This window comes from Zootoca vivipara, chromosome 5 (genome assembly GCF_963506605.1).
Source record: "Zootoca vivipara chromosome 5, rZooViv1.1, whole genome shotgun sequence".
Classification (NCBI taxonomy): domain Eukaryota; kingdom Metazoa; phylum Chordata; class Lepidosauria; order Squamata; family Lacertidae; genus Zootoca; species Zootoca vivipara.
In genome coordinates this window covers 86,534,948-86,809,110 of record NC_083280.1, presented here as the reverse complement: position 1 = coordinate 86,809,110, position 274,163 = coordinate 86,534,948, and the positions used below count along the sequence as shown (strand labels likewise).

Here is a 274,163-nt window from a genome sequence, read left to right as displayed (position 1 = left end):
TCCTTTGGGAGGAAGGGTGGGGCAGGAGTAATAGTAATATTAATTCTTTATGGTCTTGAACTGGTGGCAGTGGTGGAGTCATGCAACCTGAGAAAACAATGGTTGTTCGCCATTCATTCACAAATGTTGTTGCAATTATTTGTATTACTAATTATTTAAATTTCAATACTGCTCTTCATCTAAGGATCACAGGGCAGTTTGCAACACAAAAACACAAAAACACGTACCATAGTAACAAACAACAACAATGCCAACACTACCACCCCAATTGTAATAACAATTGCTTCCGAGTCTGCTGTATTTCTGGAATACAATTGATGCCTGAATCTCCTTTCTGTCTGGCAATTGTAGCTGAAGCAGAATTAGGAGCCCAGGCAGGTAACAAACACTGCCAGAAACAGCTGGTATGAGATCCCAGGAAAGGACACTTACAAATATCAAAGCCCTAGTTGGTCTAGTAAGTGGGTGAACCAGTAACCTTTAGGCTCTCCCAGAAGAAATGGCAGCCAGCACTCTCACGTGTTCATTTTTCCCTCTGTTCACTTCAAATGCAACATTTCCTTTTCAATTATCACATTTTGAATCTGAGGAGGGGGGGAATCACTGAGATTTCAGTATTTAATAGTGGAGCAGCGATGAAAGCAGCAATATTCATACTGCAGTGGCAAGTTCCGAATTTCCAGACTCATATCTCAGATCTCAACTTTAAAAAATGACAAAGATGAAATTCAGATCTACTAAGTCTGGGACTTTCTGAGGAAATGGATTTCATGACCCTATCAGGCCTGCAAGATGTTATGCGACTTACAGGTTGTCAATGGATAAGCATGACTGCATGGCTTGGAAAACTGCATTTGCTAAGAATCAAAGCTATCTTACCAGCTCAAACCAATAAAAAAACCTATTGCAATAAAATGTAACCGTATACCATCTATACCAGGAGTCGGCAAACTTTTTAAGCAGGGGGCCAGTCCACTGTCCCTCAGACCTTGTGGGGAGCCAGGCTATATTTGGGGGGGGGGGGAATGAACGAATTCCTATGCCCCACAAATAACCCAGAGATGCATTTAAATAAAAGCACACATTCTACTCATGTAAAAACACCAGGCAGGCCCCACAAATAACCCAGAGATGCATTTTAAATAAAAGGACACGCTGATTCCCGGACCGTCCGCGGGCCAAATTGAGAAGGCGACTGGGCCGGATCCGACCCCCAGGCCTTAGTTTGTCTACCCATGATCTACAAAGTATTTCTGTTGGTTTTGAACAATGAGCAGTCAGTGGCGTAGCAAGGTGGCGGGGGGCAACACTTGGCGCCCCCCCCACTGGGGAACTTTTTTATTTTATTTTCTGTTGCTTGAGATTTTTCTACTGTTCTTATATGTTCTTTCGATGCTGATTTCATATCTGAAGTCGGTTTTTGTTCTGTAAGCTCTAGGTTTTTTTTTGCAATTCATGTTTTTCACTTTTTCACCAGAGCCAGATCCGGGGGGGGGGGGGGGTGTGACAAAAAAAAAATCGCACCGGGTACCACCTGGGCTTGCTACACCCTCTGTGAGCAGTACACATCCTTGCTGCAACTGGAAGATTTATGATAAGCTGAGGGTCCACTTCTTGTATTTATTATTTTACATAACAGAGTAAAGTTGATTTTGAGTTAGCCTTTAGAGTCTGGAATGTTCTGATATGTTTCATTTAATTGAATCTCTCCTTTAGGTTTATATACATTAAACTAGATGGTAAATTACTGAATATCCATGGCCCTTCTTGCTCCTAAGTTTGTAAATTTAGAACTTTTTTTCCAATTTTTTGTTCTTGAAACAGGTTGGCTTTAGTTCCAGTTGCCTATGTTGTAAAAAGTATGCTTTATCCTAATCAGATTTTGTATATTGTGGTTTGTTGTTCATATTTCAACATTTTTCTTGTTGTCCATGCTTATCTAATAAGTAATTTAGTGTCAATGAACTAGAAAATATTAAAAAATTGGAGGTCAACCACCTTCTATAAAAGCCTCCACTTCAGCTTTCACTACTTTGCACACTGTTAGTAGAGCTGATAGTAGCAAAAAGTTGTGTACAGGGGTGTAGGAAGATAGGGGCGGTGGGGCGCCCCGAGCGGCGTGATCCTAGGGGCGCCATTGCATCTGCCCGCCCCAAAACACATGCCCCCGCCCCTGCGCATGGTGCGTCCCGCCCCCAAAACGCACATCCCACCCCTACGCATGGCGCGTCCCACCCCCAAAACATGCGCCCCACTCCCAGAACGCGTGCCACGTCCCTAGGGGCAGCACGCCTGCTCTCCGCCCCTGGTGGAGCTGATTGTGATCCTATTTCCAGTAAATTCACGACTTGGAAAACTTGTCACTACTTGACAAATGGACAGCAGATGTGAGAGATGAAACTAGGGTGGTGTACAGGTCCCAATATTCACCTTGTATCTGTGCATTTTTAAACATTCCAGTCTGTTCCCAGATCACTTTATGCTCACTTTGCTTTGATCTGTAATTTGAGTTCCAAGCTACTCTGTGGAAAACAATTCTCTCTGGTCCCCATTTACTACAATAGGGAAGCTAACGTTGGCTATAATTTTCCCCATTGTGGCCAAAGTGGATGAAATTTACAGGCATAGGAGCTGCCGTCAGAGTGGATTAAGCCTGCCAAATTGCAGACAAATAGGTCCAGCTGATTTTTGTGGGGAAAGTAAAGTAAAAGAGGTTCACTTTCCTAATGTTTTGTGTATGGGGGTGCTGTCCTTTGCCCTTCCCTGCTTTACAATAATGAAGAGATAATTGATTCTTCCCCGTATTTATTTTAAAGTTTGCAGCTTTACACCAGTCTTCCCTCTCCACTACTTCTTTGTGTTTTGTGTTTGATTTTGTTGTTGTTGTTAAAGCAGAGTATCCTAGAATTTTTAAATAAACTTAAATTAAGCTTCTACTTTAAAAAAAAAAAAAACACCCGCGGCTGTGCTTTAATTAAAAAAATTATAATAGACATTTTCAATGCTCCACTTCTTGCAAAGCTGAATTTTGCAAAGCCCATAAACCTAGAGAAATATAGAGATACAGGAAAATATAGAGCTGTTCAACACAGAAAAGTACAGAAACAGAGCAACTTTGTCCCTGCTTCGACTCAGGGAGGGGGTTGTTGACATTGTACTTTGATTTGGGATCTCAATTTACCTTATTCAGCCCCCACTCAGGGTCAATGTACACCTCTAGCTGAAACTATAATCATTATTGAGTATAGTTTCATTGGCCAACCTTGCCATTCTTGGTGGCCACTAGGGTCCTTTTATGTTTTCAAGAGTTGTGGGACACCATGAAGAGACCAATTTCCTGCAGGTGCCAATATGGTTGGTCCCTGTGAGCCCCAGGGATGGTAAAAGACAGGTTCGGGCTCGATTTCCTTCCGGGACATTCAGGAAATCTTCCAGTGGTGCTACCCTGTCACCAGCCAAAAAGATAATTCCCTCCTTGCCTCCCACAGGGTTGCAGTGTCACAAAACAGTGCACCTGAAACGAGTAGCTCCAGCTGGCTTCTTTACACTTTGTCCATTATCATCAGCAATGAAGGCTTTACTGCTGGAACTTAACTCATGCATTTGCTAAGAATGTATGAGGCAGAACCAAAATTCAGCTTGCAATTCTGTACTGTGGATCCATTAAAAGTCAATGGGCCAGCCCCTCAGCTTGATGTAGTTTTATGTGACAGCAGCTGAGACTGTTTGCTCAGTGCGACAGCCTCTGCGGCCCACTGAGCTAACTTTGCCAACTCGAACCCTGGGCTTGTTCTCCTTGCCTGGGAGTGCTTTCCTAAGCAATTCTAAGACTCTCATTTTGCTCCCAACAAGTTTTCCTGTCTGTGGCTGATGTGATGTATACTGCAAGCAGCCATCTTTAGTCTGCGCGAAGCAGAGCTATTTTAGATTATCTGGCGTCTGCTCATTTTCAGGTTCCTGTGAACAAACCAGATCACAAAGATGCCATTAAAAGTTGCAGCTCTGCCGCTGTGTCCATATCAAAAAGGTGCTTGCCTTTAATTTAAATTCAGTTTTTTATGCTTGTTACATATGCCTCATATTCAAAAGCCATGCTCACCTTTCAATAAAGTTTGCATGGCCTACTGAGAAAAAGAAAGATATGGTGAAAGGGGTCCTACAGAAGCCTATTTTGCAGGATCACAAAGTAGGTGGACTCAGGGATGCAATTATATACTTTTTCCTAGCCGTGAACCTCATTCTGCAGTTATGGAAAACACTTGTGGCTCTTTAATGTATCAATCTTTTTAGATCAGGGTTTCCCAAACTTAGGTCTCCAGCTGTTGTTGGACTACAAGTCCCATCATCCATAGCTAGCAGAACAAGTGATCGGGGATGATGGGAACTGTAGTCCAAAAACAGCTGGAGACCCTGTTTTAAATGCCCGCATCTCCTTAAATGGTGCAGATTCACGCAAATGGCATTTCATGCAAATAGCCCAATGGTGATCAGATAGGGGATGAGATGGAGAGAGCACAGAAGAAGCTAATATTTTCTAGCACTGAGGGTTCCCTCCATGTGCATGCAACACACATCGCTTGCACTCACATGTCTCACAAACATTTTGTCAATCAGCAGAAGGGTGGAGCGGGTTTCTTCCTCATTGCAGTGCTGTGTTGGGGTGGCTAAGGAGGAAGAGGGAAAGCTTTCTTCTTAGGAAACTGGAAGAAGCCATCCAATCCCTGCCCCATTTGGGCTTTCCAAGAGTTTAACCAAGGACTCTCACATCCTACAGCTGAAGTAGGGAGGCTGTAGCCCTCCAGATACTGCTGAACATCAACTCTCACCCATGCTGGAAGGAGCTGATGGGAGTTGCAGCCCAACAGGAGCTTCTCCACTCCTGCCCTATAGCAAGATTCTCACCCCTAACCCAAAAAGCAGGGAAGGGGATCAATGCTATGAAGAGGGGCTCTCCATCTTGCATTAATTTGTTTTTACTTCTCTCTCATTTCTCCCCAGAGCGGATTCCTTACCTGTCTCTTCCCTAAGGCAGACACCTGCACAGATATTAGCACAGTGATGGCGAACCTATGACACGCGTGTCAGCACTGACATGCATAGCCATTTTTGGTGACACGCGGCTGCATGCTGAGACCTCACTTCCAGCCGGCAGCAGAATGCCGCAGGCAACGCATCTCTGGGGGCCTTGTGGACTTCTGGCGAGGCAAGATGGCAGTCGGCACGGAGTCATGGAGCTCCTGAAAGTGACCAGCGCTGCAGGAGCTGCCAGATGGGCTCCTGAGCCACTGAAACCACCACCACCGCCACCTGGACACTGGGGGCCACCAGTGCAGCAACCAGGGAGCTGCCGGACCCCACCCCCACCCCACGAACCTGACGGACAGCCTCGAGGCACTCTGGAGGCTGGAGGACGACAAAGGAAGCCCCAGTCCTGCTGCCGCCGCAAAAACAAGGGAGAAAAGCAGGGGAAACAAGGCAAAGGAGAACAGGGGTCCGCTCGCTCTATTGCCATCCCCGTCGCCCCGACCTCAAGGGAGAGGAGGGGACACTTGGAGGAGGGAGAATAACCCCGACCCCAACCTCGTTGCTGCCACTGCTGCCATCTCTCCACTATCCCGGGAAGAGAGAAGAGACACCCAAGTAAGCTGGAACCCCTTCCCTGTTGCTCTGCCACCACGCAAGCATACCTGAGTGAAAGGAGAGGTGGGCTGAAGAGGGCCACGAGGAGGCACAGGCCCAACCCAAGCCCACCTCCCCAGTGGCAGACCCGTTGGAGGAAGGCCTGAGCCCAGAGTCCCACTGGGAAAGACCTCTGGGTTTTGCCTTATTTTTTTCCCTTTTAATTTTTTTAAAAAAAACTAAGAATTTTTTTCCTCCCCCTCCCCTTTTTTAAAAGAGAAACAATTATACATATTTGTTATTTAAACTATAAATATCGTGAAATTATGGTTTTTTTCTCGAAGTGACACACCACCCGAGTTATGCTCGGTTTCTTGGCAAATCTTGACACACCAAGCTCAAAAGGTTGCCCATCACTGTATTAGCAATAGCACTCAAAGTTGATGCTTCTTTTCCCCCCCAAGAGGGTGAAACTCTACAGAGATTGCAACAGCACATGTTCCCCTCCCAGCGCACCGCTCCCCTCTGAGGTCTTTTTTCCCTGTGACTGAGAGGAAAACTCCCTGCAGTACCGTTATGTGCTGAAATGTTTTTTAATTATCTCTGGAAAGTATGGACTGTGTATCATCATTAACTGGACTAAACAGTGACGGTCAGTGAGGCAGGTACCAGTAAACGGAGCAATTAACAGCCAGGGGAGAGAAGTATATTCAATCTGAAAGCTTTCTTTCTCAATCCATCTCCACTCATCACCCAAAGTGCTGAGCAGCGGACTTTTACTTTCAATTACATTAATCAGGTTAATTCCAAGTTAAAGTCAACATTTTAATCAAGAAGCAGCAAACTCAAGACAGAAGAGTAGAAGGCAGAGGAGAAGAGAGGAGGCGAGGAAAGGGAGAAAGTTCCATTGAAGTAGCACAATATTGGAAGTCCTGAGAACAGCAAAAGTAAATAAAAAATGTCAGCCTGCCCCCCCCCCGCTGCAATTAAACTACTGCCACCAATTCATGCTCCATCTTGAATCTGGTATTTCAAAATATCCATGATGCACAAAGTCATTCCTGTTCCATAAGTTCGTTCCTTACATCTTCACTATCTCGATGCATCGCCATGCAACAGCTGTTAAAGTTTGCTTAAGACATGCACCATTCACCAAGCATGACAGAAAATACATACAAAGGAAGCTGTATCGTACCAAGTCAGAATATTGGGCCACTAGCTCAGAATTGCCTTCACTGAAGGCTCATGCACACTGTCGCTTGTCCTGTGAGTTCTAGTCACGGGTTCAAGAGGGTCTTTCAACCAACGCAGGAAAACCCGCAGTTTGCTGCTGAATCAGAATGGATATACTGAAAGACCAGGGAAAATTGTTTATGTAAGCAGCCACAGCCTCCAGAATGCTTTTTGCCCAGAGGTGGGAAGAAGATACTGTCCCAACAAAGGCAGAATGGCAAGTAAAGTTAATGGACTATGCAGAAATGGCAAATCTCACGGGAAGATTAAGAAATCAAGAAGAACAAACTTTCAGCAAAGAATGGGGGAGATATGTGGCTTATTCTTAAAAATTATTGAAAACAATTAAATACATTAGCAGGGCTAATTTAAAAGCTAGTAGTTAAAAAGTGACTTTGGAAGAAGTATAAAGTGTAATAAAGGAGTTAAGGAAGAGATGCACTTTTGCAAATGCGTGTATAGGGAATCAAGGGAGGAGAGGAGGGGAGTTCAAACAACTATGTATGTAGTTGTATTTTATTGTTGTTGTTAATTTGAAAAAATAAAAATAAAATTTTATTTTTAAAAAATGAATCGGAATGTCAATCAAGTTTTCTGCAGTGGGGCAAACAGAAACCTCTTGGACTTGTAACTAGAAGTCATAGAATTGCAGAGTTGGAAGGGATCCTGAGGACCATCTAATCCAGGGGTCAGCAAACTTTTTCAGCCGTGGGCCGGTCCACCGTGCCTCAGACCATGTGGTGGGCCGGACTATATTTTGAAGAAGAAAAAAATGAACGAATTCCTATGCCCCACAAATAACTCAGAGGTGCATTTTAAATAAAAGCACACATTCTACTCATGTAAAAACACCAGGCAGGCCCCACAAATAACCCAGAGATGCATTTTAAATAAAAGGACACATTCTACTCATGTAATAACACATTGATTCCTAGACCATCCACAGGCCGGATTGAGAAGGCGATTGGGCCACACCCGGCCCCCAGGCCTTAGGCTGCCTACCCTGATCTAATCCAACCTCATACAATGCAGAAATACACAGCTGTCCCAAACAGGGATCAAACCTGCAACCTTGGCACTATCAGCACCATGCTCTAACCAACTCAGTTATCCAGGCTCATGGACCAAACAGAAATGTGGGGGAGCCCTTTGAATGTTCTTTGAATGCTGGGCAGTGGGTTCAAGACTCTTCAGGAGCTGCAAATAAAGGGGGCTTGAAACGGCTACCAAACCAGCATTGGAGTGGCCCATGTATGTTTCTGTTTCAACCAGAGTGAACATTTCACTATGGTAAAGGATGCGAGAAAGGTTATCTTGGCCTAGCAAAATCGCCCCACCTCAAATTATTAGTGCCTTAGGTTAATTTTCTGTTTTCAAGTAGGAAGTCTCTTCCTGCCTTCTGCATACAAGGCAAATGGTCTACATACCCTCCAACATTTCTCAGATGAAAATAGGGACGTCCCATTCTATAATGATAATTTTACTATTTATACCCCACACACCGTACTAGGTTGCCCCAGTCACTCTGGGCAATTTCGCACATGACCGAGCCCAGAAAACCCCCCCAGAAAAATAGGCTTCCCACCTGTTTTTGATCAACACTTCAGGTACAACCTGTAAAAAGCAGCTTCACCTGGGTACCAATCCCATAGAACATACTGAAGGGACATTTACAATATCACATGGCTTCCCTGGAACAGGTTTCTCTCAAACGCATGGCACTCAAATTGTATGGGGCACACCAGTTGTGCATACCCTCCAATATTTCTCCGATGAAAATACGGACATTCTACTGCATAATTATGATAATATTAATTTTATTAATTATACCCCGCCCATCTGACTGGGCTGCCTCAGCCACTCTGGGCAGCTTCCAACATCTACAAAAACATAATAAAACATTAAACATTAAAAAAAACCTTCCCTATGTTGGATTGCCTTCAGACAGATCAGGGTCGGATAACTCCATACCCTCCAACATTTCTCCGATGAAAATAGGGACGTCCTAAGGAAAAGCAGGACATTCTGGGATCAAATCAGAAACCGGGACAGCTTCTCTAAATCAGGGGCGTCCCTGGAAAATAGGGGCACTTAGAGGGTCTGGTTCTACCACTAAGCTACAGGCTTCTACCCATATTTTTAGAGCACACATTGGCAATTTTAATGAACAGAAGCAATTACTCCCTCCCATTATATCACCCCCATGCAAACCTTATGCTATATCCAACACTGTTCCAGCAGACCCCTCCTTAATTCTCTTGATGGTGCAGGAAATCTCCATTGTGAGTGTGGAAATTTGCTTAGGCCACTCTGGGTCCGAACAAAACGTCTACATCAGATTTCTGAGAAATCTTGAGCTTACGGTCCCATGGTGGGAGATGAAGCAGCCGCATACTTTTCCTCCCAATTTCCTCTCTTTAAAGCTATCATCTGGGAGATCCCCAGGTTGACACCTCGCAACCCCGAATTGTGAGAAGCAAAAGAGGAGCAGAGCAGAGCCAATGAGGAGTCATGACAAAGGAGTAAAGGCAGCTCACTGTTATGTCCAGTGCCGATCCAACAGCAGTTCTGAGCACTTCAGACAACCAAGTCAGACAGCTGGCAAAATATGACAAGATAGGCTACCAGATCTTTTTAGAGAGGGAAGCTGTCTGCGTAGCTCTCTATGCACACGTGTCTCTATTGTCATCTCAAGTATACCCTTGACAATAAGGTTAACTATTTTTCTTACATGCAGAAATTCTACAGCTGCATGACAGTTCGCATGCAAGCGCTACATCAGGCTTCCTCAACCTCAGCCTTCCAGATGTTTTGAGGCTACAATTCCCATCGTCCCTGACCACTGGTCCTGCTAGCTAGGGATCATGGGAGTTGTAGGCCAAAAACATCTGGAGGGTCGAGTTTGAGGAAGCCTGAGCTACATTAAAACACACAACTTCCCCTAAAGAACCCAGGGAACTATAGTGTACCCCTTGCAGAGCTTTGATTCCCAGCACTTTTAACAAACTACAGCTCCCAGGATTCTTTGAATCAGAATTGTAGAGGTGGAAGGGACCCTGAGGATCATCTAAGCCGAGCCCCCTGCAATGCAGGAATATGTAGCTGTCCCATACGGAGATCGAACCTGCAATCTTGGCATTATTAGCTCCACGCTCTAACCAGCTGAGCTATCTAGCCAGAGAACAATGGGCTTTTAGTCTTTGGCGTAGATGTGAGCATAGGCAGAAATCCAAGAGATTTCGTTTTCCTACAATTTCAGCTTCCCATCAGAAAAAGCTGGATTTCTGCCCTCGATACAAGGCCTCGGTAGTGAAGAAAAATGGCAACCACCATCGCAGCAACATAGCTATGGAAAGGCAACATCATTCAAAGTCTGACAGGGCCAGGGGTGGGGGCAAATAACGTCATGGTTGTGAGCGGCGCAAATGCCCTTTCGGGTCCCTTGCAGATATCCTAGTTCTTCCATTTCCCCGAAACCTGTTGAGTTTCGATAACCCCAAGAACGCCAGCTCTCTCAACACCATCAAGAACAAAGCCCCAGGACATCCCGCCCAACAGGACTCAACTGCAGCACTTCAGAATTAAAATTTTGAGAAGTATCTTGCTGTTTCACTTAAACAAGGGAACAAATGGTGCAGGAGTGGAAAGATTGAAGGAAATAAAATGAGAGCAAGCAGTTAATTAGATGGCCTGTTCTGGAGGGCCCCGCTGTGCTTATTCTCTCCTCAACATCTCACCACTATACCACCTGGCAGAGTCCCATTCGGCTTCTCGTTTCACTTTTAGACTCTTTGCAAAGCCTTCTACCTTACTTTTCCTACCAAAGCTTAGGAGCAACAGTGATTGAGACCGTTGTGAGGGGCAGACTCAAAAATACCAATAATTTATTATTTATACCTCACCCATCTGGCTGGGTTTCCCCAGCCACTCTGGGCGGCTCCCAACAGAATATTAAAAACATGAGAAAACATCAAACATTAAAAACTTCCCTAAACAGGGTTGCCTTCAGATATCTTATAAAAGTCAGCTAGTTGTTTATTTCTGGTGGGAGGGTGTTCCACTACTGAGGGTGGGCGCCACTACTGAGAAGGCCCTCTGCCTGGTTCCCTGTAACTTGGCTTCTCGCAGTGAGGGAACCACAAGAAGGCCCTCGGCGCTGGACCTCAGTGTCCGGGCTGAACAATGGGGGTGGAGACGCTCTTTCACGTATACTGGGCCGAGGCCATTTAGGGCTTTAAAGGTCAGCACCAACACTTCAAATTGTGCTCGGAAATGTACTGGGAGCCAACGTAGGTCTTTCAGGACCGGTGTTATATGGTTTTGGCAGTCACTCCCAGTCACCAGTCTAGCTGCCGCATTCTGGGTTAGTTGTAGTTTCCGAGTCACCTTCAAAGGTAGCCCCACGTAGAGCGCATTGCAGTAGTCCAAGCGGGAAATAACTAGAGCATGCACCACTCTGGCGAGACAGTCTGCGTGCAGGTAGGGTCTCACCCTGCATACCTGATGGAGCCATTTACCCCATGAACAAATTTGCCACACCCTTCCTCTCCTGGAAGAACATTGTAAATAAATCCAAGCAATTGTTTTATACTCCATGCAACTGTAATAACTTGCTGATTTAGTAAGAAGCTTTATTGCATTGCTCCGGAATGGAAATGCAGAACCAGAAATGCTTGAAGATATTTGTTCTGGTGGGCTTTCCTAGCTGGATGAATGGGTATCTAGTGCTAACTTTCTGCCTAAAGTGGAGTTTGCAGAGCCCTGGACCACTGCTCACATAGCTTGCACAAAAAGTTTTTCCACCTAAGAGCATGCATTAACCACCAAAAGTGAACTTGATATGCCTGCAAGGCCACACTTCTAACCAGAAGTTCTGCCAGTGGCTTCCTAATGCAGAAGAGCGATCTCTATATCATGTTTTAACACAAGCAAAAAGCACAGGCTCTCTTCCCTGCCCTGTTTTCATTTTGTATTTTTATGCTGCAAACCACCCTGTGATCTTTGGGTGAAGGGTGGTATTCAAATTTAATAAATAATAAAATAATATTTCCCTAAGGGGTGACATTATGGCCTGAGGGCAATTTCGCCCAATGGGGAGAGGTGGGGACAGGCTATTTAAGCCTGCTTTGCTCCCTCTTCTTTATTCGGCACCCCCGCCCCTCACTTTTGCAATGTGGGCCTACAGGCTAGTTGTTTGTTTTCCAGGGGCTGAGTAGGATTTTTTGGGGGGTGGGGGGGAGACCCTAATTGACTCCAGGCCTTCTCTCTTTTTTGCCTGCTCCACGCTGTTGAGTGGTGTTCTTTCAGTTTGGCTAGTTGGCATGCAGTCTGGGCATTTGAAAAGATTTCAGAAAGAATGGAACACTTACCTGAGGCAGTGTTGGGTGGTGGGCACCCCTGTTGTCAGGCATGGCCTGGGGGGGGGCTGGCTTTTCCCTCTTACACCCAAGGTCCACACAGTGGTGAGGGAGGAATCACAATAAACTTTGCTGCATGCACACAGCTGATAACTTGCCCAGGTGATGGGGATAGAAATTACCCCCATCTCAAAACACCTGCCCAGACTTAATTTGATTTGGTTACATTGGTTGAAGCTGACTAGTCAATTTATTTTGCAGATCCTCAAGTTGCTCTCTATGTAATCTATATAACCTATTTATCCATGTTTGGTTGTCTTGACTCTTTTTCCTGATGTGCTGGCAAAGCACTAGGAAGTCAGAAGTGCTATATAAATGCTAAATAGCCCCGATATCTCTTATTAGCCACCAAAGGTAAGCAGTTGTCTAGGGCAGGGCTGGAGAAACTCTGTCAGCCCGAGGGCCACATTTCCTCACGGGGAGTCTCCCGGGGGCCACACAGAAGTGGTGGGTGGGCCCAGAGGCAAATGTGTGTGGCACAATGGAGACGACTCTCACCTTTGGACAGCATGCTTTTTCCAGCTGCACAAAATCTTTCCATATGTACCTCTCTGTGTTCAAGGAAGCAAGAGGCATTATCACCAATTCCAGCCAGGCAAAAGCACTAAGGAGGGTACAGAGCCAGTGAGAAGTGTGACCCAAGAAGGGGGGGCGTGATCTAGGGAGAGCCAGTGATGGCATTGCAATACTTCCCACTCCCAGTACCACATGTATCTAGTTTTGAAAGATGGGGACACCATGGGGAGGTGGAATTGGGGTAAGGAGGTTATGGCTTTGCCAGACCCTCCAGGTGTTCCTATTTTCCAGGGAAAGTCCCAGATTTACAGAATCCAGGGCTCCCACGGCCTCCATAAGCATAAAATCATGTACTCCTTGCCCCTCCATAAGGTGTGAAGTTAGCCTCATAATAGGAGGCAGGAGGCAATCAAGGGCAGCATATACCCCAGGCAGAAATCCATGGGGTTGGTGGATTGAATCCTGATACTTTCAAAGCAGAAGTGCAGGAAAGCCTAGTAGCTAGGGGGACGTGTAAATACTTTTGTTGTTCTTTGGGGAAGAGAGTAGTTAAAAGGTGTTGGGAATTGGGGTTATTGACAGGGATGCGTGATGAGCTCATGTTTCTGCATGCCAACCACTCCTACTCTGTGACATATTTGTGATGCATTGATGATGCTGTTGAAGAATGTACAGTGGTACTTCGCAAGACGAAAATAATTCGTTCCGCGGGTCGTGCCGCCTTACAAAAATTTTCGTCTTGCGGAAACAAACGGCAGACGGCAAAAAAAAATGGTCTTGCAAGACGCGGCTATAGAAAGCTTCGTCTTGCGAGGCAACAAAGAATCGCTAGACGCTTTCGTCTAGCGAGTTTTTCGTTGCGCAAAGCATTCGTCTTGCGAGGTACCACTGTTTTATGGGAAATGGGGAGAGGTCTTAAAAGTTCACGCAACCCCATGCTCAGGGTTCCTACTCTTTGTGTGTTTGAACAAATAAAGATCAGGTCTACTGACTGCTGTTTGCTCCTTTAACTTGGCTGGAGACTCCTTCTTTTGTTGACCTGCAAGACCAGTGGGGGGGGGCACTCCAATGAGCTGGGCAGCGGAGTAAATCCATACCCCAGGTTTTTTCTTTATCACAATACAACCTTTAGAAGACATCTGAAGGCAGTTATAGAAAGGTTTCTTAATGTTTAATGCAGATGGGAGGGGTATTATTATTATTGTTGTTATTGTTATTGTTATTATTAAATAGGGCACCCCTATTTTCATCAGAAAAATGTTGGAGGGTATGTATCGCAAGCAAAAACGTTCCTCTTCTTCCAGGCCTTTGGATAATTAAACAATCTATTGCCTTTTAAACTATGGGCGGGGGGGGGGTATTGTCTTCATTTTTTTTGTATGCATTTTTGTGTTTTTATATTGTATACCACCTGTGATCTTCAGATGAAGGGCAGTAAAATGTTCAATAAATTATAAAAGAATAAAAATAATTATTATGAAGCTGCTAAGAAGACTGTGCAGGACACATGCCAGGAGCTTCAGGGAATAGAAGAAGATGTCATTTACTATTTCTCCTTTGGGTCATGGAAGTGTGAGGAAGCAGGAAAATATTTGGACTTCCAAAGAAGTCTATGGCCAAAGGTCATGGTGAGTCCTCTTTTGGATTTAGAAACTGGTTGGGTTGGTTGTGGGACGCTGGTGGCGCTGTGGTCTAAACCACAGAGCCTAGGGCTTGCCGATCAGAAGGTCAGCGGTTTGAATCCCCACAACAGGGTGAGTTCCCGTTGTTCGGTCCTAGCTCCTGCCCACCTAGTAGTTCAAAAGCACGTCAAGTGCAAATAGATAAATAGGTACCGCTCCAGTGGGAAGGTAAACGGTGTTTCCGTGCACTGCTCTGGTTCACCAGAAGTGGCTTAGTCATGCTGGCCATATGACCCGGAAGCTGTCTGCGGACAAACGCCGGCTCCCTCGGCCTATAGAGCAAGATGAGCGCCGCAACCCCAGAGTTGTCCGCGACTGGACCTAATGGTCAGGGGTACCTTTACCTTTACCGGGGTTGGTTCTAAGTCACTTTGGGTTGCCTTTGGCAGATAAAAGCAACTAACAGCTTAAATAAATAAAAACCTTAAAGAACAAGAAGCAGAGAACATTGTAAAAAAAGGAATTTATCACAAGGAAGGGAAGTCAAAAGTGCTGTGTTCCCCAGAGCATCTTTTGGGACCAATGCTTTGGGACCAATGATCTGGCGATGTTTGGTGTGCAGTGAAATGGTCAAATATGCAGATGGCACCCAATAATTCCGGATGGTGATAGCCCAAGCAGACACTGAAGAACTTGAAAAGGAATCTTTCCAAACTTGGGTGAATGTACAACCAAATGAGATTCAATACAAGTATTCCATTCCTGCTGATAAGCTGGCATGGAATAAAACTGCCAACACCATCATCATGTCTTTATCCATGGTGTTGCTACACTTGGAATATTGTGCAGAGTTCTGCCCATCCAATCTTGGGGGGGGGGGAGCATTTCAGAATGACAGAAATGGCACAAGTCAAGTGACCAGGGGGCTAGAGCAGTTGAAAGGCTACAACAGCTGAAGTTAGGTTTAGGGGGGGGAGACATCTGAGGGGGAGGCATTATAGAAATGTATTCATTATTGTGGTTTATTTTATTTATTTGTCACAAAAACCCACGTCTCGGACTTTACTCTTCACACACTTTGCTGTTCGTGTACATGGCGTTGAGCTGGCTTTTTGAAAAAAAAACCAAAAACTGGCCGGCTTGCTGACCCATAACTATGAAGGGGTGGGGAGGCAAGAGGCTGAAAACTGGAACCTTGACATACACACATCCCACAATTCCAGTGGGTATGTGTAACGGGATACTGTTTTCAAGCTGATGAAGACATAGCCTTCAAGTCCCTCTGTGCAGAGTGCAAGCAGCTGAACAGCACAGGAATTTTATCCTGCACCCTCCAGGAAGCTGATCAGCCCACAAAGCTCTCTGCCTGCCATTCTGTTCTCGCAGATGAGCAGAGCCTGACCATCAAAAAACGCAGGATGCCATTGGATGTCTTCTCTTGCCTTCCCCTAAGTCCCCAGAGCCCTGGTTTCGCCCCTGATTTTGCTCTTCCCAATGGGAAGAAGTTGAGCAAACCTGTGCCAGAGAATCACGCCTCTCCCTCTTCCTTATCCCCTTCTTCCTGGGTGGACTCCCATCCAAGTCCATTTGCATAATACCATTTTACCTTCCTCTGCTCTGCTTTAGTTCCTTGACCTCTGCAAGCCAACGTGTGATTAACTGAGAAATTCATGGCAGTGCCACTTTAATAAAAGGGGACAGAGGTTATAGCAGCTCAATATTCACGATAACCAGCCTTTGATTCCCTGAGCTCAGTAGAGGGTGGCAGGCTGGCAAGGAGGAGACTTATAATTGGAAGTCCTGTGGGGAAATAATTCCCAATTAACCCTTTCAACGTGGGGGAACGTGGAGAAGAGCTACCTTTTTGGTTCTCTGTGCGCCTAAATTCTAGTTCCTTTAGCTAAATATTGATCTATCTTGGACACTTTTTCAGTTTTGATTTCAGACATGCATATCAAATGCGGACATTATACAGCCATAAGAACTGAGATAAGTCTCAGGCTTTGGAGTTTAGTGCCAACAGTGTAAACCGAGAATCTGGGATTTGCTATTCCGGTTTGGAGGCCATAGTTTGTTTGTTTGTTTGCCCATTCATTTGCTTCTTTGCTTGCTTATAGGATTTATATCCTGCCTTTTGACAAGTGCCTGCAAAGTGACTTGCAGAACAACCCCATATTAAAACATAATAAACAACATATCTCATAAAAAAGACTCATAAAAACTACAGAAGATAAAACGGCAAAAGAAGCAGCCTGATAAGGACAGCACCTAAGGCCAATAAAAAGATCCTAAAAACCACTGCGAGAACAAGATGAACTTTGCCTGGCACCTTAAAAACAACAACCCTAAAACATTTCAGGAGATCCTGAAATCCCTGATGCTTTTTATATAGTGAGCCGTGTGTTGTTGTTTTTTAAAAAAACTTTAAAATAAAGACATAATACAAGCAAAATCCAACCCAATATACTGCTACAAAAGGGGTGGAAGGAAAACCCGGATGGATAGCAGGGGAAGGAAAAGTTGGGATATTAAATAAATAAAAGATGAGAAATTAAACAAACAAGGTGGGGAGCTGGATCACATGACCTTCCAGCCCTATGATTCAAATCATAAGTGATTCAATTTATACACAACTAACAACAAATCCAGTCAAAGGTACCACGGACAGAATTGTTTCCAAGCCACAACACACTCGGTTCCTGTGTTTTTCTTTTATATTTAATACTTGGGCACTTTTCAAAATCTGGAAAATTAATCACGATTTGAATTCAAGGGAAAGTATGTTGGACCGGGAGAAACAATTGACGTAATCTTCTTCTAATAGGGTTTTCGTATGAGTGCTGTTGGTCATTCCTCAAGTTGGTGAGACTCGTTTGAAAACAAGAAATAGAGCTTTTAGTGTCACTGGTCCAGTATTATGAGTGACTCTGTAAATTAGAATTTCAGCAGGTGTCTTCTGTTTCCACTTTTAAATGCCTACTGAAAACTTTTCTATTCTGCCAGGCCCGTGCAGGCAATTAAAAAGGTATCTTTCCACAATAGTTAATTGCTGGCTGGCTTTTAATCTTTTTGACGTGGTTTTTTACCGTATGGCTTTATGTACTTTTGTTTTAAACTGCTTTGATATATTTTATGAAGTAATAGTATACAAATATTTCAATGAATTAATAAACATGTGATGATAAGAACCCCTATTCATCTCCAACTCATGCCAATGGACGCCAGTCCCATGCTATGAATATTCAAAACAAAGAATGCTGGGAAACGGCAAAGAACAAAGTCCCTCAATGATGCTGCGAATGGAAATGTGTGAGCTTATGCAGCCAAGTAGGTATAAAAAGAAGTAGATTTTATGGGGAGAAAGCCTATGGTAAATGTTCTTCAGCTAGGCAAGGCCTACAGTTTCCATAGCATGGAACTGGCGTCCGTTGGTGTTGGGTGATCACCCAAAGGAAGGACTTACCAAGACTGAGCCAGGACTTTGTAGGCTACCAGCTCCTGAGCCATAATATGCCGTTCCTCGACATCATCCATGTATATATGCATTAATTGGTCCCCGACCTCCTTGAGAATGCACTCCCTTGCTTCCCGAAGGCAGAGCAGCCCCCTGTTTCTCCCCATTGCTACCATTAAGATGAGTCTCGCATCGCTGTGCACCTCACTGCAGAAGCACACACACACACAAAGATCCCAACACCTCGGGGCAAGGCACATCGTTTCCAATTGGGAGCAAATGCTGTTGGTTTTCATTAATCTGCCAATTTCTTGACTTTCCTTTCCTTCCTCTCCCCCCTCCCCCCCCATCTCTCTTTCTCTTTTCTGCTCCAAGGCAGGTGAGTGCATCAATTTTCTTCTCATCTGTGGCAGTTAAATTAAATGGAATCGGCCTGATTGCTGAAAATCAAAGAGAAGGCTGATAAAGCAATTAAATCCCTCTAATTCCTCCTCTTGAAAAGGTGCAGCTTGACTCGGAGAAGCTAATTAACTTCATAATGAAAATCCTTCTTCACCCTTTTAGGCTTTCTTTTCTCCTCGTTTTTGGTGGCATCTTTGCATTGCCTGGGGAAGGTGGTGGGCTGTTGGGGGTGACTCATATAGCGAGAGCCGGAACGCACCAACTTAGATGACTACTTGTGGCATTCCGTATCCCGTGCCATGGTTTGCCAAGGAACATGCATGGCCCAAAGCTAAAAAGTAGCCATCTTGGCCTTGTGGCCTCCGGTCGCTCATCCTGTTCTTCCACTCGCTTGCTCCCCTTACTGCCCACCACAGGTCCATAGCCTTGGCATGCCCAGAAATGGCACAGACCATGCAAGAATGTAGCATCTGTAAAGAGCGAGCCATCCACTGAAGACAAGAACAGTGGAGTTTGTAAAGTACAAGAAAGTATTGTCAGGTTTCACTGCAGACAACTCCCTAAAAGTGGTTCACTGTTTGTGAGGGAAAGGATAGGGATGGTTTAGGGCAGGCATCCCCAAACTGCGGCCCTCCAGATGTTTTGGCCTACAACTCCCATGATCCCTAGCTAAGAGGACCAGTGGTCAAGGATGATGGGAATTGTAGTCCAAAACATCTGGAGGGCCGAGGTTTGGGAATGCCTGGTTTAGGGTCAGGGAGCAGGACTAGATTGTCCAGTTTATTTTATTTATTTATTAGATTTATATACCGCTGACCCTCCAAGTGTCCTTGTTTTCCAGGGATGGTCCCGGATTTACAGAAGCCATCCCAGTTTCTGATTTGATCCCGGAATGTCCCAGTTTTCCTTAGGATGTCCTTATTTTCGTTGGAGAAATGTTGGAGGGTGTGGAGTTATCTAACCCCTGAGCCATCTGAAGGCAATCCTGTATAGGGATTTTTTTTAACGTTTAATGTTTTTATTATGTTGTTATGTATGTTGGCAGCTGCCCAGAGTGGCTGGGGCAACCCAGTAAGATGTGTGGGGTATGAATAGTGGAATTATGGAATGGGGCGTCTCTATTTTCATCGGAGAAATGTTGCAGGGTGTGTATGCCTCCCTTCATCGTAAGATCTCAGGGTTGTTCACAGAATAAAATACGGGATAAAAACAAGTAAATATGTAAAACGAAACAGCAAAACAATAACCCTCCCCCCCCCCATTCCCACAGACACATTTAAGAGGCTGTAGAATATTACTGGTAATCAGCCCAATACCTAGCTGAAGAGGAGTGTGTGTGTGTGTGTGTATGTTATGTTTGTGTGTATGCCATAACCTTAAAGATGAATTACACAAGGAAGAATGGTGCTGAGGAAAGGGAGAGATGGGGGAAATGGTGATGTTAATTTTTTCTGTGCCTCCTTACAGGGAGCCAAGCATTTTTCTTTTTAAGCAAACCAATGGTAAAAATCTCACCTGCTTTGCGCCTCACCAATGTTAAAGGCACAGAAGCAGGCTGGAAAACGAAAAGGTGGCAATCTTGTTTAGGCAGGGAGATACAGGATCCAGAAAGATGGGTGGGCAAGGTGACCAAGTGAAGTGCAAAGCTGAAAAAAACTCATGGGGAAAGTTCTGACAGATGCAGTCTCTCCTGGGGTGAGAAACAGTGGTGTGCCATGGGTTGCCAGTGCCCGAGCCCCGAGCCCCTGCGGAGGGAGTGGGGATGGAAATGGGCACAGTATGCATGTGCATTAAACTGTCTAACACCATCCATATCACCCAGCAGATCACAGCAGCAGAGTTACTACTGTTGTCTGAAGAGGTCACTTCCTGGTTCACATTTTCAACAGAGCCCAGCAACGGAAGCACACAGCTGTACAATGGTACCTTGGTTCTCAAATGCTGAAAACCCAGAAGTGTTTTGGTTTTCGAACGTTTTTCGGAAGCCGAACGTCTGATGTGGTTGTCGGCCAATCAGAAGCTGCACCTTGGTTTTCGAACATTTCAGAAGTCAAACGGACTTCCGCAACGGATTAGGTTTGGCCCTTTTGTTTTTGCTTTTTATTTTGTGTTTCTGTTTTTGAGGCTTTTTCGGTTAATTTGTTTTTGTGACTGTGTGGAACCCAGTTCAGCTACTGACTGACTGATTGATTGATTGATTAATTGTGTGACTGTAGAACTGGATCAAAGCCCCCCATCCAATATAATAATAATAATAATAATAATAATAATAATAATAATAATAATAAATAATTTATTATTTATACCCCGCCTATCTGGCTGAGTTTCCCCAGCCACTCTGGGCGGCTCCCAATCAAGTGTTAAAAACAATATAGTATTAAATATTAAAAACTTACCTAAACAGGGCTGCCTTCAGATGTCTTTTAAAAATAGGATAGCTACTTATTTCCTTGACATCTGATGGAAGGGCGTTCCACAGGGCAGGTGCCACTACCAAGAAGGCCCTCTGTCTGGTTCCCTGTAACCTCACTTCTCGCAATGAGGGAACCGCCAGAAGGCCTTCTTGGTAGTGGCACCTGCCCTGTGGAACGCCCTTCCATCAGATGTCAAGGAAATAAGTAGCTATCCTATTTTTAAAAGACATCTGAAGGCAGCCCTGAAGGCTGAACGATGGGGGTGGAGACGCTCCTTCAGGTATACCAAACAATGACTATCATCAGGGCAGGTAAGAGAAAAAAAATGTTATTTTTTAATTTTTATCATCTACAATACTGTCTCATTTATTTTATAGTACAGCACATTGATTATTGCTTTCCTTTTATGGATCGATGGTCTCATTAGATAGTACAATTCATGTTAAATTGCTGTTTTAGGGGTTGTTTTAAAAAGCCTGGAACGGATTAATCTGTTTTGCATTGCTTTCTATGGGAAAGCGTGTCTTGGTTTTGGAACAGACTTCTGGAACGGCTTAAGTCTGAGAACCAAGGTACCACTGTATTGAGGCAGCACTGGGCGTTGAAATGTTGTGGCCCTAAGAATTTTGCGCCCGGGGCAACTGCCCCTGTGGGTCCCCGTCCCCCCAGTGCTATGCCACTGGTGAGAAAAGCTGCACCCAATGAATCTCTTGCCCAGGCATCCCCAAACTTCGGCCCTCCAGATGTTTTGGACTACAATTCCCATCATACCTGACCACTGGTCCTGTTAGCTAGGGATCATGGGAGTTGTAGGCCAAAACATCTGGAGGGCCGCAGTTTGGGCATGCCTGCTCTTGCTTGTATGCAGCTGTTACAAGTGCGTGTCTGGATTTGGTAACCCTCATGAGGTAACCTCCAGCTGATGTCAAGGAGAGGAGAGAGATTTAATCGGCAGTTCCAAGCAAGGCCGGATTTAGGTTTTATGAGGCCCTAAGCTACTGAAGGTAATGGGGCCCTTTATATGTCCAGCTGTCCTTTGTCAACAACAAATTGTCACTGTTTTTGTGTGTTGAATATATGCTATATGGCATATATATTATATGTAAATGCGGCCCTGGTTCCAGGGAAAACCAGCTACAAAGGGAAAGAAGATGAGGCAGACTCTCTGAGCCAGGTTAGGCCTCGGCCACTGCAGTCAGGCTTCCTCCGCATGACATGAAATATGAGAGTTGTGGGCAGCAACAATCGCTTTAGCTTGGCCTCCTTCCCTCTGAGGCAGCCGCTCTGCCCTCTGAGAGGCACAGCTGAGGCCACAGCTGAAGGAGATGGGCAAGGTGGAGAGGAACGAACGCTGACTCAGCTCAGGCCTCACTTCACCCTTTTCTGGGCTATGGTCCAGGCAGGCCAAAGTGATGATCCAAGGTCTTCAGCTCTCTATCGTCTAGGAATAAATGAGGAATAAACCAACTTCCAGTAGGCCTGCTCTTCACAAGAATTGCTTCTGGAAGGACATCTGTGAAGGTTGCCCCCCCCCCCCAATTCTTCAGGCAAAGATCATTCACAGTCTGACATGGCACAAAAAGCAGGGCCGGATTTATGTATAAGCTAAGCAAGTCATAGCTTAGGGCCCAACTCTCTTGGGGGCCCCAAAAAAAAATTAAAGGAAAAAAAAACTGGATGCAGATTTCCTAAATATAAGATAAAAAACAAATGAAACAAAACCTACATACAGCATACAGCAACAGTGTTTTGTGTTGTGTATGCATGTTGTGATGCAAGTCATGGGCCCCGCCTGATAGCCTGCTCCCTAAAATATCACTGGTTTGCTCATTTGTATATTGTTGTTGTTGTTTAGTCGTTTAGTCGTGTCCGACTCTTCGTGACCCCATGGACCATAGCACGCCAGGCACTCCTGTCTTGCACTGCCTCCCGCAGTTTGGTCAAACTCATGTTCATAGCTTCAAGAACACTGTCCAACCATCTCGTCCTCTGTCGTCCCCTTCTCCTGGTGCCCTCAATCTTTCCCAACATCAGGGTCTTTTCCAAGGATTCTTCTCTTCTCATGAGGTGGCCAAAGTATTGGAGCCTCAGCTTCACGATCTGTCCTTCCAGTGAGCACTCAGGGCTGATTTCCTTAAGAATGATTTCCTTAAGAATGGATAGGTTTGATCTTCTTGCAGTCCATGGAGTCTATATATTTGTATATAGAGTCTATAGAGTCTATATATTTGTATATAGAGGGTGCCAATTTCTGCATGTGCAAATGGCTTTAGATAGCTATTAGGTCCATAAATTACCGTATAGCATATATTCAACACAAAAAACAGTGACAATTTGTTGTTGACAAAGGACAGCTGAACATATAAAAGCCCTGTTACCTTCAGTAGCTTAGGGCCTCATCAAACCTAAATCCAGCCCTGCGCAAAAGGCTAACAATGGATTTAGTCTGTTACCAGACTATGTAGGGGCAAACATGTCAGTTTCTGATTCTCGTTTGCCAGTCTTCAGTTCAGTTCTGCACAATCTGCTATTTCCCTAAAAGCAGCTACTATGGAGGGGCAGCTTGGTTTGCAGGCCCAGTATTGAAAGAGAGAGGGATCCGACCTTAAGGACATGCTGATCCTCTAGTGGATCGCTCTTCCCTCTCTGTGGAGCGGCTATTAGCTACAAACAGGAAATCACAGAAGTTCTTCTTGTACGGTATCTCTGTGTTTCTTCCTTCACAGCTACCATAAGTGCGGGGAGGGGACTTGCATGGAGGAAATAGTTAGCTCCCCTTGCCCTGATCAGAGTGCCACAGCCTTGTTCCAGATCAGCCCCCCGCCCCATGTCTACTTTTATGTAAATGAAAAGATGTCAAGAGATCTTGCGTTGTATTTTTAAAATAAAATTATTTATATACTGCTGTATCATAACAAGATATCAAAGTGGTTTAAAGTGATATCTATATTTAATAGAAACACATAAAAAATTAAATCAGAGACCATCAGTTAACCATTATGGAAAGATATGTTTTTCCACATCATGTTGTTCCATTATTCCAGATTCAATGCAGACACTTTTACAGGGGAAATAGCGACAAATCTCAGCTGATATAGTTTCAATTGGACCCATTGCAGAAGCCAGCAAGTGACAATCCTACCAATTCTTGGGAAGATCTAGCTAGCATTAATATTTTTCTGTGCAGAGAGATGGGTGTACTAAAGTAAACAGAACAAAAAATCCCATTTGCATTAAGTAAAAAGCAGATAAAAATGTGAAAATATTATGATGTTAGAGCTCAAATTCACATTTTCGGCACTGCCACCATCAACACCACTTCTGAGCTTAGACAAATTCCATGGGAGCAAATGAGGAAATGTCGAAAAGCTAACATGAGCTGAAGTTGGAGATTTGGGCTTCTTTTTCCAAGGCAGTATTATTTACCAGTGTGCATTATTTGTTATTGCCGTATTATTAATTATTTTATGATATTTATATCCCGATATCCCGCCCCTGCTCCAAGGAGTGTTATCCTCCCAGGTCACACTGGAAGACAGTGACTAGTCCCAGGCTGCTCGTGACATAAGCTTCATGTCTGAGTGATCAGTTGGACACAAGCATCCCTGGTCCAAGTTCTGTCTACAAAGCCAGCTCTCTGGCACCAGTAGCAATCGCTGCTCACCACCCTGAGCATACAGTTATTCTATCCTTCCCTTGGTTCTCCCCCTCCCCAACTCCTGCACTGGCTCTGTATACCATCCACCCCTGCTCTAGCTCTCCCCAACATCATTTCCTAGCATATGCAGAGTGCCCACCGAATGACTCTGGCATGTTTCCCAGCATTGTGCCAGTAGGCATGGGGGGAGAAGCAGGTTGATAAGTTTTCAGCACCCACTGCACATTCACAATAAGCCATTGTTTGTTTTTTAACTATGGTTCAAAGTGATGCGCGAGAACAGAAATAGGCTCTTGAAGATGGTGTTGAAAGAAAGAGATTGTTGCATGGACTGAATTCTACTGCTGAAGGCCGCACACACATCTGGCCACGCATAATCTCGTCACGGAGCCAGTTTCTCCTCTTTTTTTAATGTTGTGAACCACCCCGACATCTACAGATGAAGGGCAGTATACAAATTTAATAAATAAAAAATAGTAATCTGAGATTTAAAAAAAACAGGCTTTTATACAAACAGCCATGTTTGTAAAATGTAACTGGAGGTTATAGATTGCCTTTCTACAGGCCGCAGAGCATGGTTCGAAACTCCCATTGTTCTAGGTGCCTTTTGCGACAGGGAATTTCATTAGTGCGAGCAGTTTCTGGGCTCTGGGCGCAGCGCCGTCTTAAGCGCCCCTGTCGCCATGGTGCGCCGGATCTCTCCGGCGCCCTTCCGCCCCGTTTCCCAATGCAGTGGGCGCAGCGCTGCTGCGCGGCGGGCGGGCGGGCAGACACAGCGCGATCTCTCCGGCGCCCTCCTGCCCCGTTTCCCAGCGCGGTGGGCAGGTGGGCGCCGCGCGCAGCTGCGCAGCGGACCGGTGGACGGCCAGCGGGCGGGTGCAGCTCGCGGCGCCCTCCTGGCGGGCCGGCGCCATGGTGCCTTGCGCCACCGGGGGTCTACGATGAGCCGGCCCTGTCTGGGCACCGTACTGTGCCTAAGATTTCAGATTAATGCTGCAGAGTGGAAGGAAAGGAGGACCTTTTTCTGCCTCCCAACTTCCAGCTACTCTCTGAAGAATATTAGGGGGGTAGGCAGGGGAAGGACTAGGCCATGTGAAAAATGAACACAATGTTTTAGCCTTCATTCATTTTCAGCTTTGTATTCTTGTTATAAAAAAGCACACCATTGTGGCGCCCATAACCTAAGTTTAAGATGCCATTTAGCTCCTGGCTTTCCTATCTCAGTTTCTAACACTGCTGCACAGTGTTCTAAGCACAATAATTATGTTCTAGGTATATTAGTGAGCATGCAAATATGGAAGTGGGGGAGAGTTTTTGGACAGGACCAGTTTTTGGAGACTGGTTATATGTTCTGAATCAGAGAACTTAAAGCCTTGTTAAAAGCAGCAGCACAGCACTCTAACCGGAGGGGTTGTGTTTTCATACAAATGAGATAAGTTTATTTTCTGAGTTGTGCCATTTGTTCTGACAGGCAGGGTGGCTGTAAAAGCTGGAAACGGAGCGGCAGGGGGGCCAGCTCCGTGCACAGTGAGAATCCGAGAAGAGAAGAGACCGAGCTGCACGAGATCTTGGACCCGACCCAAGTGCCTGCCTCAACCGTCTGTTGCAGCAGCTTTGGAAAGCAGGGGGAAAGAAACAGCCGGCTGTAATACTGTGGAACAAATGCATTCAGCTGAGAAGCACCTGGCCACCTTACAAGCATGCCCTACCCGTGCCTTGAAAGCGATGCTCAGTCCGCAGGGGGCCCATAGGGAACACCAGCCCACAAAGTCAACATCCGATCAAGTGTCTTGCAAGCACTGGGGTCTAGAAGACACCGGATCTATTCATTTCTCCAGCTCAATGGGACTGGTTCCTCGTGTGTATCGCAGGCCGGTATAGTTTGTCAAGTCTGAGACCAACTTTCTCAACTTTCCCACCATTCCTCCCAAGCCCTCGTCTTCTCCATGAGCACCACCACAAGCATAGTTCATCAGGCATGTGGCCTTGCTTCCTTCTTCTCTTCTTTGACCCCCAATTCCAGTCTGTTGCTTCTTCCTTTAGAACGCTACAAAAATAGGGCCCTTTCTTGCTGTCCTTTCAATGAAAACTCTTGTTCCATATATTGTGCCATGACTATTACAACTGGATCAGGCCAAAGGCCTTTCACATCCAGCGCCCCACTTCCTACAGTGCCCCTACCAGATGTGTCTGGAAAACCCCGAAGTAGGTAAAGGTAAGGGACCCCTGGACAGTTAAGTCCAGTCAAAGGGGGTTGTGGTGCTCATCTTGCTTACAGGCCAAGGGAGCCAATGTTTGTCCACAGACAGCTTTCCGGGTCAAGTGTGGCCAGCAGGACTAAACCTCTTCTGGTGCAACGGAACACCGTGACAGAAACCAGAGTGCATGGAAACGCCATTTACCTTCCTGCCACAGCGGTACCTATCTATCTACTTGCACTGGGGTGCTTTCAAACTGCTAGGTTGGCAGGAGCTGGGACAGAGCAACAGGAGCTCACTCCGTCGCGGGGATTCGAACCACCGACCTTCCAATCGGCAAACCCAAGAGGCTCAGTGGTTTAGACAAAGGCAACAGCATTATCCTGCTTGTGCTGCCCGGTGGATGGTATCTGGAATCTTGACCATTAGAGCCAGATGGGCAAGGTACAAAATTTATTATTATTATTATTATTATTATTATTATTATTATTATTATTATTATTATCCTCCATGAATCTATCTACAGTAATTCAATTGAGAGCACAGTGACACAGTTGGCAGGAATCATTGAAGCTTGTGGTAGCAGATTCCATAGTTTAACTGTTAAATAAAGAAATTTATTTAATGTATCTTGAAATTTCCCACCACTAAGCTTCATTTGATGACCCTGTGTTTGAGGGAGAAAAAGTTCTATTAATTTCCATCACATTGTGTATAATTTCAGACACCTGTAATCGGGCCTCCCCTTTGTGGTTCTAAAACAGAAAGCCCCAAATGTGGTTTTTTTTCTCAGTAGCTATACACTATTATCATCTACCAGGACCTTTTCTACATTAAACAGATAAGGCACTTTTGCTATCATAGCTGTTTCTCTTTTCATGAGCTTCGTGGATATTGCACAGACTTTTCCCAAGTAAGCAACCCACTTGTACGCCTGTGAACTCAGTGATGCTTACCCCCAAGTACGTGTACATAGGATTACAGCTTTACTGCGCAATCCTATACATGTCTACTCAGAAGTAAATCCTTTTCAATAAAGTTCCATGGGGAAAAAAACTCTCAGGTTAGTGAGTTTAGGACTGCATACTTAAACTTATTAGAAAATACTTATGTATATTCCGGCGTATAAGACGACTCCCAACTTTTCCAGTTAAAATATAGAGTTTGGGATATACTCGCAGTATAAGAAATATGACCCGGCGTATAAAACGACCCCTGACTTTTGAGAAGATTTTCCTGGGTTAAAAAGTGGTCTTATACGCAGGAATATACTGTACCATCCTTTCATATTGTTCCCTGTTTTGTTTTGTTTTTTTAAAAAAAACATTTGTTCTTATTACGGCTATTTATTCCTTTCCTATTTAGTAATATAATTTCAAATTTAGAAGATTCCCCATCCTTTTCCAATTTTCCTTTCCGGGGAATTTTTGCACAGCTTTACCATTTGGATTAGAAGGGACCCAGGTGGCACTGTGGTTAAACCACTGAGCCTAGGGCTTGCTGATCAGAAGGTCGGCGGTTCAAATCACTGTGACGGGGTGAGCTCCCGTTGCTTGGTCCCAGCTCCTGCCAAACTAGCAGTTCGAAAGCACGTCAAAATGCAAGTAGATAAATAGGAACCGCTACAGCGGGAAGGTAAACAGCGTTTCCGTGTGTTGCTCTGGTTTGCCAGAAGCGGCTTTGTCATGCTGGCCACATGACCTGGAAGCTATACGCCGGCTCCCTCGGCCAATAATGCGAGATGAGCGCGCAATCCCAGTCCTAATGGTCAGGGGTCCCTTTACCTTTACCTTACCATTTGGATTAAATTGGATTAAATTCTCCCGGAACCCGCCTCCTTCCTGTAGCCAGCTAACTGCCTATCATTTCCCTTCAAATAAAACTTAATGTTTGACCCGATATCTGCTTTTTTACGTGCATGTGGTTCCCATTCGCCATGCTAGGGGAAAATGGGTTGGAACAGCAGTTTCTCTACAGCAGCCCTTGCCCGACCTGGTTCCTTTCAGCTGTTTGGGACTCCATCTCTGGTCAGTGTGTCCACCAGCACTGATCGTAAGCTATCAGGAATGGTGGAGCTGAGGTCCAAAACATCTGGATGGTGCCAGGTTTAGGAAGAGGGCTGTAGAGGAATATGATGGATATGAAATTTGGGAGCATCTCTACTAACAGCAGGTAGGAAAGGTGCTCGGTCAAAGCCTCCAGAGATCCTTCTACAATATTATTCCCTCATGTTTCTTGCTTGGTGACCCCATTGCCTGTAAAAGCCCCCCACAGAAGGAGCTGTGTGTTTTAAAGCATAGAGACAAGATGGAGGGATTGCCACATTTTTTATTAAATGGAAGAGGAGTTGAATTCAGATTGAAATGGCTGCGCAGGGTAGAGGGTGATTTAACTATTTTCCCATGGCAGTTGAAATGTCCCCTGTTTGGGGACGGATGGACATACAAGTACTTTATGCACAAGAGAAGAGTTTTCCTTAGCAGTAAAGGGGGGGGAGCAAATCCTAAATAAACTCCTAAGTGCTATTTTGAAAGGCTGATAAATGGTGCTTTTAATTAGTCCATTCTATGTCACTTGGTATTTGGAGTGTAGACCCAGGGGAAGCGGCTGCGAATCCCTGGGAAAATCAATCTTAATTCAAGGCAGTCATAAAAACACAACTCCTCTTGGAAGGGACAGCATGGAGTCTGCTGGGTGCAAGCTGCCCGGCCTGACCTCTGACCCCATCAAGCAAGTGGGTGGAGGAGACGGTGAGAAACAGCTGCTTCTCCTTCCCCCCCACCCCACCCCACCCTTTCTGTTTTTCTTTCCTCACTTTCCAGAGAGCTGCAACAGGGAAAGAGACAATGCCCAAAGTTGCAGGACTTCAGGAAGAAATACAATACACACAGGCAAGGAGTGAAGAGGCAGGGTTCAAGACAACGGGAAACAAAAGGCTATAGCCTGATTGGTTAACTTAAGGATGTGCAGTGCTTAAAAAAAACACTTTTAATTCTATTTAAATAATCAACACTCCAGGGCAGGTACCTAAACCAAACAGAGTGAGAAACCACTGCCCTCCTCACACTCCTATGGGGAGCCCCACATCTAATATGGGCCAAAGAAGGCCTGTTAGAGTCCCCCAACACCAAGTGAATGAGGTAGAGTACTCTTGTTCCAAGTGCCCTGAGTCAAGTAACCCTAAAGGCCATTATGGAGAAACCTCTGAGTGATGCCTGGGGGTACTAGCCAACATCTATAGCTTAATCGTACCCCATAACCTGCACTGGCCTTGCCATTTATGCACTGCCAAAAAAAGAGGGTGCCAGTTTGCATGTACAGTAATATGCATAGGGACATTTAGGACGAATCTTTTAAATCAATAGTTTTATCATCTTCTCTGCTGTATATAGGCTCTATCTCAGGCATCTCCAACCTTCGGCGCTCCAGATTTTTTGGGACTACAATTCCCATCATCCCTGACCACTGGTCCTGTTAGATAGGGATCATGGGAGTTGTAGTCCCAAAACATCTGGAGGGCTGAGTTTGCCTATGCCTTCTCTATCTGTTATGTTCAAACTTGATTTGACTAGCAACTCACTGAGCCAGAAGAACCCAAAGGTAGCCATCAGTAGAGCTGCTTTAAGCGCCAAAATGCTGAATAAGACAATACCTGCTTGAAACACTTAGCCTAGTCATGAACAGATCAGGATAAATGTGACACAGCACGAGCTCTCCTAAGAGCTCTTCTAGGGTTGTTACCCATCCCTAGAAAAATGTGATTGTGCTTTTTTGGGGGGAGTGTCCCCTTGTCCTGTTTGAAGTCCAAATGGGATGTTTTTTTCACATATTTAAGCTTCTCCTCCTCCTCCTCCTCCTCATGACATGGGCAGAGGGTGGGTCCAGTGGGAGGAAGAGAGCAAGAGCCTGAATAGGAGAGTCAAGAGTGAGGGTTATTGTGGGAGAGAGGGTTTTGCTCCGGCAGGGAGGCAGCAGGTGGGTTGAAGAGCGAGAGAGGGGATTTGCAGGGGTCTGGTCCAGTGGGGTGTGTGTGTGTGTTTTGCATGGCCCAGAAGGGTCAGGGTGTGTCAGACTCCGAGAGCGAGAGAGGGAGTTTGAGCAATCCTGGTGGAGAGCAGGGGAAAAGACGAGTGGTTGGGTTGGAGACAGAGACCCAGAGTCAGAGAGCGAGAGAGAGGGGTTTTTTCCCCTTATAGTTGCAAATCATAGCGCTTTGTGTTTCCCCCCCATTGAATAAACCCCTGTAACCTGCAGTGGATGCCTTTGAAGTCATTTCTGCACCAGGTTAAGTCATTTTTACCCACCCCCATCCCTCCCTCCTACCTGTCCTTTATTTTGCCCGACCAAAGGTGGCAAGCCGAAGCTCTCTGAATCCAGCCATCTAACATCTCAGGGGCCCTAAAAACACCACTAGGGCCACCTCACCCTAGCACCTTGACATAAAATGCCAATGTAAATCGCACTGCCCGTCCTTGAGCACAAAGACCTACAAGTACCCTAACAAGTGATAAATGGGAATAGGCCCCAAAGCTGCTCACAGAATCGAAAGTATCAGAAATGACACAGGGCACTGGAGAAGCCTTGCCATATGGCTAGATGCTGCTACAGATGCAGAGCAATGCACCTTCTTAGGCTCCAAAAGCAACTCTAGCCTGTCCCTCTCGCTGTAACCCGTTGATAGAGCCAAAGTTTGAAAGTGCTCCACCTAGCGATGTGAGGGGGCCCTGGCTATGCCACCATCCACGCTGGAAACATACTATGGTACAAACAGAATATTGAATTGCAAGCACTGCAAAATACATTCCTAACGAATCGCACAACCCTGGAGGACTTAGAAGTAAGGGAATTAACAAGGGCAGGGACTTAATTACTCCACAAGAAATGCATTGCGCAATTAGAAAATTCCTCAGCACACAGGTGAACTGTGACTAAAACGGGGGGGGGATCCTAGGAGAGTCAGGTCTCTAATCAGCCCTTCCCTTCCCTATTCTGGAGGGCAGGCCTCAGGACACCACCTGCCAGCTAAATCAGAAGGAGGCTACAGCTCAACTTCAAACAGTATCTCATCCCTTCGGAATAATACCCCATTGTAGTTCTCCAAAAATTCCACCCAGACCTGAAAATCAGCTTTCAGGCCCACAGTGACCTAGAGATGGTGATGCTGGGCCCATGCACCGCTCATCGTATCGCACAAATGCTCGTCCTGGAACCACCAATCTACAGGAGAAGTTAACAAGCCAGCTTCTCTAGCCCCTTTAGACTCAGACATAAGGAAACACTCCTAACCAGGTCCTCAGATTGCATAGCTTATCCCTAGGCAGCGTACAACACTGATAAATGATAAATCTGTTTCCCCAAAATGCAAAACAGGTAAACCGGAGGAATTTCCACCATCTATTGGTAGGGAAACACCAAGTTCCTTTGAAAGAACAGAGAAATTTTGGCAGGGCACAAATGTACTTGGATAGCATCATGAATTGATTCACAACTGCAGTAAGACACTTGATGAATTAGATAAAAGCACTCCCTTCCTTCCTTCCTTCCTTCCTTCCTTCCTTCCTTCCTTCCTTCCTTCCTTCCAATGTTCAATGGAGAAAGGCTGACCATGCGTCTGGATTCTAATGTAATTTAACCTTCACAACATTTTTCAACTACCCACCTGTGACTGAGCTCAAGGTGATATAACTGTCAGCCTGGTCACCTAGTGCGCAGCATGGATCAAAGATTGCCTCCTCAATACAGTGAGGGCATATCCCCAAGTCAGAGCTAGATTGAGTACTGTGTGTATTTGGAAGTTCTTGTCAGAGTAAAGTCAAGCCAGACCAGCAAATGCCCTGAATGATGTTGAAAAATAGCCAGGAGTTTGATTAGTTATGGAGCCCAGCATACCAGTAAAATTCTGCCTACTGAGGTTATGAAATCTGAAAGCCCAGTTATGATCACCCTGTTTCCATTTGACTCTCTCTTGCTCTGAACACATAGGATTGCACCATTAATGACATTGCCCAAATAGTGTCATAACCGTGTATTGCTTCAGCCACCAAAACGTCTTGGGGCACTTCTTGGGGACGGGCGGTAGAACCACCGCCACACACAAAAGCCCCAAGTTTGTGATGTGAAGTCATTCCTTCTGTGCTCAAGACCAATTGATGTCCAGATCTCAGACCAGTTGGACTGGCCTAGCATAATGGGACTGTGTTCTTTTTCTAGAGACGACCCCTCTTCTCATTTCCCCACCCAACTCTCTGCCTCCTCATCTGATCATTAGAATTCTATCTGGGTCCTTGTTAAAATCCTCAGTTATAAAAGAAATCAATAAATGTTTATATGCTGCTAAGACAGTAAGGTGGTATGGGAGTGATTTAATACAATATGCCAAGCTGTAGAAAAGGGCAGGTTAGGATTTCCCAATCTGATAGTTTGGGGGAAATCGCAGGGAATGATTTGTTGGATCTAAGGCATTGCAGCAAAGAGACACGACAGCGTCTTTCAGAGATTCCGGGAACACAGGCAGGCAGAAGGGGGTCTGTGGGTGCTGGCCCCACTCTCAACCTTCCCTGCCCCCAGTGGCGCCACCCCCAGACCTTTGGCTGTTGGGTGGAAGACGACATGCAGGGACAACCTATACATACCCAGTTGAAAGCATGTAAGCTACTCTACATAACTGGAGCCCCTATAGCTGATCACATGAAGGAGCCCAATGTGCAGAGCTTCCCCCTCCCTCATATCTCTCTTCCCCCTGCCATGCACAAACGCTTGGAGGCTGAGCAGGCAAGAACAATAACTGGGGAAGCCCATCACATTTTGCCACCTGAGGTGAAATGGGAAGGTGCCACCTCTCCCACTGCCAACCCAATGCCTCACTTACCGGGGTTGTCTAATGACTTCTGGTGAGATCTCATGGACTTGCTGGAAGCTGCCACCACCACTTCTCCTTGCCCCGCAGAATTCCGCCACCTGAGGCAGCTGCCTCAATCCACCTCATGGTAGGGCCGGCCCTGCTTGGAACATGTGAAATATAACTACTGAGGGGGATAAGGGCACCTCTAAATGCAACATTAGGGATTCACCAAACAAGCTCTTAGAAGCCAGCTTTGGGGAGTTGTAGCATGCTTCCTTCTCACATCCCAGGAAAAAAACCAAGATGAAATTTTGAGGGTGCACTTGGAACACCAACCACACCTACCCATACCCCTCAACAAACCCCACCCATTTCTCCACTCCCCCCATGCCCTACAAAGTGTCCCATTTTAAGTGGGACATCCTGGATCACAGAATCCAATCCTGGCTCCTGTTTGGATCCTTGAATGTCCTGTGTTTTGGTCTGGCGCTGAGGCATGGGTCCTCATACCCAAACACTGGACCAAAAGACGCTCATTCTGGAGCGAGTCAGCAGGGTCAGCGAGTCTGACGCGACCTTGCTGATGGTTGTCAGAATGCCAGACTGAAAGCTGCGCCCTTCCTAACGTCCCGATTTGAGGGACCAAAATGTTGGAAAGTATTCTTCCCCCTAGACCTCACAATTCCCCCAGACCCTGCCAACCCTCCCATTCACCAAAGACCTCACCAACTCCTTCCCTCGTGTCTCTTCGGCTAGGGGTGGGGGACATTTTTTGCTCCGTGGGACACATCTTTATCAGGCTCACAGGCCAAATTAGATGAGTGGTCAGGGCTACCCACCTGCCAATCACATCAGGTCACAATCGTATCGTGGAAGTCCCAAAGCTGGGACTTCAAAGCACCTTGCAAGTTGCTGCTAAAAGGAAGGATTTCCCCCTTCTTCAGTTTAGTAGGGGCTTCCATGGAATCCCCTGCTAAAAAAATGGGGAGACTTTTGAGGGCCAGAGAGAGGCCTTGAGAGCCACATTTGGCTCCCAGGCCTGAGCTTCCCCACGCCTGTAACAGATCATTATGTGTAGGAACCAATCAGCTTGCATGTGTTGCTTTGTCTTTTGTAGTTTTGCTGCAGTTTTAGCTTAACAAAACTTTAGCATACAGTAATTGAAACTTGTCTCCATTTTTCCTATGGCCGAGAGCACTGCAATGGGCTCCAGATACTGTATTCCCTTTAAAGGGGAGCCTTTTAGAGGAGCTTCTGATCCATTTTATAGAACACATCATGATCTCTAAAAGTTCCTTCCACCCTGACAAGCGGAGCTGCTTTTTGACAAGACTGAAAACGAAACTAAAAAGGACTTTCCGCTGCGCTCCGCAAACCCTCCCTTCCCTTATCCTTGCCTGCTCGGGACAACTTTGGTGGGTTTTCGAGCTGAGTGCAGCAGAGGCAGAGCCAGGGCTGGCACAGCCGCCTTTATCATGCAAATAACAAGTGTAAATGGGCAAATTCTCCAGTGAGCACTTGACTGAAATGCGGAGCTTCTGGCAGTGGGGAGTAGGGAAGGGAGGGGGGACGTTTATTTGTAGGTCTCTGTTCTCATTTAACTAAATGGCAATTAAAGGAGGCACCAGGGAGCTTCTCTTGTCTCCAGCAGTCGCTGTTGCCAACTGCCAGGAATGGTACGAAATGAGAAAAGAAGGAAAGGGGGGATAGTTCCGGGGCCAGAGGCTGGAGGTGTAGGGGAAGATGATGAAGTCTCTGTTGCAAGATCCCCTTCATTGCCTTGTAACCGAGCCCTTTTCCTTCCCTACACAGTAGGGATGGTGCTAGGCGGGATCTTGGAGGAGGTAGGTGTGTGTGCCAAAGAGTGATCGCATTCCCGGAGACTGTTCGCTGCAGAGAGACCCAGTTTGGGTGTCCTTCATTTGCAATCAGATACGATGCAGAGAGGCACGCTTGCCACCCGAGTGGACAGCTGATTCAGCAGGATCTGGGCGGCGGCTGCAACTGGCTGGCAGGGGCTCGGACAAAAGAGGGATCTCGAAGAAATTCGTTCCAGAGATTAGGGCTGGCTGCGCATCAAATGCTGCTGCCAGAGGCAGGTTGTTCTTTTTCATAGCCCAGCCCAGCCCAGGAGTGGGACGGAGATTGGACACAATCGAGATCAGGGATAGCCAATTCGGTGCCATCCCAGTGTTGCTGGACTACAAATCCCATCAACCCCAGCCAGCATGGGCAATGGTTGCAGACTAACAGCATCTTAGAGGGTACCACGTTGGCGAACCCTGATCCAGAACCATCTCACTTAGGGACAGCATCTTCCAAGTACCAACCTATGCTCCTATTGTATTAATTTTTTATCCACTCTTCAGCCTAAGATCTCAGGGTGGGTTACTTACAGCAATTTAAAATGCAGCATTAAGGGCAGTTTTTTAAAACTTACAATAAAAAAATACAGTCACAGAAAATAGGGTGGGTACCAAGCAGGAATCCGCAGTCGAAGTGAACTGCATTATGCCACAAGAGAAGGGAACAAATGTTCTGCTCCTGAAGACATTTCCTTTTTCCTAGATGGGTGTTTTTACCCAAACCTATTCTATTGCATTATAGCTTTAACAAAGTTTCTCTATTACAATTATTTTATCATTTTTCTTCCGCTGAGTTTATCTCGAATCCTGCCCGCAATTTCATTTGACCACAGTATTTTTTTTTTAATGGTCCACGAATGGCCTCCTTTCTTGTGTGAAAAGTTCATCATTTTGATATCGTAACAGAAACCACCTTTGGTCTCATCTGCCCAGACCACCAGAGCCTGTCTTCGCATGCAGGGGAATTCCTCCCAGCTATATATTCCCTTGTTAAGTTACTGACACCTGTATGTAGCCTGAATTCCATAGTCAAGATTCAGACATACAGATGAGAGCCACCACATTAGCTTTATATGATTCCACATGGTGTCATGTCTCTCTATATGTCACGCTTCCATCTTGGCTTGTGTTTGGCATGTGCATTTTGGCACAGTGGTGTGACGGAATACCTTCAGGGTGTTTTGCAAGAGCGAAGGAAGATGTATGACAAAGTACTGAGGGTGTTTTAAGGAAGCTTGATTCTTCCTGTTTGACTCCTGTGTGTAATCAAGGTGAACTCTGCCTGAAAACCAACATCCAGTCTGGATATTTGGTAAAGGCAGCCAGCCCGTAAAATGGCATTGGCCCTTTCTGGCACTAGTGGGGAAAGTAGAGTTGTTGCAGTTCTGTTGGCATTTGTGGCTGTGAGAAAGAGATGCACAGCCGCTTTGTGCTGGCAGGGGGTAAACGACTGCAGACATGAGTTATTTGAGTACTTGCATTACCAGATTCTCCCAAATGCAAGGGAAGGATAAACTGTTGTGTTGCAAAGAAGGGGGAGCTTGCCGTTTCCTCAGTACCGGTGATCTGTGCAGTATCCCTGTTGTACCTGAGTTCAGGATAACAGATGCAAGACCAACAAGCAGAGCTTCATATATAGTGATCTCTGGTGGTAGATTTTAGTGGCAGCTGTAGCCACAGTGCTTGACTAGCATTGTTTTGAAGAGGATACACCTCACGCTTCCTTTCTGGGTCCAAAAAATCCACAGCATCAAACACCCCTACTTTCTTTCTAGGCCACCACGTTGTGTGTGACCCCCTCCTTTCAGTCCCAGTGTGTACCTAAATTGCAAGAAGTCAGTGCCCAGAAAGTGCTTCATGGGATGAAGAGGCTACCTGAACCAGTAGCCAGAATCCACCCCCCCACCCCCCGCAAATATTTCTGAGAGGCGTTGCAGTAATTAGAAGGACCTGTTGGCAGTTGCTAAAACTGCCTACCCTCCAACATTTCTTCTATGAAAATAGAGATGTCCTATTCAATAACAGTGACAACAGTTTTACAATTCATACCCTGCCCATCTGACTGGATTGCCCCAGCCACTCTGGGCGGCTTCCAACATATATAGAAACATAATAAAACATTAACATTAAAAATTTAAAAAATCCCTATACAGAGCTGCCTTCAGATGGCTCAGGGCTTGGATAACTCCATACCCTCCAACATTTCTCCAGTAAAAATAGGGACATCCTAAGGAAAAGCGGGACATTCCTGGATCAAATCAGAAACTGGGATGGCTTCTGTAAATCCGGGACTGTTCTTGGAAAACAAGGAGACTTGGAGGGTCTGTAACTGCCTGCATTCATGGACGCGGGTGGCGCTGTGGGTTAAACCACTGAGCTTGCCGATCAGAAGGTCGGCGGTTCGAATCTCCGTGACGGGGTGAGCTCCCGTTGCTTGGTCCCAGCTCCTGTCAACCTAGCAGTTCGAAAGCACGTCAAAGTGCAAGTAGATAAATAGGTACCGCTCCGGCGGGAAGGCAAACGACGTTTCCGTGTGCTGCTCTGGTTCGCCAGAAGCGGCTTTGTCATGCTGGCCACATGACCTGGAAGCTGTATGCTGGCTAACTTGGCCAATAACGCGAGATGAGCGCCACAACCCCAGAGTCAGTCACGACTGGACCTAACAGTCCAGGGTCCCTTTACCTTTACCTTTAACTGCCTGCATTACCTGCTGGCCTGTACAAATTATTCAAGCCCGGCTGATGTTTCCCATGCCGCCCGGTCACCCAGTCTTTTATTGAATGGGATTTTAAGATTTAAAGTCTAGCTCAATCAGTTATCCTCACTGCATTTTTACCTTAAATGGCCATTTGTACTGGAGAGGGGACAACCTGGTTGCGTATTAAAAAGGAAGGAGACCATGGCAATGTGACAATCCATAAGTCCTTCCTCCTCCTTAATTGCTAAGCAAGGTGGCATGGGGTCGGCGGGGGTCTTCTCATCTGCATAGTCCACCTTGCTGCCTTAAGAGTGAGGTCAGTTCAGAGCACTTGGTCCCAGGGCCGTACCTAGGGGTTAGTAGGTTGGCACCCGCCAAGGGCACAACCCTGGTGTGTGTGTGCACGCACAAGAGTAGTGCCTATCCATTCTGGCTCTGTCACAGCAGCCTTGTGGGGGCCCCTCCCCAGTCAGCAGGCAGTGCTATCAGCTCCTTGTGAAGGGCACAAGGGAGCCTAGGTATGCCTTTGCTTGGTGCCTCCCCTGAACATCACGCCTGGCACAGGCAGGTGCTGTGCCCATCATTTCCAATAGCAGGCCTGATCTTGGTTGACATTAGAAGATAGTCCCCATGCCCCATCTCCAGCCTCTGTCTCCTGTGAAGAATCCAGTTTGCACAGGGCTGGATTTAGGTTTGATGAGGCCCTAAGCTACTGGAGGTAATGGGGCCCTTTATATATCCAGCTGTCCTTTTCCAACAACAATTTTTTTTTTGTATTGAATATATGCTATATGGCAATTTATGGACCCAATAGGTATCTAAAGCCATTTGCACATGCAGAATGTAGGCACCCTATATATAGAAATGAGCAAACCAGTGATATTTTAGGGAGCAGGCTAGCAGGCAGGGCCCATTACTTGCATCATAGGAGCCTACACAACACACAACACTGTTGTGCATGTAGGTTTCATTTTATTTGTTTTTTGTCTTATATTTTGGAAATGTACATCCAGTTTTTCCCCCTTTACATTTTTTGGGGGGCCCTAAGCTATGGTTTGTTTAGCTTATACGTAAATCCGGCACTGAGTTTGCACATTATCTCCTCTTTTTGTCAAAGAGCCTTAGCAGTCGTCCATCCCTTCCCATCTGGGAGTTTGCTTTGTCCAGTTTGTTCACTGAGTTATGCTCTGCCCTCTCTTTGCTCCTGAAATTCCTTCATTTTCCCCCTGCCAATTGACTTTGCCTGTCTCCTCGCTCTCCCCCCTTTTCAAGGAAACCTTGCCAGATCCATCTTTAGAGGTCATCCATTTAATTGGCGCTTGTTAATCAGAAGGGGGTCCTGGTCTTCCTTCCTTCCTTCTCTCTCTCTCTCTTCGCCTCCAGAGTTCAGACTGGAGTGCCACCACCCCGAGACACACACACACACACACACACACACACACACACAACACACTGCTTTTGCTCATCTAGCCTCCATCTGCATCTCCTTTCCTGGATTCCTCCCCAAGTCTCCGTGATAAAAAAAAAGTACCAGATTGGAGTTACTGTGTAAAAGTGTTCATTTGCCATTTGCCACCATATGGGCCCAAAAGCAAAATCGTCAGCTAGGCGATTAAATCAAGTATGTCGAACAAAATGTTATGAACTGACATTATGGGTATATAATTTTATGCCATTTGTTGCCATCTGTTTATCTAAACAGTGCCTGTTCCACACAAACACACACAAATCTCTGCCACACACAAGGCTCGCCGCACAGCAGCCAGCCAGCTCTTGAATCTCTCTCGCTATTCTGCTTCTCCTTTTGCCCTTCTTTCTGCTTTTTCCCTTCTGCTTGACTCCCAGGGACAAGGGGCAGAGAAGCAGCACCACATGCAATTTTATTGTGGTGGATTGGGGCAGCGGGGCGACGTATTTATATACCAGCTAAAAGTCAGACCAATACCGGTAGTAGTAGTAATAATAATAATAATAATAATAATAATAATAATAGTTATCTGACTCTCAGATTAAGATTCCAGGACTTTTTAAAATGAAATAAAATGAGCCAGTACTCACCATGAAGTGGTAAACTTACTATAAATGCCACATGTTAAACATTATTGGGGGGGGGGAGGTGCCAGTTACAGTCATGTAAAAATACATTAAAATTAGTTAAAACATAATGTGCTATCCGGGGTAAAGGTAAAGGGACCCCTGACCATTAGGTCCAGTCATAACCGACTCTGGGGTTGCGGCGCTCATCTTGTGTTATTGGCTTCCAGGTCATGTGGCCAGCATGACAAAGCCGCTTCTGGCGAACCAGAGCAGCACACGGAAACGCTGTTTACCTTCCCGCTGTAGCGGTACCTATTTATCTACTTGCACTTTGACGTGCTTTCGAACTGCTAGGTTGGCAGGAGCTGGGACCAAGCAACGGGAGCTCACCCTGTCGCGGGGATTCGAAACGCCGACCTTCTGATCGGCAAGCCCTAGGCTCTGTGGTTTAACCCACAGCGCCACCTGCATCCTTGCTATCCTGGGTACTGAACTCCAAACATTTCTTTGTTTAAGAGAATCTCCGGGCTTTGTAGAAGTGCATTGGACAATCCGCCCAAATCTATAACACAGCAAAACCCTCAAATTAGCCTAAGAAAAATATGAAACCGAACTGCATTCACAGTGAAAATCGGATGTTTTGAGACTTTGAAAACGGAATGTTGAAGTGCACTCCTTGGTGAAGTTGAAGGCCAACTTATCTCAAGAGGAAGTTGTTTTGTATGTCATGAGATCTCACTGCTTGTAGGCTAGGTCTGATTTGGTACTGATTTACCATATCCCCCTCCCCCCGCTTCCCGGCAAAATAAATAAATGTATTCTTCAAATTATATTTGGATTCTGAATTGTAATGTGTGAGATTCAGGAACCAAAATGTTGGATACTGAGATATTGTATGTAAGACTGGATTTCCAAATGCTTATACTGTTCGTCTCCGGTCTCTACCGCTCCTGCCCTACTGGGATAGGTGAGGGAGATGTTGCATGTCCCAAGCTGTGCAAAGCACAGTGTTTCCTGCATGGTTAAAATGAGTCCTCTCCCAGATAAACATGTCCACTGCTTTTGAAACTGCTGCAGAGATTGGAGTTGTACTCCATGGAAATTGTTTTATTCAGGAGCCCACAACTGTATCCAGTGTGGGTCCTACTCAGAAGAGACCTGTGAAATGAATGGATCTGGCTAACGTAGATTAGATTCGTTGAGTAGAGTTTGGTTGCTACAATGCCAGTTGTTGGCCTGTGAGTATGATCTGCTCCTCTGAAGGAGAAGCTCGTACAGATGAAGGTTCTGCTTTGGCTTTGCTCAACAGCAGGAAATTGTTCTTTGGGGTAGCTTTTCAACCATCATTCCCTTGATTTCAGGAGGGCTTGAGCTATTTGCAGGGGCTAGTGTAAGAAGGCTTGCAATGTTCAAGGAGTTTAGATTAATCATGTAAGTTTTGTTCTATTAATTGGACGGTTTGCATATAATTAAAATGGAAGTTCTGGAGGGTGGGAAGTATGCGTTTTAGATGATGCAACCAGATGTCACAGGAGGAATGATTCCATAAAAGATGGCTACCTTCTATGAAGGCTCTTTTGAAATTAACCTAACCAGTTAATGACTACTTACAACAGGCCTGCTTCCAAGCTATCCTTTGTCACTTGGGCCACCAGGTCCAATAATCCAAATATGCATGTGGAAGGTGTTTTGCAGTGCAAAGGTGTCTCCTTTGCACTGCAAAACTTTATAGCTGCAATTTACTACTTTTCCAAAGCACTACTGTTCAGGATCAGAGCAAGATATTCCTGGTTGGTTGGCATGGGTGTAAATCCTCCAAAAGTATTAAAAAGCATTAAAAAATACTTAAGAAACTGAGATTTTGCCTCCACCCCCCCCCCGCAGAAATCTCCCCCCCCCCAAACAAAAGTCTGTTCCCGTAATGTCTTTGGGGGGGCAGATTTGTTACATTTTAAAGAAAATGTCTGTGATCTCCCCCAAAAGGTTCAGCAATTTTTAGGTTCTCCCCCCCCCAAAAAATCTTGCCTACGCCCATGGTGGTTGGTGAAGGATACCAAGACAAGGCCCCGTTTTCAATTCTGTAGTCTTCTAGTCCATATCCTTCTTTTCTATTTTTGTTTTTCATGAATTATCTCAGAGCCAAGATTAAGAGCCACCAATCAGAAACTGAGCGGCCTCCCTTGACTAGATTATCCTTACACATCTCAACATTTATAACTCTGCCTTTAATGATTTCCTCAGCAATTCTTCCTGCTCCAGATGTGAGGCTCATTGAGACCTGTAATTCCCATGATTGCCCTTAACACCTTTTGTAAAAAGCCGTGAGTTTTGCAGGCTCACCTCCAGCCCTCACTTTGTCAGCTCTTTTTTTAATGATGGATGACGCAGCTTTTCTTAGATCTCCTTTAAAACACACATACCATGTGCTTCCAGAGTTGTTGTTGTTTTAAATAAGGACTATCAGTTCTTGGGAAACTCACTGCAACTTATTTGTTTGAAATAATATTTCGATATCCTTCACTCCAATCATTTCAAGCAGAAGGGAACCTCTGCTGCCATCTGTCAAGAAGGGCAGGGGTGTCCAAACATTTTTCAAAGGGGGCCAGATTTGATGAAGTGAACATGCGTGAGGGCCGACCAAAGTTGTTGACCTTTTCTTAGGATTGAAGTTGTTGAGTTTGACTTCCAAGGCATGTTTGAAAATGGAAGCAATTACTTCCAGGGTTTCGGCATTCGGGTTGTGAATTGTTTGTCAATGGAGACGTTCGAGAACCGGGGCTCCACTGTATTTTTAAATGCTTGGCACATCCTCCTCGAACGCAGCATCTTCTCAGTTCTGGCTGGTGGGGAGAACCTGTGGCAACTTAGGAGCCCTGTTTTGCGAGTAACTACGACATACGTCCCAAGCAGGGATCGGCACAGGTGTGTAGATAAATAGAGGAATGTGAGGAAGTGCATAAAAGCCAAGTTGCCCTTACTCTGTCTTTTCCTAGGCCTAAGACCCTCGTAGGAAAACAGCGCACTTTGGTTCCAGCAGCTCTCTGTGACTTGGAACGCATCCCAGGCTCATTCCCTGTGCAGCCCCTACCTCCTGCCTCCTGTTCTGGTCCCCATTCCTTCCTGCTGTCAAGCTCTTTCCGAACAGAGTTTGCTGAAAGAGAGCATCGCCTCCCCTCGCCCTCCCCCTTGCCGCAGGCAGGCGAGCAATATGGTACAGTGAGGTCTCCAGCTTCCCTTTAGCCCCTTCTCAGCTGCTGTCAATGTCATAGGGGCCAGTGTTTAAGCATTTTCACGCTGTATTTGAAATGAGATTATAGACTGGTCCACTCAATTGACTTAATGGATTTTAAGAGAGTAGATCCTATTAATGCAGTTGGTGCCCCAGGGCGTCTCTCCTACTGCAGACAAGATAATCTGCCATGCAAATTAAATCCTGCCTCAAGATGCAGGGTCTGCTTAATGTGATCCATTACACAGTTTACTTGTTTATATCTAATATTGTAACAGGAATAGGCTTCTGAGCAGCAGGACCCAGCTGAAGAGAAGAGTAAATTACCAAGAAAATGAGCTTTTAGCGCCTCTCCCTCTCTCTCCCTTCTTTTCTCTTTTTCTCCCTGTCGCTTTTCTCTCTCTCTCTCTCTTGAAATCAGGCTCTTCGCACACAGGGAGGCAACCAGGGAAAATAAAGGAAACGCAAATGGCTGGGTGGTGATTTCAGTTACCTCACTGGGCTGGCTGGTTGGCTGGCGTAAGGGCATTAAGAGATAAAAGGTGCTAAACTAGCGGCAGTGAAGACATTAAGAGCCCCAAAGAGGCCCAATTCCTTCTTCAGCCGTTCATCTCTTAAAGGTGGAGAGAAAGAGATTAACCAAGAATGGCTGTCCTATCCTAGATGCACTTGAACTACCTTTCCCCCATGAGCTACCAATCTGTAGGTTGATGATATTATATCTCATGTTGTTGTCGCTGGGTGCAGTCTCTTTGAGCAGTCTCAGTTACCCCCAGAGAACCGTTCTTTGCAGGATTGACACCAAGTCTTGAAATAATTACACCAGTGCCTCTCTCAAATGAGTACACTTTAACCCACTGCAAGTGGATGATATCCACTCCAGTGTGCACTAGAGCCGGGCAATGTACAGTGGTACCTCGATTTATGGACACAATTGGTTCCAGAAGTCTGTTCATAAACTGAAACATTCATAAACTGAAGCGAACTTTCCCATTGAAAGTAATGGAAAGTGGATTAATCTGTTCCAGGCGGGTCCGCGGAGTACTCAACCTGAAGCGTACTTAACCCGAAGCATGGGTGTAATTGGTTCCGGAAGTCTGTTCATAAACTGAAGCGTTCATAAAGTGAAGCAAACTTTCCCATTGAAAGTAATGGAAAGTGAATTAATCCGTTCCAGATGGCTCCGCGGCGTTCGTAAACTGAAAATTCGTAAACCCAGGTGTTCATAAACCGAGGTTCCACTGTATCGATATATCGTCCAAATCCGGTTTGAAGTCCATATCGTGATATTGGTTTCATAATTTTTGACCTGGCAATATACTGTGAGTCATGGGGTGGATGGGTGTGTGGTGTGTGCGTGGGTGTGGGGGGGGGGGTGCACTATGCAAAAATCCAGTGCTTTCTTCCTGGGGGGGACGCAGGGGTACACATACCCCTAAAGATTTTGTGAACCTAAGTTTGGCCTCAAACTTGATGGGCAGCATTTCAATATGAGTAAGGAAAATGAGAGTACCCCCTAAACATTTTTTTTTTGGGGGGGAAACCACTGCAAAAATCACAATGTGGGAAACACTGTGAAGCCAGCCAATGCCTCTATATAGCTCCATCCTTATTTCAGGCATTGTGATATGTATCCTTGCATGAAGGCGGTATATTATTATTATTATTATTATTATTATTATTATCATCATCATCATCATCATCAGGGCTTTTTTCCAGCCAGAACTCAGTTCTGGCACCTCTCAGGTGGGTGCCATTGCCATTATAAGGATGTTCATAGTGAGTTCTGGCACCTCTTTTTCTAGAAAAAAAGCACATTATTATTATTATTATTATTATTATTATTATTATTATTATTTCCACTTGCTGCACCCCTGCCTCCTCCTCCTTCTTAATGGAGCAGCAAAGGCACTGATGTCTTCCTGCTCTCCCCCTGTGTGTGTGTGTGTGTGTGTGTGTGTGTGTGTGTGTGTGAGAGAGAGAGAGAGAGAGAGAGAGAGAGAGAGAGAGAGAGAGAGAGAGAGAGAGTCAGTCTATACCACTGCAAGAGCAGTACTGGCATTTTCTCTGCGAACTCCTTACCACCTGGAGTGGACGATAAGTGGAGAGGGAAGCTGAACTGGTTCATTCAGTTCAAGTTTGGGACCTACCAGTGTGTGGAAACCTGAGCTTCGGTTTTTCTTAATAAGATTTAAAGCACACACACACAAAACCCCATGGTCATCTATGAGGGTGGCAGGAGCAGGAGAAGCCATTCCCCCCCCCAGCCCTGCACCCCCTTTGATGTTTTAAAGTAAAGTATGCATACTGAGAGCGGGGGGGGGGGGACAGGATTTTGGCTGGAGCCCTCGCTATGACCATTGTGGTTTTAAAAAACCGCATGAGTTGCAGAAAGGAGAGGAGAACAGAATGGGAATCCTGGATCTGCAGCTGGTACAGTGCTCCATACTTTCTTCACAGAAACAGACATCCATGCTTCCATACCCTCCAGCATTTCTCCATTGAAAATAGGGATGTCCTGCCACACCCTCCAACACTTATCTGATGAAAATAGGGATGTCCTAAGGAATAGCTGGGATCAAATTGGAAATCGGGACAGCTTCTGTAAATCCAGGACTGTCCCTGGAAAATCTGGGGAAAGTGGCAGCAAATCAGAAATCAAAGTTCAGGAGAGCTCTGAAATAGTGCTCTGTTCTAGGAGTCCCAAAACAGAGCTGACCTGGTCTGTGTTAGTTCAGAAAGCAGGCATCCCCTGCGTCTTCAGAGGCTGGTGAAAATGATGTTCTCCTCCTGTTTGCAAACTCTATGACTCAGCATCAATGTGTTCACACATCAGCCATAAACAGCTGCAGAGGTGTGACATATATTACACTGTTCCAGAAAGTGGACATGATGTAGATTATTGGAAACACCCAAAGCAATAAATCAATAGCGGGGGGGGGGAGGGATGCACAAAATGCTGTTGCACCGGACACTGACCAGCACAGGAGCGATGCTACAGCTTTGTTCACATGTACATAAATCAAAAGATTTCAAGGCAAAAGGAGGTTAGTTAATGAAATAACAGCGAACAGGCCAGATCAATCACAGACTTGTGCAATAAAGAGAAAAGAATTAAAGCTAGGGCCAGCCCTACCATTAGGCAGAGAGAAACAGCCACCACAGGTGGCAAATGCTCACAGGGCGGCGGCAGCCCCTCAGTGCTCCTTCTGGACCCCCTACTATTCTCCTTTGTTGCCACATGACCTCTTCTGTGCTTTCTCATCTGGCCCGCTGTCTCAGGTGTGGTGGGATGCTATCCTGTCCCCAGTGTTGCAGCAACAACATCAAATTATCCTGCAGATATCTGTTAAGTGTTCCAAGGATTGGGCCAGGTAGACACATGGATATCTATTAGCATGAAACTGCGGGTGTTAAGTAGAAGCAACAGTTAAATAAAATGACACAATTTTTCTGCAAAGCACTCAAACATGAAACAGGCCCATGAGAAGTGGTCTCTCAGCAAGTTCTTTATAAGAATCACACAAGAGACATTTAGCAGAGGTCAAGTCTCTTCTTTTTTTCTTTTTTAAACAGTGTTTTCTTTTACTGGAAATCTGGAAATAGCAGGTGGGGGTGAGTAATCAGGGAGAGAGAAATTAACCCTTCCTTCTGTGGCAGTTCTGATGAAAATCACACATACCAAGCATTGGGAGGGGAAGGTGTTAAACAGGGAGGGGAAAAAAAAACAATGGAAGAGGCACTGATGGACAGCTACCAACAACAGCAGTGCCTCTATGCTTTTATTTGCAAGACACCTGTGCAAAATAGGGCAAACTTAGTTGGACTCTACCAGTCAACTGTCTGATGGGGAAAGAGATGCAGGGGAGATTCCATCAAACCTGTCTCAAATGGCCAATAGGTGGGGGAAAACCCTTCAGTCTGGAGCAGCCCTCATTTGTTCACACAATTTCTGATCCAGCTAGGAATTTTCAAGGCACGGGAAACCACATTAACAAAATTTAAAATATCCCCTAAACACCTCACCAGAACCAAGAGACTGCATACAAACCAAGCATGCATTTCAGATTTCAAGGTCAAACGTCTAAATTTAGGGATCTCCTAAAGTTTTGTTTTCTACAATTGTTCATACTTTACAAAGGCTGGTAGTTGCATGCTCCTGTATGGTACCTTATGGTTTGGAAACAGTTTGAGCCAGACATCCTGTCGCAGATGACTAGAAAACAGGGAAAGACCAACATTTCTCCTGGTTGTTGCCATTAACACATATAATTTCCAAAAACACTGGCATCCCTATGAACTGGACACATCCACCGGATAGTGGCTGCAAATGTCAAACAGTTAGAAGCAGTTGTATGATTTTTGCCTCTGGCACACTTAAAAAAAAAAATTGTCCATGATTGCTGTAACGCCATCTTTGTCCAAGGCAGACAACGGAAGCATCTCAAACAAGCAGAGTTCCCGTGGGTCCCTTGATTCTGAGACCTCTCTCTCTCGTCTACCACAACTGCGCTGGGTTCAAATCCTATACACTGTTCAAAGAGCGCTGGTGGTCCTCTCCCTGCTCCCCACTCAAAGAGGCTTTCAGCGCCCGCATTGCTACATGTTGAAAGTTGATGATCTGCCCCTCCGTTCTGCGCTGTCATAACCCTTTCGTCCATTATGAAACTCCATTGAGATGGGAGAGGTAAATTACGCTATCCATCAACAAGAGTTTGTGACAGCAGGTTTTTACGCAGCGACCACCAAACCAGGCATCTGTCACTAACTTGCCTCCTGGTGAACCAAGGTGCACTGTTCCCTCCTCTCCCACCCACCTCCTGCGCCCCAGCTGAGGTATGCCGGAGCTGCCACATAAAGCCGGGTTTTTTTTATGGGATGCCTTCTTATCAGGACCCTGAAACTATTTGAGACATGCAGGCGGACAAAAGGCCTGTCTCTCAGCCGCCAAGCAGGCTGAAGGGATCTCTTTCAGCGATCACAGATTGCTCTGTGTTCTCTTAATTGACAGACCTGGCCAACTCTGACAGCAGTGGCATGCAGCTGCTTCTGGCTACTCCTCCTCCAGCAAGGCGACCTTTCAGCGGGGAAATTGCTCTTGATTGGTGTTATCGAGGGCAGCTTCTCTTTTCCTGCACTCGAGGCCTGAAAGATGCTAACAGCTTCTCGTGGGGGACCTTTCCTCTCCTGCGGGCACCGATCTCCTTCCCCAAGGCCACAGGGCGGGGAGGCCACTCCCCTCACTGTAAATCGTTCGCACTCGTTTTCAAATGCTGTCCAAAATCCCAAGGCCACTCAGGGGTCCAAGATTCACTTGCAGGATCATAGTAATAATGATGATGATGATGATTTATTACTTATACCCCACCCATCTGGCCGGGCCTCCCCAGCCACTCTGGGCAGCTCCCAAGAGAATATTAAAAACGCCATCAAACATGAAAAACTTCCCTAAACAGGGCTGCCTTCTGATGTCTTCTAAAAGTCAGGTAGTTGTTTACTTCCTCAACATCTGATGCGAGGGCATTCCACAGGGTGGGTGCCACCACCAAGAAGGCCCTCTGCTTGGTTCCCTGTAACTTCGCTTCTTGCAGGGAGGGAACTGCCAGAAGGCCCTCAGCACTGGACCTCAGTGTCCGGGCTGAATGGTGGGGGCAGAGACGCTCCTTCAGGTATACTGGGTCGAGGCCATCGAGGGCTTTAAAGGGCAGCACCAACACTTTTAATTGTGCTCGGAAATGTACTGGGAGCCAATGTAGGTCTTTCAGAACTAGTGTTATATGGTCTCGGCAGCCACTCCCATCACCTCATCCCGTTTCAAACTGTGGAAATGCCACTGTTACAGGTGCATAGCTGCCAAGTTATCCCTTTTTTTTCAAATAATTTTTATTATTTTCCATTAACAACATCACTGTAAATACATCCTAATTCCAATTTCCTTCGTGGAACCAAAAGACAAAACCAAAAACAAAAAAGACAAAAGAAGGCCTAAGAAAAAGAAGGCCAAAAAAGATAAGAAAAATAAGAAAAAGGGCGAAAAAGAAAGGAAAGCAAAACAAAACACAAAAATAAAAATTAAACTTCTTAATTCAAATCATTTCATAAGCATCTAGACTTCCCCGACTACCCCCACTCTGAGTTCCTTATTAATTATCAATTGGACAGTTTTCACAATAATAATTCATCCCTTCATAATAATCAAAATTAACTTTGCTACTTTACCCATAGTACTCATATTTATAAATCTATACTTTCAATTTTATATTCCCAATTTCGAAACTTATTTCAACTCTATTTCAATTCTTCAAACTTTTAACTCTTCCCTTAACTTATTATTTTTTACCAAGAATATATTTTCCAGATTATAAAAATCTGACCTCTTTCCTTCTCACTAATCAATTTATCACATCCCCCCTACTACTGTAACCGAATCCCTTAGACATTTCAATGAATTCCATTTATCATACCCAGATCATGCCATACATATCAATCCATTAAAAATATTTATCACTATTAAAAATATTTATCATCCTATTCCCACCCTTTCCCAGACCCATCGAGGGCTTTAAAGGGCAGCACCAACACTTTTAATTGTGCTCGGAAATGTACTGGGAGCCAATGTAGGTCTTTCAGAACTAGTGTTATATGGTCTCGGCAGCCACTCCCATCACCTCATCCCGTTTCAAACTGTGGAAATGCCACTGTAGCAGGTGCATAGCTGCCAAGTTATCCCTTTTTTACAGGGATTTCCCCTTATGCTGAATAGGCTTCCTCGCGAGAAAAGGGAAAACTTGGCAGCTATGCAGGTGCCAATTAATGCTCGTTCAGTCTTTAGTGTGGCAACACCTACAGCTTTGGAACTCCCTGCCTATTGATATCAAGCAGGCATCTTTGCTGTACTTTTTTTTTGGTAACACCTTCTAAGAACCTTTTTAATCAGGCAAACCTTTCCAGACACGTATCAGTTACATGTGCTTTATCTTTTTAGCTTCTGTTGATTTTAATCATCTGAATATATTTAAATACTTGCATTTAACTTTTGATGTTTTTTAAAGATAAAGGTAAAGGTAAAGGGACCCCTGACCATTAGGTCCAGTCGTGACCGACTCTGGGGTTGCGCGCTCATCTCACATTATTGGCCAATGGAGCCGGCGTATAGCTTCCAGGTCATGTGGCCAGCATGACAAAGCCGCTTCTGGCAAACCAGAGCAGCACATGGAAACGCCGTTTACCTTCCGCTGTAGCGGTTCCTATTTATCTACTTGCATTTTGACGTGCTTTCGAACTGCTAGGTTGGCAGGAGCTGGGACCAAGCAACGGGAGCTCACCCCGTCACAGGGATTTGAACCGCCGACCTTCTGATCAGCAAGCCCTAGGCTCAGTGGTTTAACCACAGCGCCACCTGGGTCCCATTTTTAAAGATATGTTTTATTAAATTTCCAGAAATTTTGCATAAACATTTCAATAAATAATAATTTGTTTTGTTTTGTCAACTTCCCATCCCATTTTCCACAGTGTTTTTGGATTTCTCTCCCTTGCTGCACCCGATCTTCCCTCTCTTGTATCATAACAATAATACAATAATCTCTCAGTCCTTCTGTTGCTCATAGTTCAAATCCTGATAGCAAATTCATCATACTGTAATATTTCTTTAAATAGTCTGAAAAAGGCTTCCATTTTTTCCATAAAGCAATCATCATTGATTCCTTTTATTTTAGCTGTTAACTTGGTTGGTTCAGAATAGCCCATTATTTTACTTGTCCATTCTTTTTTCTTTAATGTCGTAATGATATTTTTAATGTTTTATTTTATATCTTTGTAAATCTCTTAGAGGTGGGGCTTGTTTTTTGTTGTTGTTTTTACCATCAAGCGATATATAAATTCTGTTAAATAAATACCGGTATATAATAATAACAACATAAGATTACTGGGTCCATAACTGGACAGGCTTGCAGTTTTGTGGAAAACAGGAGTTCAAAGGGTTTCTGTCTTCTCCTGCCCTTTAACGTCCACCTCCAGAGGTCTTCTATTGTCCTATCTGCCAGCTCTAGAGCAGGTGAGAATTATAAGGTGCTGGAGGAGAAAGTAAGTAGCAAGACCACCACTTTTGTCAGTGTGTTGAATGGGGATTGACTCTTCCAACAAACAATGATGTGAACAGGCAGTTGTAGCTTTGTCACAAATTACAGAGAATGTCATGTTTCTGTGCTGGTGCTCATAGTGCAATGTTCCATCACCCAGGAAGAATCACAGAATCATAGAATTGCTTTTTAGAGATTCTTGAGATCATGGCCACTGGTCCCATCACCTCCTGGCAAATAGAAGGGGAAGAAATGGAGGCAGTGAGAGATTTTACTTTCTTGGGCTCCATGATCACTGCAGATGGTGACAGCAGTCACGAAATTAAAAGGTGCCTGCTTCTTGGGAGAAAAGTGATGACAAACCTAGACAGCATCTTAAAAAGCAGAGACATCACCTTGGCGACAAAGGTCCGTATATGCTATGGTTTTTCCAGTAGTGATGTATGGAAGTGAGAGCTGGACCATAAAGAAGGCTGATCGCCGAAGAATTGATGCTTTTGAATTATGGTTCTGGAGGAAACTCTTGAGAGTCCCATGGACTGCAAGAAGATCAAACCTATCCATTCTTAGGGAAATCAGCTCTGAGTGCTCACTGGAAGGACAGATCCTGAAGCTGAGGCTCCAATACTTTGGCCACCTCATAAGAAGAGAAGACTTCCTGGAAAAGACCCTGATGTTGGGAAAGATGGAGGGCATAAGGAGAAGAGGATGACAGAGGACGAGATGGTTGGCCAGTGTCCTCGAAGCTACCAACGTGAGTTCTGACCAAACTGCGGGAGGCAGTGGAAGACAGGAGTGCCTGGCGTGCTCTGGTCCATGGGGTCACGAAGAGTAGGACACGACTAAACGACTAAACAACAACAATGTTAGGAAATGGGAGCATATGGCAAAGAACTGAATAAAAAGAAGGAAAAATTGTAGGGTTTGGCGGGGGGAGACACAGATTATGAACGAGCAGGGCATTACCGCATGGTAGGGGAAAATCTTCCTGCTTTAAAAGTGCATGTGAGCACTTCCATAGTGTAGAGACACCATGAGGTATGTTTTGGCATCTAAAGTAGTCAGGAGTCAGAAAATTGTTTACCTGATCGCTCTCTTCCCCAAACAAGCTGGGCATTTACTTACTTACTTACTTACTTACTTATTTATTTATAACATTTAAAACCAGTTTTTTTCCTATATAAAACAATAAAATCAAGGTGACCACCTATGATAGCATTTTAAATAATGATAGTTATAATAATAATGCAAAACTACAATAAAACTAAAGTATAAGGCAGTTTACAATGGAATAAAAGCAGCAGTAAAAGCTAGGGGTGCACATCAGGTCTTTGGGGGAACCAAATAATGAGACAGATCTGGGTGATTCATGGGTATCCCCCCCCCAAGTTGAAGTGTGATGTTAGTAACATACCCAACCCAGTTGGGTCCCCACAAAGCCTGATGCTACTATGCTGTCCCTGTATCGTACAGCTTTATGTTTTCATATGTCTCTATATTTCTCTAGGTTCATGGGCTCTGCCTGTAAATTTCATCCACTTTGGCCCCAAGGGGGGAGAGTTAGGGTTTGTAGATTCCTTGTTAGAATGAACAGAGATCACAGAGCTTTGTTTTGTACAAAGCAGCTCAGGACCCAAAATACAGATAGAAACAGAGAGAGCACAGAGTGACTCAGAAACAGATTGGAATTTTTAAAAACACAGAGATACAAAGCAAAACCCATTTCAGAAGACTGTGCCTAAAAAGAGCTATCCCTGGAAGAAATCTTAGCTGCCTGCCAAAAGATGAGCAGGGCCAGACAAACATATTTGGATCTGGCAGTCCATTTTCCTGGCACAGCCACTGTAAAGACTCTCTCCTTGGTGTCTGTTCACTATACCTTCACTGATGGGTAAGAGATACTGAGCAGCCCATTAGGAGATCTTAAAGCTTGGCCAATTTCATATGTAAGGAGACAATTACTCAGATACTCCAATCCTGGATCGTTGGAGAACCTCCAACCTACAGGCCTAATTTGGCCCAGGAGGGGTCCCAAATTGACCCACCATGGGGTTTTTTCCTGACGAACCAAACTTCTACCTACCTGATATCATATTTGATGTCAGGTATAGAGCAGGTACCAAAGTTGTTGGATGGATTTCAATAAGCAGGAGAGGATATATAAAACTTAATTTATCTCCCCAGTCTCAGTTGTGTGGGTTTTAGAACTCTACTGATTTAAAATATTGCCATCCCTTTGCAGAGTAAAATGGAAACTTGAGACTAGGCTGCTTAGCCTTAAATATGTTTGTCAAGACTGCCCTAGTAGTCTGAGTTTCCCCTCTTTCTCTCTTACAAAATTAATCAGGCAACAAACTCTGTAGTAAGTATAAGAAAGTGCTATGTTTACTCACATTTAAGTCTTGCCAGGATTCAGCAAGGTACAGTGAAGAATACAAGGCAGGCAGTGATACTTTATTCTTACTTTCTACATTTTAAAATCTGCTAAGAGCAAACTACACATCCATCTCCACCGGCAGGCAAATGAAAAAGAGAATGATCTGAGGCAAGGAGGAAATACTAAGGATTTAAATCTTTTGTCTAAGTTTCCCACCACAGAATTAAAGGGAAATGATATCACAGAGGTGTTCTCTCTAGGCATTCAGCTCTCTTCATAAACTTTTACGGTAAACATACTGTAAATTGGCATTTTGGGTGCAGATTTTTCCTACAGGTATGGCTTCAAAGGAATAGTCGGAAGCTTAAAGTGAGCTCCTGGTTGCTCCCAGTTTGCTGGAGCACAGCACAATTTCACCATTCATCCGCTGATGGGAGCAGGAAGCGATTTCCATTGAAACCACAGCTACAGTGGAGCAAAAAACCCCTCCATTTTTAGCACTGTTTTCCATGGGAACAGCTTCCTGCTCCTGGCAGAGGCGTAGCAAGCCCAGGTGGTACCCAGTGTGGATATTTTTTTTGTCACCCCCCACAGCTCTGGTTCTGGCTCTGGTGAAAAGTGAAAAACATGAATTGCAAAAAAAACTAGAGCTTACAGAACAAAACCGACTTCAGATATGAAATCAGCATTGAAAGAACATATAAGAACAGTTGAAAAATCTCATGCAACAGAAAATAAAAATAAAAAGTTCCCCAGTGGGGGGCGCCGAGTGTCACCCCCCTCCAGGGTGTCACCCAGGGCGACCCGCCCCATCACACACACCCCTTGCTACACCACTGGCTCCTGGAGGAATCCTCTTTGGAGGTGCACTGGAATCCCATTAGGAAAGATAAGGCAGAAGTCAAGGAAGCCAACAGAAGGTGGAGACACAGCCTATGATAGGTGCAAATGACTAATTGTATCCCAACCGCCATCCTCCTTCCTATTGAGTTATATATGTAGTGACTATGGAGGAGGAATCTGAGAGCCAATGCTACGCCCTGGGCTGGTTGTAAGTAAGAAGGCAAACAGATGGGGGTTGGCTGAGGGCAGACTGAAGTTGGGGGGGGGGTGTCCCCATTCACTCCATTGGGCCAGTCCCCCCCTGTACTTCACTGATTAAGTAACCATCCAGTCCCCAAGGGTGGTGAGTGCCAACTGAGAAGATTTCTTGTTTGCATTGCGTGCCTCTCCGAAAGAATCGAAAGCCGCTTGAGTGGAGGATGGACTGGCGCGGGCAGTTTCAGAGCTAGTCCTGTTTTGCTGTGCAAACAGGTAGTATACTGGGGGTTTTTTAAGCAATATGCGGTCTCCTTCAACATGCAATATGCTCTCTCTTTCAACATGCGCACATAGGTTATTAAATCAGCTCTGATCCAGAGAAGTATCAATGACTGCAACTAAACATTATTTCCTGCAAATCAGTGTGGGGAGGAGACACCTTGGCAGGGGAATGGCTACTCCTGAGACTTCCCCTGCCTCCACGGAAAGTGGCCGCCCTTCTCCCAATCTTGCAGGGTTCCAGATGCGTTGTTTGTGAGGTCTCTGTTCCGAGATCTCTCTCCCGCCGCTGCTTCTCAGCCAAAGGACCAAGCAACCAGGCTTTTAATTCATATGCCTGTGTGTTATATTTAGTTAGCACCTGATTATTCCCAATAGGAAGGAAGGATCCAGGGAAGGCTGAGCCTAGGGATGGGGGTGAGGGCAGCTCAGCTGTAGCAGAGCTGCACAAAGTTGGTCTGTTTGGCCGCCTTTGTGTCACTCTTGTATTTACTGGAGGCAGCAGCAGTTTGTTCTGTTCTTTCAGCTACTGTATGGGACCCGATCAGGGTGCAGATGGAGCTACAAAGCAGCCCTTGTTGTCCGTAATCTGAGTCACATGTCAGACTCTTTATTTGCTGTCAGTGGCTTTATTAAAGTCTACAGTTTCAGACCCTCAAACCTTGCCTATTGTGTCCCATGGCCCCACAGATTCTCCTAGGGAGCGCTCACAATTATCAGCTCTCTCACACGAGCACAGAAGCACACTCGGGGGAGGAAGGGCTAACTCCCGCAAGCCCCGGGGATGCATTGCATAAATCCAGCAAGCAAGGCCAAAGGAGCTGGTGTGCACACAGGGGAAGGAAGGCCATTTAGTGAGAAGGAACGGTCTCCTTAATGCAGGGAATATGCTGCGTTTGGATGGCAGGGGCTTTTGGGGACCACGATTCAACCCAAAGGACACAGGCTTGTGTAAAGCAAGACCATCAAGAATTGGAATGCAAAGTCGTATACAGTGGTACCTCGGTTTACGAACTTAATCCGTTCCGGAAGTCTATTCTTAAACCAAAACCGTACTTAAACCGAGGCGTGCTTTCCCTAATGAGGCCTCCCGCCATCATTGCCCTTCCACCGTTTGGCTTCCATTCTTAGACCAAGATAAAGTTCGCAAACCGGGACACTACTTTCGGAGTTTGTAAAGCGAATCGTTTGTAAACAGGACTGTTCTTAAACCGAGGTACCGCTGTATAGAATTTGGGGGAAGAATTCCTCACAATCCATTATTTGGACTATGTTTCCTAAGCTGGCCCTGCTGAGCCCCTGCTCTACTGTTTGGACCAAATACTAAACTACTTCACACACACACACACACACACACACAACCTGTCTCTGCTGTGATTGGTGTTAAGGACCCCAGGCTCTAATTGCCATTGCTAATGGGTCATCATCATGGAAGAGAACACCCCTATTTTCATCAGAGAAATGTTAGAGGGTATGTTCTTAGGGGTTTTTATCTTTTCCCCAGACACAGATTAGTCAGCCTTTCATAGTGATGGCACCTTCAAATAAAAGATGATCCTCTGAGAGACCATCAAACAGAGAACTGTTCTTTGTAAGGTAGGAAAAATGGACACTAGAATGTCACGCTCAGTTGTTGCTCCTGTATCTTAAACTATTGTTAATAATAATAATAATAATAATAATAATAATTTATTATTTATACCCCGCCCATCTGGCCGGGTCTCCCCAGCCACTCTGGGCGGCTTCCAACAAAAGAATAAAACACAATAATCTATTAAACATTAAAAGCCTCCCTGAACAGGGCTGCCTTCAGATGTCTTCTAAAAGTCTGGTAGTTGTTTTCCTTTTTGACATCTGTTGGGAGGGTTTCCACAGGGTAGGCGCCACCACCAAGAAGGCCCTCTGCCTAGTTCCCTGCAACTTGGCTTCTCGCAACGAGAGAGCCGCCAGAAGGCCCTCGGCGCTGGACCTCAGTGTCCGGGCAGAACGATGGAGGTGGAGACGCTCCTTCAGGTATACTGGACCGAGGCCATTTAGGGCTTTAAAGGTCAGCACCAACACTTTGAATTGTGCTCGGAAACGTACTGGGAGCCAATGTAGATCTTTCAAGACCGGTGTTATGTGGTGTCGGCGGCCGCTCCCAGTTGCTTTCAAAAGCAATGGAAACAGGACAAAGCACCTCTGCACTCCCCACCTGTAATGTAATGTACACCAGGAATTAGAAGCTCTGGTAATACCCTGTTTCCCCGAAAATAAGACATACCCATAAAATACGCCATAGCAGGATTTCTAAGCATTTGCGCAATATAAGCCATACCCTGAAAATAAGACCTAGTGATAGGCGAGTTCTGGAGGGCACCAAGGAAGAGGCGAGGCTGGGCGTGTAATAAAAAATTAAGACCTCCCCTGAAAATAAGCCATGGTGTGTTTTCTTGAGGGAAAATAAATATAAGACAGTGTCTTATTTTCAGGGAAACACGGTAGTTGAGTTTTTTATTCCCAATCACTGCAAAGGTTTGAGACAGAAAGCAATTACATCTCACTGGGACGCCTCCCAAAACCAACAGATGATTAAGGCTGCCATATTTTAAAAAGTAAAAACTAGGACAACCCCTCTTTTTTTGCCTAAGATCCAAAACGGGCGTCAATTCCGTCTTGGAAATCCAATTAATGTTTGGATTTATGGCAGCCCTACAGATGATGCCATCTAGGAACCCATTGCCTACACCTTTTAAAATAATATTATTATAGACTGAAATAGATGCCTGTCAATGCACAGGGCAGGGGCTCATTTATTCATTGCATTTACAGCAAGAAGAGGTGGCAAGTTTTATATATTGTTTTTGCTATATTGTTTTAATGGGAGATGGGGTTTTAACTCAGGCGGGTGTTGTTTTATCTGAAGGTGGGGTTGCTCTAAATTGTTTTTAAATGTTATATGTTAATTTGGATTCTTGTATTTGTATTTGTTATATGTTAATTTGGGTTTTTGTATTTGTTGGCGGGCTTTTGCTGGGGAGGGTATTTTTTATTAGTTTATATACATTAGTATTGTTTGTTGTTTTTATAATTTTTATGTATCTTGTGCTTTTATATGGTAACTTTCTGTTGTGAACAGCCCTGAGACCTATGGGTATACAACAGTTTACTAATAATAATAATAATAATAATAATAATAATAATAATAATATCTGAGGAAATTGAGTCCCTTTAAACAAAAATGTTGTTTATGATCTCTCAGTCCAAAATCTTTAATTTTTTTTAAACTTTAAAGAAGCAGTTTTGAGCTTATATGGCTATAAATAGACCATATTGGATCGTAGTAATAACAACTTTCTGAAAACATTATTGACTGTTGAATCGGAGGTATTTTTCTGTTTGTGCTGCTAAGATGCTTTCATGCCTATAAACAATGAAAATGTAAGGAACTGATAGGAAAATTTCTGGCTATGGCCAAAATTATTATTTCAAAAAATAAATAAAATTAAATAAAGAAGGAAACTGGGGGTAGGCAAAGCTAATGCAAGCACATTTTAATGAGTTTTGGTACTCTTTTTTGATTGTCAAAACAGGATGAATACTGAAAAATATATTATCACTTCCCCACCCCAATAATGGCAAGCTGCATAGCTTTTGTGATTGTCGTACACAAGATTAGTTTTGGGGAGTGATATCCAGTGCTTTTTTTCTTGGGGGGGGTATGCAGGGGTATGCATACCCCTAAACATTTTGTGAATCTTTGTACTTTTATCCACTTACTGTATTCATTTCCCGTGATTTGAACTACAAAGTTGTGGTTTTCTTGAGTCAAAATGAGAGTCCACCTCAACATTAAAAAAGAAAAAAGAACAGCAACATGCTCAGAGCAGACGAAGTCTGTTGATTTCAGTGAATCTACTCTGAAGCTAGGATATTGCCTTTAGTATTTAGATATTATTCTGTTTAAACTTTAACTAACTAATAAACAAAACTAGAAAAGAAAAGGACAAGCCCTTTTGGAGGCAGTAAGGGTGGCCCCGTACACCTCATGGCCATGGGCACTAAAATTATAGACAGACTCGATTCAGCTGACAAGAGAAGATGCAGTGATATGGATGGTGCCAAGTCCAAGTGCTGCCCATGGCAGACGAACTTTCAGCGCAGTAACGAAGTTCGCCATAGTTCAGGCAGGCATGTAGTTCCTCTTCTAATCTCTGAAATTCCCACGAGATCCGAATTCTAGAATAGTAGGCATTAGATAGATGCAAGTAAAAGTTGTGAAATGTGCATATGTTCCTAAATCTGGCATTGACAGGCTGGAGGAGCAAAAGGGCATGCAATGGTTGTGGCTACAGCCATGTAACTTTCCCCAATTCAGGCCCCAACCCACCGTTAGAGTGCAAATGGAAAACGCACACTCAGGGCTGATCTGCATTCCTGCTTCCCCTCCCCTTTCATACCCTCCAACATTTCTCTGATGCAAATAAGGATGCCTTATTCCATCATGATGGTGACGATAAAGAAAGATGATGATTTTAATAATTATACCCCGCCCATCTGACTGGGTTGCCCCAGCCACTCTGGGCAGTTTCCAGCATAAATAAAAACATAGTAAAACAATAAACTTTTTTTAAAAAAAAAACAACTTCCTTACGCTAGCTGCCTTCAGATGTCTTCTAAAAGGTTGCATAGTTACTTATCTCCTTGGCTTGGGGGTAGCATAACTCCACACCCTCCAACTTTTCTCCAAGAAAATTAGGGATGGAAATACGGACATTCCAGGATCAAATCAGAAACCGGGATGGCTTCTGTAAATCTAAGACTGTCCCTAAAAAATAGGGGTGCTTGGAGGGTCTGTCTTTCCCCATGATCTGAACTGTGGAGACATGAAGGTTCAGCAAAGTTCTGACTCAATGGAAAGTGGGTCTCCAAAGCAGTTGGCACTAAATCACCCCACTATGCAAACCACCGAAGCAAGGTCTGAACCAAATCTTGTCTTCCATGGACACCCCTGTTTTAAGCATAGCATTAAACATAACCATATTTTATATCATCATTGTGAGCTATAGCCGTATACCAATATTTTTAGGTGTGAATTGCTTATGGTCAATAGTTCTTACATTGTTCCATTTGTGATCCAAAATAGATTTGACTTTAAAAAAATCCTTTTGGCTGGGAGGGCACCTTTAAATAATGCTTTAGATATAGAGTTTAATATCTGGATGTCTTGTACTGTACAATTTATTATTATATGATTAAGGCTTGGAGTTCTTGAGCTATTTTTGTCTTTGCTCCGAAACTTTGTGATTCAACCTCCTTGATTTAAGACCTGCTTTCCCCCACCTCATGCCTTTTTATAACTTCTTCAAGAGATATAGATCAATTTGAACATGTCATGTAGTCACACAACATTTTGTTTTGAACAGGCTTCGTTTCCTCCTGCACTTTTGCAGAAAAAGTACTTACCGCAAGTGGGGGGGGGGTTGTTTGGGTAATGTAAGTTCTACTGCCGTTGGAGCTTTTGCAGAAACACGCAGTTTCAAGCTTTTTACTACTGAGATTCCCTCTTGGTGTTTGTAATTAATACTTGTCATATTGGACTGCTATCTATAATTTTACTCTGTGTAAGTAGATCAGCATCTCTTTATGATTAAAGTACATGCCAAAACAGGGGAAAGACTGGCATCTGTGCTCAAAGGTGGGGAATACCAGCGCTTCAATTAATTTTTGGATCTCTATGTACTATACCTCCAAAGCATATTCAAAACGCATTTCCCACATCAATGAATTCTGGGTACTGTAGTTTGTCAAGGTATTCTAGAAATAGTAACTCTGTGACGGCTTAACTGCAGTGCCCAGAATTCTTTGAGGGGGGAAAATGTGTTTCAGATGTGCTTTACAGGAATATTATATGTTCACAGCTTCATTCATTTAGCTTTTCATGGTAAAAGTAGCAAAGAGGGGGTAGGGACATCAAACATTAAAAACTTCCCTACCTTCAGAGTTGTTCCACCTGGCATTTGGCCTGGAGCCAACCTGATTCCCTCCCCCATTTTCCCTTTCTTTTTCCCTTTTATATGAGGCTGCATTTTTTATTTTTTTATTTTAATTTTTAACCTTTAACTTTTAACTTTTAATTTTTAATTTTTAATTTTATTTTGATGTATGTAGTCTTGTTGTTGAGTTGCATTTTAATCAGTTGTTTTATATTTGATGTTAGCTGCTCTGAACCCAGCTTTGGCTGGGGAGGACGGGGTATAAATAAAAAATTATTATTATTACCTATTATTATTATTATTATTATTATTATTATTAAGGTTGTATAGTTACTCATCTCCTTGACATCTGATGGGAGGGTCGTTTCACAGGGTGGGTGCCACTACGGAGAAGGCCTGGTTCCCTGTAATTTTACTTCTCGCACTGAGGGAACCACCAGAAGACCCTCGGAGCTGGATTTCAGTGTCCAGGCAGAACGATGGAGGTGGAGATGCTTCTCCAGGTATACTGGGCCAGGGCTGTTTAGGGCTTTAAAGGTCAGCACCAACACTTTGAATTGTGCTCGGAAACGTACTGGGTGGGAGCCCATGTAGATCTTTTAGGACCAGTGTTATGTGGTCCCGGCAGCCACTCCCAGTCAACAGTCTAGCTGCCACATTCTGGATTAGTTGTAGTTTGGATTAGTTGTACCTTCAAAGGTAGCCCCATGTAGAGTGCATTGCAGTAGTCCAAGTGGGACTAAGCATGCACCACTCTGGCAAGACAGTCCACGGGCAGGTAGGGTCTCAGCCTGCATAGCAGATGGAGCTGGTAGAGAGCTGCCCTGAACGCAGAATTGACCTGCGTCTCCACGGACAGCTGAGAGTCCAAAATGACTCCCAGGCTGCACACCTGGTGTTTCAGGGGCACTGTTACCCCATTCAGGACCAGGGAGTCCTGTCCCCCTAGGAAATATCATTACTATGCAGATGAGAATGCCTTCCTTCGCTATATTGTGGCTCATTATTGAGTGAGGGACCTGGCTCAGCTTATATCTGTCCAGCAATTATTGAAACCTTAGAAATAATAAAAAAGCTACCTGTTTGATGCCGTGAGATATAACTAGAGTGGACAACAGAGCAGACCTTGTCACCTAGATGTGCCATATGTATTTTCCCCATCTTGCGCTAGGCAAGAGTTCCTCTTGAAAGGAGCTGTTTTAGCTCCTCTGAGAGTGAATGTGCTTCATGTCTTCCTTTGGTCACACGTTTGGGTGCTTGAGAGCTCGGTGGTTGCAGAGAGGAGCTGGACTTATTTTGCAGGCACACACTCTGTGGGTGTTTGCACACACAACACTGCTGCGTATTTGCCTTTACCCAGTCAAGTGAGAAGCACTGAGCAAAAACAAAGGTTATGGTGCTCCCTGCTGGCCAATTACCTTTTTCAAACCCAGGTGGTCAATCCAGCTTTCTGGCCTCCTCACCTTCTTAAAAGCCTTTGTTTGAATGTTGCAGGTGGCAAGCAGGGTGAACCGCTGTCCTTCAAAAGGACAAAGCAGGCCTAAAGTCCTTGATGTTCCAAAGCATCGCCAATTTTGCTCCTATTTTGAATCTTTGCTGGTTCAAGTGAAGTAGTGTCATAGCATCGTGGAGTTGGAAGGGACCCTGAGGATCATCTAGTCCAGGGTCTCCCAAACTCAGAGCTCCCGTTGTTTTGGGACGACAACTTCCATCATCCATGAACACTGGTCCTGCTAGCTAGGGATGGTGGGAGTTGTAGTCCAAGAACAGCTAAGGATGCAAGTAGGGGAAAACCTGATCTAGTCCAAACCCATGCAATGAAGGAATATGCCACTGTCCCATATGGGGAATCGAACCTGTGGCCTTGACCTTGGTATTATCAGCACCACGTTCTAACCAACTGAACTATCCAGTGGTTCATCTGAACTATCATCCTTTCCATTTCCCTCCTATTCCATGCTCCGGTTTCCTGTTAGAGATGTTTCAGCAAAGTTTGCCAGCCTTTCAGCTCATCCTTGTGACTGACTTCCAACAGCAGCTTGATGTGCAGGCATCATTGGGTGATATTGCATACCCCCCTGTTGCAAACAGCTTCTCCGCCTGATGTTCTGCGCATCAAACTGATGACAAAAGCAGGGCAGGAGAGTTTCCAGTAAGTTATCTGGCAACCAAAACTTCCTCTCCGGAAAGTCCAGGCTTTGCCTGAAAAGCACTGTCCCTCGTTGTCCACGTTAGGGCATGCTAAAACTAGTTCTTCCACACTGGTTTAACATCGAAAGTGTCCCTGCCATTTGCCAGTTGCAGGGTACCAAAGGACCAAAGGAAAAGGACTTCAGCTGGGTGACCGTGGCAGAAGGGACAGGATGGTGATGCCAGTTGTGTGGGACTGGTGAAGATTGACATTGGGGAATAGGAAGCTGGCTGATTTTGTACCAGGCCATTGGTCCATCGAGTTCAGTATTGTCTGCAGGGGGTTCAGACAGGGCACATTCCCAGTCATACCTGGAAATGCTAGGAACTCTCTGCGTATAAAGCAAGTTCTCTACAAGGGAGAAGCAAGATAGAGCAAGGGAGGCAAAGACAGTACATGAGGCAGGCAGGCGGCAGGCCCTCCAAAGGTCTCTATTTTCCAGGGGCAGAATTACAGAAGCTGTCACGGTCTCTGATATGATCCCGGGAAGTCCTGCTTTTCCTTAGGACATCCCCTATTTTCATTAGAGAAATGATGGAAGGTGTGGGTAGGACACCCCTATTTTCATCAGAGAAATGCTGGAGGGTATGGAAACATGGGTGGCTGTTCTGGGAAGAAAAAAACAGTAAATTGCAAGAACTCAGGCCAGGAGGAAGATGAATTTCAAGTAAGTCTTCAAAAGGTTTTATTTATGTAATGATAAGATGAATTCAAATAGGAATCAATTCCCGCATGATACTGAGGCAAATAAAGATGAATTCCAGTGGAAAAATCCCAGGACAGGGCCCTGTTTCGACAATTCTTCATCAGCAATGTTTTAATGGTCAGAGTGTACCAAGTATGTTTGCCTCTGGGAAGAAGGCAAGGAGCACTGTGCTCTGCTGATATTCCATTAAAGTGAATTAGAATTATTTCAGTTGAAGGGTCGTGTGCGCACACACACACACACACAGCCCGGCAAGAGCTTATAGGCCGCCTGGCATACTCCTGGGTGGAGAGGGAAAGGCAGGGGGAAACCACAGAGGCTCGCCTTCTTTCCGTTACCACATATACCAGCGGCATATTCAATATCCAGTGCTTCGTTTTGTTGGCCGCCGAATATCGCACAATTTTTATCGTCGTTTGTTTAAATTGTATCAATAATCTGCCAAGTTTTAATGGGAGCTTTCTATGAATAGGCAACAAGCCATGAAATGTGGTGTTTTCATCGTGAACGACCCAGGAAATTAGTTCGTGTTGCCCTTGATTTATATGGTGCACTGGCAAGTAGTTCCTTGAGGTAAAGGTGACATGACGTGGCTCCATCGTCATTCCCTCTGATTCTGCTGTCATCCTTGTCGTCTGTGGGTGGAGGTTATAACTGAGGCCGCAGACACTTGCTCTTGCCTCCCAGAATGGGAAATGGCAAAGCCAGAGTGAGTAGAGAACTTCCTTGCCTCAGAATGGGACTTGTGCAAAGAACTTCTAATAATGTTTGTTTGTTTGTTTGTTAAATTTGTATACTGCCCTTCATCTGAAGATCTCAGCATAAAAATGCAAAACACACACAAAAAAATACATAATAAAAACAAGAAGAAAAACAAATGAAACCAATAGCCCACCTCCCACAAACACGTTGAAAAGGACATTTCTCCGATGAAAATAGGGACGTCCTATTCCATAATAATAATAATTTTATTATTTATACCACACCTATCTGACGGGGCGGCTTCCAACATATATAAAAGCACAATAAAACATTATGCATTAAAAACACTTCCCTATGCAGGACTGCCTTCAGATGTCTTCTGAAGGTTGTAGAGTTACTTATCTCCTTGACTCGGGGGTCGCATAACTCCATACCCTCCAACATTTCTCCAATGAAAATAGGGGTGACCGACTCTGGGGTTGCAGCGCTCATCTTGCATTATTGGCCGAGGGAGCCGGCGTACAGCTTGCGGGTCATGTGGCCAGCATGACAAGGCCGCTTCTGGCGAACCAAAGCAGCACACGTAAACGCCGTGTACCTTCCTGCTGGAGCGGTACCTATTTATCTACTTGCATTTTGACGTGCTTTCAAACTGCTAGGTTGGGAGGAGCTGGGACCGAGCAACGGGAGTTCACCCCATCGTGGGGATTCGAACCGCCGACCTTCTGATCGGCAAGTCCTACCATACCCTCCAACATTTCTCCTGCATGGCTTCTACTGAGCCAATGGGCAGGGGATGAAAACAGGCGAAAATCTTGGGCAGACTGGATGACAACAGAACTCCGAGATAAGTCAAGCCTACCATATCCTACCACCATCCCCATAGCTACTGTATGCTGTTGATTCTCATTCTGTGACACACACACCTCTGCTATTTTGGGCACTGCCAGACCTGCCATTAATATGCCTTTTTTAAAAAAAGAAAAAGAAAAAATTAACTCACATAGATCCTAGTGCTTGCCTTTCTATGAAGGCTGCCAAGTGCTATAGTAGTATGGGTTGTAATAATTGCTCAGCGGGCAGCTTGGCCCTTGCGATGAGATTCCCTGCTCTCTTGCACACACTCAAACACGTACACCCCTCTCTGCCTTTCCCCCTCTCCTCCCTCCGGGCTCCCTGCTAGGCCGTGTACACATCTCCCTAGGTAGCAGCTGGGCTCTTCCGCCTCTCCTTTTGTGATACTGCCACTAAATGAGGTGATTTCTCCCCCCCAAAAAAACCTCAACTCCATCCCGAGCTCCTCTGCCTGGTTTGCCCACCCTTCCGCTCTCAACGTTTGCCCCTTAAAGGCTCGGGTTTTGTCTTTCGTACGCATTGGCCCCTCTGTCCCCCACCAAGTCAGATTTTCTTTACACCAAACAAAAATTGGAGTACAGGAAAGAAAGAAAGAAAGAAAGAAAGAAAGAAAGAAAGAAAGAAAGAAAGAAAGAAAGAAAGAAAGAAAGAAAGAAAGAAAGAGAGCCCAAGGGGCTCCCGCCCAGCCATTCCAATCAGGTCAGTGTTTCTTTCCCAATTAGGATGGATGCAATGCACATTATTAAAAATAGGTCTGTGGCCCCATCTGTGTTGATTATTGTCCTCTGTTTCCGTCCTCTGGCCAACTCTGTTAATTAATAAAGAAACTGTCAGGGAAGGGAAGGGAGGGGGGGGCGGGGGGCAGGGGACTTCCCTGACTGGAGCCTCCTGTTTAGAGAGTTCAAGAGAGAAATTGGACACTTGAATCTCCCTGTCATCCCCCATTGTGTGCAGCACTCCTAATGATGTTGGGCTGGAAGTCAGCTCCCCGCACCAGCACCGACTGCCTCTTTCATTCAATTACTCACTTTGGAGTGGGGCTGGGGGACAGGAAGAAGAAGAAGAAGAAGAAGAAGAAGAAGAAGAAGAAGAAGAAGAAGAAGAAGAAGAAGAAGAAGAAGAAGAAGAAGAAGAAGAAGAAGAAGAAGAAGAAGAAGGAGGAGGAGGAGGAGGAGGAGGAGGAGGAGGAGGAGGAGGAGGAGGAGGAGGAGGGGGGGAGGAGGAGGAGGGGAGGAGGAGGAGGAAGAAGAAGAAGAAGAAGAAGAAGAAGAAGAAGAAGAAGAAGAAGAAGAAGAAGAAGAAGAAGAAGAAGAAGAAGAAGAAGAAGAAGAAGAAGAAGATTCTTGTGGTGGAGCCTAGCCAGCACGGTTCGACTGCTGCATCCCCCAAAACCCGATGGAAACAGCTTCCAAAACAAATAACGGCATTGCAGGATTCGAATGTGCTCAGCAATCAGTCGGAGGAGTGAGGGAATCGAGATATCGTTGTGAGGGGGTTGAAACTTGCCTTCATTGGCCTGGGTCTCATTTGTGTTCCACGCGACACACACCTACTGCTGTTGCTCCATAACCTCCAACATTTCCCCGATGAAAATAGGGACGTCCTAAGGAAAAGCAGGACATTCCAGGATTGAATCAGAAACCGGGACAGCGTCTGTAAATTTGGGGCTGTCCCTGGAAAATAGGGACCCTCGGAGGGTCTGTTGCTCCTGCTTCTTGGCCTTTCGGCACCACTTTCTTAAAAGGGGGACAGAAATCTTTCCTCTCTCTGTATTCACGAGATATCTATACAGGTATATACAGATGTACATACACGCTTCAGTGATCAACACGCTTCTGATGATGCTCTGGCCCAGGAACACCTAAACTAGAAAACGTGTGAGGAGCACACTCCTCCAAGAACCTGCGTGGGTGGCAATACCAGACTTCTGCATACCTGAAAGAGAATCTCCACCCCCATTGTTCAGCCCAGACACTGCGGTCCAGCTCCAAGGGCCTTCTGGCGGTTCTCTCCCTGCAAGAAGTGAGGCTACAGGGAACCAGGCAGAGGGCCTTCTCGGTAGTGGCGCCTGCCCTGTGAAACGCCCTCCCATCACTACATCTGAAGGCAGGCCTATATAGGGAAGTTCTTAATGGTGTTGACGTCTTACTGTGTTTCAATTTGTTGGAAGCTGTCCAGAGTGGCTGGGGCAACCCAGTCAGATGGGTGGCATATGAAGAATTTATTATTATTATTATTATTATTATTATTATTACGTATTCAAAAGTACTTCAGACACAATTCCTGCTACACCCCCACCAACTAAATGCTGAGAGTACCAATGGCAGGGCTGAGATGCGTCCAGGATTTGCCCATCAAAAATGGCATCCATAAAAATGTCAAGGGAAACCTGGGCGTATGACAGCCCATATCAAAAGTGTTGTTGATTTATTTGCGATTTTTTTTTTAAAAAAAAAACCTTTAAAACTCCCCCCCCTCTCTCTCTCTTTGGAGATTTTGCCAAAAAGCTCAACAGCTTTTGGCAACCCTACCCAAACAGCAGGTGTGGTATTAATGGTTGGCTTCCATTACCTTTACATACGCTAGATTACAATATTGGTTGCCCCTCCACATGTTCTGGTAAGCACAAAGATGCAAAACTTCTAGTTGCCTTAATTCCTGTGCCTTAGAACATCTGAAGGCAGCCCTGTTTAGGGAAGTTTTTAATGTGTGACATTTGAATCTTTGTTGGAAGCCATCCAGAGTGGCTGGGGAAACCCAGCCGGATGGGCGGGGTACAAATAAATTATTATTAGAACAGTTGGTCACGGAACCAACCAGAGAGGAAATGACCCCAGACTTAATCCTAAATGATGGCTGGGATCTAGTGTGAGATGTAAGAACTGGGAAGATTCCCTGTGAAGAAAAGCTACCGTATTTTTCCCGTGTATAAGACTCCCCCATGTATAAGATGACCCCTATTTTTTTTAACCCAAAATTAAGAAATTAAGTTGCTTAGCTTTTGGGGGGGGGGGTCGGGGAGGTCACTTCTGCCAATCTCTCACCCGCCTGCCCGCCACTGCTGATCGCTTGCCACAGCCACTGCCGATCACACACCTTGTCGCAGCCGCCAGTTGTCTGCCCGCTCACCGCCACCAACAGCCCACCCCACTTGCCACAGCTGCCAATCATCTGCCCAATTGCCGCAGCCGCAGCCAATCGCCAGCAGGCCTTGCCGCAACCACCAATCACCTGCCCAATCGCCGCTGCCAATCCCCTGCTTGTTGCTGCCATTAATCATACATCCGTCCGCCCCCCCTTGCATTCACTATCCGTGTATATGACAACACCCAATTTTTGCATGATTTCTTTGAGCAAAAAGCATGCTCTTATACATGGGAAAATATGGTATTTAGTTTAGTGGAGGGAGTAAAGAGTAAGGGGAGACGCAAACCAGGTATATAAAATTATGCACACTGTTGAGTTTCTCTCCCTCTCTCATAATACTAGGCCTTGTGGCTCATCCGATCAAGTTGAATGTTGGTCTGTTCAGGACAGACAAAAGGAAATATTTCACACAGTGGATTTCATGGATATAAAGGGGAAATTAGATTCAAGAAAACTATCCATGGATAATAGCCAAGGTAAAGAGATCAGAAGAGTCATGCTGGATGAAGCCGAAGACCCACCTAAGTCAGAACTGAGTTCTTGCAGTTTCCAACCAGATTCTTATTCTTTTCATATTTTTATTTGCACCCCCACCTTTCCCCCTGACTGGACTCAACCAGGTACCAATGTGAAGCCCGCAAGCAACAGCAGCAATCCCCACTTGGGGATTTCCAGCAACTGGTCTTCAGAGGTGTATTGTTTCCACCAATGGAGGCAGAACACAGCCATTGTCGCTGGCCTCACCCTCCATAAATTTGGTTAAATTCCACCACCACCACCTCCTGCGGGGGCAAATTCCACAGGGCTCACCCACAATTCTGTTTGCCCCGCTGCTTCCCACCTGTGCAAATTTGTGCTTTAGCACTGAACTGGAACAAAGGGCAGTGTGGTTTTCCATGATTGCCGTTGGTTCCGATTTAGTGCTAAAGAGAGAGCTTTCTTGGGGTAAGCAGTGGTGCAAAGGCAAAATGCTGAGAAAGCAACCTGGAGCAGCAGAAAACCACTCAGATCCATGCTTTTTTAGGTGTGGGAAAGGCAGGTGTATGGACAAACCCATAGTTTTAACTGTGTGGTGGAATGCTTGGATCATGGGTCACAGGACAGAGAATCCATCAAGGAAGGATTCTAAATATTGTTTGTATATTGCCCATGGGGGAGAATTGTCTTTTGAATGTGTTGTGAAGTGCAGTATGCAATTCTGACACTTGGTGGCAACTGTGAGTTATAGCAAATTCAACACATTTTTCAAAACGATTATTATTATTAAGCATTTTTACTTTTTTAACGTGTGTGTAGCTTCCACCCCTGACCGCAAAGCATCAGAGGGCCCTGCGCCCCTTCCATCCAGCGCTGTCGAGAGGAACACACGGAAAAGCAGAGCAGTGCATGTGCCGGGAGAGGGTCATAACCTCCTCCATTCTTCTCCAGAGGGGGCTTGGATAATGAAGGAGAAAGCAGCGAAGCTGAGGGCTAATTTGCCGTGGCATTTCCTGGCCTCTCTTCTGCCAATGAAGCTCTGTTTCATCTTTTAGCCTTATCAATGCTGTGGTCATGAGGCTTTCCGCTTGCAAGCCTCGGGCCTAACCGCCCCGCCCCCCCCCCAACCTATCCACACCTACCCTGGTCTTTGATGGTAATGGCAAGGTTGCTGATGTCATGAATCCACTGAGAGGTACAAATCAAAACTATAACCGCACACATAAACGCAAGAGATGATGGAATTCTGAGGCTATGTAACCTCCGTCGCACTTTGGCAGGGACTTTCAGACCTTCCAAGTGCCCCTATTTTCCAGGGACGTCCCTGATATAGAGAAGTCATCCCAGTTTCTGATTTGATCCCGGAATGCCCCACTTTTCCTTAGGATGTCCCTATTTTCATTGGAGAAATGCTGGAGGGTATGGAATTATCCAACCCCTGAGCTGTCTGAAGGCAATCCTGTATATGGAAGTGTTTTTTTTTAATAAATAAAAATGTTTAATGTTTTTAATGTCATTATATATGTTGGAAGCTGCCCAGAGTGGCTGGGGCAACCCAGTAAGATGTGTGGGGTATAAATTGTAAAATTATCATCATGGAATGGGATGTCCCTATTTTCATCGGAGAAATGTCGGAGGGTATGGAGTTTGCATATCTTGATTGGCGGGTTTTTTTTCTTCTCTTCCTCACATTTTTTGCTGAAATTCAGAAGGTTCCTGTGCCATCGCCCCATTTTTTGGGTCCTGTCCGATGACTTTCCTGGATCCTGGATCTTCTGCATGTGTGCCCTGCCTCTGGCCCAGATCCATTTTCACAGCATAGGATGCACTTCTGCAGTGCTGGGATGCAGCAGAAAATGCAGAAGGAGCAGCACATTTGCAGAAGACAGTGTGGCATAGTGGTTAAGAGTGCTGAACAAGGACCTGGAAGACCAGGCTTCAATTCCCCACTCAGCCCTGAATCTCATTGGGTGACCTTGGGCTAATCGCTTACTCTCAGTCTAACCTACCTCACAGGGTTGTTCTGGAGGTGAAATGAGGGGAGGGATGGAACTACACATTTGCAAACCCATGTTTACCTGGGACTCAGCTAAATTGAAAAAAATAAAAATAAAATAAAATGTGTTATAACACTGACACCAGATGGCGCTGTAGAGTTTGATGCTTTGGCAACGTGATTTCCCATTATGAGCTTTACAATGCGTTTTCCTGAAGCGTTTTTTTTGATGTGTCTAGATCCAGTCCTGGTATCCTTAGGATGGATGTGTAGGTGAGATTCACCACAACTGATGGGGCAAGCTTCTGCTGTGCATATTAAAAGGCAGTATCAATGTTCAGCTAAGCAAATGGGGTTTGGAGAGAGCCACTGATCAAAGATAGCCACACTTGCCTTCTCCTCTGGTATTGACACAATGTGTTCATCAATTTATTCATTGGGATCCAGGCACCGTTCCTCAAAAAATGGTAGCCTTCCAGTGTTTTCCCTGTTGTTCTCCATTCCTGTGCCCCATGCTTCCAATATATTTCAGGTGTGAACTGGCACAACACCTGTGGCTCCTGCATTTTGCAGCATTAGTTGCCCTCCCGCCTCCTTGCCATGCCCTTCCCTGTCCACCCTCTTTGCTTTGCCCATTAGATATGATGTGGACGATAATGTGATTAGGCTCTCCCACAGTTTTTGTTTAACCAATTAACAGCTCCACACAAGGCTACTTTGAAGATCAGCAAAGTGGTGCTTTGGGAGAAGACGTTGAACTCTTTCTTCCCATGACATTTTCTCAATCTGAATCCTCCCCCCACCCCTTTCACTGAAATGCCGATTAGCTCCAATTATTTCGCCTCCTTTTTTTGGAGTTTGTATGGATGGCGTTTTGTTTTTTTCCCCAGAGCTTGAATTTTTGTGTGTGTGTGTTTTATTCTGTTTTCAACTTTCAATGGCTTAATGCCATGAAGCGGCCTGTTATAAGGAGAAGAGGGAGAAGTAGCCTTGTAGATGGTTGTTTCTGTTGCTTCCACGTGCTTCCAGATGACAACAAAAGGTGTAGAAGTGCATGATCTGATCTGGAGCTACTTGCGTCACCACTAACCGTTCATAGAATCGTAGAATTGTAGAGTTGGAAGGGACCCCGAGGGTCATCTAGTCCAACCCCCTGCAATGCAGGAATCTCAGCTAAAGCATCCATGACAGATCGCCATCCAACCTTTGCTTAAAAACCTCCAAGGAAGGAGAGTCCACAACCTTCCAACCTTCCAGTTCCAGACGGCACAATCTGGAGGGTCTCAGGTTGGGAAAGGTTACTGCAAAGTGTTATGCAATAATAATAATAATAATAATAATAATAATTTGAACCCTGGTCCTTTCTGCTTTCACCAGCTCTTCTGGTTCATTTCCAAACCCAATGCAAAGTGTATGTTTCAAGCTATAAGGCCCTGTCTGGCTTGGGATTGCAGCACCTCTCTTGAGGAGGCAGGAAATGCTGGGCAATGGGGAGCCCCCCAAAAATGTTGTAGGACAGAGCTGTGGGGCCCTGCACCCCCAACCCAAAGTCTGCCTGCAATAGAGGATGCTCTCCTGTCACCAGTGCTGAAGCGAAAATCAAGGGGCAGTTTCCATGCACATAACTTCCAAGGGGTGGGGGGCACCATCTTCCCGTATTGTAGGCTTGTTGGAATCTTTAAAATGGTGCATAGGGAACCATATACGTAATCCTCCAAAACAAGGATGTGTTAAATTTCAGTAATCTGTTTAATGATTGTGTGGGCTGGTCGCATGCAGAGGAGTGGTGCGAGGTACCAGCTGGAGAACCCCCAAGGGAAGAAGGCTCAGAGCCAGGGGATTGGTGGTGGGATGAGTGGTCAGAGGGAGAAGAGGAAGCAGACTGGGAGGAGGAGGTGTCAGAAGCTGAAGAGGGAACAGGGTTTAGCGAGCAGAAAGAGTCTGTGGCAGAGAGCAGTCCAGAATCAGAGGCTCAGATGAGGCAGGCTGCTGAAGAAGCCAAGCAGTCTCCCCCTCTTGCGGAGACCAGATTCCCTTCCCCTGGATTTCCCAGAACCATAAGAGGTATGTATGAAGAGGGCAGAGCAAAGGCAGACAAGGCAAATGCATATCAAGTTGCTTGGGAAGGACCCGGGAGAGGAGACGATGTAGGGAGCTGTGGGAAGACGGGGGCATTCAGTGCTTGCAACTGCCTCACTAGGGCAAGACCTACTGGGGAGAGTTCCTGTGCTCACTAGACCTGGCCTCCTGAGCTGCTTTGATTCTTTGAATAAGGAGAGGTAATGTCACTGACACCGTGTGAGTTATTGCTGGCCTGCTCCTGACATTGTCAGGATTTTGCCGCTCGCGCATGCGCAGAAGTGCTAAATCGCGCTGCGCGCAGACGCAGCACTTCTGGATGCGATCGCTTCGAGTTGCGGGCGTGCCTCCGGGATGGATCACGTCCGCAACTCGAGGTTCCACTGTAACCCAGAGATGCAGTTTAAATAAAAGAGCACATTCTACTCATGTAAAAACACGCTGATTCCCAGACCATCTGCGAGCTGGATTTAGAAGGCGATTGGGCCAGATTTAGAAGATGATTGGGCCAGATCCAGCCCCCGGGCCTTATTTTGCCTACCCATGCTCTTGATTCTTCCTTTGCAGCTGCATTTTACATACTCCATATCTAACATCATATGATGTCAGGTGTAGAACAGGTGGGTACAACAGATGATAAAAGCCCCCAGGTACCAAATTGGGACCTTTGGTTAGTGGATGGGAGGTTCCTCGTGGCTGATGTAGGTAGTTCCATAATGGTACAGTGCTTTCAGCTCTCTCGTGGCATTTAGCTTATCTGGCGATGGTTTTGTCCCATGTCGTGTGCTTTCCTATCCCAAAGATTCTATTTCTCCCTAGCAAAAACATACACTTATTGTTTAGCTCACAGTCCAGATCCACAGAGCCAATTAATATGAGGGTTTTGTCATGGTCTTCCATTGATGCACCACATATTGTCCATGGAACCAATGGCTCCTTTTTTGTCTCAAAGGGGTTCTGTCACCTCCCTTTGAAAAAACTTGCGAGCGCTTGTGATTCTGCATGGCAAACCATAAAAACAAAATCTCCCAAAGGTTGTGATAAGTGCAATCAATTTAGCACTCCTATTTGTCAAGGGCATTTGTCAAAAGCTTCTTGAGGCATCTAATTTGGAAAATACTTTAGCACTTGTCTCTTTTGGGAAAAGGTCGTCTAATTCCGGAAATAAATATTTCTGACTACAGCTTCATTAAGCTTTTTTTAAAAAAAATCTGCACAGATGCCTATTCTCCCATTTTGTTTCCTAGTGACCATTGGTGAACACAAGGCAGGATTGGCAATTGACTTAAATTATACCACATCCCTCCACTCTTTACAGCTCCAGAGCAACCCAATGGGAACTGTATGGTCTGTTTGTACATGATATGGCGTGGCATCAGGTCTTAAAACAACATCCTGTGTCTTCAAACACATCTTCCATTCATCCTGCTGTTTTCTGTCTTCCCATTCTGACAGCTACTCCCCTAAATGATGAGACTTCAGGTTATGACCTCATATCATATACACAATGAGCACAAGCCGCTTCTCTGTGTCACTTCCATGTATGTCAAAGCATCCGAGACAGTGGAGGGTACCGTCTGGGCTGTGTAAAACAGTTTCTGCTTTATACAGGTCTGAAACTATTTTGAAATTAACAATTCTTCCACAAATAAATTCACTCTTGAGTTCAGGCCGGGTTAGGGCCTTTATAAAATATGGCGCTTTCTATTATCATGGTTCTTTCTTGCACCTCCTGGGTATTCAACGTCCTGTCGTTGAATATTTCCTGTGCTGTGCTCCTCTGCCTGGGGGGCAAAGCTCTCTGATGTTAGGAACTTTCCCCACATATTGTACACCCTGTCTAAAAGCGTGGCCAATTTTGCTTCAGAATTTTGGCACAGGGGTGTGAGTGATAACCATATTTTGCCATATTTTGAAGAGCAAAAAAAAAAAAGAGGGTGTGTGGGATGACGTCTACTTTTAACGATGGATCGGTAGGACGACTCTCATTTTACATACCCATGAAAAGGAGGGTGCGTCCTGGAAAAAGAGGGCATATGGCAACCCAGCGGTGGCCCACTCTTTAGGCAAAGGGATGTGACTGCCTCGGGCATCAGCAGCACCCACAGAGGCAACAGATCCAGCCTCTGAGGAATGCATCCCCTTCTGCTGTGATGGCAGCAGGATCTGCAGGCAGCTCCTTGGAAGCCAGATCTTCCACCTCCCTTGCAAGCCCCCACCCCACGCCATGCCATATCTACATATCTCTTGGTGCATATAGGAGAAGACTACTGCTGGTCTCCTCCCACCCCTTATTATTATTTTTTGAACTAGTTACTGCAGTGATTATAGAGTATGAGGAGCGACTCTGAGGAAGTATGGCAACAGATGAAAGGCAGGTTTAAAAAACAGAGTGATAGGGGGAGAGCAAGGGGGAAAGAGAGTCCTGGGCTAAGAGCCAGACCCTTTAGGATAGGGGAAGCTGAAACACCACTCCTGACCATTATCTGTGTCATAGGCCAAGAGTCGGCTTCACCTGCTGAGCAGCAGCCTGAAAGAGCAGAAGGTGAAGGGACTCCACCTGCTGCTGATCAGCCTTCTTGCTCCTGATGAGAACCAGCTGGCTCCAGCTTTCTTAAGCAGGGTTCCCAGCCTCAGTCAGTTGCTGGAAACAACATTCCTGGCCAGACCTTGTTGCTTCTTGGGACCTTGGACCCTCAGCTTTCTTGACACCCACACAAAGGGGCGTCTTACCCATAGAGGCTAGTGGTGTGGGGCGCTGGGGTGCCAGGTTATGGAGGGCGCCAGGGAAGAGGTGAAGGCTGGACGCGGCGCCTCCTGGCATCAGCTTGCAGCCCTCACCCGCCTCTGCCATGCCGCACTGAAGCAGCGCCGTGGCCGGAGCCTCCGTCTGCCATGGCCACTGCGGCACGAAACGGCCAGCTGAGCTGGGAGGCGCCGCGTCTAGCCTCCATCTCTTCCCCACCGGAGGAACCGCCCTTCACACACACCCAGATCGTCTGGCTTTGTGAATTGAGATATTCCTGACCATAGGACTGGACTGAATCTTGTATACAGACTCTGTCTCCAGGTAAGTACCTGCCTGAGACTCGGCCAGTTGGCTGGCTTCTCCCTCCCCTGAGCTCTGCCATGGCTGGTAGCACAGGACTATGACAATCTGAAGCGGTTGAATGCCTGCAGGGGCTTGGTCTTTTATTAGGTGATCCATTGGGATGGGTTTACCCCAGGCCCGGATTTAGGTTTGATGAGGCCCTAAGGCTACTGGAGGTAATGGGGCGCTTTATATGTCCAGTTGTCCTTGGTCAACAACACATTGTCGCTGTTTCTTGTGTTGAATATATGCTATATGGTAATTTATGGACCTAATAGGGATCAAAAGCCATTTGCACATGTTGCCGTGCAGAATGGCCATGCAGAATGTAGGCACCCTATATATAGAAATGAGCAAACCAGTGATAGTTTAGGGAGCAGGCTAGCAGGCGGGCCCCATGACTTACATCATAGGAGCCTACGCAACACAAAACATTGTTGCTATATGTAGGTTTTGTTTTATTTGTTTTTTTATCTTATTTTGGAAATGTACATCGTTGTTTTCCTTTAAAAAAATTTGGAGGCCCCAAGAGAGTGGGGCCCTAAGCTATGGCTTGTTTAGCTTACACGTAAATCCGGCACTGATTTACCCAATCCCCCATTCCAACGCTTGCTGAATATCCCTTGCCACACCACTAGTAGGGAGGGATGGACTAACTTGCGCCTGGGTGATTTGACCTTGGGGAAAGTCCTTCTGCTTGCTCAGTCCACAAGCTATATGGACTGACACTACTCACTGTATTGTTGATACCGTGAGAGTCTACATTGGGGCTAAAATATCTCCCCAGCGCTGTTACTAAAATGCATGTGTTTTGTTTCTATGACTGGCCCACTATGGGGAAACTGGCATGAGGTCCCTCTGCTTTCCCTATCTGTCATTTGGGGTAGGGAGAACGGCAGGCATTAATCATGACAGGTTGCGGAAAGTGGGAGGGAAATAAGTTTGATAGATGGTGGATGCAGAGAGCGATGGAAGACTGGGGCCAGGTGGGCATTGGAGCATGTGACTGCTTCATGACAGGGTGGCACACAAGTCAGCAACAGGAAGGAGGAGGTGACTCTTGGCGTTCATGAGTAAACATGCAAAGGACTGGCCTTTTCAGCAAGTTGCCTCTGCTTAAAATGTTAATTACGTCTTTAGAATTTACAAGCAGAACAGAGCAAGTCTGGTGTCCTGATAGCTGGATAGCTGTTTTGTTAGCTTTACCAAAAGATAGACCTCTATAGCTTCAAATAAGGCTAGCAATGGTTGTCGAAACCGAATTCAAAAACTGAAAGCATTCATCCCTCTAAGAGCGGACTGAGGTGGTTGGATGTGCGCTAGATTGGTTGCATAATGCAGCCACTTGGAAGGTTGTAGTTTCTATAAATTTGAGGAGCAACTCTAGGTATGCGGAAACATGCAAGTTCAAAAATTTAAAGAAAAGTGTTTCTTAACCCCCAAAACAGACTGACAGGGACCTGCAACTTCCATAAGGTATGGACTGTTGAGGGAAAAGGAAGGAAGGAAGGAAGGAAGGAAGGAAGGAAGGAAGGAAGGAAGGAAGGAAGGAAGGAAGGAAGGAAGGAAGGAAGGAAGGAAGGAAGGAAGGAAGGAGGAACTTGGGGTCTGGAGTAGAAGAGAGAATTGCCTGCTCAACCCTCTAACACAGGCACGTCCAACAGGTAGATCGAGATCTACCGGTAGATCACTGGTAGACCACTGGCTCCCCCCAAAGAAGCTCAACAACTTTGACTCCCCTTAAAAAAACTCAACATTTTTGCCCTGCACCCCAAAAAAACAGGGCTTTCTTTCCCCCTAAAAAAAGCCCTACAACTTTGACCTGAACCCCTAAAAATGGGCCTTCCTCCTTCCTAAAAAAAGCTCAACAATTTTGACCTGAACCTCCAAAAAGGGGGGTAGATCACCGCCAGTTTTTAAATCTGTGAGTAGATCACAGTCTCTTGGGAGTTGGTCACCCCTGACACATTTCACCTGAGAACCACGTGGTCTCTTGGGTCTCCTTGGGCAGCAAGGGAGGCTGTGCTGGACAAGGGCAAATCCAAACATGAGTGGGGCCAAGGGTGCACATGCAAACCATTCACACAACAGATGCTACTCTCCATTCATGAACATCCACACAGTCCACCCCAATCACAGACTCTCACTCAAATAACTATTATCCTCACTCAAAATTGCAAATAGAAGGTGGTGGTTACTCAACTCCAGGCCTTGACTGTTCAGAGGCTGTAGGCAGCCTTGCAGTGCAACGAAGTGGGGACCATTGTCTTGCGAAATGCACAGACTGACACCACACTACTTACAATTTTCAAACCATGTCCCTCCTCAAATGTGTCCTTGAGGAGGTACCCAAGGCTACCTCTCATAAAAAGCAAAAGTGTGTGCTAGTTTTATGTACCTGTCCACACTTCTGTTTGGCCTGCTACTTTCCTCCCGGAAAACCTGCTCTTCAGCACCAAATGAGAGCAAACACCAGTCCGGAGAAAACCCAATTGACGTTTTCTCCAATTCAGCGGTAAACGGGATGAGTAGAAGGGTGGACTTCAAGTGTGCGCGCACTTCAAGTGGTACCTTTCTCCACCCCCATCCACCCTTTGCTCCAGAGATACACTAGACCAGTGTTTTGGCTCTCTAGCTGTTTCTGGACTACAACTCCCATCATCCCTAGCTAGCAGGACCAGTGGTCAGGGATGTTGGGAATTGTAGTCCAAAAACAGCTGGAGACCAAATTATGGGAAACCCTGCTCTAGGCTATGGATAAAGTGTTTTAACCAGGGGAGGAAGGAGTACCAGCTAAGTAGCATCTTGTATAAGCCATGTTTGTGCTTCGGCAATGTTCATTCATTTCAGTATTGATTTGGCACAACAGAAGTTCCCTGAAAGCACTTTCCACAAAGTGCTTTCCCTGAGACTTTGTACTTGCATTGTACATGACTACCAAGCAAAGTGGGGAAACAGCCATCATTGAGTCCATGGAACAAAGTATACATTATCTACTTTCCTGTTTGGGTGCAATCTCTGTCACCCCTCTTATCTCCATAAAGTACCATATTGGCCAATGTTCACAGTGGGGGCCTCAGCCAACCATCCAGCTTTTAAAGTTCAAAAAAAAAATATTTTGGCACCCCACTCCACCCCCAGCAGCCTTTGAAAAGGCATCAGTACCAAAGGGATCTCCAGCTACATGGCCTTCTCTTTCAGCAGATCTCCAGGAATTTAGGAAGAAGCTTTTGACCAACTCCTATTGTTGGGAGGGAGACAAAGGCTAAGGACCTCGACTTAAGCATAATAACAAGAAATGCTTTCATGCAGAAAAAACTACCACAGAAAGAAGCCCCCCTCTCTGATATACACAAAAGGGGGGAGGGAAAGGGGAAAGAAATCTTTGAAAATAACTAATTAAAGTTGTTTTAGCCTCTCTCACACGCCTCCAAGGGCACCTAATCTCACAGGAGCGGTGGCATGTGGAACAATGGACCCTCGGCCCCCGGCCCACCTCCCCCTTCTCGGAGCCCCCAACCTCTGTCTCAGAGTTTTTAAAACAAGAGGCCACTTTAAGTTAATGAGCTCTCAGCTGACTGGAAGAAGCCTCTAATGAAGGCTGATGGTCACACATTCCCTGGCGGAATGAATGGGATCCTGCCAAACCCATAACTGTCAGAAAGTTTCATTCATAAAATCCACATGCCTGAGAGGTAGGAGGGTTGCAAAGGGGGGGGTGGACTGTAATGGGTGGAGGTGTCTGCATGGAACCAGGCTGACCACGAAGCCAAGAAGCAGCTTGTATGCATGAGCAGCGGTGGCCAAACCCCAGGATTCCTGGACCCGAGCTCCTTGCTCCTTTGTCTGACGGTTAATTAGGAATATCCTCCCCCAATGACGCTGGAGAGGCTGACTGTTGGGATAATCAGTGAGACTTTGGGTTGGGGGTTTCTACTTTCCCGCTGTTATGTCACCATCTCTATGAGGGCCAAAGTCTGGGTGGCGGGAGGAGGAGGAGGAGAGAAAAGTGTCAAAATTGTTCTAAGGAATAGGTGTGGGGGCGCCGTGGGTTACCAACCGATGGGGTCTGGGTAAGAGAAAAAGGGAGGATTAAGAGGCCGGTCTCTTGGGGATGCCAAAAGATGGGAGAGGAGAGATGGGCAGGGACATGGCCATGCCCCAAAACATGGCAGACTCAAAATGGGGTACAAAATGGTTCAGATGCGTATTAAGCTGTAAGTTCTCAGGGAAGAACTTTCAGCTTGCTTTTGGTGGTTTGGAGGAGCCAAACTCCAGCAAAAGTTAGGAGGTGGGGGTGAGGCTGTGGAAGGGTTTAGCACCCACATCTGAAGGTCGATGGTGACGTTTTTCCTGGCCCCCATTTCTTCTCCCAAATGCTCCTAGTAGTGACATTACGCAATGATGTAGCATTGCTCTGATGTGGGCTTCTGGAAGGGGGGGGTGCTGTTGCCAACACAAATTGGCCAAAACAAATTGGTCAAAGTCAGGGGTCAGCAAACTTTTTCAGCAGGGGGCTGGTCTACTGTCCCTCAGACGTTGTGGAGTGGCGGACTATATTTTGAAAAAAAAAATTATGAACGAATTCCTATGCCCCACAAATAACCCAGAGATGCATTTTAAATAAAAGGACACATTCTACTCATGTAAAAACATGCTGATTCCTGGACCGTCCGCAGGCCGGATTTAGAAGGTGATTGGGCCGCATCTGGCCCCCGGGCCTTAGTTTGTGGAGTGCTCCCTGTCTTGCTGCCTGTGAATGGGGGAGATAGATCATTTTGGTTTGGTCTCAGTTGAATAAATCCATACGTGCAAGACAGAAGACATTTGGCAAATGTATATTCCAAAGGTGAATACGTAGAAAGAAGCAGCGAAATAACAACTATTATTATTATTCATAATAATAATAATAATAAATTATTATTTATACCCCACCCATCTGGCTGGGTTTATGCTACTTTAAGGAATGAACAGAATCTGGCTGTGCAGAATATTGACTGGGTAGTCCTTGGGATATGACAACCTACTTCTCTCTTCCATCCGCTGTTTTAAATTTAATTAAAATGTTTAATTGAATGAACGTGTAAGGGGTGTGTGGATAAAGGCAGACAACCCAACATGGGAGAAGGCAAGGCTTTTTTTTCAGCTGGAACTCAGTTCCGGCATATTTCAAGTGGGTGCCATTGCCATCCTAAAAGAATGAGGGAGGCACTCAAGGTGAGTTGTGGCACCTCTTTTTCTAGAAAAAATAGCAGTCGAATATGGAGAGATTCATTCATTTTTATCTATTCATTTTTTGTGTTGTGGTTTTTTGAAAAGGACAAAGCAGTTTCATAACAATAGCACAATTAAAAAACAATATAGCAGTATGAACAGCATAACAAATAATGCAGGAGAATTCTGCTCTAGATTTGTGGAGTGAAAGCAGGGTGGAACCAAGCTTATCCAAGGCAGAAAACAGACACTGACACAGTTTGTACTTATATCCCGAGCCAAGGAGATAAGTAACTATCCTATCTTTAGAATCCTAACATTAGAAGAAATCTGAAGGCAACCCTGTATAGGTTTATTAATGTTTTGTTATATATGTTGGCACGCACCCAGAGTGGCTGGGGCAACCCAGTCAGATGGGCAGGGTATAAATAATAGCATTGTTGCTGTTGTTGTATAAGTCCCTATTTTCATCAGGGAAATGTTGGATGGTATGCAACTATTTTGTTCAATACAGACCCTCCAAGTTGCCCTATTTTCCAGGTACAGTCCTGGATTTACAGAAGCAGTCCCAGTTTCTGATTTTATCCCAGAGTGTCTCGCTTTTCCATAGGATGTCTCTATTTTCATTGGAGAAATGTTGGAGTGTGTGGAATTATCCATCCCCTGAGCCATTTGAAGGCAGCCCTGTATAGGGAAGTTTTTTTTAACGTTTAATGTTTTATTATATTTTTATATATGTTGTAAGCTTTTCCAGAGTGACTGGGGCAACCTAGTCAGATGGGTGGGGTATAAATAGCAAAATTATTATTATGGAATAGAACGTCCCTATTTTCTTCAGATAAATATTGGAGGGTATTCAATAGCCATGGTCCACACCAATTTCAGCGGGTCTCCTAGGATAGCCTTAGTTGGATATCGTCACCCAAAGAGCATAGAACAGAAAGCCGAAGGGCAAGATAATAAAGGGAAATATGTTGGGCCACATCCTGTGTTTCTTTTTCATTAGGTGAATGGGAAGGAATCATGGTTTCAGCTGCGTCTTGAGAGAGTACTTGTCTGGCACAAGAGGTTCTTCATCGGGAGCAAGAGCTCTTAAATGCTCAGGAGAGACAAAGGCCTGTTTGTGCAGAGCATGCTTAGGACAAGATGTCTTGGAGCCTGCAAATGGTTCGTGAAGTCAAGTGCCTCCCAAATCGACCATAGTTTGGATAAGCAAAGCAGAGGGTCATTGTGAGGTTCAGACAAGACATGCACATGCCTTCTACAGCCAGGGCTATTTTGCCTCCTAACGAATATTCACTGCCAATTCTATGGCAAAATATCCATTTGAAAATTCAGTATCTGGTGTTTGGTGTCAATATCTGACATCCAGTGAAATTGCTATTTGGTATTTGAGGCTATTTGATGATTGACACGTGGCCTTTTATTTGACACCAGTTTAGCATCTGGCATGATGTGAAATTTGACAACTGATGGCATTTGAGAGTTGACTTCTGACATTGTTTATCTGACTTCATTTGATTATTTGAAGCCCAATGATGTTTATAGTTGGCTTTTGTGACGACCCTGGTCCCACTCTACCTTACTATCACTGCGACACAGGAATCCAGAGGGGAAAACACCCACCCTCTTCTCCTGCCGCCTCAAAAATAAACCCCTTTTCCTAATGGGTTTCTAAGTAAGGAGAGCCTTCCAGCCTACGTGGCCTGGTACCTTAAGAAACTCTAGGCTGTCCCCCAGGAATAACCTCTTGCCTCCTGTAAAGGGTCTCCCTCAGTTGGATTCCCCCACTGTAGAAGTTTGCCCTAGGCACTCTGGCAACTTCTAGGCACCTCAGGTTACCCTTCTAAGCCTCCTCCGTGTAACTTCAGGACACAAACCACCACCTCCCTGCCTGAGGTGAGTTTGGCCCTCTCTTGAGTCACCACGGCTGTGAGTCCTGGTACCTCGCTGGAAAAATACAAACGGACCTCTTGTTGGCAAAAACAGAGATGAAGTTTTATTGTGTTAAAAACATAAGTGATTCTTTAACGTGTCATTTATTAATTAGCTTTGTTCCAGTTGTACAAAATAAACTCAGTCAAACATTTAACTTTAAGTTTTCCTAGCCTCTTAACTGTCTTCATATAAGCCACCACATAACATCACACCACACCTTCCTCCCTCTCCCTCCTCACTGACCAAACCGACACTCCCTCCTTTCAAACCGGGCACAGTCCCGCCCCCATCAGAGTTCTATGCCAGTCAGGCTGGAGGTGGGTTAACTCTTTGCCAGCCGGGCAGAAATAAACATTTTAAAAGTGCTTCAATTTGTCACATATCTCCCCCACCACAAAGACATTGCGTCGGCTTGCTCTTAACTAACTAGAGCAATGCCAAAGCAATGGGCTTGGGGTCAAAAATACTTCAATGCATTCTATAACATTCATATTACAAAGTCAACTAAATTAACATCTCATAAACTTGTACACAGATAAACCATGTTTGGCATGTGTTAGATTATAACTCCTTAGCACAAATGTCTTGCTAGGGTTCCCACCATTTCATATAATAATTTGCACCATTCTATACCTCTCAAAAATACCTGGATAAGGCGTCCGCTATGATGTTTTCCTTCCCACTTATGTGCTTACCCTGTGTCTATTACATGAGTTGCTAGGCTGGTCCTCCCTGGGATGTTTGAGAAGATCTGGGCAAACTGAGCAAGGACTATTTTTAACTGCTCCTTTTTCTCTGGGGTCAGACTTTCATCGAATGACACCTCTGCTAGAGTTGTGCCATTCCTCAGCTCTCCCCACCCAGTTAAATGAATTCCTTGGGTCATCTTCCCCTTTACTTGTAACACCAACTTATTTCTGTCAAAATAAGGCTTAAGTAAGTTTACATGAAAATTTTTACATCGGTCCCCTTCCCCATCTAACTCTACTAAATAGTTCACCGCTGATATCCTCTCGACCACTTTGAAGGGACCGTCCCACGACATCTCCAACTTCTTTCGACGTCTTGTTCTTAACACGAGCACACTGTCACCGGGCTGGAAAGATCTGTCTCTTGCGTGTGCATCATACCACTGCTTCTGTCGACGCTGTGCCTGCTGCAAGTTGTGAGCAGCTTGCTCCCGTAGCTCTTGAAGGTCGCTCTGCAGCTCCTGTAGATACGTCACAACATCAGGGCTGTCGATCTGCTCCTCCCCTGACCACGCTGCTTTCATCAAGTCTAGGGGTCCTCGTGGCTGTCGACCAAATAGGAGTTCAAAAGGACTGAACCCTGTGCTCTCCTGCGGCACTTCGCGATAACCAAATAGGAAGTGTTGCAGCCTCTCATCCCAGTCGTTAGGATGATTGATGGAATAGGTTTTTAGCATCCGGCTCAGGGTCGAATTAAATTTCTCCGTCAAGCCATTCGACTGTGGATGATAAGCCGTAGTTTTAACATGCTTAATTCCACAAAGAGTTAAAAGCTCTTCCATGGTCTTGGACGTGAAGGATGTCCCTAAATCTGTTATAATTTCCTTGGGGAATCCCAGCCTTAAGAACACCGACATGAGGGCTTTTGCTACAGTCTTTGAGTCAATGTCCTTTAGAGGTATTGCTTCTGGATAGCGCGTAGCATAATCCACTAGGCATAAAATAAACTTATTCCCCCTTTTTGTAACTCTGGAGATAGGCCCGAGGATGTCCACTCCTACTCTGGAAAAGGGCTCAGTAATTACAGGAATAGACTGTAACAAGCCTCGCGTTTTGTCCGCTCTTTTGCCTGCTTTTTGGCAGATCACACAGGACTTGCAATACTCTTTGATGTCTTTGCCCATCCCAGGCCAGTAAAATCTTGCTTGGATTCTATCACTAGTCTTTCTAATGCCTAGATGCGCTGCTGAGGGTGCGTCGTGTGCCATTTGTAGCACTTGCAACCGGTAAGTTCTTGGCAACACTAACTGTTTCTTCCTTTCCCAAACAGCAGCAGTTTTCCTCCTCCTAGAAATTCTATACAATCTTCCCTCAATGGTGGTAAATAAGCAGGGGTTCTCCACAGTTACTTCTGCAGTAGGACTTTGTGCTTTACCCCACAGCTCTTTTATAGTTTCATCCTCTTTTTGATCACTCAAGAATTGGGCACCGTGCTCCTGGACCACTGGCACGCTAATCAGCCCTCCATCCTCACCAGGCTCTATGGGTGACTCTATAACTGCAGGAGGATTACTCTCAGTGACTTGAGACTGTGACCTAGTTATCACTTGAATACGGTGCTTCTGACTAGCTAGGTCATTCCCTATTAAAAAGGGTACCTCCAATTCATTTAGGATTCCTACTCTCCACTTGCCACAAAATCCTTTGTAGGTAATATCAACTTCAGCTAATGGTACTTCAAAATGTGGGCCCCATATGCCTTTTAAACTATAGGACTGACCCTTGAGGTACTGCTCCTTTGGAACAAATTGTGATTTGACAAGTGAGACTTCTGCTCCTGTGTCCCTCAAACCTAAAAAAGACTGACCATTTAATTCAATTGGTTCCATGTAATCTTGGTTGCACTCCTGCTCAGCCCTCCAGACCTGTAAGACCTTAGAAGTAGTTTCAGCTGGACTGTCCGCTTTCTCTGAGCCTTCTGTCTGAGGCGAGCTATTTTCCTGTGACTGCATTACCAGTTTTACTTGTTTAGCTGCAGTAGGTGTAGTTTGCGACTTAACCAGCAGGGGGCACCTGGCACGTACATGGCCCTCACGATTACAGAAAAAACAAGTGATTTTCTTAGACCCTGTCTTGTCAGAAACTGATTCCCTGACAGGAAAATTTTCTTGCCTGTCTTTAATTTCTCTGTTTCTCCATGGATTACCCTTCTGTGAGTGTTTTGGGAATGCTATTTCATTGAAATCACCTTGTAGTTCGTCTAAGACCTCGGCAACCCCTGCCACAGTTTTCAGTTTTTTATCCCTCAAGAACCAACGTAAATTGCTAGGGATTTGCTTAAAAAATTGTTCTAAACAAATTAATTGTTTTAACTCATCAAAGTCCTTCACTCCACTCCCTTGAATCCATCTGTCAAGTAATTTATCTAAGCGGCTAGCTAGTTGGGCATAAGTCTCTTTATGTTCCTTTTTTGCCTCACGAAAAGCCTTTCTGCTTTGTTCAGCCGTGAGCCCACATCGAACCCTGACCCTTTGCTTAAATACTTGGTAACTTGACAGCTCTTCTTCCCTCAGGTCAGCATAAATTTCACTTAGTATCCCACAAATTTGAGGTCTTAAATAAAGCATCCAGTTCTCCTCAGGTATTTGAAATTCCACACAAACGCGTTCGAAGGTAAATAGAAACGATTCGACATTATCGTCTTTTCCAAATTTGGGGAATCTTTTTAAATTAATTGCGGTACTATCATTATTAACTGGACTCCGAGTTAATTCTGATCGCAAACGTATCTCTTCAAGCTTCATTCTGTCCTGTTCTAATTGTGCCCTTATCCTCTCTGACTGCATTCTCTCCTCAGCTTCAATTCTAGCTTTTTCCCTCTCACTTTCAGATGCTAACTTTTCCCTCTCAGCTTCAATTCTGGCTTTTTCCCTCTCATTTTCAGCTTCAATCCTAGCTTTTTCTCTCTCACTTTCAATTCTAGCTTTTTCCCTCTCATTTTCAGCTTCAATCCTAGCTTTTTCCCTCTCACTTTCAGATGCTATCTTTTCCCTCTCAGCTTCAATTCGGGCCATCTCAATTCGTAGTTTCATCAGTTCCACCTGAGAATCTGGGCTTTCCTCAGCCCCTTCCGTTCTTTCATCTCCTTTTGCCTCTCTGGGTTTTCTTACGTGAGTCATTTTCCTCACAGGAAAATCCTGACAGACTCAAACCAAACTAGGCGCGTTAGCTTTGAATTTCGATCACGACGCTGCCACCAAAAATGTGACGACCCTGGTCCCACTCTACCTTACTATCACTGCGACACAGGAATCCAGAGGGGAAAACACCCACCCTCTTCTCCTGCCGCCTCAAAAATAAACCCCTTTTCCTAATGGGTTTCTAAGTAAGGAGAGCCTTCCAGCCTACGTGGCCTGGTACCTTAAGAAACTCTAGGCTGTCCCCCAGGAATAACCTCTTGCCTCCTGTAAAGGGTCTCCCTCAGTTGGATTCCCCCACTGTAGAAGTTTGCCCTAGGCACTCTGGCAACTTCTAGGCACCTCAGGTTACCCTTCTAAGCCTCCTCCGTGTAACTTCAGGACACAAACCACCACCTCCCTGCCTGAGGTGAGTTTGGCCCTCTCTTGAGTCACCACGGCTGTGAGTCCTGGTACCTCGCTGGAAAAATACAAACGGACCTCTTGTTGGCAAAAACAGAGATGAAGTTTTATTGTGTTAAAAACATAAGTGATTCTTTAACGTGTCATTTATTAATTAGCTTTGTTCCAGTTGTACAAAATAAACTCAGTCAAACATTTAACTTTAAGTTTTCCTAGCCTCTTAACTGTCTTCATATAAGCCACCACATAACATCACACCACACCTTCCTCCCTCTCCCTCCTCACTGACCAAACCGACACTCCCTCCTTTCAAACCGGGCACAGTCCCGCCCCCATCAGAGTTCTATGCCAGTCAGGCTGGAGGTGGGTTAACTCTTTGCCAGCCGGGCAGAAATAAACATTTTAAAAGTGCTTCAATTTGTCACAGCTTTATAGGACCAGTACCATTTATCTTTTATCATATATTAGAGTTGCCATATTTGAGAAAGTGAAAATCTGGACACAAACGTTGTTGAGCTTTTTTTTTAGCTTGTATTTTGCATCGTGCATATTATTGGAATTATAAAAATACTACTTAATATTATAATATTTAAAAATGAAACTGTTTGAAATACCAGGAGATTCCAGTTCATCCTTTGCAAACTCTTTTAGTGCTTGACTGGAATTCATTACTGTGTCTTGTGCTTTTAGAATAAGTAGCTGAGTCTGCAATCCCTTATCTGGGGGTATAGATTGATGTTATCAGTTTTAGTTTCTCTGCATTTCTCATTTTCTCAATCTTTAGTTCATTCAATTTTTGCATCAATTTGTGACTTTTAAAAAGGCACATTTCTCCTATTATATGCTCCTCTGTATGCAATTTTGTCTAATATGCACTTTATTAAAAGCAATTTTTTTCTAAGGTAATGTAGTTCTGAATATTATTTTCCCAGATATATGCATTTTTGTTGCATACATGGAAGAACTGCATCACAAAATTCAGAGAACTGCAAGTGTTGAAAGAGAGCTATATTTTGGTTCACTTGTTCATTTGAGAAATGTGAATTAGACAAGTTTGCATAAAAATGCACATCAAACAAATTCCTCCCCAATCCCTGCCTGGGAATAAGTCCCACCAAATATACATGTATAAATTCATGTTCCGTCATTAATCCTGCGGGTCTTGAAAGCAGTTCTTTCAGATTACCTTCCATATTTTACCCAATAATTTAAACTTGAGGATTACTTTTTTTTAATGGGAAAACGAATTGGGAGCAAACAGAAAATGACAGAAGTCCACAGAAAATCACTCTCCTTAAACATGTGTTCTCTGCCCCTAGACAGATTTTATCTCTTATGCCTTTAATTCTGCTCCAGTCTCCAAGTACATGGTTCAATAGAAAAAGTCATAAAATTAAGCAGCGCATATGAAAGGATGACTTTTCAAGATAATGAAAGAAAGGGTTTGACAGTTGTTTCTGAAATAGCCGTAGCCCAACCCAAAGTAAAAGTTCCAGGATATTCTGTGATGTCTCAAAACAACAGATGGAAGAAAGTTGTAATCCTTCCACCTCTATTATGTATTTTCAGGGGGGAATATGCCTCATCCTTACGAAACAACCCTGCTTTACACCTGGAAAGAGGTGGATTCATGATGACCATATCGCTGGCTGGACAGGTATGTATGACCTCGGATTTGTGAATGTTTCAACACAACATGTGGGAAAACCTGTATTTCAGAGATCCTTTGCCAGAAACTGGGACTTCCGAGCACAGATCTGCCCCCCTTAAAATGCACAGTGTTGCGTGCCCTTGTGACACACATTTATCCACTTTAAGGATAAATATATGTCTGTCTTTCTTTCTGTGGGCATGTTCCTCTTTTAAAATAACGATGATAATAATTTCCACCTAACCAATCCCTTCCTCCCCATTTCCCTTCCAAAAATTCTTGAGTTAAACATTGTCAGGAGAAAAACTGCATCTCTAATAAGAGAGGCAATTCCGTGGCAGTTTAACATAAAAAGATCAGTTGGTATCGACCCATTATTTGAACAAGTGTCGTGCTATTGACAGGAAGACAAAATAAGTTAGAGTGACCATGTTTCAAAGATTCTGTATGTACACTCAATCATTGCAGCAGAAATTGAAACCGGGTATATAACAACACAGCCATGTTTTCTATTTCCCCTGTAGATCAATGCTAACAGAAGGAGGGCCCCTAAAGATGGATGTTGCTGGAGGGAAAAGAAAAGGGGAAAAAGCTCGAAATCTTCAGCAGAGGGTTTGGGTGGCCTTAGAGGATAAAAACTTCTAGAGCAGCAGCTGTATTAGTCTGTTACAGCAAAACAACAAGAGTTGTGTAGATCTCAGGGCTGTCTTAAGCATATGTGGTACCTGGGTGCAAAGATCTGCCCAGTGCCCCCCCCCTGCTTGCCCAGTCCCAGGCGCGCAGGAGGGCGGACCCAGCCGGCCGCCACAGGGTCTCGCTTGGTCGGTCGCCCCCGAACATGCGGCACAGAGCTGCCCGCAGCAGAAGAGCCCACCGTGGCGCTCTGACCGACGATGGGTGGGCTCTTCCCTGGACTCAACTCTTGGGCCCCGGACTCTTGCCCTGGTGCCCCTGAGAGCCCGGCGCCTGGGTGCCCTGCACCCCTAGTGCCTATGGGTAAGACGGCCCTGGTGGATCTTCTCCCTGTGAGAAACAGTGGGCAGCTGCCGCCACTGAGCCTAAGCCATAAAGATAAAGTGGGAAGCCAAACATTTCTGTTTTAAGTACTTGCTATAAATGGAAATAGAAAATGCTGCAACTCATGGAACAAGATGTAGTTATCCACTTAAGGTGAATGAATGTAGCCAGAAGCACCTTTCCCTACCCTCCCCACCAGGGAAGAAGAAACATTGGAACAAGGGGGAAATGAAGATCTGCATCAGGATCTGCTGCCCCCATGCACCTTGCCACGTGAGGCGGTCAACTCATCTTGCCTCATGAGTGGGCCGGTTCTGGTTCCTGCTATATAGAGGCAGTTCATAGCGATTCCACTTAAATATCATGGTGCGTCACTTTTGGCTGGCATATGCTGCATGAACTTGCCCGAACCATTTTAAAGCCGTCTAAAGAGTGTAGCCATCTCCACATCTTGTGGGAAGTTAAGTACTTTGTAAAGAACTGCTTCTTTCTTGCATGTATCATCCTGAATCTGCTGCTGATCAGATTCATTGCATATTTCTGATTTCTAGTATTATGAGGGGGAGAAAAAAATACAGCATCTCTCCCAATACAAGGAAGCCCATCACCATACTCTCCGGTTAGTTTTTTCCTACACTACGAAGGTCCAACTCCTTTTCTCTTTTTCTCCCTTCTGGTCATTTTAGTTTGTTTTCTGCCACTTTCATGGCTCCATGATATACTTTCATTGAGCTGCGGTATCCATACAAAGTATTCCAAACATTCCTGTACGATTGATGTATATCAGGGTTGGCCAACTCCCAAGAGACTGTGATCTGCTTACAGAATTAAAAACTGGCAGTGATCTACCCCCGTTCTTTTGGGTTCAGGTCAAAGTTGTTAAGCGTTTTTTAAGGAGGAGGAAAGCCCCATTTTATAGGGGTTCAGGGCAAAGTTGTTGAGCTTTTTAGGGAGGAGGAGAGCCCAATTTTAAGGGGTTTGGGGGGGAAGAGAAGCACCCTCTCACCAAAAAAATCACTGGGGAAACAAACAGCCTCACTGAGTAAATTCTGTCTTCTGTTCTGCGGATCGTGCAACAAAGGGGAGTGGGGTGAGGGGGGCAGGACCAAATCTGATTTTACCAAAGATTCGGAAAAAAGACCCAGTGATCGACCACGATCTACCAAAACCTCCTGGGGATCTACCAGTAGATCATGATCGACCTGTTGGACATCCCTGGTGTATATAATGACATTACAGCAACAGGAGTATTAAAATGGACAATACTCAAAATGAGCTAAAGTTCTTGCGGTATAAATGAATGCAGAAAAGGATATTTAAGGATTGAAATTATTGTCTGTCCTTTCAGTGGATAAATTTGGTGAGTTTCATTGTGGCATTAACAGTTACAAATTTTAAAGATTGTACGTACATCGCTTTGTGTGGCAATTGTTCAAAAAAGCAGCATCTTCAACAAGTAAATGACTACCTTATTTTTGGGGGTGCATGAAAACAGCTTGCTGAATTATATTTTCCTAAATGAAATATTTGTTGTATTTATCTTGGGGAAATTACATTGCAATTTTAAACCTTTTTTGTATAATCTGTATAAAATCTATCCCTACTGATTTGAAGTGGCTGAAACTGGCTGCCAAAGCATTTTGGAAACTTTGTGTCTGAACCAGAATTGAAATAGCAGGGTTTTTTGTTTTTGTTTTTAATTCTGATGAACCTAAACCAAAACAGAATTAAAATATTTTTTTCCATGGGGACATTTTGCTATGTGTAGTGCTAGTTCTGTCATTAAGGTTGGATTCTTTGGCAACTCTGCTGGAAGCACCTTGCTGCTACTAATAATGTGGCCTTGGAGTGACATCAAGTGTTCAAATGCTGCACTGCTCTTTGTTGACGTTGTTTGCAGTCATAAATAGTGCAGCAGGGCCAAAATCGGGAAGTGGCGATTTAAGGAACATTTCCAAACGCAGAGACACAAATTGGCTGATACCTGTTCAGCAATATTTCATGCTCCTGCATTACAGAGTGTAAAAACCATTTGCACTCTGTTAATGCAGGAGCATGAAATATTGCTGAACGGGTATCAGCCAATTTGTGTCTCTGCGTTTGGAAATGTTCCTTAAATGTTCGCTCATTGGAAGGACAGATCCTGAAGCTGAGGCTCCAATACTTTGGCCACCTCATGAGAAGAGAAGACTCCCTGGAAGAGACCCTGATTTTGGGAAAGATGGAGGGCACAAGGAGAAGGGGACGACAGAGGACAAGATGGTTGGACAGTGTTCTTGAAGCTACCAACGTAAGTCTGACCAAACTGCAGGAGGCAGTGGAAGACAGGAGTGCCTGGCGTGCTCTATTCCATGGGGTCACGAAGAGTAGGATGACTAAACAACAACAAAAACCATTTGCAAAGAAGATTGAGCGAAGGCAACTGAACCAGTGTGCATTCTTCCTGATTCAACTGTGCTGATGGATGGCAGACATATCCAAAAGTGCTGGCAGCAAAGGGAACTGTAGGTCGCATCTTCTGTACCATACCCTCCAATGAAAATAGGGACATCCTAAGGATAAGCACTACAGGATCAAATCAGAAAACAGGTCCTATAACAAGTCCTGGCCCAGGCTATACTCAGTGGTGAATTAATGCAAGGGGGAAAGAATATTAACCCTTTCACAGTGATGGGTGGCTAAGATTGCTTGTGCTTAAGAGGCAAGTTTTTCTTGTTTCCTTAACAAGCAACCCAAATGGTGTTTTATTTTGATAGTAATTCCCTAAGTGATCTCCTTGGGTTTCTTATCTCTGTTCAGGGATTGCAAATATTGAAATGCTCCGTAGCATTGCAATGCTTTGCATTCCTAAAGAAAAGACGCAACATATAATTTATTGGCTGTGACTGAGCTTTGCATTTCTGCCTCAATATTTCCAATTATACAAACGGTCTGCATTTAAATTATACAAATAGTTTGTAATGCTTTAGTTTTGGTTTTTTAATGATTCACATAGTATGACTGTAGGAAAACTCGTAAGTCATATTGCAATACAACTAACAAAGTACATTTCTGTGCACCTGGAGATATCATCATCATCATCATTAAAAAAAATACAGGGCTGCCTTCATAATAATAATAATTTATTATTTCTACCCCGCCCATCTGGCTGGGTTTCCCCAGCCACTCTGGGTGACTTTCAACAGAACATTAAAAACAGAATAAAACTTCAAACATTAAAAACTTCCCTAAAAAGGGCTGCCTTCAGATGTCTTCTAAAAGTAGGGTAGCTGTTTATTTCCTTGACATCTGATGGGAGGGCATTCCACAGGGTGGGCGCCGCTACTGAGAAGGCCCTCTGCCTGGTTCCCTGTAACTTCACTTCTCACAGTGAAGGAACTGCCAGAAGGCCCTCGGAGCTAGACCTCAGTGTCTGGGCAGAACAATGGGGTGGAGATGCTCCTTCAGGGATACTGAACCAAGGTGGTTCAGGGCTTTAAAGGTCAGCACCAACACTTTGAATTGTGCTCAGAAACGTACTGAGAGCCAATGTAGGTCTTCCAGGTCTCGGCAGCCACTCCCAGTCACCAGTCTGGCTGCTGCATTCTGGATTAGTTGTAGTTTCCAGGTCACTTTCAAAAGTAGCCCCATGTAGTGCATATTGCAGTAATCCAAGCGGGAGATAACCAGAGCATGCACCACTCTGGCAAGACAGTCTGCAGGCAGGTAGGGTCTCAGCCTGCATACCAGATGGAGCTGGTAGACAGCTGCCCTGGACACAGAATTGACATGCGCCTTCATGGACAGCTGAGAGTCCAAAATGACTCCCAGGCTGCACATCTGGTGTTTCAGGGGCACAGTTACACCATTTAGGACCAGCCCGCCCCCTGTCCCCCAAGAACAGTACTTTTGTCCGGATTCAACTTTAATCTGTTAAGCGCCATCCTTCAGATGTCTTCTAAAGGTTGCATAGTTACTTATCTCTTCAGCTCAGGGGTTGCATAACTCCACACCCTCCAACTTTTCTCCAGGGAAAATAGGGATGGAAATAGGGACATTCTGGGATCAAACCAGAAAACCAGAATGACTTCTGTGAATCTGTGACTGATCCTCAAAAATAGGGACACTTGGAGGATCTGCAACTAGTGAGTATATTTTGCAAAATTATATTTTAAAAATCTAAACTAAAACAAGTTTTCTTTGATTTGCTGAAAACCTTCTAAAATTCCTCCTGTTTGCCCAGGGCAGTTTTTCTGTGTACACTTAGTAAGCATACCTACTGAAGCAATGCTCCCTTGCCATTGTCGACCTTTGCCAGGTCTTTATTCTCCACAAGGTACTGGCCACTCTACTTGGTGCATGATGGCTGAGCAGGAGAAAGGAGCAGAGCCTTTTTTGTGGTGGGGTAAAACATTTCTGCCTCTTTTACTTGGTCTGCTATGTTCAACTCTTCTAATTGTTCTTTGATGAGTTCCTTCCTTCTCCTTTCTCATGGTGTAGCTTCCCTGGTTCAGGTTCGGAGTCAAAGCCTGGCAACACCATCCAAGCGACTTCAGTGAGCGTTTCAGTTTCAAATAAATCTGATCATTTCAACTTTCAGTTAAGTATTTTGTATTGATTTACTGGATTTATTTATTCACATGTGCCAATCCAATTTGAACTTGCAATATATACACGCTAGCTAGCAGCCCACTAGGAAGGCGCATGACAGAAGAAAGAGCGAGTGAGTCTTCAGAAGTTACCAGGAAGTCTCCTATTCGGATGCGAATGATCAGTCTGCATTTCTAAGTCTATGCGCAGTGATGCTAATCTGGACCACATCCTCCTCCTCCTCCCACTTTGGGATGAAGGAGGATTCGGAGCCACGTGATTCTTTCAACATCTCTACGCGGGAGCGGGCGGAGGAGGCGCGCAGGTCGCCCGGCGGACAGACCTACAGACAGACTTACAGAGAGGCACGCCCCTAGTGAGTGTTGCCCGAGGCCCTTTACTTTAGCTGCTTGTCGTCGTCGTCGTTTTGCGCCGCCTCCTGAGCGTGGGCAGAGTGCATTCACCCTCCGGCGGAGTCCCCTGCTGCTCTCCTGGCAGCATCAGTGCCGGGGCTGTTTTGCGCTCTAGGCGAGGCTAAATACTTGCGCGCGCGCGCACCCATCCGAACCCTCCTCCCCTGCTAACTTAGATTTTCAAAGTCAGGTGAGGGGCGGAATGAAAACTTGAAGCTGCAAAGTTTATTTTAAATGGCAAGAAAAAGTAGTGCCTCGATCTTAAATTGCCTTTCTCAAACGCAAAAGAAAACTAGTTTGCCTAAAACCGCGCCCCTTGAAGGCCTGTGCAGCGCCTCTCCGAGGTCTGTTGCCTACTTGGCCTAATGATGGCTCCCGTCCCTATTCTCCCAGGCAGGATGGAGCCTCCCCCACCCTGCCTGGGCGAAAGATGCTCAGAGGCTGCTCAGACACCCTTTCCAAATTATTACAAAAGCACACATCTCTTTGGCGGTTATTAATATTATGAAAATTGTTTGTGTGTGTGTGTGTGTTTGCAAAAGACTGCAGAAACATCCAGCATCTTTATGGTCTTGCTGTCCTTCATATTTGTAAATTGCTTCTCTTTTAGTTCCTTTTCACGGCAGCCTGACATGCAGAAACCAAGTTGGTGAGAACCTTTCTCTCCCCCCTGCCTGCATGACTTCACTGCCACGCTAGGGAAAGTATTCTATGGCACTCTTTACAGTGCAGGACGCAAAATCCTTCTTACCGTTGTGGTACTTGCACATATCTACACCTGGTTTTAGTTAAATGCCATTCATTCGTATCAATGCGCTTACTCCCCTGGTACTCCTTCCTTTCCATTGGATATACTTGCCGCCGTGCGCCAAGACAGATCATTGCCATTATTCCGGAACATCTGGAACGTAAATGATTACGTATGGAGCCTTTGACAGCTCTAATCACATCATCCCAATACGAGCCCAGCAAAAACAAATGCTTGAATGTGCTATTCCTACTTCGCAGTTTTGTCCCTAAAGCATTTTCATTTATAGGTTGCGGTGGTGAGCTGTGGGTTCAAGTCCCTCTTTCATTCTACCCAGCATTGTTTACAAAGCCCGCCCATGGCTAAATAAATTGCAGGCAGGATTGAGACTCAAGGGAGGAGGGGATTTATGTAACGTTTTCCTGATGAAAATCACACACCAAGTACTATTGGTGCCCGTGGTGGGGGTGGGGGTGCTTATCAACAGGAGACTGGGAAAGGATTGTATTCCTAGACACTCGGGTATACCTGAAGGAGCGTCTCCACCCCCATTGTTCAGCCCGGATACTGAGGTCCAGCTACGTGGGCCTTCTGGCAGTTCCCTCCCTGCAAAAAGTGAGGTTACAGAGAACCAGGCAGAGGGCCTTCCCAGTATTCGCATCCGCCCTGTGGAATGCCCTCCCATCATATGTCAAGGAAATAAACAACTATCTGACTTTTAGAAGACATCGGAAAGCAGCTCTGTTTAGGGAAGTTTTTAATGTTTGATGTTTTATCATGTTTTTAATATTCTGTTGGGAGCTGCCCAGAGTGGCTGAGGAAACCCAGCCAGATGGGCGGGGTGTAAATAATAATAAATAATTGTTGTTGTTGTTGTTGCATGCAGTGGGGCATGATCCTGATCCTGACTCCTGGTGGCTTAAGAGAGAAAACCCACCTGGTATGCTAAATCAGGGGTCAGCAAACGTTTTCAGAAGGGGGCCAGTCCACTGTCCCTCAGACCTTGTGGGGGCCTGGACTATATTTGGGGGGGGGTGAACGAATTCCTATGCCCCGCAAATAACCCAGAGATGCATTTTAAATAAAAGGACACATTCTACTCATGTAAAAACACGCTGATTCCCAGACCGTCCACGGGCCGGATTTAGAAGGCAATTGGGCCTTAGTTTGCCTGTCCATGTGCTAAATGCCCTCGTGCATTGATCATGCAGAATTTGGATCTAAGCTGAGTTATTGACTGGAATATTCCACTTCTCCTTCACCTGAGGCCGTGGCTCAAAATCGGTAGCTTCACCAGGGAAGAACTGCTGGGGCCTGTGATCTTTCTTGGCACTTTCAGAATGGGGGGGGGGGGGACTTGCCTTTGCTGGGAAATGCCTGTATCGACTCAGTACAGTACAAAATAACTTGAGCGGCGCCTTGATCTGCATATTTTGGCCTGCAAATTCAGCATTACGCATTGGAGCTCGTGTTGGTTTGCACTTTGAAATTCTCTCTGTGTGTGCTCTTTCTTCCCCAGCACCCACTCCTCAAAGGAAATGCAGCCGGAGAGAATAATCCAAGATAGTTTGTCAGTCTTCATCCAGAATCATATCCCGGGTGCTGACTTGAGGTATGTTTTATCTCACTTTGGGTCTAGGACAGCCATACAGAAGCGTGCCACGTTTTCCATGGTATGGATTTTCACGGTGTGGATTTTCATTTGCGGTACTGTATGTCACAACTGCCTTACAGAGTGGGCTGGCATCTACTAGCCTTTGTGTCCCTGGGACCCTTATGGTGATATTTCAGTTCCAAATCCAGTTTATGGGAAGGGCTTCCTTCTTCTGAAACTACAAACCTTAAAGGTAAAGGTATCCCTGACCGTTAGGTCCAGTTGTGGACGACTCTGGGGTTGCGGCGCTCATCTCACTCTATAGGCCGAGGGAGCCGGCGTTTGTCCGCAGACAGCTTGCGGGTCATGTGGCCAGCATGACCAAGCCACTTCTGGCGAACCAGAGCAGCGCACGGAAACGTCATTTACCTTCCTGCCGGAGCAGTACCTATTTATCTACTTGCACTTTGACGTGCTTTCAAACTGCTAGGTGGGCAGGAGCAGGGACCGAACAACGGGAGCTCACCCTGTCACGGGGATTTGAACCACAAACCTTACGTAATGACTATTTTTAGTTACAGGTAGGTAGCCGTGTTGGTCTGAGTCGAAACAAAATAAAAAAATTCCTTCAGTAGCACCTTAAAGACCAGCTAAGTTTTTATTTTGGTATGAGCTTTCGTAAACTTAGTTGATCTTTAAGGTGCTACTGAATGAATTTGACTATTTTTAGTTACTGTACTGGATCAAAGCCAAAATTGGCTTGCTGTAGCACTGGGGGGGGGTGATATGTTTTGTTTTTGTAGAAAATTAGTGATGGAGTATATAATTTTAACAAGTTGTTATGGTTGAGTAAGCTGGATGTGTAAACAAATTAATTCATGGATGCAACCTCCTTTTCTCCTTTCCTTTCCCTCTGATGTTTTTCAAAGAGGGTCTTACGCACAGCATTGCAATGTCGTCATGGCACATTGGTCCTTCTACTTCCATAGGTACTCCTCAGTCTTTAGCTGTACTCATAGATGTCAGATGATAGCATCATTAATGGTGAATGTAAAATTTTATTAATAATTTGTTAATTGCTATGAGTGCCTACAGTAGAAAAACAGTTGCATAATTGTCATATAGCTCATGGGGGAAGCTTAAGTGTCAAAATAATTATCTGTTCCCCTCTCCATTCTTCAACAGAGAGCTTTCCTTCTGTTATACCTTACCTGGCATTCTGGACTTCAGGAAAGGTCAGACTCTTTCCTTTAAAAAATGAAAAATCATAATTTTATAGACACACAAATTATGGCAAACCCAGTATTTTACATAAACAGCATATCTGTACATTTCTGAGCCAACCTTTAAGCTCATGTGGAAGTAGTATCCCTCAGCTTCCATTTCCGTGAACTGTAAGTAATCATTGATGTGGATATTTTAAATAGTTATTTTTAAAATTTCCATTCTTGGGGCTGCAGAACAGGGGAGCAGGCAGGAAATGGTGAATTACTCTTCAGGATGAAGAGACTGTTGAAGATGGATTTCCAGTTTTAATTTCTGGCTTTGCCTTTGTCTTGGAACCAGGCTCATTCCCACACCAACCTTCAGAGCAAGGTCAAAGGTTTTCTTTTGTTAAAAATAGATGTGTTCCTGGCTGCAGCAAAAGCTTTTCCATCGGGACTTAATAGGCTGCCTCATAGAATTAGTCAATCATGTCCAGTATTGTCTATGGCAGGATTTTACAAACTTGGGTTTCCAGCTGTTTTGGGGGCTACAAATCCCACCATCCCTGACCACCTTTCCAGCTAGCTAGGGGTGATGGGAGTTGTTGTCCAAAAAAACAGTGGGAGAACCAACTTTGGGAAGCCTTGGTCTACGCTGACTCTCAGGCAGGTTTCGTTCTCGGTCCTCTCTGGAGATACCTGGCTGACAGTGAAGAGTTCAGAGCAGGGCTGGGAGATCTGTGGCCCTCCAGTTAATGTTGCAATTCAGCTCCCATCATCCCTCACATTTCACCAATCTGACTGGGGTGGAGAGAAAACTGCACAGTGCTTATTGAATAGTGACTTAACAAAGCACAATGTTCACAAGATTCAAAATGTTTGGGTCGCTTTAACAACATATCAAAAATGAGTGCCACTATTTTTTATTGTTCCATTTTCATTAAGGAATCGGGTGGCTTTTATCCAACAGGGTGTGGTGAACAAGCAAATGGAAGTTGTCTGGTTTCTAGAATCTTTTTGCTTTGCTTTCCTCCCCCCCAGTGGTCTGGATGACATTGTTTTCTCCTACATGGCAAGTGTTCTGGAAGGGCTTGGATCCCATGAGTTGTTTGAAGAGAACTTTGACATGGACACCTTTATGGAAATGATGGGAGCATACATCCCTGGCTTTGCGGAAATCAACAGGTAAATGTTACTGCTTTTAAAAGATGTGATCACACCTGGGGCTGAACCCAGTGCAGCCGTACTAAATGGCAGCTCAGTGAGCTCTTCTGATATGTGCCACTTAGGCCATACCTGTCAGAGTCTTGCTCTCCTGTTGTCAACACTTTGATCTCCTTCTGCTCATATTTGCTAGATTTCAGTGGTGAAGAATTTCAGCTTATTTATTTTACAGCAAGTGTCAATCTTTTGTTGTCAACTTTGTCCCCGGTGAATTTGGAGAAAAATTAGATAATAGGCAAGTCATCCCTACAAAAGTCTCCTGCTTTCAAGGATCTGAACTTTTGTTCTAACTTTCGGGGGGGGGGTGGATTACTGAACTTCCTTTTTTAAAAATCATTTTTATTTGATTTTACAGATACGAATTTATAACATCCAAATGCATGTGCGTACAGGTGAAAATTAGAATAGCGTCGAAAAGTGCATTTATTTCAGTAATGCAACTTTTTATTTTTTATTTTTCTTTTAATTTTTACAAATGCTTTCTTTTGGAAATTCCACAGTAATAAAACAAATAGTTGTTGTTGTTTAGTCATTTAGTCGTGTCCGACTCTTCGTGACCCCATGGACCAGAGCACGCCAGGCACTCCTGTCTTCCACTGCCTCCCGCAGTTTGGTCAAACTCATGTTCGTAGCTTCGAGAACACTGTCTCGTCCTCTGCCGTAACAAATAGTTACAATAATACAAAATAAACATCGCTATTAAATTTCATTAATTACATTCTATTTATAATTGACCCACCTAACAACAAATAATTACAATTACAACAAATAAAGGCTTGACATATCTTGCTTTGCATGCCATGCATCTATCTCATATATTGGTTTCACCTTTTAAGTTGCGTTACTGAAATAAATGCACTTTTCGACGATATTCTAATTTTCTGAGTTTCGCCTCTATATAGAGATTACTCTGAATTTCAAGACTTCCCCCCATCCCCTCCATGGGTCCTATTGTCAACATTTACAACTGCATATTATTCCATATTCTATATTTTAAATCAACCCATATTACCCATGGTGTTTGTTACATTACAAGTGGGTTTCAAATCCTGCTAATGTTTCCATTTGCTTATAGTAGTCTCCCAGATAAAATTATAATTTTTCCCATATTTTTTGTCCTCTTGGTTCCTGAGTTTTCCAGTCAGCTTTGCCATTTTAGTGTACTCCATCAGTTTAGCTTGCCATTCGTCTCTGGTAGGGACTTTGTCTTCTTTCCATCAGGAATTACTGAACTTCCATGCCTTATGAACTTATGGGAGGTCTCACGTAATACAGTCATCGTCATATAGTCCTTCTAGGTTTCCCCAGCGCTACTTCAGTTCTGCAAATTTCAAACAATGGGCTCTGAACAAAGCATTTTGACTGAGGTTATTCAGAATGATCATGTGGCTGCAAATTATATTGGTCTGCATTCCTTTGCCATTTTGGAATGTTTTGTGATGAGTAGAGTCTCCTTACCTGTGTCTTCGCTGGATGGGCTACTGCGATGGAAGAGGAAATTTCCCAATTGCTCCTCAATCTGGTCTTTGCCAATAACGCGCTGTCCTTTTCTTGCAGTAGCAACGTTTGTGAAATGATGGTTTCTCTCTCAGAAAGGCTCCATGAAGCCCACAGTAAACGTAAGTTGTGTGCTGAACACTCGAGTGACAGGCAGTGTTGTCTGGCTAAAGGTGTTGTCCAAGAGGCTAGCTGAAATACAAGGCTTGTAGCACACTGAATAAAAGGAGGTGGAATTAAGATACATCTTCAAGGTCTTAGATACCACACATAATTTCTTAGTATAAAGTGATTTGGGGTGGGGGTGGGCAGTGGGAAGACACTGTGCCTGGCCCTTGAGAATACAAAAAAACCCAGCAGAGCTGGCATTTTACCACCCATTTTGAATCTTTTTTGGGTTGTGAGTCGCTTTGAGTTGCCTTGGGCAAGAGAAAGCAACCAACAAATTCAGTGAATGATAATAACAATTAATAATATTTAGCTTGACCTTTTAACACTTGATTAATATATTAAAGTTGTATTTAATATATGGCACTTAGGATGGGTGGCAGGTAATCAATTAAACTCATAAATGATGGTAACTGGAGATGCCAAGGGTTGAACTTGGCATCTTATGCTTTAAAGTAGGGCTAAGCAATATATCGATATATCGCCCCAAACTGGTTTGAAGTCCATATTGACATATAGGTTTCAGAGTTTTTGACCTGTCGATATATCGCAAATCATAATGTGTGTTAGGGCAGAGCGATGTCTGGCTTCCAACATTGTGATATATCACCTGCTAAACAGCGTGATACACCAATATATCACGATATCTGCAATAAGGATGTAACTATGTAGAGAACCTGGGGTAAAGTTCTGGAAACTGCTTAGGGGTCTAAAATGGACACTTTTTTTTTACTTTCCTTTAACATATTGTTACAACTGTTATTTTATAGTACAGAGAGCAACAGGGCAGAAGGAATCACAAGAAAAGCGATGACCAGCTTCACGGTTTTTCCCACATCACAATTTTTTGCACATCGTGATATAATGCCACGTTGTTTATTATGGAACCGTTACCACAATGTGGACTTCCAACTGATTTTAGGCAATGTGTTGATACATTGCCCAGCCCTAATGTATGAACTAGGGGCACAGGTGGCCTAGGGCTTGCTGATCAGAAGGTCGGCGGTTCGAATCCCTGCGGCGGGGTGAGCTCCCGTTGCTCGATCCCAGCTCCTGCCAACCTAGCAGTTCGAAAGCACATCAAAGTGCAAGTAGATAAATAGGGACCGCTCCAGCGGGAAGGTAAACGGCATTTCCGTGTGCTGCTCTGGTTCACCAGAAGTGGCTTTGTCATGCTGTCCACATGACCTGGAAGCTGTACACCGGCTCCCTTGGCCAATAATGTGAGATGAGCGTGCAACCCCAGACTCAGTTACGACTGGACCTAATGGTCAGGGGTCCCTTTACCTTTACCTAATGTGTGAACTATTCAAAAATTCTCATTTAAGCCAGGCTACCTCACCCACATGTGCAGCATTAGTACGTGAGAGGCCCATGGTCCATTTCGGCATCATTTAGATATGCTATGCTATAAACACAGGGTGTCTAGTATAAATACAAAACTGTCTAGGCAGTGTTTCATGTGGCATGCTAAGATGTATAAGACTGAATCAGATAAGTGCTAGAGATGCAATGAGGTCGAGGGAACGTTCTTTCATATGTAGTGGACCTGTAAAAGGGTAAAAGAGTATTGGGAAATAATTCATAATGAATTGAAAAAAATGTTGAAAAGCACTTTCCCAAGGAAAAACCAGAGTCCTTTCCGTTGAGGATAATTCAGATGGAAATTCCCAGGTGTCAGAAAAGGTTATTTATGTATGCCCTACTGCGGCCCATGTTTTGTTAGCCCCAAAATGGAAAATGAGCAAAGTCCCAACCAAAGAAGAATGGCAATTGAAACTGATGGAATATGCATAGCTTGCGGACCTAACTTATAGAATAAGAGAACAAGTGGAACATACATTTAAAGACGATTGGAAAACATATATTGAATATATTGGGGGGGATATTGTGTACATTGGCAGCATCAAGATAAATTAAACAGTGTAAATAGTAAGTTTGGATACATATAATAATGGAATACTGAATTGTTTAGTTTATATAAAATATAATATGTTACGCAAAATGAACCATGGAAAGAGAAGACAGGAAGTCAATGATATTTTAAGGTTGTTTAAATGAATATTTTATATTGTAAAACAGAAAATTTAATAAAAATAAATAATAAGGCAGTACAAATTGTCTTGTTCTCTTTGAGTGGCAGGTAGATGGGTCTGCTAGGGTCTTTTGTGTCTAAAGGTGTTGTGCATCTTCCAGAAAACACTATGCAGAGCAGGAGCCTTGTAAAATCTGAAGCAACAGCCCATGTTCATGAAGAGGGAGCAAGTGTGTCTGAGGACAACAGGCTGTCATGTTCCCCGGTCAAGGGAGCCCCGGCAGAGGTATGGACTTTGGTGGCCTCTTCAGCTAACTTTGGTTGGTGGGTTTCTTTGTGAAATTCTTTTTTTTCCTGTCTGCTGTGACATCGCAGCTGGTTACATCCCTAAAAACATAGAGAGGGTTTGCTTTGCGGAGCGGGGTTGCAATAAATGCATGTTTGCTCCGTTGCTAGAACATCTCGGGGTTGTGGGTTCAAGCCCCAGGTTGGGCAAAAAATGCCTGCATTGCAGGGGGTAGGACAAGATGACCCTCGTGGTTCCTTCCAACTCTACAATTTTACGATTCCTTCTGTTTCTTCCTTGGCTTGACCAGGAAATACATGGTGATCCAGTGGAAGTGATTCTGGAGATGTTTCCATCATGTACAGTGAGCCAAGCCCAAAAGGCTCTAGGCATGGCCTTGGGGAACCTGGAAGAGGCAGCTCAGCTCATCCTAGAGGAGAAGGTGCAACTCAATAGCCTGGGTACAACCATACAGGTGGTTATTATTATTATTATTATTATTATTATTATTATTATTATTATTATTCAAGCCCCACCCATCTGACTGGGTTGCCTCAGCCTCTCTGGGCAGCTTCCAACATATATAAAAACAAAATAAAACATTACACATCAAAAGGCTTCCCATACAACGCTGCTTTCAGATGTATTCTAAAGCTTATGTACTTCCTCATCTCCTTGACATCTCATGGGAGGGCGTTCCGCAGGGCGGGTGCCACTACCGAGAAGGCCCTCTGCCTGGTTCCCTGCTGTAACCTCACCTCTCACAATGAGGGAACCGCCAGAAGGCCCTCGGAGCTGGACCTCAGTGTCAGGGCTGAACGATGGGGGTGGAGACACTCCTTCAGGTATACTGGACCGAGGCCATTTAGGGCTTTAAAGATCAGCACCAACACTTTGAGTTGTGGTCAGAAATGTATTGGGAGGCCATGTAGGTCTTTCAGGACTGGTTTTATATGGTCCCAGTGGCCACTCTATCACCAGTTACTTGCCATATTCTGCATTAGTTGTAGTTTCCGAGTCACCCTGTAGCCCCATGTAGAGTGCATTGCAGTAGTCCAAGCAGGAGAGGACCAGGTATTGTACTATAGCTGTGCCATGCCAGGGAGCAGGCTGGGAGAAACCAGGTCATTTTCAGCCAGGTGAAAGAGGTGGTTCTGGACCGAACTGCCAAGTACTACACCTGTGCTGGGAATCAAAATTCAAATGGTAGCCTGTTAGGTCTACCTTTTGGTCCAGAAGCTGTGCACAATTCAGCTTTCTTTATCATCGCTGAACACAGGTTTCCTCCACAAATCCTTTAAACTAAGAGTGGGGGACCCTTTTCAGCTCTCAAGCTGCATTCCTCCTTGGGCTGCCTTCCAGAGGTGGCACAGCAAGGCCACAGCAGGCAGAGTGACAGGTGCCAGTCTACTCTGGTACGATACGCTGCGTGCCAGAGCCAGGAAAGCCAGAGGTTGCTACACATGTATCTCCATCCAGGCAAACGATGTATCACATTTCCAAGGCTGTGTTGCAGCCATGCAAACATCACACAAGAACAGCACAGAGCAAGACTGGAGAGGAGCATGGCCTAGGGAGGGTTCCAAGGACCTGAGAGAGACACCTAGGGGGGCCACACTCAGCCTATGAAACAAAGGTGTCCCAGCTCTGCTTTAAAATGTTAAAGGTTTATTAGTTCAAGATCTGTCGGTGTATGCAATTGGAGCCCTTCCAGCATTTCCTATTCTTTCAGGTTGATCTTAGCCTTCCCACTCGTACAATATACCATTTTCCTACTTCTGTGTTATAATCAAGCTTTAGATTTTAAACAGCCATGCATGTAATACATTCATTTTAGAACCTGGTGCGGGGGGTGGATAGTTCTCTGATGGACCTCAAGAACTTTAGATCACAATTTTTTTCTTTTTGACAAGGCACCTTTCAGCTTTCCCTGCATAATAGGAGTTATGGAAACTGGTTGCTGGGATCACATGATGCTCACAAATATCCAGTATTCTTTAAGCTGTGTTAATACTCCCCAGGCAACAGCTGAATGAGAGTATCACCTTCTCGTTTTTCTGCTTCTGTATTTCCTGTCCTGCTCTTTCCTTTCAGGAAGCTTCAAGATCCCAGAAGACACCCAAGCAGGGTGAATTAAAGCAATTTATCTTGGAGAAGTAAGTAACAAGCCACAAAAATCAATTCGGGAAGTGTGGTTCAAAGTGGTCAGGCTCGATTTTGGCTTTCAGTCCAGCTCTAGAAATATGTGTGTCACCTGTAAATGGGAAAGAGCTTTCTTGAGTCAGTGTTGCCAGGGCTGTAGCCACCAGCAGGAATTATATATGGGGTCTGCCCCATAAGACATTCCAGGCCTGTTCCCTGAATGCTCAGCTTTCCATCCATAAAACAATAACAGTGAATTATACCCCGTTGAATGCAGTACCCCAGGCACGGATGATGATGTGTCAAATGCAAATACTGATTTAAATATACACAGAGCATAAGTGCTAATATTATTAGTGTACATTATTCTACCGCAGTTTAATGTTATTGAGTGGGGGGCACAGATGCCAAGTTTCATGTTACTAAAAATGACTGCTGGGTGTGACCCAGAAGCGCAAGGCAGCTCTGACAATTTCTGGCTTTTCCGATATGAGCTCGGGACACCAAAAATGAACATCAGAGTCAAACATCAGCTTTCATAGAACCGTATAGTTGGAAGGGATCCTGACAATCATAGTCCAAACCCTTCCCCTGTAATAATAAAATTATTATTATTATTATTATTAATTACTCATACCCCGACCATCTGGCTGGGCCTCCCCAGTCACTCTTGGCAGTTTTTAACAGGATATTAAAAACACAATAAAACATCAAACATTAAAAACTTCCCTAAACAGGGCTGCCTTCAGATGTCTTCTAAAAGTCAGGTAGCTGTTTATTTCCTTGACATCTGGTGGGAGGGTGTTCCATAGGGTGGGCGCCACTGCCACAATGCAGGAATATGCAGCTGTCCCATACAGGGATTGAACCTGCAGCCTTGGCATTATCAGCACCACACTCTAACCAGATGAGCTATCCAGGCTGATGAAATAGGTAAATTAACCGATGGATTTCAAACAAAATCACTTTCTAAGCATCCTGCACCTGCTGGACTGTATTAAATGGGTCTCGGTCAAGAGAAAGGAGTTGGGTTTGTTCCCAATTCCCTGTTGGGCTCTCTTTATAGTGCAAGCCGCACTGTATTTCCGATGTATTGAATTTCTGTGTCTGGAAAGAAAACTGAACAATATGAGGGGAGAAAACAGGTCCAGCTGTACTATCAAGAAGAGGGTTACATCTCTCTGAAAGTATGTACATTTGATCTTAGATTATCAAAATACTTACTTCTGTACAGCAGGACCTAGTGGGGGAGACAATAGCAAAATGTACAGCCACAAAGCTTTGCGGAGGCATTTTTATTTAAAAATCTATATGCTGTTTCCTCTGCAACCTTACCCCAGAAGAGTCAATGGAATCAGCACTACACAGCATTACTGGCTGCTAAATGTAAGTTATCTGTAGATCGCACATATGGCTCTGCCATGTGGGAAAGGGGGTGTCATCTGTATAACAAACTTTAAAATCAACAGGGTGGGAACTTTTCTCCAAAGGAAGAAGGGGAAACTTTCCATCAGCAAAGTGTTTTGCACTTTCCCAAAAGACCCACCTCTCGAGAGCGCTTTGTGCCTTTCTTGTGTGTTTTAGGTACATGATGGTAGATAATGAAGAGGATCAGAAAACACACAGGCCAGCACCCCCCAAAGAGGTAAACAACACAAATGTATGCAAGCCGATAGCTGAAATAGGGGAAAGAACATTTATAACCCAGCCTCACTCCTCCGTATCATTATTTACAGTGGATTGAGGTCGGGCAGACAAACTGTGGGCAATGTAACCTGGAACCAGCAAAAAGTAGATGAATGGTTTTAGAGCAGATTTGCCACTCAGAGCTAGGGGGTGGACAACAGCATAAAAAGTTGCATCAACCCCCATCTCAACGTCTCTAGCACCAGACTATTGCTAGCCTTTGTGTTTATTTTTAGTAAACTGCAACAGATGTCATTGTCATTGGGGCTATTTTATGTACACACAGGATTTGGCAATAGTAGATCTCAGTAAGCATTCATCCAGGCACTGAAATCTGATAGTGCCATGCTTTTCCAGAAATACAATTGCTTTAGAAAGGAATCTCTGGGACAGGCACGTTTTGTAGGGGTCTTGCAAATAAATGGTAGTAAAAAGCAATTTGCTCTGCAGCGATTCCATGAACTCAAGAAGCCAGGTTTCATATCACAGGATTTTTTTTTGGGGGGGGGGGTTACTATGAAAAACAAATAGTCCACATAGTCCAACATGCCTCAGTCCCTTTGTTAAGTGAGATCACAAATTTGATGTCCTCCAGAACTGTTCATAAAAGCAAATAACTTCAAGCAAGGGAATCCAGTTACATCCTGCAAGCTACCCTCTTTTTATGGTGATCTGTCAGAGTGTATCACTCAAGTACTGTCCCTGCCCTTCCAGAATACAGCAAGATGTGTAGCTCTACATCTTAAGTTACTGTAACCCCGAAGAGGATGCCCCCCCCAAATGAATTCCTGTCTAAACACAGCAGCCCTTTTGGAACACGTCCTTTACATGCAGTATAGTATCCCCCCCAAGTATAACAGGCACATTTTTTTGCACTGAAATTGAAGACACTCCGCATGAAGAGAGGCCATTTCCCTATGTATGTCACTCTTCTGAGCACACGTTTTGCTTAAACAGCAGATTCTGCTGTGTCTCTGTCTTGTAGGTCATTAAATAATGCAACCACAGCCAAATTCCCAGCAGAGGCCGTGTGTTCTGGTCTTTCAAGCTTCCAGTGAGTCATGCAAAGATGTAGCAGCCAGTCTCCACTGTGGATGGGTCATCTTGAGCTCCCAGGAGCCTTTCGTTAGTTAATTTATTGCACAAATTATTACTGCACTATTCCACCAACCAATTCACAAAGAAACAGCCCATTCAGATTGGAAAGCAACTCAACTTCTGTTTTCGTTCTTTGCCCTTAGGCTCCCAAGAAGATGATTCGCTACATTGACAATCAGGTAGTAAGCACAAAAGGGGAACGATACAAGGATATCAAAAAGGCAGAGAGTGAAGAAATGAAGAGAACGTACATCAGTCTCAAGCCAGCCAGGAAATATAAATTCCACTAAGGGCCACTCAAGTCCATCACATGCCTTCTGCTTGGGTACTCGTTTTAGCCGTTTTCTCACCATCTACCAGCCAATAGTGAAGAAACCCTTCTGTCTATTTATATGGGGGATGGAATTTAGAATTAGAAGTTTGTGTTTACATGCTTGAGATCCAACTCTCCGTATACAGAAGCAGGGCCTATGGTGACTATAGGAGCTGCTCCTCCTTCTCCTCCTCTGTCCTTTTCCTTACAGGAGTTTACTACGCTAGTGTGCTGCTTGTGTTGTTTTATAACAAGTCATATGACATTTGTGCATAATGTATGATCACGTTCGCCTAACACAGTAAAGCTAGCTTCCATGACTGCTACAGAGTTAAAAAGTGTGCTTCCTTTTAGAAAGCTATTTTCCGACTGGTTTCTAAAAGATCGGCTCTAAGAATTTCACTCGTTCACCCAATTCTCACCTTTGATGCGAGAAGGTGAGTATCTAATAAATATCACCCCTTTAACCACACACACACAGAAGAAGCTACATGCACCAGCACAGGTGTGTTCCACATTTGCCATTAAAAGCAGGAGGGTATTTGCCACTTTTCTCAGCAGTCTGGTACCAGCACTCTTATATCTACCCTGACGCCTTTAAGGGCACAACAGTCAGTTGCACACCTGAAGGAAGGATCTGTGTGGTAGGACTTCTCCAGCACTCAACTCAAAGCAGAAAGGAAGTCATACTAATATTGCCAGCTGTCAACGTTACTCTCCAGTGATTATAGATTCTGCCCACCCATCCCAAAATCCCTTTTTATCTTTGGAGGTCCACATGAAGTGCAGTTGAGTCAAATGCGTTCAACATCAATGAAACTGCTGTCAGCAGTCACTTCACAGCAGCAAGCCCAAAGTCCAACTCTAGAATATCCTTGAATGTAATGCTATGTATCTGTTAGCCAGGATGCATCAAAACACATCCTTGTTGTCCATTGTAATGCAAGTGGGTTTGGTTTTTCTAATGCGCGTACAGGTACCCAACAAGCGGTATTGGTAGATCAGAACCAGCCCGGCTTGAAGGGATGAGACGTAAACCCTCTCTGCCTCTTGAGCTCCTCAGCAGCAGTATCCGACAGGTCTTCCCACAGGCAGTCACCAGGGACCGCTGAACAGCGCCCTCCCTTCATTAGATCTGAAGATTGATAAACGGGGCAAAACCCACTACATCTTGCAAGAGAACCAGGGCGCGCTGTAGTGGAGGTTCCACGTCTACCTCCACACCACGATTGCGAAGGATGCTGAGGCTGGATTCTACCACGTCGTGGCAGTGCTTCACCTTCAGAGCACGCAGCTTGGGGCAGTACTCTGCCAAGGTCCTATCAAAAGAGAAGATGCAAGAAGTTTTAAGTTCGCAGTCTCCTGCCAGCATCAGAGTTGCCCAAAGCATGATATTCCTTTAGGATTGGCTGGGGTGGGGCTACTGCAATAAAGCACACATTTTGCATTCAGAAGGTGCTAGATTCAATCCCGGGCATTTCCAGTTAAGAGAGCCAAGACAGCAGGGTTATTGTTTCAGTCAACAGTACTGAGTTATATCAAACACTGGTTAAAGTGTTATAAGAAAGCTTCTTACGTTCAGCACAGGTAGGCAAGGCTGGTAGGGAAATGGGGCCATCGGTTTAACATTTAAGGAGGGTAAGAACATAATAGCAGCCTGCTGGATTAGGCCAATGGCCCAGTATCCTGTTCTCAAAGTGGACAACCAGATGTCTGTAGGAATCCTGCAAGAAATTCAACAGCTAGCAGCAAAAAACCTCCATCCCTCATCTCTACTACTGTCCAGATAATATCCAGCAAATTGTCTCTGCCTATCATAGCAGAGAAGGATTAGGGATTAAGTTACATAACTGAGGTACAATGTGTGAGGTTTTTGCAGTTCTTTTGATACAGAAATTCAAGACAGAACGTGGTCCTGTGAATTAGTCAGCTGGCCCAAGGTTACAAGAATACGTTCTATCTCGTAAAAAGAAAAGTGGTTGTAAATACCCTTGGAGGGGCAGAGTAAAGTCTCTGGTAATCAAGTAAAGGGGTATTTGGTTTTCTTCCCCATGTCTGCTTCCCCTATCTCTGCTAGCCTACAAGTCTCCAAGTAGCCTTTCAGAACACCAGTAATCTCTTTCCATTCACTGGTCTCTGAAAATTGGCCCAGCCAAAATGATATGTAGAAACAAATTGTAAGCCCATGATGCTGTAGAATTTGCATTTACTGCGGCTGGAGAAATGTAGGCTTCAAGCTGCAGAATCTGTACTTTTGGTACAGGATTCCACAAACCCTAACTCCAGTACTATTACTGCCTTTATGAAAAGCCAAAAGAATCCAAGGTTGATTTTTCAGTGTATGTTTTACTTTTTACTTTTTTCCCCTGGATCAGGAGGGTAACAACACTATTTAAACAGTCAGAATCAAACTGATCCTGCCTAGAACTGACAGGTCCCAATGAATCATCGTTCATCCAAGAATCCCGCCGAAGGGCAAGAAGCACCAAAAACCAGCACAGAGAATGTCAACTTCCACATTCCAAAAATAAAGATGTAGCTCTCGTGGTGAGAACATAAGGCAAAAGCAATTTTTGGTTAAAGTTTAAAACATAGTGGGACGGATATAAGTTTCAAAGGCTGGAGCTTCCACATCCTTCAAGCTATAGGAACAAAAGTGGAACAGGAGGGGACACAACTATAAAAATAACCAGAAGAAACACAAGGAAAAAAAGCTGCAAAGTATTGTGGAAAGTTTGTGGCATTTTAAATACATCCATCAATGGAAAATGTGATTTACTCCTTCATGAAAATGGCTCAAAAAGGACTGCATGCCAGGTGATTTGAGAAGACCTCCATGTTTTATTTATTTTTATTGATTTATGCTTGTTTTTAATTGATTTCTCATTTCATTTGCCTTATAAAATCTATCCTCCTCCACCCCACCTGGTTTTGTATTGGAATGACCTGTGGTTATAAGCAATGAACTGAATAGAAGCTATCGTAATAGGATAGCATTTATATTGATTAGTGGTTAGTATGTCCAACTAGAACTGGGGAGACTTGGGTTTTAAAAATAACCCTACCAAAAGGCTCACTGGGTGGCCTTGAGCCAGTTGCTATTTATCGGGCTTGTTATGAGGATGAAACCCTGTATTTTGCCTTGAGCTATTTGGGTGAAAGGCATGATATAAATGCATTAAAAACACACGCAACTGCTGCACTCCATATGTGCATCGGTTACCTAATGGAGTTGTTCTTGACCCGCAGGCAGCCTGTGAGGTCGAGGTGCTCCAGTTCAGGACAGGCTTTGGCAATCTCCTCCACTGCAGCATCACCCACATTCGCGTTGACAGCCAGCGAGAGGGACTTCAGTCTGTTACACCTCTGTGCAAGGTAACAGATGGCTTCATCTTTCAGCTGCCGACAGGCTGTAAGGTCCAGGGACTCAAGCTCCTTGCAGTGGTCAGCCAGGCTCCGCAGGGACAGGCTGTCCACCCACTCGCAATGAGCCAGAGAAAGCCGGCGCAAATTGGGGCAGCTCAAAGAGATGGCCACCAGGGCATGGCGACTCAGCTGTACGCAGCCATTCAACTCAATTTGCTGCAAATGGTGGTTCTGGCCAATCACAGGAAGCAGCTCCTTGTCAGACAGCCAATCGGAACAGTTCTGTACTGCCAGCTGTTGCAACACCTCATTGTCTTTTAGCAGGATGCAGAATGCAGCTTTTGGAATGTTTGGCCCCACCTGCCATAGGCAAGAAGACAAAATGGGTTGTTGCAGCATTTTAATAATCCTGTGCGCTCTCCTCCAGCCCTAATTTTTGTTTGCAGAGCTAATAAATGCAATTGGCATTAAAGGGTAGGATGTAAATTACAGATAGTATCTGTAAATAATAATTAAAAATTGAAGGGAGCAAGAGTATTTTAACCATCCTTTGCCACCAATAAAATTACTTTGCATAAAGTAACTATTCCTGTTTTGACTCTGCATACTCCTCTTGAGAGTTCAAACTACAGGCTTAAGTGCGTTAAAGTAAGCATACTCTTCTAGAAAGTTCTAGAGAATGCTTTTTTTTAAGTCAGTTTGTGGAGTTTATATGCATAATCGGAGATTTAAGCACCAACTTTACGTACACAATGCTCACATCACATATAGATGTGAGTGGGTGGCAACTGAGAGAACTGTGAGTGAATGCTGTCTTCTGCTGATTACAGAAACTTGGCTGACACCACTTATAACTGACTCAGCCATAGAACTAGCAGGCTATACAGTGTTCCGTCATGATAGAACAGAGGACTCTGGTAAAAGAAGGGGGGGAGGTTTGTGTGCATATGTAAACAACTGCTGGTGCACAAACCACACCGTGATAGCTAGTCATTGTTCCCCAACTGTGGAATTTATGACGCTTAAATGCAGACCTATTTACATCCCCCGAGAATTTACAGTAGTACTGATAACTATAGTATATATTGCACCTGATGCGAACATCAATGAGGCATTGGGTCTCCTGCACGATGCTGTTAATAGACAACAATGCAAGTATCCTGAGGCTGCATCTATTGTATGCGGGGATTTCAACCAAGCAGATTTGAAAGTGGTCCTACCTAAATTTTATCAACATATAAAGTGTGCAACCAGGGGCGAAAGGACTCTGGACAGACTGTACACAAATGTCAAGCAAGCCTATAAAGCTGAACCGCTAGCACACCTGGGTCAATCTGATCACGTGTCCCTGCTCCTGACTCCTGTATACATTCCACTGAGGAAACGGATTCCAACAACAAAGAGGAGTATTACAATATGGCCGGCTGAAGCATCTCAACAGCTACAGGACTGTTTTCATGACACAGACTGGGCGGTGTTTAACCAACAGGACATAGAGACTTTTACTGAGGAAGTGCTGGATTACATCAGGTTCTGCACTGACAATGTAACACAGAGGCGCCGGATAAAGATCTATCCAAATAGGAAGCCCTGGATAACAAGGGAGGTACAGGGGCTGCTAAAGGCAAGAAATACTGCTTTTAGAAGTGGAAACAGGATGCTGTACAGCTCAGCCAGAGCAGATTTAAAGAGAGGTATCCGGGTGGCCAAAGAGGCGTACAGACAGCGGCTGGGGGATCACCTACAGAGTAATAACACCAGGCAGGTGTGGCAAGGTGTACAGGAACTGACGGGGCAAAAATCCAAAGATTCCTTGGTGGACGAGGGAGGGGCATCCCTCGCAGAGGAGTTGAATGTCTTTTTTGCCCGCTTTGAAGCAACATCTGCAGCAACACCTGCGGAGGCTAGGCCACCATCACCACCGTCGCCACCATCGGTGCAAAGGAATGTGGTATTCAAAGTGGAGGAAGGAGAGATGAGGAAGGTGCTGAAGGGAATCAACTCAAGGAAGGCTACAGGGCCAGATGGAGTAGCTGGAAGAGTCTTAAGAGACTGCGCAGACCAACTAGCGGGAGTCTTCACTGGGATTTTAAATCGATCCCTAGCCCAGGCTACTGTCCCATCTTGCCTGAAGTCTTCTATTATTGTTCCAGTACCAAAAAAATCCAATCCGGAGAATCCGAATGACTTTCGTCCAGTAGCACTTACACCCATAATTATGAAGTGCTTTGAAAAGCTGGTACGAAATTATGTCATTGCCTGCCTACCAGAGGGATTGGACACATTCCAATTTGCCTACAAAACGAAAAGATCAACAGAGGATGCCGTGGCGATTGCCCTCCAAGCTGTTCTTGCACATTTGGAGCAGCGGGGGAGCTACGCCAGACTGCTTTTTGTAGATTTCAGCTCGGCATTCAATACCATTCTACCGCAACGTCTGATAACTAAATTGGGAAATCTGGGGCTCCCGCTATCACTCTGTGGGTGGATACTGGACTTTCTCTCAGATCGCTCCCAGAGGGTCCGGTTGGGCCCTTATATGTCTAACATGCTTAGGACTAACACAGGAACACCACAAGGATGCGTGCTTAGTCCGCTCCTTTATACTCTTTATACATATGATTGTGTCGCTGCCCACCCTAGAAATAGGGTTGTCAAATTTGCAGATGACACAACCGTGATCGGGCTCATCTCTGATAAGGAGGGTGAAACTGAGTATAGAGATGAGGTGGAGCGGCTGACAGAGTGGTGCAGAGTCAACAACTTGCTCATAAACACAAAGAAAACTAAGGAGCTTGTGGTGGACTTTAGGAGACAGAAGAACGAGGTCCAGCCACTCTTGATTGACGGAATTTGTGTGGAGAGGGTAACAACGTTTAGGTTTCTAGGCATTGAGTTACAGGAGGATCTGTCCTGGAGTGTTAATACAAGGGGGCTTGTGAAGAAGGCGCAGCAGAGACTGTATTTTTTGAGAATTTTAAGGAAAAACCATCTTCCACAAAAGCTGCTGCTTGCCTTCTATCACTGTGCCATACAGAGCGTGCTCACGTACGGTTTATGTGTGTGGTACGGAAGCTGTACTTCCCAGGACAGAGCAGGGCTGTGTAGAATTATTAAAACAGCAGAGAGCATTATTGGCTGCTCACTCACCACCTTAGAACAAATTTACACCACCAGGTGCCATAGAAAAGCACTAGATATATCAAGAGATCCAACGCACCCTGGTCACCATTTCTTTCAGCTCCTGCCATCGGGACGGAGATATAGAACAATGCAGGCAAGAACGAGCCGTCTCAGGAACAGTTTCTTCTCTAGAGCAATTTTGGCCTTAAATGGAAAGCCCGGACTTTGAAGTCATCTTATTTTACTTGTTATTTTGTAGTATATTTACTGTTTTTAATTAGCTTTTGTAATTTTGGATTATGCGGAATGCTTTATCTGAGTGGATGTAGCAACCGAGTAATTTCGTTGTTCCCGCAAGGGGACAATGACAAATAGAAAATAATAAAATAAAAAAATTCTATATGACCAAATATCCCTGTAAAACTATTAACTTTCAAGCTATATTTTACATCAAAAATCTGGTAGAATAAGGATCAGATCAGTTTATTTCTCCTAGAAATAAATTGTCTCTTATGCCACCCTGCTTTCTTCTGCACAGCTAGGCTTGAAATTCTTTCTTGCCCAGGATCAGTTATTGAACAAACTCACTGCTGAAGCTCAAAGGTTCAGCACCAGGAATATTAACTCTTATCCTACACTGACTTATTCCCAACACTAATTGAGAAACCAGAGAGTTTGATCCAAGCACCTACTACTAATTTCACAAAGTGCGGCAGATAGTGATGGTGTTGCTTTTTCTAAATTGTTTCTGTGTTGTTGTTGTTGTTTTGAATATAACAACCAGCCCCACACTCACTCTGCCATGTGACTGAATGCACACATTCTTACTACATGCACACTATTACCCATACCTGCCTAGAATCAAAGCAGCGCATGTTGGTGAGGTAAAGCTGGATTAGAGACTGAAATGCCTTGCTGACCCTCTGCAGGCTCAGGAGTTGCCTCAGAGGGAGATACGAGAGAACATGTGGGAAGAGGATGTCTTCCCAGGGCAGGTCCAATAACTGTTTTCTGGAATAAAAAAAAGGAAGTCAAGAAAGCAGCTGCTTAAAAAGTAGGAGTGTGGCAGGGCAGCCCGCCGTGCATGAAAGTCATCTTAAGAGAATCGCTTTTTGTGAACCGCTTTATCAAGTGGTGTGTGAACTTTATGAGATAAATAGATATATGTAATAAATTTATACCCTGCTGCTTCCTTGACAGGGTCTCACCCACCTACAGAGCAGTGCCGGATTCAGGGCAATGCAGGCGGGTTCCCCAGCACAGGTCTCCTAGCAGAGGAGGCATCATTTAACTCAAACGTTTTGTCCTCACAGAGCAACACGGGTCCCTCAAGCGCCCTCCCTTGGAAGAGCTCCGGGGCAGACGCGCCCCTCGCCCAGCCACCCTAGTGGGTTGGCGGGGGGGGGGCGGTTCCGATTCACAGAACCGTAGAGTTGTGGAGGGGTCCCCAGGGGGTCATCTAGTCGAACCCCCGTGATGCAGGGATTTCAACTACTGCACCCACCCATCCTCCGCTTAGAATCGTACAACTTGAGGAGATGGAAGGGGGCGGGTTCCCTGGTGGGTCATCTAGTCCAACCCACCCCCCGCGATGCAGAAAATCCTGCCCTGAGTGGGCTCGAACCGCCCATCTTCCGGTTATCAGACAGAAGCGCCGGCCCATCGCGCTACCGGCTCTCTCCACCCCCACCGAGGCAGGTCTATTATATGACTTGGGGGGGCGTTTTCCTCCCCAGACGCCCTTCCCCCCTTTCCTCACCTGGCGCCCGCCGGCCCCGAGTGCCGCGCTCCGTCCGGACTCGGAGGCTCCATCCTTCTGGGCGGCCGGCAGGTACACCGTCAAACAGACAGCCGCCGCCGTCGCGTAAATGACGTCACGGGCGTCGAAAGCGGCGCTTCTTTTTTGCGGCCTCCACCGCTTCCTTACCCGGCGGCAGGGAAGGACCGCGCGCATAGAGCTATGAAGGGTAGAGCAAACCCGCCCAGGTTGTCCTGCTGAGAATTTTATTATTATTATTACCGCCAGTATTCTCAGGGACTCAAGGATGAAATAAAAAAGACGGCTGGAGACATAGGGAGGGGTGGAGCAAACCCATTCAGTTGTCTTAATGCGTGGTGTTATTATTATTCTACAGTACTGTTATTTAATTCTACCTTGCCTTTCCAACTCCTTCTTCACAGGGAGTCAAGGCCGCTGACAGATAATATAAGGGCAGCTAAAAAACATGGGGTGGGGAGTAAACGCAACCAGCTGTCTTAATATGAAATTATATTATTATTATCATTATTATTATTATTATTATTATTATTATTACGTATTTATTAATACCCTGCCTTTCCCCCTTCACAGAGACTCGAGGCAGATGATATAAAATAAGGGAAACTAAAAACATGAGAGGGGGGGAGAAGTAAATCTATCCAGTTGTCTTAATATGAGATGTTGTTGTTGTTACTTATTTATGCCTTTTTCCCCTTACAGGGATTCAAGGCAGCTTACTGATAAAAATAAGGGAGGCTAAAAACATGGACAGGGAGGAAACAATCATTAAAAAGCAATCCAACATATGTACATTTGCTTTTAAATTATTGTTCCTGTGTCATACCCTCCAACATTTCTCTGATGAAAAGCAGGACATTCCGGGATCAAATCAGAAACCGGGATGGCTTCTGTAAATCCGGGACTGTCCTTGGAAAATACGGATAGTTGCAGGGTCTGCTCTCCGTGTGTGTGTGTGTGTGTGTGTGTGTGTGTGTGTGTGATGATCTATTGAAAACATACAGATTATTACAATAAGAACAGCATGGCACTACCTTTTTCATTAAAAGCACCATCGGCGTAGGCAGGACACCCACCTGTCAACCTCTGTCCGGCTCTGTCTAACAGATTCGGAATGAAATATCTCAACAACAGTTGTTTTAAATTACTTTCGTTTGACCCCAGCTGCTCAGAAAAATCTGTCAAGATCTTTCTACAATTTCTACTTTTAGTTAATTATTTTTATTTATTTACTTGATTTAGGTGGAGACAGTTGCCCACCCGGCTTTGCCTATGAAAAGCAGTCAGTTCCCAAAGGCCGGTTGGAATAGGAAGGTCTGCAACTGCTGGCAGGAGGACAGACAGCAAGGAAGGAGCCAGTCTGGCTTCTCCAGGGAGGTAGTTCTGGGAGCAGCCACCAGTGAGGAGCCCCTTTCCCGCAGCCCTACCAAGCATGCCAGTGAGGGTGGTGAGACCAAGAGAAGGGCCTCTCCTGAAGATCTCAAAACCCGGGAAGGTTGGTATGAGGGAATACAGTCTTCCAGATAACTTGGGCTTTATAAATTTATTTATTTTGTCAAAACGAGTGTGTTTGTAATAATAAGGTTGTGCGCTGCACATACTGTATAGTCGAAAGTAAGATTCCATTTTGGTTGCTGTTGCCATTTCCTTCCTTACCAATATTCACAGGCCACAGATTGAAATCTTGCCCGACTCTTGAATTAAAATCACCCAGGAGGATATCCTCCTTAGGTGTCTCTGATGGGATGGCATCCAGCTGAGAGTAAATTGTTTTCTTTAATGTCTCCATTGGCATCCAGTGTTGGTGCATGAGCACTTGGAATAGTAGCCTATTGGTTTTTGGTGAGTTTTATTTGAAGGGTTGAAAGTCACTCATTAAGGCCTGTAGGGACTTCTTACAAGAGCTTCGCAAGATGATTTTTGATAGCAAAGCCTACTACATGTATTTGACTTTCTTGTTCAGGTAGACCTTTCCAGAAGAAAGTGTAGCCTCCTTTTCCTTCCTTCAGTTGTCCCTCTCCTGCTCTTCAAGTTTCTTGAAGTGCTGCAATATCAATGTTAAAACGTCACAACTCTCTTGCAATGATGGCAGTCCTGCGTTCGGGATGCTCATTTATCTGTGTTATCCAACAAAGTTCTAAAGCTCAGTTGTCTTTTATGACTGCTGGGTGGTGACCCCACTGAGCACAGTAATCCAGTCAGGGAAAATGGGAGGTAGAATACACACACACACACACACACACACACACCTACCTTTACTAGCCTTTCCCCCTTTTTGGGGTGACCAGAGTGGATCCTAAATAGGACTGCTCAGTCATGGATACAGCTGCCGAGCTACTCAACTGCCTAATTCGTTGAGTCAGAATGACTGAATCTGTATCCACTGCCCATGTGCCAGTTCATGACTAGGGGCTTTCAGATTTCATTGTCCCGCCCCCGTTACCATTTACCAATCGTCATGGGACTTTTCTGGGTTTGGGATGAGTTTTTGGAAGACATCTGTGCATTAATTTGATGCACAGTGCATTTGATGTAGATCAGTGCATGCTGACCAATGCACAGTCTTCTCAGTAAGGCTCTATTCCGATGGGAAGAGTATCACAACAACCGGTAGATTCCTATCTGCTACAGCCTTCATCTGCTACAGCTGTTGTAACATGCCACATACTATCTTTCGCCTGTTCTGCCTTTGAAGACTTCCTGCATCATTGTCTAGCTCCTCCCCTTTGAGCTTACTGCCTTGGGCGACCCTGCTTGGGAGTACAAGACTCCCGACAGCTTCACTCACAAGGATCATAGGAAGTTGCAAGCCCACTCACCACAACGACGTGATGATCCAGTGAGTGAGGCATTTAAATAACCAGACTTTAAAGTGGGCATTTAAAAGGGGAGCAATATATTTCACAAAAAAAATAGGAGTTGGGTTAGAAAGAGTGTGAACTCTCCTTTTTGCTGCTCCCTTTTGTTACTGGTTGGACATACTGATGTCCAGGGACACTAGACTGTGGTATTAAAGCAGGGTGGGGGGTGGGGACTAAGTGGCCACTTTTCCAGGGGCCGCATGCCAATGGTGGGTGAGATATTGACATCCATCTGTCTAAAGAGACAATGGAAGGGTGCATCATCGGGGGGTAAAGTCAAACTACCCCGCCTGCTGTGGAGACCAATAGCTACAGCAGAGACATGTTTTATTGCAGCTGGGGCAGATAATAGAATCATAGAGTTGGAAGAGACCACAAGGGCCATCCAGTCCAACCCCCTGCCAAGCAGGAAACACCATCAAAGCATTCTTGACATATGCCTGTCAAGCCTTTGCTTAAAGACCTCCAAAGAAGGAGACTCCACCACACTCCTTGGCAGCAAATTCCACTGTCGAACAGCTCTTACTGTCAGAAAGTTCTTCCTAATGTTTAGGTGGAATCTTCTTTCTTGAAGTTTGAATCCATTGCTCCGTGTCCGCTTCTCTGGAGCAGCAGAAAACAATCTTTCTCCCTCCTCCATATGACATCCTTTCATATATTTGAACATGGCTATCATATCACCCCTTAACCTTCTCTTCTCCAGGCTAAACATACCCAGCTCCCTAAGATGAAGGCGTCTAGTTTTGCTGTTACAGGTGTGCCATGGTTTTTCTTCTCTCTGTGCTCCTCCCAACGGTCCTTTCTCCTCTGGTCACTTGATGACCCTTGCTGTAACTTCTGCACCACCCTGACCCTATAAGTGCCAGAATTTCAACTCAAAAGCAGTGAGGAAGGTTGTCGTCATCGTTTGTACCTTTTCCCTGGTTTGAAGATGCTTGATGCCATTTGCTTGTTCTCTGGACCCTTCAGGGGCAAATAAATGGATGAATCAAGCAACCTTGCACATGAAAAATAAGTAAAAATAAATGCTTATCTCTCTTCTTCAAATGGGATGCTATTGCAGTCCGCTGAAGTTTTCTTGAATCAAAGACATGCCTCCTCCCTACTCAATTAGCCAGTTTCTCACTGGCATCACAACAATTCTCTATCAGCACAGGTAATTTTCTCACCTGAAGGATCTGAGCCAGTCCTGTCCATCCCTGAGACAGTAGGCCACTCAAAAATGACGTGGACTTGGACTCATCCTTACAGGCCAAGGGATGGACTTTATGCTTTCAGCAGTGATGACAAAAATCCTCCTCCATCTCTGTAGAGCTTTCTTTCTTCCTGAAACAAATACTCCAAAAACAAATACTTAGATTTTGCAATCTAAGACAGAGTGAGAAGGTGGTAAGGAACTGGGAGTTTGGCGTCTTAATTCTCTATATCACTGCACTAAACTTGGGACACCTGACACATCCAGGCTTAACATGAATTTGCTGTCACACATAACTTGTGGAGAGTTCAACGTGGGGTTGGTTCCATTGAGAATAGCTTGTCGAAAGACCTTCCCAAACTTGGATATGGTTTTCTTCTGAATATGCCCATGAAAGAGAAAGCAAGCCGTTTCACTTAAAGCATGTAGTCTGGTCCTGAAAATGATGTTTTGAGAATAATCCAGCCATGATTAGGGAGGGATGTTCTGAATATTCATGGGTAGTGACAGAATCAGAATACAGAAACCATGGAGAAATTCAGCTTACATTTTAAGAGGTGTGATGTTTTTCTGTATAATTCCCCCTCTAATGCCACAAAGCTCTAGTAATAAAAATACTAGCTAGCGTGACTAACCCAGTAACTCCCTCCACACTCCTGTTTGTCCCCTGATTTCAAGTCACAGATCTGAGATGGGGTTGTTTCCCCACCACCACCACTTTATCCTGGAAAACCTGCTGTTTCCTGCTGAATTGGAACAAACATCCATTGGGTGGGGTGGGGGGCTGATGGGACCAAAACAGCCTCTTGGACCCATAACTTGAAATCACTTGAAATCATAGGACAAACAGAAGTGTGGATGGGCTGTAACTTTCTAACTACCCTCTCTTTCCCATCTCTAAGTCTGCTCAAATAGAGTACCTGCTTTTTCCAAAGACATCTGACAAGTGTTCCAGCAGGGGGAGGTGTCACAATGGAAGACATGTCACCATTACTGTTACTTAGCAACCTTGCTCAACAATTCACATTCATAGAATCATAGAATAGTTGAGTTGGAAGGGACCCCAAGGGTCATCAAGTCCAGCCCCTGCAATACATTGTTCCAAATATTAGTGTTTTATATCTTTCTATTTATATCTTTCTATTTAATTCAGTTCATTTTAATTACTTTTTAAAAGATTCCAGGGCATTCCAGCACAGTGTGTCCAATCATAAAATCACAATATGAGGAAAAAAACATAATCTCCTTCAAAGAAAAACAATTAAAAAATAATAATAATACTTGAAGCAGAAGAGGCCAAAGTTTGTAACCTGGTGCCAGAAAGATTGTAGTGCAGCTGTTACCTATTCCATGTGTGTTTTCCTGCATTACATATTCCATGCATGCTTGGAATTCCATGAGCATTTTCAGTTTTCTCAGTTGCTGAAACCTTGGAGCTGAATACAGTGGTACCTCGGAAGTTGAACGGAATCCATTCCGGAAGCCCGTTCGACTTCCAAAACATTCAGAAACCAAGGTGTGGCTTCCGATTGGCTGCAGGAAGCCGCAGAAGTCACATCAGACATTCGGGTTTCAAAGAACATTCGCAAACCGGAACACTCACTTCTGGGTTTACAGGGTTTGGGAGCCAAAACGTTGGACTTTCAAGGCATTCGAGATCCAAGGTATGACTGTATTTCAAATTGCCCAAAGGTTACAGAGTGGTGAGATATGGTTTTGACATCTGCACATAAAGAGGTTATAAAGGGAAAGGGAAAGATACCTCTGACCGTTAGGTCCAGTCGCGGATGACTCTGGGGTTGTGTGTTCATCTCACTCTATAGGCTGAGGGAGCCGGCGTTTGTCCGCAGACATGACTAAGCCACTTCTGGCGAACCAGAGCAGCGTACGGAAATGCCGTTTACCTTCCCACCAGAGCGGTACCTATTTATCTACTTGCACTTTGACATGCTTTCAAACTGCTAGATGGGCAGGAGCTGGGACTGAACAACGGGAGCTCACCCCATTGCGGGGATTTGAACCGCCGACCTTCCGATCAGCAAGCCGTAGGCTCAGTGGTTTAGACCACAGCTCCCCCCGCGTCCCTAAAGAAGATATAGAAACAATGAAAACATGTTTGCACCACAAAAATTTTAGGTTGACCCCTTTGGCACCCAGGCTCTTATATGGCAATTAATTAATTGCCTGCTCTTCACCAGCAGGTTCCATGGCAGATTGCAACAATTTAATATTCAGAATTGTGGGAATGTTAGGGATGTGGATTAGGATATATTTTTAGATAGATCCTATCCAAGCAAGCTTCCAATATCAGCAGAGTGACATTCCGCTTTATTGCGCAGCAAAGCGTGTGTGTTCAGGTTCGTTAGAACCGCTGCAACAATATTATACCGTGTTTCTCACATTTTAAGACATGTCTTATATTTATTTTTCTTCCAAAAAAACACGCCACGGCTTATTTTCAGGGGATGTCTTATTTTTTGTGTTAAGCTTTTTAATTTTTTACTGGTATTAAGCTTTCAGAGAGTTTTGCTGGGTTGGGCTCAGTGCGGCGCGCGCTGCTGTCTTTGCCAGGTCCCGCTCAGTCGGGACTCGGCGCTGTGCTACACGGGAAAAGTGGAGAAGAGAGCAAAGGCTACAAAAGTTCGGCAATAACACGAACAGGGCTAACACCACCACCGGGAAGTCATCCAACATGCCTTGCTTGAGCCGGCAGCTACGGGAAGCTTTATTGTTTGGCCGGGAGGGGCGGGGAGAAGGAACTTGGGCTGGGCTTGCAAGCTGTTCCTCAGCTCTCACCTTCTAGAGCTCCCCGAGGACTCGGGAGCTGAAGGGTCCCGGGCGACCTGCACTGTGACAGGACCCTGGGGGAGGGCGGCCCGTTTCCCCTTTCCCACGTTTCTTTGTTCCGGGGAGGGCGCTGGTGGAAGGGAAGGAGGGAGCCAGACGAGGAAAGAGGAACCAACCCTCCCCCCCCCGCCCCGGGCTTCTCCTGCCGGGTCTGCGACACAGGCACTGCCGGTGTTCGTGAAGGAGACCCGCTCCTGTTACACACAGGCGGAGGATAGCAAAGCGGGTAAAATATCCCACCACCACCACCCCCGCGCCGCAAAAAAACCAACCCGAATTTGCTCCCCGCCTTCCTAGACCAGGGCAGGGCCCAGTCAGCCGCTCCTCGACGCTCCAAATCCCTCAGCAAACGCAGAACCCAGTGAAGAGGCGAGCGGAAGGAGAAGCAGCCGCTCAGGCGCCGTTAACGGAGCCGCACCCAGCCTCCTCTCCTTCAGTCCCGGTGAGCGAGCCGAGACCGCTGCACCCGGGGCCTCGCACCCAGCGGTCGTAGATCCGGAACAACCTCCGCCCCCGCCCTCTCTGTGTCTCTCGCTCTCCCACCCTCCGCCCCACAGCACCGTCCCCTCAGCCTTCACCTTATACGAAAAGCTCGGCCACCGCGCTGACTCGCCCCTCCGCTACGTTCGGCTCCCTCTATTAATGGGGCCAAAGACCCTCCCCGCTTTCACTTCCGCCTCAGCGGGAGCCGGCAAGGGCAGCAGCGCGCACCGCGCGGAGTCCCAACTGAGCGGGATCCGGGAGAGACAGCAGCGCTCGGCGAGGCGCGCGCTGCGGAAGCGCCATGCAGACCTGCTCCCACCACTAACAATACACCAGCATGTCTTATTTTGGGGGGATGCCTTATATTTTATTGCCTCCAGAAAATCGTGCCATGGCTTATTTTATAGGCACGTCTTAAAATGTGAGAAACACGGTACTTCAATATTATACTTCCTGGCGAATCCCCTTTTTCCCTCTTAAAAGAAATACACGACACAATAGTATTAAAATAAGATAGAGTTTACTCACATGACATCGTGAGTTAACAGCGTAATCTCAGAAAGGCAGGCTTACGTAGAAAAGTTACAAATATGTACATGTGGAAACTACTTAGTAAAGTAAGGCTCCATTTGGTCTCTCTCTTGGCAGCAGGCCGAGAGGGAGAACCATCCTAACTGTAGATTCTCTGGGGATGTGTTCCCATTGAAGAAGAGATGGCTAAGACAGAGAATGGCTGCTGGCTAGGGGCTTATCTGCCAGCTAATCCATCTCATCTGCATGTCTGGAGGAACAGGAAACTGAACTTAGTCAGGTGTCCCTCCAGGTGAGTTCCTCTTAGTGGACACTCTAGGAACTGTTGTGACTTGTCTGCCCCAGTGTTCCATCCCACAAGAATTAAAAACAGTTCAAACCTATTGCAGTCACAAGAATAGGGTGGGTCCTGAAAACACATCTCTCTGGTGTCAAAGGCCAGGTGTACCTTCAGCATTCATGGAAAGCTGTATTGTGAAGATGCTGGGCACACACCTCTGTGGGGAAGGAATTCCACAATTTAGGGGCTGCCACAGAGAATGCTCTCTCCTGGGCTATCACCCCCTGAACTACTGAGGGTGACAGAACTACCAGATGGGTCCTCTCTGCTTATCTTAATGCCTGAGAGAGCATGTAGGGAAGGATGCCGTCTCAGATATTTGGGTCCCAAATAATTCACCTTACTGTGACCGGCTAGCTCAGTTGATAGAGCATGAGACATTTAATCTGGGTGCCCCATTGGGCAAAAGGTTCCTGCATTGCAGGGGGTTGGATTAGATGATCTCTGTGGTACCTTACAACTCTTCAATTCTATGATTCCACTACAGGCTAATAATTAGAGTTTTAATTCTTAAAGATCATTAAAGACCACAACACTAAGTTTAAGAAGCAGGCAATAACCACTCCCACCCCAATATTTTAAGAAGAGGAAGTTTATTTGGCATCTGGTCACCTGTGTCCACACCCTATTTGGTTTTAATATACTAAAGAACTATCTCAGGCTTGGAATTCTGGTCTGAAATTGTTGCATTGAGAAAAGGATAATCACTGTCCTTTCTTTCTCTGGCACATAACTTACAAATGTCAAATCTTCCTGGAAACTAGAATTGCTGCTGTTGCCATTTCTGGATTTCTGAGCAAGGAACTCTGAAAATATCAACAATCAAACCAGAGATTCTCTCAAAGGGCCAACTAGAAATCTATATTAGCTTATCTCCTACCGGTAACCCAGGGGTCAGCAAACCTTTTCAGCAGAGGGCCAGTCCACTGTCCCTCAGACCTTTTGGGGGGTCGGACTATATTTTTTTGGGGGGGGGGTGAACAAATTCCTACGCCCCACAAATAACCCAGAGATGCATTTTAAATAAAAGGACACATTCTACTCATGTAAAAACACCACACATAACCCAGAGATGCGTGAGTAGATTACATTCTACTCATGTAAAAACACGCTGATTCCCAGACTGTCTGCGGGCCAGATTTAGAAGGTGATTGGACTGGATCTGGACCCCGGGCCTTAGTTTGCCTACCCATGCCCTAACCAATGGCACATTGGTAAAGAAAAAGTTGTCAGTTGTTGTATCCCATTCAGAATGCTCTAAATGTCAAAATCATTCTACCGAACATTCTCCACAGGACGCCTAACCACGATCAACCGAACCAAAACATCACTGAGGAACAACCCTACAACAACAACAACAACAACCACAGCTAAATGAGGCAACCGGAAAACATCTCGAACTGCAGGACTGGTGATTCCCCCTACCCCCCCCTCCCCATAGGCCTTGAACATAACTATCATCATCAATATCCCCCCCAACCCCACACCTCCATAGAACCTACCCCATCCCAACCCCACCCTGACACCAGTCCAGATAACCTCAATCACATTCCCCATCAACCACAACCCATATCTCCAGTATCCCTTTCATACCAAACAAGAGAAAAACAACTCCCCCAACATCCATAACACAACTCACTATCAGGCTAAAACATGATACCTATTCAACAACATGGTGGCACCAGAGCGCACCAACACATACACACACTCTAACACATCAGTGATGTTGCTATTAACATTGGCAACATTGCTCACGAACCTTATACCAGACACTAACATTACAAAACCACTCTACACCGTCTCGCTGATCATCCCCTGTCACAAACGACAAAGGGGAAGGCCTGTCCTTGAGTACAGCCCTTCACATCAGCCGAGACCAAGGACCAACCGGCTATTTGCCAAAAAGTCCAAAATACCCCAAACGAACACCTATATAACTACATATAGGAAACCCTCTATAACTTACCTCCCACTCTTTAACCCGATTCTAATTCTGATCCCATTGAACCCCCACCTGCCACATCATAAGTCAGCGCAACTCCAATGGTTCAATACACGACACGAAGTGAGGGACATAGGACAACCCAAACGGGTTGGCAAGGAACCATCCTACAGAATAAATAAACAAGATGACTAGCTTAAAAGCAATTACACTAAATGTGAGGGGGCTGGGAAACCCAATCAAGAGAAAACGTATTACCTCATACATAAATACCATGAAACCACACATCACCTTCCTACAAGAAATACACAACCCACCCAAAGGGAACAAACTCCTGAATGACCCTCGTTTTAGTCAACAATGGGTAGCACAAGGCTCAGGAAAGGCCCGCGGAGTAGCTGTAATAATTAGTAGGGACTTGAATTTCAACGCCACAACAGTCCTAAAGGACAAAAAAGGTAGATTCATTTTCATTAAAGGAATACTAGATGGCAAAATTAAACTGACAATCGGCTCATTATATGGCCCTAACTCGAGACAACTTGAATTCTTTCAAAAAACACTAAACAAGTTCCTTTCTTTCTCTGAGGGGGAAGCAATTCTAGGAGGCGACCTTAACTTAAATATTAAGGGCATAACTCTGGAAAACACACATCCTGTAAGCTCACAGGCAACCCTCCTCAACCCTCCCTCCCAAACAACTAAGGCTTCTTACAAGTTACTAAAAATGTTAAAAAACAGGGGTCTTTATGACATTTGGGGCGAACACAAACCGGGAGACATCACCTACACATTCCAGTCCGGACGTCATGGTACAACGTCCAGACTGGACAGCATCCTGCTCACACAGGGTCTGATCCCCTTGGTAGAATCAACAAACATAGGCAGCATCAAAATCACAGATCATGCCCCAGTAGAAGTCACTGTTAAAATAGGTGAAGAAACGCAAACCACTCCATCATGGTCTTTCAGTCCCATTCTAACCACAAACACCCAAATTAGAGCAAATATCACAAAAACTCTCCAAAACTATTTTAAGGAGAATGATGTAGACAATATAAATACCCCCCTCTTATGGGACGCTATGAAAGCGGTGACCAGAGGAGTTTGCATAAAAGAGAAAGCACTCCTTAAAAAACAAACCTCTTCAAAAATTAACAAAATAGAACAAGACATCATTGCCCTCTCATCACGTTACAAACAAACAGGTTCCAAAAAACTACTTAAACTTCTAGAACAAAAGAGAAGAGAATTAGACTCCTTAGAAATCAACAAAACAATGATCAATATTTTATATTCTAAACAGCGCTTCTATGAGTACGGAGGGAAAAACTCCAGACTATTAGCAAATAGATGCAGGAAAAAAGCACTTAAAACAAGAATACACTGCATCACCAAAAAAGACGGCAACGTGACATTTTCCCCGAAAGAAATAACCTCTGAATTTGCAGAATTCTACTCCAATCTGTACACTTCTCACAACCCAACTGGGGAGGGAATTAGAAAATTCCTGGCAGAACTGACCATGCCCACCTTAACCAACGAGGAACAGGAATTTATGGACAGCCCTATCACCCCTGAGGAAATAGATACGGTCCTTAAAAACTTGAAACCACATAAAGCCCCGGGCCCAGACGGCTTCACAGCAGAATTCTATAAAAAATTCAAAGAACCCCTGATGCCCTACATGATACGCCTATTCAATGATATCATGAAAGGGGGGCTTATTCCCAAAACATGGAATCAATCCAAAATAGTCTCCATCCCAAAACCATTAAAGGACAACCTCAAAGTAGAATCTTACCGCCCAATTTCATTAATAAATCAGGATTACAAGATTTTCACATCAATATTGGCCAATCGTTTAAAAATCTTTCTAGGCAATTTAATAGTCCCAGACCAGACTGGCTTTGTCCCTGGTCGCAATATTACAGACCCTATCAGGAAACTACTAAACTTAATCAACCACAGTAAGGCAACTAAACTTCCACTGACAATTATGTCCCTAGATATCCTCAAAGCTTTTGATTGCTTGGAGTGGAAATATTTATTAGCAGTACTAACTAACATGAAATTTGGCCCCAACTTCCTACAAATCCTCAAACAAATATATTCCCAAGCCTCAGCAAAATGCAGAATTAATAATATGGACTCGAACACCATAACAATTCAAAGAGGCACAAAACAAGGATGCCCGCTGTCTCCATTCCTATTCATCCTAGCTTTGGAGCCCCTAGCAATCCGAATCCGAGCAGTCACAGACATCAAGGGAGTGGAAATAAAAGGCAAAAATTATAAATTAGGGCTCTTTGCAGATGACCTGATGGTCACAACATCAGACCCATTAAATACAGCAACCTCCCTAATCAGAGAACTCAACACATTTGCAATGGTGTCGGGCCTACAGGTAAACTTTGGAAAATCAGAAGCCATGTGCTTCAACACCCCTCCCCATATCCAAAAAGAACTTACTAATATCACCAAAATAAAACTTTGTCATACCAAATTCAGATATCTAGGGGTACAAATAACCAAGAACCTCAATAAATTATACCTCCATAATTACAAGCCCATGTGGCGACAAATAAACAAAGACCTAAAGAAATGGGACAGTATGAGTTTCACTCTTTCAGACAGAATAGCCATCGTCAAAATGGTCACCCTCCCAAAACTGACATACTTATTCCAAACCCTCCCAATCTGGATCCCCCCAACCCAACTTCGCAAATGGCAGGGAAAATTACATTCTTTTATTTTCTCACATAAAAAACCAAGGATTGGCACCAAATACCTTCACCTCCCCACCTCAGTAGGAGGATGGGGAATCCCCAACATAGAAACATACTACAACGCCAACCAAATACGCCATATAATCCCATATATACTACAAGACGAGACAAAACAATGGGTACATCTGGAGAGGGACTCAATTGAAAATATCTGCACCACAGCATATCCATTTCTCCCAAACAAATTAAGGAAGATTCCCACAACACTCAACAGATACACACAAACCATGTTCAAAGCATGGAAAGCAGAAACTAGTAAACTATCTCCAACCCCATCCCCATTAATTCCCCTGGCTTACCATCCCTTGTTCCATCATGCAGCACAAAACCTCCAGATGAAGACTTGGCAAACTAAAGGTTTACATCGCTTAATAGACTTTTATAAAGACAACAAACCTTTGTCACCACAAGAAATACAGGACAAACTAGAAGACATCCCAATGTCCTGGTTAGCACAACATCAACTACATGCCTTTCTGAACAACCCAACTGTAAAACCAGCAGCAACCAGACCCCTGACAGCTTTCGAAAGCCTCCTCCAATTGCCAAAAGGACACGGAAAAGGGATGGTATCTGCAATTTACAAGATACTAATTCAGAATCCCATAGATCCCCTGGACAAGATAAAACGACAATGGGAGGATGACATAGGATATGAAATCAACCCTACCCAATGGACTAAAATGTGGTCGAAACCCCCTTTCAAATCTATATCAATGAAAAGAAAAGAACTCTCATTGAAACTAACTCACAGATGGTACCTGACTCCACGAAAATTATCACTAATACGATCAGGAATCTCATCAAAATGTTGGAGAGGATGCACTTCCACAGGCACGTACCTCCACATGTGGTGGGAGTGCCCTAAAATTCAATCATTCTGGAAGACATCTATGCAAGAAATTTGTAACATAACTAAGCAAGTGCTAGAAATTACCCCAGAATTGGTTTTACTAAATATTTTTCAAGATAACAACGCTCACGCAAATCATAAAGAACTTATAATCCATCTGTTGTCAGCAACTAGAAGCATCATAGCCAGGCACTGGAGGGACTTATCGGGAGTGGGCTTGGACCAATGGTACCAAGTTGTATGGGAAACAGCCCTGCTAGAAAAACTGACCAGTAAGCTGAAACTGACACGGGGACAAACAGAAGAAGACACCTTCACCCCAGTATGGTTCCCCTTCATCACTTATACAACCCAACAGGACAATGACAAAAGCTTACCGGCAGCATACAAATCAATATGGCTAACTTGATCAAAACACCCTCCCCCCCCCACTCACGCAAGAAATTAAGGATCATCACAGCCAACCATGAATGAACAACCACATTCTAAGACAAATCCTGACCTCTCTCACCAACAAAGAAGCACGAACAAACAACAGAGAACCTGCACAAACGACGCTGACGCCGAACCCCATCACATATCAAGAAAAACAGAAATATCGGCAATTCACCACACCCAACCCCCCTTCCCACCTACCTCTTTCCCCCCTTCCTCATAATGTCTCAACAAGTTATAATCGATGTGTAAAAATGATGCATGAAAAAAAAAGAGTCATTGCACTATCTTTGTAACCTAAGAAAATCTTTAATAAAAATAATTACAAAAAAAAAAAAAAGAATGCTCTAAATGTGTTGTTAGTTTCTCAGCCACTTTCTGGCCGGTGTTTTGAGCTGCTGGTGCACTTTCTCTATACATTATTATGATTTCAGTTTCTATCCTCCCCTTCCTCCCAAAGCAGCCCAGGGTGGCAGACCTTTCAGTAATGAAGCATTTTATTAAAATAAAATAAAATCTGATAACCGTTTAAACATTCTAAAAAGCCAGAGTTGCCAGGAACAGTGCCTTTCAGCCGTCAAACGTATTATAAACATTATATTTTGGAATTGCGATACAAATCAGGATGTTCTACTGTATCTTGGAGGTTTGGACAGTATATTGCCTCCCTGACATTTTCCTTTGAATGGGACTAACTGTTCATCAACTGTAACATTTGCAAACATCCCCCTGGTTGTACACAGCAGCGAACTTGTCTCTGGCACTGATAGTTCAGCATTAAAGCTGATAATCAAATATGAGGACTTGACTGATTCTTCTGAAGAGGGCAAGTCAATAACGCATTTTGCAAAGATCTTCCCATGAACAGAGACAAGGTTTCAGATTCATTAAGTGCCTTGTGACATTTCAGGGGCTGAAAAAAAATGGCATTGTAATAATAGACAAATCACTCACTTCCTTTAACATCACCACAAATTGTATTAGAGTCAACAGCACTCCACAAAGCCTTTATACAGTGGTACCTCGGGTTACAGGCGCTTCAGGTGACAGACTACGCTAACCCAGAAATAGTACCTCAGGTTAAGAAATTTGCTTGAGAATGAGAACAGAAATTGCACGCCGGCAGCGTGGCGGCAGCGGGAGGGCCCATTAGCTAAAGTGGTACCTCAGGTTAAGAACGGACCTCCGGAACGAATTAAGTTCTTAACCCGAGGTAGGTAAAGGTAAAGGGACCCCTGACCATTAGGTCCAGTCGTGACCGACTCTGGGGTTGCGGCGCTCATCTCGCATTATTGGCCGAGGGAGCCAGCGTACAGCTTCCAGGTCATGTGGCCAGCATGACAAAGCCACTTCTGGCGAACCAGAGCAGCACACGGAAACGCCGTTTACCTTCCTGCTGTAGCGGCACCTATTTATCTACTTGCACTTTGATGTGCTTTCGAACTGCTAGGTTGGCAGGAGCTGGGACCAAGCAACGGGAGCTCACCCCGTCGCAGGGGTTCGAACCGCCGACCTTCTGATCAGCAAGCCCTAGGCTCTGTGGTTTAACCCACAGGACCACCTGCGTCCCCTTAACCCGAGGTACCACTGTACAAACCTGAAGTGTAGACTTGTAAGAGGAGAGCCAGGAGTTGTGCTGTGTACAGAACTGCAGGATCAAGCTGAGAGTCAGAACAAAGAGAATGCACTGGAAACACACAACCGTAAAGAGGACCACGGCTCCTTAACCAAACCTCAGTCCTAAGAGGAAACCTTTTATAGCTCTTTCTATCTAAGAGAGACCAGTGGGCTGCCTGGGTGGGTGAAGCCAGCCTGGGACATGTTCCAAGCAGCAGTTCTGTGGTTCACTTAGAAGAGGCAGCTGCAGACAGCAGAGGATTCCAGATCCTAGCCCTAATGATTTCTGACAAAATAAGAGTGATTGCTCACATTTCCTGTCAGGCAGGATTGTACGCCAATGTCTCCCTGGGCAAGCTATGTTCAACCCAAACCAAATGTTCTGGTCCAGAAAGGACAGAAAGCAAAGTCTTGCGAATCAGCATCAGGAGCTAGTACCATATAAAGCAGGGGCCAGCAAACTTTTTCAGCAGGGGGCTGGTCCACTGTCCCTCAGACCTTGTGGGGGGCCGGACTATGTTTTGAAGGGGGTGGGAGATCGAATTCCTATGCCCCACAAATAACCCAGAGATGCATTTTAAATAAAAGCACACATTCTACTCAGGTAAAAACATGCTGATTCCTGGACCGTGCGCGGGCCGGATTTAGAAGGCAATTGGGCCAAATCCGGCCCCCGGACCTTAGTTTGCCTACCCATGTCTTATAGCATCACAGAGTTGGAAGGGATTTTTGGCACTTCTTGAAACTTGGCGGGCTGCATCAAACCCATGGATCATGGGTTAACCTCGATCTACATACTGACTCATAGCTTGTTGACTATGCATAGTGGATGATGATCTTATAGAATCATATAGTTGGAAGGGAACCTCAGGACCATCTAATCCAGGTGTCAGCAAACGTTTTCAGAAGGGGGCCAGTCCACTGTCCCTTAGACCTTGTGGGGGGCTGGACTATATTTTGGGGGGGAAAATATGAACGAATTTCTATGCCCCACAAATAACCCAGAGATGCATTTTAAATAAAAGGATGCATTCTACTCATGTAAAAACATGCTGGTTCCAGGACTGTCCGTGGGCTGAGTTTAGAAGGCGATTGGGCCAGATCTGGCCCCCGGGCCTTAGTTTGCCTACCCATTATATAAAGCCTTGAAAATCATATTATAAATTCAGTGGTCACTTGATACCAAAGATACCAAAGAACTTTTAGCTCCTTGTTGAAGCCATATATAATGGATCTCAGGGCTTTTACAGTAATTTCAGATTATTGGGTGTGCAAAATAATATTCTGTAGCAGAATGAGGGGAACTATCCAATATATTCTAATATGTGCCTGTGACAGCCATACAACCACGTTCCATATGGCACTGACAATAGCAAGGGAGGTTGGGCGGGAGTAGAGAGAAATTGTATTTTCCGAGTTACACAGCATCCCATTTTAAGTGCTGAAAAAATACCATATCCCTGCAGCAGAAACATTTCCCCAGAAAACGGCATCTGATTTGACCACAATACCTTGGAAACTGCTGCATATTCTCGACTGCCTAGAAATGCCCTTGTAGGGCAGTGGCCATGATAGCTGCTGTCTTTGCCCATGTGTTCCGGAGCTGTCCCTTCAGCACCACAGTGCCTTTTCCAGCCAAAGTCCCAGTACAGTACTGGGGTTTTTTTACTTGGGTGTGTATAAGTAGAAGCTGCACATGCACCACCACCCAGAATGGCTACCATGAATGCTAAACAGAAGCTCCACTGCAGATATTGACACAGATGTTGAGAATTTATACATGCTGCAGACAAGACTAAAATCATCGGTCACAGGGAACCCAATTTCTGAGGATGTGAAACTTTCAAAGCAGAGACGTCCTTTTTGATGAAGGAAATTCCTGTTCCGGCCCCCAAATAAAGCCTTAGATGTGAATTAATGTGGGGAAGAAGAGGATACATTGTCCAGTAGGACACAATACAGTACATCGTGAAGTCTCCGGTGGGATGTTCCATTTGCTACAAGAATGAATAGATGTGGAGTCTACATGATATAAAGGGGGCAGCAAAAAGAAAGTCAGTTCTGGGGTTTTTATTAAAGATTTTCTTGATTTACAAAAATATGTGCAATGTCTCTCGTAACATTTTTACAAATCAGTTTCATTTGTTCAGACATTGGGAAGAAAGAGGTAGATGGGGAAAGATGGGTCAGGTGACGATGTTTCTATTTTATTTAATGTATGTGGGGGGGTTTGTCAGCGTCGCTTGTGCAGGTTCTCTGCTGTTCTCTTGTGTTCCTTTGGTGGTGAGAGATGTTGGGGTTGGCCTAGGGTGTGGTTGTTCATTTGTGGTTGGCTGTGGTGGTCTTTGTTTCGTGTGTGAGTGGGGTGGGTGGGTGTTTTGGATCAGGTTAGCCATATTGATTTGTATGCTGTTGGTGGATTTTTGTCATTGTCTTGTTGGCCTGTGTATGTGATAAAGGGGAGCCATACCGGGGTGAAGCTGTCTGCTTCTATTTGTCCCCATGTCAGTTTCAGCTTATTGGTTAATTTTTCTAGTAAGGCTGTTTCCCATACTATTTGGTACCATTGGTCCATGCTTACTCCTGACAGGTCTCTCCAGATACTGGCAAGAAAACGATAAGGCAGACAGATTCAACTCACCAGAGCTGACTTTCCTCTCCCCCCCCCCACTTACACCACAAAGAAAGTCAGCTCTGATGAGTTGAATCTGTCGGCTTTATCGTTTTCTTGCCAAATATGGGACTGTGTACCAATAACGCAGCTGCATTATAGTCTCCATCACATGCATAAATCCACAATGCTTATTTAGCTGAAAGGAGTGAAATAAGGAAGATGGGCACTGTACTCTCTGCTGCCTTATGTGCAGTTACCATAACAACTCCACATAAGTCTTCAATAAAAATAGAAGCTATTATTCCCTCCTGCATTTGCTCTAGGTTTGGCCAGCCTCAAAATAACTTATCTCAAAGATTTATATGATGCTTTTAAATGCAGTTAGTTTCCAAATCAGCATACACTTATTTTTTTTAAAAAAATGATTTAAACAGCAACCCAATGAAGTGTAATAGCAGCCTTTTTTAAAAAAAGCAGTATCTATTAATGAAAACCATCAGCTGATAAAAGCAAGAAAAATACTGATTGAAGTTTGATCAAATAAGTTTTAGGTGCCAGTTATTAAAACTTCTTAACAGTCAGATAGCTGTGGCAGGGTGCCACCACAAAAAAGCCCTCTCTTCTGTTGTCAGCTGCCTTGTCTTTGGAAGCAGAGGTACTAAGAGGACAGATTTAGACAAATCTTTTAATATTGGGGAGGGGCTTAAAATCAGCTAAAATTGATCATTTAAATTTTGGGTGCATCATTTCATTACCCTTCCCATAGCTTTGCAGAAATGGAGAAAGATCATACTGGCACAGAATATTACATCTAATAGTTTGATTTCTGGGATTTTTTTTACTTTTTAATCCCAGGTGAGATATAAGAAAATACAGTATATGAAAGAGGGATGGAGGAATCTGAATGCAATGTTGGACGAAAAGGATAGGGACGAAATATGCCAGAGGAATGTTTTTATTTAATTAAGTGGTTCCTTGAAGGAGATGATTTACAAGATTATGGGCACAACTAAATGGTCTGTAAATGATATCTGCATATCTCCCCTGAAGGGCAAATATTCCCCTCCATCATCACCCATGCTCAATGTCCCACAGTGAAAATAAAAGACATTTGCAAAAGAGGTAATGTGTTATGATGGCAAGTGGGAGGTGGTGGACAGAGTCTTTTACATATGCATAATGTTCTTACAAATTTATGCAGAGGTTTGGAAAAAAGACTTACCTTGTTTTGGATGAGACTAAAACTATTTCAGAACACAACATCCCACTAACTTTGAAAGATGAACAATGGGGGTTACGTTGGAATTTATTAGCAGCAAGACTGTGTGGTTTGCCTCAGCCATGGAAGAAATCTCAAGTGACTGCAATTATTTCAGCATTTGGGTGGGCTGTCCCTTGTGGCTTAGGAGCTGATATCAGGACTTGTGGCATTGATGGGTGCTATTTTCCCAGTCTACCCCTGGGTAACCTATTATAAGCCTATGATGGGGTTCATTGAAGATTTTGTGTCATTGGTAACCAATGTAGAAGCATGGAATCGGGCATGTGACAGCAAGTGCTTCATTGACCATGCTGTGGAGCAGGGTATTTGGTGATTATTTTACCTGTACATTGCATTGTGCTTTCTGAACTGTTGCCCTGTGGGAGGAGCATGCATTTACGGGATGGTGGCTTGGAGCGTTCCCCATCCATTCCTTCCCATGCACCTGCAATATTTCTGTCATATGCAATTTCCAAAGCCCTGGGGATTACATGGTCTGATTGTGACCCACCTTAGCTTGGGCTGCTGGGCTCTCCAATGCAAGCCTTCCTTGTTGTTTTGCTCCACTTCCTCTCTGCTTTGGGCTGTCCTGACCCATGGGGGTGACAACCACAATGACTTGGTTGTGCCACAGTGTTTCAAGGAGACAGGAAGGTGAAGCAAAGCAGAATCAGCACCTTGGAGAGAAATCTTCAGCTAAGTTTCAGAACCATGGACAGTGATCCTATACCTGAGAGAGAACGTGCTATAGCAGCTATGTCCTGGGGCAATTGGCAGGTTTCTACAGCCTAGGTTAGGTATACAGTACCTTGAGCTGGGTATGTTTATCCTGGAAAAGAGGAGATACGGTGGTCATCTTCAAATATCTCAAGGACTGTCACATGGAAGATGGAGCAAGCTTGTTTTCTCCTGCTCTGGAGGGTAGGACCTGAGCCAATGACTTCAAGTTATAAGAAAGGAAATTCCCTGCATTGCAGAGGGTTGGTCTAAATGAGCCTTGCTGGGCCCTTTTTACGTCCCTTGAAGAAGTTTCTGAGGCATTGCCGGCTAGCTCAGTCCGTAGAGCATGAGGTCAAGGGGTGGGTCAGAGGCAAAGGCAGGGAGAAGAGCTGCCCTCCACTGTTGGGCATTGCAGTTGAAACTGCCCTGCTGGGCAGACGTTCATCCCGCTGCTGACCTTGGCTTACTACCCGTGCACCGCGGGGCTCTGGCAGCTGCGGGGGAGGAGGAGAAGGAGAGGAGGGCCCAGACTGCTACCTCGGCCACTGATTGGCTCCTTGCTAGTGGGGGGGGTCCGAGTGGGCGTGGCGCATCCCGGGGAGGGCGGGGTCTCCACGACCCAAGCGTGGCGCTGCTGGCCGCTACCTGCTGGTGGCTCCGCGCGCGCTGAGCGGGGCGGAGCGGCTGCGGCACCTTCCCCTCCACCAGCATCATACAAAACGCCTCCTGGCGGGGCGGACCGGCCCCTCGCCCGGGCTCAGGAGGAGGAGGCGGGCGAGCCTGCAGCACCAGCCTGCCAGAGGTGAGTGGAGCCGGGGGAAAGGGAGAGACAAAGGAGCCCGAGCTGGGCTGCGCTGCGCTGCTCCCCCGGGCTGCCCGAAGCGAGACGCCCCGTCATTGTCTCTTGCAGCCCGGCCACCGAGCGCTGCGCCCGGAGATCCGCACCAGGGAGAGGCAGGCAGGCGAGGCTTTGCGTTTCCAGAATAGCAAGGAATTAGCTTGCCGAGGAGGAGAAGGACAGATGGAGGGAGGGAGGCAGCTGCAGACGGGCAAGCAGCGCGGGGGGGGGGGGATTCTCTCTCTCTCTCTCTCTCTCTCTTTCGCCCATTACTGGTGAGGTCCTTGAGTCTTGCGAAGCTCCATGAAGAGGGAATCCCCAGTGTGCATGGGAGCCAACCCCCCCAATAAAATATTTGTGGGGTCCAGCCCCCCCTCCACGTTTGATAGGTATTGCCATTCAAATGGTGTGTGTTCCCTATGCCTTGTGGTTGATTATGCGGGGTGGGGCTTCCTCCCCCCCATATTTTATTTAAGTTGGCACCCTTGGGGGTGCAGAAAGAGAGAGAGAGAGAAGCTGCCCGTTCTCCACGCAGCCTTTGTGGCAGCTGGAAGATGCTCTGCCTGCATCCACCTGCAAGGGGGAGGGGTTGCTATGGTTAAATCATGTCTGGACTGCGCGGGAGGGGCTGCTCGCGAGTTTATTGGGGTGGGGTAGAGGATCGGTGAAGTTTGCACCCAGCTGCTTAGATGGTGCTCTGTGGAGGAGAGCAGGGTGAGAGGGGCCACGTCTGCATCCATATCTGCAATAGCAGAGTACAGAAAGATTGAGATCTATGCATGGGAGCCAGCCACCTCCAGAGCTGCCAATGAGATGGCCAGCAAATCGGGGGAAATGCCGTGAGAGGGCACCCGGGGACACACCAGAGCTCCTTCAGCAGAGACAGATCCTAGGGGCCAAGGTGGTTTCACGCCCCCCCCCCCCAATAAAATATTTGAGGGGGCCAACCCTTGCCCCAAAGTTGATGGGTATTGCCATTCAAATGGTGTGCGTGCACTGCAACATGTGATCAATTATGCAGGCAGGGCTTACCTGGGCCAATATTTTGTTCAAGTTGACACCCCCGGCCTTCAGCTCTGTCAGAAGGATCTGCTGTAGTAGTAGGATATGGCGCAAGAGCACTGGTCCTGTGTCCGGAGCAAGCTGAGGGGGGGAAGGTGGCTAACTGCTGAGCAGCACCCACACTGCCTGCCTGTGGTGTGTAGCCTGGAATGATAGGGACCATGGCACCGGCAACGTTCCTTCCAGGCCATTTCGGGGTCAGCTTGGGAATTCTACCATCTACCTACAAAGGTAGTTGCTTCATGCATCTGATGCTGTCATGGGCTGAGCCAATCAAAGCTCTTGCTCAACAAATATGCTAAGACTCATTTCCTGGATGAGATGAAAGGCGTGCTGGCATCTTTCTCATAAGCAACCACGAGTACAGCTCAGAACAGCCCTGATGTTCATCACCTGCATAGGTGACTCAATATAGCTGGACAGTTGCTTAGCACATCCCAAATGGCTTCTTTGCTTGAAGTGGAAAACGAAACAGCAGGAGCTTCTAATGAGAAATCCAGCAACTACAAAAGAGATCATGGGCTCATATAACTGTACACAATTGGAGTGGTGGCAATTATGCTGCAAAAGTGCACTCAACATATTTTCTTCAAATGTGCCACCTTTTCTTCCATGTCGAGCTGGAGGTAGAGAGAGGGAGGGAGGGAGAGAAATTGGTTCTAAATACTTGCAGAAAGCCATCTATGCATTCTCCTGGAACTGAAGATGCCAGAAAGCCACCTTTTCCTCTTCACCCACCACTCCTTGAAGCAATTCCCCCTCCCACAAGAAATGTATTATTATTATTATTTTAATTTAAGGGGATGAACGTACATTTAAGTCGTTGAATTACACATGGCATTTTAAAAATAAAGCACAGCCTGCCTGGAGCATGAGGGTGGGGAGGTGCAAAGCAGACAGCAGAATAAGCTATTCAGTTTGCTACTCAGTACATCTCTGGCATTTGCATTCTGAGCAGAAGGAGCTGAGTCCCGTAAGCCTGGGCACAAGAGCCCCGGGAGATACAAACACCCTGCCTCCTAATAAGAAGATGAGTGTGTACTGTATATGTGTTGCCAATGGGGTTTTTTTAAAAAAAAATCCTGGCAGGTAGGTCCATCCTCCTCGAAACAGCATTTCCCAGCACCGATCCTTGGCTTTGTGTGTCCTTTAGCCAGTAGCTTCCACACTATCAAAGGCAGAATTAATTATATAGCAATTAAGACCAGACCTGCTCTGCTACTTATCTACTAGGTGTGTTCCTGATCATATCAACAGCTGCCTTGGCAAGATACTGTCACAGTCATAAAAAAAGCTTCCTTTGCCTCTCCAACTTAAACCGAACCTGCATCAGTTGACGCTTTCTCCCGTTGTGACCCTGGAAGGGCCAGCTTCACCTGCTCGCCTTTTTCTCTGAGCCTTGGAGCCTAAGGGTTAAAAGTGGCTCGGAACTTGTTTACTGTCTCTTGGATTCTCCAGGAGCTCATTCCCTCCTGGTACAGATGGATGTCACATCTATTCAGAGCTGATCCTTGCTGAGCCAAGAGAACTGGGCCGATCCGGGGTAAAGATCAGCTGTGTGTCTCCCAGTAGGCAGGTGGGAGGGACTGGCAGGCAGAACTGTAAATATCTCTCTGGCCAGAGGCGAGACTTGGTGAGGTGAGGTAGCAAGGGCAAAGGAATATGCCCAAGTCCAGAAATGCTGTGTTTTGTGTGTGACACTTTCTTCTTCTTTCGATGTGTGCTGCCCTCTCATCTATGCCTGGTTCAAGAGACTTCCTTGATGGTAACCCCTATAATACAAATTGGAAATCCTAATCAGCTTGGTTAAAGACTGGTTTAAGAAAACTGGATTTCTTCCTATATATTCCCCATATTGATGTGTGGAGGGTAACTCTTGTTTGTGGGGTTACATATACGGAGGATGATGGTGCTTTGAGATTCATCTGTGGAGAGTTAAGCAGTATGAGCTTGTCTCAGGATTGCATATGAGTGCAGTCAGATGTGCCCGCAATGTGTGCTGGGCGAGGTATGATTCATACTTGAGCAGAACAGGGAGAAATGTAAAGTACTACACTTGGGCAAAAAAAAAATGAAAGGCACAAATACAGGATGGGTGACACCTGGCTTGAGAGCAGTACATGAGAAAGGGATCTAGGAGTCTTGGTAGACCACAAACTTGACACGAGTCAACAGTGTGATGCAGCAGCTAAAAAAGCAAATGCAATTCTGGGCTGCATCAATAGGAGTATAGCATCTAGATCAAGGGAAGTAATAGTACCACTGTATTCTGCTCTGGTCAGACCTCACCTGGAGTACTGTGTCCAGTTCTGGGCACCACAGTTCAAGAAGGATACTGAAAAGCTGGAATGTGTCCAGAGGAGGGCAACCAAAATGGTCAAAGGCTTGGAAACGATGCCTTATGAGGAACGGCTTAGGGAGCTGGGTATGTTTAGCCTGGAGAAGAGAAGGTTAAGGGGTGATATGATAGCCATGTTCAAATATGTAAAAGGATGTCATCTAGAGGAGGGAGAAAGGTTGTTTTCTGCTGCTCCAGAGAAGCGGACATGGAGCAATGGATTCAAACTACAAGAAAGAAGATTCCACCTAAACATTAGGAAGAACTTCCTGACAGTAAGAGCTGCTCGGCAGTGGAATTTGCTGCCAAGGAGTGTGGTGGAGTCTCCTTCTTTGGAGATCTTTAAGCGGAGGCTTGACGGCCATATGTCAGGAATGCTTTGATGGTGTTTCCTGCTTGGCAGGGGGTTGGACTGGATGGCCCTTGTGGTCTCTTCCAATTCTAGGATTCTATGATTCTGTGAGAACTTAAATGATTCTTTGGGGTTTGGTCCCTTATCATGAAGTCTTTCCCTGCTGTAAAACATGCACTCTACTCAATGATGTGGGTTTTCCAGCGGGGGGGGGGGGAGTCCGGTGCCCCAAGTGGCTTTGAATCTGACTTATTGTGTTTATTAGACTTATAAGTAAACAAACAAAGCATCAACTTAATTGTAGGATATACTTCACAAGTATATCAAAGTTTTTCTAACAACCACTGAAATAGTTGACAGGGTGGAAGGGGTGGAATCAGAGCACATTTGCAGTGCAATCATGAGTATTTTCTGATAAACTGAGTTTTAGTCTCTAATGTGTGTTTAGAATTGTGACACAAATGTTGTCATTATATACAAATGAATGTCGGGAATATCTGTACATATTTTAAGACCTGACAATTCAGTGGCGTGTTCTCCACCTTGCATTTTTCAAATGCAAGAACAAAATGCAGAACAGGAAAGCTGTTCACACCGAAGAGATCTGCATAGATGTATATAGGTATTTCCTGGGTATGAACTCCCTTCTCATGTTGCATCCACATGTTTGTCCAATGCATGCTGCCGGGGGGGGGGCGGAGGTGAGACAGAATTGCACCCTGATCTCTGTGTGAGATGCTTGGAAACCCCAGTCATCCCAAGGTACAGTCCTGCTTTATATGTACAACCTGTTCTCACCTGCAGAATGCCTAGAGGTGAAGCCCGGGTCCGCAGTTGCCATCCTACTTATTGTATTTGGGGAAGGGCTGTAGTTCAGCATCTGCTTTGCCTGCAGAAAATACCTGAGTTCAATCCCTGGCATCTCCCGGTGGGCCAGAATGCCCCCTGCCTTAAACCCTGGAGAGCTACCGCTGTTCAGCATCAACAATACTGACCTACATGCAGTGGCGTAGCAATGGTTGCAGGCGCCCAGGGTGTGTGCCAGGCAGCAGGATGCATGTGTTGGGCAGGGGGCACCAGCCCAGCCCTTGCTGTGCTGGGGTCACCTGTGTGGAGTCGCCTGGTTTGTGCCCCTTCAAAAATTGTGTGCCCTGGGCCACAACCCCCCAGCACCCTCAATGCTACACCCTTGGCTACATGGACCAGTGGTCGAACTCAGTGCTAGGCGGCACCCTATGTTCCTTGATAATAAAAAGAGAGAGAGATAGTTGTCTGAAAAAGTAAACAGCAACTTTGAAACTGCCTTATTTATGGGTATTGAATCCATTCCTTGCATTTCTAATTAATCCTATGAAACAATGCATTTTTAGAAATGAAAAAAATTATGTGGAAAATCTAAAGTGGCAGTGGTGTTCTGTTTCTGACTCTGCTTCTCCTGCTTCCATTCCTGCATGCTGCCCCCTCTTCATCTTTCTCTTTCTCTCCCTGCTCACCCTGAAAGGATCAAGGTGACTACTACAAGCAGTGTCAGCCCTAATCCTGTGAGCCTCTGCCTTCCTGAAGGGGTGGTTGCAACTGCAGGTGCTCCCAGCTCCCAGCAGCACATCTTTTTTTTCCACCGAGGGCTGGGATTTGGGGTTCCAGCTTTCCCGGTGGAAAAGTGCTGCTGCTGTTTATTCCAGGGAGAAGCCCCACCCGATAAATGGTGCAGTTTCCCTTGGGGCCTTGTAGGAAAAACAAAACAAGGCAAAATGTTCTGCTGAGAGCACCTGTGGTTACTGCTATGTCTGGATTTCCCTTAGCATGCCCAAAGGTAAGGCTAAATACACACCATATATATTAAAGCAACACACACCCCCCACAAATCCTGGGGACTGTTGTTTGCTGAAGGTACTGGGAACTGTAGCTCTGCGAGAGGTAAACTACGCTTCCCAGGTTTCTTGGGAGGGGAGTGTACTTTGAATGTATGGTGTATATGCAGCAGACACACTCCACCGTGACCCCTTTGGGAATGAAGCAGGAATGCCTGTGGATCCCTCCATGACTCTAACAGACCTGACCTCTGTTCCTGTTTAGTGCAGTCAGCCTCTTCCTAGGGAGGTTTTGGCTGGTGCCTTCATTATACACCTTTAGTTGCCAGGCAGAAAAAGTTCCTCTTTAGCCAGGCCTTTGGCTGATTGACATCCAATGCCCTTTTAAAATGTGTTGGGGAGGGGGGGATTATTGGGCTGTTCTTGTTTTATTTTCAGTATGTATTTTGTGGTTTTTATATTGTGATTTTATGTTACGAACTGCCCTGAGACTTGCAGGTGTAGGGCAGTATACAAATTTAAATTTTAACAACAACAACAACAACAACAACAACAACAACAACTATGCTGAGGATAGGGCCAGTGTGTGCAGTGCATCCACCTAAAGCACAGATGTACACCAGTTAAGGCTTTTTAAAACAGGCTTTTAAAAATTGTAGCATAGCTTCCCTGTGAAGAACAGGACAACTGTTGTTGTTGTTGAATTTAGTATACTGTGTAATGCCCCAAAAGACCTCTAAGCAGTTCACAAAACATAAAAAACAATTACACAACATTGTTAAAATGGCGTACTGCAATTAAAATTGCACACTGCAATTAAAATACACAGTAACACAATAACAGAAAGTTTAGGGAAGCTTTTAATGTTTGATGGGTTACTGTATTTTAATATCTTGTTGGAAGCCGCCCAGAGTGGCTGGGGAAGCCCAGCCAGATGGGTTGGGTATAAATAATAAACTATTATTATTATTATTATTATTATTATTATTATTATTTTATTATCCTATTAAAACATTACAGTATAACCAGCCATTTTTAAAATATGCAGTTAACCAATCCTATTAAACCTAGATCAAGGGAAGTAATAGTGTACCACTCTATTCTGCTCTGGTCAGACCTCACCTGGAGTACTGTGTCCAGTTCTGGGCACCACAGTCAAGAAGGATACTGACAAGCTGGAACGTGTCCAGAGGAGGGCAACCAAAATGGTCAAAGGCCTGGAAACAATGCCTTATGAGGAACGGCTTAGGGAGCTGGGTATGTTTAGCCTGGAGAAGAGAAGGTTAAGGGGTGATATGATAGCCATGTTCAAATATATAAAAGGATGTCATATAGAGGAGGGAGAAAGGTTGTTTTCTGCTGCTCCAGAGAAGCGGACACGGAGCAATGGATTCAAACTACAAGAAAGAAGTTTCCACCTAAACATTAGGAAGAACTTCCTGACAGTAAGAGCTGTTCGACAGTGGAATTTGCTGCCAAGAAGTGTGGTGAAGTCTCCTTCTTTGGAGGTCTTTAAGCAGAGGCTTGCCAACCATATGTCAAGAATGCTTTGATGGTGTTTCCTGCTTGGCAGGGGGTTGGACTGGATGGCCCTTGTGGTCCCTTCCAACTCTATGATTCTATGAAACCTGCACTGTGCAAGAGACTTGGGTCAAGAGATCGAGGGAATGCCTATGTAAATAGGTGCATCTTCAGAGGTCAGCGGAATGCCAGTACAAATGGAGTCTCTCCTATTTCAGCAGTGAGGGCCTTCCACAGCTTTGGTGCCATCGGTGGAGCAGCCCATCTCCACATCACCACAAGCTGATAACCAGCAATCTGTGGTAGGACTATCTAGGTTCCACTTGTTGACCATAATGCCCTTACTAGGCAATGAAGGAGAAGTTACTCTTCCAAATAACCTAGTCCAGAGTTGTTTAGGGTTTTATATCATGAGGACTTTGCGGGGGTGAGGATTGCAATCAGATACGGTAGAATCATAGAGTTGGAAGGGACTCTGAGTATCATCTAGTCCAAGCCTTTGCAACACAGGAATATGCTGCTGTCTCATACGGGGATCAAACCTGCAACCTTGGCCTTATCAGCACCATGCTCTAACTGACTAAGCTATCCAGGCTGACTGAACCATATGTGAGTAATAAGGCCTTAGAAGTGGATTGGTTGCTAATAGGCAGCCAGTGCTTTAGCACAGGCATGGTATGGAGCACCATTCATTCCCCGGGCAATAGCATTCTGCACCAGCTGTAGCCTGCAGACGAGCTGCAAGGAATGCACCAAATATAATGCATTACAGTAGCACAAATGTGAGGTTACCAATGTGCCAATCACAGTGGTCAAGCTATCCCTATCCAAAACAGGGTGCAGTTGATGCAATGGCTGAGTCTGTTGTTAGATGCTCTTTGCTGTGGAAGACTCCTGTGCAAATATGGTTCCAAGAGTGCTCCTATATACGGTAAGAGCACCTCCATATAGAATGGGAGGGGGATCCCATTTCAAATTTAAAAGGGGAAATCAGTGGAGGCTGTTATTTCAAAGGAGCAGTCATGCTCCAGTCAGCTGATCCATTCACCTAAGCTCCCCCCCCCCCCGGCTCAGAGTGGATTTTCCTTGAACACACTTGCCCCTATCATGCTTAAGAAATCCTGGGGTGGGAAAACTCTCTTTAAGAACTGGGCATGTAAGCAAGGCAAGGTGCTTAAATGGGGTAAGGAGTAACTTAAGGAATTGTTTTGTGTATTTATCATAAATGTCCATTAAAAGGCGGTAAAAGCTTCTGGGTTGAAGAATAACTGTTCTGATTTAATTTGTGCATTTCTTTGGTTAACAATTCCTAGAAATTAAGGTACAGGTAGGCCTTTGGGCTTGGCAACAGAACTAATGAGATTTCCATTCTTTATGAAGAAATTATGCGATTTCCTTTCAAATTGTTGGAGTCACACCAGGAAAACAGTAGACCCTACCTAACCTGGTTAGATACAGCCCATTCAGATGTTCTTTGAAGCTAGCACTGTGACCTTTAATGACCTAAAATAACCTGGATCCTCAAAAAAAACAACAACCCATTCTCAGTTCAGCGCAAGGTGTCAGGCTTATCTCACACCACTTAATTACCTTCAGTGCTGTGTTTTTGACTGACAGCTGTCCTCAGCGTATGACAAAAATAAAAGGAAAACAATGAATTATAACTATATGCATAAATTGCTAATTCAGCTGCCGTGATCTAGGATAAGGCTTCAGTCAAAGCCTAAGTGCCGCACAGGGCAAGGTGAGGTGATTTTTGTTGGGGTGGCAGCTGGGGAGAAAACAGGAAGGAGAGAAAATTTGGGACAGGGAAAGAGGGAGAATGGGGTGGCTATTAGGGAGAAAGACAAGGTGACCCCAATATGCAGCCTGAGAGATTATCCTGGAAGAATGCGGATCTAGATTAAAAAAAAAAAAACACTTCCCCACCACTGCCTCCAATGTTTGGCTGTTTTATTAAACCTCCCAAAGGAGGTTTTGACTCTGTGGTGTTGACAAATCAAGAATTGTTTTGGAATAATCTTTTGGAACCCAGTGGTTTTGTCCATCTCTAGTGGTCCATGATTACTGTTTACTGCTATGAACAAAAAGTCTATGGGGATTTGGTGGGGGAGAGAGAAACAATAATCTAATAACCTCAGGACCACTTTCCCAGGAAAAAAAAAATTCCACCTTCAACCTAGACAGTTCCATCCACCCACTGGGTCATCCTTCCAACATCTGCCTTTTGAACTGCCACATGGGCAGAAGTAAGGTTCAGTGCTGGGGTTTAGGATTTCCGGCGCTTGAATACAGCAAAGATCCCAGAGAAGCAATAGTGTTGCACTAGTAACCGTGGTCGCAAAAGAGATGGGACATTACAGATGCACAGTTGTGGGTTTGTCACAGTTGCTCTGTGCGCAATCACTTCTGCTTCCATGCCTGTTGCGTAACTTCCCTTCTTTTGTATCGCTTCTTCTTGTAGTCTTGTCCCATTCCAGGGAAGCTACACCGTTCATATCTCCCACCAAGATTATCTTTTCATTCATATATCCAAATAGGATTTCTTCAAGTCTCTTATAAAGGTCACCCCCCCCCCCAATTTGGTGCATGTACACCTATTAGCATTATTTTTTCTCCTTGTGATGTTATCTGTATTACCAATATTCTTCCTTGCTCATCTTTAAATACAGTAATTGCTTTGGATCTAATTCTGGTTTTACATGCATTACCACGCCTCTCTTCTTTCCTATGTCAGAGGCCACAAAGTCCTTTCCCAATCTTTTATTGATCAGAATTATTCTATGTATCTTCACAGAGAGGGGGATGATAAAGGGAAAAGAGAGAGAGAAATTAATGAAAGAATAGAAAAGGAGAAAAAGTTAAGAAAATGAAGAACTTCAATTGTTCACCTGAATTGTTCACCTGAATAAAGTTATTCAATTCATCCAACAAAACTACTTTCTATAAACCAACAATATCTTCAATCCACAGACACAAATGTCGTTAATTCATTTTCTTTTTCATGCAAAAAGTCAATAAGAGGCTTCCATTCTTTAGTAAATGTTAGCAATAACTTTTCTCTGATGAAACGTGTCAATTCTGCCGTCTCAGTTAAGTCCAATAATTTTAACAACCATAGCTCCATTGTTAGTAATGACGTGTCTTTCCATTTTTGTGCATATAAAAGTGTCACCACCATAATCATATATTGGAACCTATTATTTTTGCAATCACAGTGAGAGTGGGCTTGGGCACAGAAAATGAACTTCAAAGGACTTCTCCATAAAGATGGAGAAATTGGGAACAGGAAATACGGCGTACAACCAAACCTCGTCTTTGATGCCCTTTCCCTCCAAAGGACATACTAAGCCCATCAGTTTTCTGAATGTACTGGTGCCAATTCCTGTTCAGAATTGTTTATCAGCTGAATTTGTGACCCCTTACTGTGGTCCAGAGTGATTTAGTTGGTGTGCATTTGTGGCACTAGCAATGCCTCACTTCTTAAGAGCGCCCCACTTCTCAGATTTATGCCAGTGGAACGATTCAATGGGATTTCTAATAATCCAATGGAAAACAGTATTGTAGACTGGCCTTTAATAAAGAAAAATAAAGCACATTCTACTCTCGGCAGGCAAGGTGGCTATCCTGAGAATCCTCCTTTGCTCATCCCTTCCCCCACCAGAGAAGATGCTGATCCTGACATTTCTACTTGTCCTGTTGATGAGCTTTCTGTGCCATAAGTAATGGGAGGTCTTGATTAATCCCTGCTGTGACTTGCTGGGGAGGCCATCTACTGCTGAGCAGGTTCTTAATCACCCCCTTTTTTTTGCCAGATGCTGCCAAAGCCCATTACTGCTATCCCATAATCTCTTGCTCTTTCTGTGCTGAATGATGAGAGTAATTGGTCCTTGCCCTCACTTTTAACAAAGCCTCTTTACGTTCGGGCAGCTTATTATGGCGGCTTCTGGCTAAAATCTCCGGGGCCATCTTGAAGAAAATGCTGCAGGGAGCTGAGACTGTCAGAGGTGGAGAGAGAAGATTTTGGGGAGGTGGAGTGGGTGGCAGACAGATCTCGCACACTACACTGGGAGTGTTTACTACACGGGCACATCCCACTAAAATGGACGGAAGCTTTACACAACCATTAGTATGGACCCACTAGAGATAGACGGAGGCCCCATTCTCATTTATAAGCCTCAAGCACCAACGTATGTTGGGTGAGCTCAGAATATTCCCAATGGCCACTTCATGCAGTATGTTGTTTCTATGTGGAGAGAGCCTCTTCATCAGCTTTAGGAGCAGCAAAATAACCATGGCACCATTCCTCATACCTGATGAATGGTACATGTGTGCTCTTTCCCCCCCCGGAGATTGATAGTATATCACAGCACCAAGTGTCCCTATTTTCCAGGAACAGTCCCAGATTTACAGAAGCCCTCCCAGTTTTGGATTTGGTCCTGCAATGTCTTGCTTTTCCTTTGGGTGTCCCTATTTTCATTGTAGAAAAGTCGGAGGGTGTGGAGTTACATGACTCCTGAACCAAGGAGATAAGTAACTATATACAGCCTCTAAGAAGACATCTGAAGGCAGCCCTGCATAGGGAAGGTTTTTTAAAAAAATGTTTCATGTTTATGTTGTGTTTTTGTATATCCTCTTGGAAGCTGCCCAGCGTGGCTGGGGCAACCCAGGCAGATGGGCAGAGTATAAATAATAACATCATCATCATCATTATTAATTAGTATTATTATTGAATAGGACATCCCTATTTTCATTGGAGAAATGTTGGAGGGTATGAGATTCCTGGGATCCCCCCCCCCAATCTAGAGTTTCATAACTTTAGAATTAACTATCTGTGGTGAAATTAACGAAGGCTATCGTGCAGTCAACTGTTCAAAGAAAAACATGGTTCCCATTCTTGCTGTTCTCTGTGTTGTGGAGGGGTGGGGTGACAAAAAATCAGCCCTCCTGTCAAGGAAATATCTCATTACTCACTCAGTGTAAGATATTCCACCTTCTCCTTCTTTAGCAGAGTTTGTCTTTTCATTCAGTGAAGCAAACTGCTCGTGTGTGTGTGTGTGTGTGTGTGTGTGTGTGTGTGTGTGTGTGTGAAGCAAAGCATTAATAGTAGAGAAATGAAATGAAACACCTTGAGGTATGTGACAGTTAACCTCTTTTTTTAAAAAAAGAAACTGACAACCTGGAGGAGCCGGTTCTAGATTCTAGATTGCAGCATAAAAACCCTGCCCACTAGAGGCAAGGTATTCTATTAATCAAATAAGGCTTCTCCAAACATTATCTGCATAACTGAACAACTTAGGTCAAGGGTACCTCAGGAGTCGCCTGAACCCTTATACCCGAGTTGGCGAGGCTCACTTGATATAGTATCATTGGCCCATTACTGTGGGCCACTTTGTCACTAGAGGTCCAGCGGGCACCTTCTGTTTAAACTTTCGAACACCTGCAGTATGTTGTAGTGGTTAGAGTGTCAGACTAGGACCTGAGTGGCCAGGGTTCAAATCCCCACTTGGGTACGAAGCTCCTTGGGTGACCTTGGACCTCTCGGCCTAACCCACCTAACAGGGGGGTGGGTCGTGGGGATAAAAATGAGAGGAAGGGAACTGTGTACGTCACCTTGATCCGCTTGGTGGAAATGTGGGCTATAAAAGGCAATAAAATACAATGCATAAAACTTTTTCGATTCTGCCAGGCCTATGCAGGCAACTAAGATTACGTCTTTCTGCACTGGTTAATTGATGTCTGTAGTTAAATTTTTTGTGTGGTGTTACGCATTTTTTGTTGTAAACTGCTTTTGTGAATGAAATAGCAGCCTATTAATATTTTAATAAGTGAAATAAAATAATTTTGTTTTAGAGATTTTTCCAAGAACGGGATAACTGGGCAATATAATGCAATTCTTTGTGCAATTTCAAAGTAACGCACTCACAAGAATGCTTCTTTATAGGAAGTTATTTTATGAAAAATAAACCATGAAACCAAGTAAAAAAATATATACATTTTTGCCCTGACCACTTTTGCCTCTGGCCCTGCCCATCACTACCATGCGGCCCTCAGAAAGTTGCGAAGAAGAGAATGTGGCCTTCAGGCTAGGGGAAAAAAATTTCTCCTAAATTTAAAATCATGCAGTTAGAAGGAACCATAAGGATCATCTAGTCCAACCCCCTACAATGAAGGAATATTTTGCCAATGCGGGGCTTGAAATCACAGCCCTGAGATTAAGAGTCTTGTGCTCTATCAACTGAGCTATCCCTCGTTCCCTGCTCCTTGTTCTCTAGCCCTGTTTGTGGACTCCTGCAATGTAGGGTCAGTTTGCAAACTCTCCCTCCCTATTTCAGCATGTCTCTAAACCAAATGTGCCACTGAGATCCTCACCTCTTAACTTTTTGCTATCGCTTTCAGGGCCACGTAGCACGGCTTACTCCCGCTGGATTTCTTACCTCAGCGCGGCTTGGGAAGTTCTGCTCAGGCTCCTCGCGTTTCCCCGTTCGGCTCCGAATCCGTTTCGCCTGCTCTTTCCTCCAGGATGTCCCAGGCAGGAGCAGTCATGTGCTTCCACCCTGAGGGAGACCACGCCATCTCCCCTCAGCGCTTTGCCCGAGAGCCGAAGAGGAGGCCTTGGCTGTCGCCGTCCAAGAATGTGGAACCTGCTGCCTTGAACCCTCAGCACTGCCTCACGCCCAACCTCAACGCCGGCAGGATCCACCTCCTCCGCAAGGGGCTCACCGTGGAGGCCAAGCACTCCCAACTGGGCATGTATAACAGCACCGGCTCGCTCATCCGGAAGGTCACGGAGATGGGTTACCTTGGCAACAGCAACTGCCCCAACTCAGGGAGAGTGACAGCTCCATGCACACCACTGAGGAGCAGGCCTCCCCCCTCACTGGGCTCCCCGGGCAGCCGCATCCCCCTGGTGGCTTCAGCCCCTGGCGGTCAAAGTTCTGTGGTGACCTTCCGCTTTATCGAGAAGGCCAGCGTCAAAACTTTAAATGGTCTCCCTCTGGTGGAGTCCAGGAAGGAGAGTGGCTTGAGCAGGAGTCTGGAGCTCGGGGAAGCCCTCCATTTTGGAAGCCCGACAAGGAAGCAGGGAAGTGGTTGCCCCGTGACCCAAAATCCACATTCCCCACAGCGTAACGTCGCAGCGTCCCCGGAGCCTGTCGCTCAAGAGGCAAACGAGAGCATCAAAGTGAAGACGAATGAGTCCATCTTGGCCGGTACTGGCGCTGCTGTGGAACAGGCCTCACTGGCCCTCAGTGGTAAAGGCCAGGAGCACCTTAGTCATAAGCTGAAGCTGGAGACATCTGCTTCGGACCCTCTCCTGGCTGGAAACAGGTTCCTTTTGGGAGCACAGTCTTCCCTGAGCCTGGGAAATGGGAGCCCACATTCTCTCAATGCCAACTGCCTCTCCACCTCCCTTACCAACGGCATGATCAGCCCTTCCAATGACGTCTCAGTGCTCCGGAGAAGCCCACACGGGGAGGCCCAGTACCAGGTACTTCAGAGTCCCTTCCTTGCCAGGAATGGCATCTCCTCTGCCTCTTCTTCCTACATCTTCCTCCATCCCATGCAAGGAAGCTCACAAATAAGCATTCTTTTTCTCTCTCTCTCTTTTCTACAGGGGAGTCCATGGTCATATTCCCGAGAGAGCTCTGCCCACGCCCAGCGCATCGCCAAGGCTAAGTGGGAATTCTTCTATGGCTCCCTGGACCCTCCTGGGACAGGTAATGAGCTCGATGAAAGTACTGGTAGGGGAGAGTGTTTGCATATATGAAAATCAGCATCTCTTCAGCATTCGACCCTCAAAAACGGTGTCCTGCCTCAGGTTCCACATACTGTGGTGGATGCAGTCGCGGGGGCGCATTTGAATGCTGGCGGTTGCCGCCTTTTATAAAGGAATGTCCAGTGTAGCTGCCGGATTCAGACAACGCAGGAACAGTAGATGTGCACTCTTAGATAGCAGGCTTGAAATGCAAAATGGGCTCTCATTAGCTGGGCTGCTGGTTGGGTGGGGATAAGCTGAAATTCAACAAGGAATATATGTAAGGAGGGGAGAATCAAATGCATGGGTGTGGAACCTACCATTTGCTAGAGATCCCGAGAAACTCGTCCTTTTGTATAGGTCTATCCCTGGGATGTTATGTGCAAGGGCCTAAGGGCTAGGAAAGCTGGAAGTGGTTTTCCATGGTGTCCTCTCCGGCTATTTTTCCTGGGATATGCCCCAGAAGCAACTGATGCACTCTATACTTCCTGCTAGAAGTGCTCCTCATTCAGACTCTGTTACAGCTTTTTAAGTTGTGATCCACCCTGAGATCTACAGGTATAGGGTGGTATACAAATTTTAACAACAACAAGCAGCTCTGTAAAAATGGAGAGAGGTGCTCTTTTCCCCTGGAATACGTTCCTTGCAGTGTCTGGATAGACCAGTGATGGCGAACCTATGACACGCGTGTCAGACGTGACACGCAGAGCCCTCACTGCTGACACGCGCCCCATCGGCCCATTCACACTGTTTTTGTTGTTTTCCCCCCATTTGTTCTCCCACTCCTCCTACAGCTTGTCTCCACTAGAGCTTGTCTCCGCTACAGCTTGTCTCCGCTGTTAAAACCTGGATCCATTTTTGTTGTTGTTGCTGGTAGTCAGAGATTGGTTATTTAAGCCTTTCTGTGCTGTTTGGCCAGCAGCTCCCCCAAAAACTTTGGTCAGCAGCTCCCCCCAAACAGCTCAACAACTCTGGGCACTTCGTGATAAATAAGGGGTTTTTGGTTTGGTTTGGTTAAATAGTTGGTTTTTGGTTTATTAAATACAGTTATATATTACAATTATACATTTTTGTTATTTAAACTATAAATATCGCAAAATTGTGGTTTTTTTCTTGAAGTGACACACCACCCGAGTTATGCTCGGTTTTTTGACGAATTTTGACACACCAAGCTCAAAAGGTTGCCCATCACTGGGATAGACAGTGGTTGCGTTCGCACATCATGTTAAGGCAAACCATGGCTTAGTGCTGCCTTTCGAAGGGGAATCTGCAGCCACTTTGTTCCTTCCTGGACTTTTAAAGGAAGTGCAGCAGCTAAGCCAAGGTTTGGTTTAGTGCATCGTCTGAACCCAGAGCATGGCTAAGCATCTCTGCACCTTACCCTCAATCCATAGCCGGGGTTCCTCCTATGGTTACAAGAAAGATCCTGAGTTTGGGCAAAATGCTACCGGTAAGTTAACTGTAGCCTAGCTGCCATCCTGCACTAACCTCAAAAGTCAGGGGAGGAGTGAAGCAGGCATGAGCTACTCTCTGGGAGCCAGCCCATTTGTGAAGTCACAATAAGCCACACTCTGACTTAACAGTGGTATGCTAACCAGGTCATTGTGCAGTGAGGAAGGGAAATATTAACTAAGAGATTGACTGCGTTACATGAGAGGCCTGGTGTCCTCCTGGTTTTGGACCACAGTTCCCATAAGCTCCAGTCAGCATGGCCATGCTGGCAGGGGTTGATAGGTGTGGTAATTCAAAAGCACCAGGAGGGCACCAAGTTGGGAAAAGCTGGGCTAGAACCTCTCCTTGCAAGCAGATGCTCTGACTGTGGGCAGACAAAAAGGAAGAGAGGCTGCAGGCACAAAAGGGAGCAAACGGAGGTGTTTCTTCCCCAAAAGTCTACCCACAAGCTTCCCAGCAGAGCAACACTTGTGAGTGATGCACATCTTTCTTGACTGCACCCGTACAATGAACAGTGCGCAAACATACTGCGACCAAGAGGAGCGATGTAAAAGAAATAAATGGCCTCATCCATGCACAACCTCAGTCGCCAGGGAAGTATGTGACATGGCAGAGTGATTGCATGAACCTTCAAACAAAGAGGAGAGCGGGTGCTTACTGATAAGACATTTTTATCAGTAAGCACCAGAGCCTGCCCTGCTCTTGGTTTGATTCTGCATGGTGTTTCTTAACCCCCTTCCTGCAGGCTGATTGTGTGAAGCTGCCTAATCCAGCATCCATAAATACTGGCCCATCTAGCCTAAGGCTGACTTATAAAGTCTCAAGTAGAGATTATTTAAAAAATTAAAAAATAGTCCAGTAGCACCTTAGAGACCAACAAAGTTTGTTCTTGGTATAAGCTTTTGTGTGCATGCACACTTCTTCAGATACACTGAAGCAGAAGTCACTGAAGAAGTGTGCATGCACACGAAAGCTCATACCAAGAACAAACTTAGTTGGTCTCTAAGGTGCTACAGCGGGTGCCACAGCGGGTGGCACTGTGGTCTAAACCACTGAACCTAGAGCTTGCTGATTGGAAGGTCAGCGGTTCGAATCCCCACGACGGGGTGAACTCCCGTTGCTCGATCCCAACTCCTGCCCACCTAGGAGTTCGAAAGCACATCAAAGTGCAAGTAAATAAATAGGTACCGCCCCGGGAAGGTAAACAGTGTTTCCATGCGCTGCTCTGGTTTCGTCAGAAGCAGCTTAGTCATGCTGGCTACATGACCCAGAAAAACTTTCTGCTGGCAAACATCGGCTCCCTCGGCCAGTAAAGCGAGATGAGCGCCACAACCCCAGAGTCGTTCGCGACTGGACTTAACTGTCAGGGGTCCTTTACCTTTACCTTTTAAGGTGCTACTGGACTATTTTTTAATTTTATTATTTCAACTGCGTCAGACCAACACGGCTACCAACTGAATCTAGAAACAAGTAGAGATTATTATTGTTGTTATTATCTCTTTAGTTATACCCCGCCTTTTACCCTGACAGGGACTCAAGTCGTCTTAAAGATAAAATAAGAACAACTAAAAACATAGAAAATATGGGGGTCGTTAAAAAACAACTCTCTCTGTGTGTGGTGGCTATTAAAAACATATAGATAATTACCATAAGCACAACATAGCACCAGCCCCCTCAATAAAATCAGTCAGTTCCCAAAAGCCAAAAGGTCTTCAGTTGTCAGCAGAAGCACAGCACAGAGGGAGCCAGTCTGGGTTCTCTGAGGAAGGGAGTTCCAAAGTTGTCTGGGAGCAGCCACCACGAAGAAGGCCCTTTCCTGTATCTCTACCAAGCATGTCTGTGCCGGGTGGCAGTGCTGAGAGAAGAGCCTCCCCCTTCTCAGAGACCCAGGTAGGTTTGTATGGGGGGGAAATGGTCTTTCAGTGAGCTAAGATGTTTTTTCCAGCCTTGAGCTATTTAAACCATGGGTAGGCAAACTAAGGCCCAGGGGCCAGATGTGGCCCAATCGCCTTCTCAATCCAACCCTGGGAATCAGTGTGTTTTTACATGAGTAGAATGTGTGCTTTTATTTAAAATGCATCTCTGGGTTATTTGTGGGCATAGGAATTCGTTCATTCCCCATCCCCACCCCAGAATATAGTCTGGCCCCCCACACGGTCTGAGGGACAGTGGACCGGCCCCCTGCTGAAAAAGTTTGCTGACCCCTGATTTAAAGAGATGAAGAAACTGCAAGATTAAATGCCTATCTGTCAAGACAGCTAACGCTGACATTGAAGAACTTGGGATGGATCTTGATAAATGCTAGAATTGGTTTCAATGGACTAAAATGATTAAAAGCAAGAAGGGGAATTTGTAGATATGAAGAACTTATTAGGAAAAGTAACAATAAATGTTTTCCTTCTTATCAAATCTTTTCAATTATATCAGTTAGTCCATTAGAAAACATGAATATAAAAAAATGGGGGAAGGTATTTCAAAAAGAGCTTCTGCTTATGATCTTTCCATCACCCCCACAGCCCTTAAAAGATTTAACAGTCTGTGAAATTGGAGTTAGAACTCTGATTACTCCCCCAAGCACTATTCAATTTCAAGGAAGTTATGACGATTGAATAATGTGTGTTTTAGCTGATACACAAATAATCATGAAGTTAAAAGGTGGAATTAAATTCTTATTTGAGATAAATTAAATTCTTATTTGAAGGGGGGGATACATAACACCGCGTATGCAGATTGTTAAAATATATTAGGGATACCTTTAAAGTAGGACTGAAAAAGGTGCCCTTACAGGGGCAAGTTGCAGGCAGATTTCATTGACTTTTTTGGAGGGAGGCAAAATTGTTCATATGGCTTAGGACAGGGGTAGGCAACCTAAGGCCCGTGGGCCGGATGCGGCCCAATCGCCTTCTCAATCCGGCCCGCGGATGGTCTGGGAATCAGTGTGTTTTTACATGAGTAGAATGTGTCCTTTTATTTAAAATGCATCTCTGGGTTATTTGTGGGGCATAGGAATTCGTTCATTTCCCCCCCCCCCCCCAAAAAAAAATATAGTCTGGCCCACCACATGGTCTGAGGGACGGTGGACTGGCCCATGGCTGAAAAATGTTGCTGACCCTTGGCTTAGGAGGTGCATATCATTGCAGAATGTGGTGGCAGTCTCCTCTTCAATCCTCTTCCCCACCCCCCCTTGCTTTCTCCAGCTATCTCCAGGCTGTCACTTTTTTGTGGGAGGGTTTCAAGTTCACAGCAGAAATTTGGGTTTGCTCACTAAAGCACTTTGTTGCTCTAGCACAACAAGTTCACTATAAAAAGAAAGGACCAACTTTTTGCAGTTAAGAATATGACAGGGAAATGCACTCAAAAGTGTGAGATGGATGAATGACCAATAGGAAGATGTGGAAACACCCCGTGAACAATCTAACCACTGCGTTAGCTCTGTGCAAAGCAAATTAGAATGAATGCTGAATAAACAGATTGCCTGAAGTAAACCCCACCCCTCTCCTTTAAAAGTTTAAACTGAAGAAAGAAAGAAAAGCAGTGTCACTTCAAGAATATTCTGGGAGATGATGATGGCAGCCACCAAGAACAAGTGTGCTCTTGCAAATATAAAAAATACATCTTTGTCAAGTGTGGTAACTTTTAAAATCTATTTAAAGTAAGAGAGAGAAAGGAGCAAAACCATTGTTGCTCACCCTACCCAATTCAAAACAGTCTTCCCCACCCCAACTTAAGGCATGTCTACTCAGAAATAAGTCTTACCATACTCTTAGAAAATCAGGATGAAGGGATAGCTCAGTTGGTGGAGCATGAGACTCTTAATCTCAGGGTCGTGGGTTTGAGCTCCATGTTGGGCAAAAGATTCCTGCATTGCGGGGGGGTTGGACTAGATGACCCTCATGGTCCCTTCCAACTCTACAATTCTATGATTCTAACAGGTTCATTGGTGTATAACCTCCCAATAACCAAATTGATTTGAATGCTCAGTAATGACCAGATATTGTCTGACCTCTGCGTAAGCTTTGTGCTAGCAAATTGGGATTAATCTCAACAAATGGAGCCTTTAACAAATGCTAAATGCTTTAGAATGTGGGGGAACCTGCTCCTTCCTTCCTCTGTCTGTTTTTGTTTTTCTTTCCCATTTTTCTCTTTGTCTGATTGGGATACACAGTCTGTACTGCACAACCAGAGGTGTTGACATATGGCGGCGCTGTGGTCTAAACCACTGAGCCTCTTGGGCTTGCCAAACAGAAGGTCGGCAGTTTGAATCCCCGTGACGGAGTGAGCTCCTGTAGCTCTGTCCCAGCTCCTGCCAACCTAGCAGTTCAAAAGCACGCCAGTGCAAGTAGATAAATCGGTACCGCTGTGGTGGGAAGGTAAACAGCGTTTCCATGCGCTCTGGTTTCTGTCATGGTGTCCCATTGTGCCAGAAGCTGTTTAGTCCTGCTGGCCACATGACCCGGAAAAGCTGTCTGTGGACAAACGCCGGCTCCCTCAGCCTGAAAGTGAGGTGAGCGCCGCAACCCCATGGTCGCCTTTGACTGGACTTAACCGTCCAGGGGTCCTTTACCCTTTCCCCCCCTTTGCCATATGACATGTTTCTTTGTGATTTCCATGGTTCTCATGTCAGGCTTAGCGATCCAGCATCTGCCAGGACTGAGTAGTTTTTGTTTGTAACCCAGGATCTCTGTATTCCAGGGGTGCGTCCTCATAACACGCCCAATCCTCCACCTCAGCAGCTCAAGAAATCCAACCACCCGATTCAGCCAAAGCCAGATTGGACGGGACCCGAGCATAGCTTGTGCCACGTGGAGGTGGAAATTGAGATGGCTCCCCCAGGCCGTGAAAAACCTGGAGACTGTGAAACGGGAATTATCCGCAGAACCATAAAGTACTCGGAGACTGACTTGGATTCTGTCCCTTTGAGGTGCTACCACGAGACCAACATTGATGATATATTGGCTGAGAAAGATGAAGCAGATTCAGCCATCGAGAGCCAGAAGGACAGCGAGAGCAATCCAAGTTTCACGGGAGTCTTGGGGAAAGGGTGTGCTGTTCCAGGGGACCCCTTTGCTCAGCACGCAAGAGAAGATGATGACAAGTGTCTGAGAAACAAGACACAGGACATTGAGGACGACGAGGTATTTGAAGCCATCCAACAGCATCAGGAGAGGTGAGGGTCTCTCTGGATTGGTCAGTACCAAGCTTGTCCCTTGTAGTGAGCAATATTGTCTGGTTTTGTCCTTACAGAGGTCGAGATAGCAAGAGAAGCATAGGCTTTGCTTGCTTGACTTAGTCTCCTCATACAAAGCTACCTCTTTCCTGTTAAGGCTGGTTTGGGTCTTGCCAAAGCTCATCTGGGGAACCTTTTCAGCCATTGGACCTGGGGACAAAGGTCATTATGAACTTCTCGGGCACAAAGTGGAGGCAGAGCGAAGCAGCTTCCCCATTGTGTTGCTTCAATACTGCGACACTTTGGTGCTGCAAAGGCATTGGTTTTCTGCAATTAGCTGCAGCAAATTAAAAGAGCTGTTCCACACAGCATATTCCCGATAAAGCAAACCTCACAGTGTCCATTTCCATCGGCAAGAATCTATTATATATCCATTCAGAAGTACATCCTTTTGGGCAAATGTCCCCTTCTTACAGCAGCTATCCCTTTGTTTTCTGTTTTCTTTTGAAGTAGCTTCTGTTTCTAGCACTTTGGCAGCTTCCTTTTCACTCATGTGGGTGATGTTCCTGAATCTGCCCTTAATTTCCCATGTGAGAGGAGATCATTGGTATCTTCTTTGTCTAAACTAAAACATTAATCCAAAAGTAAAACGAAGAAAGAGAAAATTGTGTCCTCTTTGAAGCCAAACCAACTGCTCATTCATTATTTCATTTTCAGTATCACATTGGCAAAATTTGGCTCATAAAAACTAAACAACAACAACAATTGTTCTGGCCATAAGGGGAAAGCTCAATAATTAAACTTTTCCCTCTCTGAAGTGACTGGCTGACAGGCAGATTCAGGAATGCCGGGTATGTTAGTGAACAGGAACCAACCACTTAAAGTGACAGAGGCTGGGGCAGAAAATTAAAGGTTCTGGAAAATCTCAACCGCACTCAAAACAATTGCCACGAATCAGGTCAGAGAAAAGGTAGGCAACAAAACAGAGGCTAGGATGCAACAGATGGCAACGTAGTGCTACCTGGTTGCTTTGGGAGAACTCAATGAACAAATGATGCTGAGATCCAATACAAAGGGTGGAATGCAGTGTTGTACTGAGCAGGTTGTGTCATCAGTGCAAACATTTCTGCTTGCCAGGTGGAATTATTATTTATTGGATTTATATATATCGCCCTATACCCAGAGGTCTCAGGGCTGTATCTCTTCCTTCTTCCCTATGTGCTGTTCTGGAGGTTTTCCAAGCAGATTTGGGGAGCGTACAGAGGCACACAGGGAGATTTGGGGGGGGGGGGAGGAAGCCCCATTGCACTAGCAGGAATTCTTGCTCTGGCATATGCAAGCACAACAACTTAATTGAATCCTGCACTAACCATCTAATTACACACACACACACACACACACACACACACACACACACGGGTGTATGTAGGGTTTTGGAAACGAAGGAATTATTGTTCTCTAGAACATTCTGGGAATGTTGAAAGACTTTCCTATTTGGATTGGCATTGAGCAACTGAAGATGAGGTAAATCACTCGTGATCAAATATACACATATATTTGTATTATTGGGTATGCCCTCTGTCCCCGCAAAGAAACAGTTCTTAACCTGTCCTGAGCCCATGGGGGGGAAATATTTATGAAGATTCTCAGCAGGATAGGCCGACTCCTGAGACAAGGTGAGGTGGCCCCTTCAGATGGCATCATCCACAGGGGCAGCAGATCTCAATGTAGATTTTTATTCCTCACTTGTTGCTGATGTAGACCTTCACTTGCCGCTTCTTCCCTCACAGGGGAGGCGGATGCCATTTTGCCTCAGGTGCCAAAATGTCTTGGGCCGGCCCTGACTCTCCGTATACCCACAATCATGCCTTGGCAGAGTGGGGGATAAATTCACCTTTTGCGTATTTCGTTTTACTCCCCGTGGAAGCCCTGTTCCTTGCTGCAGACTCTGCCCTCCGCTGATTATGAGTAGAAAAAGCAGCTGAAGTTCCTTTTCTCTGCCTGTGTCAGATGTGATTCCTTCCTTTTGACACTGAAACTCTCAGCTCACCATGAAAATGCTTCATACATGCTAAAGTGTGCTGATCTCAGTAGTCTCAGCAGACTTCAGATTCCGCCAGGATTTTAAAGCCTTGTCTCGGCACAGCAAGAAACCCTGTCTAGGCAACGGTATCGCTGTATAGTGACTCCCTCTGTCGGCCACTGAGCTCTCAAAGCACGCAGGGAGTTTTGGGTCCTGGCGGAAGGGGAAGAGAAGCCATTGAAAGGATTTGAGGAAGAGCAAGTTGAATGGTTTGAACAATGGAGAGATGTGAATGGTTTTGATGGCAGAATTGTGCATAGAGGTAGAAAGACTGGGGTGTAAAGAAAGAAAGAAAAAAAGGAGGCCAGAGAGAAGTCTAGCGATGACCGGTATAATATTTCCTATTTCCAACTTGCTTGCAAAATCAAAAGAAGCAACGGCGGAATAAAAACGGCAGGAAGGGTTAAGAACCACTCTTTCCACCTGTTTTGAAGGGGAAGCCTGCTCAATGCCCATGGCTTACTCTGCACCATTTTCCAAGAGGGAGAACATTTTAGTAAAGAGCAGTGTCTTAACCTCCCCTCTGTCGAATTACAGATTTGGTGTAGGACATTTAATCATTGGCTTCACCTAAATTTAAATCCCACTAGTCTACTACCCTTAGTATTGCAAGGTTGTCATGAGACTAAAATTGTCAACCAAAAGCTTTTCTTTCCTGGTTTATCACAACAACAGTTATTAACACTGGGCCTCAGTAAAGCGAATAATTTAATTAGACAGCACCTATATGATATCGAGCAACAGAACAATCTGGCCACCATAAGGAAATTTTGTCCGTGGTCATTTTGACGCTTTGGCACCCTATTTGCGAATTCCAAAATACAGACGCACTTTCACTTTCACAAGATAGAATATACTGCCTTTGGCTCTACTCAAGGGTTGATTTCAAAAAATTTCACTGGAAAAACTGCTATGTCCCTGAGGAGATGACAGTATTGAGTCCGTGGCTCATGTGCTTCTGGCTTGCACTCTTTATAAAGATTTGAGGAGTGAGGTTATTACCCCTCTATTATTGTCCATGTCAGGTCGCTCAACCATTGCTATGGTGTCCTTTCTTCTAGCAGATCAAGGTGATCAGCAAAAACTGCAAGGTTTTTAGCGGGGGCAATTAGAATGTGATCTATTACTTGTTTATTGATGAAAAACCCCAAAATGTATTTTCTATAGTTTAGTTTTTACCTCTATCTTCAGTACATTTTATTTTATTTTATTGCTAGGGCTAGGGCTAGTGGCCAGTGCAAATAAAGATTCTTCTAGTTACAGGTAGGTAGCTGTGTTGGTCTGCTGTCGAAACAAAATAAAATAGAAAAATTCCTTCCAGTAGCACCTTAGAGACCAACTAAGTTTTTCATTGGTATGAGCTTTCATGTGCATGCACACTTCTTCAGATACATGCACACGAAAGCTCATACCAATGACAAACTTAGTTGGTCTCTAAGGTTCTACTGGAAAGATTCTTCTGATTCTGAATTCTGAAAGAGCAGTGCGGTGTCAGGAGAAAGAAGGGTATCTAAGGGACAGGGGAAGATGGAGTCTGTGAGAAGAAAATGCCTCTCAGGGACATGAGAGAAGGATGATCAGCTATGCAGACCAAAAGAATACAGCTCCAGAACACTGAAATGATAGACACATGTCATGTGTACTTGGCCTGGAGACAAATCCTATCTCAAGGCAAATCTGGGTGAAGATGCACAACTCCAGACCCTCCAAGTGTCCCTATTTTCCAGGGACAGTCCTGGATTTACAGAAGCTGTCCCAGTTTCTGATTTGATCCTGGAGTGTCCCGCTTTTCCATGGGATGTCCCTGTTTTCATCAGAGTGTATGGAGTTATCCGACCCCCTAAGCCAGGGGTCCCCAGACTTACCGGGCTTCGGGCAGGGGAGGGGAGTGCGCACGCAGCGGGCCGGAGGGCGGGGGAGTGCGTGCCCGTGCGCATGCGCACACGCACACGGTCGGGGGGAAATCGCCGAAAATCGCTTGTGCGCATGCGTATGGGCCTCCCCCGACCCGGAAGTGCACCGGAAATGACCTCTTCTGGGTCAGGAGAGGCCCATACGCATTCGCACAAAGGATTTTCGGCGATTTTTTTTCCGATTTTGAAGATCGCCGCCCCGCCGCGCACCGTAAGAGCGGGCGGCGGCAGCGGGCGGTGGGGGTTGTCGCGTGCCGGATTGGGAGGCCAATTGGGCCGCATCCGGCCTGGGGGCCATAGTCTGGGGACCCCTACCCTAAGCCATCTGAAGGCAGCCCTGTATAGGGAAGTTTTTTAATGTTTAATGTTTTGTTGTATTGTTATATGTGTTGGAAGCTGCCCAGAGTGACCAGGGCAATCCGGTCAGATGGGCGGGGTATAAATAGTAAGATTATTATTATTATTATTATTATTATTATTATTAAATTAGGACATCCTTATTTTCATTGGCAAAATGTTGGAGTGTATGCAGCCCTATCCTTTCCACTCCTCTTAGCTAAAAGGAAAGGTGGGGCACTTTTTGCCACAGCAACCAGAAGCCACCGCAGAGATCACTTTCTCTGCCAGAGGAGAATAATGGAACTGGATAGGTTCCTTCTCTTTCTTAGCAAGACAGAATTGCAGGTAGCGCCACTGCAAAGAACATTATTTTTACTCGTCAAAAGCCCTTGGGCAAGTGTGGGCTATCAGTTGCATAAACGAAGCAAAAAGGGATTTAGTCCCAGCAAAAACTTGCAGAAGAAGCACTCCAAACCTGCTCAGTGCAGATAAACACCAGTTCATTGGGGCTGGACCTCAGAAACTTCCCTTCCCCATGGGAGAGCCAGAATCCGTAGATCTTCCCTATGCCTTAGCTTGGCTGGTACAAACAGAAGAGAGGCTGACTCTGGTTAGCTCCTGACCATGAGCATGGCCAAGATTTTGGGGGGGGGCAGGATACCCACCTGACATCATCCTCTGTCTGGCTCTGTCTAGCAGATTCTAATGTCTCAACAACAGTTGCTTTAAATTACTTTATTTTCTGACCCCAAGTGCTCAGAAAAATCTGTCAAAATATTCAGTCACTTAGGAAGTCAAAGGAAAAATTAACACCAGGGAGTCCCTTTCATGCGTTTAGCAAGTAGATTTTGCAAAATTACAAAGAACAAGCTTTTTTTCATCTTTTTTAATAAAAAAAATATCTAAACTTAAACATGTTTTCTTGGATTTGCTGAAAATCTTTTCAGCACTTCCTTTTCAAATTACTCCTCCCCCCCCCCAAAGTGGTTTTTCTGTGCGCACTCAGTAAGCACAGCCCGTTGAGAAGTTCCCCTGCCATTGACTACCTTAGCCGGGTCTTTCCTTTCCGCCAGAAGAATCACTAGAATATTCTGATTAGTTCTACTTTTAGTTAAGGTTTTATTTATTTATTTACTTGATTCAGGAGGGGCAGCTGCCCTCCTGCCCCCCCCCCGTGCCCCCCCCGGCTATGCCCATGCTGCTGGCTGAGGAAGCAGCTTCTGAATTATCACAGGAAGAGCTATCTACCCCCTTTGGGGAAGGCACTTGTTCTGGTCAGTGGGGTAGAAGACACTTCCCTGAGTTGAGGACTGCTGTGTCTGTTTCTCGGTAACTTGTGGCTCCCTCTTTCTCACCACCTCACCCCCAATCTCCAGGATCATCGACAGAGATGCCCAAGGGCTGCTCAAATCCCCAGTGCCCTTTCTTCTTGGACACAGCCTCTCCAGGGACGGCATGGATTCGTTCAGCAGGCATTTTGAGAGCATTATGGAGTCTCACCGAGCCAAAGGGACCTCTTACACCAGCCTCGACTCCATCGACATCCTGTCCTCCCCGGCCAACACGCACAGCGGAACGTACTTCACCTTTGACCTCCCAACACTCACCCCGGAAGTACAAGAGCAAATTCGAGACAGTGCCAAGCTCATTGAGCAGAACTTCGCCCCCCTGGCCCACCTGGAGCCAGACTCCGGGACAAGCTCCGCCACGGATGCCCCCTGGACTGAGCGAGAAGAGGAGCCGAGACAAGGTGGGGAAGGCAGCCTGCAGAGTCCCTGTCACTCCGATGACAGCCTAGGAATTCCCCTGGCCTCCATCATAAGGTGAGTGAATAAAGCTAATTCTATCCAGGGGGGATAGATGGGATAACATCGTTGGGTGGTTCAAGATCCCAGCTGACCTTTTCTTTTACCTGTGGACTCTGCAACAACTCTGCCAGCATCTCACAAGCTGGCAAGAACGATGAAGGGATGTGTGTGGCCACCACGACCCTCTCAGACCTTTAGAAAATGATCTTTAGGCACCTGACGGATGCTGTCTTACAATGGGGCATATCGCTCTTTGCCAGAGCTCTGTGATGCATTTCCATAGCCTTGTGAAAGCTGCTGTTTTGACAGGTTTTTAAAGCTCTGTGGAAAACACGGTCTTCCGCTGTTTCACAGTGGGGGTTTCCCCCATGCAAGCTTGGCTCAATTGTTCACCTGGGCTGATGTTTCCTTGATGCTATTTATTACCTGCTTTTGAAAGGATCCTGTCCTCACTGTTCACCTGCCAAGTTGTTGCTATGCGTTTTACTTCTCGAAATCTCTTACTGTGTGCCTAGATGATTGATGACGATAAGGGCGAGTGTCAGGGGTTACAATTATAAATTATAATTATAAATTCCCGCTCTGCGGACAGGTGAGAGGGGCCTCAGTTTCGCAATGATCCTAAGGCAGATATAGGCAAACTCGGTTCTCCAGATGTTTTGGGACTACAACTCCCATCACCCCTAGCTAACAGGACCGGTGGTCAGGGATGATGGGAATTGTAGTCTCAAAACACATGGAGGGCCGCGTTTGCCTATGCCTGTCCTAAGGTGTGTGGCTTGTGCAGAATTGCAAAGCCAGCGTTGGTAGCAGGCAGAGTGATGGCTGAAGCCCATTGGGACTTGGTAGGGCAGAAGACAGGGAGACAAACAGTAGTTAGAGCTGCAGGCAATGATAGCCAGAGCCAGAGCCAATCACAGGCAGGTCCAACTAATTCTAGAATCATAGAATTTGAAGGGACCCTTACGGTCATCTAGTCCAACCCCCTGCAATGCAGGAATCTCAACTAAAGCATCCATTGCAGATGGCCATCCAAAATCTGCTTAAAATCCTCCAAGGAAGGAGGGTCTGCCACCTTCTGAGGGAGATCATTCCACCGTCAAAGAGCTCTTACTGTCAGAAAGTTCTTCCTGATGTTTAGTTGGAATCTCCTTTCTTGTAAGTTGAAGCCATTGGTTCGGTTCCTACCCTCCAGAGCAGGAGAAAACCACCTTGCTTCCATCTTCCATGTGGCAGGCCTTTAGATCTTAGTCTCCTCTTTTCCAGGATAAACATACCCACCTCCCTCAAGCGTTGCTCATAAGGCTTGTTTTCCAGACCCTTTGTCATCTTGGTTGCCTCCTCTGCGCATGTTCCGGCTTGTCAATATCCTAATTAAATTGTGGTGCCCAGAACTGGACAGAGGACTCCAGTTGTGGTCTGGCCAAGGAAGAATAGAGCAGGACTTTTACAGGACCGGGACACTATACTTCTGTTGATTCAGCCTAGACTAAGGCTGGTGGGGCAGTGCCAGGATTTCCCAGCAATGTTCATTGAAAAGGCTCAGAGCTTCTGCCTCTCTGTGATTTGGTGCCAATGCTCTCCTTTCAGAACATCTCTTCTCTTTGGCGATCACTTGTAGCCAAGTAAGATTGTCTTCCATAAACACGGTTTTAACAATGGGTCCATGAGTGACTGTGGAGGCCAATTCCGCATACTGTTCTCACAAGACATATGGTTTATAAGACTCATGAATGTGACAGTTTTCTGTGCCCCCCTAATGCACAGCAGTATGATTTGAATATAAATCTCTTTCCAGAGACGCTCTTAGGTGCTAACTAATTGAGCTGGTTTCCAACCCTCTTCTTGCAAAAGGTTCTTTCCCAGCAGGACTTGTCCACATTGGAATATAATGCGGATTCGAATTTGCTTGTGCAAAGAACTGTGATATCGCATAATTTGTGCGTGTGAACATTCAGGGCAAGATTAGCCTGATGTACAGATGAGGACCGAAGTGTATCATCTTGGGAATATGAAAATCTATAAATTGCAACTGTCTTTGAGATGCCAGCCAAGAAGTTGATTGTCCGTCCTCCATACATTTCCCCCATTTCCCATGCAATTATTTATTTTCCCCAGTAGGTGGCATCTGACACTTACTGAATTTCCTTGGTTTGGGGCAAAGAGAGAAGAGGTGGTGCTAGGATGGGTCCCTTCTCTCATGCAGACGGCAGAATATTGTTCAAGGGAGAGGTCTGTGCAGTTTGGAGAAAAGAACTGAATTGCCAAAGGGAGGACGTTTTCTTTCTCTGGCTTAAATTTAAATCTGAACCAGAGAAGAACTTTCGGGGCTGCAGTGCTTATCATTTATTTGAGGTGAGCATTCTGAGCCGTGGATATACATAGCGGTATTTCCAAGCCATAGAATATGAATGCCAGCGATATTCCCAGCTACCACATAGTGCTCCATCCCATAATAACAAGATCACAGATGTGGCTAGAGCAGTGTTTCCCAAACTTGGGTCTCCAGCTGTTTTTGGACTACAACTCCCGTCATCCCCAGCTAGCAGAACTAGTGGTCAGGGATGATGGAAATTGTAGTCCAAAAACAGCTGGAGACCCAAGTTTGGGAAACACTGGGCTAGAACCTCTTTCAGGTGCGTTTTGTGTGACTGCGCAGAGCCTGAGCCTTTGCTCTTTCAGGACACGTGGAGAGACATTCTCTTCACAAAGGTAAAGACCTCTGTACATGTTCAGAGACCCTTATATCTAAGTGCCAGAAATTTTGTAAAAGGAAGGTGTCAACCCTAAACAGACGCCATCCTGCCAGATGTTTCACCTGGAAAGGACAAGACTGAGAGGAGAGAGGAGAGCCCTCTTCAAATATCTCAAGGCTGTCACATGGAAGGGGAAAGGAGGTCTGGAGGGTAGGACTTGAACCAATGGCTTCGAGATACAAGAAAGGAGATTCCAACTAAACATCAGGAAGAACCTTCTGACAGTAAGAGCTGTTTGACAGTGTGACAGTCTCCCTCGGGAGGTTGTGGACTCTCCTTCCTTGGAGGGTTTGAAGCAGAGGTTGGGTGGCCATCTGTCATGGATGTTTCAGCCAAGATTCCTGCATTGCAGGGGGTTGGACTGGATGACCCTAGGGGTCCCTTCTGACTGCAATTCTATGATTCTATGCTCATGCTGACTGGAGCTGGAGGGAGCTCTAGCCATAGCCCAGAACATTTGCAGGCTAGCAGCTTGGCACTGGATCTCGTTTCTTCAGCCTGCCATTCTCTCCTGAGGGTGATATATCACTTGTTTTTCAAGCAGCGCATTGATTATGCTCACAGTGTTATGGGAATCTTACCTCTGCCGGCCAAGAGATCTTACAGCATCATCTTCCCTGTATTTATGGATTCTAGTCTGTTTTCTTACGTGCAGACGTGCTTCTCCCTTTTCCAAGGTGTGAGGAAGCAAGCAGGAAATTCCTTTGGATATTCCTTTGGAGATAGTCTGCTTCCCTGTGGTTGCACAGTCTCCACAAAGGGGGATTCATTCATCCATGCTTTTTCAAAGAGTGGCAGATGTCTGCAGAGATGAAAAAACAATAATTCTTTTAAAGCTGAAGAGTCATATTCCCCCCCCCCCCATTTTTTCTCTCTTTAGAAATCAGTCAGACTAAATGTCCCTTTAAAACAATCGGGCTTGAAATAAAGCTTGGGTGTTATGTGGGCATGTGAAAATACTCAGACGCCCAGTTCTCACCTGAGAAGAAGCACTTTCACTGAATGCATGGAGTGGGCAGAATGGGATTGTGTCCACCAGCCTGGGACCCCAAAAGAGGAGAGGGGGGGAAAGATCCCTTTCCCTTTCTGCCCTTCCACAAGCTCACTCCTCTCTAAGAAGCCTGAAGAGGAGCTAAAGGCTCTTATCCCAGGATGGCTGGAACCCTGGAAAGGAGCACTCCTCTTAAGCACAGAGAGACACTTCAACATTTTGTTGCAGTGTGTGGAATATTTTATTGTATGTAAGGGCATTCAGTCATGTGAGCTTTGTCTGAAGTCGTTCAGCCTAAAAACAGGTTTACTGCCTCAATGAGAAATGTGCATTTTTGACCCTCTTTTCCCAGCGTCTCTCTCTTTCTCCCCCACCCCATATATCTGCCCCCCTACGTGCAAAATTGCTTTTTCGTGGTGCTATGTTGGATTTGGTATTTATAGTTCATAATGAAAAGTTGCAAGAGTAGAGTTTCTCTGGAAGCTGAGATCCAGGGCCCTCCCTTTTACTCCTGTTTGGATGGTTGTGGTTATTCTGTGGTAATGGAAATAAACTCTATAGGTGCTCAAATGTACTCTCTTTTTTTAAGAGTACAGATTCTGGGACTAATCCGTAGCTGGTTTATGCCCACAAAAATGATGATCAGCCACCTGCTTGGAGCTATTTCCTCCTTGGGGTATTTGCTCTGCAGACACCGGGTGGTTAGGAAAGCAAAGTGTTGCTGGTGGAATGATAATCCTGCTTTAAAGAAGAAGGTTTGAACGACCGACTTATGATTCCTTGATCTGTACTCAAAAAACCTACACTTTCTGGCCTCTGCTACGGCAGGCAACATAACGTAAAACTGATGGGTGTTCCAGCCCGGCCCACCCATGAGGCATGGTGGGGCAACCACCTCAGGCGGCAGGATCCTTAGGACCAGCAGGTCCTGATGTAGATCTTCACTCACCCGTCTTCCCTGGCGGGCAGCGGGGTACCATTGGGAAAGTGGTTTGGTCTGGTTGGTGTCGTCGGTGGAGTTTGGGGAGAGAGCAGAGGAGGTTGTCTTTTTGGAAGCGGTTGGAGAAAGATCAGAGGAGGCCAGAGTGAGTTGCGGAGGATGTTGGAAGAATTTGCTGGGCTTTTAAAAATGTTTTTCTGGGCTTATGCGATTTTGCTGTACCTGAGATAGCCAAGGACAGTTACGGCTTTACAGAAGCCATCCTGGTTTCTGAATGTCCTGCTTTTCCTTAGGACATTTTCATTGGGAAAATGTTGGAGGATATGATGTAACACCCCCCCGCCCGCCCGCCCGCATAAGATGAGATCTACCTGTTCATTTAAAGCAGTATCATACCACTTTCAACAGTCCTGGGCTCCTCTCTCTGCAAGAATCCTGGGAACTATAATTTGTTTTTGTTTTTGTTTTTAATGCCAAAACTTTTTATTTTCTATTTCAAATCAAATCAAATCGTTACAAATCATATCAACACAAAAAGGAAAAGACAAATGGAAAAATATTAATGATCATGATCATGGTAAATAATAATCATAATAGTGATAAATAATAAATAATATTGGTTAATAAATCATATAAATTGAGAAATCATATAAATCAAGAAGTCGTATAAAATGGAAAATCATATAAATTCAACATATTGTACACAAATAAAAATAAAATCGAACAAAATAACACCAAACGGAAACAGAACTGGGAACTATAATTTGTTAAGGGTGTTGAGTTCTTTGGAGACCCGCTTTTCGCCTCATAGAGCTATATTTCCCAGAGTTCCCTGTGAAGAAGGGTTGATTGTTAAACCACTCTGGGACTTGTACTTCTTTGAGGGGAATAGGGGCCTCCTAAAAAAAAACTTCTTGTGGTGGCTGTGTAAAACAACAAAAGCATTTTGGGACAGTATATACAATGAATTTCAAAAATGTTTAGATATACCTTCCCTAAAAGACCAGAGGCATTTCTCTTAGGAATGGTTGGGGATGAGATACCAAAAGAAGACGAAAAACTATTTCTGTATGCAACAACGGGGGCCAGAATTTTGATAGCTCAGGGATGGAAACATCAAGATCTGCCAACTATTGAGAAATGGCAAACAAAGATGGTAGAATATGCAGAATTAGCCAGGCTGACGGGTCGAATTTGTGAGCAGGACAACCAGACGTTCCAAAAAGACTGGAGGAAATGTATAACTTACCTTGAGAAACACTGTTTACATATAAGAACATTGGCAGGTCTGAGATAAACCTACAATGTATAATTGATGGAGCATTCTATATGAGATTATAGAAAGAACTATGTACAGTATAGTTATGCTGGAGTCAGTATATCTGTATACAGTATACTGTATATCAGTATATCAGTATGCTGATATAAATCAACGTGTAAATACTATAGCATGGGAACAAGAAAACCAGAAGAGGGGTAGAGGGAAGTGGTAATCCTGAGAGTTTTAGGTTACCAATATTGTAAGAATATATAAATATATAATATGAAAATCATTAAAAACAATTGCAAAAAACAAAAAACTTCTCAGCACCGTTAACAAACAAAGAATCCCAAGATTCTTTGGAGGAATCCTGTTCAAAGTGGTATCATACTGCTTCCCCCCCCCCCCCAAAAAAGGTTGATACAGTGCTACCTTGGTTCTCGAACTTATTCCGTTCCAGGAGTCTGTTCAATTCCCAAAACCGTTCAAAAGCCAAGGCACGGTTTCTGATTGGCTGCAGAAGCTTCCTGCACTCAAGCGGAAGCCACGTCGGACATTCGGCTTCCAAGAAACGTTCACAAACCAGAGCACTTCCGCGTTTGCGGCGTTCGGGAGCCGATTTGTTCGGGCCAAGCCGTTCGAGAACCAAGGTACCACTGTATACTGGTTGGTTGTAGAAAAAAAGCTCAAAGCATTTTTTGTATGTATAGTGATAGCTCAGTTGGTAGAGTGTGAGACTCTTAATCTCAGGGTCATGGGTTCAAGTCCAATGTTGGGTCAGACTAGATGACCCTTGTGCTTCCTTTCAATTCTATAATTCTATGAGTCTATGAAATGCATAGTGCAGATGAAGCCCTATCTGCCCTGTGGCTAGCCTTTTCATTTATGGCTCCCCCGCACACCACCGCTTCTCTGAAGTTCTGCCCGCAACTTGCTTTATTTTCTGCCGCACAAGTGAACAGCAGCCGTCAGCAACAGGAAGTAAATCACTGCTGAGGTGGGAGGCAGGTTTTGTCTTCGCCTCCGCTGTGACCCTGAGACAACCCGTTCTGTTCCCACACACACACACACCCCAGCGGTTCCCACATGACTTACAAGGGGAAAGGAAATTAAGCTGTGTTGGGGAAGGTTCACAGTGGGGAAGCAACTCCTGCCCCTTGCTCTGGATGCGCCAAGATGTGGGGCGAGGGGAACTTTTGGCTCCTGCCGCAACTTTGCCTCTCATTCAGCCCCTGTGCTTTTTCTTGTGACCCCCTCAGCGGCTCCCGTGGACATCTGCAGGAGAGAGTCATCACAATCCGTCCTATTGGCAGGCACAGCGCCAGTTAATTAATAAAGATGGGATAGTTACCAGAATTGGCTCTCTGCGGCTGCTCACTGCTCTCTCCTGCTTGTTGCCTACCTTAACAGTGGGTGCCATGGCAACGAGGAGAAGGAAGGAGGGGGTGCCTAGCAACAAGGAGGGTCTGGCAGCAGAATCCTAAGCAGGACCATTGGGAGATGGCAGCGGAATGAGAGCAACTGGAAGAGGAGTGGGAGAAAGATGGAGGGGATGGAGGTGGAGAGGGGGGATCCTGGAGCGTTGTGCAAGGTGGAAGTAGCAGGAGCAGCCTTTCCCTTTGCTTGCATCTCTCTACACCAATATTCCTGTTGGCGAGTCCAATAAGGGAAGGGGGAGGGTATTGATCATGATGGTCCAACACACGGGGTCTGGTTCTCCCACCTCCTTCCCAAAGCATAGTTAAAGCTTCCCCAATGTTGGGAAAGAGGTGGGACCCTGCCAGAGCTTTGTGCCTCCTTCCCAAGGCACCCTCCAACCATCTTAGTTAGGGACTCCACTCTGGATCTGCGTAGCTTTTTTTTCTCCCAAAGATATCCCGCAAGGCAGCAGAGGTTTAGGACCAGAGATTTCCTTCTCCAAGTTGGGCTGCTTTCCCAGGTGGGCGAGCCCCACCTGCCCCCTCACTTCCCTCTCTAGCACATGCAGAAACCGCCTTCTTGACCCACTATTTGTCTCATCCACTCAATCCACTGGAGTCTGTCTTCACATGCAGGGGAAGTCCGTAACTCACCAAGGGTTTGAGACCCTCACCTGGTTTAACCAGCCAGCCAAAGCCATTTCCCAGGGTGCAGCTGCTGTGGCATGTTGACAGCTTCTAGGAGCCACAGGTGAGAGCTAAGTGCAGGGTAGGGACCAAAGGTGGACAAACTACCCCAGAAAGAGCATGTGCCCCCCACTACCCTTCCCCTAACACCCCACTACACACACTTCTGATATCCTAGCTCAGTCGGTACAGCATGAGATCTCAGGGTTGTGGGTTCAAGCCCCATGTTGGGAGAAGGATTCCTGCATTGCAGGCGACTGGACTAGGTGATCCTTGTGGTCCCTCCCAGCTACAATTCTGTGGTTCTATCTGGGTTGTTACTGCCTAGGAGAGTGGTCTTGTTGGTTCCAGAGGTTCTGAGGACCCTCCACAGCCTCACTTTTCTCCTGCCATCAAGTCGCAATCTCTCCTCTGCCAGCGATCAGAGCGACGTTTACTACCTCCCCATCCCACTAATCTCATGCTTGAAATCTAATAAAGTGGTAATTCTCCTTGTGCTAAGCTAGCTACCAATAATTACTTTTCTCCACAACAAGGGGCAAAGCCAGTGCTTTCCTGTCCTGTGATTTAGAAGCAGCGTCTGTGGCTGGCTTTTGTCGAAACCAGGGATAGCTATAGATCTCTCTTCTCCAGACAATGGCCTGAGGGCTGGGAGGATATATTTTGACACGCAGAGCCAACCGCTTCCGGATCTATAATAAACTCTGCGCTGCCAGTCAGAGCAAGCTGCAGAGAAAGGAAGCATAGGGAGATGCTGGGCCATTTCTCTTACAGCGTTTAGAATGAAAATGCTGTATTCACCATAGGCTATGTAGAAACAAACTGCAAATTCAAATGGAACGGCTAAACCAGCATAAGAAGAAGAGTCAACTGAACATCATACTGGTTGAAACAGAATGAATTAGCGTAGAAGCCCATCTTGCAATCAACACATTTTCATTCTTGGGTTTTGCCAGCCCGGTTAAACCACTGAGCCTAGGGCTTGCCGATCGGAAGGTCGGCGGTTCAAATCCCCGTGACGGGGTGAGCTCCCATTGCTCGGTCCCAACTCCTGCCAACCTAGCAGGTTTGAAAGCACGTCACCTGGAAGCTGTACGCCGGCTCCCTCAGCCAATAACGCGAGATGAGCGCCGCAACCCCAGAGTCGGTCACGACTGGACCTAATGGTCAGGGGTCCCTTTACCTTTAAGCAGCAAGAGGTGTCTTTACTACCATTTGTCAAAAGCCATTCTGATTTCAACTGGCTTGGCCAGTCTGCATAGTCTTTCGAAATCTGGTGTGTGTGTGTGTGTGTGCGTGCGCGCGCGTCTATATATCGAAGCATAGCTGAAAGCATATAAAGAAGTGTGAAAGATCTACCAAGCAGTTCTCCAGTTTGTGTTAAAACTTAAAACTGCTTCTGTAAAGGTAAAGGGTCCCCTGACCATCAGGTCCAGTCGTGTCCAACTCTGGGGTTGCGGCGCTCATCTCGCTCTATAGGCCGAGGGAGCCGGCGTTTGTCCGCAGACAGAATGGTCATGTGGCCAGCATGACAAAGCTGCTTCTGGCAAACCAGAGCAGCGCACGGAAACACCGTTTACCTTCCCGACGGAGCGGTCCCTATTTATCTACTTGCACTTTGATGTGCTTTCAAACTGCTAGGTGGGCAGGAGTTGGGACCGAGCAACGAGAGCTCACCCCGTTGCAGGGATTCGAACCGCCGACCTTCTGACCAGCAAGCCCTAGACTCTGTGGTTTAACCCACAGAGCCACCTGGGTCCCTTCTTCTGTAAAGGGGCCCCTGACCATCAGGTCCAGTCGTGTCCGACTACCACCATGCTATTTCTTCTGTTCCTAACAGAGATACATCCTGCTACATAAACGAGTTAAAGTCCAGGCTCTGTGGATCATAAAGGGAGTTCATGCCAGTGGCTCATCTGAATGAATTTCTGGGTTCATGTGGGTGGACCAGAATGAGGCGCGTTCCCCCCCCCCCCCGACACACACACACACTTTAGGGAGGCTCTCAGTTGTCATCTTTGTAATTTTAATCCAATAATTAAACACCCACAAGTGCTTAAGATAGCACTTAATACTCTCTTTATCTTTTTTGGCACAGAAAGAACATTAATTCCCCAAAACCTCGGTTCCAAAAATGAGCTTTGGATGGAGTTTAGATTAGAATTAGATTAGCGTTTTCAGGATAGACAATCACAAATCATGCAATTAATAAAGAAGGTAATCTGAAAAGGAGCTATTGTGTATCCTTGGTTCACATTGTTCTTTAGGGGGATGTTTATCTTGAACACAACCAGAGTAGTGGCAGAATATGCATTTTAAAACTAGGGTAAGAGTAGTCAGATTGCTTCCGGATAACTTTCCCCATAATAACTTTCCCATTTAGTTTGTCAAATGCTGCCTTGACATCCATAAAGGCTACATAGTTCTCATCATCTTCCTGCCTACAAAAGAATTGCCAGAGATAGTGGAGCCAGGTGGGAATGGGGGGCTGGGGCTGGTGACCATTGTGACAGGTAAGGCAGAAGGGAGGGAGCCCAAACTGTAGCTGGAGCCAGGCCCATATCCAAGCGGAGCCCATTCATTCCAATCCCCTCCCAACATTTCTTCGATGAAAATAGGGACATCCTCTTCTACGTCAGGAAGCTTCTCTCACATTTGATCTCGCCGCACACCTAGGCATCATATTCACATTGACACCATTCACCTTGAGCCAATTGCAACTTCACCACCAAACCTACCTCACGGGATTGTTGTAAAGAAAAAATGACAACACTTTCCACAGACGCAGTGGAGATTTTCCATTTCCGGCCTCCTTGAACCAGTTAATTCATACAAATAGGTGGAACATTTCCAACTGGAACCACTTCTTTTCATGTTTAAGTGGTGGTGGGGGCTCGAAAATTGCTGCCTGCTGCTTTCTGGCTGCTGGATATCATTTTGGTGGTGTCTTTAGCCCCGGAACACAAACCTGGGAGTGGCAGGGGAAAGATCCTTCAGGATACCAAATACTTCTATCACCCACGCTGGTCCTGCTAGCCTCTGGTTTACTATCTAGAGTAATATTAACCAGAACAGTATTTTCCACAGTCCCAATCGGCATAGTTCACACACATACACATGCCTAACGCTGGGTGATATCTGGGTTTCAACATATATCACCAGCTAAACGTCACAACATACTGATATATCACAGTGTCTGAAATAAGGATGGAGCGATGTAGAGGCATTGGCTGGCTTCACAGTTTTTCCCCGCATCGTCATTTTTGCCAGCCCCTGCTCTTTTGATTTGCTGCCCCTGCATGAGGCAGGGAAGAGATGAGCTGGCAAAGTTAACAAGGGCTTCAGGAATCGAGAGAAGCATTGTCTGGCTTCACAGTTTTCCCCACATTGTGATTTTTGCACAGCGCACACACACACATCATGATTCGTGATATATTGCCAGGTCAAAAATTATGAAACCAATATCCTGATATGGACTTCGAACCAGTTTGGGACGATATATATGTGCCCAGCCTTGCACATGCCCCAACTCCTCTCTATGTAGCCTTTGTTAACCTGGTGCCCTCCAGATGCAAAACTGTACTGTCTGGGGATGACAGATGTTGTGCTCTAAAACATCTGGAAGGCACAGATTGATTTAGAAGCACCTTTGGGGAAGGGCAAGAGCACAAAGGCTTCTGTGACAGCTTCTCTCTGTGTGTTTTTTGTGTTTGTTTCATTTTAGTGAACATCCTCTCAGCCAGCTGGTCTCTGACTCTGATTCCGAGATGGACAGCACAGAGCAACTCGCCCTGGGCAGCACAGACACCCTCTCCAACGGGCACAAGGCTGATCTGGAGGCCGCCAAACGCCTGGCAAAGAGGCTCTACAACTTGGATGGCTTCAAAAAGGCAGACGTGGCCCGCCACCTGGGGAAGAAGTACGTGTGGGTATTAGGAGAAAAGATTCTTCCCCCCAGAGCTTTGTTAATTCCCCCGAGGGAATGCAGCAGCCTGCTAACACCCGAAGCACAGGAAAGTCTTGTGGAGGAGGACAGCCCTCAAAAGGCAGCCTTCCCTCCAGAATGACAAGCAACGCTTTGGCTAGCTTGTCTTCATCACCAGGCACTCTTAGGAAGGCGGCATTTTCTCTGTGGCCCACATAGTTATGCCCTAGGGATGGCCTGTCTCCTCTAGGCCTGACAGGAACGTTCGCGCTCGCCATATGCGCCTCCGCTTCTAATGCAGATGGTCACGGGAGAATAAAAGCACTCCCGAGAGATTATGGCGCATAAAGGGGCGCATGACAAAGTCCTTCGCCAAAGACCTGTGCATGCTTCTTGCGGGCCTAGTGGTGTGTATTCTGCCTCAACAATTCTGCCTTCCTCTTCCCTTGCTGCAGTGTCCCTGGTGTTCCCCGAGAACTCATCTCCTCCGTGTTTATTCCTCTCTTGTGTTACATATACAGGTTTTAAATATATGTATATATCTCCCCCTCCCTCTCTCCAGTAACGATTTTAGTAAGATGGTGGCAGGCGAGTACCTCAAGTTCTTTGAATTCACTGGAATGAGTCTGGATCAAGCGCTTAGGTGAGTGTTTAAGGGTGAAATCTCCGGAATACAGGGTTGTCCCATATTTAAATGTAAAATGCTACGTCCTGTATTGATACAGTTTGTCTTCCCCCCTCTCTGTCTCTCTCCCTGCCAAGATAGGAATCCTCTTCAAATGCATGTGTTTGAAAGGGCACGTGAAAAGACATGTATTTAAGCTCCGGCTAGCAAAGCACAGATTTAGAAATTCATGTCTATATGTGTGCACGCATGCGTGTGTGACAGATTCCAGAAGCGCTGTCCTGTTAGGCTGCAATAGATTGTAATGAATTGCTTTTACGTCGCTTCAGCACCTGATGGGGAAAATATCACCCCCAACTGCCCCACCCTGTCCTGTCCTGTATTTTGCCAGAGCAAAAGTGGCAACCCTAGTCTAGACCCACACAAGCCCGCAGGCCAGCCACGCTCCATTGCCTGTGCTAGTGGGTTTCTCTTACTGTCCATTTTGACTGCGGATGTCTGTTTTAATGCTCAAACTGAGTAGTTTGATCATGTGTTCCATACCCTCCAATTGCCCCTGTTTTCCAGGGGAAGTCCCAGAATTACGAAAGCCGTCCCAGCTTCTGATTTGATTCCGGAATGTCCCTCTTCCCCCTGCCAGTGCCACCACCACCACCAAGTTTGGGGAAGAGCGTGATACAGTGTTTGTCCTGAGTGGCGGCGACAGCAGTGGCAGCTGAATGGCGCATCTTGTTGCCTCTCCATGGCTGCCACTACCAGCCTCCTCTCTTGGGCAGCTCGTGGCAACTTCTGGAGCGTGGGTGAAGGAGCAGGAGAGGCTACCGCCACCAAGGCCCAGTCTTGAGTGACACACCAGTTTTGAGGGGCATGCAGAGGGCAAGGGCACCCTGTGCGAGACGAAAGGGGGAGTGGAGGACAAGGAGTCTTGATTTATATATTTTAAAAAATGCTTTGTGCATCCGTGTCTAATCTTGCCCCTTTCTAAAATTTATTTATTGGTGTGTCTTTTTCTTTTTGTCGATCTGCCAAAGAATAAAATAAAATCAGGATTAAGGGTTTTTTTCAGGACAGTGAAGGATGTGTGTGCTGTGTCTCATTGGTGTCGTGGTGGTGGAAATGCTCTGAGCGCGGAAACACAAGAACGGGTGTGTGTGGGTGTGTGTGGGTGTGAGAAAGGTCCCTATTTTCACCTGAGGGATGTTGGAGGGTATGGTATTGTAACTGCGTGTGCTTATATTCTTTGCAACTGGTTTCCAATTTGTCAACCTCTTCGTGAACCACCTTGGTGTGTGGTTCACGAGGTATGTAAATTAAAGGAAGATGATACAAGGGTGCTGCATTGTCCCTGGATGTGACAGCACCTGATAAGAGGGGAGAGATGGGGAAAGAAGAGACAATCAGTTGGCCGTGGGAACAGCACTGTGAATGCCGCTTTAAACTTTCTCTGAAGGAAGAGAGGTTTCCGATGCTCTGCTCAAACATCAGGATGTCAGAGGGCAATGGCCATTGCTTTGAGGAGTCACCATTGCTTTGTTTCCTTTCCAGATCTTTTCTAAGGGAGCTGGCCCTCATGGGTGAGACTCAGGAGCGGGAGAGAGTCCTGGCTCATTTTTCGCAGCGTTATTATGAGTGCAACCCCAAGGCCATCTCTTCGGAGGGTGAGATAACCGTGAAACTAGGAGAAAAGGGGTGGCTGAGGTTCTTGGACTTGCTGAGAAACCAAAAAGTTGTTTCTGTTCACAGAGACATCACAGAGACGGAAGACACCCGTGGCTTCCATTCAGACGATGCAGTGCCATAGGCAGGCATCTCTAGGCACCATGGCAGTAGTTTTCAACCAGTGTGCCGTGGCACCCTGGGGGTGCCTTGAATGATAGTCCGGGGTGCCGCAGGCAACACTGGCCTCCCTCCCTCTTCCCTTCCCTCCCTCCTCTGATGCCCTCTTGTGTCTCTGCCTCCCAAAGGCTTGCACAGCTGTTTGTTGCAGCAGCCCTGGCTACAAGCTCCCCAGGTAAATGGTGCCTCTGGGGCTGGCCAGGGGGTGCTTCTCTGGCCTTTGTGGGGCAGTGTGAGGAGGCACCTCTCTTTGCGACGGGGGGTGGTGGCGGCGGCGGCGGCTCAGAGACCAGAGGTGGCAGCTGCAGCTGCCCAGAAGACTCCCAAGGACAGGAAAGAAGAGAGGAGGCTGAGGGAACACTCTACAAGGGAGGGTGTTCGAAAAAGGGTGAGGGGCTGCCAGCTCTGCAGGCAAGGGGTGGCATAAGTGGGCTCCTGAGCCCCACAGGGGTGCTGCAGAAAGAATGTAGTTGGTCAAGGGAGCCGTAGACCTGAAAAGTTTGAAAACCTCTGCTTCACGGGGTTGGAGTGAGTTGTTTGAGGCACTACTTGCTGTTTCACAAAAGGGAAGCGAAGGCCAAGAAGCTGAATTGCCAAAGATCAGAAGGGTTCTCAGAAGGAGGGAGGGAGTTGGCCGGGCTGGATAGAAGGATGAAAAGGAAGAGGTGAAGAATAGAGGGAAAGGCAGTTGAAGGATGCTGCGGCAACTCCAACCTGGCCTGCTGTCCCCACAGCGCCTGTGCAGGTGACCGTAATAATGATCATTTTTATTGTAATTGATACAGCCTTAATGAGTACAGGTAAAGCATATTGTGTAACTGGGGATAAAATGTCCCCTGCACTGAGTTTTTAGGCTTCCTACAGCCTGTCTGGGTACCTCATTCAAAAACACAGAGAGATTATCAACTGGGGGGGGGGGCAATCTCCCATCCATTAGCTCTCATTGATGAAATATCAAGCAGTATGCCTAACAAAAGGAATGGTTGCCTGAATCACAGCATAATGAGCTGCTGCTATGGAAGCTCACATTGTCACCAGGAATACACAGAAAACACAATGATTCACCCAAGAACTAATATTGAGTGTTTGACTTGTGCATGAAGCTGAAAGTGCTCGAGAAGAAGACAACACTCTTTTGAATTTTAAAACGAAGATGAACATGCCACAAGAAATATTTTAAAACATGCCCCTTTCTGAAAGTGACAGCAGGTGCCTATGGAAGGGTTTAGGAAAGCAACTTCTCCCATCTGAAATGAAAACTCTAAGATCAAATGCCCCCTTCTAAACTCCTTGGGCAATATGTAGCTATAGGAGATAACTGCTTCAGTCACTTGCGGTGTGCAAAAACCTCGTGTTACTTTCCTTCCAAATATCCACTCATGTGGCTATGAATCTAGTTCTCGATGTTGTTGTTGTTTGTACAGGGGCTTTAACCTGTCTCACTTTCACTTTCCTATATGTGCCATGCACACAAGACATAGAATCTTAGAGTTGGAAGGAACCACATGGGTAATCTAGTCTGTAGTGCAGGAATATTTTGCTCAACGTGGGGCTCGAACCCATGGCCCTGAGATTAACAGTCTCATGCTCTATCGACTGAGCTATCCCAACCCTTTGAGCTACTGTAGTTAAAAGAGTCTTTTTAAGCTCAGGTGTTGTCCACATTGGGGAAGCTTTTGACCAGTGATGATGATGATTTATTAAATTTCTATACTGCCCTTCATCTGAGGATCACAGGACAGTTTACACCAGGCATGTCAAACCTGCGGCCCTCCAGTTGTTTTGGACTACAATTCCCATCTTCCCCAACCACTGGTCTTGCTAGCTAGGGATCATGGGAGTTGTAGGCCAAAACATCTGGAGCGCTGCAGGTTTGACATGCCTGGTTTACACTATAAAAACACAAAAAAATGCATAACATAGCAACAAGCAACAAAAACAACAACCCCACCCACCCAAAGAATAATAACCCAACAAAGAAACAGGTTTGACCACTTCAACCAATCCTTCTATTAAATAATGCAGTTTTACCTACATCAACCACAAACCAATGGCCAAATCCTGTAACACTGCGATAAAGCTCTAATTTCTTAACTTACATTTTAAAAAAATTATTATTATTTGTTAAATTTGTATACCACCCTCTACCCGTAGACCTCAGGCTGGTTCGCAACATGAAATTACAAAATAAAAAACACAAAATGCATAATCAAGATAAGAACAAAAACAAACCAATACTTCCCCCCCACACACAACACATATAAAAGGGCATCAGGTGTCAATCAGCCAAAGACCGGGTTGAAGAGGAACATCTTCGCCTGGCACCTAAAAGTGTGTAATGAAGGCACCAGGCGAATTTCTCTGGGGAGAGCATTCCACAAACAGGGAGTCACTGCAGAAAAGGCCCATTCCCACGTTGCTGCCCTCTGGACCTCTTGTAGAGAAGGCACACGAAGAAGGTCCACAGGGGACAATCTCAGGGTCTGGGTAGGTTCATATGGAGAGAAGCAGTCCTTGTGGTATTGGTCTCTCGGGCCTCTTTTATTTCATGTAAATTTTGGAATGGTTCACGCAGCATGTAAACACACATGGCAGAGAGAAAGTTACCGAGCTGCAAAAGGGGCCGCTAAATTGAAGGGTGGCTGGATGTGGGGCTGATGATCTCTCTCTCTCTGGTGCTTGTGCTACAGATGGAGCCCACACTCTGACCTGCGCTTTGATGCTCTTAAACACAGACCTCCACGGCCATGTAAGTGCTTCTTTCCTCCCACTCTCTAGCTGGTATGCTGAAAGCCTTTTACTGACATGCGTCAAGGCAGCTATGCAGGGGAAACGTCCTTTGCTGAGCTGGGAAGGCTTTCTACGAAGCTAAATGAGCTATGGTGTATTGTCGCAGCCAGATTGTGCAATTGTCTGGAAGCTCCCCTGTGTGCCCAAATATGCCTGTTCTGCTTCCTACAACCTTCCTTTAGAACTCCCTGCTGCCCAGTGGCAATTTCTCCATGGCAAATCAAAGGAACATGGGGGATTTTCTAAAAATGCCAGTAGCTGACCTAGCTCAGAAGCAGAATAATGACATTTGCTGAAATATATCCCGATTCTGAATCTGGAAGGGGGTGCAGAGGAGGGTTGGCTCAAAGTGAGCCACCTTCCAGAATATGGCACAATGTTCCATATGCGGCAAAATAGAAGGGGCAATTTAAGAGAAGGGGGTAAGCATGGTAGGGGGTGGGGCGGAGAAAGAGGTGAGAGACTGAAAAGAATGGGTGGCAAAAGATGACCAACACAAAGGCAAGATGAAAAGATTGGCTGATGTATATATACATACATATATACTTGCAGCATCCCAGAATAAGGGATTGTTGTTCTAAGACTTAGAAGGGTCTTCAGATGCTTCCAAGCCAGGACCAGCTCAGTACATTTTGCAGCCTGAGGTGAAGGCAGTGGCGTTGCGTCCTTTGCCAGTGCCCGGGGCATGTATGCTGGACAGGACCAGGGGCGGGGCGCAGAGGGGGAACAAAACCCGCTGCACAAGCCCAGTCCTTGCCACTGATGCTGCCAGCCAGGTGCAGGGCACAGAGGCAGGGCCGTCTTACCCATAGGCACTAGGGGTGCAGGGGACCCGGGCGCCGTGCTCTAAGGGGCACCAGGCTGAGAGTCTGGGGCCCAAGAGTTGAGTCAGGGGAAGAGCCCGCCCGTCGGTCGGAGCGCCATGGTGGGCTCTTCTCTGTGCTGTGAGTTTGGGGGCGACCGAGCCAGCGAGACGCTGAGGCGGCCAGCTGGCTCTGCCCTCATGCATGCCTGGGACTGGGCAACCTGGAGGGGGCGCCGGGCAGATCTTTGTACCCCGGCGCTGTATATGCTTAAGACAGCCCTACACAGAGGGTTCACGGGGCCGCACTGCTCTGCCTGACCACCCACCTAAACGGGGGCACCCAGCCGATCCAGCACTTGGCAGGAGGATCCCCCCCAATGCTGGCCAGGCGGCCATTCAGCAACGAGGTCAAGGGCGTGGCAGCTAGGCCAGGCTTCAGGGCCACCTAGAGACCCTTGACGGCAAGCTGGGTGGGGCGGGCAGCCCTGCAAGGGGGCACTTTGTTTACTCACCCACAAAATTGTGCACCTCGGGCTACAGCCCCCTGGCCCTTCCCACGCTGCGTCACTGGATGAAGGACAAGATCCCTAAACACCCAAGCCGAATTTCACATAAAGAAGGTGACCAGAATGACAGTTGAATCTTTCCTCACCTCTGGCAATGGGGCATAAGACTCCCATCATTCCGTACAGCAATGTCTTCCAACACTGCGCCTCAGCTCCCCACACTGCATCGAGCAGCTGCCACCTTAGGGATGGAGATTGTGTTAAGCAACCGTGGCTAAAAGCCATTATTCGACACCTATCCTCCATTACATTGCCTAAGCATTTTTATTTTATAATGTCATACAACCCAGCACCTATCACCATATCTTCTGGCATCAAACTCTTAACCCAGGCATCCCCAACCTTTGGGCCCTCCAGATGTTTTGGCCTACAACTCCCATGATCCCTAGCTAACAGGACCAGTGGTCAGGGATTATGGGAATTGTAGTCCAAAACATCTGGAGGGCCCAAAGGTTGGGGGTGCCTGCTCTTAACCTAATAAATCCGACTTCATGGCTTCTGCTTCTCATGGCTCTGTTACTCTTTACTCCTTCCCCCTTTCCTCCTCAACAGAACATTGGGAAGCGGATGTCCTGCTTGGATTTCATTGGGAACCTGGAAGGACTCAACGAAGGCAGTGACTTCCCCCGGGAACTGCTCAAGGTAAATCCAGTTAAGAGCTCTTCTTGCACAGGGCAAGGAGAGGCTGTGGCATCTGTCTGTATAGCATTATTTCTGGGACAGTTGCCCAGGCCTGACAAGTCCACTAGGGGCTTTCCTACTCCTCCATCCAAGAAAGGCCATTTGAATAGGAAAAAGTGGCACCATTGTCCTGGCCTGCACCGTTTTCAAACAGAGGCTTTCTGAAGCCAGGACGTTTATTCTGAGATATGGCTATGAGATTGCTGCGCTTGGTGGCCCTCTGTGAATTTCCCACCGGGGGGGGTGGTGCTGTTGGTGGTTGAAGAAGAAGTTACAGGGGCCACCAGCTCACAAAGTTTGTAAAGAGGGGTGCTCTTTCAAGTTGCGTAAAGGTAAAGGGACCCCTGACCATTAGGTTCAGTCGCGGACGACTCTGGGGTTGTGGCACTCATCTCGCTTTACTGGCCAAGGGAGCCAGCATACAGCTTCCAGGTCATGTGGCCAGCATTACTAAGCCGCTTCTGGTGAACCAGAGCAGCACATGGAAATGCCGTTTACCTTCCCGCCATCTACTTATCTACTTGCACTTTGACGTGCTTTCGAACTGGTAGGTTGGCAGGAGCAGGGACTGAGCAATGGGAGATCACCCCGTCACAGGGATTCGAACCGCTGACCTTCTGATCGGCAAGCCCTAGGCTCTGTGGTTTAATCCACAGCGCCACCCGCTGTGCTTAGCCATTCATAAACAGACTGCTTGGGGACTGAGCTAACCAGGGGTGGCAAATAGATAAAGAACAGGGGTAAGGCAGAGGTACAGAGAGCTCTGCTGGTCCTGACTCAGCCACCCTAAAGCCCAAGGGCAGCTCTGTTCAGAGACTCCACCTGCTGTCACAAAGTTGGGCTGCCCTTAAAACTGGGTGAAGCAATCAGGAAACAGATGAAGAAATGCATTTTTGCAATGTCTGAAAATTTACACCCAAACACCTTTTAGAAGATCTTGGAGGGTGAGGGGAGGTCTTTGCAATATGTGGTTCAAATGTCACATTTCAAATATGTATTTCTTCTTCTTCTGAGATTTCCTGGCCACTTTCCTATCAACTTACTCAACATAGAATACAGTAGGGGGAAATATAGTGTCAGACATATTTTGCTGAAACGGGAGTTCTCCAGACTCCTCCGGTGGCTAACCTGACCCTGACCCTGACCCTGACCCTGACCCTGACCCTAACCCTAACCCTCTAATAAGTAGCGCTACAACATTTATCCAATTAACTTGCTTTGGAGCAATTAAAAGGTGACTCTTTCAAAGGGCATTTGTTAATTATTTTTAATACAAGAATGTACAGTAACTATGAGTGGCAGGTACCATCTTAGAGTGGAACTAGACCAGGCATCCCCAACCTCGGCCCTCCAGATGTTTTGGGACTACAATTCCCATAATCCCTGACCACTGGTCCTGTTGGCTAGGGATGATGGGAGTTGTAGCCCCAAGCCATCTGGAGGGCTGAGTTTGGGGGTGCCTGAACTAGACCTTATGGGGGGAACCCCCTCCGACCTCATTTCCTTCATATCACTAATCTAAGATCTGAGGAAGGGAAGCATTTGAAGAGGAGAATCAAGAGACAAGAAGGGATACTAACTACCACCCCGAACAGCTGGGCTCCTAAAGTCGGGGGGGGGTGCTTCTGGGAAGAATACAGCCTGTGGAGGCTTTTACAGAGGGCAACTGGTGACAATGTTAGCCGCCCTCCTAGATACACCTATTTGCTAAAATAGTACCTACCGTAGTTTCACTTCTGGGGGGGGGGAAACAATCCCTCCTATCTCATGCAGAAAGGAATGCTTTTGTAAGGCGGTTCTTATTGTGACATGTTCGTGCATCATCCAAAACAAAATGAGATTACTACTATTAATGAACACTTATAAAGACACACACACCCCAACATTTTCTAAGAGCTATACAGCATCGTAAAACAAGCCAGTTCTGAGCACAGGCTCACAGCCTAATAGAAACGAAGAAAAAAATCAGAGTTATTCAGGAGGGAAGAAGGAAGCACACATTCGGGAACCATTCTCACTGCTATTGCTTCAGTGTGGTTGTATACTGGGGGCGGGAAGGTGTGATTGCCTACAGATCCCGTCTTGCAGCAAGGGCTTGAACAAAGCAAGCATGTCTAAGCCTTTATTCTCCCTTGCACCCGTGTGCTTTCTCTGTTCTTTTCTCTTCGCAAGAAACAGTGTCTCAGTACACACAGTGCAAGTGTCAGAGGACAACCTCTTCTGTTCTGCTTGTTCATCTTTGTGTTGACATCAGTCTCATGGTGCTCCACAGAAGGAAACAGTTTCTTCTTCTCAGTAGCACATCGGTCTTGGAAGCAGTTAAGCAGTTTGTATTCCATATACCAGGCATGTCCAAAGTCCATTTTGGGGGCCTAATCCAGCCCGCCTGTGGCAGTTTATTTCCTGGGTAAAATCCAAAAAAAAATCCCTCAACAACTTCAATCCTAAAAAAAAAAGCTTGGCCCTTTGGTCACCCTCACGGCCCTTCACTTCATCAAATCTGGCCCTCTTTGAAAAAAGTTTGGACACCACTGCCAACAGATCTGCTGCTATGTGCTTTCTGCGGGACCCATGCCTCAGTTTCCCCACTTAATTCTGCAAGGACCCGTCCCCGTAAGGGATGTCCTGAACACACACAGTTCGGAGCTTGGGGTGGAATGCATGGTTCTCTTCCCCCTCCCCATTTTATCCACACAACAGCCCTGTGAAGCAGGGTAGGCTGAGAGATTTGGTATTTGCCCCATGGTCACCCAGTGAGATGTTGAGCAACCAGCCATTTCTGCCAAGGATGTTGGTGGGTGGGTGGGAGAGCTTTGCACCTCTCCCTTCTGCCAGGCAGAGGTCCTGGAGCAGGCTAGACATCTCTTAAAGGTTTGCTGGCTTAGCGATGCAGGCCTGCAATGGCTTCCTGCTCAGATCTCCTGCTACTCATGCACGGACTGATACAATTTGTGCAAACAGCCAGTTAGCAAGGGGCTTCATCTGCCCTTGGCAAGCAAGGAATCAGAGCATCACAGGCATGATTCAGGCGTCTGAGTAGAAGCCTGAAATTCTTCCATCATCACTATTTCCACAATTAGAGCAGCGAAGAGGACCCCCGCCCCTGCACTCCCACACGTACCAAGACAGTGGGTACGGTCACTGACCTTCTCGGCATCAGCTAAATGGTGTTCTTAGACAGTGAGGCTAAGTAAATTAGAGTAGCTTCTGATTCATAGTTCAATAGTGCTTCAAGGATGTAGGAACACAAGGTCTCTCTCAGCTGCTGGTCAGAGCCTCTGCCTAAGAGCGATCCCCTCTGCCAGGATATTTCTTCGCCCCATATGCTGGGGCGTATGGAGTGTTAGGGGAGTGGTAGTACTTCTGCTGGGAGATACGTTGTGCTCCTTCTGGGGTTGTTTGTCCACCCTTTTGGCCCCCACCCTGTAAGCAGCTCTCACCTGTGGCTCCTAGAAGCTGTCGGTAGGCGACAGCGGCCACACCCTGCCAACTTGGTCTCACAACCGTGGGCGCCCGGGACCACGAGTGCCGTGCAGCGTGCATGGCCCTGGCACCAAAATTTGTGGGTGCTCGGCCTCTTCTTGGCAAATTTTGTGGGTGCTTTGGCACCCAGGGCGTTGGCACCTGTGCCCTGGAAAGTGGCTTCAACTGGCCAACAAACCAGATGAAGGTATCTCGAACCTTCAGCGAGTTAGGGACTTGTGAAGACAGGCTGTGGTGGATTGAGCAGACGAGACCAAGAGTGGGTCTAACAGTCAAGAAGGTGGTTTCTGCATGTGCTGTAGAGGGAAGTGGGAGGCAGAAGGGGCTCATCCACCTGGGAAGGTTGCCCATCTAGGAGAAGGAAAACTCTGATCCTAAACCTCTGCTGCCTCGCGGGATATCTCCTGGAGAAGAAAAGGCTCAGGAGCAAACCCTACACAAATCCAGAGTAAAATACAGTGGTGCCTCGCTAGACGAAATTAATTCGTTCCACGGGTCTTTTCTTATAGCGAAAAATTCGTCTAGCGAATCCCATTGAATTTTTTTTTGAAATTTTTTTTGCCCATAGGAACGCATTAATTGAATTTCAATGCATTCCTATGGGAAACCGTGATTTGCTAGGCGAATTTTTCGTAAAACGCATTCGTCTAGCGAGGCAACCTCCGCTCGAAAAATCCTTTCGTTAAGCGGAAATTTCGTTAAGCAGGGCATTTGTTAAGCGAGGCACCACTGTACCTAAGACAGTTGGACGGTGCTTTGTACGCCTCCTTCCAGCAGCTCCTGCCATCAAGGTGGTGACAAACGTATTACTCTGCTTTCGTTTGGACCACATCAGCGCAGCCGAGAGAGCAGGGGTCTTGTCATCCGGGCAGCCCAGCACCTCCATACACACTTTGGCGCTGCTAGCGTAGGGGTTTGACTTCATCCATTGTCTCTTGAGACAGACAGATGCCAACAACCATTTGTTCATAGATTTGGACACATCCTTCGAAAGATTTTTTTATTTTTAGAATTAGGAAGAAAATATAAGCAGAGATAGTGACGCATTGTTGTGGGCGACCCTGCAGCTGCCTTTTTGAAGTGCTACTCCGGGGCTTCTGCCCTTTAGTGACACAGCAGTGCAAGTCCTTCCCATTGACAGACTTTTTTCTTTAAAAAGAAGAATGCAACTCCTAAAAACTGTTCCAATCTTGTGCAACTGGGCATGGGCAGTTGCAGTTGCGCAGCTTTTTCACCAGTGATGCTCTGGGCAATGTTTTGGGTGAGGGCCCATTGCTACCTGAGCTCTGGGGAAGCAGGAGTACCTTTGGAAGGACGGCATCTCAGTTCTGAAGAATTATCACTGAAACTAATCTTTTGAAAAGACATTCACTTTCAAATCACCTGATATCCCTGGTGTTCCCAAACACCCAGATTCACTCACTGGATTCAGAAAAGCAGTTTCTCTGCTGCTTCTTTAAACCGTTTTTTTTCCTTCCCCACCTTTGGGCCCCAAATGAGAGTCACAGCCCAAGCCAAGGTGTTGAGTGGACCTATGTTTGCCTAGAACAGGCATCCCCAAACTTAGGCCCTCCAGATGTTTTGGACTACAATTCCCATCATCCCTGACCACTGGTCCTGTTAGCTAGGGATCATGGGAGTTGTAGGCGAAAACATCTGGAGGGCCGCAGTTTGGGGATGCCTGGTCTAGAACTTCCTTCTGTGGATAAGTTATACTAAATGATATATGTTGGGTGGGATCGATTTTAACCCCATGTAAGACTTCACTCTGTATATTGCATCTTCCGGGAGTGTTTTGGCCTGCTGCGATGCATCCTTGAAATTTGACCATCCCTGTTTGTGCCTTACCTGTCATCATGGAATGCAGCTTGGTTTTCTTGCTCTGCTCACATCAAGTGACCTTTCCTGCAGGTGCCAAGAACTTGGCATACAAAAGTTTTTGGATCCTCCAGATTCTGTCCACACACTACTGGGTCCACTGCAGTTCAGACTCGCTTCAGGAAGCATTACCGTTTGAAGGGCACATGACTTTGGTGCTTTTTCCATGTTTTGTTTTATTTATGTATTGCATTTCTCTTCCAAGGATCTCAAGGTAGCATGCATGATTCTCCTCCTCCTCCCCATTTCATCCTCACAACCAGTGCTATTTTTCTGGAAAAAGAGATGCTGGAACTCACCATGAACTCACCCTTGTTCTCTTATAATGGCCCAAGCTCACCCAGTGAGCTTCATGGTCGAGTGGGGAATCGACCCTGCTCTCCCAAGGCCCTAGTCCAACACTCTAACCCAGCCATCCCCAAACTTCGGCCCTCCAGATGTTTTGGACTACAATTCCCATCATCCCTGACCACTGGTCCTGTTAGCTAGGGATCATGGGAGTTGTAAGCCAAAACAACTGGAGGGCCGCAGTTTGGGGGTGCCTGCTCTAACCATTGCACCACACTGGCCCTTGCAAGCACTTCCTCCTCCCATCCTTCCAGCAGAGGGATGGGGAACACCTGGCCCAGGAGCGAAATGCTTCTCTCCAGGTCACCCCTATTTGGGATCTATCTCTCCAGGCCACACACACACCAACCACACACCTCACTGGCCTAGCGCTGTCCTTGAACCCTGATCGCGCTTTTTGTTTGCCTGGATGGAGGAGAGAGAGGGGTGGGTGAGTGTGTGTATAGAAAAGGCAAAATCCACACCTGTCACATTGCCCACTGTTGCTTCTTGCCTCCCCGCTATCGGCATGTGGAAGGTAGCTCAGAAGGGAATGCAGACCTAGGGTTGAAAATTACTCTGCATTCCTCTGCTAGCATACATTTGCACCAGGACCAGTGTACATGCTGCAGGAAAATGCACTGGGTGCCATCAAAACATGTCTCACCAGTAGAGCATAGCTTGGGGGGGGGGAGAGATGTGATCATCCAAGTTAGCATTTTCTCAGTCTATTGAGCAGGAGCCAGCGTTGCAGAACAGGAACACACTAATATGACAACGTCACACACAGCCCAGGCTTTTGATTCAACATTACTGGAGAGGTGTGGATCAGCGATGCCCACACATCTCTCTTTAACATCTCACTCGGGCTTCAGATCTCTTGTTCCTTCAGATCTCTGCACTAAAAAGAACAGCTTTTCCTAAACCAAATAGAAGATGTTAGCAGCTTTTCATCTGCGCCATGGCTTCCTGTATGAGCTGGAGATGCTTGGCTCTTGCAAGCACCTAATCGATGCACGCTGGCAGACATGGGGTGTTCAAGTTCCAGTGGCAAAATGCAATTTTCTTCCTGTCCTGTAAGATATGCTAAATCTGTAACCTTGGGGTGTTGTATGGAACAATGCAATGCAACATCTCAGGTACAACTTAGTTGAAACTGTTACGTTCCACTTTCATGACCACCCCCCAACCACCCCACTTTTTTGTGTCTGCATTTCACTGCTCCTTGAAATTTTATCTATTTTTCAAACAATTTCTCGATAATATAAAGAAATATGCATAAGTCCACAAGGCTGGCTTTTAGAACTTTGCAGCGCTGTGAAAACCTTGAGTTAGTCCACCAACTAAGACATTTAAATGTCTTAGTTTAAATGACCTTCATCATTCCTTAATTTGCAATTCCATTTTCTCAGTGTCTCCCTGACCAAACTGAGCTTTGTCAATGTCTGTTTATTTATACAGTCTCAGTTAGCAATGGATAAAATTTCATTCCCCAAGGCAACCTGAATTCTACCCCACCCCACTGAGTCATTAACTCATCCCCCTATCTACTCAGCCCTTTCCCCCACCCTACTTATACCCTAATAATTCCTACCCCAAGCAGCAGAAAGGTCTTCCATTTCCCCCTCTCCTCCTTTTGAAGGACTGCATAGAGATGCACCAAGCCAAAGACCACATTGGAATTTAGTTTACAAGGACTATTGCATTATTTCCCAGAGGCTACTTTGCATCGCTAAGCAAAGCAACAAGAACAACAGATTGGGAAATGGAAGACCTCGCTCAGTTTTCTACCATCAGTTCACGCTGACACATGGAGTAAGTGGGGATTTGAGAGCAGGCTGGCTGGCTGGATTTATTATCCAGTTTGGATTAAAATCTAAGCCAGGGGGGGGGGGAGAGAGAGAGAGAGATGGGAACAGGGTCATTGGGTAATATGGATTTACGATTAACATGAAACATATTAACAGGTAATTAAAACACTAACCAGATACTGCTACTAAGGATTAAACATCACACTGTCACACTGCAAAGCCTGGGTAAATAAAAAAAATGTTTTTTTATTGATGTCTGAAAGCTAGCAGTGAGGGTGACAAGTCTGGCTGTTCTGGGGGGATCATTCTGAAGTTGGGCTCCACCATGGAGAAGGTCCTCCCATTTGTCCCCTCTCCCCAAATCCTGCTGTTGACTGCAAACAGCCTCGCCTTCCCCCACCAATTTTATGCATCAAATTGGCTGGTATCGGAGGAGGAGGCACTCCAGCAGATATATTTGGCTGCCAAGCAGTTTAGGCCTTTCGGTAAACTAGTTTCCCAAACTTAGGTCTCCATCTGCTTTTGGACTACAATTCCCATCATCCCTAGCTAGGAGGGAAACTAGGACTAAAACTCCCATCACGCCTAGCTAGCAGGGAAGCTAGGACTACCTTAGGATGCAGTAAACTATTAGTAACAACTTGGAACTGGGCTCAGAGCTTTGGGACCAGTGTTCCATGGAATGAGGATTCCATCAGGCTTCCACATTTAATAAACTATGTAGTAAACTATTAGTAATTTAATAAACCACATTTAATAAACCGGCAGCTGCATTCTGCACCACCCACAGTTTCTGCACCATTTCCACCGCAATTCACATGACTGGGGTATGGGTGTCTTACAAAGAGTATAAAGGCTCTTCCTAACCTTAAACTTGTTTAAGTTGCTCATAAAAGCTCAGGAACGATGCAGGCATAGTGTTTCCAAGGCTCAGGCACTGTGGTCTAGCCCAGGGACTGCATGTTCCCTGGAGCCTTAAACCTTTGAGGCATTTGCACAGCTGTGTTAGCCAGAACTTGGATAAAAAGCAGAGACATGCTACTACTTTGCTTGGCTGTTTTCCCCTCCACATTGTCTATACTGTACAAAATAATTATAATACAAAAGTCACCTCCCACAAAAAATTCAGCTGGGATAGTTTTCTTTAAAGTGTTGTGGCAGAATCCTGGCTGTGTCTTCAATTGGGTCTGATTGCAGTGTGTGGTAGCTCAGAGCTTCTGAAATCCCTTGCAATGGCCCCAGCTGAACTGAGTATTGTTTATTTTAATTTATATCCCAGCTTTGCTCCAAGTTGCTCAAGGGGGTTCTCTACTCCCCATTTTATCCTCACAGCTACCCTGTGAGGTAGGTTAGGCTGAGAGACCGTAACTGGCACAAGGTTACCCAGTGAGCAAGGATTCGATTTTAAGTTCAGCTGCCATTCTAGATGGCAAATGCTGACAAGTTTATCAGGAGTTGGCTTATTGGAAACAAATGGAAGAAGCAAATGAAACGAGTGCCTCGGGAAGGGTGGGTACCATTTTCCTTGTTGTACCTCCCTTTTTGTCTTGTTTCAGGCAAGAGTTTCTTGCTTTACCCGTCCACTGTACCAGCTAAAATGCAAGGGTAAGGGCAATTCATAGCTCTGCCATTTTGTGAAATTTCCCCTCCACTTTTGCCACCTTTCGGGGTGCACTTCTGCCCCAAACATTGAAATGTGCAACACCTGTTTGCTCGCTTCGTTTTTTGTTTTTAAAAGCTATAATGTGCCATAGCAGCCAATTGCTAGGGGCTGAGGTCACTTGCCCCCCCCCAATAAAATATTTGAAGGGGCTGCCCTCCCCCAAGTTGATAGGCATTGCCATTCAAATGGTGTGTGTGCACGGCATCATGTGATCGGTTATGCAGGGTAGGGCTTATCTACCCCCCCCCCATTTTATTCAAGTTGGCACCCGTGGCCTATAGCAAGCATTCTTGGCCCGGACTGTCCCCAAACCCTGTAAGACAAGGGTCTGCCTTGCAGGGAAGGCGCTGTGCTGCCGCAAGCCCCGCGCTGCAACAAGGCAGGCCCGAAACTAGGATTTCTTTCACCCAGTTTGGCACCCGCCTCCGCACATAATTGCACACACAGGCAGCGGTTGGGAGCCTCCATGGCGCCCCTGTGGAGGCTGCACCCGGGGCAAAAAAAACCTGTCTAGCTCCACCACCACCACCTATGGCTTAGCAACAAGGTGGTCATTTGGCGAATGGGCCCCCTTTCTCCCCGCGGCGCACGCCTTTTCTCTCGGCATTGCGCTCGCTTCTCCGTCTTCCAAGCGCGACTCTGGAGGTCGCACGTGTAGCAGCGGCGCCGCCGCCGCCCTCCCCCTTTCCGATCGCAGTCCCCACCCCTCCCCTTCCTCCCTCCCTCTCTTCTCCCCCTCCCCTGCGTTCCGGCAGCCTCCTCGGCGCGCCGCTCGCCTGGCTGCTCAGCGCTCCCTGCCCGCCGTTGGCCGCTGCGGAGAGGGCGAGACAGGAGCCGGGAGACGCTCGCCAGCCCTTGCGCGGAGCCGGGCCCCAATTCCCTGCGCTAGGGCGGAGGCTCCGCCGCCGCCTTCAAGCCCGCGGAGCCCCGAGCCGAGGCTCTCGGCCAGGCAGCCGGCCTGCCGGAGCCGCGCACCTGCCGCGATGATCGGCGTGAACAGCATCAACAGCAGCGGCAGCGCCGGGCGCCTCCGCTCGCGCTCCATGTGCTCGGTGCGCTACGGGCGCAACTGCCGCGGCATGGAGACCTTCTGCTACGGCTGGCCGCAGCGCTCGCGCACCCTCAAGCCCGTGCTCTACACCGACCTGGTGGTCAGCCGCCTGCAGAGCCGCAGGAAGAAGAAGCAGCCGGTAAGGGGTCGAGGCGGCGCGGGCTGGGGTGGGCAACGGGGAAAAGGAGGCGGCCCACCGCCGAAGGGAGCCTCTCCCCGGGTACTGCCGTCGTAGAAGGGAAAAAGCCGGAGCGTGGCGCGCGTCTGCGACACCGCCGGCCTCGCTTCTCCGCTCCACGCGCTCCTGCCCAGCCATAGGAGCCAACTCGTAGGGGCTGAGGTCCCTTTCCCCACCCCTTCCAGTGAAATATTCATAGGAGCCAACTCCTAGGAGCACAAGGCCCTTCGGGGCCCCCAATAAAATAGTTGAACCAAAAAAAAAATTATTGGGATTGCCATTCAAATGTTGTGCGTGCAGGACATCTTGTGATTGATTATGCAGGGCGGGGCTTACTCTCCTCCCCCCCCCCAATATTCAAGTTGGCATCCCTGCACACCCAGCAACGCCCAGGCGGAGGGAGCTTGGCTGCCCCTGCTCTCTCTCTTGCGCACACGATTGGGGCCGCGTGGCACCTGCGGCTTCCTCCCCACAGGTGTAAACGGGCACGAGTTGAAAGCAGAGCAGGGAGGGCCCCCCTGCTTTTCCCCCTTGTCGCGTGTCCAATTGCAGACTCGCGGCTGCACCTTACGCACGTTTAGTTAGAAATGCAGCGGGCAGGTGCGCAGAGGATAGCAGCTTCTGTCGCCCCTACCGCCCCCGTCGCCCATACAGTCTTGAATCCTGAGAGTCAGAGTAGGCATGTCATGTGGCAAACCCACGCAGAGCCCTGGGTAGCTCCCATCGACACCCACACCTCTGGGTGCACGCCTTCGGATACATTTGTTCCGCGCAGGGCGATGGGCAGGGCGGCCTGATTCAAATCGTGCTGACGTAAATTGTCCTTTTCAATCAGTGGGTTTTGTTTTTTTCTTCAAGTTTCTCATTTCGCAGCTCCTACGTTTGCTGAAGGAGAAATTCCTGAACACTGCTAACTGGTTGCCTTAAGATATGGAAAAATTAGTTTGCAGCTAATTAAGATGTTGGTTCTACCAGGAAGCATCGTGCAAAACCTCTGTAGTCTCTTTGTACATTTTGTCCTTTGATCAATGGGGCTGGGGAAAGGGAGATTTGAAAATGAAAGGGTTTCTGTTTTGTTCTCTGCTGGGCTAAGGTTCATAATTCATTGTAGTGTAGGGTAGGTAGCAGCACTGTGGCAGGAGAAACGGGGTCCACGGGGCTGCCTAGGAACTTGAAATTTGTGTGCAGAGTCTGCCTCTGGGTGATGCATTATTGGGGATTGGGCTGGACTTGGGAAGCTCTCCTTGCTGCCCTGCCAAGAGGGAGAGAAAGAAGGCGGCAGAGGAATTAGGTGGAGAAGTGGCACCTGCTCCTCCAAGGATAAGCAGCCCTAGCTTTTCGGGGGGGTGGGGCAGGTGAGAGCCCTTGTAGGCAGCAGCAACCACCCCTTGTCCTGTCCTTGCTGCCTAGAGAAAATAAGCTGAGCAATTGTACAGAGTTAGCAGCTGCCTTCCTCTGGCTCGGTCTCCCTCTGGGTGGCCCAGCGAGAGGAATTGGGCTGGCTGGCTGAATCCCTACTGCTGCAGCACCCAGAAAGGGAACCTGGACCAGCAAATAGGAGATGTCTTCCCTTTGCATGCTCAGCCCTCTACGCTGCAGAGAGAGAGAGAGAGAGAAAGAGAGCAGATAGCAGTGGCTACTTGCACATTCTTTCCAGCTTAGGTACTCCATATTGCAGTTGCTTAAAAGAGGAGAAGGCAGGAGCTGCTGCTGCTGCTGCCCCCTTCTTTTTGCTTCCCACCACAGTTCAGCTCAGAGGGAGAGAGCTGCAAGACAGTCAGAGTGGTGTAGTGGTTTGAGTGTCGGACTAGGACCTGGGAGATCAGGGTTCAAATCCCCACTTGTCTTGGGCCAGTCACTGCCTCGCTCTCAGCCTAACCTACCTTACAGGGTTGTTTGGGGGGATTAAATGAGGAGCGGGTGAATGACATGCTGGACCTTGAGCTCCTTGGAGAAAAAAGGTGACTTATAGGGCACAAAACAAAACAAACATGAAGGAGGGTTTATGGGGAGGTTCATGACTTTGTTGGGGGGCGCCCTTTGCTCCCTCCTGCTTTTTCTAGACTCTGCTGGGAGGTTGGGATATGCTGTTTGGTCAGCTGTCTAACTCAACAGCTGAGCGCAGAGCTGCCTGTCTTCAAAATAAAAGTGGCCATCACAAGTTTTCTTTCTTTCCTGCTTCAGAGCTGCTTTGGGCCACAATATTTTTATGAAGAGATGAAGCACTATTTGATGAGTTTTCCACTCATCTTTATGGTCCAGTTAGTTAGGGATTTGGATTTCTTTATTTTATCTGTGTGTGTGCGTGCGTGCGTGCGTGCGTGTTCAATTCTGTTCATACAAGGGAATAGGGGGTGTATTTTGAGGGGGTGGGACAGGGAAGGAAAGCAAGCCTAATGGCACAAGCCAGTTACGCCTCAGCTCCCCCATCCATATGAAAGTGTGCAGCAGTTGGCAGTTCGGGTGCTCTCCGTCACTCAGCTGACGCGCACAGAGATTTTTGGCACCCGTTGCTTCCAGGCAGAAGCTGCGGCCGCCCCCTCCCAGTATGTTTGCCAGCATGCAGCAGCTCTTGGCACCCAACACTCAGCGGCAGCTATTGAGGATTTGCGTGGAATGACGGCTAGTGTGTTCACTTCTCAGCTATGTATGTATGTATGTATGTATGTACACATACACACAGAGAGGCATGGGGGGGGACCTTTTTCAGACAGAGGACCCATGTCCCTCTTGGACAATCTTTGAGGTGGAAGGGACCATGCCAATGGTGGGCAGGACCAAAGCCAGAAGTGGATGGAACAGTAAAAATGCACCTCTGTTGAGCAGGCTAGTTTCTACACAAGCCCCTTCTCCAACTTCCATCCAGGCAAGAGACACCATCAGAGTTTGGGGACACATTCCAGCCTGGAAGAAGCCCTCAAGGGTGGCATCATACAGGGCCTGTGAAGGGCGTGGCCTAGGGGATGGGTGTGGCCAAGGATCACCCAAGGACCAGGTAGGGCAGTTAAGCTGCTAATTCACCTGAAGGCGTGGCCATTTGGAGAGCCTTCTAATTTGCAATTACAGTTGTACCTTGGTTGTTGAACGGAATCCATTCCGGAAGTCCATTCGACTTCGGAAAACGTTTGACAACCAAGGCGCGGCTTCCGATTGGCTGCAGGAGCTTCCTGCACGTAATCGGAAACTGCAGAAGCTGCTTCCAAAGAACGTTTGCAAACCGGAACACTCACTTCTGGGTTTGCAGCTGTCCGGAGCCAAAACGTTCAACTCCCAAGGCATTCAGTTTCCAAGGTACAAGTGTAAGTGATTCAATGAAATGTGTGACCCAGCCATCCCTTGTAGGTGCAAGGGACTTTCTGGAGGAAGAGCAGGAAGGGCTAATTAGTTCCCTTAAGGGTGTTCTCCTCCTCCCTGTCTCTCCTGGTCATTCCCCCCATCCACAGTTCAGTGAGTGGAAGTATATAGGACAATGCAGATTCTGGGACAAGCAGGGAGAAAAGCGTAAGCAAAAGAACCACAGCTGCTGATGTGGGCCTGATTCAGAGAGCTCCAGCTCTTTGCTAACACATCCACAACATTAGAGTTATCTTTCCCCCTTGCAGGCAAACCTCGGGTTCCCCCCACCCCACCCCACCCCACATAATCACACAGAGGCCATTACTTGAGAGGTGAGGAATGCAATTACCCCTAACTTGGTGGATTGATTGAGATGTTCAGCTTCCATTTTCTTCTGCAAATCATTCTCCCCAGGGTGAGGGAGACAGGTGAATTATCTGGTGAGAAAGGCTATCTTTTTGATTTTGCTTTACTCGCTTGTTCAGCCAAATATTTGCCTTGCCTTGCTTTTGAAAGCTGCTCGCATCCTGTCTGCACAGCCTGCCGATGGGTCGCAGATGTTTCCTCTATGCCAGGAGTGGCTAACCTCAGGGCTTCCAGATGTTGTGGAACTCCTGCTTCCAGTATGGCCACTGGTCAGGGGTGAAAGGACTTAGATTACATAGAATCATAGAATTGCAATGCAGGAATCCTGTCCCCAGCCATCCCTGGGTGGGCTCGAACCACCAACCTTCTGATTAGCAGCCAGGTGCATTAACCCACTGCACCATGAGGCTTCCAGCACCTGGAGGGCAACAGGTTTCCCATACCTGTTCTAAACCAAGACCTTCAGAACAGTTTATCTCTTTCCCTGAGGTTTTTGAAATTGCCTGCCCCAGCTGAGGAAGAACATTTTTTGGTGTGGCCGCCAAGTTCTGCGCTCTTCCAGAGACGCCTGTGACCTTCTTAAAGTCTCTCCCATCAATATAGCTGTGGCTGCTTTAGTTTTTGACGTCTGCCTGCCCAGAGCTAATGAAGAGCTTTTAACTAACTCAGGTGGGAAGAAAAATGAAGCTGTTTTTTCTTACGGTTCATAAAGCCTCATCCTGGGCAGCTATATAATTGCTTCTATTTTTGACGGCGCATTTCATCTCCCTGGGGCAGAATGGTGCATTGGCTGAAATTATTCAAGGTTTCAAATATGAGGCGGAAAGGATCCATGAATTTAACGATGGTAGTCGGTTTTGTGAGTGGTTTCAGCTCAAAGTGCAAGAGGTTCACATAACATAACAGCAGTGTTCGAAATTAGCCAGGTGCATTTTGCACCTCGCTATCGATCACCTGAGACCAAGTGATGATGCCTGGCTGCCAGGATGGTGCCCGACATTTCCACCATCTGGAGGGGCATGCCTGGGGAGGTGCATTGGATCGGGACAGTTCCCACACACTAATATACCCCACCCTGTAGAATTCTATCAGTTATATTTCATCTGCACAATCAGAATGAATTCCAGGAACCAAAATGCTTTTTCTGTGCAGCGAACAGCGTTATAGTTAATTGTTGTCACTTGTCTTCACTTACCCCACCCATCTGCCCTGCTCACAGTTGTGAAGAATATTCTTATGTTATGAATGGTTCATGTCACCTTTAAGAAAATAGGTCGGAATAGGTCAATAGATATGTGGACTGTCCCTGGATCAAGTGACTTTTCTTCCTTAAGTTCTAGCTCAAGGCTGTCATCTGAACTAGCCAGCTGTTTACCTGAGAATCAATCACAGTCACTCCCATCATTGGAAAAATAAGACTTTAGAGCCGTTTTGCCCAAAAATGGCAACGAGACTTTCAATTTCGGCAATTGTAACCTTGGTTTAAGCAGCCATTTGGCGCCTACCGGCTTAGCTTAGCATAGCAGATGTAACCTATGGTTGAGCATTCCAGCTCTGATTTAGTTTCCCCCTTGGAAATGGAGTTGTAGCCCAGGGAAGGCCCTAGCCTAGCTGCAGAGCTCATGTTATGTATGCAGGCAAAAGGACCCTATTTTAGTCCCTGGCATCTATTTCAGGCTTGAAAAGACCCCTGCCTGAAACCGTAGAAAGTTGCTGTTTAGTGTCAATGATACCAGGCTAGACGAACCAGTGGTCTAACTCTTGTATAAAACAGTTTCCTAGGGTCCTTTCTACCTGGCAAATCCCTTAAATGTGTCTTGGTGAAAACTGAAGACTTAAAAGGAAGCCACATGCCCTCCACACTTAAGAAAGGATAATACAGTGAATAGATTTGGTTCCTTTTGACCCTACAGCAAGCATGACCAAACTTGGCCCTCCAGTTATTTTGGGACTACAGTTCCCATCATCCCTGACCACTGGTCCTGTTAGCTAGAGTTGATGGGAGTTGTAGCCCCAAAGCAGCTGGAGGACCAAGTTTGGCCATGCCTGCCCTACAGTGTGTTCCCAAACTTTGATCTCCAGCTGTTTTTGGACTACAACTCCCATCATCCCTAGCTAGCAAGAGTCAGGGATGATATGAATTGTAGGGAAGGGTCAGGCATCTATTCTCAGACCTTCTGCTCTTGTTTTCCTTGGAGATATAAAAGCAGGCTTTTATTCAGCATGTGTGGATAGAAAGTGTTGAGTTGACTTGTAAGAGGTGTGTGGCATTTTGGCATACTTCTGTTAAAAGGCTGGTCTTGTCTTAAACCATTTTTAAAAGACTCACTTAATATAACTGAAATTCTAAAAGCATATATTTTTAAAAGTTTGCTTTTTTATATACGTTGGGGAATAACCCCACCTCCTTAAAAAAAAAACCTACATTATTTGAGGGTAAGGCCTGCAGGTGTCTACATTTTACTTATCACCAACCTTACACAAGCTGCTCCATGGTTGCTGCTCTCTCAGACAGACTTCTGTTCAGAATAAACATACAGGCTACTTAATATTACTATAATTATTATTTTATTCTATTTATTCATCACTCCCCCCCAAAAAAAGGTGAAGCTCAAAGCAGCTTACCAAAATGAACATTAGAAACAAATATAAAAAGGCACAAAGATGGGGAAATGCAGCCTTACCCACTATAGAAGACTGACTGATAAAACTATTGGACTTGGCTGAGATAGCAAAGTTAACATGCTTAATTAAAGAAAATTAGAGAAAACGCCATTACAGACATTGGTTAAGGATTAGAAATTTCTTACGGACCTTTTGAGTGAAAGAGAAAATGAACTTGTAGTAGCTGGATTTGAAGATGGGGAAAAATACTGGTTTATAGAAAGAATGGTTGGATCTTACAGAGTGAATACTGTATCTTTATTCTTCTTTATTCTCACTTTCTCTTTCTTTAGTGTTTTTTTTTCTTGTCCTTTCTCCTTTCTGCATTTGTTGCTTTTTAAGACTAAGTAGCTGTTTTACATCAGTATATTATAAAAAAGATACTTTGTAATGGCTATGTATTGTTTGTATATCTCTGAATAAGTATGGATATCCTAAAATACCAAGTACTGTATATAGAAAACAGATCCCGCTCCACCCCACTCAAAGGTAGGTAGGAAATTAAGGTGCAAAGCCCTGGGTGAATAACAAAATTTTTGCCTGGCACCTAAAAAAAGGGCAATTATGGTGCCAGGTGTGCTGCCCTGGGGAGAGCATTCCATAAATGAGGAGCCACCACAGAGAAGGGCCATTCTTGAGTTGCCACCCTCTGGACCAGGGGTCAGCAAACCTTTTTCAGCGGGGGGCCAGTCCACAGTCCCTTAGACCTAGTGGGGGGCCGGACTATATTTTGGAGAGAGAAAAAATGAACAAATTCCTATGCCCCACAAATAACCCAGAGATGCATTTTAAATAAAAGGACACATTCTACTCATGTAAAAACACGCTGATTCCCGGACCGTTCGCAGGCCAGATTTAGAAGGTGATTGGGCTGGATCTGGTCCCCTGGCCTTAGTTTGCCTACCCGTGCTCTGGACCTCTCTCGGATGGGGCACAGCCACACTTTCTGAACTGTCTTCAAAGGCAGCCCCACCCATAATGCATTTTGGTAGACAAGAAAAGTAAGGATATCCCTGTCCAGATAGGGGCATAGCTGGGCCACCAGCCAAAGCTGATGGAAGGCCCTTCATGCTACCACATAAGCCTCAAGCGCAATATTGGCTCCAGAAGTGCCCCCAAGCTATGTACCTGCACCTTCAGAGGGGATGTATTCCAAGGAGAACAGGCCGTGCCTCATCTGTCCAGCCTAGGACTCCACACACTGACAGAACTTACCTGAATTGAGCTTCAGATATCGGTCTAATACAGGCACCCCCAAACTTCGGCCCTCCAGCTGTTTTGGGACTACAATTCCCATCATCCCTGACCACTGGTTCTGTTAGCTAGGGATCATGGGAGTTGTAGGCCAAAAGCGTCTGGCGGGCCACAGGTTGGGGGTGCCTGGTCTAATACATCCACTGCCTTGGATATTAACAATTTTAAAATGTGGTGTCTCTTGTAACCTTTGGAAACGTTTTTGCTCCCCTTTGAATGAAGCCGAGGAAAGCTTTTCATCACTTGTAGTTTGACATTTGGCAGGGTCCTGGGGGTTTCGAAGCAGTTGAATTGGGAGGCTCGATCCAGCCCACCAGCTGACCAGAGGGCTAGATCCAGCCCCCTAAATGGCACTGGGGACCATCACTTCCAGTCCCATAATTGTCCCCTACAGTGCTTTTGGTGAGCCTGCATAGAATAGATCTACCGTTTTTCCTGTATCTGGTAAAGTAGGTTTTTGGAGTGCATTGTTAGCAATATGCTGATGATATACAGATCTTCTTTTTTTAAAAAAAATGTGACTTCTATAATCGGAGTAAACATTCTTAAGATTTCTCTGTAAGTCTGCAATCTCCCTGTTTATGAGGGTAAACACTATAATTAGCAGCGCGATTATATGTACAAGGACCCTGGAGCAGGGCTGTCTTCTTCTTTTTTAAATATTTTAAATAAACTTTAGTGAATTTTTAAAAACATACACAGAAATAAGGAGCAGGGCTGTCTTAAGCATATGCAACGCCGGGGTGCAAAGATCCGTTCGGTGCCCCCCCCCCCAAGTTGCCCAATCCCAGGCATGCAGGAGGGCGGAGCCATCTGGCTGCCTAAGCATCTCGCTGGCTCGGTCACCCCCGAGCTCACAGCACAGAGCCGCCGGTCGCAGTGCTCCAACCGATGGGCGGGCTCTTCCCCAGACTCAACTCTCTGGCGCCCCTGAGAGCCCGGCACCCGGGTGCCTTGCACCCCTAGCGCCTATGGGTAAGACAGCCCTGCCCTGGAGGAAAGTTTATGTTTTCAGCGAAGCTTACTTTCACGTAAGCATGTGCAGGATTGTGACACTACATTTATGAATTCAATTCCCACTGATTGTGGAGGAGAAATTTTCAGCACTGCTAACCCCTGGAAACAGCCTCTCTGGCTCCCACAGCTTGCTTGCTTCTGTTACTTATCTGTAGCATCATTTTGGATTGCGTATCTTTTATCTGAGCTTCTGTGATTAGGTTGTTTTTTTTAATAACCTCTGGTCTTCCTGGAGGGAGTTGACCTTCCTGATTCCCCACCACCACTTCAGCTCCCTTTTATCTAATCCCTTCTTATCACCGTGTTGCACATTCTGAACAATTTTCACTCCCGTGCATACGAACTGGGCTAGCGTTGCGGTCCTTGTCTCCAAGCACTTGACATCTCAAACGGGGCTGCATCCATTGCTTAATTGCCCTCCCCTCTTATCCTTACTCTAAACAAGAATGATATATGCAAAAAGTCCTGCTAGTGAAGCAGGGACCTCCCCCAAATCCCCTTGGAAGGGTCCGAGGACCCCCAGAACAGTGCGCAGAGGGGGAAGAGAGAGAAATTTGCTCTGTCTGGATTGGAAGCAGAAATGTTGGTTCTGAGGGAGCACTCTCCCTAGCGCCTGGTTGAACTCCACTCATTTTCTCTTTGTAATTACTCGGTTAAAATTCTGACGACACTTGTACTTCTTTTTCTCTCCGCAGGCTTTGTACAGCTCCATCAAGAACGAAAAGCTACAGTGGGCTATGTGAGTACCTCTGCTTATTTTTCCCTTTCTCTAAACAGCCCCTTGTTTTCTCCTCTTCCTTTGAACCCTTGCTGTCATCATTATTTGCTCAATTTGTATCCTGCCCTTCATTCATAGATCTCAGGGCGGTTCACAACATAACATGACAATATAAGGAACACAGAATGCATAATAAAAATTAAGAATGAAAACAAGCCAATAATCTCCCCTCCCACAACACATCTAAAAGGGCATCGGGTGTCAAAAAGCCTGGTTGAAAAGGAACATTTTTGCCTGGTGCCTAAAAGTGTATAATGAAGGCCCGTTCTCGTGTTGCCACCCTCCAGACCTTTTGTGAAGGAGGCACACAAAGGAGGGCCACAGGTGATGGTCGCTGGGTCTGCGAGGCAGTTATTGAGGTATTGTGGTCCTGAGCCGTTTACCTTCAGCATTTATAGCAGGAAAATGGCAAGCTTGTCCTTAGAACGAAGCACATGCAATAAGTATGCTGCAGGTGCGTAACGTCCTGCCTGTATAAATTACAGAAATTGGTATTTGTCTTTCAACGTTCTCGCATATTCACATTGCTCTCCTGCAAAAGACTGGGAGACGAGGAAGGGAAATGGTTTATTGCAGACAGAAGGCTCGCTGCAGTCCCATCACGTTCTTTCCATTGCCTGCACTGTTGCTGCATTCAGATGGCACTTTATTCTGTCAATATTTATTTTAATTTTTTTGCATTTGCATGTGATCTTTTGCACACTATGGAAGGCACTTCCAGAATCTAAATTTACGGCTCATTTCTCTGTTAAGTGTGGTTTTAACGACCATGCCACCCACTACTCGCGTGACAAAATTTGGGGTGGCAAAAGGTTATTTCCTGCTCTGCAAAATTTCACATGCCCTGGTGGTAGCATCAAAAAGCCAGTTTCATAAAGCAAACAGGTACTGCAGTATAAAAGGAAAGTTAGAAATTGGGGCAGAGGTGCTAGCTAGCATTAGAACTAGTAAAACTAAATGCAATAAATGCCCCATCTAAATGCAGCCTGTGCTTTGATAGAAAACACTGATCTATGTTAGACAAGCATAAAGGAGTCAGATTTTTATCTTGTGGACTATTCCTGCAACTCTAAACCACCTAGGCGGGTGCCTAGGGTTTCCTATTACTCGTTTTGGGCCAAACTGAGGTGCCAGGCTGGTGTTTTTGTTGTCGTTAAATGAAAAGTAGCTATAGGAGGCTGCAATCTTAAGCAGGCAATGAGGGGATGGGGAAGAGTTACTCAGTTCTTCTTTTTTCTGTTCAAAATCCCACCCAGCGTCTATTTTTCCCAAAGAGGGAAGAATACAGGTTCCCATATCTTTTTCTCCTCCGGGAGAGAAGTAGCTGGAAAATTACCCCACCCACCAGTTCTCTCTTTAAGATTCCAGCCTTCTGCAGTTGCTTTTTGAGTGTTAAAACTGCACACCACAGTCCTTTTGTGAAATTGTAATCTTGCATATAGGTTTGGTTGGCAATTAGTGTTAGGCCTTCAGAGCGCAAGTGTCTAATTTGTGGTGAATGTTTTGAGAAAGAAGGTTTGCCATTTACAAGAACTTAAGTCAGTTTCCGTCTGGCATCGTTTAAAGTGTAAAGCTGCCACATTGTGTTCTTGGTCACTGTCCTCGGGAGTCCTTTGTTTTTGGTGGGAATCTCCAACTGTTACAATGTAGTAAACTCAGTTTTTTAGGTCTGTGGCTTTAAAATATTGCCCAGATTAAACCAGAATAAAAGGTCATTTAGGCTGACTATACTTTATTTTCTGTTGCTCAGTTCTGTGTTTGTATTCTGTGTTGTGTTTTCTTCTTAAAATGGACATTTATTTACTGGTAATTATTTTGGAAGCATATGGAAAGGCACCAGTTTGGGAAAGGCTGTTCCATAGGATTTATGAGTACTTTAAAGAGTTGGGTAGACTCAGGACTTACATAGAGATGTGAAGGCCTGGGGGGAAAAAACAGAAAAAATGGGGGGGAACCTGTTTTCCCCCCCGGTTTTTCCTGAAGCCTTTTTCCCCCCGAAAAATTGGAAAAATTGAAAAAGAAATAAAAATTAAATACTGTGGAGAGGAAATATGAATAATTGTTACTTCTGGATTTTTAAAATTTGTTTTGTGGAGTTTTTTTGTTCCACGTAAACGAGTAAACAGTTCAGGAGATTATTGCTCCATTTGTTACAAATACAAATAAATATTATTTTAAATGTAAATTCTCTTTGTAATAATTGTTTGGATACACTATATTTTTAATATGCTAGTTGTGATAATTTTATGCCCATTAAAATTGTCCATAGTTATATTTTATGTTACTTTTATATTACCAGAATGACTTTCAATCTGGAAAAGAAAAAAGAAGTGCTAATGTAGCATTTTTTTCCATTTTTCCGAAAATTTCTGTGTCCCCCCCAGAAAAAAACAGAAAAAAACCAGGGGTTTTTCCAAGCTTCAAAATTTCCAGAAATTTTACATCTCTAGACTTACATAATGATTATTTTTATTTTTATTTTTATTATTAGTGCTTAGAATGCCAATGGCGCCCACCTGAGAGGTGCCAGAATTGAGTTCCGGCAAGTTTCAGCTGAAAAAACCCCTGATGATTATTATTAAAAATAAAGATATAATCACATTCTAAACAATCATCTCAATGTGATGTACACTAAAAATAATTGAAGAGAGTTTAAAACTCATAAGCAGCAAATATATTTAAGATGAAGCTAAAACCATATAAAGTAGCCTTAACAGATGATCTCCGTAGACAGCTGGACCGAGGTGGGTCGGGACTGCTGATTCTTTTAGACCTGTCAGCAGCCTTCGATATGGTCGATCATGACCTTTTAGACCACCGCCTTGCCGACGTGGGGATTCAGGGCACAGTCCAACAATGGCTGCGTTCCTTCATCTCAGGTCGGGGACAGAGAGTGGCGCTAGGGAGGGAGTTGTCGCCGCGGCACCCCTTGGTGTGTGGAGTCCCGCAAGGCGCAATCCTTTCCCCAATGCTTTTTAATATCTTTATGCGCCCCCTTGCCCAGATTGTCCGGAGTTTTGGGCTGGGTTGTCATCAATATGCTGATGACACCCAGATCTATCTGTTGATGGACGGCTGCCCTGCCTCGGCCCCGGACACACTCACCAGGTGCTTGGAAGCTGTGGCTGGATGGCTACGTGGGAGCCGACTGAAGTTAAATCCTTCGAAGACAGAGGTCCTCTGGCTAGGTCGGGGCGACATGGGGTTGGGGGGCCAACTCCCATCTTTTGCAGGGGCTCAATTGGTACCAGCGCCTTCTGTCAAGAGTTTGGGTGTAACCTTTGACGCCTCCCTTTCCATGGAGGCGCAGGTTGCATCCACAGCAAAGGTGGCATTTTTCCATCTCCGCCGCATCAAGCAGCTGGTCCCTTACCTCTCTCGCCCCGATCTGGCCACAGTGATCCATGCGACGATCACCTCCAGGCTTGACTATTGTAACTCGCTCTACGCAGGGTTGCCCTTAAAGCTGACCCAGAAACTCCAGCGGGTGCAGAATGCCGCGGCGAGGCTCCTTACAGGGTCCCGGCCGTGGGATCACATTCATCCAGTGCTTTACCAGCTGCACTGGCTCCCGGTGGAGTACAGGATCAGGTTTAAGGTGCTGGTTTTGACCTTTAAAGCCCTATGCGACTTGGGACCCTCGTACCTACGGGACCGCCTCTCCTGGTATGCCCCGCGGAGGACCTTAAGGTCCACAAACAATAATATTCTGGAGATCCCGAGTCATAAGATGGCTAGATTGGCCTCTACTAGAGCCAGGGCCTTTTCAGTACTGGCCCCAACCTGGTGGAACGCTCTTTCCCAGGAGACCAGGGCCCTGCGGGATTTGTCATCTTTCCGCAGGGCCTGCAAGACAGAGCTGTTCTGCCTGGCCTTTGGGTTAGACTCAGCCTGACCCCTGTGTTTTTCTCCCTCATGGCTTGGATTTATGGCCTACTTGAAATGAGGCTGCACTTTAAATTTTAATACTGTATTTTAATCTGTATTTTAACTAATTTTTTTTTTTTATGTTTTATTGTGGTTCTGTTGGTGTCAGCCACTTATGGCCTACTTGAAATGAGGCTGCACTTTAAATTTTAATACTGTATTTTAATCTGTATTTTAATTAATTGTTTTTATGTTTTATTGTGGTTCTGTTGGTGTCAGCCGCCCTGAGCCCGGTTTTTGACTGGGGAGGGCGGGGTATAAATAAAAATTTATTATTATTATTTATTATTATCAAGATAAAGACCCGTTTATCTGTCTCGGAAAGCCATACAGAACAAAAATGTCACCAGAAAGCACCGATAGTGGGTGCCTATCCTATTTTGACGGGAACGCTATTCCATAGAACAAGGGCAGCCACACTAAAAGTCCTGCTCCAAGCTACTGTGGAACGGGTTTCTGAGATCTTTGCTGGGGTGGAATAGATGATCATTTGGGTCAATGATTAAGCTATTCAATATCGTCACCTTCATCAACAACAACAACAACAACAACAACAACAATGTCACATGGTCAATACTTAGTCACAACAACAAACTAATCGTCCAGTATACATAATCCAAAACAAGTTTGAAGTCCATATCATTATATAAGTTTCATAATTTTTGACCTGGCAATATATTGCAAAACATAACATGATGCATATGTGCGTATGCTATGCAAAAATCACAATGTGCCTCTACATAGCGCCATCCTTATTTCAGACACTGTGATATATCTGTATAGTGTGATGTTTAGCTGGTGATAGATCGCGATGCTACCGTAAAAACCAGATAGCACCCAGCCCTACCCTGTACATCAAGAGAGAGCCTTCACTGAAGTTCTCAGTGGGCAGGCGGTATCATGTAGGCATCCCTCTTTTAATAGCCCAGTCCCAGTCATTTAGAACTTTAAAGGCGCAAAAACACAGCCAACAACACTTTGAAAGGGGCTCAGAAATAAACGGAGCCAGTGAAAATTCAATTAGACTTAAAAGCAGTGCTTTTTTCTCTCTGGGGGTATGCAGGGGTACGCATACCCCTAAACATTTTGTGAATCTTTGTACTTTTGTCCATTTACTATATTTATTTCCCCCAATTTGAACTATAAAATGGTGGTTTCCTTGAGTCAAAATAAGAGTACCTCTAAATATTTTTAAGGGGAAAAAAGCACTGCTTAAAAGTATAACTATACTATTAACAACAACAACCCACTCTTCAGCAGATTACAACATTAAAACATTATATTAAAAACAGTATAAAACAACATGTAATCTTAAAAATACACACCTCAAGTGTCGGAAGCATTTATAAGAGACACAGATGCTCCAATATTTACTAATGAATCAGTAATGTAAAGGGATGAATTATTTTCTAGTTGGCAATAATAATAATAATAATAATAATAATTAATAATAATAATAAATTTACTATTTATACCCCGCCCATCTGGCCGGGTTCCCCCAGCCACTCTGGGCGGCTTCCAACAAAATATTAAAATACAGAAATCCATCAAACATTAAAAGCTTCCCTAAACAGGGCTGCCTTAAGATGCCTTCTAAAGGTCTGGTAATTGTTATTCTCTTTGACCTCTGGTGGGAGGGCATTACACAGGGTGGGCGCCACTACCGAGAAGGCCCTATGCCTGGTTCCCTGGCTGGCAGTGAGGTGGCCAGGTGAAAAAGAGGAGTCTTCCAGTTTTAATAATTGCATGTAAGAGAGAATTTTATCAGGCGTAGCTTGTAATTCAAGGAACACTTTCTGCCATCTCCTCTTCTACACAGCTTCTGAAGGTGCAGAAGTCCTGGCCTCTATCTTTCTCTTTCTTTTTCTCACCTGGCCACCCTAGGGGGCAGTGTGGTATAACTTTGAGGGTTTCCCAGGGCCTTGATGAATGCCACAAAACTTTGCGACTGTCCCATTAATGCATGACTGTGTGACTATGTCATTTGAATTTGTGTTTCATCATGTACAACAACTGTGTCGGTCATCTGTAGAAGTCAGTATCGCTGCTTTAGATCTTATCACAAGCAGAGCCGTCTTAAGCATATCTGGTGCCGTGGTGCGAAGATCCCTCCGGCGCCCCGCCCCCCCCCCCCGTTTCCCAGCGCGGCTGTCTGGCGGGCCCAGCAGCGTGGCGGCCCGGCACCCTGGCGCATTGCGCCACCCAGCCTTGCCTTAGGGCCGGCCCTGATCACAAGCCACCTCTGTTTAAATCTAACTGAGGTTTAAAAGGAAACCCCACTTATAGGCAATGGTTTCATTTAATAAATTGCCATATGCATTTATGTTCTGTCCTTGTTATCAACAGAATGGGGCAGATATGACCCCCCCCCCACCCAGAATACAACCATACTTTTTAAAAGATTTTTATTAGGGTTCCCCAACAGTATTTTTTAATGTAACGTTTTGGATCACAATGTACAGCAGAGCTTTCCAAACTGTGTTTTGCGACACATTAGTGTGTCGGCTGCAGTGTGTGTTGCGCGAATGAACCTTGTGCTCCTCCCAGGGCTGGAAAGAGGTTAGTTTAACGTTCGGTTTGCTCGTAAAACTGAATTTCTGTGTCGCAAAATGATGCGTGTCTTAAAAAATGTGTCACCAGCGTGAAAAGTTTGGAAAGCTGGCGTACAGGGCATTTCTATGTGATGTCTCTGCAGTGGGATTAGTATGATAACAGCGTTTCAGTAAGTATATCTGGTTCTGAAACTCCGAGAGAGGCAAAGAAGGAATTTCGGCAGAAAGAACACCTAGGCAGAATTAAGGAGATTGGAGAAAATTCAGACTGGTTCAGTAGAGTAGAAAAGAAAACAAGCAGTTGAACTGAGCCATGATGTTACAAACTGCTGTGCTTGATGACGTCGCTTGGGAATTGGTGGTGGTGGATATATCATGTGTTTTTGATGCCACGCAGGATGCTAGGAGACCTAATTGGATAACTGCATCCTCCGACTGCCACCTTCAATGCTCCATTCAGAAAGCAGATCTGTAAAAGGGTCCATTGTCTTCCAATACGTGGAAGTTCCAGAGACCAGTACAATGAAAACTGTATAGGAGCCTTTCTTGACAGGGTTCAGGGGCAATAGCAAAATGCTAACAAAATGCAAATCGAGGTGATGCAAGTGAGCTTCGGTCACATCTAGGAAAGGGGAAGGCCATGGGACCAGATCCAAGTAGAGTGGAAGCAGTAGAACAGGAAGGAGATGGGAATAGGGGTGGTGACATTCCTCTTGAGCTCCCCGAATGTGCTGGTGGCCTATGGTGGCCTAGAACCAATAGCTGGTAAGCATGCTCAGATTCCTGGACCCTCATCTCAGCCAGACATGGAAGCCAGCTGACCCAGATAGCATATACAGTGGTACCTTGGTTCTTGAACTTACTCTGTTCCGGGAGTCTGTCCGACTCCCAAAACCATTCGAAAACCAAGTCGCGGCTTCCGATTGGCTGCAGGAGCTTCCTGCACTCAATCGGAAGGCGTGTCAGATGTTTGGCTTCTGAAAAAGGTTCGCAAATCAGAACTCTTACTTCCGGGTTTGCGGAGCCAATTTGTTTGGGAGCCTAGACGTCCGGGAACCAAGGGACCACTGTATGTCGGCCAACATGGCCATAGGTGCAAAGTGAAAGTGCTCCAGGCTTCAGCTAAGAGAGACGTTTCAAGCCCAAAAAGAATGGAAGGAGTGTTACAGGGTGAATAGGAACATTTCCAGCCCTGTGTACAGAGAAGATGTGTCGTATCGATGAACAGTGCTTCTCCTTAAGTGCCGTCCAGGCTCCCCCTTTCTTCCCTTGGACTAGCAAGAATCGGGCCTAGGTTTCCGAATCCCCACAATGAGCTGTGTTACTTGATCAGCACCTGCCGGGAGAACCGGGAGGAAGAGACCCCCGCTACCCTGCAGCGCAGCAGAAGCGGGTACAAAGCGGCGCGTTTGGCAAGATGGGAAGGTTTGGATCTCTCTGTGATCATCTGACATGGAACAGATCTCTGGTCTCCTGCCAAATCATGCCGTTTGCATCCTGTTCCCCACGGCCGCTCCCCTCTCCTGCGCAATGTTAACTCGTGCATAGAAATGAGTTACTCCCACGATAGTTAGCCTTACTTCTGCGCTGGAGCTGTCTCTCTCTCTTTCTCTCTCTTCGCAGCAGGGAGGGGCTTTGCTTTCCAATCTTAATCCCTACAATTCCAGGTGAGGGAGCCAGAGTAGGAATGGCACCAAGGAGGAGGGAGACTCATCACTCTAATGCTCAAAACATTAGAAAGATCTGTCTTCTCTTGTTATTCATCATTGATGATAAGGCCAATGGTTATTTGCATGACTGCCCCAATATATTCACTCAGAGTTCATCGGAATTTCTGTAGCAATTCTTGTATTTCTTCCTGTTTCCAGAAATTGGGGGTGGGGGGAACACTACTAGATATCTTTACCCCCACTCTGATTGTAGGCATTTCTTTAAGGTTATTTCCCCCTACTTAGCATATAATTTACTAGCTGATGGAAAGGAGTTTACATACCCTGAAAGTCTCAAAGTGAGTCATTTCTGAAGATTAAGACAATATAGAAAGTAAGAGTGAACTGGGTTTCTTTTAATTTTAAAATCAGATTATCAGTGTGTCCCTTTCCTTCCATTTACAAATTGGGGGAATTCTCAAGCAGTATTTCATGTCACTCACCAAAACACCCACACGTCCTCACTGCCCAAGTAAGGAACTGCAAAGCAGCAGTCCTCCCTGCCAGTTACCTTGTTTACCCTAAGTACAATCTGCCTCCAAGGGACGCAGGTTGCACTGTGGTCTAAACCACTGAGCCTCTTGGGCTTGCCAATCAGAAGGTCAGCGGTTCGAATCCCTGCGACGGAGTGAGTTCCCGTTGCTCGGTCCCATCTCCTGCCAACCTAGCAGTTCAAAAGCACGTCAAAAAGTGCAAGTAGATAAATAGGTACCGCTCTGGCAGGAAGGTAAATGGCATTTCCGTGCATTGCTCTGGTTTCACCAGAAGCAGCTTAGTCATACTGGCCACATGACCCGAAAAAACTGTCTGCAGACAAACGCCGACTTCCTCGGCCAGTAAAGCAAGATGAGCGATGCAACCCCAGAGTCATCTGCGACTGGACAACTTAACTATCAGGGGTACTTTACCTTTACCTTTACCATCTGCTTCCAGGTATCCTGATCAATTAGAAAGGAGCAGAAGTGGTTCCTCTCCCCTGAAGTGAGAACTGGAGTGGATCTGTTTGGAGCACATTTGAAGCGTTCCCCCTACAAAGTTTTGTTTGATTTTGATTTTGGACTATTTGGTAGTATTCAACACCCATCCCACTCAGAGTGGAAGTTAATAGACACATCTAACTCAGGTCCATTCATTTTCATAGTTCTACTCTGAGTAAATTCAACCCACTAAGTCTGGGACCAGGATGAAACGGTTGCATTGTCAATTTCGCCTTCACACGTGGAACTAAGAATCTGCACATTTGAGGCAGCGGCGCTTAGAGGGTGGCGGAGAGCAAGGCAGAGAATCTCAAATCTCTGAATCCCTGGTTCCGGGAGAGTCACATCTTCCACCGGAGAGAAAAGAAGTGGAGTAGTTAGCGAAATGGAGGTCCCTTGTTGAGATGTGTTCGCTCTGAGTGCAGCGAAGTAAGCATTTGGATCAAATCCCTTAGGTTTGAATTTATCTGGGTCCATTGCCTCTGGCAAGGTATAGGAAGTGTGGAACAGCCAGGGCTGCGTCTGCAGTCAATTCCGAGGCCTGGAATTTGCCCCTTGGTGATATTACTGTGCTGCTGGACTTAAAAATAGTTTTATTGGGGGCTTTCTTTTTCAGCCGGAACTCGCAGGAACTCAATTCTGGCATCTCTCAGGCGGACGCCATTTTTACACCTTTCCCCTTCCTTCATAGCTTTATGTTTTACGCTACTGCTAAATCTTGCCATTTTTCAGTTAGTTAATCTTTTATTATTTACTCTCTTGAAATAGTTATGCTCTGCCATTCCTTTAAGAAGCTCAAGGTGGCATGTGAAGTGATTTAAAGACCAGGGACAGTAAAAACAAGAAATGGGGAAATAGACAGCAAGCAGGTATTTAAGACATAACATACCCCCTGGTATGCCAGGGCTACTAAAGCAGTCAACGGCTCTGAGCCATCAAACACCTTCTAGAAGAGGAAAGGGTCCTCGCAAGATTTCAGAATGCCATCAAGGGGAGGAGCATGACCACCTTCCTTAGTGGGCTGGGACCTCCTCTTTACCAACCACCTGAATTTGGGGTGACTGCTTTGTTGGGCCATTTTGTTGGGGGCTCTTGAACACTTGGTAGCTCAGTCGGTAGAGCACGAGACTCTTAATCTCAGGGTTGTGGGTTCGAGCCCCATGTTGGGCAAAAGATTCCTGCATTGCAGTGGGGTGGACTAGATGATGCTTGTGATGCCTTCCAGCTCTACAATTCTATGAGGGATGCCAGTGGCGCTGTGGTCTAAACCCCTGAGCCTCTTGGGCTCGCCAGTCAGAAGGTCGGCAGTTCGAATCCGTGCTGTGTTGGAAGACTGAGGGGCTGAGTGATAGCACCCTTTGCAGTTGCTAGGCAATTTAAAGGCACTCAGTAGCCTTTTTCAGATTTGCCATGGAACCTAGCAAAACAGGGCTGTCTCATGAAAGTATCCCCGCCTGTCACACGGGAGATCAGGGTGAGCCATGGACACGGGTGGCACTGTGGTCTAAACCACTGAGCCTCTTGGGCTTGCCGATCGGAAGGTCGGCAGTTCGATTCCCTGCAACGGGGTGAGCTCCCGTTGCTCTGTCCCAGCTCCTGCCAACATAGCAGTTCAAAAGCACACCAGTGCAAGTAGATAAATAGGAAGGTAAACAGCATTTCTGTGCGCTCTGGCACTCGGCATGGTGTCCCCTTGCAGCACAAGCGGTTTAGTCTTGCTGGCCACATGACCCGGAAAACTAACTGTGGACAAACACCGGCTCCCTCAGCCTGAAAGCGAGATGAGCGCCGCAAGCCCATAGTCGCCTTTGACTGGACTTAACCGTTCAGGGGTGCTTTACCTTTTACCTTCTTACACAATTCTATGATTCTAACAGGTTCATTGGTGTATAACCAATGAACTATGATTTGGGGGCATGGATCCTTGAAATGGCGGGTGGTTGGTCCAGACCATACTGGTGTTTCTCAGGCTGCTCTCCGGAGGACATAAGAGCACACTTCCTGCGGCTGTCGCCAATGCCGCCGGCAGAGAGAAACCCTTAGAATCTGCCAAGGTGATTACCCTGCAGTTCATGTAAACCATTGATACATAGCGAGGAGTTTCAACACAGTCCTAGAAGGGCTTCCTTATACTGCTACCAATATGTTGCCAGGCCAATTCAAGGTGCTGCCTTTAAACCATAAAGTCATTAAGTGGTCTGAGTCTGGGATATCACAGGGAGCACTTGCAGACCTCCCCATAACGTGAGATTGGCTGGGGCAGCCATGCTTTTGGATCTATTCTGAAGGCAGCCCTGTTTGGGGAAGTTTTTTAATGTTTTACCACTTTTCTATGATGATGATGATGATGATGATGATGATGATGATGATGATGATGGGAGCCGCCCAGAGAGGCTGGGGGAAACCCAGCCAGATGGGCAAGGTATAAATATATTATTATTATTACTACTACTACTACTACTACTACTACTATTGTACTTGGATGTGGTTTCTACTAACATGCTTAGCATTTAGTAAAGGTTATTAGATTGTGAACCTGTGGGTAACATATTTGGGTTTTTTTAAAAAACTTATATATAGCTTTTTGTGTTTTTAAGTGCTGTATTGTTTATTTTATCCTTTTCTTACATTTATGTGCTGCCTTCCGTCCCATCATGGAACCCGAGGCATCCCATATTTGGTAGAAATAATGCAGTTTTTAAAATATTATTATTGGTGTTAGTATTGATTGCCATCATCCAATGAATCACAGAAGCTGTCAGACCTAGCGATTTGGGCCCTGTGCTATATTTTAGGTCCCTTGGAAAGGCGAGCTTGGGACACGATCCATTGGGGGGGGGGGCAGGGGCAGAGTGCCCTTCACTCTGGCATTTGCTCTCCGCCAACCTGAAGTGACGTGGGCCGTGCCAGCTTTCTCATCTGCCCACTTGGCTTCCCTCCCCACAGACTTGTTCAATGGATTTGTTGGAATTAATCATCTTGGTTTGCAACCCTGGCGCCAAGCCAGCATTGCCGAGGCTGTCGCCATGGAGACAGCTCTGCTTGGGCTTGATGCATTTAAGTGTGCGTTGTGTTTGTGAGGGGAAAATGCAGCGTGCCAGCTTCCCTCCGCCCTGGCATGGTGTGGAGCCAGTACCGAGGCATGATTCACAAGGCAGACGGCGCATGAGAGACCCGTCACTTGTCCCCAACCCTGAAGGGATGTGTCACTGTGTGTGCACACCCCGTCCTGCTTTAGGGTCCTTTTCCATGTGTGCCTTTGTGGGCGAGGTGGGGAGACAGAATCAACTCTCATCTCTGCGTTCACGGCCAGGTTTTTGTCTGTGCGTATATCTCTTTTTTCCCGTAGAGCTCCCTTTGATGCTGGGGAGCTGCAAGGCCTTTCAGCATTAAGAGATGCTCAGAACGCCAGCTTCCTTTTGAAATAAGAGGCAGGTTTTCACCAAGGCTGCAGAAGTGGCAGATTCTGCTGAAGGGCGCTGGAAAATAAGGCACAGGAGCGACAGGTCGTTTGCACTTAACCTAGCTCCTGTTAATCGCTGCAGCTACTCAAGTCTCTGCCTCTGAGGCCTTTTTGACCCCAAAATTATATTTCAACAAAGCTGGGGACTGATAGAAAGGATAGCCCAGACTCCTCCCGAGCCGTAACCATACTGTGGGCTGTGTGCAGATGATAACTTAGTAGAATATTGTGGGGAGAACGGAAGACAGTAGAGATGATTGATGGCTTGATTGACTGATTGGATAGATAAACCTGATAGGTTTATTATGTTCAGGGAATCATAAAATTGTAGCGTTAGAAGGGACCCCAAGGGTCCTAGTTCAGGCACTAGGAACATTTTGCGCCTGGCGATCAGCCACCTGCAACCAAGTGAAGATGCTTCGGCACCAGGATGGCACCGTCTCTACCATCTGGAGGTGCATGCCTGCCTGGGGATCCTTGGATCTTGACTGCTTTCACACACAAGAAGCAACACATCCTGTCTGTTACATTTCATCTGCACAATCAGGATGAATTTCAGGAACCCAAAAGTTGTATTGAAAACAGGAGAGCTTTCAAGCTGTCTGGGCTCAAAAAGCCAACTAGGCCTTTTGTTTTGGCATCTGTCACCTGGTTTAAGGAGCTGTTTGGTGACTAGCTTATATATCAGAGTTCCTAACACGGATCTAGTCCAACCCCCTGCAATGCAGGAATTCTGTTCTGCGCTTTCTCTCTCTCTCTCTCTCTCTCTCTCTCTCTCTCTCTCTCTCTCTCTCTCTCTCTCTCTCTCTTTGGGAGCTTGTTATCTTTGGCTACAGTTGCCTGCAGTATAGGCATTGCTTTTTCTTCGTTGTGGTCAGCTTCCGTGATGAACAACACATTCCCCACCCACAAAGTTCGTCCCACCCCACTCCTCCATGGTCAGATTAGTTTTGTGCATTTTTTTCCCTACTTCTGTGGTGGGTGGGTGGGTTGTGTTTTAAGTAATGTACAGGATATTTGCATCCTTTACAACTAATCATTTTAGTTCTTTAAAAATAAAACAATCCCCCTCCCTTGACTCACATGATGAGTAATATACATACAAAGTTTGGATCGGTTTTTAAAGTTTTTTTCTTGATTTTTAAGGTTAAGTCCAAAGCCTCTGCATGTGCACTCATCCCGAAAGCAGCAAAAGGTTGCCTCTTTCTAGATAATCATGTTCTGCAATCAGGGTGGATTTGATTTAAATCAAACTGATTTAAATCATGATTTAAATCACGATCTAAATCACTAGTCAGTAAGGCTCGATTTAAATCATAGTTTTCTACATAAAGACTAATTCTTGCTGGTATAACTTTAATATGCAAGTAGATGAAGATTTTTAGAATAACAACTTTTCATATTAGTTTTTTATCCCCAATTTAATAGGTTAATCATTCATATTTGGACAACTTTACTGTTGTACTTAGGAAGGAGAGAAATAATCATTACCTTAATAATAACAATTTAAATAGATTTATTCAACTGAAACAATAACATTACAGCATATGTTATTTGCTTAAACAAACATCCATGTTTGTTAACTAATTTGGCTAAACAAAAACAAAATATATGTATTTTAAGAAACTTAGACTGTCAGCCCAGCCTACAGATGAAAAACTTAAATACTGTCCACTCCAAACAATCAGAAAAATATTGTTTCTATTCTATTCACTGATCTTCTTGAAACTTAGCACTGAAGGGGTTGTTTCTGTATTCATAGGTTTGTAGAACAATAGGATTAAGGTCTTTTTCTCAACTCTGTTCATGTTATAACATTTTTGCTGTGAAGAAGAGGCATGTGATCTCTGTTGAGTCAAATTCAGTTTTGAGAACTGCAAAAGTAAACCAAGCATCTGTGATAATATCTTGTAGGCAGAGAAACTGCCCAATAATCTTACAAAAACCTCTGGAAGAGCATGACATTGTGAATGGATTAATGGAATTTATTTACCCAAAAAATTAAACATATACAACCTTATTCTACATAATTAAAAAACTAATCTTTGGATGGTAATATATTTTCCTCAAAAAGCATTTTATTTAAAAAAAAATCAGATTTTTTTGATTTTTTTTAAAAAAATAATCATTGATTTTTATCCACCCTGTCTGCAATTTCTTAACTTTTAAAATACATTTTTATTTCAAGTAAGTGTGTGTCTATGTTTTCCCCTTTCAAGCCAGAATTAGGTTCTTTGACTTTTCCTGGCCGGCTAAACCAGGGGAGGGTAGCTGATGAGTCTCAAACCCTCAGTGAGTTAAGGGACTTCACCTGCATGCAAAGCCAGCCTCTGACAGATTAAATGGACAAGACCAAGAGTGGGTCCAACAGTCAAGAAGGCGGTTTCTGCGTGTGCTGTAGAGGGAAGTGGGAGGCAGATGGGGCTCATCCATCTAGTAGCCCATCTAGAAGAAGGAAGTAATTATCCTAAACCTCTGCTGCTGTAAGGGGGGGAAAGTACAGAGAACCGCCCCCTTGCATCAGAAGTAGCTCCTCCCCAAGTAGCGATGGAAGCGAGGGCTCTGAGGAAGCTAGTGAGGGAATGGAGAGAGAGGGCCAGGGCTCCAGCAACATGAGAGAGCCCTGGCCACACAGGAGTGGGGAAAGGGAGGGGGAGAAGGGAGAAAGTGAAAGCCTGGAGCGTAGACCCCTTCCTCCGGTTCCGGAATTACGCAGGAGAAAGAGAGGGAGGAGATTCACTGTCCCGAGGCTACTATGTTGGAGAGGGTCACGTGGGGGGGGGCAGTGCCGGATTCTGCATCGGACTGAGCAGACATGTTGTACATACCCAGCTCACTGTAAATAGCCTGCACTAATAAAAACTGCTGAAAGACAAGCATGCGGAGCGTCGTTACTCTAGAGTAGTCGCAAGAACCTCTGACAGCTGCCTTGTGGGTTATCTTCGGGAGAAGAAAAGACTAAGGAGTAAACCCTACGCAGATCCAAAGTAGAATACCTAAGATGGATGGATGGCCTTGTATGCCTCCTTCCTAGCTGGTACCAAACGTATTGTTCGGCTTTCCTTGGGACATCAGCAAGGCCGGGGGTGTGTGTGTGTGTCTTGCCAGCTGGGCAGCCCAGGACCTCCAGACACACTGCTCAGGCTTGCTTCAATGCTGCTAATGCAGTGGTTTAACTCCCCCCCCCCCCGAGGTGCACTCCATTGTTTCTGGAGACAGACAGATGCCAACAATGAGTCTTGTCAGTTTCATATCCCCATTGGCTTGTATGGGTGGGGAGACCTGTGGCCTCCCACGTGCTGGTGGGTTGCCATCAGCCGCAGCCAGCAAAGGCCGGCTTGTGGGGATGATGGGAGCTGTGGTCTAGCAGCAACTGCGGGGGCCACCGGTTCCTCACCCCTGGGCTAGGAAAAGCAACTGCAGTCAGGATCTAGGAAAGGGGCTTTGTCTTCCCTCATCGTCATCCACTTGGAAAATGGTCAAGGCACAATGACTGGACCGTAGGCAGGGTGAACTATTGATGGGACCGGTGTGGGGCCTGAGCTGACTTTAAAACGTTGCTTGTTTGCTGCGCAGAGACGAAGAGGAACTGCGCAAGTCGCTTTCCGAACTGGCAGACCCCAACCCCAAGTCCATCAAGCGCATCAGCAGCTGCAGCAACCCTTTCCTGGATTTCTCGCAGGACCCCAGCATCACTACATACAAGCACAGCCTCCTCGTGCGCAAGAGCCATGCCGAGCCGGATTGCAAAAAGAGTAAGTCCGATATTGGTGGTGTTGTGCTGGGCGATGGGGAGGGGGCTCCCTCTTGGCAATGGCACAGGCTGCACTTGACTGCACATGAGGAAGTGAGCAAGGAGGTGCTGGTCTGCGCTGGGTATCGCTTCCTTTTAGCCCCACACAGGCAGGAGGAAACTTTTAAAATGGCAACATCTTTGAAGGCAGGATCCTTGCCTTGTCTTTGGCCCAAGAAACACACCTTGCAAATATTTCAGCTTTGCCAAGGAGAGAAAGAGTGGAAAAAAAACTATTATTTAGGGAAGTTTTTAGTGTTTGATGTTTTACTGTGTTTTTAATATTCTGTTGGGAGCCGCCCAGAATGGCTGGGGAAACCCAGCCAGATGGGCAGGGTATAAATAAATATATTATTATTATTATTATTATTATTATTATTATTATTATTATTATTATTTATTAAAAAGCTTCCACAGAAAGACACCCTCCCCAGTAATTTATTTATTTTTAAAAAAACAACCCAGAGGGGCTAGTATGTGACCCGCCACTGATGTTCTCACATGTCCAGAATTGTGTGGTGAAACATCTATGGCAGCCAGAAGGTCTGCTGCACCTGGAGGAAAAGGTGGTTGGTCGCCAGAGTCTTTTGTCAATGTCTCACATGAGGAAAGACCCCCCCCTCTCTTTTATGTTCATGGAAACTCCCCTGTATGACTAACTCCTCCTTACCCACACAGCATAATGTTTGGATTATCTTTCTTGAGGTGCACCTATTGGGCACCTATTTAAAATCGACCCCCCCCTTCTTTCAAAACAATTCAAAGGAAGTTGCCGGGGTTTTTGCCGGAAACAAAAGCCCACCAATTTTTCTGACTGATTCAGATTCTATGGGGAGTTTGTTTTGACCAGCAATTGCTGTCGCAAAGGGGCTCCATTCAAAAATTCCAGCCAGTGCTTTGTCCTTCCCTGCTCCTTAAAGTGTTTCAGATAAGCCCTGCAAAGTTGCTCTTCCCCTTGTGCTGTCTTGTGGAGTCTCTGCCATTTCAAAAAGGGTCTAGGGTGGGATTCTGTACTGTGTTGATGGCGCCACATACAGGCTGCGTCTTAATATCTCCCGCTTCAGCAGTAGAAATCTGGTGAGGAACAGGTTGCAATTCATTAAAAAAAAAGCAGTGATGGTATAACTCAGGCATGTCCAACAGGTAGATCGTGATCTACCGGTAGATCACTGGACATCTGTGGTAGATCACCAATAGATCAGTGGCTCCCCCCAAAGAAGCTAAAAAACTTTGGCTCCCCTAAAAAAGCTCAACATCTTTGCCCTGCACCCCTAAAATGACCTGAACCACCAAAAACAGCGCTTTCCTTCCTAAAAAAAAGTTCAATGTTGCTTTCCTCTTCCCTAAAGAAGCACAACAACTTTGACCTGAACCCCCCCAAAAGGGGGGTAGATCACTGCCAGTTTTTAACTGTGAGTAGATCGCAGTCTCTTGGAAGTTGCCCACCCCTGGTATAACTCATCCGAGGATAAATGGCAGTTCAGATTTGCCTTAGCAGTGTTCCTGGTGTTTTATCTTCATCTTCTGAAGGGCCACATAAGCACTTCTGTCTACATGCATGAGTACTCAGAAGCAAGCCCCATGGAATTCAAGTGTCTATAGGATTGCAGGTCTATAGGGTGGAGTCCAAACGACATGTGTTGCAGGATCAGGTCAGCAGCGTTCGAGTCGAGCATGACTTTTCCTCAGGAAGGATAGCGGAAGCTGCCGCAGATCTCTAGCCTGGAGCAAGGGGGCGGGATATGGTTTTTTTTTTTCCTTGCAGGTTGCTGGGTTTTTAAATACTGTTGCAATTTTGTGCCAGATGTGGCTGGCAGCATAGGACGATGCATAACCTTCAGGGAGGGCACCGGGAAGTTGCACAGGCCGGGGGGGGGGGGAGGAGGTTGTACTGGAGAGATTGCTGGGGATAAACTAAGCTCATCCTGCCAGGTGACAGCCTATTCCCTTGCATCACTTTTTCTGGGCATGGTTTTGAATTAGGGGCGGGGGAGAGGGTGCAAGGCGAGGACATTCTTCCAGGTTCACAGAGGACTCGGTGGGAAGGGGAACCGAGCCATTTGCCTGGTGTGAAGGTACCTGGCCCATCCCAAAGAATGCATCCCCACTGCGCCCTCCATTTTCCCTGCAAAATCCTCCCTAATCCCAGGCAGCTAATGCCTTTTTGATTTGATTAGATGCTGTGCCTGTATGCTTCGTGTCTGTTGCCGAGTACAGAATTACCTGGCAGGAGCCACTCGCTGCGCCTGATTCCTCTAAGTGGAGCTTCAACAGCTTCCTGATGCCTCTACCCTAGAAAACAGCAGGATGGGGCCAGCCCTGTCCTTGCCAGCCACCCATACAGAATGTGCCAATTCCCAGGCCCCCAGACATGCATGCCTCTGCTGAGCTTGCTCCCTTCCCTCCAAGGCCTTTGTCTAGCACCAACTTTTGTAATGACTCTTCTCCCTTTTCCTTGGCAGCCCCAAGAGGGAAGCGGGGGTGGAAGACTTTCCACGCGATCCTGAAGGGCATGATCCTGTATCTACAGAAGGTAACTAAAGCAATATTTCCGTTGGCTGGAATAAGGGACCCAACCCAGTTTCCCCCCATGGTTTTTCATGTTTTGTTCTGCTTCCAATAACTGTTCATTAAACCGAAATGTCGACAAGGAAAGCTGGGACTGAAGAAGAGGAGCGTTGAGATTGGCTGGGCAAGGAATTCATTGGAAGTCTCCTCTTTCCCCACCAATTCCCCACTCCGCCAAGTTGTTGATCTCAAGCCCCTGCCCTCATTTACGTACAGTGGTACCTCGACTTCCAAAGGTTTCGACTTCCAAAGTCCGCAAACCCAGAAATATTTTCACCGTGCGCGCATTCTGCGCATGCACAAAATGAATGCTTCGACTTATGAAGGATTCGACTTCCTAAGAGCGCCGCGGAACGGATTGCCTTCGTAAGTTGAGGTACCACTGTACATGTGCAATTTCTGACCTCTTCCCCAACTCTGCCCATAGCATGAGCTTTCCTACACACCCAGAGAAATTATATTCTCTTGTCCTCAGGATGTTTAGACCCTTTCTGAACTGAAAGTGAGACTGCATGGAAAATCCAGCCGTGTCTCACGCAGATCAGAGTCAATGTAGGAGATCATCTGCTGTGACAGTCTCTTGGCTTTGCTTAGTGCTGTCGAGAAGAGTCTCTCTTGCAATATCAGGGGGAAAGAGCTCCGCTTCTGCCTGATGTGTACCGCCATATTGGCAGATTCTGCTCTGCAGCAGCTAAAGGTTGCAAAACACTTTGCAGGTTCTGTTATAGTTAGCCTCGTGATAGCCCTGTGTAGTAGGCCTCTCAAGTGTTGTGGGTCTTAATCCAAACTGAAACGGCATCCTTTCCCTTTTTAGAACTCTTGAGGCATCTTGCAACTCTTCTTGCTTTCTTTAACCCAGAAAAATTGGAAGGGTGAATCATCCTCTCCAATTTAAGATGAGCCTGAGATAATTGTGCACATTTTTCAGAAAGGGACAGGCCTACATACATGTCAGCTTCCGCACCAGAAGTCTGGCTGAACTGCATCAAAGGCAGCGGGAGAGAAATTCCTCAACAGGCAGGCTGTGTTGATGCAGCCAACGCAATGCACATTTCCCCAAAGGGGGGCAAACGCAGAACATGGGAAAGAGCATGCAGGATCAGGCTAGCGGCACGTGGTCCAGCATCGTGTTCTCACGGTGTCTGAACAGTTGCCTCTGGGGAAACCTGCAAGCAGGATTCAAGCACAAGACCCCTCCCCCTTCAGGCAACGGATTCAGAAGCACTGCTGCCTCAAACTGTGGAGGCAGAGCATAGCCATTGTATCTAGGAGCCCTCAATAGCCCTCTCCTCTCCATGCATTTGTCCGGTCCTCTTTTAAAACCATCCAGGTTGGTGGCTGTTGCTGTGGGAGCTGCCACTGGTTCTGCTAGCTAGGGGAGTCTCAAGTTTGGGAAACCCTGATCCTAGTGGAAGCTAAGCAGCAAGTAGCAATGACTACCTAGATTCAGTTTTAGGTAGCCACTTGGCTGTGTGATGGAAGCCTCAGGCAGATGACAAATAGTAGGAACGGATTCAGATTTAGTCTGCTGCAGAAGAGGTGTGGCACTGGCGCCAGTCAATCCCAGTGGGCAGAGGAAGGAACAGGAGGCGGTGAAGCCCATGGCTGGCAAAGGGGGTTAGAAGAGATGCAACATGATTCAAATTTGGTAGGGTGGAATGGGATGCTGGGTGAGATATGCCTTTGGCCTCATATATCAGGACACTTCTTAAGCTCCTATAAGGATGGCCTTGCAAGAGTAGCCATTTCAGAGAAGCCGTATTTGTATCAAGGAATTATTTTCACCGCAAAACTCAAATTGCTGGAAGCTAACCAGGGACAGATGCCCACACGCCCTTGTAATGAGCAATCCTGTGAAATGCTGGATCTCTCTCAATACTTCCAGAGCTCCATTTGGAAGGGGCTGGGCAGCGAGGGACCACTAATCTTTCCCTGGACGTTGTTAAGCGGAAACGCTTCCTGCTTTACCTACTGTCTCCTTGAGCGTTGCTAAAGAAGCAAAGGGTAGTAGTTGTGGTCCACACTGTGTGCCTTAATTGGAATGAACTGCTGCAGCAAGACAGATGTTTAATATGTTTGTGGCAGAGTGTTTATGAATTTTGGTGAGAACGGGCAGGGTGGGTATTGCAGAACGTAATGGAAGAGCAGGTCATAACCCAAGACCAATAATGAATGGGAAGAAAAATGCCACTCAAGAATCTCTCAGGGAGCCCCTCTGGTTTCCAAGCATTTTTACAAAAATGCCCACCTTCTGTCAATATGACGCATCTAAGTAAATATTAAGGTGATAAGGTTTCAGGTTCTGAAGCAAATTATACACATACATACCTCAAATGTCCTGCCTACCAGGTCTGAGGTCTCCTTATTTGGGATTTTCTAGTGTGGGTGTGCACAAAGTCCCATTCTGCAGTCCTAGAAGCCTCTTGGTACATCACCCTCAAACCTTAAGATCAGACACTTGAGATGCAAGTGAGGGGGGAGCCCCATGCCCTTTTGGGAGGTGGCAGGGGTCAGGAGGAGCAAATTCACCAGACCCACCCACTGTCTGCCTGCACTTCAGGAGGAGTACAAGCCTGGCAAGGCCCTGGCTGAGGAGGAACTGAAGAACGCCATCAGCATCCACCACTCCTTGGCCACCCAAGCATCGGACTACAACAAGAGGCCCAACGTCTTCTACCTCAGAACGGCTGACTGGAGAGTCTTCCTCTTCCAGGCCCAGTAAGTCAGTCGTCTTGGGGCCCGTATTGAAAACCCTGGGCATCCAGACAAGAGGGGAGGGATAGCGAGAAAGGGAAATGGCTTGCTGAGAAGTTGTCGCTCCCACACTGCCCCCTTTTCTCAGATTCAGCCACCTCTGTGAGCTTAGCCAGATCAGAACTTGCTTCAGATCTGCTCCACTTGCCTCTAATTTTTTCCTTCCTTCCTTAAGTGTCCCAGCCACTTACAATCCCCATCTCAAATTGGTTGTGTTTCTCCAGAGTCACACAGTATGCGCTGGTTAGTTCAGTCCTGTCCTAGTCTGGCCCCAAATATAGGCCTGTCCCCTTGTTAAAGACACACATACACACTTAACACAAAAAAGCACTTTTTCATTTTTTTAATACAAAACCTGGAAGAAGCTGCAGTCCTAGTGCTAGGAAGGGGAACTTCATCTGTCGACTTTTGCATCTTCCTCCAGGAACACGGAGCAAATGAATTCCTGGATCACACGCATCAATGTGGTGGCAGCCATGTTCTCCGCACCCCCATTCCCAGCTGCTATTGGGTCTCAGAAGAAATTTAGCCGCCCACTGCTGCCCAGCTCCACCACACGGCTGTCTCAGGTAAGCGGAGAGGAATTGGAGAAGGCAGACGTGGTAGGGTTGCAGGTTGGCAGGGGGAGGATCAAAGAGGCTTGTGGGCACCTTAAAAGCTAACAAATTTATTATGAGCAAAGGATGGAGCAGGAACTGCCATGTTTAGAAAGGAGCTCCCTTGAGGGGCAGGGATGTCATACACAGTCTACATCTCTTTGGGGGTGGGGGGACAGGATACTTCCAGAAGAGAGCATAAGAAGGCACCAACTTAAGGGCGGGTGGAAGTAATTGTGCATGTTTAGTTCAGTGGGGGGAAATGGGGGTGCTGCAGAAGCCCATGCCAGCAGCTTCTCTGAGAGGGGATTATAATAATATCAAATTTAAACAGCTGTGGTGCAGGGGGGGGTAGAGGGAAAGGAAGTTAGATGGTGGGGTTGGACAGCTGAAGTCAAGGGAACTTCTTTCCTTCCTTTTCCCAGGAGGAGCAAGTGAAGAGTCATGAGGCCAAATTCAAAGCCATGGCAGCAGAGCTGCTTGAGCACCGATCCTCTCTGCCAGAGAAGAAGGTCAAGGGCAAGGAGTACGAAGAGCTGAAGCAAAAGGAGGAGTATCTGATATTTGAGGTCAGTAAGGGAGCAGGCGGGTGCCAGACCCCCACCCCACCCCCAGAACTTGCCACAGTCTGGTGGTGGAGGTTATCGCAAGGGAAGCGCCACCTTTACAGTCCTATACTAGGGATACTTGCTGGAGAGAGGCGACCTGGCATCAGGGACAGATGTACTTTGCAAGCCCTTTCTGGATCAGACCAAAGCCTACCAGGAAACTCACAGTCAAGGCAGAAAAGAAATGTCCCAAGGCAGCTGACATTGGCAGGCAGAGCAGGGTGGAAGCCCAACGTAGTGTTAAGTGAACATTTCTTCAACACAGGGGCTTCTGTTTGGGAAAGGAAACTTTCTCTCCCTGCATCCCCCAGCCTTCTGGAGCAGATTTGGGGAGGGCATAGCGGGCAAAGCCCCACTGCACAAGCAGAAATCCTTACATTGACATGATGGGTTATAGTTTGAGCCTACTTGCAATTCCTCTGTAGTTGGAGGTACATTTTGCTACTGGCGCAGGTTCAATTACGACTACATGGAAATTTCTGGGCTCTTCACCAGTTTTAAAATCTCTGCCTTCGTCCATACCATGTGTGTTTCTCCTCCTTGCATATTCCAACCCCCTGGCGAATAGACATTCTGCTGTGGCAACTGTAATCTTGGTTTAAGGTGCCATTTAGCGCTAGTTGAGTTTCTAACGCTGCCATAGCCTGCCCCGTACCTGTCTAATTACACTACAGTCATACCTCGGTTTAAGTACGCTTCAGTTTGAGTACTTTCAATTTAAGTACTCTGTGGACCTGTCTGGAACGGATTAATCCACTTTACATTACTTTCAATGGGAAAGTTCGCTTCAGGTTAAGTACAGTGGTGCCTCGCTAGACGAAAATTCTGCTTAACGAAAGGATTTTCTGATTGGAGGTTGCCTCGCTATACGATGAGGTTTTCTATGGCCACCGCTTCGTCTTGTGAAGCGTGGCCATAAAAACCTCCGATCAGAAAATCAGGGCGTTCATCTAGTGAAAGGGGAACCAGCAAGGGAAGAAGGCAAAGGAAGATCAGCTGAGAGGCGCTGACAGCTGTCACCGCCTCTCAGCTGATCTTCCTTTGCCTTCTTTCCATGCTGCAGCTGGTTCCCCTTTGTGTTCCGCAAATTAGCGGGGGAGGAACTAGGTGTCCCCCGCTTGCCTTCGCCGAGAAAACCGGGCGCCTTCTCAGGGAAGGCAAGCGCCCTACGATCCCCGCTGTGTCGGGCAGGATCTTTCCTGTCTTTCCCCCCCATCCTGCCTGTCACACAGCGGGGATCATAGAGGGCTTGAGAAGCCCCCTACGATCCCCCGCTGTGTGTTGGGCGGGACACCCGGGAGCATAGGACGGGGCTTCGGAGAAGCACTGCGCCTTTCTGAAACCCCGTCCGATGTCGGCTTTGTGCCAGGCAGCGGCGGGAGAAGCGGTTCCTCTGCTTCTCCCGCAGAAGCCTGGCAGGTGGCGGCTGCGGAAGGGAAGCCGGATTTGGCTTGGCGGGGGCGGGATTCCTCCCCTTCTTCCCATCACCGCCAAGCCAGTCCCTAGCGGGGGCTTTTCACCATTTGCGTTCCCCCGAGGGGGAGGCAAACGGCGAAAAGCCCCCTCCCGCGCCGCAAGCCGCCTACGATCCCCGCTGTGTGACAGGCGGGATGTGGGGGAAACGCAGGAAAGATCCTGTGCTTCCCCCACATCCTGCCTGTCACACAGTGGGGATCGTAGGGGGCTCATCAAGGCAGGCAGGCAAGACGCGGCGGCAGGGAAGGTCTTTCCCTGCTGCCGCGTCTTGCCGCGAAAAGCCGGCACTGAACGCAACTTCGGAGACCTCCGAAGTTGCGTTCAGTGCCGGGGGAGGCAGGCAAGAGATGGCGGCGGGAGAAGGTCTTCCCCTGCCGCCGCTTCTCGCCGGCATGGGGCTTGGCAGCGGTGGGGGGAAGACGCAGGATTGTTTCTTCGCCTTTCCCCCACCCCGCCCAATAGAGCCGGATCCGACGAAGCTTCGTCCGATCCAGCTCTGTTGTTGGCAGCAGCGGCGCTTGCTCTCTTGGCTCGGGGAAGCGCCTGCCTGCCTTCCCCGAGCCAAGAGAACAAGCGCCGCTGCCGCCACTAGTTCCCCCAGAGCCCATAGGAACACATTAATTGACTTTTAATGCATTCCTATGGGAAACGGTGCCTCGCTAGACGAATTTTTTGTAGGACGAATTAAGTCCTGGAACAAATTAATTTCGTCTAGCGAGTTGCGGTTTCCCATAGGAATGCATTGAAACTTAATCAATGCGTTTCTATGGGCTCCGGGGGACTGGCGGTGGCGGCAGACCTTGTTCTCTTGGCTCAGGGAAGGCAGGCAGGCACTTGCTCTCTTGCCTGCCTGCCCCGAGCGAAGAGAGCAAGCGCTGCCGTTGCCAGTCCCCGAGCCAAAGCGCAAGGAACACAGCAGGGGTGGGACGGGGCTTGAGAAGCCTCATCCTCTCCCCACTGTGTGACAGGTGGCGGCAGGGGGGAAGCGGAGGAAATATCCTGCGCTTTCCCCCCACCCCGCATGCACTTCGGCTTCCTCGGCTTCGGCAAGCCCCGTCTCATGCCGCCGGTGCGCGGCGACTCTGGGGGGCGGAGCTGAATCATGGCGGGCGCTGCTTACCCCCGCCTGTCTTCCCCGAGCCAAGGGGAAGACAGGCGGGTAGCTGCCGCACCGCCGTGTTTCGGCTCCGTCCCCCCTGGCAAAGGAAGATCAGCTGTCAGCTTCCCACGCTGACAGCTGATCTTCCTTTGCCGCTTTCTATGGCTGCGCTTCGCAAGACGAAGCAGCGGTCATAGAAAATCTTGTCGTCTTGCAAATGCCTCGCGCAACACAAAACTCTTTCGTCTAGCGAGTTTTTCATTGTGTGAGGCACCACTGTATTTAAAAAACATTTTAATGTGTTTTACCTGCTATATCTCTCTGTTGACTATCCCAATAGATTTCTTAGGGTAATTATGCATTGCGTGTAAAACACCCTCAATTCTCCGAAACCAGCAGTATTGTCCCTTTTTTGGGGAGGGTGCATTTCAGGATTGTGAATTTTTATCTCCCCACACCTTTTTTTATAAACCTTCACATAGTCTTTCTCCCATGTAAACTTACTAGCCACAAATGTTTAGGAAAGATGTTCAGACTCTTTTGATCTGTGCCTTCCCATGCTCTACAATATCCTTTTTGAAATGGGGGTGGGATAACCACCACACACAGTATTTCAAAGGATGGGCAGGGTTCAAATCCCCACTGCCTCTCAGGGTTATTGTTGAGGGCAGAGAGCCATGCAGGCCAGCTTCTCCTCCCTGGAGCAGAAGTGAGATCGGAATAAACAGGCTTTAAATAAGGGGTGTGATGTGCAAAGTGGGTCTCCCAAACCAGCTGCCTCTCACGCCTCCCTTCCCTGCAGAAAACACGCTATGGGATCTATGCTACATTGATGCGGGCCAAGCTGAAGACAGGCTCTGAGGACCTCACGGTGCTAGAGGCCGCCCTGTTTGAAACAGCAGCTGGCGCAGAGAACAGTGTCAAAAAGTCACAGTCCATCCCTTCCTTGAGTCAGGAGCCAGTCGGCGGGGGACCCAGGATCAAGCGCAGTAGCCGACAAGCTGCCAGCGGTCTGCAGAAGTCCTAGAAGGGTCGGGTCTGCCAGGAGGGTGCTGTGCCTACCCTACAAACCTGCATGATTTTGTTTTCGGTGGCCGGGAGCCGCACCACGGAAGGCCCCAAGGCCTTTTCTTCGCTGCGGGACAGAGCCTGTTATCCACTTAAGCCAGGAGGAGGGGCGCAGCCCTCCTGGTCTTGTGCGTGAGTGAAGCGACCAAAAACCCTCGTGCGACAAAAAAACACAGGGCTGTTTTCCAAACCACACACAGCGGCAAGAACCTTCCTTTCTCCCCACCCCCTGCACCGCCCCCCATTTCTTGCCAAAGTGAGAAGGGGTGGAAGGGCTGAATCCTGGCTGCCTCCATCCACACTGCAACCCCCGCCCCACTTCTCCTTGCCCCGTTTCTTACCGATTTTGTGATAATATTTTACATTTTTTTAGTACCCGGCAACACTGAATCACACTGGCAACAGATAAAAAGACACTTGCTTCGTTTTAAGCAGGGACCGTTTGGCCCAGAGCTCGGGGTGGCAAGGGCCCCGATCCCTCCTGCAGACACACGACGCTTGCACTGGCTGCCTACAGGAGCACAAGCAACTCCTGCACGGATGCCCAATTTCTTCTTCACCACCAGCAGCTGTCCACCAGCACAAGCTGGGCCTCGACTCGCCCTGTTACTTGTTCAGCACTTACAGATCTGGGGGTGGGGGTGGGGGTTGCCCTTTGGCTTCAAGGGACCAGCACTAACAGGGTAACTAGGGACGCCTCCCGGGTGGCAGCCTGACAAAGCCATAGTAGGGGTGGGGTACCCCCCCCCAAGAGCACACCTTCTCTAATCCCTCTTTCTCCCCCCCCCCATGGAGATCACTGTGGATGACGAGCATGCTGGCCTCTTTTTTTGGCCTAGTTGATGTGAGGCTTAAACAATGCAGGGGCCAGAACTGAGTGGCCCCATAGTCCTAGTGCCAGAATATATATAGATTAATCTCACGTGGGTGGAGGGTTCTGAAATTGCCAGGAGCATTTCCACCCCTCAACCAGTGTTTCCTCAAACTTGGGTCCCCGGCTGTTGCTAGAGATGATGGGAGTTGTATTCCAACAACAGCCAGGGAGCCAAGAAAACTTGGCTGCACACAGCCGGCCTGCGCCTTCTCACTTGTCACTTCAAAGGGCTTTAAGGCTGTGGCTCCAATACTTGCTTAAAACAGCAGGAGATGGGTTAAAGAAAGCCCCAGGTGACAGTCGGGGGGGGGGGGCAAAAGCAAATGGGAAATTCTGCAGACGTAAAGAAGGGCGGGGGACTGGCTGGCTGTTTCCAGCACTGACTCTCTGAATGTGTCAATTTTTTATTCTGCTCTTGAATTGACTGTAAAAAAACAAACCTAAAAGAGCTCTGTACAGTTTCTTCCTTTAATTACCTAAGTAAAACTTATTCAAGCACCTTCATTGACCTGCTTCTCCCTGAGCCAAAAGCACCTTAACTCTGCTGTCCTACACCAACTACAACAGCTGCTCCTACCCAACTGAAAAAAAGATAGCCGGGGGGGGGCACTACCATGCAGAAGGGCGGCCGTTTTGTTTTTCAACACTTGGGTTAGATAAGGAGCAGGAAGCTGCCTGACCTTTGTGGAAAGTAGGGATCCCACAGCTCTCGTTGGGGTGCCCAACTGCCACCATATCCCTGACCATTGGCCATGCTGGCTGTTATGGTTGAGAGGAGCAAAAGGCAAGCAGCTCCTGGGTAACTAGTTACCTGGAGCAAGGCCATCGCCACAGGGAACAAGGCACACCACTCACTATTCAGACAGGTGAAATACTGCAGGGGCTGGAGAAAGCTAAATAGAAGACGGCGCACGGTTGCTATGCATACACATACAAACAAAATGGACATACCTGAGGGATGGGGGGACCTGAAGAGAGTGTAGCCTGGCTTATCTGAAGCAAGCTGCTACAAGAGACACCATGAAGGGCTGAGCTGGAGGGAAAAAAGGATCAGATGTAGCACATGACAACAGTAAGGGTTAAGGAAGGAAACAGATGAAACCAGGCAGCTATCGGGAGGAAGGGAATTCTACAGAGCTAATGCCAACACAGTGAAATATGGTTTGGGGCCCAAGAGCCCTCTAGCTAATTTGGGGCAGTTCTCCCTCTCTCTGCCATTCTCTAAGAAACACAGCCCATAAGGAGCTGGAGAGGCTTTGCAGAGGGCTGGGGGTGGGGGAAATGGCTTTGCCAGCTGCCTCCCAACCTAAACTCCCTGGATGCTACCGGGGTTTATCAAGGTTAGAGACTGGAGAATGAAAAGAATCAGGCAGGAACTAGAGCAAAGTACATACAGCATGTCTATTGCGAGTTCAAAATAAAGCAGCAAGCAAAAATGGGAGGTGTGTCTGGAACAGCAGGATAAAAGGAGAAACTGAGTAGAGCAACAGCAGTAAGAGAACGCAACGAAGGAAGTAAAGACAGTGAAGAGAACACTGCATTTTTGCCGGTTACAGCAAGTTCTGAAAACTCAGGAGGAGGGGTAGAGAATGGCGGTTCCAATTTTTACTCTGATGAATTCGTAAAAGCAGTTCAAAGGCTTATCTGCATGGAATACAGGGCAATGAGGAAGAGGAGAGGTACAGTGGTGCCTCGCTTAACGAATGCCCTGCTTAACAAAATTTCCGCTTAACGAAAGGGTTTTTTTAGTGGAGGTTGCCTCGCTAGACCAATTCGTTTTACGAAAAATTCGTCTACCGAATCGCGGTTTCCCATAGGAATGCATTGAAATTCAACTAATGTGTTCCTATGGGCAAAAAAAAAAAATTTGTTATAAGAAAAGACCCGTGGAACGAATTAAATTCGTCTAGCGAGGCACCACTGTACTTGGAAAGGGCCAGATCATTCAACTAGCCCTTCTCTGGTAGTGAATTTTTCCTAACGTTAATAAGCAAGGATGGCAGAAAAGTGGCACATATATAAACCACTCTGCTTTGGAAGAAAGGCTGGCTCCTGAGCATCATCCCTGGAAGAGAGAACTCTGCTCTTGGCTGCCATTCCCCACAAATTTACCCAGAAGCCACAGCAACACACCAATCCAGATTCTTACTGCCCAATAGCCACTTGTCTGTCACCTGCTGGGGTCCTGACTAAGTTCTCCTCCTCAAGAACCATCTGCAGCCAAGACAAAACCATGGAGCAGAAACTGTGGTCAAGAGGGAAATAAAGCTCAACCACAAACCTGGGTTCAAACAGCACACTAAAACCTTGGCTAAACTGCCATGTTGCACTAAGATAAAATGGACAGAGGAGGCAAGCAGCTCCACTCTCCTCCTCTGAAGCCAGCATGCTCACATTAAACTCGGGTTTGACTTAGTCTTACATATAAACACACAACCTGTTGTAAGCTAACAGAACATTTTCTTAACAGCCTGAAACAGCATTCACTAACCTTATGCTCTCTAGATTCTTTTGGGCCACACTGGTTGATTGGAGAGGTAGTCCAAAACATCTGGAGGACACCTGGAAGGCAAATGGTCTAGAAAATTGCATTAATCAGCATAGAATCGTAGCGTTGGAAGAGACCCAAGGGTCATCTAGTCCAACCCTCTGCTAATGCTGGAGTCTCAGCTAAAGCATCAATGATGAATGTACTTTTGATGCGGACATGATCACCCTGGGATTTTTATTTATTTTTAAAAAAACTATCCGCAAAGCACAAGTCTATTCTCTATGACAGAAAACTACAAAGACTTAGAAATTGGAGTGCCGTTGTGGCAGAACTTGTCAGTCATCCGCTCAATACTTTTGTCCTCTGGTGGCCTGTTTCCTTCTTCTATCCAAAGGGCCGAGTTCTCCTAAAAAGGCCTCTTCGCTCTGTACCAAGTAACAGATACATGCAAATTTGCATCATTTATTCCCGTCACAGAACTGGGGGGGGGGGGGTCTGAAGCCAAGGTTGGAATTTTCAGCTCAGAAGACCCCCCCAACAAACCAGCATGGATTCATAACTGAAAATCTTTACATCAAAGTTTTAGCTACTCAACATTGTAAAAGCTCTCCCCCCTCACACACCTCTGACTAGGCAGCCCCACTGTCAGCCGCTACCAACAGCCAGAACATGCTTCTCTCTTCACTTGTGGAAACTGTTTACTGACGTTGAATGGCATTCTCATGAAGGTACCCTTTGTCACTTGAAAACAATGTGCAGCTTGGACACCTGCTGATAGGCAACTATTAAAATGGCATGTTAGCGAATTTTCCTAGATGAGCCATTACGTAAGGGTTTGCTCAAATGCAAATTAGATCGTAGGACTAAGCAACAGATCTGTTCAAGAGGTTCCGAAAGGGCTGTTACCCTGCTTCACGTGACACGGGGATTGTGCCAAACGTAGGGTTTCTTTCGTCCGAATGCATTTTGGGGGTTCTGCCCCAAATTGCCTAGCCACAGCTGAAAATTCAGTTCTGTAGAACCATTAATTCCCAAGGAGAAGGCAGGCACGTGAATCATTAGGACTATAAAAAAAGGCACTAAAAGGGGACCATTTTGTGGGGCAGTCCAGGAGCTCAAGAGTAAATAGAATCCATTGTCCAACGAAGCCAAACCCATCACAGGAGACGTGGCTGATGCTGGGGAGCAAGGTTGTCACAGGAAGAGCAGAGGACCCCAAGTCCTGATCAGATTTGGGCCAGAATTTGATAAAAGGCACCAGGACAAAAAACAACCGCCTATCTCCCCCGTTTGGTGAAGGTCTGGTGAATGCAAGGCAGGCTGAGCTAGCTGCAACAGAGTCCTTCCTACACTGTGCAGACCAGCTGTGAAAATCAGAGCTGTGCCAAGCTCTGCACAGCCTTCCCAGCTCCTGATGCCCGAGTCCTGAGTCCAAAAGGCACATGTCCGAGATCACCCTTCCCCCAGCGGGGCTCCGGCTTCTCTCGTATCAGTGCACTTGCTCCTGCTGGCTGTGAGGCAAGAATGGCGGCACATCCAGCGAGGAGGCTGGTGGAAGCTTCCCTGGCAGGGCTGCCGGCTCCTCTTCCACGGACTGGCTCCCATAGGCGCTATCTTCCTTCAGCTCTGAGAGAGGCAGGCAGAGACATCCGTCAGCAAGTTATCTGGTGCAGTTTTTCTGCCCCTGCAACCCCAGCCCTAACGTTTTGTATCTGTACCTGCTGTACTCTGTAGCTTGACGAACGTCTCTGGTCTCTGCAGTAGCTTCACTCCCTCCGTCAGTCCCATGGAGTCAAGCGCTTCCAGCAGACCTCTGTGGCTGCCGCCGGCAAGCTGGGAAGAAAGAGAGAGAAACATGGAGGGTTCAGAGGGGACCTGCTAGGAATAGGTGACAGAGGAGAGGGCGGGAGGGCAAGGGACAGGAGGAGGATCTACTAACCTCATAGCTCAGGAGAAGTCTTCTGCTGGGTGACTCTGCCCCTCTGTAGGTCTCCACCAGGCTGCAGAGGCCCAGTCTCTTGGCTAGCTCTGCCCAGTCTGCCCCTTGGCAGTCATGGTTCAGAAGCTGCTCTAGACTCCGGAGGGTGTCACTATTCAGAGACAGGATGCTCCCTGGAGGAGAGAGATCACAGACAGAGGATGACAGGCAATTGCTTGCCTGTACAAAGGTGCCAGTCTCTGCCCCAAAAGCCATTGCCTCCTCCCCACACCCGACCAGGAAAGCAGCACCCACAGCCCCTGCTAAAGAAGAACGGATAAGTAAAGTAATGAAATAGGTTGCATCAGCAAAGCTAACAGCTAAAGTAAGAGAACTTAGTGGTAATTGTTTCTTTGAAGAATGAAAGCCAACTTCAGATTATTTGAAGAAAGACTACAACAGGACGAATCTGCGAGCAGGTTTTGAACTGTGAGTGACAGAACAATTAAAGATTATTGTGTTACGACTATGTTAAATAAGAGGGGAAGACAGGGTTCAGCAAAGGGGGGAAGAAGAAAAACATCATGGAAAATGGGATGTTGAAGTCAGTAACATAAAAGAAAAGATGTTTTAATATGTATTGGAATTTGATGTGCATCGATGGCCAAAGCCCCCTAGTCCAAATCTGAAATGATGCACAGGGGTTATTTCTCAGCAGGACCCCAAGCAGAACAGAAGCGTTTACTCACCTTGCCTGGAAGCAGGAGTCTCAGCAGACGGCTCCCTTTCTGGGTTCTGCAGCAATGCTTGCTGCAGTATCTCCCGCACCTGGAAGGAAAGAAGCCTTGGTTATTTCTAACTGTCCCCTAAGCAGATTATATCAGGAGAGCTAAAAAGGAGCCTCTTCTACTGAGTGCATGAGGATGGGGCCCGTCCCATCACATAACATGGGTTGCAAAGGGGTATGCAGAGAGCTACAAACAGCTATGATCGGAGGTGGGCGATGATCCAAACTGCCTTAGTTGCAGGACCCTCTATAGTCCAGAGGTGGACAAGGTAGCTCACAACACCTGGGACGGCAACACAACAAGCCTCAACCAACAGCCAGGAATGATGGGAGCTGCAGCCCAAAACAGGCTGGTCCAGAATAGGGTTTCCCAAACTTGGGTCCCCAGCTGCTGGACTACAACTCCCTATAGCTGTTGGACTACAACTCCCATCATCCCTGGCCACTGGTACTGCTAGCTGGGAATGATGCGAGTTGTAGTCCAACAATAGCTGAAAGAAGAAAAATTTGGATTTGATATCCCGCTTTATCACTCCCGTACCCTAAGGAGTCTCAAATTGGCTAACAATCTCCTTTCCCTTCCTCCCCCACAACAAACACTCTGTGATGTGAGTGAGGCTGATAGACTTCAGAGAAGTGTGACTAGCCCAAGGTCACCCAGCAGCTGCCTGTGGAGGAGCGGGGAATCGAACCCGCTTCACCAGATTACGAGTCTACCGCTCTTAACCACTACACCACACTGGCTCTCAGCTGGAGACCCGTTTGGGGAAGTCTGGCCTAGAACATTGCATACGTTACAACTAGGAATGGCTCTACAGCAGCAAGGTTCCAATCTGAACCCCCAAAACTTTACATACCTTCTGGCTCGAAGTCAAGTCCAATGGCGTGTGCCCCCGCCACTGCTTGTCAGGCCATTTGCTCTTCAGCTCAGCCGCGCAGTCTTCACCCGGCTTCACCAGAGCCTCTCCCAGCTCCATGACCCATTCCTCCTCCTCTTCCAACTCCACGTCGCTGCCTGGGTTAGACGAGGGCGCCGAGATGGGCTCGTCGTTCTCACACAGGACATCTGCTCCTGGGGAGTTCAACAGGGAGTTCAGCTGGCATAATGCTTCAAACAGGGCAAAGTATATCAGACTGATCTGCGCCTTGTTCTGGAATTTTAGGGCCAGATTCAACAAACCCTTTCTGCAAGTGGAAGCCAGTGCAAGGACTCCCCACTAGTGCAACAGGCTTTCCCCCATTTCTTCACCCAAATCCACTGGAGGCACAGAACAACGCATGGGTAGAGGAGATGAGAGATTGTCCCATTAGCCCAAGCATTTCTGCTTGTCAGTGCTGAATTCCAATCTTTCACTGGACCAGTTTGTTGCCCACCCTCTCCTTCCCCCAAACTTTTAAAAGTCTGGGATAGTTATTCAATGTCATGTTCCGTTTGAAATCAACTACATACGGTAGCTCATTTCCCCCCCCCCAGTCCAACCAACGCGACATTTGTTGTCTAGACTGCACCCAAAAATAAGTGTACATGACAGAGAGAGACCTTATAACTGAGCACAGGGTCCTCTCCTGAGGAATGGAATGGGTCCCAAGATCCCCACCTCCCATCCCAGTAAGAACTTCTCCCTCTTGAGTGAGTAAAGTTATGGCTGCAGACGACCCAGGTCATCTGCTGGATGGAACCTCAAGTGTTTGCTGTTTTGGGAAGCATGTAATACAAACAGATATGCAAAGCGAGAGGAGGGTTATTTGCTGTTAAGTTATTTGCTGTTATTATCTACTATATGTAAACTCTACTCAAAACATCTAGAGAGATACTTATTAGATTGGATGAAAAAGAAAAGAATTATTGGTCCTGAACAGATTGGCTTTACAAAACATAAATCGACAGTAGACCATTGTCTATTATTGGCATCCCTAGCTGAAAAATACACGAAATCGGACAAGGGGAAGCTATATGTGGCCTTTATCGTTTTAAAGTGTGCTTTCGATTCAATTCCAAGAGGTCTATTATGGGATAAATTGAAAACTTCCGGGATGGAAACCCGCCTCCTTTTTCTGATTAAAAAGCTACATTCCAACACTAAAGGTCAGGTGAAGTTTTCCCTTGATGGTCATTTATCTACCAGCTTCACAATCACTAAAGGGGTTAAACAAGGTTGTATACTTGCTCCACACTTGTTTAACCTATTCTTGAAAGATATGAAACAACATTTATCTGCTGTAAATGGCCACCCTCCCAGATTAGATACCAAAGCAATCCCTACCCTCTTGTACGCAGACGATACTGCTCTCCTCTCCTATTCCAGAGTTGGGCTACAAAGATATTTAAAAGCATTCTCCAATTACTGTGAAGTGAATCACCTAGAAATTAACTACTCCAAGTCAAAGATTCTTGTTTTTTCTAAAAGTTGGTGTCCATTCAATTGGTCGATTGGAACCCAAAAAATGGAGCAAGTTAAATGCTATAAATACTTGGGTGTCACCTTTCACTATAACTTAAAATGGGTGACCCATCGCAACAGAACAATTAATTTAGCAAGATGCTCGGTTGCACAAATCAAGCGCTTTCATCTTCTTGGTGGGAATCAATTTGTACCTGCAGCAATTGCTGCCTATAAGGCAAAATCCGCCTCCCAGCTTCTATACAGGATCCCCTTATGGATATCCAGCTTTAACAACAAAGTAGAAGGATTCCAATCATCCTTCTTTCGGCAAATCCTTGGAGTACCAAAATGTGTGCCATACTTGGCTATCTGTGCAGAATTGGGCCAACACCTTCTTGAGACAAGAGGGTGGATCATTACTTTTAAATATTGGCTAAAAATTCATTTTAATACCGATCCAGATAGCCTGATATCCTATCTTCTGAAAGATAGCCACAGCTTTATATGGTTCTCTAATATTTCCAACAAACTTAGGCAACTAGGCCTTTCAGTGGATTCCCTCTTGACATATGAGGACTCATATATCTTTACTCTTATTAAGCGGAGACTGCTTGATATTGAATTCCAGAAACTTCATCCTGCCCAACCTCTAGTATGCTCGCCTGCCTTCCTGGGGCTGCCGCCGCACCAAGGATTGATACCTAATTATTTATATGACCTGGTATCTCCTTTTTATCGCAGAGTATTTATGTTGGCCCCCCTAAATGCTTTTCCATCCTCTGTGTTAGCCGGAAGACTCAAAGGCATCCCTTACTGGAATAGATTATGCCCTTGTGGCCAGAAAGAGGTAGACTCTATGGCTCACATGATTCTGGACTGTCCCCTTTCTAATTTCTTTTATTTTGGCCCCCACTTATCCTTTATGAGACCTGGAACCCTCCCCAACAAGGAAACAGTGGTCCAGCTCTTGCTGAGGGATGACTTCCCCGAAATTACCAGAATTATGGCCCACTACTTGTCCAGAATTTATGTAATTAAAATCAATACATCTAGCCTTCAACGATAGCTGAGGATCCCTTGTGTGCCTTTCCCTCCTCCTGCTCTCCATTATTTCTGTATGATGTAGAGTTACTATTTATACTAATGACCTATATGTTTTATATGTTTTGTCTTTGTTTTTATATTTTATATATATGCCAATAAAGGTGTTGAACAAAAAAGATTTACCTGCTTTGATCAGCATCCTGGTAAGGATTGGGGAACCCATGCCTGCTGCCAGGTGAAGAGGCGTATTGCCAGCCGACGTCTGGCCATTCACATCTGCTCCCAGCTGGACAGAGGAAGGGCACAGGATTAAAGGCTGTCAAGCGCTCTCAGAAAAGAGGCACCCCTTCCCACATACGTGAAGGAGGATGGGGAAGCCATTACTGCACACAGCCAAACCCCGCATACCTTCTTCAACAGGTACGTCGCCAGGTTAAGGTTCTCCATCTCCACAGCGAGATGCAAAGGGCTCCGGCCACTCTGCCGCTCGCCTGCGTTCACATCCGCTCCCTTCTCGACAAGCAGCTCGATGCAGGCCAGATTCTTGCACTTCACAGCAAGGTGCACAGGGAAAAGGCCTAGCAAAGGAACAAAGGTTGGAGAGTCATCTCCCTGCACTCCACAGTGGGAATGCAGCACCAAAAAGCTGCCTTTAAGGACGGCTGGGAAACCTCTCTAGGGACAGGACTAGGGCTGTGCAATAAAATCGCCTTATCATTAGAATTTGAATACCGGTATTGAAATAAGTGTTTCAACTAGGCAATATACACCCGTGAACAAAAGGTGGAGACTTTGCAGATAATTTGCAGGCACCAGTGTCTCTCTCCCTCCTCCCTCCTAACCAATAAGAAAGAAGATAAGCCCTCATATAAACCAGCAAACTCTTTCAGCTTCCAGTTATCTTTCAACTTAGAGCTCAGCTAATTATGCAGAGCCTGCTAACAATTCAGGAGCAACCCCAAGAGCCAAAGTAAACAAAGAACTGGAAAGCGCTTCTTTCTCCCCTCACCAGTAAAAAAAAAAGAGGGGGAAGTGTTTTTATTTTCTGGTGGTGTTTTATGTTGTTGGTTCCCCTTAAATAGCTTCTGTCCATATTAAAAGGGTGTTTTTTTTTAATTTAAATGAAACTATCTTTTTGCTTGTGTGCTTCCTTGCCCTCCCTCCGATAAAAAGGGAGAGATTGGTGGGATGGGGGAGTCCTTCTGTGTCAGGGGGAAATGGAAGAAGAGTTAGCTGGCTGCCTTTGGGAGGTTGGGTACTATGTGAGAATGACGGGGAGGCTGTTTTTCAGTAAGCAGCGAAAGCAAATGTGTGTCTACTCACAAACAAGCTTACTCCCAGGAAAGTAGAAGAAGAAAGTTTAGTTGAACTTATGTGTGCACAGATTCCACTTAGACCTCTTGGGTGGGGTAAGCAGATGCAACTTGACTAGTAAATCACTTAAACTACTCTTAAATTGGTTGAAAATATATTAAATATAATATACGGAAGTTTATTTAATATTTTTATTTGATCTACTGCTTCTTTACATTTTAAGGCCCTCCACCGCCGCAGGGAGCCTCGTCAAGGCCCTCAGCTGCTGCGGGGAAGTACGGCACACCCTCCGCCAATGGTGAGGTAGGGCAGGACCCCCTGCCCCCCTGGGGAGGCCCAGCAAGGCTCTCTGCCACCACAGATATATATATATCAAAATATCATGATATTTAGCTGGTGATATATTGTGATGTTGAAAACCAGGTATCGCCCATCCCCAGACAGCACACCTCCTGCAGATTATGCACTGCCCTCCCCTTGTTTTGAGCTGCTTGGAGACCTTCACTCTGAAACCAGCCAGCCAGCTCTCACCTGCCTGAGCCTCCAAAACTATCCCGTCACTTACCATAATAATTAGGTGTTTCCAGGAGCTGGAGGGTGTGGGAGCCGAGGTGACAGAGGAGGGTCTTCAGCATCTCCTCATCCCCCAGCTGCAGCGCCAGGTGCACTACTGAGTTGCCATAGCGATCCAGCAGAGTGGGGTCCGCGCCAGCCTGCAGCAAGAACCCAGCCACCCTGGGCTGGCGGGTGATCACAGCCAGGTGCAAAGGGGTCTGCGGAGAAAATGGGGAGACGGGTCTAATTCTAGCAAAAGAATGGGGCAAGGAATCAAGCACTCTTCACTCTCATAACCATAAAACAATGATCTCTCATTCTTTCTGTTGTCGTAGTTCAAATCCTGCTCACGTCTTCATCATATTATAAAGTTTCTTTAAATGGTGCAAAAATGGCTTCCAATTCTTCCATAAAACAGTCATCATTAAGTTCTCGTTTAACGGTTAGTTTTGCTGATTCAGCATCGTCCAGCAGCAGCTCCTTCTTCTTCTTATTTTTTAAAATCATTTTATTAATTTTCCAATAAAAACAACCAATTAACATATCCATCAAATCAAAATCATAATCCAATTAAAACAAACTATTTTTTTAAAAAAATTACATTCCAAATTATTAATTTTCAGGGCTTCCCATAGTCTGGACCTCTTGAAGTTTAACTCCAATATCTTTGTTCCTGCCTTCTTCTTATTCCTCTCATATTTTCCACATTCTGATCTTAACGCTTTAAAGTTCTCCATCCCTGGCTATGTGATTTATGTCAGAAATCATATATCCTTTCATCCATTGAATACAGCTTTATTTGTATATATGTATTTTTTCAACTGTCTATTTGCCAGAGCAGCCTTTCCTGACTTCATTTCAATCTTCCAATCCAGGCTGTTGTCCAAGTCTATCATTTAAAGTTTAATGACGCAGCAACTCCCATGTTGTTAAATTATTCCAATTAGGACTGTTGTCCAAGCCTGTCGTTTGAAAATTGTTGAGCATACTGTTTGCAATATTGCAATGTAAATGAACTGTATTCCAGATATAAATCATTTAGCTCATAATGAAGAAATTCTGCAAACAGATGCACTGTATGTTGTCCCAAATTATTGTCTCAAGTCACTACAAAGCCAACAAGCATCTCCCACTTCCCTCAAAAAAGTGAGAAACTCTCATTTTTCTGTGCTGTGTCATATTAACAAGCACCATCTTGTTTCTTCTTTTATCTTTATCAAGTCTTTCAAGTCTAAGTGAAGCACAATTGAATACTTAATTATAACTAGAAGTCCATCTGTACTTTTCAAAAAAAAAGTTTCTTAATGAGGCTTGGTGTAGAAAAACTATTGTAGGTATTGAGAAGAAGAAAACAATGTACCAATCACCTCCGTAATCCAAACACCATGATGAGAATCTCTTTGAAGTCTGAGCTTAAACACCAGGGATTGTGCAGTTCTGCAGGTTTTTTCTCAATCTTCTTCGGTCCAGAATATGTCTGTTTATTGTCCAAATCTAATTATTTTATCAAACAGATATTTCCAGCTGAGAGTGACTTCGGAGAGTGCCAGCCATGTCGTGCTCTGGGAACCAGCGTCCTGCCGCTTGCACTTTGATGCAAGCTGACAATCTCGGACAATCTGCGGGTCTACGAGACAGTCCTCCCCCACCCTGGGGAGTCTGCCAGGGCAAATACCCCCATATCAATCCTGAATTATCGGCATAGGACGTATGGGAGTCAACCATTTCTCACTGTCAGAAACGGGAAGCTCAGCAGCAGCTCCTCCTTAAGACAAAGCCAAGGAGGAGTCCGTGCAAGGCTATCACAGCTCACCAAGAGCAAAGGCATTGCAGTATCGGAACTTGGAAGGATGGGTGGATTTAGTGAAAACAGGGAGATCCTTTCTCACTCACTCTCACGACACACACAAGCCAAACAGTGCTAGGGAATGCGGACAAAGGGTTTAGGGGGCCAGGGAGGGGTAAAACTGCACCCTGAAACATCATCTACCATACCTGCTGCAAGTGATTTGCGATGTTGAGGATCTGCTGATTGGGGATGCTGACTGCCACTTGGACCAGCTGTGCAATCACAGCTGTCTGCTCATGGATGATAGCCAGGTGCAAAGGCCTGTGGGAATAGACAAGTCTTAAGAGCAGGAAGATGAAGTTCTCGGGAACTATGCAGTCAGTCGCAGAGGGGACAAGAAGCAAGTCCAACTCCTAGCTATGGTCTGTGTGCATCACCAAGTCCCCCCTTCTACAATTTGCAAAGGAGGATGCAAATCTCCCCCTACATTGGGGGCGTTCCGGTCCAAAGAAGAAAACTGTTTGCTCCAGAAACTACTGGAGGCAATTAAATATTGCAAATGGGACACGTTTTCGTATGGGTGGACTACAGAACAGCAGAGGACAAGCTGAAGACCAGACAAAGAGTTCTGGTCAGCCCTCCGCTACAGCTCTGTGCTCACTGTTTTACTATATTCATTTATTAAATATGTAACCCCGCCCTTCATCTGTAGGTCTCACGGCAGTTCACAGCATAAAAACGCAGGATAAAAAACACAAAATATGTAATAAAACCCAAGAACAATACAAACCAACATACACCACAAGCACCCATTGTTCTCACCATCTGGTGAGAACTGCTGTTCTCACAGTTTAAAGGAATTTCAAAGGAAAACTAAGATTTTCAAGTCTTCCCAATGTATAAGGGGGGAATTTTTTTTAAGGTATTTTGATAAAAGCTATCCCCCTTTCTAAGTCTTTGGTTTGTGTCCGTTTTTCCAGAAAAAAGCTGGAAAAATGGACACAAACCAAAGACTGAGAAAGGGGGGATAGCTTTTTATCAAAATATCTAAAAACCTAGCCAAATATATTGAGGGAACGGCAGTTTCTTGGGAGTTTTTACTAAAGGGCTTAGATCAGATATCAAGAAATAACACATCAATTTATATAAGAATGTCTACATTGCATTTTTGTATGGTTTTTTTTGTCCCTTATACACACCTTTGTTCTCTCCCCCACCCTCACTTCCCCCTTTTCTTCTCTCTATCACTTTCTTTATAACTGAAATCCTTCCGTTAAAATATTAACATTAGATGGGGGGGGGTATGTTTCCTAACCCCGAGAGAGACTGAATATATTATTCAAGTGGGCAGCAGAATTCCTTTCCATGAGCCCTTGCTTCCTTTTCCACATCTCAAGAGGTAGAGAGGGGTCTGTGGCTCCTCCCTAGCACCACCCTTCAGACTCTTGCCTCCAACAGAAGTCTTGCAGGAAGCGGGCAACTGTCCCCCAAATTGTGGAGTTTCTGAGGAAGCCTGCTTGCTCCCGCCTCCTCCCACCCACCAGACAGCGCCTGCCCCATAAGCCCTGCTCCGTCCGCAGCAGACTCACGTGTCTCCGTTCTCGTCCTGAGAGGCAGCCAGGTGCCTCTGCACAGCCAGCAGTATCCGCGGGTCGGCCGTGACCGCGTAGTCGAGAAGAGCCCGGGAGCTGCGCCGAGCGAGCATCAGCATCCACGAGCTGCACTCCTGAGCTAGGGGGACAAGGAAAAGGCACCAAGTAAATGCAACCCTCTGCCGGTGGCCAAACTGTACTTCTTGCACTCAGTCACTGTGCGCATGAATCCCCCTGGACACATCACCCCCCTTGCCAAGCTTTGCCCTACTAGGGCAGGGGGTTGGGGGGGCCACAGGGTCCAGAGGCGACCCTCCAGGTCTCTCCTATTGGGACCCTCACCTTCCTGCTCCACCCCCTTGCTGCTTTTGCCTGGGTGGAACGTCCTCTTTGGGTCCAATGATGTTTCTTGTGTGTGTGTGTGTGCAGAAAACAGCCTTTTGCAAAGCTGCAGTGCAATCTACTGATACAAAAGGTGGCAGTCTCTCTTCCCGCTTTCTCCTCTGGCCCTGTGTCATCGTGTGCAACCCCCCCCCCCTGAAATGGATGCTGATAGAGGAACACGCCCCGCCCTGGCTGAAAATAGTTCTCCCTGCCCCTGCAATAGGGGAAGGTCACAGGTCCGTGGTAGAGCACGTGGCTTTTACAAGCAGACAATCCCAGATTAACTTTTGGGAAGTGTGAAACTAAAAGGCCAGTGGTGCTTGGAGGATTAAGAGTGCCCCCGCCCCGGCTATGTGCACATGCCAGAGTTCTACAGCTTGTAGCACCATCGGTTTGGCTCCTGGGGGAGCGGGGAAGGAAGGAGAAGAGATGGGACACTGTGGCTATGGCTGCATGTGGATGCAGCATTTTACACACTGTACATTTCATTCTATATATGCATATATCGAACTCTCCAGCACGTAAGCTGCTTCCGAAATGCCTCTTAACCCCAGACTACTTTGGACAGCACTCGTCTCACAGACGTACCATGCTGCAGGAGTTCTGCGTAGCACTTTTCCTCTGTGGAGGTCCGGCTCCCATCTTCTAATGTTTGCTGCTCCCCCTCTTCTGGCTTGGCAGTTCCTGGCATGTGGATGCCTCTCCCTCCTTGGTAGTTGCCCACTGGGTAGGTGCCGGAGAGGTAGACGCTGCTGTTGCTGCAAGGACTGTATCCTGCCGAGTGCCAGGGATTCCCAGCTGGGGTAGGCAGGCGTACACACACACAGCACACACACACACACACACACACACACACACACACACACAGAGAGAGGGTTCCTATATTAGCCCAGTTGTGCTCACAGGCTAAATTTCAGGAGCCCTCGGCAAACATTTCAGACTTCTAGCAAAAGGAACACATCCCTCCCCCAGCAGTCTAGTGGAAAAGCAGGGAAGAGAAGAGCAGAAGAAAGAGAGAGCGGGGTGGGAGAGGTTTTGTCCCTGCCCACTTCCGGTTTTGTCCCTGCCCACAGTCAGCATGCAAGCCCCCTACGCACTGTTCATAAATTGTAGCTGTTGGAAAGCAGACGGGGGTCAAGCCCCAATAAGCCAGGTCTGCACTTCTGCACTGCTTCTCCCCAGCTGAGCAAAGACACAGCAACAGCTCCCAAGCTAGAAACACACTGGCAAAATCACTGCTCAACCGAGGACTTTCAGATATCACATTTGAAACTGGCACTGTTCAGTTTACTGCAGGCGAGTTTGTGAGCCTGTACAGTATTCTAGTCGTCAACGGCGACTAGACTTTGCTCCCTGCTTTGCAACCCAGAAACCTTGATCTGCAGCATATTCTCCTTTAAAAATAGAAACCAGCCCCCTGGGCATGCTCAGCTCAGCGCTTACTAATTCTGCAACATTTGACACGCCTGCCGTTTGTTCTGCATAGCCTTGTTATCCAGACTCCTTCTCTGTGCTGAAGACAAGCTAGTAAATTTAAAAAATGACTGTCAGAGGACTGCCTGCTTCAAGAGTGCGTGGTTTTGTCTTTGGAAAGAACTCCCGAGTCACGGGGAAAGGTGTAAAGCAAATTGTAATTAGCAGTTTCCACTTGCTGCAGGAACTGGAACTGCCTCAACAAACTCTGTTGGAAGATCAGCCTTCTCTCTCTCTCTCTGCCTAATTAAGCAAACTACTCTACGCTCTCTTAGCAATTCCATCTCATGAACTGTCCAGAATTGCTCACAGCCGTCAACAGCAGTGGCTCACTTAAAGCCAGAGATAGGATCATTTCATATCAAAGAATGTTGTGGAACTGAACTACAGTAACATCCCCTCCCTCAACCCTTTAGTGGGATAGAGAATCGCTGTAGCTCAGTGGTTAGAGCTTCTATTTTGCATGCATTAGACACCAAGTCCAATCACCAGCATCTCCCGGTAGGGCTGGGAGAGACTTGCCTGAATTCCTGGCAAGTTGCTGTCAGTGCAACCGCAGGCAACACTAAGCTAGGTGGACAAATAGTCTTAAGGCCTTATGGTCCTAACCTGCCTTACCATTACACCAAAGTACCTATGCAGATGCTCTAGTTATCTCCCACTTGGACTACTGCAATGCGCTTTATGTGGGGCTACCTTTGAAGGTGACCCGGAAACTGCAATTAATCCAGAATGTGGCAGCTAGACTGGAGCCTGGCCGCTGGGACCACATAACACCGGTCCTGAGAGATCTACATTGGCTCCCAATACATTTCCGAGCGCAATTCAAAGTGTTGGTGCTGACCTTTAAAGCCCTAAACGGCCTCAGTCTGTATACCTGAAGGAGCGTCTCCACCTTCATTGTTCAGTCTGGACCCTGAGGTCCACCTCTGAGGGTCTTCTGGCGGTTCCCTCACTGCAAGAAGTGAGGTTACAGGGAACCAGACAGAGGGCCTTCTTGGTAGTGGCGCACACCGTGTGGAACGCCCTCGCATCAGATGTCAAGGAAATAAGCAGCTAAACAGCTATCCTATTTTTAAAAGACATCTGAAGGCAGCCCCGTTTAGGGAAGTTTTTAATATTTAATGCTGTATTGTTTTTTGTTTGTTTGTTTGTTTTTTTTAAATAATTTTTTATTCGTTTTTCATAGAGATATTAACAGTCGTTCACATTACAAGTAATCCAAACTGTTTGACTTCCTTCCATCCCATAGGTGGTAAATTCTGTCAATCCTAATTCGTATTTTCTATTTACATCAAATTCGTAACATTGTAGAGGTTATGTTGCTACCCCTAACGCTCTCATACCCATATAATTTCCCTTAGCATATTCTATAAATTTACTCCATTCAGCTTGGAACTTCACATCATCCGAATCACGTACTCTGTGTGTTAGTTTGGCTAATTCCATAAATTCTGCAACCTTCGATTGCCACTCAATGATAGATGGTATTTCACTTGTTTTCCATTTCTGGGCGATAAGAATTCTAGCTGCCACTGTGGCGTACATAAAGAATCTTAAGTCGGATTTTGGGATTTCATTATCGACCAGACCCAACAGAAAAGCCTCGGGCTTCTTCGGAAAGGTAAGTTTCAAAAAAAAATAATAGTTCGTTATAAACCAAATCCCAAAATTGTTTTATCCTATCACACCCCCACCACATGTGGAAGAATTCCCCCACCGATGTTCTGCATTTCCAACACCATTTGTTTTGGTTCCTGTACATCTTAGATAATTTTGCTGGCGTTAAATACCAGCGATATACAAGTTTCATAACGTTCTCCTTTAGTACAGTACAAGCTGTAAAATTTATATTTTGTTTCCACAGTTTTGACCACATATCGGATGGGAAATGCTGTATTGTTTTTAACACTTGATTGGGAGCCGCCCAGAGTGGCTGGGGAAACTCAGCCAGATGGGTGGGGTATAAATAAAATAATAATAATAAATAATAAATAATAATAATAATAATAATAATAATAATAATAATAATAATAATTTATTATCATCATCATCTCCTCTGTTTTATCTCTAAGCCAACACAGAGAAGATGTTTATCACATGAACCACAGAATGAGAAAAGCAAACTGGCCATCAAGTCATCAAACTGTCAAGCTGTAAGGGACCCCAAGGGTCACTGAACCCAAACCCCCTGAAAGGCAGGAATCTCAACGAAAGCATCCATGATGGATGGTCATCCAAAGGCAAGGCAACTGCTTTTTGCAGAAGTGAAACCATCTCCAAAATGAAGGACATGTTACACCGGCAGAACAAGTGTAAACCAAATCAGAAGGAATGTCGACAGGCTATCACTAAAGGAGCTTAGGCTAAATCAGCGTTTCCCTAACTTGGGTCTCTGGCGGTTTTTTTTGACTACAACTCCCATCATCCCTAGCTATCAGGACCAGTGGTCAGGGATGATGGGAACTGTAGTCCAAAAACAGCTGGAGACCCAAGTTGGGGAAACACTGGGCTAAATAATGGAGACTACTTTTTTAAAAAAAGCACCAGACAGATGAAAAAAAGGTGTAAAGGGAGGGTGAGCAAATCACAGAAGAGCTAAAGAAATCCTTTGCCCCTGCTTACATGTCAGATGTTGGGGAAAGACCCACAACCGAACCCACTGCACCCAAGACATCCATGCAAAGGATGGGCCTATCAACGTTTTAGAAACTGACAGCTTAAAACCCAGCTTCCTGTGGCCAGGTGGCCTCTACACCCAAGGCGCTCCAGGGGTAATTGGCTTCCTACAGGAGTGGAAAATGCTCAGGGTTCTACTGCCCAGTGCCAGAGTCTTACAGGCTCTCCTGGAGTCTATACTGTGCTGCCAAAACTATTGCAACGAAAAGCCTTCCATCTCAAAACTAGGAAGCCACCTAAGAGCACAGCACTCCAAACTCCCAAAGCCTCTGTCAACAAAGAGCATCGTTTACCTCCGCCAGAACCAAATCCACCGGCTCCACCTCCAGCGCCACCCATGGGCGAGCCGCCCCCAAAGTGCTGAGGGAACTGGGGCAAGGTCTTCTTCCGCTTCCTCTCCACTTCTTCCTTATCTGCAACCAAGGACACAAGAGGAGAGTCGTCAAAGACAGGGGCCCTGCGTTGGCACTGGACAAACAGAAGTAGCATGACACTTCTTGGTACAAGCTCCCTGTACCTTCCACCACCGGGTAGTAGGTAAACTGCTTGGAGTCACTCACGTCACCCCCTCGCTTGCGCTTCAGCTGAAGGAACACGGTGACCGGGCGCTCTATCTTGGTCTTGTGGTAGGGTGGCGTGCGGAACACAATGGCGTACTGCAAGGACACAAAGTGTGAACACCTGAATGGCAACCCAAGGGGCAGCTCCGAATGATTCAGAGTCAACGTATCATAATGTAAAGAACTTAACTACTGCCGTGGGTTAGAGGAGAATCAAAAACAGAGTTGGATGTCATAAGCACACAGAGAAAAGTGAGCTCAAAATTGACAGGCTCCCTCCTACCCACAGCGGTCTGATAGAGAGATATTCTTACAGCACCCGGCAGATTAATTCCCATGAGGCAGAGCAGCAAAATGTTAGGAATATGGGAAGCTGCCTTCCACTGAGTCAGACCATTGCTCCGTCTTGTTCAGTATTGTTTACACTGACTGGCAGCTGCTTCCAGGGTATCTGAGAGAAGTTTCTAGCCCTACCTAGAGACACCAGGGATCGAACCTGCTGCATACAAAGCCAGTGAGCTACAGCCGTTGCCCAGTTAAGTATTAACCCTTCTAAAAACCAGCCAGCCAGGAGGAGAACCATCACAATGCAGTGCCCAAAATAGCTCAGCAGGATTTCACGAGCCTACGATATTGAACAGAGCTGAGGCGTCCAGGGAAATATACCTCTAGAAATGGATTATCAACTAGGACAACTGCTGCAGCTTATATTCCACATCTTGGCCCGGAGTCCCAACTGATGTGTCTGAAGAAATCAGTTTCGTCCATGCAACCCCTGCAGCTGCCAAGTCACTCACCTCACCCAGGAATAGCAATGAAAATGGGCAAGTAGTTGCCTGGTTCATGACCCAAAGTAAGTCACACAACCATGCAGAATATAGTTTTATCGCCCTCCAAGCAAACGTTTTACCGGAAGAAAAACCCAGTTTCCCAGGGCTTGCGTTCACTGGTCGCGAGAGGTGAGCAAACCAGGAAAAGGGCATAGGCTTTCCAAAGATCTTGCAAAGCACATCAGGTGTAACAGGTGACAACAATATGCTTAGGACCTATGTATACTGTAGCAGAACCTCGCATTTTCCCCAGGCAAATGAAACCCCAAGCACACACTTACAATTCTTAAATTCCCATGTACACAAAACCTGGTGGTCTTTTACCTGTCTTTTAGCCTGGTGCCACATGGAACGCTACACAATTTTGATATCTAATTGCTCAAGCTGACAAGAGATTTGCTCCGCAAGACTGATCTTTTGAGTGGGACCCAGGCCTCCCACGACCCAACTGGTACCTGTTTGTGTACGTCTGTAGGGGAGAAGTCCCCAAAGGCCTGCCAGCCATTCTCATCGTCTTCATAAAACCGCACCTCAATATCATCTGGAGGAGGAAGAGAAAAGTTATTTCCCTTGTGAGCGCCGGTCATTGCACCAACCCACCCTGTCTCAGGTCCCAGGCATCTGAACTAGCACAGGGTCTCATTTATTAAGGCCTTTTCTCTCCCCCCACTAAATATATTCTCAGTGCAATCAATCCCACTACATGACCACAGCCCAGCCCTCTAGAGCAGGCATCCCCTAACTCGGCCCTCCAGTTCTTTTGGGACTACAACTCCCATCCCTAGCTAACAGGACCAATGGTCAGGGATAGGAATTGTAGTCCCAAAACAGCTGGAGGGCAGAGTTCGGGGATGCCTGCTCTAGAGCATCATTTTCTCCCTTTCCCAAGCCATGTTCAGGCCACAAGTCTCCTCCGCAGCCACATGGGGTCTTCCTTCATTCCTTCTCCTTGTGCTAATGAAGAGCCCTCTGAGGACCGATTTACAAAGGGACCATCTGCCTTGGAAAGCAATGTCTACACTTGCTTCTTCTGAAGCAAGCCTGGCAGAAACGCAACAAGTTGTCCTGTTCCATTCTAACAAAAAAAAATTTCTTTTCATAATCCTATTTACTAGGGGTGTAACTGGGGCCCCTGGACCCTTAAGATGAAAGGGCAGATAAGAAAGTGCACACACAAACAAAATACATATACAGTGGTACCTCGGGTTGAGAACTTAATTCGTTCTGGAGGTCCGTTCTTAACCTGAAACTGTTCTTAACCTGAGGTACCACTTTAGCTAATGGGGCCTCCCGCTGCTGCTGTGCTGCCGCAGCACAATTTCTGTTCTCATCCTGAAGCAAAGTTCTTAACCCGAGGTACTACCGGTATTTCTGAGTTAGCAGAGTATGTAACCTGAAACGTCTGTAACCTGAGATACCACTGTATATCTGTATTTGGAAAATCCTAGCCAAATGAAGTAGTCTTGAGAACAAAGAAGAAACCAATACAACCGGGTCAGAATTTGGTCTCCGTCCAGATTTCTGAAGAATGTTTAAGGAATCAAGCTCTTAAGACTCACAGGCATAATTGGACAGGGTACCTCCAACCTTTTAAAGCCTGTGGGCACATATGGATTTTTGAACGGATGCTGTGAGGACATCCTTTTCTGGTCGCTTCTGTTCCTCTAGATCAACGCCCCCAGCCTAGCCCACAGAAAAGGACCATGTGCACAGGCTTCTTTCCCAATGGATCTGAGTAAAAGCGAGATCCAGCAGAATCAATCTGAGCCTTCAAAAACATGCAGAGATGAAATAAGAAGTGTGCCACTGCTCCTGGAAAATCTTCCAAAAGAAACCATCCTCATAACCTCACCACCAAGGGGGCAGTGGCTTCCTGGGTGCCTAGATAAGATCACAAATCACCTTGTTGGTAACCCCGTCTAATGCTTCCTAATGTTCAAGACCTCGAATGCTACTCCGCAAAAACATCAACAAATGAAAGGTAAGAAAATAAGGGGGATAAGGGACAGCGCTTACCTTTCTGGACTTTATCACACAGCAGGTAAACTTCATCCCCGCCTCGCACGGAACCAGCTGTCTTGTCCATTCTTGAGATCTTCAGGTTGGAAGCCCCGGGGGATTCTAAAGAGCAAGGAAAATGCAGAGCTGTGTAAATGATATCCAGGCGCCTGGAGAGATGTGTTTTTGTATGTAATCATATGTACAAATGTAAGAAAAGGGACTCCATACAAGAGCCACATTATTTCAAGCCAAAGGCATGCCTGGAGGTTCACATGCGTGCCTAGAGGTTCACAAACTTTGGCTAGCCTCAGTAGCCCATTATTTTTATCAACCTTCCCCTTTCAAGTACTCTAGCCATGCACCCAGAGGGTTCAGGGAAGCAATGTGTCAGTCTTTCCATTTGTGCAAAGCTATGGAGACGCAGGAGGAAGGACCTCCAAAATGTGGTGCAGAGAGAGATTCAACTCTTTTCCGTGCTAGTTCTGTGCAATGCAAGGAGATCATAGTGGAAGGCCTCACTACACGCTCAGAAAGGAAGTGATTTATGGCTACTACTTGCCACCTGGTGGCCATAGTTTGTGGTGTCTCCCTTACAGCAGCCCAGTTCCCCGGGCCCCACCTGAGCTCATAAGCTCTTCAGTACAAATGTGAAGACTTGAAATTAGTGTTCTACAAAGGCTGTATGACCCAAAATATCAACAATCAGGTCCTGGGGAGAAGGATGGCACAGTCCTCTCAACAGATGTGTGAACCTTGAGGCCTAAATGCAGCTGTGGTGGTCTTCCCAATATCAGAGACGAGGCACACGCTGAAGACAGGAGTTCCCGGATTAAAAAAAACAACTTGATAAGTTGTGTGCCTTTGTTTGACCCTTTTACATGGTTTTGTGTGTATTGTGGCATTTTATGCATTGTGACTTGCTGTTCTTTCTTTTTTTACTGCTAACAGTTTAGTAATTATTTATTACAATTGTTAAGAGCGTTAAGAATTTATGTTTAATTGTGGTTTGCTGATATTTAATTTCATTGTGAACCATTATATTCTAATGGATTACTGAGAGTTGCTTTATTTGAACCAAGTTGTTTATTTTAAACCACAGAGCCTAGGGCTTGCCGATCAGAAGGTCAGCGGTTTGAATCCCCGCGATGGGGTGAGCTCCCGTTGCTCGGTCCCAGCTCCTGCCAACCTAGCAGTTCGAAAACACGTCAAAAATGCAAGTAGATAAATAGGAACCGCTACAGCAGGAAGGTAAACAGCATTTCCGTGTGCTGCTCTGGTTCACCAGAAGTGGCTTTGTCATGCTGGCCACATGACCTGGAACCTGTACACCGAGTCCCTCGGCCAATAACGCGAGATGAGCGCCGCAACCCCAACAACTGGACCTAATGGTCAGGGGTTCCTTTACCTTTATGCATTATGACTTTTTTTGGTACTGGATCGGCTTGTTACAAGGAGTGTGCATGATTTCTGTCATCTCTTCAGTTTGCAAACCGCCTTCCATATAGTAAGATAGAAAGGAGGTATACAAATAAAAAGTGAAATGAAATGAGGAGTCTCAAAGCGGCTAACAATCTCATTTGCCTTCCTCCCACACAACAAACACCCTGTGAGGTGAGTGAGGCTGAGAGACTTCAGAGAAGTGTGACTAGCCCAAGGTCACCCAGCAGCTGTATGTGGAGGAGCGGGGAATCGAACCCGGTTCACCAGATTACGAACTCTTCAAAGCCCCACCCGGCCCAGTCAAAGCCCCACCCGGCCCAGCAAGGTAAAAAGGTAAAGGTAAAGGACCCTTGGACAGTTAAGTCCAGTCAAAGGCGACAATGGGGTTGCAGCACTCATTTTGCTTTCAGGCTGAGAGAACCGGCGTTTGTCCACAGTCAGTTTTCCGGGTCATGTGGCCAGCATGACTAAACCACTTCTGGTGCACGGAGGACCATGGCGGAAACCAGAGCGCACGGAAATGCCGTTTGCCTTCCCGCCACAGCAGTGCCTAGTTATCAACTTGCACTTTGACATGCTTTTGAACTGCTAGGTTGGCAGGAGCTGGGACAGAGCAATGGGAGCTCACTCCATCATGGGGATTTGAACTGCTGACCTTCCGATCGGCAAGCCCAAGAGGCTCAGTGGTGGTTTAGACCACACTGTGGCTAACCAGATGCCTATGTTCAAAACGTGGCCAAGCAGTAGACACAGTGGCAGATGCTTGCTCCATGGCTCTCCTCCAAACAAGGGTGAAACCCCAACTGAGGTCAGTCCACAGACCAAGAGAGAAGACTCACTGCTGTCGTGGATAGGGTCCGAGATAACCGGCTTCAACGCCAGGCTGAAGTTTCCACTGCTGTCACGAAGGTAGGCACTGAATCGCAGCCGGACAATGCTGAGGTCCATTGTTTTCTTCAGCTCCTTAGCCTCTTGCTCAATCTCTTCTTCTTCAGATTCTGCCAAAGTAGATGCTGAATTATACACCAGGCAAACAAGGGCTACTACATCCACGAACCCGGGGGCCCAGTACCACACGTCGGAGTGTACCCTTCCCTACCAAAGGCAAGAGGTCATAATGTCTCTGAAGGACAAGTACCCCATCCCTGCCTTTGAAAATAATGCCATCTGTGATTATGGGATCTGTCCAACCTGGGCACCAAAGGCTTTTTTTGAAAGATACGTTTGAACAGCCCAGGCCTCTTGCTTAGTTCCAGGCAATATCTGGTTTTCAACATCGCAATATATCACCAACTAAACATTGCGATATACTGATATATCACAATGTCAGAAATAAGGATGGAGCTATGTAGAGGCATTGGCTGGCTTCAGTTTTCCCCATATTTTTGCATAGCACACACACATATGATTCATAAAATATTGCCAGGTCAAAAATTACGAAACAGATATCACAATATGGGCTTCAAACCGGTTTTGGGCAATATGTCGATATATCACCCAGCCCTACTCTTGCTATCAGAATAACTATGCATGAGGCAGTATGTTCTCGGTGTTTTGCAAACACAGGTCATGTATACAATCTCTGCCTACCATATGAACCACAGCTGGAAAAGACATTCTCCTGCAACAATTGCTGTGTGTTCTCTCCTACCCCTGGGGTGACCTGGTGGGATCCTTCCTTTTACCACTGGGTTTCCCCACACTCTGCTAAAACACATGGCTTCTTGGCTGTGGCTCCCATGTGGCAGGATGGGGTTTGAAGTGTGTCCCTGTTGTCAGCAAGTGGAAGGCCAATGACCTAACGTTTGCATAGTGCTTTGAGTTTTTGAAGTGCCCCATATAATCCCTGCAATAACTGCACGCAAGAGAGGTCAGTATCACTATCTCCAAATTACAGGTTGGAGATCCAAGGTCAAGAAATTGCAACTGGCCCAAAGGCACCTACAAAGTTTACAGCAGAGGCGAAGATCCGAACCCAGAATTTCTGGGCTCCTGCACCTTTACTGGGTTGATAACTGTGCAGGAAACTAGCTTATGAATTATATCGAAAAGACATAAAGATCCACATTATACCGGGCCTACTAAGAAAAGCAGAATCGAGTTGGTTAGAACGTTATGTCTGTCAATAACTCATAATAGCTTCTGGTGTCTCAAACAAAAACCTTGAGGGCCACAGCAAGGGCAATCCTGACTTGCTTTTGGACCATTACGCCCTTCTTCCTGGAAAAATACATGAACAAGTTGTCCCATTTTAATCAAACCCATGTAAGTGAGTCTTCCACTGGAAGCACAACGCTCCCACTAGGGCCACTGAAAAGCCCAGCTTCTAGAAAGTCATACTTCAATGCTGGCCCCCGTTTTAAGGGGCAATCTTACAGAATATTACACAAGCTCAGATGTGATGTTTGTTCCCAGGTTTCAATAGGGCCTGGCAATTGAAAGGGAAGCTCATGCTAAGCTCCAGAAAGCCATTCCTCTCACATGCTCTGTTCTATTCTCAACTCTGCTCTGCCCTTTGACCATTCTCCCCTTCCTAATTTCAGTCTTCCCCTTTCCTGTACCTTGCCCCTATCAACCCCCCCCATACCCTAGAAAGGGGTGATTCTGAGTTAAAGGGCCTTCCTTCTAATTCCAGACGGAGTGGGAAGGATCAGATTCTGGCCACTCTATAGAGGGCAATGCCTTCTACACATGCTCAGAGGCACAGTTCTGCATGGAAACCCAAGAGCCTTTAAAGTCAGGTGCGTAGACTCAATGTCACCTGGACAGCTCAGTTGGTTAGAGTGTGGCGCTGGTAACCCCAAGGTTGCAGGTTCAATCCCCATGTGGGATAGCTGCACATTCCTGCATTGCAAGGGGTTGGACTAGATGACCTGCAGGGCCCCTTCCAACTCCACAATTCTATGACTGTGCTGTCTCGGGGAGGTCAGGCACATCCAAAACCTCAGTCATGTTTTGTAAACTAAGAATGCTATTAAGAGGAAAATTGTGTGGACCTTCTTGTCACTGGCAAGTAACTCTTTTTCATTCATACTTAACCACTGTCTGCCATGCTAACACGTTACACCAATTAACTTGTTGCGCATTTCAAGTGAGAAATGTGGTATGAATCGTGCTCCTCTAGTCTCAGAGTGAATTGGAACTGATCCAGTAGTCCAAATCAGTTACAGAACCTCAACACACACACACACCAAATAGTTTAACAGGTAGAGGGGCAGAAAGTTCCTAGCAAAGCACTCCCCAGATGTTTCCTTCCCAGTTCAAGGTCACCTGTCAGAGACTGCACTCTGGTCCGCATCTTCTGCTTCTTCAGTTTGTCCCGGATGACCTCCATCATGTTCTTCTTGGTCACATGGAGCACACCCAGGTTGTTAAATCTGAGAAAGGACAAATCAACACCTCATGTCAGCGAAAGTGCCTAGTTGGGCAGCGATGCACCCAAGAACAAGAGGAAGGAGATCCCAGTCACCACTACTGGGGCTGAACAAGTCTTAAAAATCTTTAATGGAAGACAAAAAAACACAGATCACAAGAGGTCAAAATAAAAACAACTTAAAGTGGTACCTCGGGTTACAAACGCTTCGGGTTACAAACTCTGTTAACCCGGAAGTAGTACCTCGGGTTGAGAACATTACCCCAGGATGAGAACAGAAATCGTGTAGCAGTGGCACGACAGCAGTGGGAGGCCCCATTAGCGAAAGCGTGCCTCAGATTAAGAACTGTTTTGGGTTAAGAACAGACCTCCGGAACGAAATAAGTTCGTAACCCAAGGTACCACTGTATTTAACTCCCCATATTAATAAAAGGTAAAAGGTAAAGGACCCCTGGATGGCTAAGTCCAGTTGAATTTGACTATGGGATGTGGCACTCATCTCTGCTTTCAGGCCGAGGGAGCTGGCGTTTGTCCGCAGAAAGCTTTTCCAGCTCATGTAGCAAGCAGGACTAAAAAGCTTCTGGTGCATGGAACACCATGATGAGTGCCACAGCCCATGGAAACAGCATTTACCTTCCCACCGCAGCAGTACCTATTTATCTACTGACACTGGTATGCTTTCAAACTGCTAGGTTGGCAGGAACTGGGACAAAGGAATGGGAGCTCTCCCATGTTAATAAAGAGGCACAACAAATAAACAAGAGGCGGTCATGCTGTTGTGCATGTAGAATCAATTAACCGCAATGAAATCTCAAACTCATCAGCTTTTCTCTTTTGCTCTTCTAAAAGAAATGGAAGACGCTACGGAGTACTGTACTTTGCTTGCTCTAAATTCTGCAAGCCTACTGTGCAGCGAAAACGAACAGTGCAAGTAAACATCTACCTGGTCAAATCTCCATTTCAAGTTTGGGTTTCGTTTTTTTTGCTGGATCTGGATAAAAAATATTGACATCAGGATCCAACCTGAACCCATGAACCCTGTTTTAGAGCATCAGCATCTAGCTAAATGACCGGAAGAAACAGCAAAATTTATCCACTGGACTGCCATGACTAGAGTATTGAACATTCCTTCTCCTTAATGTTAGGACAATGGCCTGGGAAGGGTGACCCCACCTATCAATCTCTGGAGCAAGGGTTTTTGACCATCCTGTCTTCATCACTAAGGGGACGAAGGCACCTCCCAGTCAGGCCCAGTCCATCCATGAAGCAAAGTGAGGCCCCTGCTCATCAGCCTCTCGACTCAGCCTTCTTCTATTTTTAATGTTTCACTACTGCCAACATGGCAGCAGAGCAGCAGTGCCTCTTCCCCTCCTCTCTGCCTTATTCTGAGGGAAGGAAGCGGTTAGGCATTCTTTTAAAAAATATAAATAACTGAGGAAGGGCCTCCTTCTCTTCCTCCGAACAAGGAAGGGAGATGCGCTGCTGCATTGGCAGCCAATAAGGATTGAAAACAACAGAGAGGGGACCGGGGGGTGGGGTGAGGGTGCAGTCTTGATTCTGCTGCAAGGCCGTATCCTGCACCAGTCCTGCTTCCAGTCTAGAAAAGCTGAAGTCATTAATGGGTGGAGGAGCAGGGAGACTTTCCCAGTAGCATCCAACTAGTTCATTTACAAAACTCAGTTCCAGCACCTTTCAGGTGGGCACCATTGCCATGATAAGATAACAAGTAAGGTGTTCATGGCGAGTTCCGGCACCTCTTTTTTTTTATAGAAAATTAGCACTGGCAGAAAGTGAACACAAAACAATATGGGATGGGAGTCTTCCACCCATTGACAAGGCTCACAGTGTAGCTCCTCAAACACAGACACAGCTTACTCGCAGATAAACACATTTTTTTAAAAAGCCCTCCATGAGCCAGCCAAACATCAGATGCTTAATGGGACTCATGCAAACAGGTTCAAGAGAGACAAGAGTTCAAACAGAGTAACGTTTCCATACAGGAAATTTGTGCCCTGTTGAGAAAGTGCTGTGCACAATTCAAAGGCAAGACGTGGACATGCTGAAGACTAAACCCAGGACACTGAAAAATGCCATGGATTATTTATCTGCCTAGAGACAAAGGCCTCAATCCAGACCTGACTGAAGGAAAGAATTTGATTTATGGGCGCTTTCAGGGCATTATTTACATGGGCTCAACACCAAATACATTTTCTATGGGGAAGTGCCACCAAGTGCAAAGTCCTCTTCCTCGTCTCCTCCCCGCTCCCCCGTACCTCTGTTAAGGATAATAATTTAATTTCCTGAAATGGGGATGTTTACTTATGTTAAATTACAGTGTAGTTTTAACATGGGGTTTTTCCTTTGGCAGTAGCTCTCATGTGATTGGCTGGCTGTGAGACACATGAGAGAGGCATTCCATTGTGTTGTGACTGTTATGCCAGTAACTGTTGTTTTTAACTGCTTTCTGCTCTCTGTGTGTGGAGAATGGCTGCTGAGAGAGACTTCTCAGGATACCGCTGAGGACAATGTTGTGTCAGTGTGATCTGTCTGAAGCGAAATAGACAGAGGAAGATCCCTAAATGTTACTAAGGAGAAACCTGTGCAGAAGCTCTCTATAAGGAACCAAGTGAATAAGCATGAGGTTGTAAATACATTCTTTTCAGTTAATGAAAGTAAAGTTCTTTTTGAATATACAGAGTCTGGACAATGTATAGTCATTACTATGAAGTTATCACCTAGAAGAGTTAGCTTCCTAGTTGTAAGCTACTCATACTTTGCATTAAAGGTAAAGGGGCCCCTGACCATCAGGTCCAGTCGTGTCCGACTCTGGGGTTGCGGCGCTCATCTCGCTGTATAGGCCTAGGGAGCCGGCGTTTGTCCGCAGACAGCTTCCGGGTCATGGGGCCAGCATGACAAAGCTGCTTCTGGCGAACCAGAGCAGCGCACGGAAACGCCGTTTACCTTCCCACCAGAGCGGTCCCTATTTATCTACTTGCACTTTGACGTGCTTTCAAACTGCTAGGTTGGCAGGAGCTGGGACCGAGCAACGGGAGCTCACCCCGTTGCAGGGATTCGAACCGCCGACCTTCTGATCGGCAAGCCCTAGACTCTGTGGTTTAACCCACAGCACCACCTGGGTCCCTTCATACTTTGCATTACAACATCATATTTCCCCACAGTAAAGGAAAAGAAAAGAAAGGCACCCGTCCAAGTCTGGGGGAGTAGGGGGGGAAACCTGAAGAGCAAAAATAGGGCCAAAAGCTCTAGAGCCAAAAAAACATTCTACCCTCCTGACAAAAGTCAGGATTGGGAGAGGATTCTTAACCACTGGAATTGTGGAGATGTGGTGGTTATCTAAACTTGCCTCCAGAAATGGATGGGCAAACTTACTCTTCACAGCATATCCTCCTCCTCCTCCTCCTCTGAGAAAGAACAATTCTGTTTTATGCTTGCATTAAACTCTTCAAATTTATCTTACAGTAAAGAAAAGTGCAACAAAAAATAAGAAAACTAATTAAGACATCAGAGCCTAACGGCGACATAAGGCTCAGCCATCTGGTTCTGAGAGCATGCTGTGGTCTAGAAGTTGCCAGTTCAACCCCCAGCTAAGTCCAGGAAGAGGAAATGCTCTCAATATTTTATACTGCAATAAATGACAGTTCCAAAATCCATAACTGACTGGTTCAGTGTGGCCAGTATGCAATATCTAGCTGTATTATGAATTAAGTGCCATTTCTTTAAAGAAACGCTTAGCTCTAGTTTGACAGAGCCAAAAATATTGCTAGAATTCTGCTTTTTACAAAATCAGAATTTTACAAAAAAGCATTACTATCTACGATTCCCCACCCACCAGCTCATACGTACTGTGCCGTCATGTCCTTTGGGCCCACAGTTACAATGCAATTGCCAGCTTCGTTGCACTGCTTTCCCACGAGGCTGTGGGCATGCACCTGCGGAGGGTCAGTGTGAGTCACCAGGTCCACTTCTATCCTAGCCATCCCGAAATAATTGGAGATCTGACAATGAAAAAGAAGAACATGGAAGTCCAAGTGATTAGAGTCCCGCCAGAGAGAGAGAAGAGAGAGGACAATTGTTTGTAACACATACTTTTAGGCCTATGCATCAGTTTTTCTCCCCAGAATTCCCATCAGCAATATTACTGGGTTAATTTGAAACCACAGTGAGAGAGAGTTTCGCATTGTGAAAATGGACTTAGCCTCAACCTGGGCTCGTACATTCCCACCCTAACCCCCTGCCAGCCTCCTTCTACATAGCTACAAGGAATGTGGAAGCTTCCCTTTTTTAAATTTAACTGCAACTTGCTGCTTCATCCAAATGGAAATAACTAGCTCAATTTTCACCATGGATAGCAGAAGAAGGGCAACTTCAAGCCACGGTTTATGAAGTTGGGTCGTTTTCGCTAGCCACGGTTAAGATTAACTGGTTTAGGGCTCAGACAACATGCTATGCTATGATTAATCCAAATTGGAAGTAGAAGGTTCCAATCTTCTCACAGAGAAAGACAGCACCCAAGTCAAGAAAGATGGTAGGCTCATTCTTGTAATCCAAACCATAGTTTAGCACATGGGAAGGCAAACTAAGGGCCGGGGGCCGGGGCCAGCCCAATCGCCTTCTCAATCCGGCCCGCGGACGGTCCGGGGATTAGCGTGTTTTTACACGAGTAGAATGTGTCCTTTTATTTAAAATGCATCTCTGGGTTATTTGTGGGGCCTGGTGTTTTTACACGAGTAGAATGTGTCCTTTTATTTAAAATGCATCTCTGGGTTATTTGTGGGGCCTGGTGTTTTTACATGAGTAGAATGTGTGCTTTTATTTAAAATGCATCTCTGGGTTATTTGTGGGGTATAGGAATCCGTTCATTTCCCCCCCCCCCTTCAAAATATAGTCTGGTTCCCCAAAAGGTCTGAGGGACAGTGGACCGGCCCCCTGCTGAAAAAGTTTGCTGACCCCTGGGCATTATGCCAGAACACAGCCACTATTTACCTAGTACAAAGCCACTTTCAAGGCATAGCTTCTGAAAGCAACCATCAACCGCCCAACAAAGCACTCGGTAAAAATTTCAGGACAGGCCCCTGAATCCATGCGGAAATACGTAACAAAGGCAAGTTTACTTGTCTGGTGTAAACTTTAAGAGTCAACTCTAAAGGGACTCTGCATTACAGCCAGATTTCACAATCACAATTTTAAATTATTAAATGTTAAAAGTTCAAATTTTAAAATGCAGGTTGCAGCCAGATACAGATAAAATAAGTAATTCATTTTCTGTTATCACAGAGGGGGAAAATGCTGGTGCAGGATTTGGGTTTCTTCACAATGAAGCCTGACTGTACTTGGTGTACACCTGAAACAGGACTCCCCCCCCCCCCGGTTTGGTTTTTTTGTCTAAAAGGGATGGGTTTCACACAAACGTGGCACAAATTATCTCCAAAGACTACAGTCAGCTTTTCTTTCCGCTGCCACGGATCCCAACGTAGGCAACCTTACATAAAATGAATCTTTACACTTTAAGTAGCCCTCAGAAATCCAATGCATTCAGGCGTTATAGAATAAATAATAATAATGTCACCAATCAATGGCGTCTCAACGTGAGCACTCCATGCAGCTCTAGTAACTGTACAGAACTGGAAAACTGGAAAAAGACAAAATAGCTTACTTATAAAGAAGGGGTTAGACAAATGTTAAAAGGCAGAAGAGTGGATTAGAATAACTAGATAGGGAATGGTTTACTTCTTTTTAACATCTGAAATCGATTTCACCACACTAATGTTGACAAGAGCTTTAACTCCTATCTATCGCAAGTGTTTATTTTTTCCCACCCAGTAATACTTGGGAGAATTTGCCCTGCAAAATAAAGGCTGCTGCAGCAACGAAATTCTGAGAAAAATTATCTGTAGAAAATAATTAACACCTGCATTTAGCAATGCATCCTAAAACGGACTGCTCAGGTACACCAGTCAATCTGTGAAGCCCAAGGAATCTCGAACTGACAAACCTGAAGCTAAAGAATATAATAATAAAATTGGCCAATTCACCTGAAATTCAATCCCACAGCTATTTGCCGCTTCTAGGTATCTGCTGCCCCTTCACAACGCTGCAATCCTGCAACTGGCAGCACCCACTGTGCCACCTCTACAGCAGCCTCACGCCATTAAGAAACACTGCTGTGCTCCTCCCACCTTTGCTCCCAATGTACCCTGTTTCTCCGAAAATAAGCATTTGCGCAATATAAGCCATACCCCGAAAATAAGACATAGTGATAGGTGCAGTTCTGGAGGGTGCCAAGGAAGAGCCTAGGCCGGACACGTAATTAAAAATAAGACATCCCCTGAAAATAAGCCACCGTGTGTTTCTTTGAGGAAAAATAAATATAACACGGTGTCTTATTTTCGGAGAAACACGGTAGATCTTTATTCCCCACCCCCTTGCTCCTGAGGTAGATCTTCACTCATGTCTTCTTCCCTGGCGGGGGAGAACAGCCGCCATTTTGTGGTCCGCCTCAGGTGCCCAATGGTCTGGCCCTCCAGCTGCGCTGGTTGGGGTTGCTCAAATACAACTCCCATCAGCAGGTCTTGACTCAGTAACCGTACGTCGGCCCAGTCACTAGTTCTTCAAGACTCCTCGACCCGCCAACTTCCTTCCCAATAATAAGGCGCAGCTCCTCTCACTTGCAGCCCCTGTGCCATTTTGCCTTGTGCTACTTCCCCCATCTTCCTGGCCTCTGCCACCTTTTTTGTTCCCTCACATCAGGCCCAGATGGAGGCCTTCAGCTAGGAGACTTTGGGAGGCCCAAACTCAACAGCACCTGATCATGAGAAACGAAACCTTGTTCTCTTCTTTACTGTTCCAAAGCAACTGGGCCTAGATCAGGCACCCCCAACCTTTGGTCCTCCAGATGTTTTGGACTACAATTCCCATCATCCCTGACCACTGGTCCTGTTAGCTAGGGATCATGGGAGTTGTAGGCCAAAACATCTGGAGGGCCGCAGGTTGCCTGGCCTAGATAGTAAACTCTGTCTTCCTTCCCCCACAAAAAAAATTGGCAAGAGACCAAGACCCCACTAAATTATGAGGCCCTGGGCTGCAATATGTAAATGCCTCACATCCTTGCGCTTTTCATGTCCTTGCCTGCTTTGCATAGCTGAAGGAAAACTGAGCAATCGTCAGCCTCTCCAGCGCTCGCTTCCTTCACAGCCCACAGACATTCCTGATACCAAGTACTAGGAAGTTTTAATGCCTTCTAATTAAGTCCCTTCTTCCCCCAATTCTCCATCTCCTCTTCCTTCTTCCTCAAGCCTCACCCTCCACTAAAAGCCTTCCCTTCAGATGACTCAACCCATTCGCTCTACACTCTTTGCCTCTGGGGTCTCCTCCCAACTTATTCTCAGTGACTCAACCAATGTTTAATTCCAGCCAGGATGGATAAAATCTATTATTAATATTATTATTAAAAAACAAAAAATTATTTAAATCAGATTTCTTTATTTAAATTGGATTTTTAAAATAAAATGCTTTTGGAGGAGAAATCGTTCTAAAGATAGTTTTCTATTCAAGTTACATTACAGTCCAAAGGCTATTCATCAGGAAATAAGGATTTTTTAAAGTTTTCCATGTGTGCTAAAACTCAGTCTAAGTTTTTTTTATTAAAAGAAATGGTTTAACCGCATCAGTTAACAAACATGGATACATATGCTATAATGTTACTGTTTTAGTTAAATAAATTGTTAAGGAAATGATTGTTTTTCTCCTTCCAATGAAGTACGGCAGAAAAGTTGTGCAAATATAAACAGTTAACTTATTAAACCTCACAATAATTGCATAATTATCTATGTATTTCTAATAGTATAACCAAATCAGTAATATAACTGTGAAAACTACCCTGAAAATTCCAAAAATGAAACCCTCATCTGCTTGTAAATATTAAGATTATACCAGCAAGAATGAGTCTTTCTGTAGTAAAATGATATAAATCAAGTCTCACTGACTAGTCATTTAAATCAGGATTTAAATCATTATGTCTTGAGGGAGGGCCAACATAAGCTAGAGACAGTTGACTCTTCGAGTTTTCTCTTATGCTGGCTAAACATTTGCTTTTCAGCAGTCAGACACTTAGCGAAGTTCTGTCAGACTCCTTCCCTTCCCCAGGACTACAACTGTTTTGTACAAATATACAGTAACTTGGGCTTTCAGAGGATCTCCTAGGTGCCGTGGCTTTCCCAATCACCAAAGCCATGTTAAAAACTAGGTTATGGGACACAGAGCGCCAGGAACTAATTTCAGCTGCGGAAAAAACATGTTCCCCTTTTTTATTTTCGACTCTCTTGGGCACATGAATTTAACCCCAATTATTTACAATTTTTATTTAACCCGCAAGAAAGAAGGGCTTTTTCGCTGGCTAGGTTCAATTCTAATCCCTCCAACCTCCTCTGGGGTAGGTTCGTGGGGATGGCAGAAGGCGATAGGATCTGCCCGTGTGATGCCCACCTGGTGGAAACTCTAGCTCACATGGTCCTCAAATGTAAAATGTATGATGATCTCCGCCAACAATTCCTAGACCAACTATGTATCCCAATATGGAAACTGGAGGCAGAGGTTATACACTTCCTATTACAGGGGAGAAATCAGGAGCTCACCAAGACAGTAGCTAAATTCCTCTACAGTGGTGCCTCGCAAGACGAAATTAATTCATTCCGCGAGTCGTTTTGTATTGCGAAAATTTCGTCTTGCGGTTTTCCAATGTAAACAAATCAAAGCAAAAAAAATTGCAAAAAAAATCGTCTTGCGAAGCACGGCCGTAGAAAAATTCGTCTTGCGAGTCAACAAAAAGATCGCAAAATGCTTTCGTCTTGCGAGTTTTTCGTTGCGCAAGGCATTCGTCTTGCGAGGTACCACTGTATTTGATCTTTGGCCACCGAAGTACATTACAGGACCTTGCCCTTGTTGGATACCCACAGAGGTGAAATAGATTGTTGGCCCCTCTTCCCTTTGGCAAGTGACTGTACAGTGGTACCTCTACTTACAAATTTAATGCGTTCCGAACGCACATTCGTAAGTCGGGAAAAAATGTAAGTTGAATGCCATAGGAATGCATTGGGAGAAAAAATTCGTTAAGTCGAAGCAACCCTATCTAAAAATTCGTAAGTAGAAAAAATCCTATCTAAACCGCATCCAAGATGGCGGACGGAGCTCCGTTCGTAAGTAGAAACATTCATAAGTAGAGTTATTCGTAAGTAGATTTACCACTGTACTGATAATATGGCGACGAGATCGTACTGGCCTATTTACTTTGAATGTTTGTAAGTGATGCCAATAAAGGTTTTGATACTGATTTAAATCAAATCCACCCTGATTCAAGCCAAATGGAAATGCTACGTTCCTTCAGAGGAGCTGGACGGCAAACCACCCTTGACCCCTAAGCAACTAAGCACCTCAGCAGCTCAGACAAGCAGCTGACACAGGCTCCACCACAAGAGCAAGGTAATATTTTTACAACACCTGCCAGGCATAATGTTGCAAAGTGTGTCCCAAAGTGCAGGTGGATGAAGACTGCAAACAAAGTACCGTATTTCACTGGCGTTTTACACTCTTCCCAAAGCAACAGATGCCCATCTCATATTCAAAAAGGCTAGCCTAAGTGGGAATACCAGTGGCCCACAAGTATGGCTGTTCTTTAAAAAATCATTTTAAGGTGTTCAAATATAGCCCAACCAAATACTGATTAAACCATCTGATGCTCTCACCTTCAGATAGTTTAATCAATATTTGGTTGGGCTATATTTCAATACGCTGAATCTAACAAGAGGGCACAATATGAATGGACTCTCTGTGCCCTATGTCAAAAATACAGATATTGACAAACTGGAAAAAATAAAGCAGCTCCCTTCAACGATTGGCATGAATATATGTCCAAATTCGCTACACATGAACAAGTTGCATAGAAACGGAGACTTGCCATGGACAAATTCAACAATATTTCAGATTCATTTTATAAATACTGTAAAGCAGCGGTGACCAACTCCCAAGAGACTGTGATCTACTCACAGAGTTAAAAACTGGCAGTGATCTACCCCCTTTTGGGAGGTTCAGGTCAAAGTTGTTGAGCTTTTTTTACGAAGGAAAGCCCTTTTTGGGGGGGTTCGTGTAAAAGTTGTTGAGCTTCTTTAGTTAGGAAGGAAGCGATATTGAGCTTTTTTTAGGAAGGAAAGCCCTGTTTTTGGTGGTTCAGGTCATTTTAGGGGTGCAGGGCAAAGTTGTTGATGTTTTTTGGGGGGAGCCAAAGTTTTTTAGCTTCTTTGGGGGGGAGCCACTGATCTACCGGTGATCTACCACAGACATCCAGTGATCTGCCGGTAGATCACGATCTACCTGTTGGACATGCCTGCTGTAAATTAGGTTAAGGTCTGGTTAACCACAATGTGTTTTGGGGGCAATGTATACAATTTTGTTGTTGTTCTGCTTTCTACATGGGTACTATTTCTTCTTTTTGTGTCTTAACTCACTCTTATGTACTTTTTATCTTGCAATGAAAAATATACATTTTTTTAAAAAAAGACTATCTGATGCTCACCTTAACTGTGGGGTAAGTCTTATGTCCCTTCTCACTAGATGCTCCAGGCAGCCCACCATGCGAGGGACCTTCACAGCCATATCGGAACCGGAAACCTCGCTGCGGAAGACAGAGGAAAACAAAGACAACCCATTACATGGCCAGTTACACCAAACCAAGCCATTGGGGAAAGCGTGCTTGCAACAGTATATATATAGCGCGGGGGACTCAGCTCAGTGACAAATGATTACGCCCTTACCTGCTTTGGCTGCTCAATGATAGTGAGGAACGGGCCTTCAACTGAGGATAAAAAAGGAGAAAATATCCTGATTGGACCAATGTATACACAACCACGTGCAATTCCATTGAGCCATTGTTTTTCAAACTTCGGTCCCCAACTGTTGTTGGACTACAACTCTCATCATCCTTAGCTAGCAGGACCAGAGCTCAGGGGTGATAGGAGTTGTAGTCCCAACAGCTGGGGACCCAAGTTTGAGAAGCACTGACTGTTAAGCAACAGTTTATAGCCACAACACAATATGCACAAGCTTAACTGAAACTTCCCCTCCCTTGCAATTTATCATTCCCCAAGGCACACATAAACTTCCGAAAGCGTTCATTACCGGTTTCCATGAGGTTTCCATGCTCAATCAAAGGAGGGCCAAACTGGAAATCGTCATATTCTATCCCGTCCAAGCACTGTGAACAGAATAGGGGACAAGACAGAAATCTTATGGCACATTTGGCAGAAGGGCCACAGCATTATGAAATACATAAACTCAAGGATGCACAAGGCAGTTTTAAACCATTTGCTAAGGGTATGCAATAGCTAAATGAAGCCTATATTTCCAGACCCAAGGGACGGAATCCTGTGCCAGAAACAGAAATGTTTTTTCAATAAAGCATGCTAGCACTCTTCAGGGCTTCCTGGCATGGGAAGATAAGAGGTGGAGGGGCCAGGTAGCACCACCCCCACAAATACCAATTTGGAACGCCTCAGGAGAGCTTCAGCATGTTTTAAAAAATCACCTACCCCACCAGGCTTCAGGAGAAGCAGGTGTGATCATGCCTCCCAACTGGAAAGAGGCAAAACAGTGCCTTATGGCTAGGTGCAAAGGGCACTCTCTTTCGCTGCTTAGGGAAAAGATAGAGCAGCCTCCAGCACAGGCTTTGGTTTTACCTCCCTCCAAAGACACCAGGTAGTCTCTTCTGAGGACAGACTCTTTAGGCTGGGCACCCCCAAACTCAGCCCTCAAGCTGTTTTGGGACTACAACTCCCATCATCCCTAGCTAACAGGACCAGTGGTCAGGGATGATGGGAGTTGTAGTCCCAAAAAAAGCTGGAGGGCCAAGTTTGGGGGTGCCTGCTCTAGGCAAATAGGAGCACAATCTTACCGGCTGCTTTCACAATGTTACTTATTATTCGTTATTCAATTTATAATACCACCCTTTATCAAAAGATCCCAGGGCGATGTACAACATTAAAAACACATTACAGAACACCAATGATAAAAACGTAATAAAAAGCCTACTGACGTAAGACAGCCTAATCATAAAATAGTCAACATAATAACAGTTGTCTCCACACACACTTTCACCGGCCATAGATTATTTAATAGTTGTAAGCCTGAGTAAAGAGGAAGGTTTCTGCATGGTGCCTAAAGATATGTAGTGATGGCGCCAGGCGGGCCTCTCTGGAAAAAGCATTCCACAATCAGGGAGCCACCACAGAAAAGGCTTGATTGTAATAATACTGCTTGATTGTAACAATACCTCAAAGTGGTTAACAACTCAAACTGGTACTGGGTTGTTTTATTCCTTGTGGCTTAAGTAGTTCCAGTGCAGGGTTTTTTTGTTTTTTTGTTTTTTTAAATGGTATTGGCACTCACCATGAAGTTGTTACAATAAGTGCCACACTTTTAACATTTGGGGAAAGAGGGGGGAAAGGTGTTGGGACTGCGTACACTTGAGTACACCCAGCAAAAAAGCACTGATTAGTTCTATCACTTGGCCATTTCCATCTTCTTGCATATTATTGTCATATTTACATTGTCTTTTTCACTAGAAAGGGACTCAAGGCCACTATCCATCCAGGGCAAGGAGTTGTGGTCGTCTTGGGCACACAAAACAATAAAAAACAGAGGTCTGGGGTTTTTCTGTCTCCCCAAATGAATATGCTGCCCTCTACTATTCAGCAATGTTAACCTCTGGAGACTAGAAGCCGGAAGGGGAGCTGCAGGGAAGCCAAGCGGCCCCGTATTTTTGCATATGGCTCAACCTGGGAAATAGGGCGGGGAAGTGGGGGAATTTCCACGCCCTCCCACCCCAACGAACAAGATGAACCCACAGAGGACCCCTTTGTGGGCGACTCACCGCGGGGTAGCCGTCGCAATCCATGGCCGGTCGAGGCGGCAGCAGCAGTCCAGGAGTTTAGGGCTTCCTGCGAAAGGAAACGGAGAGCCCGAGGAAGGCGAGAGGAGTGGAGAGGAGACGAGCTAGCACCGCCTCTGCTGCCGAAAGAGCCTCCGGCGGAAACTAGGCGGGCGAGGAAACGCCGATGGAAAGTCCCTAGAAGCCCAGCCGAGTCGGAAGGAGAGAGGGAGGGGCTCGCTTTGCTTACTCTTCCCGACGGACTCGGCCCGGCCCCGCCGACCCGACTCTACCCGCCCCGCCTGCGCTCCAGAAACCCCGGAATATCCACACGTGCGCTCTTGCGCCCTGGGCGCACAGCCAACCAGGCGCCCCGACAGCGCTTTGCGCGTCTGCCGAGGGAAAGACAAATCGAGCGCTCGCCTCCCTGGCAGGTCACTCGGGGCCTCCACCTTCCCTTGCTCCCGAGTGGGGGGGGGGAGGTGGAACCCCTGCGATTTTCTCCCACTCCGGGGAAACAAACATCCGCCACCCTCGATGGGGCATTTCGGGACGGCAGAAACTCCGTAACAAGACAACAAAACTGCTCGCCTAGGAGTGAATCCCAGCCCCCAGCCCCAAGCCCAGGGCCCCCACCCTACCCCACTCCACCCCCTAAATGGGGAAGGCGACCAGGCCCAGCGACACGAGGGGTCGCACCGCTCCTCTCCCTCCCCTTCTCCTTCCAGCTTGTGGGCATTAAGAAAAGACACACCGGAATTATATAAATCGCAGAGTCGGAATGGGTTGCCCAAGGGATCACTTAGTCCAACCCCACCTGCAATCAATTAAAGCACTAATGAAGCAGGGAGATACACACACACACCGCATGCACGCACACTTTCCACCGGCAGAGGAAGGAGGAAGGGTGGGCTTGGGGAGAGGGGAACTGGCCTGGAGGCCCTTAGAGCCGGTTACCTTCGGGGCAGAGACCCTCCGAGGCTCGTTGTCGCGCCCAGTCTGGAGTCCTCTGGGTGTCCCCGTCCCTGGGATAAGCTACGCCCTTCCTCCCTCCCCTTTCCCCCCTCGAGGGTTCTTAGCAATCAGCTGACCGCCGCTCTGAAGGGGCGGGGACTAGTTCCCCGGGCAACGGAAAGCACGGCCCGCGCTCCCGCGCGCGTCCTCGCCAGGCAGGAGGCACAAAGGCCGCTTGCAAACTGAACGCGGAAGAGGCGCAAAGCTGACGCGCGTTGGCGGAAAAGGAGATCGCGCGCTGCTGATCAGTTTCTGCTCCCAATTCAAAGTCCTGGTTTTTGACCCATAAAGGCTTAAACCAGTGCAATAGATACAGGGTGGGGTGGGAAGAACGAGTGGTTTTTTTGCCCAGGGTGAGGCCTCCAGAGGCGCCATTGAGCTCCCAGCCTCTGTGTGTGTACTGTGTAGGTGAATGGGGGGCCCCTGCCAAACTGGGTCTTTGACCTGAGTGAAATAAAGCCTAGTTTTGCCCCTGCTTAAACGGCTCAGGTCCGCACTTCCTCAAGGACCACCTCCCCTCATTTGAACTGACCCGGCATTTATTCATATGCCCCCTCCACGAGAAGCCTGGAG

General features: G+C 46.0%; 4 protein-coding genes and 1 non-coding gene across 9 annotated transcripts; 2 read left to right on the top strand and 3 right to left on the bottom strand.

Moving 5' to 3' along the window:
- Positions 1–95,139: 95,139 nt before the first annotated feature.
- On the top strand, positions 95,140–109,621 carry CUEDC2 (CUE domain containing 2). Of its 3 annotated transcripts, XM_035138307.2 has the most exons (10): positions 95,141–95,250; positions 97,555–97,647; positions 98,815–98,864; positions 99,876–100,019; positions 101,616–101,677; positions 103,920–104,044; positions 104,355–104,519; positions 106,139–106,200; positions 107,771–107,831; positions 109,114–109,621. In XM_035138307.2, exons 4-10 carry the CDS (start codon positions 99,904–99,906, stop codon positions 109,258–109,260), a joined length of 738 nt encoding a protein of 245 aa, XP_034994198.2. In that variant the 5' UTR covers positions 95,141–95,250; positions 97,555–97,647; positions 98,815–98,864; positions 99,876–99,903; the 3' UTR covers positions 109,261–109,621. The 3 variants fall into 3 exon arrangements, with proteins under 3 accessions (XP_034994195.2, XP_034994198.2, XP_034994197.2); XM_035138304.2 differs by lacking the exon at positions 98,815–98,864 and having other exon boundaries at positions 95,140–95,250; XM_035138306.2 differs by lacking the exon at positions 98,815–98,864 and having other exon boundaries at positions 101,619–101,677.
- A 74-nt stretch (positions 109,622–109,695) lies between these two features.
- FBXL15 (F-box and leucine rich repeat protein 15) lies at positions 109,696–117,651 on the bottom strand. The gene is made up of 4 exons (XM_035138303.2): positions 117,532–117,651; positions 116,624–116,783; positions 112,507–113,009; positions 109,696–110,602 (listed from the first exon to the last, which is right to left on the bottom strand). Exons 1-4 carry the CDS (start codon positions 117,582–117,584, stop codon positions 110,413–110,415), a joined length of 906 nt encoding a protein of 301 aa, XP_034994194.1. The 5' UTR covers positions 117,585–117,651; the 3' UTR covers positions 109,696–110,412.
- A 34,713-nt stretch (positions 117,652–152,364) lies between these two features.
- Positions 152,365–232,176, top strand: PSD (pleckstrin and Sec7 domain containing). The gene is made up of 16 exons (XM_060275075.1): positions 152,365–153,448; positions 153,575–153,677; positions 159,860–160,334; positions 166,046–166,492; positions 178,255–178,449; positions 179,018–179,098; positions 180,626–180,738; positions 183,607–183,665; positions 185,630–185,719; positions 205,482–205,525; positions 221,769–221,947; positions 224,448–224,518; positions 227,114–227,271; positions 227,732–227,876; positions 228,329–228,472; positions 231,889–232,176. The coding sequence occupies exons 1-16, from the start codon at positions 152,483–152,485 to the stop codon at positions 232,111–232,113; spliced, it is 3,495 nt and encodes a 1,164-aa protein (XP_060131058.1). The 5' UTR covers positions 152,365–152,482; the 3' UTR covers positions 232,114–232,176.
- Positions 182,455–182,536, bottom strand: TRNAN-GUU (transfer RNA asparagine (anticodon GUU)). The gene has a single exon. It is a non-coding gene; the product is annotated as a tRNA-Asn (tRNA).
- A 570-nt stretch (positions 232,177–232,746) lies between the features above and the next one.
- NFKB2 (nuclear factor kappa B subunit 2) lies at positions 232,747–273,939 on the bottom strand. Of its 3 annotated transcripts, XR_009557646.1 has the most exons (24): positions 273,534–273,938; positions 272,580–272,646; positions 270,830–270,905; positions 270,466–270,506; positions 270,228–270,326; positions 263,507–263,658; positions 259,540–259,646; positions 257,109–257,267; positions 254,845–254,949; positions 253,284–253,369; positions 251,956–252,094; positions 251,732–251,851; positions 247,875–248,084; positions 246,900–247,041; positions 245,517–245,631; positions 243,532–243,739; positions 242,061–242,230; positions 241,836–241,938; positions 239,082–239,296; positions 238,187–238,265; positions 237,459–237,631; positions 237,238–237,352; positions 235,520–237,145; positions 232,747–234,061 (listed from the first exon to the last, which is right to left on the bottom strand). XR_009557646.1 is itself a non-coding variant. In XM_035137517.2 (23 exons), the coding sequence occupies exons 2-23, from the start codon at positions 272,601–272,603 to the stop codon at positions 237,009–237,011; spliced, it is 2,772 nt and encodes a 923-aa protein (XP_034993408.1). In that variant the 5' UTR covers positions 272,604–272,646; positions 273,534–273,939; the 3' UTR covers positions 232,747–237,008. The 3 variants fall into 3 exon arrangements, 2 of the variants coding, with proteins under 2 accessions (XP_034993408.1, XP_034993407.1); XM_035137517.2 differs by having other exon boundaries at positions 232,747–237,148; positions 237,244–237,352; positions 273,534–273,939; XM_035137516.2 differs by having other exon boundaries at positions 232,747–237,145.
- Positions 273,940–274,163: the final 224 nt, after the last annotated feature.

Coding starts and splice junctions, on each gene's coding strand:
- NFKB2 (XM_035137516.2), bottom strand. CDS start 272,603: ATGGATTGCGACGGCTACCCCGCG. Junction 248,085..251,731: donor TGGATTTGGTTCTGGCGGAG/GTAAACGATGCT, acceptor TGCCTACCCCAG/CTGGGAATCCCTGGCACTCG. Junction 239,297..241,835: donor CAGGATGCTGATCAAAGCAG/GTAAATCTTTTT, acceptor TGAACTCCCCAG/GAGCAGATGTCCTGTGTGAG.
- FBXL15 (XM_035138303.2), bottom strand. CDS start 117,584: ATGGAGCCTCCGAGTCCGGACGGAGCGCGGCACTCGGGGCCGGCGGGC. Junction 113,010..116,623: donor GCTGCTTTGATTCTAGGCAG/GTATGGGTAATA, acceptor TGCCTATGGCAG/GTGGGGCCAAACATTCCAAA. Junction 110,603..112,506: donor GTCAAGAACAACTCCATTAG/GTAACCGATGCA, acceptor CTCTTTTGATAG/GACCTTGGCAGAGTACTGCC.
- PSD (XM_060275075.1), top strand. CDS start 152,483: ATGTCCCAGGCAGGAGCAGTCATGTGCTTCCACCCTGAGGGAGACCAC. Junction 180,739..183,606: donor CAAGGCCATCTCTTCGGAGG/GTGAGATAACCG, acceptor CTTGTGCTACAG/ATGGAGCCCACACTCTGACC. Junction 227,272..227,731: donor GTCTTCCTCTTCCAGGCCCA/GTAAGTCAGTCG, acceptor ATCTTCCTCCAG/GAACACGGAGCAAATGAATT.
- CUEDC2 (XM_035138304.2), top strand. CDS start 97,574: ATGCAGCCGGAGAGAATAATCCAAGATAGTTTGTCAGTCTTCATCCAG. Junction 97,648..99,875: donor ATCCCGGGTGCTGACTTGAG/GTATGTTTTATC, acceptor CCTCCCCCCCAG/TGGTCTGGATGACATTGTTT. Junction 104,520..106,138: donor GCCTGGGTACAACCATACAG/GTGGTTATTATT, acceptor CTTTCCTTTCAG/GAAGCTTCAAGATCCCAGAA.